At 44.5% G+C, this 288,358-nt stretch overlaps 1 protein-coding gene and 1 non-coding gene across 2 annotated transcripts; one reads left to right on the top strand and one right to left on the bottom strand.

Moving 5' to 3' along the window:
- Positions 1–23,787: 23,787 nt before the first annotated feature.
- LOC144668108 (U6 spliceosomal RNA) lies at positions 23,788–23,891 on the bottom strand. The gene has a single exon (XR_013573426.1). It is a non-coding gene; the product is annotated as a U6 spliceosomal RNA (small nuclear RNA).
- Positions 23,892–57,167: 33,276 nt separating this feature from the next.
- samd14 (sterile alpha motif domain containing 14) lies at positions 57,168–286,277 on the top strand. Its single transcript, XM_078529637.1, has 10 exons — positions 57,168–57,622; positions 57,804–57,856; positions 170,589–170,746; positions 171,319–171,655; positions 178,686–178,779; positions 191,259–191,336; positions 195,984–196,167; positions 257,140–257,250; positions 268,475–268,636; positions 284,866–286,277. The coding sequence occupies exons 2-10, from the start codon at positions 57,817–57,819 to the stop codon at positions 285,025–285,027; spliced, it is 1,326 nt and encodes a 441-aa protein (XP_078385763.1). The 5' UTR covers positions 57,168–57,622; positions 57,804–57,816; the 3' UTR covers positions 285,028–286,277.
- Positions 286,278–288,358: the final 2,081 nt, after the last annotated feature.

Genomic DNA, 288,358 nt, shown 5'->3' with positions numbered 1-288,358 from the left:
AAAGGGCACAGCGTGTCTAAAGAAGTTAGTTGAATTTTTTGAGGAGGTGACTGAGGTGGTACATAAGGGAGTGTCTATGAGTGTTATTGAGATGGATTTCCTGAAGGCATTTGACAAGATTCCACAAAAGAGACTGTTAACTAAAACTACAGCTTATAGAATTAGAGGAGACCTATTGGCTTGGATAGGGAAATGGGAGGGATAATGGCTATGTAGTCAAATTGGCAGGATGTGAGTTGTGGTGTCCCTGAGGGAGCTTTAGCATTTTACTATTTGTGTAACTCAGTGATCAAATAGCCGTATATCTGAGTCCACTGGCAGCACTTAGTTAGGTGGCATAGTAAGTAATGTTATCGGACATAGAAAGTTGCAAAGGGACACATAGAATAAGTGAGTGGGAAAAACTGTGGTGGATGGAGTTCAATATAAGAAGCAGTGAACTCATCTATTTTGGGCCTAAGTAGTGTCAGATCCGATCAGAATATTTTCTTAATGACAACTAACTAGAAACTAATAGGATGTTGGCCTTACATTGCAATGGATTAAATGATGTTTAATATACTGACGGGCTGTCAACTTTCCAATAAAATATGATTTATGTATTAAAAATTAATATTTTAGTGGGCCACAATTTTGCTGTTGCAGGTCTTCTAATGGCATCTGCCAATTGCCCTTGCATGTTTTGGTTTTTAATTTCCCCTTAATTTTCCCCTTGTCTGAAGATGCTGTATTTTTTGTATACGGTGAGCACCAAAAAATATTTTAAAATGTCTGTAGGCAGAATCTTCTGTTTGGGTGGGCCCTGCACGCCCACGCATAAAATGACGCGCGGTGATGTCGGGCGTGTGTCCCGACGTCACCGCGTATCATTCCGATCTTTAGTTTGGCAGGCGCGCACCCGCCGAACTGTCAAAGACCTGTTAAGGCCATTAATAAACTAATTAAAGTGATTGTCAGGGCTGCCCGTCCAACCTTAAGGTTGGCGGGGGGCGGGCGAAGAGTTCAGGCGGCCTTCAGATTTTTCACGAAACCTCATCCACGGGCGGGATGAGGTTTCATGAAGGATTTATTAATGAAAGAAAATTTTTTATCAATGTTCGTAAACATGTCCCAGCTCATGTGACACTGTCACATGAGGGGACACGTCTGTCTAATTTTCTTTTTTCTTTTTTTCATTGTTCCATTATGAAATTAATCTCCCTGAGACAGCTCCATGCCTCAGGGAGATTTCTGCGCTCTTTCACACAGACGCCGACTCTCCCTCTTCCCCACCCGCCCGCACAGCTAGCGCTGAGCGCTACCAGGTGCACATCACACTGGGCGGGTCTTAATTGGCCTGCCCACATAAAATTGCGGCGCGCAGCCAATCATGGGCGGCGATGGGCTCTGCGCCCGTCCGTGCCCACTCCCGACCAGCCTGCCTGACAGGGAGAAACTACTCCCCTGTGTTACATGAAGTGAGTTGAACAGTTGGTAGGGAAGTAATGAACATGGATAATGTCTGATGCTCATGAGATACGCTGACTGTTGTTACAATCCCTGTAGAGATTGATAACTTATAAAAAAAGAAATGAACTTCCCAGTGACTGATGGAAATAACTGAAGGACGAGATTTCTTGGCTTTTATGGCTTTTACTGTAACAAACTAAAATCAACTTAGATCAAACATTTCTTTACAAGCAACTAGTCCACTAAACTAAAGAAAAGATACTTTTGTATTAACTAATTAACGCAATCAATGTATATGGGACAGCGTTTTTTGCTGTGCACCACACTTCTGGCACATGTGTAGCATTGCAAAAACAAGTCCAAAGTTACTCGTAGTTCTCCAGCAGGCTCACTTCTCTCTGCCACACCAGGTTGAAACTTGGGTTGTCCTTCGGAGGTCACTCCACTCAGCCTAAGTATTCCAAATCCAACTTCCACCAGGAAGACCCACCTCAGTGAACCCTTGTTCCTTAAATCTCCAAAAGTCCCGTCAGTTCTGTCGCCTGCCTTTTGAAAAGAAAGGCAACTCTCACCAACATCCTGTTTGGTTGCTTACCTAAAACAATCCTCCTGCTTCCCCATAGCAGTCACTACATTGCCTCTTTCTCCCTGTGTCTCATACAGCAGCTATTGTTTTTCCGTGAGTTTATGTGTGAAAGTGTGAAAACTGTCTCTTGATTTCAGTAGGTTTCTGTTTGAGTTTCATCCCCATGGCAACCAGACCGAGCTGGGGTGCTCCTGGGGTTATATGTCTCATCTTAAGCTAAAGGAGATATATGAGAACATAACTTGTAACTTAAACCATAACATGACTTGCCTTGTAAAGTCCCGCATTTATAACATTTCTGAGGTAGAAAATTTGCTGGAATATTATCTTATTCAGAGGTAAAAATGTGCATACTCCAAGGATATTGATTCTAGGACACACAACGGGATTTAGTATGTTGAACATTTCAACATTTCATTAATAATACACTGTCATATAAGATTATCTTTCATCTTAAGAGGTGAATTGTGGGCATCTCTGACAACTCAGTAAATTTACCAGTGGTTGAATAATACAGGTCAGGAAGGTCCCAGGTTTGACTTTTGGTCTACCCTGTGTGAACTGATGTGAAAAAGGGTGGTGATGGGGAGATGCTACAACTGGCCTCAGTATCAGGCAGTGGCAAAGTAACCAAACTGTTCTCCATTATCCAGTGACCCTCTACCGGATGTGTGTTGCATGGACGCAAGCTGAGTACAGTATAGGCGTTAACTGTGATTTACCAGGCCAAACAGCTCGCTGACACCTACCATTGAGGCTCCTGTGCAAAATGGCCATTCAGGTAGGATACAGGGGGGCAATTAGCATCTTTAGCATCCTACTCCAGTAAAGGGTCAATGCCTTTAGAACAAGGGAGGAGAAGATTAACAGAAGAAGGGAAAAGAAGGGAGGTAGTTTGTATGGTCATCAAAACCCAGGAACGCCTCAGGAATTTGTGAGACACAATTTACCTTATCAGGTATCAAATGAGCATTCTGTGCAGCATCATGAAATGCTTACTTTTCCTGGTACTTGCCTAATCATAAACCCTGAACATCAATTATTAAAATAATGTACTTATTATGCCTCTACTATTGCTTTCTTGCTATGGACACTCATTAGAAATAATGAACAAATCAATTGTGAGACTTCATGATCATGTAGTGCAAAGCCTTCAAAAGCCCAGTTGGTTCCGAGAAGTCAAAGTACCTTGTGCTGCTTTGAGCAGCAGACATTATTAGGAAGCAGAAGATAATTGTCAGCCAAGGGCATGGGGAATGGAATAGGTCAAGGCAAAATCTTTCAATCTAAATTAACTGGATTATAAATTGCAACCATCACTACAGCTTAGTCGTTCAGTAAAAATGTTAACCGTTGATATGTGACAAAATATAATCCTATTACAAACAGCAGCAGGCAGATATATTCGTAGGTGTGCAGTATTTCACATTTCAATTATATATAAATGAAAGGTCGTTAGACCTCAGGATGTCTTTTGCAGCCAGTGTAGGAAAGGAAAGATTGAATCTGAAGGAAAGACACTGACTGATTTTTTTTCCTCTTGCGCCACCTTTCTAGCCCAGAGGCACTAAAGCCAATTGTTGGTCTCTGCCTTAGCTGCAGTTATGTTAAAGAAATTCCTATGTGGTGCTATAAATAAACCTGGTTCAAGCGCAATAAGAAAATCCATTTCCAACTAGTGCCGTTTGCTTTCCACTTCCTTAAATTTAAGACCTTGGGTGAAGCTGGCTTACTAATTGCACTGCTAATAAACAGCCTTTCCTCTCATTCCATACAATGTAGTTCCATTCTGAACAAGAGTTTGGAATTAAGTTAATGTTTAGAACTTGGCTTTTGTTGGATACTTGCTGCTCTGTGTCTTGACAGCATTTGTGGAATTTTTTTACGTTACAGCATATACATACCCGTACACACATGGGTTAAAGTTCCAAAATGGAATTATTCACCAGAGCAGCACTAAAGCTGCACTTGCTTAGCAGTAAACTGCTCATTGACGCTCAGTGCCGGGGTCACTCAGCTTCTGACCGCATTACAGCCTTGGTTCAAACATGGACAAAGTGAGGTGAGAGTAACTGCCCTTGACATTGAGGCAGTATTTGACTGAGTGTGGCATCAAGGAGCCCTAGCAAAACTGGAGTCAGGGCGAAAACTCTCCACTAGTTGGAGTCATACCTAGCACAAAGGAAGATGGTTGTGGTTGTTGGAGGTCAATCATCTCACTTCCAGGACATCACTGCATGAGTTCCCCAGGGTAGTGCCCTCGGCCCAACCAACTTCATCTGCTTCATCAATGACCTTCCTTCCATCATAAGGTGAGAAGTAGGGATGTTCACTGATGATTGCGCAATGTTCAGCACCATATGCAACTCCTCAGATACTGAAGCAATTTATGCCCAGATGCAGCAAGATCTGGACAATATCCAGGCTTGGGCTGACAAGTGGCAAGTAACATTCGCGCCAGACAAATGCCGGGCAATGACCATCTCCAACAAGACAGAATCTAACCATCACTCTGTGACATTCAATGGCATTACCATTGCTGAATCCCCCATTATCAACATCCTGGGGGCTACCATTGACCAGATACTAAACTGGACTAGCCATAAAAATACTGTGGCAAGAGCAGGTCAGAGGCTAGGAATCCTATGGAGAGTAACTCACCTCCTGACTCCCCAAATCCTGTCCACCATCTGCAAGGCACAGGTCAGGAGTGTGATAGAATACTCTCCACTTGCCTGGATGAGTGTAGCTCCAACAACATTCAAGAAGCTTGACATCATCCAGGATAAAGCAGCACGCTTGATTGACACCCCGTCCACAAACATTCACTTCCTCCACCAATGATGCATAGTGACAGCAGTGTGTACCATCTACAAGGTGCACTGCAGGAATTCACCAAGGTTCCTTAGATAGCACCTTCCAAACCCATGACAGCTACCACCCAGAAGGACAAGGGCAGCAGACAGATGGGAGCACCACCACCTGGAAGTTCCTCTCCAAGCCATACACCATCCTGAATTGGAAATGTATCTCTGTTCCTTCACTATCGCTGGGTCAAAATCCTGGAGCTTCCTCCCTAACAGCACTGTGGGTGTACCTACACCACATAGACTGCAGCAGTTCAAGAAGGCAGCTCACCACCACCTTCTCAAAGGTAATTAGAAATGAGCAATGAATGCTGGCCTAGCCAGCAATGCCCACATCCCACGAATGAATAAAAGATGGTTCAGTTAGTCTTTGTAGACAGTAGGTTTAAGGTGGTCTTTATAAATAGTTAATTGTTTAACACAGATTCAAGTCTTACTAATTTATTAATCATTATGTTAATTGATAATTGTAGAAAGTAATTTTGTTTATGAAGAGGAATTTTCTATGCAAGGCAAAGCACCAATAAGAATTTCCTATTTCAGTTGCCAGTTTCACGATTAACTACAGGTCAGGTACAGTATGGGCATCTGCACAGCAAAATAACTCTGCTGCTACTGATCTGTCTCATTAAGTCATCCACAGAAAATGACTTATGCTGCACTCATCTGTCAATTCCATTTTCCATCATTTAATTCTTGTGGTGTCTCTGGCTAGGATGCCAATTTAATACTGTATATTGGAAAATTCATGCTGTTCTTTACGCCTACTAGCATCTAAGTTCAGAATGTTCAAATATGTCAAATGTAGGGGCCTTATAAAAATGTAATTAGCTGGGCTTAACCTAAATCCAGGTCTCAGGATTGAAACAGCAGAGCACTGCTCCACGGTGCCCAAATAGTTTGAGCCAGAAGTTGCTGTCAATGTAACAGTAACAATGCTCACCGTTATTTATTTGCAAACCGTGCAACAATTTCAGGTGAGGCTCAGGTGCAGGCTTAAAATAAAATATCCCAAATTTGCTGTCTGGGATGCACCACTCCATCATTAACTTGGCAAAAACTGCATCTTGTTGTCTGCTTCACCGTTGAAATACTTTGAATGGTGTGATGTTGCTCTATTTGCATTGTAGATACGAACTAAATGCATCACAGTAAGTTAAGTCTTGTCCATTTCAGCCTAACGTACCATTCTACAATGCGATGTGTTAATTACTGCCAGTAAAACTTTCTTCCACTGAAAATTTTCTTTTACAAGTGTATTTATTCAGGTCTTCACGTTTAGAGATAATTTAAGTGTGAAAGTCTGGATTTAGCAACTTTTTTTGACTTCTCCTTTCTGTATCTTTTTTCTCTCTCTTAATCCAAACTTCCTTTCCTTCGTTTTATTTCTTTCTGTACCTGATATGGCACTGAATTCATCCGCTCTAAATTACTTTTCAGTCCTTGTACTGTTAATTTCTCAATCCTTCAATTTGATTGGTTTAGGCGATACACGGTTGTTTACCCTGTTCACTCAGGTCCTAGGTGTCCAATTTCCTTTGCTGCGATGTTGTCAGCAGATCGCCACTTGAACAATTTAAAAACCTAGAAGCGAAGGGGCAAGTCTAACTAATGACAGACGGTGTTAGATGCCCTGATACAGCAAATACCCCTGGGCTGTAATGTGTTACACCAATGTGTGTAACTGTTTATTTTCATGAAAGGTAGAACTTTTGCTTTCCACTCACTTCCATAGAATTTTGTCGTGTTAACAGTTTAAACCAGTAGTGATGAATCTCTTTTATTCATCTGAATGTGATGCAATGGGAATTGTATGTTAACCTTTATAAATGCTAATCTAGTAAAATGGTTCGTTCATATTTTTCTACATGTACAAGAAGTTTGCCAACTCTTCAACATTTACAATTTTCCCTTATGTCGCATTTTGATTTTTTTTTTGCATGCATTTGTTGTACTACTATCCACTTAGTGTGGAAGAGCACCCAATTGCATAGTACATTTTTTTAACCAACAAATTCTTATTAATGGCGCAATTGTCAGCGATTTTTTGTGGCCCGTTGATGGATGGGCCAATCGGCCAGGCGGCCTTTACATTTTTCATCAAGCCTCACCCAAGGGTGGGATGAAATCTCTGTTAGGAAATAAAATAAAAAGAAATATCTGGGGACAGCATTTTTATGAGTTATGCTTTCAGGCGCTTGGTTGTCCTGCATGGATGTTTTTTGCAGCTTGTTTGTGCTTTATTTTATTATTTGCAGGTCTGCAGCTCCCTGAGGCAGCCGTCTGCCTTCGGGAAGCTCTCTCACAGCGCTCACCCGCTTGCCGATGGTGAAGTCGGTACCCGCCCTTTTCCCACCCCCTGCCTTGGCAGCGCTGAGCTTTTCAATGCGCATTTCGCACTGGCTGGCCGTTAATTGACCAGCCAACATGAAATCATGGTTGGGAGCTGATTGCCGTCGGGGTCCTGTTTCCCGGACCTGCCGATCGTGTGCGCTCGATGAGGGAAATATTAACGCTATAGTCTCAGGAAATCAGCCATACAAAAACTAAAAACACTTTCAAAAAAATTAAGTACTATAAAAATGTAATTACTGTCCTACTCACTAAAAGACATTTCCTCAAAGTGGTCCATGAGCTAAGAAGTGTGTGTGTGTGTGTGTGTGTTTTAACTCTGAGCGGTTCAGTTTGAAATAACCCAGCAGCAAAACTTTAGCCTTAAACCAGAAAAAGGTTAGTTTAAAAATCTGATGTAAGTCACTTAATAAATTTACTAAAATAATAAAGTTACTAATTAAATACAGGCAAAGATTAAGTGCAGATCAGGAGAAAATGTACTTATAAAGATGAGATTCAGTTCAGTCCTTTAAGATATCATTGCAGGTCCATAGCTTGCAGTTGAAGTATTGGTCATCTGGAGTGAAGGGTTGAAGTTGAAGAGTTGATATCAGCAGCTGCGATGTCTTCTGTAGTTGATTAGTCAGTTCTTGCCCTTTCAAGTGTACTCAACAGGTCAAGCAGGTTTTGGGAGAGAGAAAAGGTTTCTTGTTCCTCACTAGTTCTGCAGTTATGACACTTCAAGATTGCCTATATTCTCTTCAGCAGAATAACAGTTGATTTTTGAACACCTTCCTCTTTGTTCTCCTTTGGCTGAGGACCCTTGATGGTGTCTCCCAGAATTGTTCATGGGGGTTTTGCCCACGTGGCTTTCACAGCCTTTCATTATCACAACCAAAGCAAAATAGTTGCTATAATAAAAACAGAAAATACTGAAAAACTCAGCGGGTCTGGCAGCATCTGTGCCGAGAGAAACAGAGTTGGCTTTTCAAGTCCCTATGAAACAAAAGATAAATACACCATTTTTTCTACACACAGACAGATAGCTGATGCAATGCACTTTCCAGTTTGGCTTTACCTGGGGATTCTCTTCCTTCTCTTTTTCCCAGCTTTTACAACACTTTGCGTTGATTTTAAAGTTGGAGTTTTGCTGGACACTCTATCTGTTGCTTTCTCATCAAGGGGGTCTACCAAGAATGTGCCAGATAAATCTGAAACTAATTCAATTGTGGCTTCTTCACCTGGAAGCATTTCTTGTTCACTTCCCAGTCTTAAACCTTTTAAATTCTCCCCTTGAGATAGCAAGTTAGCAATGGTCTTTTCCTGTGTCAGTAACTCATCCCTTCTTTGATCAAAGTCCCTTTTTGCTGTTACAAGAATGTCATTAAGATGCTGTTTATTTTCAAGCAAAAACGTTTGATATCCCTGTCTGCTTTGTGACTTGAACATTTTAAAATCTCGCAATTTTTCCTCATCCCACTCAGTTTAAGTTTATTTAATTCTTTCTGAGCTAGGTCAATAAATTCTGTACTTTGAGTTTTTGCTTTCTTCTCTAACACTTTAGGCAGAATTTCCTGTGCCTGCTGGCAGTCGGCCTGATAGGCGGCGTGGGCAGACAATATGGCGTGATCGGTTTCACGATGGTGGGAAGGCAGTCACGATTGTCCGCTCAGCCCGACAATGGCGGGCCGCGATTCCCGCCAACGGTCGTCGGGGAGCTCATTGTAATACATCAGCATATTATTAAAAGGCCATCCCGCCAGGCTCTTGGACTCCCACCGGATTGTCCGTCCACATCAGCGGGAAAACACGTCAATGTGTTTCACAGAAGCACACAGTGACGTGCACTTGGCGGCCTTCAGTTTGGGGGAACTGGAGGTGAGTGAGCAGCGGCGTTCGCCACAGCTCGCCAGGGTCGCCTGTTACTTTGCAGGCTTCAGGGGAGCTGGTGGGCCGAGGTGACGTGCTGCCCTGCCATGGGGGCGACTGTTGTCGGTGGGGGGGGTTGTCCGGGGGCAATTGCTGCCCAGCCTTGAGGCCACCGCCCAGAGGCTCATTATTTCAAATGTCCTGCCCTTCCTCCCCAGTGAGCTCCTCCTTCCCCACCTCCATCAATTGGGGGGGGTCAGGTTCAGGGTTGCCCCGATCCCACTCGGCCTCAAGGACGTGGTCCTCCTTCTGGCGCCAGGTTTTCATCCGCCTGGCCTGGGAGGAGTGCCTGGAGGGGGTATTCAATTTGGATTTCGAGGGGGTCGCCTACAGAATGTTTTGGACTGCGGATGGTGTGCGGTGCCAGGCCTGTAAGGAGGTGGGGCATGTGAGGAAGAACTGACCCCGCCTCCAAGGCCACCAACACCACCCAGGCGGCTGTGGCTGGCACCGCCGCTCCTCCCCCTGCCACAACTCCATCTCCCTCCCCGCAAGGGGAAGTGCCGCCGGCAGCCACCGCCATCTCAGCTGCCGGTGAGGCGGGGGGAGAGCCCCCGCGCAGTAAGAAGGTGCGGAGGAAGACCCGCAACCTGGGGGTGGCCCCCGAGACTACCCAGGCCCCCCCAGGCCACCCAAAACCACCCTGACAACCAGACCCCTGAAGGCACCAGCTCGGGGGTAACAAAAACACCCGGTCCCGGCGTTGTTTCTGCGTGTGCTCCCGGGCCCGTGTGCGCCTCGGCGCCATGTGCTGGGCCCGATGTCGTCCCTGCACGGGTTCCCGGGGCCAGCGGGGGTGAGGCACGAGACTCTGAGCCGGTGGTCCTTTTAAAAAGGGTGGACCTGCCCAAACCCCATCCAGGAGGGCTGGATGAGGCGGAGGGGGCCTTGCAAATGGAGGTCCCCCCAGCTCCCAGCCTGTCCCGGAAGAGACGTCACCCCTTGGAGGAGGAGGAGGGGGGCATTCCGGTTGAAGAGGTTGGATGTGTCCCCTCCCCTGGTGAAGAGGCGGTGACGTCTCCACCCTGTAAGTCCTCGCTCTGCCCTCTGGGGGGACTCCAAACCCCCATTACCCCTGTCACCCCTATTGCCCCCATTACTTTGCTGTGGTCCCCTGAGCAGGGCCCGTCGGGGGTTGCTGAGGGTACCGCCCTTGAAGATGTGCCCCACTCTGATCCACCTTATACCCCCGAGATATCATCTGGCCCTCCAGGGAACCATGGCACCCCCTTTTTAGCCCCATAACTGGGTCATTGGGTGGCGGTGGTGCAGGAGACCTCTCTGCTCCCTTCCAACCTTTAGCACCGGGCATCACTGTTTTGGGTCTGGAGCTTTTTCCAGAGTCGCCGGATGACCTGGAGCCTGGGGGGGAGCGGGGCTCTGAGATGCCGCTGCCCTCTGACCCAGAAACCAAAAAGGAGACCAGAGTGGACCACTCTGGCCTTGATCCTGGGGGTGGGATCGAGGTGGAAGTGGAGCCGACTGGCAACTCCGAACCAGCCCCCGTACTCAATATGGGGGAGGGGTTGGAAGCTGGAGGCGACGACCTGGAGGAGGACAGAGTTTCGGTGGTGAGCACCGGGGACGACTTGGAGTTATTATCGGGTGAGGTGGTGGATCCCCTGGTGCCCCCCCACCGACTCTCCCCTTATCTGAGGGGCCTTCATGGCTCCTTGTAGGCATTGCCCGTCTTTTACCATGACCTGATCAAAGTCTGGAACATGGTCGCCTCGTGACGCAGCTCTCCCCTGTCAGGAGTAGTGGCTATCGTCAGCGAGCCAATGCTCAGGAATCCACCCCTCCGTCCTTTTCAGTGGCTGGCAGAGGGGAGGGCTGTGGCTGCCAGGGTGACCAGGATCGGGGACGTGCTGGGTGGCGGAGGAGTGGTCTGGATGCTTCCACAGGAGTTGGCGCGTCGCGCGTCCAGCTCATGGCCAATGCCATTCAAGACCTCAGGACGGTCGTGCTCAGACCCGGTGTAATACTGGGCTTTGAGGTAGCCCAGGTGCACGGTGGTCTTCCGTCTGAGCGTACCCCTTTTCGGACGGAATTCCACATTGGCCTCAAGCCCTGAACCCTCCCTTGGGAGCCGGTGCACAGCGCGGAGGGGTTTCCTCTACGGACTGCTGCACACTCTTCACTTCCTCGCCCTCGCCCGCTGCCCGGGCATGGCCTGGTGTGCCTTGCTGCCGTCCGGCGGCGGAGGTCCCCATCGGGCGTCCCTCTATGGAGGTGTCCTCCCGCTTTCCATTGGGGACCTGGGGTGGAGGGTGTTGCACACAATAGTTCCCTATAATCGTAGGACGTGTCAGTTCACGGACTCCCAAGAGACCTGCGCTTTTTGCGGCCTTGTGGAGTCCGTGGACCACGCTTATATTGGGTGTTGTAGGCTGCACTCCCTTTTCAGTTATTTAAAGAACCTTTTATTAATGTTTTGTTAGCACTTCAGTCCCACGCTCCTGATTTATGGGCACCTGTTGTGGAGGGGGGCCGGGATGGAGCAGGACCTCCTCGTGAACCTGCTCCTGGGCCTAGCCAAATTGGCCATTAGCAGGTCCAGGCAGCGGGCGATCGAGGGGGTCATCCAACCCGACTATCTGCCCCTCTTCCGCGGCTACATTCACGACCGGGTGTCCCTGGAAAGGGAGCACGCGGTGTCTGCTGGCACCATCGAGGCCTTCCGTGCCCGGTGGGCACCGCAGGGACTGGGGCGCTTTATCGACCCTCTTAACCACATTTTGTTTTGATGTTTGTAAGTTTCCTTTAAACTTTGTCTTTGGTTTTACAGTTACCCTACTTTAGGGGCTGTTTCTTTTGTTCCTCATTTTGTTAATTTAGTTTATTTGGTTGACTCTAAAAAGAGTTAATTCTCCTTAACGTTCCTAACCCCGTCACCACATCTTGGTGCTCCCTGGTCATTCAAAGAGGAGGTGGAGGCAGCCTGCTGACTGTGACGCCCTGTCTGTGATGACTTTGGCGGGTGTCCTCTGGAGGGCCGAGACGTGGAGGGCCCCGGCCTGCTTTTGGGGTCCTGCCGTGTGGCAGTGGCACCCTCCTCAGCCTGTGGAGCTGGAGCTGCTGAGGTCACAGGAAGAGGGGATTTGAATGGGCTGGACACTCTCAGAGACACCTGGATGGATGGACCCGGAGTGTTCACCTGCTGATCCTCCTCCCTTTGGGTGCTCTGGAGCTCCAGACTGACTTCGCGAGGAGCAAGGGTATCTGGAGTGAGACTGAGCTGCCCAGCAGCTACCTTGTGCACACACTGTAGGAGGCCAACTATAGCAGCAGCGATGGAATTGAGCCCGCGCAGCAGTGCAGGAGCGAACTCCTGGACTAAGGTCTAGCGGAGGGTGTGGGTGAGCGCTGTGACAGGACTTCAGATAGGGTGCCTCCAGATTCCTCTCCAGAGGTTTCTTTGGGGCTTGATTGGAGGCCCTGGGTCATGGACTCTGTTGGCTGTTTGGCAGATGTGCCTGCAAAAGCAAGGAGAGATGATTAGTGCATGGCAGTGGCCTGTGAAACAGGACACATCACTCACAGCATGGTTGTCTGATGGATGTTTCACTGCTGGATCCTCACATGGCAGAACATCGCTGACCTCACCACAAACAGCTGGCCAGCTGGATGGCTCTGTTTTCAAAGTCTGTGAGGACCATGATTTTGGGCATCCTGCCACTAGTCTGTGACCTCTCTCTCTTGTTCTGTGCCAACTTGGCCTGCATGGATAAAGATGGAGAAAGAATAAGTAAGATGCCTTCCAGGCCAGATGATAAGTATGCCTGGCCTGTGTGGGTGGTGAGTGGTCCCATGGACTGGATGAGGACAATGAAGGTTTGTGTGAGAGGGAGAATGGTGATGCACCTTGAACCAGCAGTGAGTGCGATCCCTGTGGATGTGTGATGGATTTGTGAGTGTGTGAGTTGAGAATCATGAGATGAGTGACCCCACCCTGGCAGAACAGAGGAGACCGTTCATCCTCTTGTGGTACTGGGTGGCTGCCCCCTCCAGAGGGCGTTGGCACTGACCACCGCTGCTACTGCCTCCCACGCCGGGTTGGTCATGTTGCTGCCCATCCTGTGGCCAGAGAGGGGGTACAGGCCACCCTGGTGGGCTTCCATATGGCATCCAGTCACTCAAGGGACCCGCCATTGCAGCAGAGTTGCTGCAGTCCTCTTTCCTTTATTAGCCATGTCTCCCGGACAGCGGTGGTGAGCTGGAGGCGATGAGCGCTGTGCTAGCGGCTGGACTTTAAACATGGCGCCCGGCGTGACGCGGCAGCGGGGTTTTGGCCGGCGGGTGAAGGTGACCCCACCCACCACGGAAACCCCTGTATCCTGGGAGTGAATAAATAATAAGGGGTGGGGTTTGGGACAATATGGTGTGAAAACTCGCCATCGAGGCCGACAGGTAAAAAGTCGCTTTACCCGCCTGTGACTGCATTTAGTGCAAATCTGGGAAAATTCCACCCTTGGATACTGCCCCTTCACTCACAAACCAGTTTATCAAAGCCATGTTTTGAATTGAATTCGGAGATCTCTATTTCTGCTGCAGTAGTCTGAGACTCCACCCTGATGGACGTGGTTATCTTCTGTGCCGTCTCAACACCGTCAGGTCCATTTGATTCAGCGTTAGCTGCTGTTAACCCTTTAGAGTCACTCTGAGGTTTCAATCCTTTCTGAGGTGAATTTTGATTTGGAATTTCTGTCAACCATTTTAACACTCAAGGGATTTCCCTTCTGTGGGCTCTTGCTGAGCCATTTCAACCTTCATGAGTTGAGTTGCCCCTGTAGGGCTTCTGTACCTGCTTCAGCTATCTGCAGCCCGGCAGAATCCTGCTGAAACTGTTTGGTTTGTTCGGCCTCTCTGGACCTTTCTTGAGTTCTGGGGGGATCACCTTCCAGCCTTTGAGGCCGTTTCCTAGTAGAGGTCGACCCCCTGTGTGGGAAAGCTCGAGATTACCCTCACCAGACGGTAACGAGTTCACTCTCTTTAAGTGAATTTTCACTAATGGTACCTGGACGCCTTCTCCAGTTGGTTCTCTGGCTATCACTACGCAATTTCTCCAGCTTTTCCACGGGAAATCCTCAATTCTCTCTGCCAGCAGTGTCTGCAAGCAACCAGTTTCCCAAAGTATGTTAAACCCCTTTCCTGGTTCTTTGGATTCAATGCTAGGGGCCATTACCCCTTTACATGCAACATATTGGTAGGTTTCTGCACCTTCCTTTGTATTTGCACAAAGGGCTATTGTTTTATGAATATGGGCTGCATTGTGTGGCTTTGTCGCATGCCAGCAGTGTTTGTTTTTATGACTCAGTTTACCACAATTAAAGCAGGCAGGGCACGGTCCTGCAGCTCTGCCTTCCACATTCTTTCTTTTCAATGTTGGGGATTGGTTTTCCCATGTTTCCCCATTCTCATTTCCCTTAGGATCTATTCCCTTTCCCTCTGTGTCCCTCATCTTTTCCCTGCTGGTACAAACAATTTGACTCGTACCTGCTGTGATTCCGAGATCTGTGAGTCAGTTCATAATCCTCGGCCTTCGCCTTATCTTGCTGAGGTAACTTTTTGTGCCTCGAGGTGTATTTTAATATTGTAAGGGAGACAATTTTTGAACTCCTCTAACAGCACCAATTCTCGTATTCCACTGTATAAATGTCCTATCTTTAAAACATGCACCCACAGATCAAAAGCAATATGTCTGACACTTATAAATTCAAGATGCATTTCCATGGGTTTCTTATGTGAATTTATGAATTGCTGATTATATGCTTCTGGCATGAACTCATAGGGACTCAGGATTGCATCCTTGCTCTGTTTGTAATCAACAGTCACTTCAGGAGACAGGGTGGCAAAGATCTCTTGGGGCAGGGTTTACCATTCATTGGGCGGGTGCGGTGGGCGGGCCCGGGAGCGGCCGCGAAATGGTCTGTCACCCGTGATTGGGCCCCGACCGCGATTTCACACTGGCGGGCCAATTAACGGTCAGCCAGTTTGGAAGGCGCGCTGAGGAGCTCAAGGCTCCCGGGGTGGGGGTGGGGGTGGGAGTGGGAGTGGGAGTGGGAGTGGGAGGGGTGCGAGCGCAGAAGTCTGTACACCGGAAGTTTCCTGGAGGCAGGGAGCTGAAGAATTGCACAATCAAAAAGAAAGATTTTAAAAATGTTAAAACCATGTCCCGACATAGAACTCAGTAACAATAACAGAAACATAATTAAAATTGTGTCTAAATTTTTTTTTTAAATCACTGTTTTAAATGGATGAGGTTTGCTAAAAAATCCGAAGGCCTCCTGACCGATTCACCCACCCGCCAATCATAAGGTTGGACAGGCAGCGAAGAATTGCTTTCAATTACTCGATTAAGGGCCTTAACATGCCTCTTAATTGTCGGTGGGTGTGCTGCTGACCCTTGCCCACTGAAATGTCGCGCGAGTGCGCAATGATGTCGGGACGCTCGCCCGCTGTCGTCGCGCGCTATTTTATGCCCAATCGGGTCAGGCACGCACCCACTCACAGGACATTAAGTCCTGCCCTTGGGCTTTTCCTGCTTACTGACCCTGGATCATCACTGTCCATACTTTCTGAGGCACATTTAGCTGATCTGCTATTTTTTAAAAAGCAGTAAAGAAGGATTTTACATCTCCCTCTTTAAATTTGCGAACAAATTTGGAGAACTTTAGGGCATTGAGCCCTGTTTCGGCGTTACGAGGATTTGTCTGTGTAGTAACTGTAGCTTTAAGGAATGTAATAACTGTAGTATACTGTTTATGATCACGTGACAGTGTGAACGAATCAGCCCTAAGCGTGGGAGTTTGTGTCTAATTGTGGATCTTGGTGGAAGCATGTAACTGCTGCTGAAGCCCTGTAAATAAAGTTCACTGTTTCTTGTGAGAAACTTGCCTGGAAAATCCAGCCCATTACAGGCCGTCATTAGGCAGAGTAAGATTCCCCCAGCAGCTTCAAACTTTTCTTGGTCTCTCTTTCTCTGCGTTTGCAGCTCCAATTCCAACTTCTGTAGCTGGAAATTACATTCTTCCCTTTCTCTTTGGGCTCCTTTTTCCCAAAGGCCCAGCTCCAGTTTCAGCTTTTCCGGTTCCACTTTGGCTAAAATAACTCGATCTGGTTCTGATCCAGCTTCTGCTGCCTGTTCTGACTCAAAAAATATGAATTCACTGAATTTAAGATGCTCAGTCAGCATTTTCAGGAATTCATGTCTCTTTGTTTTAATGGAGTTCTTAAGTGCTACCAGCTGACCAACAGCTTTTAGTTGCTCCATGTCTCAGGATGCTGACTTTTACTAATTCAAACCTTCTTGATGGGTAAAGTCTTGCGCATCCAAAGCAGCCATCTTAATTTGCTGATTGTGCTTTTAACAAAATACAGCTTGCTGCTGTACCTTCTGGTTTGGTTTCAAACAATTTGGACTTTGTCACTTCCCTTCCACTTCCAATTTCTTTGCAGTTCAAAAATTTGGATCTTCTCACAATGGATTAAATCCCAGCTTTTAGTACAAGTTTTGCTTTGGCTCGTTTTGCAATGAGTGTGATCCCGGGCGTAAGACCCCAGTTGTCACGACTCCCATGTATAATTTCATAATTGCACGTCCATGACAATATGTTAATGCCTTTGGATCATTACTAGCGAACCTACTGTGAATTGGAACTCCCTCCCTAACAGCACTGTGGGCGTACCTATAGCACGTGGACCACAGCAGCTCAAGAGGCAGCTCACCACCACCTTCTCAAGGGCAGTTTGGGATGCGCAATAAATACTGGGCCTATCCAGCAACGCCCACATCCCAAATAAAAAATAATAATTCTCATTTATAAGGTGGGCAGGCCAGTTCTTGGTAGAGTAAACATACACTGGAGTGTCGAAGATCTGATTAAAATTTAGTTTAATTTGAGTTGAAATAACCTGTCAGTCAGGATACAAATAAGTTAGAAATGAAGCAGGGTGATTTATATTATTTTCTGATTTTAGGCAGATTAACAAATCATCCCACTGAATGTGAACCTGTACTTACCGTATGCCACCAGCCATTTGATAATTAACTGAACAGCGTTACCTTTAAGATCTCTGAGCAACCAGGCTGTAATTCCAATGACTTTATTAGACCTTCACTTGCCCGGGGAGTAGAGTTTGTATGCAGCGCCGTGAAATTTAATTCCACTCAGCGTGTAGTGGGGTTGTGCTGAGGAATGGAGGTAAAAACAAGTGAATTGGGGGGTGGGGGGGCAGGGAGCGGGAGAGAGGAAATAAACAGGCAAAATATGGAAGCAATAATTAGACTGTTTGAAAAAGGTGATTTTGTGCTCCAGATGTGGAACATAGAATGAACAGATGGTCTCCATGGTAACTGAAATTTATGACTGATTGCTAAAACCTAATTTCAGGGTTGATGACAAGGTCAGGTTGTGGTTACTTGGGACCACACTTCGTGATTAACTGTCACGTAGTATCTGTTAGCAAGGAAATACTTCGTTCCTCTTAATATCACTTTTTGGCAGACTAAAGTCACAGTAATTTTATTAGGATTTTGTTTTTATTGTTAAACACCATGCTGAGAATAGTCATTTGGTAGTACAGAATTTGAATATTGCTTCAAAAAACATTTTGTCAAAGCTTTTCATCTTGCACTCATCAGAACAACAACAAGAATACCAATGTCAGGGGAAGCAACGACTTTATACTGTATGAGGAGAGAGTGCTGATTGGTTGACAAGTGGACTCTGATTGTTAGAGGCGTTGCCATGGAGAATGCACCAGTTAGTGGTGACTGACAGTTAACTGCAAACATTGTTTAAAATTTAAACCAGGCAGCTTGAATCTGATTGGTCAAGGCATGGCTCTGAGGAGTGAACCAGCAAATGGCTATCACTTACTTGTTTAGCTGAAGCAGGCGTAATGTGTGTATATGTTCCTTCTGTCCGTACCCTTCAAGGTGCTCCTCAGGTAGGGTTGGCCAGGCTGCAAAGGTGCTACAGGTAGAGAATGGACTAATCAATGCTCCTCTGTCCATTCAGGAGAAGACGACCCATAACAACATTGAAAGGTTGCGGACCAGCAGAGGCCCCCAATACCTCCTAATCCTCACAAGGTACGAGCAGGATGTCTTGGAGATGGAGACCCAGTATGCACCTCAGTCAACTGGCCGTGGAGAGGCTGGGGTGTCAGGTGAAGGTAAGAGTGCAGTGCATTGAGGTGAGAGTTTCAGATCGTGCAAACATTCTGTGTACTCTCATCTTTGACGGGAGACTCAAAATTGGATTCCCCATTGATCATTGAAAGACAATGGCACCATGATGCAGATCTCCATTGTCTCACCAGGGTGCCAGGCATGCACAGTGACAGTGTGATGACTTAAACTAGTGACATGTCATTGTTCCCCCTTAGTTTTGCCACCACGCACCCAATCGCAGGACCCTGAAGAGCCACCCCTGACACCAGAGAACCACCAGGCTCCAGAGGCACCTGTGTCACGCCAATCTCTGAACCAGGCACCAGCGCAGATACCAGCACCTCGGTGGGTGTTAGATCAGTGGCTAGAATGTCGGTGCACAGCGGTGGGGGCACTTCACTCTGGCTTGAGGTGCAGGCGGTGGCAGAGAATGCCCAAGGCGCTGGAAGTCAGAGGGCTGCTGGAGACCAGGATGATGCTGAGTCGAAGGCTGGTGATGAGTCTCTGGAGTTGTCCATTAGGCGGAAGATGCTGGATGTCCAGCGAGATATGCGGGAGGATCTGGCGGAGATCCATGAGGGTGTGTGTGCCATGGTCTTCATTATGGAGGAGTCCATGCAGAGCATCAGCACTGCACTGACCCTCATGGCCGAGCGCACTGCCTCCTCCATTGAGAGACTGGTGACTCTCATGGAGATGCAGCTCCAGGGACAGAATCAGGGCTTCCTGGGTTTGCGCTTGGACCTGCAAACCCTCACACAGGCAATGACCTCAGGTGGTCAGTGTCAGTGTGGGAGATGGATGAGGCACCCAGTATCCCAGCTAGGTGCCCGTCCATCAATGGTGAGGAGGGAGGTCCAGAACGACCTCACCTTGGCGCACGAGCTGCCTGTCATCTCTGTGAGCTCCTCTCAGGTCGCTGTGGATGATGGCAGCAGCTCTTCCTCCCCTATGCCAGTGACCATGGCATTTGATGAGGCTGTGGCAACAGCGGAGATGCCAGCCATGGCATTGGCCACTCCCTCCCAGGCAGGGCCAGCACAGGCCCCACAGGCCAGAGGATGACTGCCAAGGTCATTAAGGCCAACAGGACGGCAGAGTCAGGCTGACTCCAATGCTGCTGCCAGTGAGGAGGGAGCACCAAGACGTAGCACTCACAAATGTATGTTTAAGGCACCATGAGCACAAGAAGAGTGCAGGAGGGCAGGCCAGGAGCAGCATCGGGCATACCTAAAAATGAGGTGCCAACCTGGTGAAGCTATAACACAGGACTACTTTTGTGCCAAACAGCATAAGCAGCAAGTTGTAAACAGAGCTAAGCGATCGCACAGCCAACGGATCAGATCTAAGGTCTGCAGTCCTGCCACATCCAGTTGAATGGTGGTGGACAATTAAACAACTCATTGGAGGAGGAGGCTCCAAAAATATCCTCATCCTCAATGATGGCGGAGTGCAGCACAGCAGTGTGAAAGACGAGGCTGAAGTATTCGCAACAATCTTCAGCCAGAAGTGCCAAGTGGATGATCCATCCCCGCCTCCTTGGAGGCCCCAGCATCACAGATGCCAGTCTTCAGCCAATTCGATTCACTCCCTGTGATATCAAGAAAGGGCTGAAGGCACTGGATACTGCAAAGGCTATGGGTCCTGACAATATTCTGGCAATAGCATTGAAGACTTGTGCTCCAGAATTTGCCGCGCCCCTAGCCAATCTGCTCTAATACAGCTACAACACTGGCATCTACCCGGCTATGTGGAAAATTGACCAGGTATGTCCTATACTCAAAAAAACAGGACAAATCCAAGTCGGCCAATTACCACCCCATTAATCTACTCTCCATCATCAGTAAAGTAATGGAAGGGGTCACCAACATTACTATCAAGCGACACTTGCTTAGCAATAACCTGCTCACTAACGCCCAGTTTGGGTTCCGCCAGGGCCACTCAACTCCTGACCTCATTACAGCCTTGGTTCAAACATGGACAAAAGAGCTGAACTCCCGAGGAGAGGTGAGAGTGACTGCCCTTGACATCAAGGCCGCATTTGACCGAGTCACTCAGTCACTCAGTCTCTGACCTCATTTCAACTTTGGTTCAAACATGGACAAAAGAACTGCACTCCAGAGGTGAGAGCGACTGCCCTTGACATTAAGGCAGTATTTGACTGAGTGTGGCATCAAGGAGCCCTAGCAAAACTGGAGTCAATGGGAATCAGGGGGAAGACTCTCCACTGTTTGGAGCCATATCTAGCACAAAGGAAGATGATTGTGGTTGTTGGAGGTCAGTCATCTCAGCTCCAAGACATTACTGCAGGAGTTCCTCAGGGTAGTGTCCTGGGCCCAACCATCTTCAGCTGCTTCATCAATGACCTTCCTTCCATCATAAGGTCAGAAGTGAGGATATTTGCTGCTGATTGCACAAGTTCAGCACCATTTGCAACTCCTCAGATACTGAAGCAATCCATGTCTAAATGCAGCAAGGCCTGGACAATATCCAGGCTTGGGCTGACAAATGGCCACACAAGTGTCAGGCAAGGACCATCTCCAACAGGAGAGAATCTAACCATCGCTCCTTGATGTTTAATGGCATTACCATCACTGAAGCCCCCACTATCAACATCTGGGTTTGCCATTGACCAGAAACTGAACTGGGCTAGCCATATAAATACTGTGGCTACAAGGGCAGGTCAGAGGCTAGGAATCCTGCGATAAGTAACTCACCTTCTGACTCCCCAAAGCCTGTCCACCAGCTACAAGGCACAAGTCAGGAGTGTGATGGAATACTCCTCACTTGCCTGGATGAGTGCAGCTGTTTGTGGTATATATAAATGATTTAGACTTGAATGGAGGAGGGTTGATCAGTAAGTTTGCGGATGACAGGGAGCAGAGTTGGAGGGCGGAGTTCCAGAGCGGTGAGTATAAAAACCTTACCTCGGGGATTCGCGGCCTAGTTCCAGGGAGCAGAGTCAGAGGGCGGACCTCGGGTCTTAAAAAAAAATTAAAAGTGGCGGCACGGTAAATCTGTGACCTGATTGGCTGGTAGGAAATCTACACTGAATTTGAAACTAAAACATTGTTAAACTAATTAAACCAAATAAATTAATCACTTAATTAATAAGTAGAGGGTATCCAGACCAGAAGCAGGGGATTACTGTTCTTAGAATTTAGCATTTATAGTAGAAATCTAGCCCTAGGCAACGTATAGTTAATAAGGAGTCAATAAGCCATTATTAGATTTAAATTAATTTGTTAAATAGTTCTAGAAATGGCAGTTGCTGGGGTGAAGTGCTTCACCTGTGGGATGTGGGAAATCTGTGACGCTTCAAGTGTCCCGGACAACTACATCTGCAGGAAGTGTACCCAATTGCAGCTCCTCACAGACCGCATGGATCGGTTGGAGTAGCAGTTGGATGCACTTAGGAGCCTTCAGGTGGCGGAAAGCGTCATTGAGAGGAGTTTTGCAGATGTGGCCACACCCAAGGTACAGACAGATAGATGGGCGACTGCTAGAAGGGGCAGGCAGTCAGTGCAGAAGTCCCCTGTGGCTGTCCCCCTCTCTAACAGGTATACTGTTTTGGATACTGTTGGGGGGGATGGCCTATCAGGGGAAATCAACAATCAACAGCAGTAGCCAGAGCAGTGGCACCACGGCTGTCTCTGTGGTTCAGCAGGGGGCGTCAAAGCACAGAAGAGCAATAGTCATAGGGGACTCTATAGTCAGGGGCTCAGATAGGCGCTTCTGTGGTCGTGAAAGAGACACCAGGATGGTATGTTGCCTCCCTGGTGCCAGGGTCCAGGGTGTCTCTGATCAGGTACAGGACATTCTGAAGGGGGAGGGAGAACAGTGGTTGTGGTACACATTGGTACTAACGACATAGGCAGGAAGAGTGACGAGGTCCTGTAGCGGGAGTTCAGGGAGTTAGGCAGAAAGTTAAAAAAATTGCTCACTTAAAGGCCTCGATTGGCAGCAGGGTGGAAAGGCTGTCCACAAACCTTCCCAGCCCGGACTTATTCAGGGCAGAAGTGGGAAGGCAGTAGGGTCCCCACACGCCGAGCTGAGCTCAGGCCTAATCACCTGACAAATGGGGGTCACGGTCTCCCTTGAGAGGTGGAGCCTCCTTCGGCATTGCTCCTCTGACATATTGAGGTAGCTGCATCCCCGCCTGTAAACCCTGGCAGCAGGATAGTGGTGCCTTCTGTGGCCCCTAACGCCTTGCACTACCTGCTGGCCTTGCGCCCCTTATGCCTGCACCTCCCCTCCCAAAGGCCAACCCCGGGAGCTGCATTGGGACACCTGGCCTCCTCTCCCTTCTGCCCCTTGCTTCCTCCTCAGAGGAGGTGCCTCCAGTTGAGACCACAATTCCTATTCCCAGGGTAACAGAAGGCTGTCTGATACCTGGAAGGGTCCAATGGCCTGAATCGTCCGGGGCCCTTGGAGACACTAAGGAGACCCGAAATGAAGACGGGAAATGCTAAGAATGAATCCCCGAACAGAGATGAAGCTGCCAAGTACCAATAAGTCACCGGCAGCAAACTATCTACCAAACTCCTCACTACTCACACTGGCGATGCTGTTGACCCTTTTTATCCTACCCGTGGATGAGGTTTTGCAAATTGTCGGCTGGCCATCTGCCAATTTTGCCCGTGCGACGAGTGCGAAATTGCAGGGGCACTGTAAAATCAATGTCAATTGCCTTTTTAATGGCCTTAACTGGCCAATTAGTTAATGGTGGCTGCGGCCCCAACTCCCGCCCGCTGATGTCGGGACACTCACCAGGTGTCATCACGCACTATTTTACCCTGAAGCAGGTCGGGCGCGTGCCCGCCCACTTGGCGAAAAATTCTGCCCCACGACTCCGTAACTTGCACCTGTACGTCATTTGGCTTCTTGAGCTCAGATGAAATTTGGAAGCACCTAGAGTGATTGAATGCAGTTGGGAAAGGTTATAAAGAATCAACAAAAGCATCAGGAACAACTTGAGAAGGGCACAAAGTGTGAAAACAAGCAGAGTCACAGAGACCAGGGTAGGGACGCGGGACTGACATTTCCTCCCCTTATTGAGGAAAGACAGCTCTATGTATGTGTACTGACCTATGAAAATTTGCACAATTGACATTTCAACCCCAGGGGAGTGTCATTGGCCAGAATTTTATGCACCCACCACCCCCCACCCCCCGCACGCCCCCACCCCCCCCTGCCCTCCCAGGAGCGGGTAGACAGGCAGAGAAGCGTAAAATTGGGCACTATGGTGGCAGTGTGTACCCATCACCCATCCACTGCCATTGGGATTTTGTCCATGGAGGGGGAGGTGTTGGGCAGCCTGCTTGCCCATGGACCAATTGAGGTCCTTATGTTGCTAATTAATGACCATTTAAGAGTCTCCTGCTGCTGCTGGGATTTCATCTGGAGCCTTATTGCTGGCTATAAGGTGAAATGTTTTGAAAATCTGAAATATGGAACGCTTCACGAATTTGCGTGTCATCCTTGCGCAGGGGCCATGCTAATCTTCTCTGTATCGTTCCAATTTTAGTATATGTGCTGCCAGGGGGAGAGAGTTGTGCCTCCTGTTAATGCTATGTTAATTGTATTGTTAAGGTTAAGGATAAACAGGTGGAGGCTATTGAATGATTAAGTATCTTGAGCATATGTTAAAAGGGACTGCATGGGAGACCTTCCCTTTACCATTGGGGATTTGGTGTGGAGGGTAATGCACACTGAAGTCCCGTGCAATAAAACGTTAAGGTGGTTCATGGATTCCCTGTCCGCCTGTGTTTTCTGAGGCCTTCAGGAGTCCGTGTTCCATGTATACATAGATTGTGCGAGGTTGCAGCCCCTTTTTGGTTACTTGAAGGGGTTGCTCCTCAAACTTTGGTTGCACTTCAGCCCCACGTTCCTAATCGCTGGCCACTCAGTGCAGGGTGGGGGGGGGGGCGCGTAGGACAGGCCATGGGACCAGCTTGTAAGCTTTCTGCAGGGCCTGGCCAAGGTGGCCATTGACAGGTGCTGGCAGCCGGAGATTGAGGGGGTCATTCAACCCGACTCTCTGCTCCTCTTCTGTGGCTACGGTCGTGCTCGGTTGTCCCTGGAGAGAGAGAGAGAGAGAGAGAGAGCACACGATGTCCATCAGCAGGCTTGAGGCCTTTCAGGGCCAGGGCTGGAGTGCATCATTAGGCCTGATAGCAACATTATAATTTGAGTTGTTAACTTTCCTTTAGAGTTTTGTTACAGTGCCCCTTTAAGGGGCTGTCAATTAGTAAATTAGTTAATTTTTTCATTTGTTTGGTTGTTGCACTCAAAAGCATAAAAAAAATGTCTGTGTGGGAGTCCTCCTCTTTTCCATCAGGGATTTGGCGTTGAGGCTGTTTAATGCAGCAGCCCCGTGTAATAGAAGATTAACATCGTTTTCAGATTCCCAGGCTGTTTGTATTTCTGTGGCCTTGAGCAACCCCACTCTCCTGATCTTTGGCCACCAGGTGGAGAGGAGAGGTGGGTGGGGGACAGATTGAAGTACCCCCTTGCAAGCCTGCTCCTGGGTCTGGCCAAGGTGACCATTAACAGGTCCAGGCAGCAGACGGTTGAGGGGGTCGTTCAGCCTGACTGTCTGCCCCCTCTTCTGTGGCTACGTTCATGCCCAGGGTATCCCTGGAGAGGGAGCATGCAGTGTCCACCATTACCCTTGAGGCCAATGGGCACTGCAGGGGCTGGAGTGCATCATCAGCCCCAGAATGACATTTTGATTTAATTCAAAAAGTTTCATTTAAAGATTTGATTTTTGTTACAGTGACCCTTTTAAGGGGGCTGTTAATTAGTTCATTTGACTATTCATTCATTTGTTTATTTTATTGGTATACTCAAAAGAGCATAAAAGGGGACTGCTGGGACACTGGGTTGGTTAGTAGGTAGTAGGCAAAGACATGTAATGCTGCATTCTGTAAATAAACCAACTATCAAGAAAAGGATTTGTGTCTAGATATACACTTCACCATCTCGCTTAGGATTCTTATAAAACCCCCTGTCCTGTACACTGTGCCCAACAGTGATCTCCCAACAAGGTCATTCTCCATCCCCATGTTTCCTCCCCCCGCCCCCACACTGATGAACCAGGGCCCTCCCCTGCCAGGGCCTGCCAGTCTGGCCCGGGTGAAACCCTGGACTTACCTTCAAACCCAGGTCTATGCTGTTCCCAGTGGCCCGACTGGGACTAGCGAACTGCTGGCCATTTGACTGGGGAGGAAGTCCTGCCTCAAGCCAATTAATGGCCTGACGGCAGTTAAATGGCTCTGGGGCAACCCGGCCAAGTGGAGGTGGGCTTGACTTCAGACTTTATGCCAGGCAGGGTCACCACTTCTGTGTAAAATTCTGGCAACAGAGTGAGAAAGCATGAGAAAATAACAAAGAGAAACTTCTACTGGCCCAAATAAAGCAGGATCGAGACAGTGCCTCATCGGGATCTTGATAAGATTGCTAAATGTGGCAAGTCAGTCCCACTTAAAGGCACAAAAGCAAAATGCTGCAGGTGCTGGAAATCTGAATTAAAAATGGAAAATGCTGGAAATTCTCAGCAGGTCAGGCAGCATCTGTGGAGAGAAAAAGAATTACCATTTCAGGTCGATGATTCTTCATCAGAATTCTGATGTGGGAATACACGGAACATTTATTAATCTTACTAAGCGCTAGATGGTGGCGAGCTCCTCCTCGACTCCTCACCATCACAGATGCCAGACTTCAGCTAATTTAATTCACTCCACATGAGATCAGTAAACAGCTGAGCACAACAGATACAGCCAAGCTAATGGGCCCTGACAACATCCGACTGTAGGGCTGAAGAGTTGTGCTTCAGAACTAGCTGTGCCTCCAGCCAAGCTGTTCCAGTACAGCTATAATACTGGGATAATGTAATCCTATTCAGAATAAGCAGGGCAAATCCAATCTGGCCAATTACTGCCCCATTAGCCTCCTTCAATCATCAGCAAAATGATAGAAGGCATTGTCAAACATGCTATCAAGTGGCATCAAGACCTTGGTCTCTAATGCTCGGTTTGGGTTCTGCCAGGAACACTCCAGAATGTGACACCAAGGAGCCTTAGAAAATTTGAAGCCCACAGGATAAATTGTTCACTGTTTTTATTTTCCTTTATCCTTTCATGGGATGTGGGTGTTGCTGGAAAAGCTGGCATTTGTTGCCCATTCCTAACTGCCCTTGAAATGAACATTTCAGAGGCCAGTTAGGAGTCAACCATTTAACTGTGGGCCTGGAGTCGCATGTAGGCCAGACCAGGTAAGGACAGCAGATTTCCTTCCTTAAAGGACATTAGTGAACCAGATGGGTTTTTACAATAATCGATGATGGTTTCATTGTCACCATTACTGAGACTAGCTTTATAGACCAGATTTATTTATTTAATTTAAGTTCCAACAGCTGCCATGGTAGAATTTGATCCCATGACCCCAGAACATTAGCCTGGGCCTCTGGATTACTAGCTCAGTGACATTATCACTATGCCGCCATCTCCCCGAGGAGTTGGGGTTGGAGTCATACCTAGCATAAAGAAAGATGTTGTGGTTGTTGGAGGCCAATCATCTCAGTACCAGGTCATCACTGCAGGAGTTCCTCAGGACAGTGATCCAGGCCCAACCCTTCAGCAGCTTCGTTGATGACCTTCCCTCCATTCTAAGGCACAAGCTTTGTGCATTTCGCCCGGGACCAGGAAAGGCAGGATGCAAAAGCGCTGGGATTTGCCCAGATATCAGGTTTCTCACAGGTGCAGGGTGCCATCAACTGCACTCATGTGGCACTCAGATCTCCACGGCAACAAGTGGTCAACTATGTCAATTACAGGGGCTTCCACTCGCTGAATGCGCAGCTGGTGTGCGACCACCACAAATGCATCCTGCAGGCCTGCGCACAGTTTCCAGGGAGTGTCCACGTCTCCTACATTCTCAATTGGTCACAGATCCCGGACATCTTCCAGAGTCCACAGAGGCTGCAGGGATGGCTCCTCAGGGACAAAAGCTAGGAGGATGTGGCTGATGACACCCATGCGGCGGCCCAAGACTGCAACAGAGCGAAGGTACGAATGCTGCAACTTACACCTTGGGAGAGCAAACCATTGGGATGCTGAAAATGAGGTTCTGGTGCCTGGACCGGTCTGGTGGAGCCCTGCAATATAGTCCACTGAGGGTGTCAAGCACTGCCGTCACCTCCTACACTCTTTACAACCTGGCACTGTAATAGCGAGAAGAACTGGCCGAGGAAGAGATGGAGGAGCTGGACGTCTCCTCCAATGAGGAGGACGTTGATGGGGATGAGGGTGAGGAGGTCCAAGAAGGCGATGATGATGTCGCTGAGGCCATTGCACTGGCCAGACAAGGCAGGTGCACTTGGGAGGCTCTCAGAGCTGCTATATTTGTGGATGATGACAATGTGCAATAAGGAGACACCATAGATCCTCACTTGTGTGGCAAGTAATGTTTGCGCCACACAAGTGTCAAGCAATGACCATCTCCAACAAGAGAGAATCTAACCATCACCCCTTGAAGTTCAATGGCATTACCATCACTGAATCCCCCACTAACACCATCCTAGGGGTTATGAGTGACTATAAACTGAACTGGACTAGCCATATATATACTGTGGCTACAAGAGCAGGTCAAAGGCTAGGAATCCTCTGATAAGTAGCTCATCTCCTGACTCCCCAAAGCCTGTTCACCATCTACAAGGCACAAGTCAGAGTGCGATGGAATAATCCCCACTTGCCTGAATGAGTGCAGCTCTCGCAACGATCAAGAGGCTTGACACCGTCCAGGACAAAGTAGCCCACCTGATTGGCACCCCATCCACAAACATTCACTCCCTCCACCACCGATGCACAGTAGCAGCAGTGTGTACCATCTACAAGATGCACTGCAGGTATTCACCGAGGCTCCTTAGACAGCACCTTCCAAACCCATGACCACTACCATCTAGAAGGACAAGGGCAGCAGGTAGATGGGAACACCACCACTTGGAAGTTCCCCTCCAAGTCACTCAGCATCATGACTTGGAAATATATCTCAGTTCCTTCACTGTCGTGGGTCAAAATCCTGGAACTCCTTTCCTAGCAGCACTGTGGGTGTACCTATGTCACATGGGCTGTAGCGGTTCTGGAAGGCAGCTCACCACCATCTTCTCAAGGGCAATTAGGGATAGGCGATAAATGCTGGCTTAGCCAGTGAAGCCCGCAACGCGTGAAAGAATACAAAAAAACATTGCATCAGTGAACGTTTGTCTCCAGTCTGGCTGATGGCAGCGCACATTCCCTCTGCAATAAAGCTCCTGTCATGGAGATGCAGCAGAGGCCTAATAGTCGCTCGATTCCAGGAGGATGATGACGACATGCAGTGAGGACACTCATAGGTCTTCACATAGCCTCTGTGAATTTCTGACTGGCCAAGGCAGCACTCTGTGGTTAGGGTCATATCATGGAGATGCAGCCATGAACTGTAAATGCACCTGATCCTTTGTCAGCCTTCAGCACCTGACCCCTTCAGGAGCACGGTGTCATCAGTCACAGATGCTGATGAGATGGGGGCCAGCCCCACCTTAAAGGCGCTGAGAGCACACACAAAATGACGGAACTCTGTGACACCTACCCATGATATTCTGGTAGCAATGACAAGCACCGTTGAGGTGCAGGCATCTGTTAAGTGTCCAGGAAGAGTGAGGCCTGACCATCACTTTGGTCTGAAGGCTGCACAAAGCACAGGGAAGAGGCCCTGGACTGAAGGGCCTGCCTTTATCTTTTGCAAGAACCAAGGTTTCACATCTGAGTGACATGAACATTGCTCATCCTAACAAGGAGCCATTGGCAGGGAGACATTCTTGGAGTTTATTTCCAATAGTAAACATTATGTACAAGTGATTAATACCCATGCCCATGATGTGCAGCTACATCTTCTTAACCTTCTTAACCCTGCTGCTTGGTCTTGGTTCTTCCCGACATCCACAGCAGAGGTGGAGGCTGACTGTTACACCCTGTCTGTGATGACCTTGGCGGGCGTCCTGTGGAGGTGCCGAGACCTGGAGGGCTCCGGCCTGCTTTTGGTGTTCTGAAGTGTGGCAACAGCACCCTCCTCGGTACGTGGAGCTAGAGCTGCAGGGGTCACAAGAAGAGGGGATTTGGATGGGCTGGATACTCTTGGAGTCACCTGGATGAATGGCCCTGGTGTGTGCACTTGCTCATTCTCCACCCTATGTGCACCCGAGGGCCGCTGGCTGACTCCTTGAGGAGAAGGGGTAGCTGGAGTGAGATCGAGCTGCCTCACACCCCTCTTGTGTACACACTGTTGGAGGCCAACTCCAGCGATGGAGTTCAGCCTGCACAGCAATGCAGGATCAATGTCCAGGACCAAGGTCTCCATGGCAGCCACCATCCTACCAGTGTTGACCTCCATGTGTTGGCATGCCAGTGCTATCACCTCAGCCTGAAGGCAGACAAACTCCTTCATCGTGCCCTAAAATCTGAGGAATGCAGCAGACGCTCCTTCCTGGTGTTCCTGAGCTTGCCTTTGCAGCTCCAGCAACTGTGACATGACCAAGTCCAGAGGCTCCTCATCTGACTTGGAATCAGCAGATTTCTGGCCTCCAGCAGTCCTCTGAGTGCAGGACACCTGGGAAGTCCCTGCCTCCACCTGCTGTGGATCAGACAGTGTGATGTGCTCACCAGGTTGTGATCCTGAGGCTACTCTAAAGCTCGGTCCCACCGAGGTGTGTGTCTCCGCACTGGTGGAGGGTGTGGTTGAGCGCTGTGACGGGTCTTCAATGAAGGTGCATTCAGGATCCTCTTCAGAGGTTCCTCGGAGCTTGATTGGCCATGGACTCCATCGACTGTTTCCCAGGTGTGCCTGCGAAAACTAGGATAGATAATTAGTGCATGGCGGGGGACTACAGAACAGGACACACCACTCACGGCATGGTTGTCTATTGTACTGCTGGATTCTCACTTGGTAGAGCAGCGCTAACCTCACCGTCAGCACAAGACCAGTCCAGATACTTGCCGGCCAGCTGGATGCTCCATTTTGTTGTCTGCCAGCTTGTGCTGCATGAAAGCAGATGGAGAAAGTGTAAGTTGGATACCTGCCAGGCTGGATGATAAATATACCTGACTTGTGAGGGTGGTGAGTGGTCCCATGGATAGGATGAGGACAATGAAGGTGTGTGTGAGAGAATGAATGGTGATATCCCTTGAACTGGCAGTGGGTGAGGGCCCTGTGGATATGTGATGGGTTTTGAGTGTGTGAGTTGAGGGTGATGAGAAGAGTGACTTACCCTAGCGAAACAGATGAGATCATTCATCCTTTTGCAGCACTGGGTGGCTGTCCTCTTTTGCAGGGTGTTGGCACTGGCCACTGCTACCATCGTCTCTCATGCTGGATTAGTGATGCTGCTGCCCCTCCTGCAGCCAGAGCAGGGGTTGAGGACAGCACAGCGGGCCTCCACGGCATCCAAAAGGCGCTCGAGGGATGCATCATTTAAACCTAGGGGCTGCAGTCTTGCCTTTCGGGGCCATGTCTTCTTTGCAGCAGTCCTGGCCTGGAAGTACTGTGAGGCGTTCGCGCGGCTGCACTGTAAATATGGTGCCTGGCACGATGAAGATGCAAAGTGATGGTGTGGCTGGCAAATGAGAGCCCGCCCGCCATCAAAATGTTGTGTTTCCCGGGAATGCATGATTAGTGAGGCGGGATTGGGACGATACGGTATGAAAAGCTGCCATTGCAGATGGCAGGTAAGAAGTCCTTTTTCCCGCCCACTACCACACTTAGTGCAAATCTGGGATGATTCCACCCAAAGAGCAGGAAAGGAAGATTAGATTAAGAGAGAGAAAAAAAGGCAGAAAGGAAAAGTTTAAAACAAATTAAAAAGTGACTTTTAAAAAATCTCCAACAACCATCAATACCTGATGGAATGAGACTCCACTGTTGTAATTTTTAGTGCCAGAGAGTTTTATTGGCAGTAAATAATAATCAGCCTGTCCTTAAAAGGGTACTTGGACTTGAAATAATAAGACTTAATGTTTTGTGGTGAATTTAGTTCGTATCTATTGTGCAAATACAGTAATTTCAGGCCATTCAACATATTTCAATGATGAGACAGACTGTATGATACCATCTTTGGAAAGTGAATGGTGAAGTGGTACATGTCTGACAACAAAGTCTCGATATTGACATTTAAATGCACACCAGCACCTCACCTGCACTTTTTGTGCATAAATAGAGGCAAACATCATTATCTTCACTGTTATTTTGAGAGCAAAACCTGGCTCATTAAATACATTAGGAAAATACACCGAACTCTAGCATTTTACAGGCACATCCGCAGGGAGTGCTTACCCCAGACTCTTCTGGGGTAGGGAGAGGCTGTGGAGGGATGGAAACCCATTCCTTTTGCTCTTGAGTACTGGAGTGTGCGTCTCATAGTGGTCCCCAAAGCTCTTGATCTGCCTCTACTGACTATTGGACACATTGAAGACGTGAAACTACAGTACTCATATTTTTGCACATCCAACACCTAGCTAACAGTGCTGTCTCAGGTATTTTCAGCATTGGTTACATGCAGAGCAAGATTCTCTTTATTGTGCTTACATAATGCGCCTTAATTGTCAAGCAGCATTCCCTAATACATCAGCATGAAACTTTCCATTTCTCACAGTATTCATCTTCATTACCAATCAGAGGCTCACATTTTCCTTTGTAACATTTATTAAAAAATTGGTAGATGGCAATAAACAGGAGGGTGTATGTGGGGAAGTGAAGTGTCCAATAACAATAAGAAACAATATCAGGCTTCTCTCTTGTTTTTAACACCCGAATTTCCTTCTCAAAGTAGTGAGCGAACACATCACCTGTTAAATGACAATCGTGAGAATTAATACAAGAATTGTGTGGGAGGAAGGAATAGAACTGAAAGCTAATTAACCTACAAATTAAAGTTGCTGACATCAGCAGGCAAGGATATATGCAAGGCAATCCTTTGCTGAGTATTTTAGTGGAGGCTAAATTTAAAACAGATATGTTATTAGAAATATTTAATATTTAAAACATTTTAAATAAGTAAGTTGAGGCCTGTACAAAATGGCAGACAAAGGCATCTCATTCATACGCGTTAAACATACATCTGCTAAACTTAGTATTTTCTAGACTATTACGTTATATTCAGGCTTGGAATGCTTAGATGTAGAAACAAGCAGCCGGATTTTCCACACCCAACCGCCGACATGATCTTCCGGTCCCGCCGCAAGTCAATGGGCTTCTGGCTGGGGCACCACCTCGCCTGCAGAGGGCCCTGCCCATGACCAGGCCGGAAAATCCCGGCCAAGGTTTCTTAGTTTTACAGTAGAGTATTAAAAAAAAATTGGAGTAAATAAATACATTTATAAATGAAGTAAATAGGCGGATAAACAGCCTAATAGAGGATTCTGTAAAACTGTGCCTTTGATCGTCTTAGGCTTCACGGGCCAACGGGGAAACGGTCAGGGGTCGCAGAGTCAGTGCCCTGTGTTCGATGGTCAGCGCTCGAGAGGATGCGGTGGAGGCTTAATGCAAAACGATGAAATGTCATACCGAAAAAGAAAACACAAGGATCTTCGCTCACAGCTTGGTCCCTTTTATAGATCTACTGAAACATCCCAGCACCATCTGTTCAATAGGACTGGTGGATTAGGCTCAAATTGTCCTCTGTGAATAGATAATTCTCAGTTGGAATAGTCAACATCCTGTCCCACCGGGAATGTGCCTGGGTGTGCAATGAGAATTTGAATAGCAACTAAATGAACAAATAATTCCACTGAAAATTGAATTCAATGATTACAAAGTACAGTTTTTCCTATTTTTTAAGTAAGTGTAAAATGATGCATTATTGATCATGAATGTTATATATTCCATCAATGTTTATAATTTTCTTAAAACTACTCTTATTCTCTCCAACTGATTTTCTAAAAATAAAATGTTTACATATTTCTTATATAAACGAGTCTCAAGTTCCTTCACAAAGCTGAGAGGTGGACACTGAGCAGGAAGAGGAATTTAGGAGGGAGGCTAAATGTATGATTGGAGAGATATAAGGCAGAATTTAATGCCCTCTGATTGGAGGCGGGGGACATTTAATTGGGTGGGAGGGTGGCGTGTGGGGACCCTACTGCTTTCCCACTTCTGCCCTGAATAAGTCTGGGCTGGGAAGGTTTGTGGACAGCCTTTCCACCCTGCTACCAATCGAGGCCTTTAAGTGAGCAATTAATGTCCCTCTTAAGGGCCTCATCCTGCCCAGCAGGGGCATGGGAAGGCTGAAAAGCAAAACCCTGCCGAGTTTGCTATTGTATTCCCAGTTGCTGGGGGGGTGGGGTGGTGGGTTTCCTCGTTCAAAGGCACTCGGTACCAGAGATTGCGAACTGGGAGGGTGCTTGCTGAAAACCACCTCCCCCCTCCTCTCCTTTTCTTCTAATCCCCTTGACTTCCCTCCCCTGTGACTCCCATCCCGCCTCCTGCCTTCAGTTACCTGCGGCCTGGGATCCTGGGCCTCTCCCTGAGTACATTGCTGGCAGCTACCACCCTCCCGCTAGCACTGCCTGCAAAGACGAGCTGCAAGCCTATGGTTAGCTGGCAGCTCTATGGGAGAGGGGTGGGATTTCTGTCCCGGGAATCCCTTGAAACGCTGATTTTACACTCCCCCAATATATTCGTATTTCGTTGGATAGTAAAGTGGAAGGGATGTGGGGGTGGGAGGGGGAGGTTGGGGGTGGGGGGGAGATAAACCAATTGCACTCAATTCCATCAATTTCCTGACTGGCGAGGTGGGTTAAAATTGCACCCAATGGGTGGGATGTAAAATCAGCGTCCCACCTAATCCTGTGCGTTTCTCACCTGGCAACTTAGTTTAAAATTGTCTCCAGATAGTTTCAGGAGACTTGTGGGGAGATTTTGAATCCTAGTGTTTTTGGGAAACAATTCCAGAAGACACGGGCATTCTGACTGAATGATTAGTTCCGATGGGGTGATGCAGTGAGTGAGAGTAATACAAAATCAGAGGGATAGAGGGTCCGTGTATTGCTGTATGAATAAACAGGATTGCTTGTGGAGAACCTATTGAGACCATTGAAATATTCTGTGATAAGGCTTAGAATCTTGAAGTCTACTTCATCGGGGCACAGGAGTGCAGTGGAGCTTGCAAAGAATGGATGTGGTGGGCCTCCAAGATTTTGTGTGATCCATAGGCTTCTGGATAAGCGGGAATGTTTGAGACATGGACACTGATGAGCATGGGTCAGTGTTTCAGCAGTGAAGGGGGACACTCTCAGATCAATGTTCTAGAGATGGATATCTCAGCAATGGATCTGATGGGATATGAGAGGCAGTGATCAGGAAGAGGAGAGGCAGGGAATGAATTGGGGCAGTGAAGCGGGACAGAAGAAGGGGGATAGAGAAAGAGAGGAATTTATTACTGCATTGGGCTGTCATCTTTGGCTCAGCTGGGCAACACTCACGCCTCTACATTAGAAGCTTGTGAGCTTCAGTCATTCCATTCCAGAGATATGATTCATCAATGGGGAAGTGCTGCATTGTTGGGCATGCTGTATTTCAAATGAAAGAAGTTGAACTGAGGTCCCTTGTTCACTCTCAGTTTGATGAAAAGGATTCCATAGCACAATTCAAAGAAGAGCAGGGTGTTCTCTTGTTTATCAATCGACCAGCAAAACCAAGAATAGATTGAATGGCCATATATGGCGTTTGTGTCTGTAAGACCTAGTGTATAAATTGGCTGTCATGTCTGCCAAAAACAACAATACCTGCACTTTAAAAATAATTCATTGGGTGTAAAGCACTTTACAGAATCACAGAATCACACAATGCGATGTACACTTCACATGCAAGGACATGAAAGACATTAAGATCTTTCTTAACACTGCCAGTTCATAGACATGGGAATGTCATATGAGATTTGCTTAATGCAGATTTTATTTCAGTTGTGCTTCTGGAGAATGGTTCAGGGCCTGGCCTTAGATTTCACGGGCACAACTCCAACCTCAGAGCAGTGCGAGGATCGCATTTGTCACAGTAACTATGGCTCTGAACTTCTATGCAACTCATGGAATCACAGACCCATAGGGCAGAATTTTGCCCTGGTCGGGCGGGCACGGCAGGCGGGCCATGGAGCGGCTGCGAAACTGACCACCGCCCGCGATCAGGCCCCGACATGGATTTCACCCCGGCTGGCCAATCAACGGCCAGCCAGTGTGAATCGCACGGTGCAGCACTGCCAGGGTGGAGGTGCAGCAAGAGCGGGAGCGCTGAAGTGTGCGCATGTGCAGCTGGTGCGCGCAGCAAAAACTCCCTAAGGCACAGAGCTGCCTCAGGAACCGAAGATTTTTATCAATATAAATAATTTAAAAATAATGAAAACATGAAATAATGAACCTGTCACATGAGCAGCGACATGTAAAATATGAGCACACAAAGTTTTTTTAAAATCACTGGACGAAACCTCATCCCGCCCGTGGATGAGATTTCGCCAAAATTGCTAAGGCCCCTTGGCCTTTTTGCCCGCCCGCCGACCAAACGGTTGGACGGGCAGAGAAAAGCTCAAATCAATTAGTTCCTTAAGGGCCTTAATAGGCCACTTAATTGTCGGCGGGCACACTCCCGACTCCCACGCGTGCCCGCCGACCGAAACATCGCGCGATGATGTCAGGACGCTCGCTCGACGCCATCGTGCGTCACTTTACACTCGTTTGAGTCGAGCGCAATACTCTACCCATAGAATGGTTATAGCAGAAGGAGGCCATTCAGCCTGTCGTCCCTGTGCTGATGCTCAGAAAGAGCAATTCACCTTGTCCCACTTTCCCGCCTTTTCCAAGTACTGCTGCAAACTTTTTCTCTTCAGACAATGATCAATTCTCTTTTGAAAGCTACAATTGATTCTGTCTTTCAGGCAGCGCTTTCCATGTACCAACCACTTGCTACTTTAAAAAGATTTTCCTCATGTTGCCGTTACTTCTTTTGTCTATCGCTTTAGGTCGGTGACCTCTGGTTCTCGATCCTTCCACCAGTGGGAATAGTTTCTCCCTATCTACTCTGTCCAGATCCCTCATGAATCTGAATACCTCTATCGAATCTTTTTGTGACCGTCTCTTCTCTTCTTCCTAAAGTGTGATGCCCAGCACTGGAACTAAAGGTCTTAATGTCTTTCATGTCCTTGCACGTGAAGTGCTTCACAGCCAATGAATTATTTTTTAGGCCGAACCTGCGTTTTATCAAAACTTCTTGCTTTTGCACTCTATCCCACTATTTTTACTGCCCAAGATTCCATGCTCTTTATTAACTGTGCTCTCAACATACCCTGCCACCTTCAAAGATTTGTGCATATATACCCCCAGGTCCTCCACTCCTCAAATGCCCCCTCTAGAATTGTATCCTTTATTTTGTATTGCTTCTCCTTGCCCTTCCTGCCAACATGAATCACTTCACATTGCTCTGCATTAAATTCTATCTGCTAATTGTCTTCCCATTCCACTAGCCTGCCTATATCCTTTTGAAGTTTAACACCACCCTCCTCGCAGTTCACGATCCTGGCCACTTCCATCACTCATAATTTTGGCAAGCGCTATTTGTGCAGTAATGGAACCTGAGACATGGCTGACACAAATTTACAGAGGATTACATAGGATAAATGGCACAGGAACAGGCCATTCGGCCCAAGCAGTCTATGCTGGTGTTAATGCTCCACTCGAGTCTCCTCCCATTTTTCCCTCATCGAAACCATGTTGCATCATCATTGGTTCTACCAGTGTTGATGGAGTTGGACACCAATTTCGTGCTCCGTACAAAGCCCTGAATCGTGTTGGTGATGAACTTCTCCATGCTCCTTGACAATGGCTGCAGATTTTCCAAATGTACCAACTGTTTTGTTCTTCTATAGCTTAACCCATCAAAGACTTCATCAGAGTCCTGTGTGGTAGAACTTATGTGAGACATCACCCTCCGGTGAACCATCCCTTGCACTAGTCTTTCCCTCTGCCTGACTGCAGTGTACTTGCGCCTGATGTCTCATCATGTGCAGGTCCCATTTCTAAGCCATCCTCAAAATTATGCACAGTGTCAGTGTCTGGGCTGGTAGCTGTGACAGTGAAATCGAGTGACATCCTCACTATTTTCATGCTGCTGCAGCCAGAGCAGGTTTCAGTTTCTGGGTATCTGAAAGGACAAAAGGACAAGGGTTGGGATGAAGATGCATTCACTCACCCTGATCACTCGTGTGAGATTATTAAAATTCTTCCTCCACTGCATCCATGTTCTTAGAGCTATACCCCTGGCATTAACCTCCCCCACAGCTCTCTTCTCGGAGCAAGTGCCATGAGGGCCTCCTCTCTCCTGTCAGGTTATAAGATGTCTCTCCTCCATTCCACCCCTTCAAACATGTCCTCCATTGCAGCAACTGCTCTCTCCCATGGCGAACCAGTGTTGATTGTTGCACAGTACATGATATCACCACCTCCAATAACCACAAAACACCTCCCCTTTAAAATAGTGCAGGCTAGATTCAAGTAGTGTTAGGTGGTAATATTGGGCCCTTGGCCGATGAATGCAACTAAGGAACAGTGCAACTGCATAGAGAAATCACAAATTTCAACCCTGCATTTCAATCAATGGACATGGGTTAAACGCACACAGTGATCCCCGCTACCAATTTTGTGGATTTTTCCAATTTAACCCCCACTATCTTTTCAACCTGGCCTTTCCTGTTTATGACACAGAGCCTTATGTGTAAGAGGGCAATTTCTATTTTAAAAAAAATTTATTCTTTCACGGGATGTGGGCACCACTGGCTGGGCCAGCATTTATTACCCATCCCTAATTACCCTTGAGAAAGTGGTGGTGAGCTGCCTTCTTGAATCGCTGGTGGGCAAGTGGTAAGGGTATACCCATAGTGCTATTAGGGAGGGATTTTGACCCAACAACAGTGAAGGAATGGCAATATAGTGCCAAGTCAGGATAGTGTATGATTTAGAAGGGAACTTGGAGGAGGTGGTGTTCCCATGCATCTGTTGCCCTTGTCTTTCTAGGTGATAGAGGTCATGGGTTTGGAAGGTGCTGTCGTAGGAGACTTGGTGAGTTGCTGCAGTGCATCTTGTAGATGGTACACACTGCTGCCAGTGTGCATTGGTGGTGGAGGGAGTTCTATGTTTCTATAGATTGAATATGCGCAGGCTTTAGGCAGTGCACAGCTGAATTAGAGAAATGTCCATTATATGGGCTAAATGCCAATTTAGCTGCTTCAGGAGGGTGAATGGAGCAGTCTTAGAGTCATGTTCCGATTATTCCTTTTTCTTCTATTTTCATGTGGGTTTGCATTACACAAGGCAGAACAGTTCACTGGATAGGCATCCTTGTCACCCGTGTACAGGGGCTGATGCATGCTACGTTCTGCAAGATGTACTCACATAAACCAGTTTGACAGCACCTTCCTCCCCTGTGACCTTTACCACTTGGAAGGACAAGAGCAGTAATGTCATGAGAACGCCATCACGTCCAAGTTCCTCTTCAAGTTGCACGTTGACCACTCTTGTCACTGGGTCAATATTCTGGAATTCCCTACTGAACATCCTTGTAGGAGTGAAATCAGAAGGACCAGCAGTTCAAAGAGAAGGCTCACCAACACTTCCTCAGAGCAACTAAAAAAAAAACCTGCAAAATTGTGCGCACAAGCCGTTTTGATTGAGCCAGCTTGGAATAGAAAACAACAATGGAGATTCAGCTCTGAAAAAAGAGGAAAGTATGGGCAAATTTGGAGCTGGCTAACCTAGTGCCAAGTTAGAAGCAATTTTTTCACTGTGAATCTGCACTTTGTAGGATTCACAACAGAGTCTTTGCAACCTAAGTCGAACTTTCATCACATCGCTTTGGCCTGGATTTCAAACCAGACCTGAGCAGTGGCACTCCTTCAACCTGTGTGATTTTCCATTTACTGCTTCTTCCCTCGGGATAAAATTATATTACTCTGTGTGAATAACTGCAAACTACTCTTGCTTCTGTTGTTGGGAACTCCTACATCATTCAGCATCCTCCAGCTGTGAAAGCGTGCACTTTGACTTTCTCCAGCGCTTTTGTTCCACTGTTTAAAAACACTTCAGAGCCTCAGAGGTTGATTTATCTCCTTTTCACCTTTTCTTTCTCTTTCCGAAAGGTCAGTTTTTGTGTCTCCCTCATGACCCCACAATATCAAGAGCTGGAACTGGGAAATCATAGTTTGAGCTAATAGCATCCCACTTTGCGTTGTAATATTTTGTAGCATCAACACACTAACCTAACGAGCGCTCTAATTGCATTCCTTTAGATGAGAATTGCACTTTCAATAAAGTAAACCCATTCTAATCACCTTAAATAAATGATAAACAAGAGGCTCTCATAGCTCGAGTGTTGCATTTAATATTATAGAACGCGTTGCAGGGCTGTTGTGACTTGGAGCATATGAATAATTAAAGTTTCACGTTGTGAACTTGGTGATTTGATTTTTGAAGCTATTCTGTACCCTCCTCAAGCAACTCATTATAAAGTTGATTAACGTTATATTGTTTTCCCAAGATATATACAACTGAGGAAAACCATTCAGCCCATTTTAATTTGTGAATATAAGTGTAAAGATAGAGAGCTAGAAATTGGTTTGTGACATTTTTTGGGTCACTAGGTTTGTATTGCCGAGCACGAACAGTTCTGCTGGCAGGCTGCATGCTCAACCAAGGGCCAAAGAGTATGCAAGGCTAGTACATGTACCACTTAGTTTCCAGTTCTTAAAGGCAGCCTATCCCTCTTAAAAGAAAGCTAGAAAGCTGTTCCTGACTGATATTGGTGCAAAGCTGAACAATGAACATGGAGCAACAGGCCAGTGAGAGGGCTCCCAGGTTCACAAATAAGACATTAGTGACTGAGGTGGATGGAAGAAGAGAGGCATGTTTTCACAGGAGGCCAAGAGGCACTCTGAAGGGAATGGGAGCAGGTGGCAAGGGAGGTCAGTGCCTGGAGTCCGGCCCCACGGATCTGGCAACAATATCGCCTCAGCATGGAGCGGTGTGCTGGCTGTGATGGAAGTCGCTGGGGGCGCAGTGCACCTTACTTGGAGGGTCACCTGTTTCCGATCGGAATCTTGCATCCAGAGTTTCTTAGGAAAGTTTATAGTTAAAGGATTTGTTTGAGCTGATTCACAGTCACCAATGAACTCTTTGTAATCAAGTTATCTGAAGGACAACTGATGTGTTATATGTTAACCCCAGCCTCATGCCAATCAGACACAAATTGTGATTCCTGTTAGTATCAGGACCCAGATCTTTATGAAGGCTCTGGCAAACCTGACCTGTACACTTTTCCACCTTCGGAAATGCACACCCAACCCATGTGTGATTTGGCCTGGGATTATTGACTCTTCACGCAGGGTTCAGTTTCACAGTGCATTTTGCAAGTCACTATGGAGTGCGGACGAGTGTGGGTGTGAAGGCAGGCTGATTAGAAGGCCTGCTCCTGCTCTCAGAGACAGCAGTCCAACTCCAAATATCGTTTGAATGCCCCCTCACTCACCCCAGCCCCCGCCCACCCCATGTCCCTCAGATTCACCATGCCGTCTTTTGCCCCGTTGCATGCTATCTCAGTTACCCTCATGCCATCCTTTTCTCCTTCCATGCCCCCTCAGATCCCCATGCCACCTCCATTCCACACTCTCCCAAGATACCTCCCATGCATGCTCCATAGCCACACACCCATGCCTGCATTTTCACAAAGACAGCCTCTCTGTTGTTATGCAAATGGCTATGGAGGCTTAGATCCAGAAGCCTCACCCCCGAACATGGCACCTACCATTATCACGGGGAGAGGGATAGGTTAATGGGAGCGGGTTCTAAGTTGCACATCCGTGGTTCATAGCGGCAGTTGCATATGTTAAAGCGCAGCTGCCTCAGGCTGATCTGATTTTCATTTGTGGAATGTCCATAACATGACTTATGATCTTTAGACCTGGTCGGAGAAGGTCTAAAACTGCCAGAGTTCTTCATAGAGGTAACACACCCTTTTGGAGAGGTAAGGTACCTTTTTGCCTATGGTCCTGGGACACCTTTGGGAGAGAACAGGTGCCGTTGGGAAGAGGTGAGATGCATTTTGGGAGAGGTAATATGTCCTATGGGATTGTTAGAAATAGACATGAATGTGTGTAAAAAGTGCTTAAACTCATTCGAACTTTCAAGCTTATTGGAACTGTAAAGTGAGCTGTCAAAAGGAACTGACAGGTAAGCTGTCTAAAGGAGCTGTCAAAAGGAACTGACAAGTAAGCTGTCTAAAGGAACTGTCAAAAGGAAATGTCAAGAGAGCTGTGAAAGGGAGCTTTCAAGCTGTCAAGGCATTTAAAACTCGTGTCCTTTAAATATTTGAAAAAAACTATCTGTAGTATTAAGAAAAAATCAGTACTTTCTATTTTACTCTGTTGACATAAAGCTAAGGGCAATCGTCACAGGATTAGTGTTGCATGACCGATTTTACAACCTTTCATTATCAGCCTGCCTATCAGATGCCTGTCAGTTCACAGTTTGATTGCCAGCTCCAAGTGCTTTTAAAGTCTTTGAAGTGGGACTATGAATTCCAATATTTGTTGCTATAAGGGATTAAAGGAAGTTAAATGTATTGAATGGGTGTTTATTGGATTGGATTCCTTTTTGAAATAGAGAATTCATCAATAGACACTTAAGAACTTTATTTAATCTCAGCATGGGTCCTGAGATCCGCCCATGGTGGATACTCGGTGAGTTGGAATGGTAGACGCAAAGGAAAAGGTTGATGGTCAGAAGGCATGAGTTGGTGTTAAATTGGCATTGGGGCTATAAATGGCCATGGAGGTGGGCAGAGGGGCATAAATTGGCATGGAGGGTACGAAGGCCATGAGGGGTGAGTGGGGGCATAAGGTTGCATGGATTGGCATGAGTGGGGAATGGGGAGTGTATGGTGGATGTTGGGGTGTGAGGGGTTTTTTGCTTTATTGTTTTTCTCATTGCTTTGACAAAGTGCCAGTGCCTGAAGCAGGCCTTCTGCCCAGCCTACCTTCACATCCAAACTTTCTTCCATTTTCACCACCACCACTCCCCGGCCTCCCACCACCTGGACCGAAAATCCAAACAAACAGCCATGTACTCTGCAACCACACCAAAGGCAGAACATGCTCTTACAATATTGTATAACTGTCAGTCATATCCATGATGATTTTTGGAACCCAGCCAAGTATTCAGAATGGCCACAGTTATCAAAACATTAGCTTTCCAACTCCAAAGACTGAAATTGAAAGAACAAGTGATGTCTCATGCATTTCAAAGTAGATTACCTGTCAATCAATGGAGGGGACCAGGTGCTTGATTTTTTTACCTTTCAAAAGTATGGGATTGTGTTTACAGTCAGAGATGTCTGAACATATAAATCCTAGTGTCAAACAGGACAAGGAGGGTTTTCCAACAGTTTTCCACATTTTTGAATGTATTATGACACTTTCTTAAATGAAAAAAGTACTGTAATGCATGTCAACACTTCTACAATTCTGGTCAATGTAATGGTCAATTTACCTTTGCAGAATAGAGTCCTACAATGAATTCCTGCATGAAAAACACATTTGCATTGCAGTAATGACATGTAATGGTGACATTTGCAGTTGTTGAAACAAATTACACTTTTACACTTACCTTTCAAAATGTCCCCAACTCCTCAGCAGGCTTCCTCCAGTGGTCATGGTGCTGCATTTTTTAGGGCTTCCAAATCTATCACCAGAACAAGAAAATAGTGTGCGAGTTTTTTTTACCTTTCAAAAGTATGGGATTGTGTTTACAGTCAGAGATGTCTGAACATATAAATCCTAGTGTCAAATACAATTTTCCTGTGGTCCTCACAATGGTGACCTTCGAAGAACTGCATGTGCGTTTTATGCCCAAGGCTGTCCCAATCCACGAAAAGGCCACAAGAAAATGGTGTGGGGTCAGGAAAGCACAGGAAAATTATTTTCCCAGCAAAAAATTCGTACCTCCATTGGAAGATGAAAATCCAGTCCCAGGCGTTCAAAAGCAAACCACCCAGAAGACGGGAAAGGGACTACAGTTTACATCTAACCTGTTTCAGTGTTAAACATGTGTTAACATCTTAATTCCTTTACCATTGAGAAGAAAACATTTTATTTATGAAATGGGCTTTGTTCAACATTTAAGTTGACAGCGATATAATTGAGGAACAGCTTTTCTTCCACTCGTACCCTGGTTTGTACCATCTCAGTCATACGAAGGGGCCAGCAGGGTCTCTGAGTGATGGTTAAATTGGAACTTAGCTAAAATAACTAAAAAGGTTTTCTGTTTCTCTTATTTCGAAACAAAAATAATATAGTGCAAGACCAATGTTGTACTTCTAGTATCTTACCTTATGTGGCTTCTATGCATTCTGCTTGAGACTGAACCCATGTTTTGAATATGTGTAGTAGGCTGAAGATATGACACCTTTTGAAGAAGGTCATACTACTCACGACTCCGTGCATCAAGATAGACTAATGATATCCCACACATAGCACATAAACAGGTACAGTTTTTAGTTCATAGGTAAGCTGGCCTGCTCATGGAAACCATCTTTTTGCTGTTGGTACAAGTCAAGTTTGTTGAGTGCATGCGCCCAGACTAAAATGCTCCTTATTGTGAACAAGTAATAATATTCATCATAGCTAGAGAGGCTGTTCAGTAATTCAGTCTCATAGTTTAACTGAAGTCCATTCGGGTTGTATTGGATTGTATGTTACTGATAAATTATAGATTTTATAAACAAATCAAAGATATTCAAAACAAAAACAGAAAATGCTGGAAAAACTCAGCAGGTCTAGCAGCATCTGTGGAGAGAGAAACAGAGTTAACATTTCGAGTCCGTATGACCCTTCTTCAGAGATTTTAAAGGTGGGTATTTTATCATATTCAAACAAACAACCTAAAAAGCTCCCCTGTTGTTGACTAAGCAACAACATTACATTGTCACTTCCAATTATTTTGTTACCTTTTAAAAATCAAAAGAAACTGTAGATTTGCTTTTGCAGCCCTAAATTCACATGGGACTGGAATAAAAGTTGTACAGTTAATTTGTTATCTGAATTAGACACTGAGGTCTTTTTAATTTCAATTTGAAATAAGAATTTAAAGAAATTGCCATTGCAATGAACATCAATTAATAATCCAAAGTGTCATGTGGAACAGACATCTCATTTATTTGGAGCAGTAGTAATTCAGATTTAAGGTTGATAACACTCACAGCATCTACAGACCAGAGCAATGTTTCCAACTGAAAGTATGGGTGGAATTTTCCGTTTGAAATGCGGCAGGGGAGGGAGGAGAGGGGGGCGGTATGATGCACAGTGATGTCAGGCGAGCGTCCTGACATCGCCGCGCGCCATCGCAATATTTCGCTAGGCGGGCGCGCGATGAAGTCCGAAGGCCACTTAAGGCCCTTTAGTGTTCAATCAACACCGATTTTTCGGCGTCCGTGCGATCTTCGGGTCGGCGCACGGGCTCAACGGGCAGGCGGGTAGGAGACATTTGTATTAACCTCATCCACGGGCATAGAAGTTGAGGGCAGCTGTGACCTTCAGAGCCACTGGCATGGGGTGTCCACCCACACAGTTAGGGGAGATCTCAGGACCAATCATCTGACAGATATAGTTGACTGTCTCCCTTGAGAGACGGAGCCTCCTTCGGCACTGCACCTCGGACATATTGAGGTAGCTGCTTCATCGCCTGTATATCCTGGCAGCAGGATAGTGGCGTCTTCTGCGGCTCCTTCCACCTTGGACTACCTCTTGGTCCTGTACCCCTCGTGCCTGCGCCTGTACTCCCAAGGGTGGCTTCCCTGGAGGCTGAATGTGCACTCCTGGCCTCCTCCTCCTTCTAGCTCTCCCTTCCTTTTAAGAAAAGCTGCCTCCAGTGGACAGATCACCTCCCATACCCAGGCTAAGGGAAATATGGGATGAGAGGGTTCTGTGGGGTCGTGAATCTGCTCTGTGAAGTATTTATTGTTGAAAGTTTTTCAAACTTGCCTGTGTGATCTGCAGTACTTCAAAACGCATCCCAGCTGCTCTTTCTGGACTCTTAACCTTCAGGTTAACACTCTGTAGTGAGGAATCTTTTCCGGGCCTGCAGGTTTCAGGAAGCCTTCCCTTAGCCTGGGTATGGGAGGTGATCTGTCCACTGGAGGCAGCTTCTCTTAAGAGTAAGGGAGGCCTAGAAGGAGGAGGTGGCCAAGATTGCACATTCAGCCTCCAGGGAAGTCATCTTTGGGAGGAAAGACAAAGGCACAAGCGGCGCAGGGCCAAAAAGTGGTCCAAAGCAGAAGGGGCTGCAGAAGACGTCACCATCCTCCTGCCAGGATATACAGGCGGTAAAGCAGTAATCTCAATATGTCTGAGGTGCAATGCCAAATGAGGCTCCATCTCTCGAAGGAGACAGTTAACTATATCTGTCAGGTGATTGGGCCTGAGATCTCCGCTAACTGTGTGGGCAGACACCACATGCCAGTGGCTCTGAAGGTCACAGCTGCCCTCAACTTCTATGCCTCTGGCTCCTTCCAGGGCTCGGTGGGTGATCTTTGTGGTGTCTCCCAATCAGCTTTCCACACTTGTGTCAAGCAGGTTACAGACATTCTGTTCAGGCGTGCATTGACCTTCATCCACTTCCGTTGGGACCAGACAAGCCAGACACAGCGCGCCAGAGGCTCTGTGGCCATTCCTGGCTTCCCCCGCGTCCAGGGTGCAATACACTGCACACATGTGGCCATCAAGGTGCCAGCAGTTGAGCCCAACACCTTCGTCAACAGGAAGGGCTTCCACTCCATGAACGTGCAGATAGTGTGTGATCACAGGATGCTGATTCTACAAGTCTGTGCAAGGTACCCAGGCAGCTCCCACGACGCCTACATCCTCAGACACTCCCAGGTGCCGGGGCTCTTCAGTGCTCTGGCTCGGCTGGATGGTTGGCTGCTGGGTGACAAGGGCTATCCCCTCAGAAGGTGGCTCATGACGCCTCTCCGCCATCCAAGAACAGAAGCTGAGCAGCGCTACAATATGAGCCATGCCTCCACAAGGGCTGTGGTGGAGAGAGCCATCGGTCTTCTCAAGGTGTACTTCCGGTGCCTGGACCGCTCAGGGGGCGCACTCCAGTACCTCCCAGGTCGTGTGTCGCTGATAGTGGTTACATGCTGCGCTCTGCACAATCTTGCGCTGGAAAGGGGGGATGCAGTGGATGATGAAGATGTCAACGCAATGGCTGCAGCGACACAGGATGAGTCCAGCAGTGATTCCAAGGATGAGCAGGCACAAAGAAATGCTGAGGGGGTAGATGCTGACCCGGGACTACACCAGGGAGGCAGGGACACCCGGGATGCTTTAATCCAATGATCCTTCAGCTAGCACAACACAGATGGATCACCAGGACAAGGCTGAGCTGCTGCCTCGATACTTGACACCTAAGTGCAAAATCTGCCAGGTCAGCAGCACAAACTAATGGTCTTGTAAATAAAGCTGAATGTCCAACAAATCACTCATTACACTTTTGTCAACCATACACATGTAGAAGAAATGAGGCACCCTCAGCCATGGTCACACATCTGCATTTAATGTGTGAAGAAAAAGAACTGATCACAGAGAAAAAATTAGTGTTAACAATCGAAAAGAAATCCTAAGGACCTCATCTCAGGTCAACACAAAAGCACCAGTGAAAAACCCGTGCTGTGCCTAAGGTGCCTTCTGCTTTCGTTTGCAGGTGCTATGTCTTGGTGCCGCCCCACCGCTCGGAGTGGCACCTGAGCCAGCCTGCTGACTGTGCTGTCCTGTTGGCCTTGATGACCTTGGTGGACGTCCTCTGGCCCGTGGAGCCTGTGTTGGCCCCGCATGGGAGGGAGCTGCCAGTTCCACAGCTGGCACCTCCCCTATTGTCACAGCCTCACCGGATGATATGGTCACTGGGAGAGGGGCGAAGGAGCTGCTGCTCTTACCTGGAGCGCCCTGAGAGGAGCCTGCAGAGATGACAGGCAACTGCTGCATCGACATAAGGTTGCTTCGGACCTCCCTGCTCACTTTGGATGGATGGGCAATGAGCTGGGAAGCTTGATACCCACATCGTCTCCCACACTGGCAGTGACCATCTGAGGTCAATGCCGATGTGAGGGTTTGCGGGTCAGAGCGCATCCCCAGGAAGCCCTGGCAGGTCTCCTGGAGGATCCTCCCCACAAGAGTCGCCACTCTCTCCATGGAGGATGCATGGTGCTCAGACATGTGGCTCATTGCTTCGGCAAGCGTCCATGTAGACTCCTCCACCGTGGAGACCATGTCAAGCCTAGCCTCATGTATCACCGCCAGATGCTCCCACAAACCCAGCCGCATTTTCCACAACTGCTGCATCACAGACGACTCCAGAGGCACATCATCAGGCACCGACTGAGCATGTGCCTGGCCCCCTGCAGTCCTCTGACTGCTGGCACCATGGGCACTCTCTCCCTGCCAGCGCCTCCAGTGAGTGTGAAGTGCCGTCACCACTGTGCCCTGGGACACTAGGCGTTGTTCTAATTCCCACCGAGGTGCTAGTATCTGTGCTGGTGCCTGCCTTGCAGAAATGGTGTGATGCTGGTGAGACTTCAGGCCCCTCAGGTGTGAGAGGGGGCATCTGCTCCTCCTCCCGGCTGTGCTCTGATGATGCTGAAAGGAAGAACAAGGACAGTGGATCAGTTAACTTGCAGACAGTGACAAAGTTCATCCCTGTTCCCCTGGCTCATTATGCGCTCAACCTTCCTTAACCAATGGCCCAGTAATGTTGCAACAATAACTAATTTAACAATCATCAGTGCTATGACTGTTGGGAGGACAATGCTGACATCACTGTTGGGCATAAATACCTGGTCGTGGCACCCCAGCCTCACCGACACCAGTAGACCTGGGTACATGGCGCCTCTCCAGATCCCGGGCCTCCTGCTAGAAGCAGCTTAGAATGGAGACTTGTGCCTGGCCGCCTCCAGTCCTCACGCTCGGCCGTGTTCTGCACATTCTTCTCCTGAAAAAGAGAGAAAAACATTGATTAAGGCAAATTGCACATGGACTCTGTTCGCGTACAGCACACCCCAAGCAGAGTGGGACAGATCAGGCCTTCAGTGCCTCCTCACCCCACTGCTGCCAATCTCTCAGACAAAGGAGCAAGGCTTGCTCCCCATTCCGCCCCCCGGCCTCTTGGACACAGGCTGCCTACATCACATTAGGAACCACACGGTATTTCCCCCCATAGCAAGGAGGCGCAAGCGGGTGCAGCGTAGAGGGCAGCAGATGGTTCGTTGCCACACCACCTTGAAGTTCCCCTTCCACCATCTCATCACCCTGACTAGGACATGTCCTGGAGTTCTGAGTCTGCGCTGAGGTGCAGCTCCTCCAGGTTGTCCCCAAACCAGTCACGTGGGACTCGGATCAACACATGCTGCGGGGGAAAACTCATCTCCTCATGACCCACTCCGGCTGACCTCAGCATGGGCACTATCTGTTTGACCACCCAGCAAAGGAAAAATGCCGTCAATGACTCAATGCAGTCACGACACTGAGACTTGTGGGGGGGCCTCCTCCCAGGCACGTTTCGTCATGTGGGGGGGCCTCCTCCTCCCATCCTGGGGGACCAACACCTCCCGCCATGCTGCCATCTCCTCGAGGAGGGCAGCAAGGCAATCATCAGAAAAACAAGAGGCGCACTGGCCCACCCTCCAGCCTGGCCTGCTCACCCGAACCCCTCTGGTGCGGCCTGGAACTGACCATTGTGAACAGCCTACAAAAGGCTGCCAGGCCTTCTTTTAAACAGGCTGCCGGGTTGCCATTGGGCCCGGCAGCCTGTGCACGCCCACCGCCGCCCGCACACTCGGGAATCGGGAGATACGCTGGGTGGGCCTTAATTGGCCCGCCCGCGTAAAATGGCGGCATGGACCTGATCACGGGCAGTGATTTGGTCCGTGCCCACCTGTGCTCACTCCCGCTCCGCACCCCCCTCCCCCACCAGATGGAAAATTCTGCCCTATAAATCTAATAAAAGTATACATCAGATAAACATAAATATTTCTTTGGATTGCCACACCTTCCCACCCCATTTCTTCTACTTCTAAAATTTGTACTTGCCTCTTCAGACCAGAAGAAGCACAGATTTTTCACTCACTGTTAGTGCTTGTAGAAGAGCTACATTAGGGTAATGCAGGCAATCTTTCTCTCCATAATGAAATAAAGATTACTGCTAGACAAGATGCCATTAGCTCAGTGTTAGCACTCTTGCCTCAGAGTTAGAAGCTTGTGGGTCCCACTTTCACCCCAGAGACTTGAGCACATAATCCAGCCTTACACTTCAGCGCAGTACTTCTACTATTTCCTTCATATGGTGGGAAAAACTTATAATGGGACATGGACTTTGGCTATCCATTTAATGGCTACTGAGACATCAAGTGGAGAACTAAAGTGCCTCCCACAACAGATCTTAGTGGGCAGGTTGATGTGATGTGTTCCGTGATCTGGGATTCATGGTCACAATCACACTCCGGGCCGTCCCTCATCTTCCATTCTTTCAGCAGGTGGGCACCGTCCATGCCTGTGTGGAGTCAATTGAGGTTGAAGTCAGGGACCTCTCCTATTGTGTCAGTGCTGACATGTTGGTTCATGTTGCTGCATGTGTCCCATGATTTCGCCCATCTGGATAGCGGGTAGATAGCTGCTGCCTCCCAAAATGGCCAGTGTCATTTTAAGTGCTTTTTTGGTGGGTTTTCGAGTCATTGTGTGTGTGGGAAGGTCAGCGTTGCTCATGACTTTCCCCATCTTATGAAGCACGTAAGTGTCCATAACACTGCCTTCATGGCAATGTTTAGCTACATGTCCACTATCTTTGTGTGGTGACTGAAGGACTTTAAGGCAGAGCAGTATTCTGCAGCAGAGTGGATTGGCAGGTGTTCTCTGTGAGATTGCCCACAACATTCAAGTGGGTTTCTGGACCAGGTTCACCCTGATTTTTAATTTTCGGCCAGTGTTGATGAGATCAGGCTGATAGATGTGTGCCCTGACCATGCTGATGCCCAAGTATTTTGATCACAAATAAGTCACCTTTCGCAGATGGAAATGTTGAGTTCTTTCCCAGTGACATTATTGTTACAACAGAATGCCAACACATCTGACTCCTTTGAATTGGGACATGGTGCCAGATCTAGAAGATGCATTCCAGTAGGCCCAGGTCACTTGTGAGTGTCCTACTTGCTTTCTCTAGTACTGATGTCTGTGTTAGCAGCATATTACTGACATAGATGAATTTCCGGGATTTGTTAGAGGGAGTGCCTGCCGCATATGTTGAGAAAGGCTAGTGTGAGCACCGACCCCTCTGACAGACCATTGTTGAGCGTCCATGTTCAGCTGGTTTTGCCACCAAGATAAACGCAAAACTTAAAATTGCTTGTTAGGGCGTTCGTAAGCCCAAGAATTTTGCGACATTGAATGATTGTTGAAACCTTCAGTAGCAGGCCTTCACGCCAGATGGCATTGCATGGTGATGATAAATCTACGAAGGCAGTTCCAGTCTTCAGCTGCCTCAGACTAGTTTTTATCAGGTTAAGGATGAGCCGTTTGACCAGCTTGTAGACCAGAGATGGGAGGGCGGTCAGCCAGCAGCTTTTGGCATTATGGGCTGGTTCCCGGACTTTAGGATGGCGATGACTTTGAAATGACACCAGAGTTCCAGGATTACCCCGTACTGAGGGAGTGCTGCACAGTTGGAGTTGCCATTTATCAGGTGTGACACTAAGCTGAAGCACCGTCTGCCCTCTCCAATGGTCACAAAAGATATCTGGCTAGTTTGAAGAAGAGCTGCGATGTACTGGCCAATATTTATCCCTTAAAACAGACAAACTCATCATTAACCGACTGCTATTTGTGGGACCTGACTGTTTGCAAATTGGCTGCTATGTTTCCTGCTTTGCAACAGTCACCACACTTAATTGACTGTAAAGCATTTGGTGCTAGAAAGACGCTAGATAAATGCAGCTTCTTTTCTTTGTTGCTGAGACCTGGGGGCTGGGGGGTGGGGTGGGGAAGTTGACTGGTGCTGGTCCAACATATTGTGACGTGCAGTGTTAAAGAATAATGCACTGGATGCCTGAAATTGCTTTCCATATTAATCTTGGAGTCTCAGCTGTGCAATCAGCCAGATGTGGTGAACAGAAGTCAGCCAAGTTACAGGAAAAGGAGACAGGTGGTGGATAAGAAGGTGGGGCAAGAGGGCAAGTTATTCCAGGCAATCCTCAGAGAACTGCAAATAGGAAACTGTGAGGAGATTAATATATTCCGTTAAATAGAGAATTCTGTGGAGATGTGCAAAGAGAAGGAAACCAAAATAAACACAAAGCACTTTACAATGTTGGGGAAGAACAAATACATGAATAATTTATTGGTTCCTTGCAAGTTTTTAATAATGAGGTTTGATAGTATAAGCAAATTGTGTTTTTTTTTGCTGCACCTAATAAACAATTGTAGCAGGGCCTTCACCAGCAGGTGGTGATGGTGGGGAAGAACACCAAGCATGGGAACTGGTCAGCCCATGTGCCTCTCTGTGCAGGGGGCAGTATCTTTGATAGGCTGAGGGGGCAGAGCCAGAGGCCATGAGGAGAGAGCGAGGGCTACAGCAAGGAGTAGGAGCAGAAGCCCAGGACTTGTGAGTTGCAGCATGGAGGAGTCAGAGACCATGCAGTTCAAAGCCTCTAATGGTGGCTGGAGAACCAGGGAGGGGAAGTGGGGAAGGCCTCCAGTTGTTGGAGGCAAAGGCAGCACCCCTGAGTCCAAGAAGCCCCAAGGAGAGGCAGACTCCCCTCGTGTCATGCCTGCGTGAGAAATTAGCAATGGGAGCTCCACCAACTGAACTCTGCTACCCAGCTGATTAAAGATCAAGAGCTGAATTCTTGAGGGTATCATGGTGGATCTGGAGCATTAGCTGTTACTGTTAATATCCATTGTAAATAGTTTGTTTCTCGGAGTTAAGCTTTTTTATTAATGTTTAAAGATTTGATGCCAGTGGAATAAAACATTCCTGTTTTATAATCTTTGTGCAGTCCATGTGCTTGAATCTCACATGACACAAGTAAGATTTAAACATAAAATCAAACCTTATGTCTTAAAATGCCATTTGCTGGGCATTGCTGTTTGAAGTATAATGTGCTGTATCTTAGTTCCAGGGTCCTGATCCCAATACTGGCCTGAATTCTGGATCAGAAACCCGGAAGTGCCAGTTGTGAAACCCCGCAGGAGATTTTCGAGGAAGCAACCAATTAAGATGCCACCTTCGGGAACCCTTTCCAATTAAGGATGGTGTGCGGGCAGTTGGCAGGGTCAATGGGAGCGTCCGAGGCTCTGGGAGGCCGGTAGCCCCACAGGGAGAGGTGGGTGCTGTTGATATAGGTGGGAGAATGAGAGGGCGCCTCAAGTTAGAGGTATCCTCTGAAGACTTTATGAAGTTTAAAAATAAAATGTAGCCACAGTTGTTAGGCCGTCATTGTGGAGGGAAGAGTCTGCAGCTATGCTGAGGAATTAAAGGAATGCATTGCAGGCACCCCACATACTGCCCACCCCCCACACGCCCACCCCAACCTCCCGCCAGAGAGTCCACTCCATCCATCTGCCACTGTGCAACGTTAGCAAGGGGCTCACTTTCCAGTCAGGAAAGTTCCACCTGGACGTGTGGAGTGCCCTTGGTATCAGCACTTTAACTGACTTTAATAGCTATGGTAGCCATCATGTTCCAGAAGCAGTCTCACTGATAATAGACAAGAGGAGCGAATATGCCAGCAGACCAGTACATCAGTCAGTACATCACCTCCAAACCCACCGCCTTCGCAAAATCATTTATTTTGTTTAGCTGAAGCAGGTGCAATGTGTGTACACATTGTGCAGAAAGAACATGTACACACATTGTGCCTGTTTCAACTAAACAAAATAGGTGACAGCCATTCGCTGACTCATTCATCAGGGCAAGGCCTTGACTAATCAGTGTCAAGCTGCCTGGTTTAAATTTCAAACAATGCTTGGCAGTTAACTGCCAGTCATCATCACTGGTGAATTCTCCATGGCAACACTTCTACCATTCAGTGTCCACTTGCAACCAATCAGTAGTCTCTTCTTATACAGTATAAATTGTTGTTTTCCCCTTATATTGATATTCTTGCGAAGTGTCCTGATGAGTGCAAGATGAAAAGTTTTGACATGTCTCTTTTTTCAGCAATACTCAATATCCAAGACTACAGTATAGATTGCTTTTTCTTTGAGTTTCTCATTGTCCCTCTTAGAAGCAGCTGTCCTTCCATGAGGCAACTCCTGGCAATGGCACAACCAAAATCAGACACTCGCTTTTTTGGGAATCAAAACCACAGGTCTTTATTCTATTGGTCTAATATGAAGTGTTACAGCATCCTGTACCACTGCAGTTTGGTCAACTTTCTATGCCCTTTCTGCTCAAAGGGGCATGATCTTCGAGCAAAAGGGTCTGTTCACCTTTTCTTAATTGTATACAAGCACACAGAGCAATAATTTTTTTGAATTTATTCATGGGATGTGTGCATCACTGGCTAGGCCAGCATTTATTGCCCATTCTTAATTGCCCTTGGGAAGGTGGTGATGAGCTGCTTTATTGAACCGCTGCAGTCCATGTGGTGTAGGTACACCCACAGTGCTGTTGGGGAGGGGGCGCCAAGATTTGACCCAGTGGCGACAGTGAAGGAACGGCGATATAGTTCCAAGTCAGGATGGTGAGTGGCTTGGAGGGGAACTTCTAGGTAGTGGTGTTCCCATGTGTCTGTTGCCCTTGTCCTTCTAGATGGTAGCAGTCCTGGGTTTGGAAGGCGTTGTCTAAGGAGATTTGATGAGTTTCTGCAGTGCATCTTGTAGATGGTACACACTGCTGCTACTGTGCTTCGGTGGCAGAGGGAGTCGCGAATGGTGCTGAACATTGTGCAATCATCAGGGAACATCCCCACTTCTGACCTTATGATGGAAGGAAGGTCATTGATGAAGTAGCTGAAGATGGTTGGGCTTAGGACACTACCCTGAGGAACTCCTGCAGTAATGTCCCAGAATTGAGATGATTGACCTCCAATAACCATAATCATCTTCCTTTGAGCTAGATTTGACTCCAACCAATGGAGAGCTTTCCCCCTGATTCCCATTGACTCCAGTTTTGCTAGGGCTCCTTGATGCCACACTCAGTCAAATGCTGCCTTGATGTCAAGGGCAGTTACTCTTACCTCACTTCTGGAGTTCAGCTGTTTTGTCCATGTTTGATGAAAGGCTGTAAGGAGGTCAGGGGCTGAGTGACCCTTGCAAAAACCCATATTGAGCGCCAATGACCAGGTTATTGCTAAGCAAATGTCGCTTGAAAGCACTGTTGGTGATCACTTCCATCACTTTACTGATGATCCAGAGTAGCCTGATGGCGTGGTAATTGGCCGCGTTGGATTTGTTCTGCTTTTGTGTACACGAGAGACCTGGGCAATTTTCCCACATTGCTGGGTAGATGCCAGTGTTGTAGCTGTACTGGAACACCTTGACTAGGGACATGGCAAGCTCTGGAGCATAAGACTTCAGTAATATTGCTGGAATATTGTCAGAGCCCATAGCATTTCCAGTGCCCTCAGACTTTTCTTGATATCACATGGAGTGAATCAAATTGGCTGACAACTAGCATCTGTCAAACTGGGGACTTCCAGAGGAGGCAAAGATGAATCATCTACTCGGCACTTCTGGCTGAAGATTGTTGCAAATGCTTTAGCCTTATCTTTGCGCTGATGTGCTGGGCTCCTCCATCATTGAGGATGGGGATATTTGTGGAGCCTTCTACTCCAGTGAGTTGTTTAATTGTCCACCAGGACTGCAGAGCTTAGATCTGATCCGTTGATTGTGGAATCGCTTAGCTCTGTCTATCACTTGCTGCTAATGTTGTTTGGCACACAAGTGGTTCTGTACTGTAGCTTCACCAGGTTGACACCTCATTTTTAGGTATGCCTGGTGCTGCTCCTGGCATGCCCTCTGCACTTTTCATTGAACCAATGTTGATCCCCTGGCTTAGTGATAATGGTATAGTGGGGGATATGCCAAGCTATGAGGTTACAGATTATGCTTGTGTACAATTCTGCTGCTCCTGATGGCCCACAGCGCCTCATGGCTGCCCCATCTTGAGTTGCTAGATCTGTTCAAAATCTATCCCATTTAGCACGGTGGTAGTGTCACACAAAACGATGGAATGTATCCTCAATGTGAAGGCGGGACTTCGTCTCCATAAGGACTGTGCGGTGGTCACTCCCACCAATACTGTCACAGACGGATGCACCTGCGACAGGCAGGTTGGTGAGGATGAGGTCAAGTATGTTGTTCCCTCTTGTTGGTTCCCTCACCACCTGCTGTAGACCCAGTCTGGCAGCTATGCCCTTTAGGACTTGGCCAGCTCGGTCTGTACTGGTGCCATCGAGCCACTCTTGGTGATGGACATTGAAGTCCCCCACTCAGAGTACATTCTGCGCCCTTGCCACCCTCAGTGCTTCCTCCAAGAGGTATTCAACATGGAGGATCACTGATTCATCAGCTAAGGGGGCGTGCAGTACATGGTAATCAGCAGGAGGTTTCCCTGCCCATGCTTGACCTGATGCCACAAGACTTCATGGGGTGCAGAGTTGATGTTGAGGATTCCCAGAGCAACTCCCTCCCAGCTGCGTAGCACTGTGCTGCCATCTCTGCTGGGTCTGCCCTGCTGGAGGGACAGGACATACCGAGGGATGGTGATGGTGATGACTGGGACATTATCTGTAAGGTATGATTCAGTGAGGATGACTACGTCAAGCTGTTGCTTGGCTAGTCTGTGAGACAGCTCTCCCAATTTTGGCACAAGCTCCCAGATGTTAGTAAGGAGGATTTTCCAGGATCGACAGGGCTGAGTTTGCTGTTGTAATTTCCGGTGCCGAGCTTGGTAAAAAGAGTTGAAGCATATCAATGTCTTACTTCTGCATGTCAATATTCTGGGAAAAGTGACTTGTGCTTCTAACATTTTTTCATGGAAACAAGTTCCCTGTTAAGCAGCAAGTGTGAATGGCATCATCAGCGGACTAGACTGGAAGGGGTTATTAAGGTTGATCGAGTGAGCAAGGAGAATTGACAGCTGACAGTAGCAACTAAGCCAGGAAGGATGTTGCTGCTTCAACGTGAACAGTGCGTGTTATTTATATGTCTGCATTCAGAGGCTTTATCACACCCTCAAACTGGACTTCTTGACGATGTTGTTATCAACACTCAAATTCTGTTTTATTTCTGAAAATCAGCTCAGAACATAAAATTAAAATGGGCACGAATCCTCATAATTACTTGTGACTGATTTATTTTAAAAATAAGCGCGTTCAATCAGTAATCACCGATATAACAACTCCATGGTTGTCACCCAATGTGACAAATTACAGTTGAAAAAAGCAGACGGTTGAGCCAGATAAGTTGATGATCTGATTAGGGCTTGAAGGGGTTAAACTGATTTTGTCTGGAATCTGGGAGCAGTGAAGCCATCCAATTACAATTATGATCTGTGTGAACAAGCTGCCATTCTGGGGAGTCAGGCATCAAACACATTGCAGAGGGTCTGTCAACCTCCCAGAAGTGCCTGCTCCCTTTCAAATGTGGCTCTGAGAACATTGTGTGCAGTACAGCACAGGCTGAAAGCTTCTTTTATAATCTCGATCCAATAATATTGTGAATTTCTTTTTAAAATAAGCTCCTGCGATACTGCCTGCCCTAGGTCAGCGTGCTGTATCATCTTTCCCGTTGAGTGACAAAATAATGTATCACCGAAAACTGAATGAGTCTTAGTGGCACTCGAGGGACCACTGCATCCATAATGTGACAGTCAGGGAGCAGCAGTGTTTGTTAATGACTTACCACAGCAAAAGAGCAGGCTCTTCCGGGTACTTACAGACCTCCTCCCATCTGGACCCTGGACCCATCCCATTCTGGATGTGTTGAAGCGGGGAACCTCACTCCAAATCAGCAGCTCCCTTGCTGAGGTGCCCCTGCCCGAATGAATCACAGACATCCCTTGAATATTGCTGATGGAAGGAATCTTGCTGGAAGGGAATCATTAAGAGCCCTGCTAACAGAGTACAGTTGTTGGGAGATGCTGTGATTAACATGCCGTGAATCTGCCACAGGTAAGTTCTGATTAATTATTATGGTTTTTTTTTTTCTCCCCCACCCCGTAAGAGCTCGCAGCTTGCATGCCAGCCTCTGTCGCTCCACTGGAGTAGAGTTGTTCTGATTATTTTAGTTGGCCCTGTGTGTTAGGCCAGAAATAAAGCCCCTTATCTGATGGCCTGCTTTTCTTATCCACAGTCCCAGCTGCAACATGTCTACCACAAAAGCAGGTGATACGGATGAGGTTTTTGGTGAGTAGATGCCGGAGTATTTTTCAACTGAGCCTTTTAACCATTTGTTCAGCAAGACAAATTCTTACTAAGAGGCTTGTTTCAGCTCTAGCATCCTGACTGTCTGATGACAATTTGCTCTTATCCACTCAATAATTAAATCCTTTTTAGTGTAAGACAAAGAAATCAATGGAGATCAAATGATTCATTTGGTCCAGTACCATACTAAAACAAAGATATATGGAAGTATGAATGGGCTATTGATTTGACATCTAAAAGCACAGAGAATAAACTGTAAACCTTTTTCCCTGAAGGAAGGCAAAACGGGATAATGAGCAGTAGTTTATGAGAAGTATATATGTTTGCATTATGTGCACAGAGGCAGTGGTTGATCTTGTAACTGCTTCATTTTAAGCAGACGGTGCTGATGAATTGTTGACTTATATGAAAAGGAACTTTATTGAGATTGGAGAGTACGATTCAGCCTCATTTGGCAGTGCTCTGGCTACACTAGTGAAACAATGTATTGTTTAACATGCAATAGCTTATGTCCGGATATGATTGTTAGCTTGACAGTTGCAAGGTTTCTTAAAACATTGATAAGATGGAAGTCACTCACTGATTGCCGCTACATGGTTAATTGGGGTAGCAGGGTTTATGGTTATGTTGCACAGACAATGAAAAAAGTAGGTGGAAGAAATCAGATAAAATCACACATCTTAAGATTAATCAATTACCAGAATTTAGCAATATTTATGGTAATTATTTTAGTTACAGCTCACTTCCCTGTTTGTGCATATGGGGACCTATTATACTAAACATTGTCCTTGTCAGTAATAGCCAGTGGCAATCATTTTAACTGCTGAAATTAATTAATAAAATAACCTGTAAAATTAATCAGCCACATTGTTTCTTGTGGATTAACCTATTGCCTCTCCACTAATCTGTAGCTCTTGTTTCTCAAACATTGCTTGTCATATTCATGTAAACAACTGGCCTGTCCCTTTAAATAAATCCTACATTAAAAAGATCACATTCATTGAAGTGTGCTATGGTGACTCAGACTGACAGGTTTTCTGTATGGTTAGTAACACAAGAAAACTCCCATCAAAGTGAGCCTAAATTGAATTTGGCTAATTCACAGAATATTAACCAAATGTATGGATACCTGAAGTCTTCCCAACAAAGATTATTTTATTTTCTGTTTAGAGAACGCTGCTTATTACCTATTCACGTACAGTAATTACTGTGCCACCACCTCCTCATGATTCCCATTTCTACTTGACGATCCTGAGCACCAATAGCAAATGTCACTATCATTTTGCGTGTTTACCAGCTGCCTTACGACTCACAATAATAGTTTGCAAATACTGTAACAGTGAAATCCATAGCAGTATATCCTGATGTAGAACAAGTGGGGCTCTTATTTCTTCAGCCACGGGAGTATCTTGCAGCTGGTATTTTAATAGAAGCAGGTGGTATTAGTGCACCAACCTTGCAATTAAGATCTGGTTTTATTTTAGATATTTAAAACAATGCAAATTTTCTACTGATCTACTATTTTTGGACCTCGTTTTATATCTGCTGTAGGCGCATTTTCTTTTCACCGTCTCTCTGTCACCAGCCACTCCTGTATCATAATGCCATCACAAGTCACAAAAATGTTAATTGCATTTCCACTAGTTCACTTGTTGTATTATGATGCAGTTAATAAAATGAGCCCTTTGAGTGCTGAAAGTTCACTGTGGCTTTCAAATTAAGCTCTCATTTTCAGCACAGGATAATAGAGCAGAATCAGAGATGTAGGGATTGAAACCAAAGCTCACCCAAGCATCTCTCAATTTCACCCAAATATTCGATGTGTGTGCTTCTGGCAGCTGAGATTTAGAATTCTACCGTGAGGCAGGTGGGAGGAGTTCAAAGGCAGGGGGTGGATTCAGAGGCAGTTCTGGCTGGGACAGAAATTCCATCATAAATCCTAGGATCAATGGGGATTTGTATATTGTGGGTGACTGTCCACACTCACAACAATACAATTGAGGCACCTGTCTCAACTGCGGAGAAGGGATTTGGAAGCAGATCTTGGTTGCTGTGTGTGTCTTTTTACAGTTACTAAATGCTCCCCCACCCCCCCACCCCCCCACCCCCCCACCCCACCCAGTGCCCCCCCCCACCACCCACCTGTCCCCCCAACCACCCCCCAACCCCGACACATCGACAATGCTGGACGCTTGGGTTGTACAGTTATCCCTTTTGATCCAGTGTTGCTAAGGCAGATATGAAGGAAAATACCCATCCCCAAATCCGCAGGAATTCCTGACAGGTGGAATCTTGTGTAATTGGGTCCTTGCCTTAAGTAGGGTGTTCCAGCCCGGTGGTTATGGTACTGGGCTAGCAACCCTGAGGTCATGAGCTTATATCCCATAATGGCACATTGTAAGATTGAAATCAATAAATTTGGTAACTTAGACCATAAGACCATAAGACCTAGAAGCAGAAATTAGGCCATTCGGCCCATCGGGTCCACTCCGCCATTCAATCATGACTGATAAGTTTCTCAACTTGTGGGTCAGCATCAGAAAAGTCACCATGGCCAGGATTTTCTGGGAGAGTCAGCATAGAATGCATCACTGATACAGGCTGCCCTGCAGCTATTTAATGCTCCAAGGAGTGATACTTGTCTGGAGATAGGCTTTCTGTCCCTCATGCAGGAGGAAGTCCTGCCTCAGAGAGCTGCCGGCTAATCAGATTGGCTGGCAGCTCTGTAGTCCCATCAGCGCCAGAAGCAGTAGTGGTCACTCCTGGGAGTAATGGCAGTCCCCAGATCCAAAGTCCCAGAGCCCAGGACCAGGTAAGTGCAGGGATGGTCTCAGGATGGGGAGGAGAAATGTAGCCCCAGGGTTGATGGAGAGGCTGGGGGGGTTGGAGAGAGCTCTCACAGGTGGTAGGCCTTGAGGGTGTGGGTGGGTCACCCGATGTTGAAAGAGGTGCCACCCCCTTCCCATCTGAAATCTGAGCAGGGTCACTTTCCAGGGATCCCCCCTGCCTTTGAACTCCTCCCACCTGCCTCAAAATTGAGGCCGGGTGGGAAACCATCCTTAAGTTGTTATTAATTGCCTACTTAAGGGCTTCAATTGGGGTAAGGGTGTGTGGACCAGCCTCAGTCTCACCCATTCCACCGTAAAATTGCGGAGAGGTCAGGATGGGTGGGAGGGCATTAGGAAGAGGAATTTTATGGGCCTCCCTGCCTGCAAACCCGCTGGTGGTGGACTGCAAAATTCTGCACTATGACAGCTTCCAGATAGTTATAAAAACTCAATTGATTCACTCATAACCTTCAGGGAAAGGACTTTACCATCCCTTCCCGAACTGCCTACATGTGACCCTTGATCTACAACCATGTGCTTACCTTATAATGTTCTCAGGGGAACTAGGAATGACATTCTCCAGGGAGCCCCCATTGATATCTCCTTCTGAGCAGCAACCCCAGTTTTTCCATCCCCCCCCCTTCACCTAACTTTATACACATTGCACCTGTAGGGGGCTAATCAAACCATCCTATTTATTCCACCTACCAATACCCCTTGGGCTCTACATGATCAACAATCATCTCACCTCTCTGCATTTTCCTCCAGAGTGCCAATTGGTTCACAAACAAAGTGTTACAAATTCAAAGACTACAGTCTCTCTAGTGTATTGAACTGCATGTAAGATGACTGCCTGCAGGGACTCCATCATGGCAGAGGTCACATGACTACAGCAAACCAGATTTTATATGTAGTAATGATTGCATTTCGTAATCGAAACATGAAGCTCTTACCATCTATTTCTTTATGGTGGACTATTGCACAGACATCCTGACTTTGACTGAACTTGGTTCATATATACTGATAACTTTCCCTTTGCTGAAGCTTCTTGCCCAATTATATTTCCACCAGCTGCTCTGCTTAAACTGCTTTGGTATCAAGTTGGCCCTTATCATCAAATCATACCCTGGCATCTCTTACATTCTACTCTTACAAAAACCATACCTTTATCCACCCTTTTCACCTCTCCTTCAAAATCTTCATTCTCAATTGCCCTGCACACCCCTTCCTGAATTCCTCCCTGCAATATCCTCCCTCATTTTCTCCCTCAGCTTTTACACTGTGACAGCTAAATGTTGGTGCTTTCAGTCTTTATTTAAACCCACCTTGCCCTCTCCTCTTTCATTTCCATGTTTTGCCCTGCTTAACCCATTTCCTATATATAGACTTAACTATCCGTATTCATGGTCACATCCTCAACCTTGCCATATTATATTGCTTCTCTATTCCCATGGTCTGTCTAATTACTTCCTGTATCCCTCACTACCCATGTCCATATACCTCCTGTCATTTCCTCTTTCATTTACCTCTGGAAAAGCTCTTTCCTCAAGTCAACTACAATTGTATTTTCAAGCTGCCAACTGCCTAGCATTTGATCTTCCATTCCCAGTGATATTTCTGCAGTTCCAATCTGTTGAAATATTCTCTCATTTCATCTTTGGTGCTTTTTTAATGACAGAACCTTTACTCTCTCCCATCTAGGCCTTTCTTCCTGGCATGGTGGAATCTATGCTCTCTCCTGTTCAACGGGTGCAAACTTGTGCATATCTGGTGCATAACTGATAGAGTCACCTATCATCAGGCCTGGCTAGATCACATCAAGCACTCAGGGGCTTCATTCTCCTCTGCCCACTACTCCAGGAGCGCCCACCAGAGGAATGTTAACCCCAACTTTATCAACCATTTCTTTAAACCTTTCTTCCCTACCCTCTCCACCTTGATGTTCAACAAGTGAAAGGAGATCATAACTTCTTTGTCACTAAGATTGTCACTATCTGTTCAGTTTTCTCTGCTGCTTCCTTCTGCTCCTCTAGTCGTAATCTTGTGTCTTTCTGCAGTTTCTCTCCTATTTTCCCTCATGCACTGTCTGAACTCTTCTCATTCCTGAGATGCACCTCCTGCTCTGAGGCAGAACCCGGCCCTTCTATTTGTTTTCCAGACATGGAATATGGGCCAATTTTGGGGACCACCTCCCAATATGCATGAAGATTGCCCAAACTGACATTGGGTTAGACCATTTATCAGGTGTCCCCAATGGATGCCTGAAACTGGTGTTAGACTCCTTACATAGTCGGGTGAATGGAATAACACCTGTTTTAGGACCCCTTGCTGACATTTAGCTGCTGTTGCAACTTAAAAAAAGTAGCACTTCTTTTAGAAGTTCAGAAATCAGCCTTGTCAGAGTGAGAGTGCTCTCCTGACTCCACAGTACTACTGACCGCTTCCCCATTGCAGCATCACCCATTTCCCAGGACTTACTTTCAGGCGGCTTCTGCCTGAGTCCTGATGCCTAATATCAGGCCTGCCTCAGAATTCCAAGCTGGTGTGCCTGATGCACAGCACACCCATTTCAGGCCCAGGAATGGGCCTAGGAGTTTCCACACAATGAGAAATTTCAGGGTGGTCGATTGGAAAACCTTTTTCTCTTTGCTCCGCTAGGGGAAAAAAGAAAGATTCACATTTTTATAACACTTTTCACAACCACTACATGTCTCAAAGTGCTTTACAGCCAATAAAGTAATTTTGAAGTGTAGTGACTGTTGTTGTATAGGCAAAGCGGCAGTCAATTTGCATACAGCAAACACCCACAAACTCTGATGTGACAATGGCTAGATAACTGTTTTTGTGGTGTTGACTGAGGCATAAATATTGTCCAGGACACTGGAGATAACCTCCCTGCTCTCCATCCAAGTTAGCAGGCAAATGGGGCTTCAGCTTAATGCCTGATCTGAAATATAGCACCTCCTGTGCTGCACTGGAGTGTCAGCCTTGATATTTATGCTCAGCCCCTGGAGTGGGGCATGAACCTGCAACCTTGTTATTCAGAGACAAGAGTGCTACCAATTGAGCCATAGCTGACACCATATTTGATGAAATAATGAAAATTAATAATGTTTAGAGTTTCAATCCCTCTTCGCTATATAGATTCACTGTAAATATCTGGCTGCAGGGTGGCAACTCCTGTACCAGGACTCCAGCTGAAGGAAGCTTTTCATATCTTGATAGTGAACAGATGAATGCAAGAACTTCTCTGTTTAATGTTGCATTCAGTGTCTATTCAAAGAAGCATGCTTCTTTATTACTCTTCTATTGATGGTGGAGGGAGGGGAGCCTCAATGAGCTTGTTGGAGTTTGTGCTATTTCTGAATGTTATAGTGAGGAGCTAAACATGAATGAGCCAGAGTCAGGCTGTACAAACTGTGGTAAATGCAAGTAAAATCCAGCTAAATGGTGAGAACTCACCACAAAGCTTCATGAATAAAAATAAAGGGTATGAGCAGAATGTCCCCTCTCACTAATGGGTATGAAGAGTCCAGCTGATTCAAATGGTTATGGCAAGTTTCAATCTAGATTTCATCTACTATGAGTCCACTGCACAAACTGTGCACAATTTAGCATCTGTTGGTGCTAACTGGTTATTATAACCAATGGGCCATAAAGAAGGGCTGGTAGGAGCAATGGAAAGTGTCACCTGGTTGCAGCACAGAATACAGAATAAAGAATTGTGTTGAGCTTGTACAGCTTTGAACTATAATGAGCCCATGGGGTAGGTGCCTGAGGGTTGTTCCAATAATGGAGGTGGAAGGAGGCAAACCTGGGCTGTAACTTTTGCGATCCCCAGCGTCGGATGGTGAGCGGGGGTGGTGTGGGGGGGGAACCCCAAAGATCCACTGGGCAATCTCTCTTGGAACTTCACAAGTAAGAGTTTGCAAAGCAATTGCCCAAACTTCCTCTGGGTAATTGGCCTGTGCTGGGACGTATCCGAAAATGCGATTTAAATTGCAAACTTCGGATGATTCTGGCTGTGTTACACAAATAGTTACCCAGAAAATGTTAGAAGAAATAAAACCTCTTCTAGCTTCTGCGTAACTATAGTAAAGACCCAGACCAACCTTGCCCATGGAACTCCCCCAACACCCCCAACCCCTCATGGTATTCCCTAACCCCCCTGAGCCCCCATGGGATTCCCACTCCCCCCCCACCCATCCCAAACACCGACTGAACCCGACCTGACACCAAGGCCTGAATTTTTCCTGCGTCAGGCGGGCTCGGTGGGAGTGGGTTGGGGTGGTGGCCACAATCGGCTCCTCACTGCCATTTTACGCGGGCGGGCCAATTAAAGAACTACCTCAGGGAGATCGAAGCGACTGTTAAAAAAAATAAATAAAACCAATGAAAATTTAATGGAACATGTCCCTGTGTCACATGAGATGGGACGTGCTTTTTACTTTTCAGAAAAACTTTTAATTCAAATTTTAAAAGCTTTAGGAAACCTCACCCCGCCCGTGGATGAGGTTTCCTAAAAGACGTAAAGGCCGCTTGGCCTTTTCGCCTGCCCGCCGACCGTAAGGTTGGACGGGCAGCGTAAAGTTGAACTTAATTACTTCCTTGATGGCCTTAATAGGCCTTGTAAATATCGATGGGCGCACAGGCGACCCTGGTGCACACCCGCCGAACGAAACATCGCGATGACATCGGGACGCACGCCCGACGTCACCGCGCGTCATTTTACGCACCGGCGTGTCGGGCCTGGCCCCCACCCACTGACTGAAAAATCCTGGCCCTAGTGTCCTTCTTCAACTCGACTCTGCTGGACTTCGACGCTAGGCCTGCATGTTAACAAAAAAGACACATCAAAGGGCAAACAAAGCATAAATTTATCTTCTGCAGATTCTCGGGAGGTTACGAGTAAGGGGCTACGCTATCTGCAGAAACTGAATCCAGTTTGTTGTGAAATGGCAATGCCCTTCTCCCTCTTTCAATTCAAAAATTATTTAATCTGTTTGAGGAATTTTATATGTTATAACACCTTCTTTCCAAGATGAATTTATAGTGACAGTAGTGATTCACAGTTATAGCTACACTCTTTTCCTTATTGCCATGGGTAGAAGCTAAAGAGCTAACAAAGGTAGTCAGGGCTTTTTTTTTCCATTTTTCTTCCAATTTCCACCCAATCATAGAACCAGAATTCAGGACCAAAGAGCAGAGATCAGCTGTGTTGCTGAAATTGAGTGCTTCTCTGAAAACGTGTGGATTTTCTGAATGAGGGTCAACTAGAAGAACATTTTTAGCAGGCTGTCTGCTACCCAAGGAATACGTTTTGCACAAAAAGTGTTAAAATTTTGACTTAACGGTTAAACAAGTACACATTTTCTGTCTGTCACATTTCTCCATCACACTTCAAGTGTCATGCTGCAAATAGTGGTGTCACATTTGATAAGTAACTGGACAGAAAGAAAAGCAGTCGTTTGGAATATTTGTGGCTGGAAATTTGTCTCGAGCCTTGGCGCAAAATGGGTGGCATCGGAATAACTGCCCATTCGGTGCGCCACATGCTATTTAATTCCATTGAGCACAATGCAGCTGAATATCCTTATTTACTTATATTGCCCATTTTTCACCGCTGCCTGTGACGGGCATTCTACCCCAGGAGGTTTTTCCTAACCCAGGAGTCACAGGATGAAATCTTTATGCTCTCGCTGGTGGCGAGCTTGCAGGTAGTAAAGGCATGTCCTTTGGTGGGATGGTAGCATTACCGAACCCCTCCGCCTTCCTGCCTTTTGCCTGAATTAAGTTCTGGGCAGGGAGGCCCATGGTCGACCTTCCTGCCCCTTTGCCAATTGAGACCCCTAAGTGGCCAGTTAAGGACCATTTAAGGCCCTCGTCTGCCATCGCTGGTATTAACCCAGGCCAGTCCCCATGCGACGTGCATGACAGCTGCTACCCTGCAGGCAGCTTGTCACCTCGGGTGGGCTTGGGGGTCCCTTGATCAAAGGTGCTCAGTGTCTGATCATGGGACTGGACATTGGGATGGGAGGAGGGTGGTCAGCCAGCCACCCCCCTACCCTTGCTTCTGAACACCTGCACCCCTCTCTCTGTGACCCCCCCCCCCACCCCTTGAACCCCCACCCACCCTGTCCCCAGATTAGAATGGCCGGCAGCTCTCGGTAAGCGAATCTTCAGCTGTGGGGACCTGTTTCCAGGGGAAGGCCTCACCAGTGCCTGATCAGTTTGTAGTTCAGTAGGCCTTCAAGAAGAGAGGCAGCCTGGGTTGCTCACTGGCTGTCCAGCCAGCAGGCAAGACGAATGATGCCTCAACAAAATTCCGCCCAGAAATTTCTGTAACCTGTGACTGAGTTTATCAATCACACATTAATCACAATGTAAAGTCTGGCCTGCATTGTGAAGAGAAATTAAACTTGAGTGCTCACAGACAATGTGGCTTTCCACCTTTACCTTAGCAGCAGAATTATATTGCTTGATACAATGCTCCTGTCCTTAGAAAACATCAAGTAGTAAAAGTTCTGTAGAGTTCTCACGATCTCCCACGGTGAATTTAGCAGAATATTGGTGGAAAATCTGCAGAAATAGATTGAACGGCTATTTCCAGGGTTCCTGCCAATTCTTGCCCAAAATTACGGTCAGAGGTTAGGAAAACCCACTACAGAAATTCATCGAAATGTGTCTGACAATGGGGAGTCTGCTCGCAAGATATTAAAAGTTATGTCTAGCACGTATTCCCTGTTGGTCAAACTTCAGGTGGCACATTTCCTGTGTCACACATCTCTTACAACTAAACACAAAGAAAATTATAGGTAAACTTCCTTGGAACGTTTGCGACTGCTTGACTTATTCTTTCAGCTACTTAACACTCTGTAATTTAAAAAAATTGCAAGCACCAAGCTCAACAGTAGCAAGCAACAAATAAATGGCCAAAACAAAAACAGAAATACCTGGAAAAACTCAGCAGGTCTGGCAGCATCGGCGGAGCAGAACAAAGTTGACGTTTTGTGTCCTCATGACCCTTCAACAGAACTGAGTAGAAATAGGAAAGGGGTGAAATATAAGCTGGTTTAAGGTGGTGGGGGGCTGGGGGGGGAGGGGGTGGGGGGTGGGGTGGTGGGGGAAGAAGGGCAGGGGGGTTGTTGGGACAAGCAAGCAGTGATAGGAGCAGATAACCAAAAGATGTCACAGACAAAAGAATAAAGAGGTGTTGAAAGTGGTGATATTATCTAAAAGAATGTGCTAATTGAGATTGGAGAGCAGGACGAGCAAGGTAGCTCAAGTGGGGGTGGGGTGAAATAAACCATGGGTGGAATACATTTAAAAATAATGGAAATAGGTGGGAAAATAAAAATCTATATAAATTATTGGAAAAAACAAAAGGGAGGGGGAAGAAATGGAAAGGGGGTGGGGATGGAAGAGGGAGTTCAAGATGTATTCCACCCATGGTTTATTTCACCCCACCCCCACTAGAGCTACCTTGCTCGTCCTGCTCTCCAATCTTAATTAGCACATTCTTTTAGATAATATCACCACTTTCAACACCTCTTTATTCTTTTGTCTGTGACATCTTTTGGTTATCTGCTCCTATCACTGCTTGCTTGTCCCAACAACCCCCCTGCCCTTCTTCCCCCACACCCCCCCCCTCCCCCCCCCACTCCCCCTTAAACCAGCTTATATTTCACCCCTTTCCTATTTCTACTTAGTTCTGTTGAAGGGTCATGAGGACTCGAAACGTCAACTTTGTTCTTCTCCGCCGATGCTGCCAGACCTGCTGAGTTTTTCCAGGTATTTCTGTTTTTGTTTTGGATTTCCAGCATCCACAGTTTTTTGTTTTTATATATAAATAAATGGCCAAACTTTTATAGGTAAGAATAACATTTAGCAAATTTACTTGCAAAAATTAATATTTATAATGTAACAGAACCCTAAAAAATCAATTTTAATATACAGGAAATCTTTAATCCTAATCTTAAAATACACCTTTTAGAGTTTGAAATTCCTAGGATTTTTTTTTTCCATTGAATTTATTCAACCCTTTTCACTTTAATTCATTCATGGGATGTGGGTGTCATTGGCAAGGCCAGCATTAATTGCCCATCCCTAATTGTCCTTGAGAAGATGGTGGGGATTCGCCTTCCTGAACTGCTGCAGTCCATGTGGTGTTGGTATGCTATCAGTGCTGTTAGGGAGGGAGTTTCAGGATTTTGACTTAGTGACAATGAAGGAACGGCGATATAGTTCCAAGTCAAGATGGTGAGTGACTTAGAGAGGGACTTGGAGGTGGTGGTGTTCACATGTGCCTGCTGCCCTGGTCCATCTATATGATAAAGGTCATGGGTTTGGAAACTGCTGTCAAAGGAGCTTTGGCAAGTTGCTGCAGTGCATCTTGGAGATGGTGCGCACTTTTCCAATAACTTAAACTCCAGCTCTTCCACTTCCCACCACGCAATGTTTTTTTTGTTCCATTCCTTCACCTGCTTAGATTCATCTCATTCCTGACCACCTGCTTCCAGTCCCCTGACTGTCCCCAGCTGCTCCTCCTAATCCCAACATGCATTATTTTTCAATATGCTCAATATCATAACTGTCCATGCAAATGCCTTTGCACCAAATGTTTAACCAACTCGCTCCAATGAACCTTCACCCTTCATTTTTCAATTCAGATAGCCACTCACTAAATTACTGGTCAAATTTATAATGAAGTTGTTTATCAATTTGATAGTAAAGTTGCTCATTCTATTTAGTAAGTTAGTCTCCACTTTATGGTGCTTTAAAACACATTCATTGTTCAGCTACTTCTTGTCCTACCTTAAATTTTAGCCTCAATTTATAACCAATCAAACATTTAAACTCAAAGTATGTTTTTCAATAAATGTTATAGTTTACTCACCATATGTAATTGAACTACTAAATCAAATAAACACATGTATTCGCTGAATTTTACCTTTTATAATTAGTTTACCTCGTACAATAATTATTTTATTTAATCTCTGTTTAATAATTTAATCTAGTTTACTAATTTAAGTTTTTTAAGATGGGGATTTAGTAATGGAAATAAGGCCTGTAGCACAATAATGACTTCAAACATTCTTAAATTTACCTACACAAGTATTTGAAATACCTCCAGTTATGGTCTCTGTCAGAGGCCTGTGCTTCTTTGAGAAACTTGAGACTTGAGTTCATGGTTCCCATAGCATCACTTGTAGCTGAAAAGATTCAAAATGGCAGCAGACTGCAAGTCCCGGCAAATGTTTGCGCCTACAAATCACAGGGCAAAATTTTCCCCCCGTTGCGGGGGGAAGTGTTGGGGCGAGTGAGTGTGTGACGTCCACAGGGAAGCGCTATGTGCTTCCTGTGTGGGGGAGGGGGGGGGATTCCTAGAATTGGAAGTGCGCTCCTTGGCGTATGCGCGTGAAGTGCTTCGATCTCCCTGATTTGGGAGATCTGCTCCCAAAGTAAAAAAGTTACTGCAGTGAAAATTTCATTCACCATCCATGTCCCCTCATGTCACAATGCCACATGAGTTGGGACATGGACATAACATTAATTAAAAGCGTCTGTTAATTTTTTGATTCAGCAATGAAACCTCACCCCGCCCGTGGATGAGGTTTCCTGCTTTTTCAGGTGCCCGCCAGCGCTCCCGACCTGCCCGCCAACCTTAAGGTTGGACAGGCAGGTCCACTAATGAGCTTAATTGATTTTTGAATGGCCTCAATAGGTCGTTGACAGGTCGGTGGGTGCACAGCTGACTCAGCTGCACCCCCGCTGACCTGAAAATGTAAATGATGCGGGATGACCTCGGGAGTTCCGCCCGATGTCATTACCCATCATTTTACGCATCGGCGAGCGGGCCCCGCACCCCACCCCCACTCGCCAATGGGAAATTTCTTACCATAAAGTTTAAAAGGACGATTGACATCACATCTAGTTACTGACAGAGCATGCCAAGTCTTGCTGTTTGTTGGCCTCAACCCTCCTCCACTCCTGAATATCACAGGAAAGCTGCTGCAGTTGTAATCCTCCAGGGAAACCATTTTTTACGAGCAATTGGACATTTTTTTGTTTAAAACATCAAAAGCAAAGTGGAGCATGAACTCTTCAACCTTTTCTGCGGTGACTCTGGAAATAAAGGCAATGCATGTTGAATTTTATTGATCATTGCAATTACAGACAGCAAGTACCAACCATTCGGCAAATCAATAACAAGAGCGTGTCACTGAATGAAGGGGAAGTTAGAAGACTTTGACACAGAGGCTCTTCAAAGACAAAACGTTTTATCAAAAGGGTCTTTCTAGGCAGAGACCATAAAATCATTTCAAATGGAACTGGATAAGTATTTGGAAAGGAAGATCATAAAACATCATGGGAATCTGATTTGAATTTTTGAATTAGAATAGACAGCTCCAATTAAAGATTCATTATCAGCAACTTCTGATTGGTCTGTCTGATTTCCTTCATCGCTGTAGTCTATACTTCAAAGCAATACAATAGGAAAGATAAGTACAGCTGAGGAGAATACTGATGAGTGGAGAAATTCCAAGTGCAGGATAAGTTGAAATGTATTCTAAATGGTCATGGCATTGGCACTTCTTTAACTTATTTTGATTTCTGAGCTCAGTTGTATCAGAGTTTAGGTTATTCTATTCAGGGTTTTATTTATAAAAGGCTACTTGTGTGTCAAATAATGTCATTTCAAATTGGACTCTTTATATTCTATAATTACTCTACATGCTTGCAACAGTATTTTATTTAAAATTAGCACTCAAAATAATTGCTCATATAAGCAGTGGAAAATTCTGGAAGGAGTGTACCATTATCCAGGTTTGCAGGGAGGTTCTGAATACAAGTCCTAAAGCTAAACCTATCTATTAATAAAGAGCCCTGTGATAATTGTAACCTATAGGTATTATTGCCTATAAAGAGAAAAGTGCAAATTACATAGAATTGCGTAGAATGTAGAGCACAGCAACATACCATTTGGCCCAACTTGTCCATATAGGCATTTATAGTCCACATAAGCCTTTTCCAACCCCACTTCTTCTAACCTCATTGACATATTCTTCTCCCTTCTCCCTCATTTATCTAGTTTCCCCTTAATTGCATTTGTGTAATTTGCCTCGACTACTTGTCGTAGTATGTTCCACAATCTAACTTCTCTCTGGGCATAGAAGTTTCTCCTGAATTCCCTATTGAATGTATCAGTGACTGTCCTACATTTATGGCCCTAATTTTGGTCTCCCCTACATATGAAAACGTTTTCTCTACATCAATCTTATCAAACCCTTTTATAATCTTACTGAACTCTATCTAGTCACCTTTAAATCTTCTATTTTCTGGAGAAAGGAGCCTGTTCAATATTTCCTGATAGCTATAACCTCTCAGCTCTGGTATTATCCTTGTAAATCATACTGCACCTTATCCAATGCCTCTACATCTTCCTTACACTACAGAACTATTCACAATACTCTCACTGTAAGCATTTTTAATATATTTCTTAACCATTGCTATAAAAACCCATTCCCTGAAGACAGACACTCTAAAAGGATGAATGCTCATGTTGAAGAATTGCTCCTGTAGTATAAGTGTCTGGCATTGAAAGGTACAGTTTGGCCCACAGAATGATGCAAAGGGACACATGACCCGATTGTAGAGGGCAGTCTTGCACTGGACAGAAATGTCTATAGAGGCAAGCACGGAGACAGCTCCCAGCTTAGACCTTATACTGTGTATATGTATATAGCTACTAGTAGTTAATAAGCACTTACTGTTGAACTATACAAGACTCAGAACCTCTTTGTGAAACCTAACGAACTACACACATCTCATGCCATGGTGGCACTTTGAGGTTGGACCCCGAAATGACGAAAGCATGAAAAATCAAAGAGCAGAATTCTGATCTGATTGAAAGCACCAGAAGCAAAGATGCAGAGGGAGGTCACCTGAGAGAAACTCTGAAGCAGGATTGGAAGCAGAAGGCAGAAATATAACTCCGTACTACAGCAGAAGGTGCAATTGAATCCCGTGGAAGTTCAGCTTCAATACCCAAAAGAGTGCAGAGTCAAGGGTGAGCTAAAAACTTAAGTTCTTGGCCAGCATGAGTTTTAAAAAGCTTTTAAGTTAGCAGCAGTCAGAATTTCCTTTTTAAAAAGCACTGTGAACAGTTGAGTTCGCGCCTGATCACATGGCAGCTGAGCTCACTCCAGATGAAAAGAAATTAAATTAAGTAACAAATAATCAGCAGTTTAAAAACCCCGCGAAAGCTAGAATGGATGGTTCATGACCCGCAAATACTTAGATACTGTGGGGAAGACTCAAAAAAATGTCCAATCCAGGGGTCGTTGCTAAAAATTTAAAACACAGAAATTGCAACGCCATTGGTGCAGGAGCCAAGCCAGCCAAAACCAACAAGCATGGGAAACCTCGTTGAGAAGAAGTGTAGCACAAAGCCATCTTGGATTTCCTAACAGCATTTAAAGCTATACACGTTTTTAATTTTAAATGGCCATGGATCAAAAGTCTATCCCACCAGAGCAGTTTGGACCCCTTCACAGCAGTGACCAGTCATAAAATTGGGAACTTTTGAGAAAGAGATTCATTAGATACTTCAGGGCTAGACAAAGAGACAGGAGTTGAACAGGTTAACACGTTGCTTTATTTGATAGGTTCAATAGCCAATGATATAATAGCCAGACAAGGAATCAATGGATTCACAGGAAAATTTGACAAAGTTTTAAGATAATTTGACACATATTTTAACCTGAGCAGTAACAAGATACTTGAAAGAGCAAAGTTTAACAAATGTGTCCAACGGCCATGAAAATGTGTTGACTCCTTCATTAATGAACTGTACAGAATGGCTGAAGGCTGTGACTACAGTGAAATCAGAGCTAATCAGGGATAGAATTGTTGTTGGAGTGGCAGATGAGGCACTCTGAGATATGCTTCAAGCAAAAGGAGATTTGACCCTTGAAAAGGCCATTCAGATTGTCAGGTAATCTGAAATCTGTTTACAGCACAGATCGGTCTTAAAGAGCAAAGGCAAGCCATGTCACAGAGCAAACCCCACTGTCCAGCTGGTAAAACAGCAGAGGAGCAGGGACACACCAGGCCAAAGGAAACAATACCCTAACCAACCACTAGAGGGTGGGTAACCACCATGCCAATGGAGTCAAGTGACCCTACAGGCATAACCAATGTCTCGCACTCTCAGCACAGTGTTTCAATTGCAACCACATAGGATACTTCTGAAAGCTATGCAAAACTAAAATAATTCAGTCACACAGATGATCCCAAGACAATTCGCAAAGTCGAAGTATCACACCAGGAGGAAACACAACCGTGCTTCTTGGGTGAGATCAAAGATCAGGGATTTTCATTCTGGAACACAGGCATCTTGGTTAATGGTCATCTCACAACATTTCAATTGGACATGGGTGCCAGTGTTAAAATCCTCTTGGACAAGGAACCATAGCTGAGAGACCTCAGGCTACGAACGACAGACCCCCCACTCTATGGGACTGGAGGAATCCGACTTCTGGTTATGGACATGATTCTGGAACCATTAAGGTATAGTGGCAAACAAATCTTTGAAGTCATGTACGTCATCTGCAACCAGCTCTTTTTCCCTTCTAAGCAGAGATGCCTGTATTGCCCTGAACCTTCTTAAAATAGCAGAAGACACCGAAACAACCTCTGTCAACAATTGCACAGATCTACAAATTCCCAAAAGCCCCAACAGGAAAGATACTCCCGACTGGGACTTCAGTTCTGAATTGTCTTCACTCTTTGCAGAGCTGGTTTGTCCATTTTCTTTGCAGGTGCCAGAAACTCCCAATTGGTCAGAGCAGCCAACCACTCAGAGGGTTGCCATGATGCCTCGAGTGGAAGGCAGCCAAGAGATGAACCAACAGCAAGAAGAACCTCAACCTCTAGCTCCAACACCTGCTGGTAAGATACCTCGACACCACAGCACAGATGGTGCAACCTCTGGCCAGTACAACTGTTAGCCAGCTGATGCTGGAATGATGCAGAGAAGCAGCCAACCGCAGTAAACCTCAGTGAGGCAAGGAAGCAAACTAATGAGAAACTTGTTGCACAGAAAGCTAAACTGCAAGGTGAGCCCATTGATAAGTTACACATACACAATAGGAAGAGACACCTTCCAGCCCAACTGGGGTGAACTGCACATGGGAAAAAAAACAGAATGAGCACTATAGGTGAGCTGCAAGTTCAGTCTCCCTGTAAGGAACAGGATAAATCAATGGCCACCAATATCACCAGAGGGGGAGATGAGAAGGAGTGGTTCAACTCCAAAGAACAAAAAAAGAGAATTAATATCAACCAACCAAAAGCCAGAATGATCACATCCAAAATAGCCTCCTATTCATTAAGGTTTACCTGGTACAATACAGTCTACCACTCTTCCAACTGTTGTATAGACAAGATCTGGAAGAACTATAAAGCCTCCAGTCTGCCTGAACCTGTAAACACAGAGACTGAGAGGGGGGAGGAGGAGTAGTAGAAGTAATGTAAATATGTTAGGTAAACACGATTGCATTGTAAATACGTTGGTTAAAGACTTGTGGGGAGGTATAATGTAAGAGTTTGGCATAGAAAGGGTTAACGTGTGACTGGGTACAGTACTGCCCACAGTGTGATATAAAGGGACATATGACCCCATTCTAGAGGGCAGTCTTGTACTGGACAGAGACGTATGTAAAGGTAAGCGCGGAGACAGCTCCTAGCTTAGGCCTAATACTGTGTATATGTATATAGTTACTAGTAGTTAATAAACACTTACTGTTAAACTGTACAGGACTCAGAACCTCTTCGTGAGAACTACCAAACTACATACATTTTACAACAGCTCCCTTCTATTAAATGCAGAGTTTTATTCATTTATACATAAGTGTGGTAGGTGAGGGGAATATATTTGCTATATAAGTGTCATCCATGGCTCAGTTGGTAGTATTCTCACCTCTGAGCCACAAGGTTCTGGTTCAAAGGCTTGAGCACAAAACTCAATGCTGAGCCTGCTGAGGGAGTGCTGCACCATTGGAGCTGCTCTCTTTCAGGTGCAAAGTTTAACTGAGGCCCTATGTGCACTCTCAGATGGATGTCAATAATCCATGGCACTATTTTGAAGAGGACTTATCCCTGATGTCCTAGCCAATATTTATCCCTAAATCAACATCACAAAAACAAGTTACCTGGCCATCATCACATTGTTGTTTGTGGGAGCTTGCTGTGCGCAGATTGGCTATGCCTTTCCTACATTACAACAGTGACTACACTTCAAAAGGCACCTCATTGTCTGTGAAGCACTTTGAGACATCTGGTGGTTGTGAAAGGTGCTATGTAAATGCAAGCCTTTTTTTCTTTTTATCTGGAACTAGGGAACACTGTGAAAACAGTGTTTATTTATTTCCCAATAAAATTAAATCTTAATTTAGTATCCGCTGGAAAAAATGTTTTATATTGCATTCTAAACCTTTCAGTTGTTACTTGTAACTAGCCCCAGCTTCCACATTCAGTATCTATCCCAAGCCAACAGTGTAACTCACTGTAAGCTATGCCATGGGAGATCAGCTAATGTTTAATATTGCAACGGCAATAAGGTGGCATAAGTCACAATTCCATTGCACCCCATTCCCTTGCAGTTGGGTGTGTCTGTGTTTGCATCTGTGCTCTATTTTCCCTTAACTGGGATATGTTGGATAACCAAAGCGTAGACCAAATGATCCAATGCATCAGATGTCCAGACTGTGTTGGCAAAACTGTCCACAGGTATTCCACTGGTGTCATTTAGCAGAGCTCTCAACCCACAGATAAATCCTAGGCGTTAACTTTTCAGCTGGAAACTGGAAACTGGAGGCAGGCACTCATGTCAAAAACAAGGCTAATAGAATCAATCTGCATTTGTCATGTTGACTGCAGGGATAGTCAACTGGAACCAATGTATGTTTCTTTTCTCCTTTCCTGTTTTCTCTTTTGTTTCTTTTTTTTCCCTCTCTGTCTCTAGTTTTTAGCAGAGGACTTTTATAATGCTGCGAATGCCCAGGCTAGCAAGTCTTCATAATGATCTCTGGCTTTTTCTTGCTCATAGTGAAAGTGGGGGGAGGTGTTAGAATTTACTGACACAGGTCATATACGTTGGAGATTGCCAGACAGGAGAATTCCTCCAGCATGAAGCTCCCACTTAATGAATAAACCTCCCTTTAGTTATTTCATTTTTGTCTTATTTGGTGAATGAAATTAAATGGAATTGACAGGTGCCATAAAGACTGACATACTGTATATAATTAAATATGCCTGATTCAGTATATGGCCAATGGAGCAAGTCTGACAGTACAAGAAACCATTAAACAGCATTTTTTTCACTTGAAACATTCTGGTGAATCAATCAAAATGTACTGTATATCTTTTTGCATCATGTTAAGTGTTCCACTTTTTTGTTATTTAGAACATATTTTCATAGTGATGAGAATTGGATCTATCATCAGGCACACTATCCAATTGAATTAGTCACGCCATTGATAATCAAGTAACAGACAGCCATAAATTGCATTTGTTCCTTACCAAAAGCTTTATAAATGTATAAAATTCCTCATTCAAAATGATAAAGCCTTGATGTATATCTCTCAATGTTCAACACTGTGATCCCATAGATTTTTTATAAACATAACCCTGTGGGTTACAACGCAAATCCTGTATCGTCTGATGTAACCTTTTCCTCAATTTCCTTTGCCCTCCTACACACTCCAATCTTCTTCACTTTAATTTTCATTCCATTTGCCATTTAGTGACGAAAGGTTTGTGTCGATGTATGATAACATTGCTGGTGAACTGTGAATCATACCGAGCTGGTAGCAACTCTTAGATAAATACCACATTGATATAATGAAGGACTGCAAATGCAATTTTGCAGAAGAATTGAGCATTGCCTTGTATTATTCATCGTTTCTTTTTAAAAAGTTGAAAATAGCACAGAAGCTAAGCGCACCATTTATTCCAGAATAATGCGCAACTGGAGAAGCAGCCAATGAGCTCTGCAAACCTCACTAGTGAACTGGAATAACAGGGGCAACATTTCTCAGAGATGCCCCACTTCCATAAGTGCAGCAGAATAGGAATCCCACCACGCCTGTGGCCTCTGTTCCTATCCTGACTGAATATCCTGCATCAGGGTGGGGCCCAATACTTTCACTATTTCTGGCTAGTATGGACTGAACTTAGCCATGCCCCAGAAAGATGATACTGCATTGTGAGCTGCTGTGGGAGGAAACAAGACATGCCTGTTGCCTTCAAAAGCCAAAGAAATCTTTTAAAGAGCCCCTTTTCTAAGAGGGTCAATTCAGAATAATCACCTTGAGGAACACATCCCCAGCCTGGAGACCCTGGTGGGCACTATCTGCATTCCTCCAAGGATCTGGATGCCTGTTTCTATCTCTTGTGGAGGAATTCTCTGTGTGAGAGACAAGTGCAACATGGAAATTGCGGTTTTCTGCATGATGAGCAGAAATACATAAATTGGCATTTTTCAAGCCACTAAATAAAATTCGTAGCTAATGGTGTGGCTGGGATAAGGTGGATGAAATTTTACATGAACAGAGACATAAAAAAGCATGATTTCATGTCTGCTAGTTATACAGCCACCCAATAATCAGTTTCATTGAAGCTAAGGTGTTTTGCTTAGAGAGTTTAGTGTTTGCACCAAGGTCAGAAGGGATGTCAGCCAGGTCTGATGACATCAGACAATGGTCCAGACTTTGATGGAATTGGGCACCTTGCGACTTGCCCTGTTAGTTAAACATGTTCATGTGTGTTAGGTTTTCAACTTTCATGCTCACAGAGTTGTTGGAGGTGCAAACTTATAACAGTGCAGTGAGAGCAAAGGGCATCTGAGACCTTAGAGAACAATGGGACAAACAATCTATTCCTTTAAATCAATGACAGAAATCAGGAAACTATAGGCCAGTTGCCTAACACCTGTCATTGGGAAAATGTTGGAATCCATTATTAAGTAAGTGTTAACAGAACATTTAGAAAATCTTAAAACAATCAAGCAGAGTCAACATTGTTTTATGATAGGGAAATCATGTTTAACAATTTTATCAGCGTTCTTTGGGGATGGAACAAGCAAGGTGGATAAAGGGGAACCAGTAGATGTAGTATATTTGGATTTCTGTAGCAATTATAGTTTGATAAACATTAGGACTGTAGTTCTAAGAATAATCCTATGTTGAAAGATCACATGGTCTGTGTAAACAAATGAGCTACAGCATGGGGAGCCTCTATGAGAGAGTTCTTCTTTAGTTATAGAGTTAGATGCACACATGTAGCTGCTCCTGCTCTCTTGTAAATAAAGTTCAATGTTTCCACCAAGAAAGGTTGCCTGGAAAATCAACTCTATAACAAACTGGTGACTAGGTTAAATCATCTCCAGTGCTGTCCCTACCCCAGCGATTGTGAGTATCTAAGATAATTAAAAAAAAAAGGAAGATGTACTCAACTGAGATGCCGCAGTTTGGCAGAATCAATCCCTTTGAACCAGTCACAGATGACTGTTCTCAATATATATAACGTCTTGAGTTCTACTTTCAAGTCAACAAAATCACAGGGGAGGAAAAGAGGAGAGTGTTTCTCCTGAGTATTTGTGGGAACAAAACCTACAGTTTAATTTGAAGCTTGACGACTCCCAGTGCCCCAGATTCGAAGACCTTCCGTGAATTATTAGACCTCGTTAAGCGACATTTTCAACCCAAGCCCTCAGTCACAATGTAGATGTTCAGGTTCAATTAATAGAATAGAGCCCCGGGGGAGACCATTGTTACCTACATGGTGAAATTAAAACAGCGAACGCAATATTGTGATTTTGGTGAAACCCTTTGGTCTGTGGTGTGCAAGAGGATGCTATTCAATGAAGATTGCTGAATGAATTGGATCTTGATTTGGAGAAAATGTTAGAAATAGCGCTTGCGATGGAAAGCGCTTTAAGGGATGCACAAGTGATTCAAGGTGCACAAAATGGGGCTGTTTTCCTAGTTGGGCAGGAATGGTCAGCCAAAAGTGGCGCAAAAAGCCGGGACTCCGCCGTGAAGCGGGAAACAGCCCCCGCTAACTGAAAATTTAGAGGAAACAGCTTAGCAGCAAATTTGAAAACTAATTTTTATCAACATTGAAACAATCATACTCCTAACAATTGACAATTTAAAAAAGTGGAGTGTTATTATTGTCACAAAAGTGGGCACATTTTGAAACTTTGAAAAGTGGGATTAAAACAGGCTTCCAGCAACAAACGAAGTCCAATGAAGTCTATCATGTGGAAGAGCCAGAAACAACCAATTCTGACAATTGCTTATTCAACATGAAAGTGGGAAGACAGAGTCAATTACTGTCACATTGCAAGTGAATGGGAAACCCTTAAAAATGGAAGTAGACACTGGTGCTTCTACCACTGTAGTAGGAGAACACACTTTCAGATATTTTAATAAAGGTGCTCAACAATTAAATTTGGAACAAACCCCTGCCAAGTTGAAAACACACACAGGCGAAGAAATCCAGGTAAAAGGTATCACCAGAGTACCTGTTTATTATAGACACCAAGCAGCACAACTACAAGTGATGGTATTAGAAGGTAGAGGACCAAGCCTTCTAGGTTGAAATTGGTTGAGGGAAATTAACCTTGATTGGCCAGTGAGATTTCAAAAGGAAGCAGGAAGAGTTCCTGAGTTGGAAAAGGAACACGGCAAGGTACTTCAGAAAGAGTCTGGAGAGTCCAAGAACCTCAACAGGATGAAAAAGGAGGGTGTAGCCTTTCAGCAATCTGAAGAAACGAAGACTGTCTTAAACAACGACATGGAAGGACAGCAGAAAAACTCAAGGAGACTCTGCTGAATTACAGAATTCAAGACGAAGCGAATGAGTTTTGCAAAGAAAAGGAAAACCTGTTGAAAGACCTGCACACACGACAAGGATCCCTCAGGCCAAAGTTTGTGCCTTTGGAAAATTACGAAGAGAAACAGGAGAAATTTCGCATCACTCTGAACAAACTGAAGAACCAATTGGAAGAGAAGATGCAGCAATGTTCAAGGTTCCAGGAGGAAGCCAACAAATACAAGAAGGAGACAGAAGAGCTGAAGAATCAACTGAATGAAGCTAAAGAGGCTTTGAATGCAAAAGCCAAAGAACTTTCCAAGATGTGAGTAGATAATGAAGTCATGGGTAGCTCAACTACTGAACTAAGACAACTTGAGATTTCACCTGAGAGAAGTCTGGCTGACAGTGAAGTCAAAAAGAAGGCCGAGACTAAATTCTGTGGTAGAAAGAAGAAGACAAAAAAGAAGAAAATTCCGAAAAGACAATAAAAGGTGGGAATGAAAAAGTTAACAGATGAATGGTTGGAAACTAAACTTGCTCATTTCTTATTATAACCTCCCACACTATGAAAGGTGCAACACCTACAGAATTACTGATGAGGCGCCTGATACTTCCCAATTTGGAGGGGAAGGTGGAGAAAAGTCAAGGGAACCAAAAAGCGACTCATGACTTGCATACTTGTGAGCAACAATTTACTGTTGGAGAAGCAGTATATGTAAGGAATTTTGGTGGAGGACCGAAGTGGTCACCTGGTAAAGTAAGCTCTGTGACCGGACCATTGTCGTACCCTGGGGAAGTGGAGGGACGGATCACCTGTAAGCATGTGGATCATTTAAGAAGAAGGGAGATACCCCAACAAAATAATGTTATGCCTGTAACCATTGCTGAACCTATGATTCCTGTTGAAGTTGCTCAACCAAAGATAGACATGCCCAATGTTTCTGTCGGAGTGGAAGACACTGAACTGCAAGTGCCTAATGAGGTACCTGATGTTAATGTGGTTCCAGAGAATGTGGTTCCTGTCAAAGAATCGAAGTTGTGGAGCTACGACATTCCACACTTATCAGGAAACCACCTGAAAGGCTGAACTTGTCATTTCATGACCTGTGTAAATATTGCAATGTCATGAGATTGATATCCTTGTATATACAAAATGTACAGAAAAGTTAAAGGGGAAGGAATGTAGTAATTATAGTTTTGATAAACGTTAGGATTGTAGCTTTAAGAATATTCTTGTGTTGTAAGACCACATGATTTGTGTAAACCAATGAGTTAACAGCACGAGGAAGCTCTACGAGAGAGTTCTTCTTTAGTTATAGAGTTTGATGCACACATGTAGTTGCTGCTGCCATCTTGTAAATAAAGTTCAATGTTTCCACCAAGAAAAGTTGCCTGGAAAATCAACTCTATAACAATTTCCAAAAGGCATCCGATAAGGTGCCACATAAAAGGTTACTACACAAGATAGAACTCATGGTGTTGGGGATAATATATTAGCATGAATATAGGTTTGGCTAACAGGAAATAGAGAGTTGGGATAAATGGATCATTTTCAGGTTGGCGGTGGGGTTCCACAGAATCAGTGCTGGGACCTCAACTATTTACAATCTTTATTAATGACTTGGATGAAGGTAGCCAAATTTGCTGATGATACAAAGATAGGTAGGAGAGCAAGTTGTGAGGATGAGACAAAGGGTGGAAACATGCACCCTCCCCTTTGTAGAGTTTGATGGCAGAGGGGTATTTAATCAGGTGGGATGGTGGCGGGTAAGGACCATGCTGCTTCCCCGCCTTCGCTCCAACTAAGTCAGTGACAGGGAGGCCTGTGGTGGGAAGCGGGTGGCTGCTGAAAGCCACACCCCTGCCCTTGCTGCTGCCCCTGTACCCCTTCCTCCAAGACCCCCTTCCCACCATCACTCAGCTGAGCCTGGGTCCCTCCTCGATCTGAGGCCTCAGGTGATTGTCACACCACTGTCTCCCCGGTGATGTTGCTGAGTGCAGAAGAGCTGCTGGCCTCTGTTTGACAGGCAGGGCCTCTGCCCCTAGGGTCCTTGATCCTGGGGAAAGGGACACCACTGGCCTGTTAAGTCCTGAGGAAAAGGAGGCAATGCTAGGGTCTCACTGGCTCTCCAGTCAGCAGCTAAGACCCCCGTCACCTCCAGGGGGTTCTGCCTGAAGAGTCTACAGATATATAGAACCATAGAAAAGTTACAGCACAGAAGGAGGCCATTCGGCCCATCTTGTCCATGCCAGCCCGAGGACACTCAGGTGCCCTTTCTAATCCCACCTTCCTGCACCTGGCCCATAGCCCTGCAGCTTACAGCACTTTAGTACAGATCCAGGTACTTTTTAAAAGAGTTTAAAGTTTCTGCCTCTACCACCAACTTGGGCAACGAATTCCAGACACCCACTACCCTCTGCATAAAAAAGTTCTTCCTCATGTCCCCCCTACACCTTCTGCCACTTATCTTGAATCTATGTCCCCTGGTTCTAGAATTCTCCATCAAGGGAAACAATTTTATCCTGTCCACTCTATCTATTCCCCTCATAATTTTGTACACCTCAATCAAGTCACCTCTCAGCCTTCTTTGTTCTAAGGAAAATAACCCCAACCTATCCAATCTCTCCTTGTAGCCACACTGTTCTAACCCTAAATTTAGATAGGTTAAGTGAGTGGGTAAAGATTTGGCAGATGCAGTGTATGTGGGAAAAGGTGAGATTCGTCAATTTTGGCGGGAAGGATAGAAAAGCAGAATATTATTTAAATGGAGAGAGATTGCAGAATGCTGTGGTACAGAGGGAGTGTGCATGTGGTGGCTTGTTGGTACTGCGTGTAGGAAAGGTTTGCATTATTCAGTTTTATTTTGGTTCAGTGAATTCAGTGTGAAGGACAGAAGGGTTCTATTTATTCAGATATTTATGGAGAGGGAACCCAGTGACATCGAGCGTTGCTATGGTTACAGCTGGCGCTTTCTGGTGCTGAGAGAGGGCACAGCTGTCTATGACTTTCGTTTTCAGCTGAAAGTGAAATCTAAATTTTTGAAAAAGCAATTAAAAAGCCAAACTTGAATTTGTTTACGATGTTACCTGGACTTACATTGAATATACAGCACAGAAACAGACCATTCATCGCATCCATTTCATCTCAGCATTAATGCTGCACCCCAGCCCCCTCCAATTCTTCCTCAGCCAACTTTATCAGCAAAATACCCTTCTCCCTCCCATGCTTACCTAGTTTCCCCTTAAATGCATCTCTATTATTCACCTCAACTACCCACCCCTGTGCTAAAACACTCCACATTCTCACAAGCATATCTTTATCAGGTGGAAAAACTCAGCAGGTCTGGCAGCATCGGCGGAGAAGAAAAGAGTTGACGTTTCGAGTCCTCATGACCCTTCAGCAGAACTGAGTGAAGTTAGGAGAGGGGTGAAATATAAGCTGGTTTAAGGTTGGGGGTGGTGGTGGGGGGAGAGAAGTTGTGGGGGGTGGTGGTTGTAGGGACAAGCAAGCAGTGATAGGAGCAGATAATCAAAAGATGTCACAGACAAAAGGAACAAAGAGGTGTTAAAGGTGGTGATATTATCAAAGAGAATGTGCTAATTAAGAATGGATGGCAGGACACTCAAGGTACAGCTCTAGTGGGGGTGGGGTAGAAACACTGACAGGGTATTACAGTTATAGATTTAAAAATAATGGAAATAGGTGGGAAAAGAAAAATCTATATAAATTATTGGAAAAAACAAAAGGGAGGGGGAAGAAACGGGAAGGGGGTGGGCTATAACTGTAATACCCTGTCAGTCTTTCCACCCCACCCCCACTAGAGCTCTACCTTGAGTGTCCTGCCATCCATTCTTAATTAGCATATTTTCTTAGATAATATCACCACCTTTAACACCTCTTTGTTCCTTTTGTCTGTGACATCTTTTGATTATCTGCTCCTATCACTGCTTGCTTGTCCCTACGACCACCCCCCCGACAACTTCTCTCCCCCCACCCCCCCTCCCCCAACCTTAAACCAGCTTATATTTCACCCCTCTCCTAACTTCATTCAGTTCTGCTGAAGGGTTATGAGGACTCGAAACGTCAACTCTTTTCTTCTCCGCCGATGCTGCCAGACCTGCTGAGTTTTTCCAGGTAATTCTGTTTTTGTTTTGGATTTCCAGCATCCGCAGTAGTTTTTTGTTTTTATCTCTTTATCAGGCGGGTTTGGAATGTATGTAAGTAAAGGCACAAGGCATAACGACAAAAGTTGGTGAGCTGCAGGAACAAATTGACACATGGGGTAATGAGATAGTGGTAATAGTGGAGACCTGGATCAAAGTTGGACAGAAATGGGGAACTTAACATTTTTGGCTTTAATGTATTCGGGGGGGATAGTGAATTCAAAAAAGAGCGGGGTCTGGGTGGCAGAATTGGTCAAAGATACTGTTATGGTCCTGGAAAGGGATGATCTGCAAGAGGGTTCAAAGACTGAATTGATTTGGTTATAATGAAGGAGCAGAAGGAGACCTGTTATAGATCATCAAACAGTGGGAAGGAAATAGAGGAGCAAATCTGAAGGCAAATTTCTGTAAGATATTAAAAAAACGAGTAGAGGCAGTAATAATGGGGGCTGAATTTTACAGGGGGACGGGGGAATGGATGCTCGCGGGCAGGCTAAATTGGTGAACAGCGGGACGTCCACCCCTCAATCAGGAGGAAGTCCTGCCCTTGCGGAGCTGCCGGCCAGTCTGATCCCTGCCCGTGGAGTGTGCCTTCTACCACAGCATTCCTGCCCGACAGGGAGCCAAACGTGTACATCGGGCTGGCTTCCAGGCAGGGACCTGCTTAAAAAAAAAACACACGCAGTGTTACAACTCCAAAGTGTACAATGAAACTCAGACTTCTTTGTTTTCTGATCAGAACCCCTCCCCTCCTTGCAAATCCTGCCACAATATAAAACAGGGCTTGCAATTCTAGGATGGAGGCATATATCAATTGACGATAATAAAATTTGACAAATCACCACTATCTCACAGGCATGGAATAACAATGATCTAGAATAGGCCACATACAATATAAAGGAAGAATTGCACAGCTTCTTAAGTATGTCTTCTTATTAATTAAAGAATTTTTTGCTTTCCTTTTCACGTAGTTTAGTTTTCTATTTTATCTACAGATGCCATCAAGCTCTGTTGCCAGCTGACAAGTATGAGGGAGGAAAACAATATTCTGAACCATTAGCGTTGAATAAAATCAGATGGGTTTTAATGCGGATAAATGTATGCTAATGCATATTGTAACAGGAAAAAGAAAATATGCGGACTTCTTGATCGAGTGACCATTAGCGAAGGTGGAAAAACAGAAAGTCTGAGATTATAATTATTCATTGTTCTCTGAAAGCATTTAGTCAATGTGAAACTCTTATCAAAGCTAGCCAAGGGAACAACTTCTGGACATGTGACTATCAACTGAAATGCAAAAGAAACCTCCTGATCGAACTCCACTTTCAAAAGTTACATTGGTGTGTTTGAGAAATGAGCAAAAATTATACTTTTGGGAATCAGGTTCTAAATTATGAGGGGAGGGTCACAGACATTCATTTGTCTTCATTGGAGACTAGAGGATTTTGTGACTTGGTCTCATCCATTGAAATGCTGAGGCGCACAAATGATGTAAATGTCAACAGAAGCAAAATTCAGTGGATGCTGAAGATCTGAATAAAAACAGGAAATGCTGAAAATACTCAGCAGGTCAAGCAGCATCAGTGGAGAGAGGAGCAGAGTTAACATTTCAGGTCGCTGACCCTGCTCCAGAATTGGCTAATGTAACTGATGCAACAGTTTTGAAGCAGGTACAGAGGCAGGAAAAGAGGGGAAGAAAGAACAAAAGGGAAAATCTGCGATAGGGTGGAAGGCAGGGGAGATTAAATGGGAAAAGGGTTATGGTACCAAGCAAACAGGGACAAGCAAAGGAACAAATTATGGATCTAGAGAAGGTGTAAATGGCAACAGCAGAATCATTACCAACAGCTGTTGTCCACAAAAATGAAAGCAGTGGTTATGATTTGAAATTGTTCAACTTAAAGCTGAGTCTGGAAAGCTGTAAAGTACATAATTGAAAGATGAAGTGCTGATCCTCAAGCTTTTGTTGAGCTTTATTGAATCGGTATAGTAGGGCAAGAGCAGAGAAGTTAGAGGGAGAGTGGGGTGCTGAAATAAAATTGCAAGCGAGCAGAACTTTGGGCTCATGCTTGAGAAATGAATGTAAGTGTTTGGCAAAGCGATCACACAATCTACTTTGGTCTCCCCAATTTAGAAATGGCCTCACTGTGAATTGCAAATTAGGTGTACTAAATTGAAAGAAGTACAAGCAAATGACTTCTTCAACTCAAAGGCGTGTTTGGGGCCTTGGGTAGTGTGAAGGAAAAAGCTGAAAGGACAAGTGCTGTGTCTTAAATGTAACTAACTTACTTGGCTCAGAGTATGAGCACAGAACTAGAAATGAATGAGACAGAAGTTGGACAACAAATAAAGGAAATATTTATTTTGCACAGTGTTAGATTAAACAGGATCCATGGGAAGCATTTGATTTTTTTTATTCATTGACGGGATGTGGGCATCGCTGGCTAGACCAGCATTTATTGCCCACCCCTATTTATCCTTGAGAAGGTGGTGGTGAGCTGCCTTCTTGAACTGCTGCAGTCCACATGGTGCAGGTACACCCACGGTGCTGTTAGGGAGAGAGTTCCATGATTTTGACTCTGCGACAGTGAAGGAACGGTGATATATTTCCAAGTCAGGTGGTGAGTGGCTTGGAGGGGAACTTCAGGTGGTGGTGTTCCCATCTACATGCTGCCCTGTCCTTCTAGATAGTAGCGGTTGTGGGTTTGGAAGGTATGCCTAAGGAGCCTTGGTGAATTTTTGCAGTGCATCTTGTAGATGGCACACACTGCTGTGTTTCGGTGGTGGAAGGAGCGAATGCTTCTGGAAGGGGTGCCAAAATTGTGGGCTGCTTTGTCCCAGACAGTGTCAAACTTCTTAAATGTTGTTGGAGCTGCACTCATCCAAGCAAAGTGGAGAGTATTCCATCACACTCCTTACTTGTGCTTTGTAGATGGTGGACAGGCTTTGGAGAGACGAGAGGTGAGTTATTTGCTGCAGGATTCCCAGCCTCTGACCTACTGCTGTAGCCACAGTATTTATATGGGTAGTCCAGTTCAGTTTCTTGGTCAGTGGCAACCCCCAGGATGTTGATGGTGGGGGATTCAGTGATGGCAATGCCATTGAATGTCAAAGGGCGATGTCTAGATTCTCTTTTGTTGGAGATGGTCATTACCTGGAACTTGTGTGGTGCAAACATTACTTGGCACGTGTCAGCCCAAGCCTGGATATTGTCCAGGTCTTGCTGCATTTGGACATGGACTGCTTCAGTATCTGAGGAGTCACGAATGGTACTGAACATTATGCAATCATCAGTGAACTGATGAACCCATTTCTGATCTTATGATGGAAGGAAGGTCATTGCTGAAGCAGCTGAAGATGGTCGGATCTAGGACACCACCCTGAGGAACTCCTGCAGTGATGTCCTGGAACTGAGGTGACTGACCTTCAGCAACCACAACCATCTTTCTTTGTGCTAGGTGTGATTCCATCCGGCAGAGAGTTTTCCCCCTGATTCCCATTGACTCCAGTTTTGCTATTGCTCCTTGAGGTCACACTCAGTCAAATGCTGCCTAGATGTCAAGGGCACTCGCTCTCACCTCTGGAGTGCAGTTCTTTTGTCCATGTTTGATCCAACGTTGAAATGAGGTCAGAGCTGAGTGACCATGGTGGAACCCAAACTGGACATCAGTGAGCAGGTTATTGCTAAGTAAGTGCCGCTTGATAGCACTATTGATGATCCTTTCCATCACGTTACTGATGATCGAGAGTAGACTGATGGGGTGGTAATTGGCTGGGTTGGATTTGACCTGCTTTTTGTGTACGAGACATATCCAGGCAATTTTTCACATTGCTGGGTAGATGCCAGTGTTGTAGCTGTACTGGAACAGCTTGGCTAGGGGTGCAGAAAATTCTGGAGCACGACTCTCCAGTGCTATTGCCAGAATATTGTCAGGGCCCATAGCCTTTCCACTATCCAGTGCCTTCAGCCATTTCTTAATATCACATGGAGTGAATCCAATTGGCTGAAGACTGGCATCTGTGATGCTGGGGGCCTCTGGAGGAGGCCGAGATGGATCATCCACTCGGCAATTCTGACCGAAGGTTATTGCAAGTGCTTCAGCCTTATCTTTTGCACTGATGGGCTGGGGTCCTCCATCATTGAGGATGGGAATATTTATGCAGCCTCCTCCTCCAGTAAGTTGTTTACTTGTCCACCACTATCTTATATTAATTAACTCAAAAATGGAGCCAGCTAAACTTTTGGTTATGAATGGAAGTGTGCTGATGGAGACAAACTAAGACTAAAAATGGATCACGTGATCCTTTGCTGGTGGACGTTTAGTGTAGGGGGGTGGGGTCTCTGTGAACACTAGGATTCATTTATGGGCATGGATGAACATTCTGGGATTTGTTTAAATATCTTGAAAGATCTGAGTATTTAAGCAAATCAGTAAATTAAATTGATAGGGTGAGGTAGCGTAAATTGTAAATCTCACAGGAAAAAGTGGAGGTGGAGCTGAATGATCCTTTTGCATCTCATGTTTCCTTATGTTCTTTACATTTCCCAGTTGAATCAACGGGCGAGTACATTCTTCCCAGGCATCTGCTCTTCTTGTTTGATAATGAGCAATTATAAGGTGTACAGGTCTGCCGTGGTATGATTCATCTCCCAAATCTACTGGCTCTATTCGAAACTGGTTAAAGTCACCTTTCTATCTTATTTATGATCAGACATGGGTAATTACCATCCGACGAAATTTTGAGCTTGTATACTTTCCCTTCCCTTGCCACACATTACTATCCCAGGTGCTGAGCCAATGTATCACTAAACAGTAGCTTATGTTCGTGTCTATCCTATTAGCATTACACAGAAAATAAAGCAGTACCCATGCTGTTGGACACTCTACCAGCATTACTATTTATTTAGCGAATGCAAATTCCTAAAGCCAAGTGATAGCCTCCCAATTTGCTGAGTTTAAGCTGATTAGTCTACCACTTAGGGCTGAATCTTCGGCTCAGCGAGCGGGCCCCGCCCCCGCTCGCCAAGGCGTAAAATGACGCGGGATGATGTCGGCCGCGCGTCCCGACGTCACCGCGCGTCATTTAGGTTTTCAGATCGGCATGTCCGCTGAACTGTCAAGGGCCCGTTAAGGCCATTAATGAAGTAATTAAGCCTATTGAGAAAGCTGCCCGTCCAGCCTTAAGGTTGTCGGGCAGCCGAAGAGCCCAGGCGGCCTTCACATTCTTCATGGAATCTCATTCACGGGCGGGATGAGGTTTCATGAAGGGTTTATAAATTGAATAAAAAAATTTTTTAAAATTAATTGACATGTCCCAGCTCATGTGACGCTGTCACATAAGGGGACATGCCTTAAAATTGTTTTATCTTTCATTAAAATTTTTGGAATTTATACTATTCTCCCTGAGGCAGCTCTGTGCCTCAGGGAGATTTTTGTGCTCTTTCGCGTGCATAGCACAGGCCCCGACTCAGACCCCCGCCCGCAGAGGGAGCGCTCAGCACTTCCGGGCGTGCATCTCGCTGGACGGGCCTTAATTGGCCTGTCCATGTAAAGTGGCGGTGTGGACCTGATCGGGGGCGCCGATTGGGTCAGCGCCCGCCCCCGCACAACTGCCCCAATGGGGTGAAGGTTGTACCCTTAGTCTGTAGAGGGACCACTGTTCGGTAATGTGCAGCATTATTTGTATCCCTTCTCAAGTGCATGATGGGTTTGAATGAGGCCCCGCTGCTGGAATTTGGCTGCACATGGACCTTGGCTTGTCCTGAGCCTGTTTACCAAGGACTACTCTAGTTGTGACAGTTCAAAGCCTGCCATTCGACAGATGGGGTTTGTCAAAAGGAACTTGTTACTGACCTTCTGTGTTTCCCATTCCTTGATCCAAAGGATGTCTGCTGGCAGGTTTTGCTCAGGAAGGTTTCTCCACATGAGGTGCTGAAATGGAAGGTGGGTAGTAGAGGGGGTTGAACAGGTAATAATGGAGTGCTGACTGAGGTGCGCCACAGATAGTTTCAACCTGCTTGTGGGTTTTTGTTAGTTGGCGGATGTGTGGGGGAGTGATGTTTGTGTGGATAGGAAACCAGAGGAAGGGTGTTGAGTAGAGGGATGATGGGGCATTGATGCTTGTGTGATGACCTTTGCCAGACAGGTACACAGTATCCTGCTGCGAAGTACGATAGGGTAAGCGCTGAGGTCCAGGCTGTTGTGGCAACAGTGGCCCATGTAAATCCAGCAAGTTCGGTTAGTAAATTGTTTCTGAAAAAGAAAACCTCGACCAGCATTAGAACATTGTGAAGCTACCAGAAAGTGTACGTGTGGGAGTTTATTTGACACAGGTATTACTGCTGTTGCATGTACAATGGAAATTTCAGACACAAATTCCAAGCCTTGTGTAACCGCTAATTAATCAATCAATCAATCATTACTGCACTGTTTCCATAAACAGTTATCATTGTTGCTTCCAAGTCAGTCACTGAGGTTTAAGGTGTTGTTCTTGGCCCAGCTTTGGTATTTTTGTAAGACCAATCAATAATTTAAAGTCCAGTACTGCACAGTGATGAGCTAATCATTCTTTGTACCTTAATTCAGTCTCAATTATTCTACTATGTACCAGTGCTTTAGAGATTGTAATAATCTTTGCTGTGCGGGGGTTTCTTACTAATGCTAAATTATTACTTTAATTAAAGGAGAAGGCTTTTTTTTAATGTGCTAATGGTATTCAGGGTTTGCAAATATTTTGTTAATTCAAAAGGGAGATGAGTTTGGAGTGGTTGGAATGGGGAATGATACTTCTCGTGGTCAAACTGCACTCTGGATCAGGTTTCAAGCATCTCATTTGCCTTTGTGCAAATGGCAAAGATGGTTAATCAATGAAGAGCTTAAAGTGAACAAAGCTTCTTCTGAAAGGAAGCATAAAATGCACCACAAATTGTGCACTTGAAGCATCAATGACTCAATTACCCGTTTACTGGGAATATCAGTTTTAAACCTTCCACATTCAAGGCTATGAAAGCATTTTCACTTTTAATTAAAATAAAAGTTCATGTCTTTGTTTCTGCTTTGTAGTTTTGCAGTTTAACTAACAGTGATATTTGGCAAATGGACCATTACAAGCATGCTGCTATATAATTTGATTTAATCTAACTGCTGTGTTGTCTAAAATACTCGAGTGCTGAGGGAGGCAATAAAATAATTGTTTTTAATTGAGCAGGTGAAAAACACTAATTAGGAAGTAACAAACAATGGTGTCTCTGAGATGGAGTGTAGACTTCCCCAGAGACGTTAAATGTGAACTGACCTGCAATGAATTGGCTCTGAAATAGTGATGCACATAATGGCTTAATTTTATTTGTAGAAAATATGATGACATTGTCCACTTAGGGTGGCAAAATATTTGATTCTTGTTGCCAATCATTCAAGAAAGCTACCTGTAAAAGAAAATGGAGATTTACGACTTAAAATAGAATGAATGGTAACTAAACCATATGGACCAGGAATTTATAAGACCATAAGACATAGGAGCAGAAATTAGGCCATTCGGCCCATCGAGTCTGCTCCGCCATTCAATCATGGCTGATAAGTTTCTCAACCCCATTCTCCCGCCTTCTCCCCGTAACCTTTGATCCCCTTACCAATCAAGAACCTATCTATCTCGGTCTTAAATACACTCAATGACTTGGCCTCCACAGCCTTCTGTGGCAATGAATTCCATAGATTCACCACTCTCTGGCTAAAGAAGTTTCTCCTCATCTCTGTTTACTCTGAGGCTGTGCCCTCAGGCCCTAGTCTCTCCTACTAATGGAAACATCTTCCCCACATCCACTCTATCCGGACCTTTCAGTATTCTGTAAGTTTCAATCAGATCCCAGGTTCACTCCAAGTTTGTGCCGAGTTAGCTGGTCTCTGACCAGGATGAAGGAAAGTATTGTGGTGACAGACACTATGGTTAAAAACATTGGGCCAGGAGGAGTAAAAGTAGCAGGCCTTCCATTTCTGGGACAAATTCTAACGTTGGGAAAAACGATTTTGCCGACGTGTCATAAGAATCCTCCATTAGTAGGGATATTTTGATTTAAGCGCCCACACGAACCAAAAGAATCTCTGATTAGTATTAGCGAGCTCTGCTTGAAAGTGTGCAGGGGTGGATATCGAGTGAGGACAAAATTGAGTTCCCCATCAAATAAGCTGAGAATGACAATATGAAATAATTTTAACAGCTTACTTATACAAGAGTGCTATTTAAAAAAAAAATGAAGGAAAGAAAGACTTAGGGTGGGCCCTGTCACAGCAGGGGTGGGGCCATAGAGTGCAGCAAGCCATTCAAAAGTCCATTGAGGCAGTACTGTAAAATCCTGCCGGCATAACATTCTGCCCTTACATTTATACAGTGATTTTTCAGAACCACCAGATGTCTCAAAGTACTTTATGGTGAAATGGAATGCTTTTGATGTGTTTAGTCAGCATTGTAATGCAAGAAACAAAGTCGCCAATTTGCACACGCTCATGAGCAGCAACGTGATAATGATCAGATAATCTGTTTCTGTCATGTTGATTAAGGAATAAATATTGGCCAGAAGACTGGGGATAACTTCCGTGCTTTTCTTTGCAATAGCGCCATGGGATTTTTTACATCCATGCAAACCAGGCATCAGTTTAACATTTCATCTGAAAGACAGCACCTCTGACAATGCAGCACATCCTCAATACTGCTGTGGCAACAGCCTTAATTTTTGTGCTCAAGCACTAGAGTGGGACTTGAACCCAGAACCTTATGACTAGAGGCAAGAGTGCCACCAACTGAGCCACAGCTGACACAAAGATTTGTCCCCTTCTAATTAGGAATTTCTGTTATTTCTCTCTTTTTAAGAACCGTGAGACTGAGTTTTCAGATCTACTTGCAGCAGGCCCACAGAGCACCGGGAACCAGCATCTTCAGAATCACATTTGTCAGACGCTTTTTAAGCCAGCCACTGCATTTGGTGATGCCACAGCTGCAGAGGGTACACTTCCCAACAATGCACAACTTATGTGCCTGTATTAATAGTATTGCCCACCTTAGTATACCATATACTATACTATGTAAAACAGTGAAATCTCTAAGTAAAACTCGGCTGACACGAAATTCTGCTTGTATTGAAGTTTAATCAAACATTTCCTCCAGCAGAATAGCAAAAGCCATAGAACAATGTCCATGATTAGCTGAAATTCTACAGTGGCCAATTCAGTTTAGCCAGCCAGAAAAATAGTGCCAAAATCTTTTGCAAAAGAGGCACTTCCCTAACGCAAGCAAGATTGCCTCTTGTGCCAGGGGTCATGTGACCATACTGACTGATCCGAGTGGAGTAAACCTGTAATGACTCGATGGAGGAGACTGGTTTCAACAAGAAGCAGATAAACTTTATTACAGAGAGCTTTTCAGGTGCTACGTGCTTGATCAGGACTCTCGTCAAGAAGCCCCACACCCCAGATTACTCATGCTTAGGGCTCATTGGTCGGAGCCTCCCAGAGCGTCACATGACCCCTGATAGACAGCAGGAGGGACTATACCCACAGTTACTACATTTGCTTCCCCTTTAGTTTTTTTGCAATTTCTATTTACACATAACTTCAGGTGATTAAAGATCAAATCTCTGAGGTGCTCTCCTTGTACAGCTAGAGCAGCATAGCTCTACCACTTGAGGTTCCTCAACAGGATCGACAGGATCTGGAACTGCAGCATGAGACACATTAGAAAGTGGCAGTTCAGGGTTTGGCAACTCTACAGAGACATCAGGCATGTCTATACTAGGTCGATCTGTCACCTCAGGAATTAATGGTTCAACGTTAATCACAGGCGGAATAGTTGGTTGTTGGAATGTCTCTGTAACATGAATATGATCAATGTGCTTATGAACGGTTCTATCTTCCACTTGTACTTGGAAAGATAATGGATCAGTTTCTGAGACAATGGTTTCAGGAACCCAACAAAGTCCACTTCCGAAATTTTGCACAAATGCTGTGTCACCTACACTGAATGTGCGAGGTTTGCTGTGCATATTGTGATTCAACTTTTGATTACTCTGATTCTGCTCTACCTCCCCCTCTAAATTTGGAAACACCAGGCTTCATCGTGTACATAGGTGGCATTTCATCAATAACTCAAATGGTGTTGAAACCGTAGCTGAATGTGGTGTAGTACAGTAACTGAGATGAAAGCAGGAAAGTCAAGATTCTAGAGTACCTTCTGATAACCTTTTCATACCAGACTTGAAAGTTTGTACAGCTCTCCCGGCTAAAGCATTCAATGAGGGACGGTAAGGGGCTGTTTTAATATGTCTGATTCCATTCAGACTCATGAACTTCTGAAACTCTGTGCTGGTAAAGGCTGTACCATTATTAGAAACAACGATTTCAGGTAAGCCATGTAAGCTAAAACAGTGACACAGCTTCTCAATAGTCGCACTCGATGTTGGCGATTTGACTTCCTATATATCCATCCATTTAGAAGGTGCATCTATGATCAACAAAGACATGGTACCTAAGGATGGTCCTACATAATCAATATGTAGTCTAACCCAGGGTCGACCGGGCCACTCCCTCAGATGTAGGGGAGCTGAAACAGGCACAACCTGTTGTTGCTGACAATGGAGAGAGTGCTTGACCATGTTTCAATGTCACTGTCAATGCCAGGCTACTAGACATAGCTTCGTGCAATTATTTTCATCTTTGATATGCCTGGATGTGCACTGTGAAGCGCTATCAAGAGTGGTTCTCTGCCTTGTGATGGGATGACAACTCTTAATCCCCACAACAAAATTCCAACTTGACAGCTTAACCCTATGTTTCTGGCATGGGATGGTCTCAAATCTTCAGATACAGGTGAATTTGACCATCCTTGCAAAACAAAGTCTCTAACTTTCGACAATATTGGACCTCTGTTCATCCAATTTCTAATTTGCTTTGCACACACAGGCAAAGAATCCAGGAAATTCAGTAATAACACAAATTATTGTGGAACAGGAGCACGTACAATGCTGTCTGGTAATGGGAGATGACAGTGCACCCGCATTTGTAATTGGCAAGCCAGGGTGGTACATAGCAGTATACTCATATGCAGATAATATCAGAGCCCTACGTTGTATTCTTGCTGAGGCTATTGGCGAAATGGCCTTATCCTCACTGAATAAACCCATTAATGGTTTATGGTCCGACACAATGGTGAGATGTTGTTCATGCAGATACTGATGGAATTTCTTCACTCTGAATTTCACCGATAAACCTCCCTTTTCCAGCTGGGAATAACCTTTCCCGGCTATGGAGAGGGTTCTCGAGATGTAGCCAATGGGCCTTCCTGAACCATTTTCTATTCCATATGATAACATGGCTCCAACACCATGAGGAGAGGCATCACATGTCTTTCGATGCGTCATAATATACCAGTAAACACGATGAATGCAACAGTTTCTTTACTCTCACAAAGGCTGCTTTATCTTATGAATTCCACGACCAATGACGATTCTTTTTTAACAAGTTTAATGGTGCTAACACAGTTGATAAGTTAGGGAAGAAGCGGCTATAGTAGTTGATTAGTTGTTCGGTTATATTGGAAGGTGAGGGTGCATCTTTTATTGCCTGAACTTTCTCTTCTACTAGATGCAAACCCATGGCATCCACACTATGACTCAGGTAAGTAACTTCTGGCACTTGAAATGTGCACTTTTCTTCTTTAACGTAACGTCGGCTTCAATGAACCTCCTCCAGGTTGGCTAAGTGTTTGGTCTCAGTTGACCCTGTGATCAGAACATCATCTAGGTACACTACCACTCAGGGAAGTCCTTGCAAAAGACTTTCTATTGTCATGCAGACGATACTCCAAAGGGTAGGCAAATATATTGATAAAGATCCTTGTGTATGTTTATAGCCACGGATTCTTTCTAAATGCTATCCAGTTCTAATTATTGGTAGGCGTGGCTCATATCCAATTTTGTATAGGGCTTGCTTCCATCCAGTTTTGCATATAAGTCATCTATCATTGGAATGGGGTACTTATCTAGTTTTGCTGTCCTATTTACAGTCAATTTATAGTCCCCACAAATGCGTATGATTTGGTCAGGCTTAACCAATGGAGATATGGGTGCTGCCCATTCTGAGAATTGGACAGGTTGGATGATGCCCAGTTTTTCTAACTGGCACAATTCTGCATCCACCGTCTCCTTTAAGGCATAAGGCACAGGTCCGGCCTTATGGGGCAGAATTTTCTGCCTGCCGGATGGGTGGGCCCGACCCAATCTCCGGCGGGCGGGGAGACAATCCCCGCTGGAGAAGAAGGCCCCGCCGCCATTTTATGTGGGCGGGCCAATTAAGGCCCACCCAGTGTGACTTCCAGTGGAAGCGCTATGTGCTCCCTATGCGGGCGGGGGGATTCCCCAAAAGCGAGAGTGCGCTCTTTCATGCATGCGCATGAAAGAGCGCACATTCCCGTGAGGCTAAGTGCTGCCTCAGGGAGATCGCTTACACTTTGAAAAATATGAAAAATAGAAAAAAACAAATTTCCTAACATGTCCCCCATATCTGACAATGTCACATGAGATGGGACATGTTCATAATTTACATAATAAATTTATTAAACTTTTTTAAACCCTACATGAAACCTCATCCCGCCTGTGGATGAGGTTTCATGTTTTTTCTATTGCCTGCCGGGGCTCCTGGCCGACCCGCCAACCTTAAGGTTGGACGGGCAGGTCCTTTAATTGTATAATTGATCCTGTCAATGGCCTCAATTGGCCATTGACAGGTTGGCGGGCGCACAGCTGATTTTGCTGTGCCCCCGCCTTCCTGAAAATTTAAATGGGGCGGGATGACGTCGGGGATTCCGCGGGCCCCGCCCCCTGCTCGCCGAAATACCCTGTTGTATTTCCTCAGCAGTTCAGGAACTCCTCCTGTTTTCAGGTGAAGTATCTCAGACCAGTCAAGCTTGATCTCCTGTAACCAGTCTCACCCTAAAAGACTGGATCCTTCTCCTTTCACTATTATCACAGGCAGCCGGTCTGTCTGTTGCCTGTAAGACACTGGTACTGTGGCGATGCCCTTTACCTGAATAGATTCTCCAGTGTATGTCTTTAATTTAGCAGTTGTTCGCTCCAGGTTTATTGGCTGTCTACCTTCATTAAGGTATTTGAAAGTGTGCTCTCCCACCACTGCAGTTGAGGCGCCGTATCCACCTCCATTATTAGTGACTTCTCATTAACTTGGATTGTGACAGTGATAGGTTCGGTTTTTACAGCGGTTATGTTATACAGGGAATAAATGCCAGTGTCGGCAGCTCCAGGTTCTGCTATATTTTTAAATTCAGTCATGTTGGTTTGCTGCTTTACAGGCTGTTTCAACTTTGTCCTGCACTGACTTACTACGTGACCTTTCTAATGGCAGTAATGGCATTCTGCCTCCTGGAATTTACAGGCGTCCGGTCCGTGGTCACCCCCACATCTATAACAAATTAACCTTGGAGTCACTGCTGAAGTGTTTCTACTAGATCTTCTTGTGTTTCTCACAGTGGACATTGCCTCTCACTTCGATGCTGTGCCCCTGGTTTTTGTACCATGCTCGGCGGTAGGTTCCCATCCCACACGAAGAGCGGCGCCATGTTGTACGTGTTGCAAAGCCTGTGAGTCTCTAGTAGCACTTTCCATGGCGAGGGAGATTCCTAAGGCGCGCTTAAATTCGATGTTGACCTCAGTAAGTAAACGGCGCTGAATGGCATTGTCCTGAACTCCACAAACTAATCGGTCCCGCAGTGTATCATTTAATGTGCCCCAAAGCTCTGTTCAACATCTTTAGATTCGCTACATAGGTTGCAATGGGCTCTCCCAGGGCCCTAACTCTGGAATTAAATTTAAAACGCTGCATTATTATGGGTGGCTTCAGCTGGAAGTGTGTTTTCACAAGGTCCACCAATTCATTATAGGACTTTGAATTGGGTGTGCTTGGGGCTAGCAGGCTGCGAATGAGATTGTTTGTCTTGCTGCCACATTCACTCATGCCCAATATCAAGGTGGTTCCCATGGGATTTGACTCATCGACATTTTACTGTAATGGTCTTTCTCCAACCGTTTACTATATTTAGTCATCAAGTACAATCTGTAAATTTGAAACCTCAATGCAAACAGACTGAAAAGCAATAGCTCACATCCTGACCGCAGGGAACCCAGGCCTGGGGAACGCCACCCTCCCCCACACTGAACCCAGAGCCACTGCATTCAGAGGAAATGGCAGCCAGACACTTACCCCCCATCCTCCTATCCACTTCTCCCCAGACCACCTCACTACAAGCTCCCAGGTCCTTCACTGAGTCGGCACTGATTCCCGATCCCCGTGGCCCCGAGAACCACAACCAGAGGCAGCAATCGGCCCCGTGGCAGCAGCCCAGCCATTGTGAGGTAGTGATAGGGCCCAGGTAATATCATATACCCAAGCACTGGGGAGAACTGTACACGTGCGGATGGATGCAATGCAAAGTGAGTGTGCATACAGACAGCTGGCTTCAAGTTCACATCAGGCAGTAGTGTTTTAATCCAGCTACTGTGTTTGCATCTGATTTTTGAGATTGTTGACCAATTAGAGTGGGTGGGCGTGATGGTGACCAGTAACAGCCTGTTTCAGTTCCACTATTTAAAGGGACCCTGCAAGTTTCGGAACTGAGGCATTGGAGAAATTGTTCATGACAGGACCAGGAGCTTCAACAGATGGAGATTTGACGTGAAAATGCCACATCACCTTTCTCCGAGGCATCTCTGGTCATTATGCTGTAGGCCGTAAAGGCCCTCAGGGGATTCTGTTCTCCACTAATGGGAGGAAGAAGGCAACCTCAAAGATCAAGCAGGCTTGGCTGGAAGTGGCCAAGGAGGTGAGCAGCAGGATTGTGGTGCCTCGCTCCTGGATACAGTGCCACAAGAGGCTTGATCAGGGAAGGAAAGGTGACTGGCATGGCACAGTCAAGTACAAACTCTGCCTTCCCCAGCCTTCTCTTGCACATTGCTTCTCGGACCAACACGCCTTGCAGGTGCACCCACCCCTCTCTATCGAGGAACATCCTTTATATTCATCTGAACAGCCACCACTGACACTCACTCTCAGTATTTCAGTGTTACACCCATCTTTCACAGTCACCCTGCACAAAGATTGTCCTTCCAGCCTCTCAAAACACTCCACAGTTCGCATTCCCAGGTCTTTTCTTTCTCTCATTCCAGGAGAAGGTAACTCGAAACACCAGCAAGAGACAGGAGACTAGGTGTGGCTGCCCAACCATCCCCATCTTGACAGTTGTGAGGAAGAGGTGATGGACATAAGCTGGGTTTCGGTATGTCTGATCATCAAAAATGGAGAGATGGGGGTTTTCAGGCTACCTGGTGACAGAATTAAATATACCTCAGCCTCATGGTCTACAACACTCGCTCATGTTGACTTGATGTCAGCAGCCACTGAAATATGGTAATCTTCACAATGGTGAATTAGAAAGAACCTCCCACCTCGTTAGTTCTCATTCATAAATCTCTCTCTTGCTTCAGGTACCATGCCCTAAGTGGGTATTGGCATCCATAGGCCTCCATCTTAATCTTGCTCTGAAGGCATCATAGACCATCTTTGTTGGTGATACATACATCCTGTTTGTGAGGCTCTGTAGAAAGATCATTCTTTGTCTGCCTCGATCTCTTTTATCATCGATCTTTCCCATCAGCATTAGACTTTCTAAATCATGATTCCTTATTACGTGCTCAAGAAATTTCAATTCTCTCTTCCTGGCCTTGGTCAGCAAGGTTCTTTTGGTCTCAAATTTTACTAGCACCTCTTTACTGGTAGTGTGAGTTGTCCAAGATGCCTTGATTATTCACCTCAAAAACCATAATCAAAATTCATAAACAAAAACAGAAAATGCTGAAAATGCTCAGCAGGTCTGACACCTTCTGTGCTGAGAGAAACAGTGTTAATTTTTCAGGTTGATTACTTTCCCGATTTCCAGCATCCATGGTATTTTACTTTTGCGTTGCTTATAATTCATGTCTTCCATCTCTCACAGGCTCCACAAGTGTCCCTCATGAGCCTGGTCTAGAGGAAGATAAAGACTCCTCAGAGGGGGCTATTCATTCGGAGGATGCACCATCACATGATTCATGCACATCCTCCACCAACTCAGATACGCTTCGGTATGGCCACCAAGACAGGCAGTTAAGTTGCCACATGGTGAGCTGCATATTACAAGTGTGCAGGAGCAGGTGCTGAAGACAGGGACAGCAGTGGAGAGTCCCTGTCAGATATTGTAGCACCCTCCAAGCTCTGCTCAGTTGGATGTAGATGCTGAGCCTTGGGGGTCATCAATGAAAAGGGCCCTTCTGGAGCAGCAACAAAAAAGTGCATGAGGTTCTGTCAGCCTTTCCAGGGACTCAGTGAACCATTGGAGAGAGACTGGAGGAGTTCATCTTTAACAGGTGGGCCATGATATCTCAGGCCTTCAGGCTGATGTCGACATCCATGGAAAGAGTGTCTACCTGCAGGGGACATCAGACTTGACAGGCGGGCTCTCACCATTGGTCTGCACACTCACACTGCCTCCTGACACAGAATTGAGGAAAGCCTCGCCATGGGCATTCAACACTTCACCGAAGTGCCAGAAAGTTCTCTCCAGCTCGTGGCTAGCAGGGTGGTGCAGGTGGACCATGATTGGGAAGATGGAAAAAGGCACATGGAAGTGTGGATTCTGCTCAAAGTGCTTCACGGGCTCCCAGACCCAGAGCACATCAGCCAAGCGCATCTGAGCAGTCAGAGCGTGGAAGCAAGCAGCTGCTACTGTCTCTGCTGAAACCAGGTAGGAAGGAGTACAGGAATAGGAAAAGGAAGAAAAGGGATTTGTCGTTGCATGAGCGTATTCAGTTGGGTGATTGACACTGCATTACATTGTTGTATTTCTTTTTAATGTTTAGGAGCCATTAACTTTATTTCAACATTTCATTGTTCTGTCCTGCCCATTTTCCTGATTGCCTGCCGTATGGCCTTCTGCCTTGTGAAGTATTGTGTGATGAGAGTAAAAGACAAGCAATGGGTGTCTGTGAAAAGGGTGATTGTTGCTGGTGGACTGCTTTGTGCTGGGGCCTAAGGGGACACAGTGAGTTTGAAATTGGTGGACCAAATGGCTGGGCTGCCTCAGATTAGCTGAAGAGTGCCTGAATCAGTCAATCGAAGGCATCTAAGTGAGCAAACACAGGTGTCTTTGTCACACTAGGCCCCTGCTCCTCCAACTGCTCCTTCTTGCAACTCCTCCTCCTATGAAGGTGTAAAGCACCCATCCCCTTCCTCCTCCAAGAGTTTCAGTCCCCACCGCTCTCATTCTGGAAGTCCTTACTGGTGCACACTGAGGCCCCCCACCCCCAATCCCTGCTCCCAACCCCCAGTGTCCAGGCATCTGGAACGCAGCTTCAGCATCCCAAAAGCTTGTTAAATTACAATTGTGTTGTGCTTGTGTGTCTTCTGCTGTACCTTTCCTGGGTATCAGTTGTGGGGCTCCTCACAGGTGTCATCGGCCACATCCTTAGGGGGTAGTCCTTGTCTCCAAGAATCAATCCGCTGACTCTGCTTGGAGGTGTGAATATCTTGGTGGTTTCAGATCAGCTGTTCATTGATGGAGTGAATCCCCTTTAGGGTTGATATATGCTGCTGGGTGATCCAAGAGTGCCTTGATTGTCACATGCATACAATCTATCACTCCCTGGACCTTTGGGAGTCCAGCTGGTGAATGCCCGCTATCCTGGCAGCAGTCAGGATGTGTTCATCCTGCAGAAGCCAGCTGTGCCAGTCATTATTCTGAACCCAAGGGCGGCTGGTCGGCTTCAAGGGCTATCTACTGTAGATCTGGCTGATGACTGGCTCCTGCAACCTCACAAGTCACTCCTCATATAATGAGAGCCATGCTGCCAGGAGGAATGTCTTTGAGCAGACCATCAGTGTGCTGAAGCAACAATTCCACTGCCTTGACCGGTTGGGAAGTGACCTCCAATACTCGGGTGTCCCAATTCATGGTGGCCTGTTGCACCCTATTCAACTCGGCTATCATGAGGGCACAACCTTTGCAACCATTGGTTCAGTGACAACCACAGTATGAAGAGGAAGGGTACTGGCCTAGTGGCAGTAGTGGCAGCACGAGTGCTATAATCCTGAGAGAGGACAGCAGGCTTGAACTTGATGGAACCCCTGCCACCCACCTGGAGTGCTGTCTCAGTCCTCAATCCTAGTAACCTGGTGGAGCACAGATTACTGCACTGCTGTGATGCCTCACAATTCCCTTTGAGCACTGGTATCTGCAGCCGTGATGGCAGCAGCCTGAGTTTGCATGGCACCCAACTGGGCTGGCATGGCAAGAAGCAGAGGTTCATGACCTCAGGCTGAGCCTCGACTGCAGTACGCAGACATTGTGTGGCTTGTGCTTGTGCTGCAATGGAAGCTGAGGCACCAGCCAGCAGAGGTTGCATTCTGATTGAGCCTGTAATGTTGTCATGGGAGTCAGTCCATTGTGGCAACAACAGACTCCAAGCTCTGTACAATGCCCTGTGACAAGTCGGAGTCACAGTTGACAGTGACAACAGGCGCTCTGGCAGCCCTGCCGAAACACCAAGCCTTTCTGAGCCTATGCGCCTTAGCCTTTTCCATAGATATCCACAAGGATCAAATCAAAAAGAACAGATGCTTTGCTGGAAATTTTCTTTTTGTTTTGTCTTCTTCTCTTTCTCAGGCCCAGTATAGCTAGGGCTGGTTTAAGCTCTTTTAAATAGGTTTTGACAAGTCTTTCTGAGCAGATCACGGCTCTGGCTACACATGCAGGAAGTACACTTAACTGTACTTCCTACCTGAAATTATGGCCTCATCGAAGGCCTCGTTTGAGTCGTCTCTGGCAGAAGTCAGGTGTGACCTCATTCTCTGGAGAGCTGGTACTTGCACTTCCCTGTTCTCTGGGACCGGCTGCAGCCAGCTTGTGCCTGAAGACTCACCACATGCAGATCCCATCTCTATAATTGCCTCTATATTTATGCACAGTGACAGTATCTGACTGGTGGCTGTGAGCATCTGATCAAGTGATGGTGTTTCTTCCCCTTAGTCTATTCCACCCCCCACCCTATGCTTGCAGCCTCAGGCACAACTGACTGGTCAGGCAGCTGTTCTCGGGTACTGTACCTGAAAGGATAAACGCAGAAGAGGATGGTTGGGGTGAGGAAAGGAGGCTGGGGGAAGCAAGAGGTGCATGGTTCCACCATCTGTAACTTGTACTTCATAACACATTGTGGAATGAGGGTGAAGTGGGATTTGAGTATATGCGCTAGGTATGAACATACCATCACCTTCCATGGCTTCAGCAAAATCACTAGCCAAACGCTCATTGACAGCCGCTCCGATTATTTCCACACCTTCTTCTCCATGGGGCCTAGCACATGCAGCTCTGATAGCATTAAATAGTGCTAACCTCACACGAACTTGGATACGCAGTGTCATGATAATGAAGGAAAAAACATTGAATCGCATCCAGATATATTGGGCTTTAAAAAAATAAGACCTGAGCTTTTAAAATGCACACAAGCCACTGGCTGGAATACTGCAGGGTGACTCCCTAAGAGATACTGGAACCCCACCCTGTTGCCAGACAAGGTACTTCTAAAGACATCCAGAAACTAATTGCCCCCTCTGGTAGACGCAATGGGACATAATAGGAGATGAGTATCATCTCATCAAGAAATCCTGTGAGCAATATCCAGACAGATTTATGATTAGCTTCCCACTTGGAATATACAAAGGAGGGGTTAAAAGTGAGCTGAAAAGTTGCCCCGATGTCTGTTGGTGGGTATTCTGAGAGAGAGAGAGAGCAAGTGCTGGAAGTTTGACTCAGAAGTAACAGCCATACACAATACCTCTGCAAATCGCCATTTTGCAGGTATCCCGATCTCTCTCCCTCTCTACCGAATTCAACTCTACTGGAACTTGGAAACCAACTATTCATCTACCAGAGATAAAAACAAAAAACTACTGCGGATGCTGGAAATCCAAAACAAAAACAGAATTACCAGGAAAAACTCAGCAGGTCTGGCAGCATCGACTCTTTTCTTCTCCACCGATGCTGCCAGACCTGCTGAGTTTTTCCAGGTAATTCTGTTTTTGTTTTTTATTCATCTACCAGAGTCAACACTGCTGGAACCACAAAAAAAACTATTCATCTACCAGAGTCAATTCTACTGGAATCTCGAATCGCAACAGCCCCAATGCTCAATCACCAACAGTCAAGAACTGTTCCGTATATCCGTTTATATATATATATATATAAAAATATATGCATGTGTTTTATCCTTTCTTGCCTTTAGTAGTTAATAAACTTACTCTTACTTTTAACTCAAGAAAGTCTGATCAAATTGGCTCCTTCAAAACCAGAATGATAATGCCTGGGAAAAAGGTGTCTGTGAAAGGGATCCTTTTTAGATTAAACCTTGTTGCGACTAACAGAGGGGGGGTGCTGAATAAAGACAGGAAGTCAGTTCATCCTCCTCACCCCGGGCATAACAATTTGGGGGTGTCCCAGCCAGACAGTGACAATTTGAGGGGTCTCGCCTGGAACAACAACTTTGGGGAACCTCACCTGGGGGTGGGTTGGAACTGCAGACACGCATCAGTATGTTCAGCGCTGGGCTTCACGTTACATTCGTGAAAATGAACGGGCAGCTCAAAGTTTGTATGTTGCCTGTGTCACTTTGATCATATGCAGGGTAATCGTGCATCACGATCCCTGTGGTCAATTTTGTGGGCTATCCAATTTAGCCCCAGGGTTTCCAAAGTGGAAAAACATTCTATTTCCTCACACTTACTTTCTCATCTTTTATGGCTAAAGCTTCACCTAAAAATTGTTTCTCAAAATAACTGAAGCCCAATCAATAGGCTGTGACTGAAACTCTGAAGTAGAGATAGTCTTAGCAACTGTTAAGTGTGAATGATAAGACTGCACTTCTCCTTAATAGCTATTGATGTCATCTGAACACAAAGTAGAGGACTTAGTACTTTACTGGTGAAATTCAATTAGAGTCCTATATACCTATATATTCCATCTGCAATACATACTAATCTCTCAAAAGGAAAACAAATCTAATGATGGGTAAAAGTAGGGATAAAACCACATTCTGGTATACCAGTGAGACTGCTCTCCTATTATGGAGCTTCCTGCTTTGGACATGTCAGTCAGAGAACTGGGAGTGGATGCAGCATTGCCTTTTCACAGTGCTCCATTTTCTTTTGCTGCTAGGTTTAAGCACTAAAAAGCCTTGAGCTGACCCCCACACCCAGTTCTCTGATCTGCACTTCTGTTAAGCAAAGCTGAATACTACAAGCCTCAGTCTTCCTGAGTTTCACTGTGCTCTGAGCAAAAATGATGGGAGGTTGTTGCGATCACAGTTGAACTTTATAAATCACTGGCTGAGCCTCAGCTGGAGTACTTTGGCAATTCTGGGCATGACACTTCAGCAGAGATGTCAAGGCCTTGGAGAGGGTGCAGAAAAGAGATGCAGTTACATGGAGAGACTAGGGAAGCTGGGGTTCTCCTCCTTAGAACAGAGAAGGGTAAGAGGAAATTTAACAGAGGTGATCAAAAAACAGACTTTTGATAGAGTAAATAAAGGTATAATGGTTTCGAGAGGCAATACATTCAGTAACCAAAGGGCATGGATTTAAGTTAAATGGCAAAAGAACCAGCGGTAAGATCAAGAATTTTACTTTTTCACCCTGAGTTCAGAGGGGGGATGAAGTCCAGGGGGAAGAAGGAGTTAGTGGGGAGGAAGGACAATAAGGCCATTAGACCTAGGAGCAGAGGCAGGCCATTCGGCACATCGAGTCTGCTCCGCCATTCAATGAGATCATGGCTAATCTGATAATCCTTAACTCCACTTTCCTGCCTTTCCCCCATAACCCTTGATTCCCTTACTGATTAAAAATCTGTCTATCTCAGCCTTGAATATACTTAACAACCCAGCCTCTACAGCCCTCTGTGATAAAGAATTCCACAGATTGACTACCCTCTGAGCGAAGAAATTCCTCCTCATCTCTGTTTTAAATGGGCACCCCCTTAATCTGAGATTATGCCCTCTAGTCATAGACTCTTCCACAAGTGGAAATAACCTCTCAGCATCTATCCTGTCAAGCCCCCTAAGAATCTTATATGTTTCAATAAGGTTGCCTCTCATTCTTCCAAATTCCAAAGAGTACAGGCACACCCTACTCAACCTCTCTTCACAAGAAAATCCCTCCATACCGGGAATCAACCTAATGAACCTTCTCTGGGCTGCCTCCAATGCCAGTATATCTTTCCTTACATAAGGGGACCAAAATTGTTCACAGTATTCTAGGTGTGGTCTAGTGCCTTGTATAGTTTTAGCAAGACTTCCCTATTTTTATACTCCATTCCTTTTGAAATAAAGGCCAACATTCCATTTGCCTTCCCTATTACCTGTTGAACTTGTATGTTAGCTTTTTGGGATTCATGCACAATGACTCCCATATCCCTATGTGCTGGAGCTTTCTGCAGTCTTTCTCTGTTTAAATAATATTCAGCTCCTCTATTCTTCCTGTCAACGTGCATAACTTCACATTTTCCCACATTATATTCCATCTGCCAAGTTTTTGCTCATTCATTTAACCTGCCTATATCCCTCTGTAGACTCCTTGTGTCATCCTCACCAATTGCTTTCCCACCTATTTTTGTGTCATCTGTAAATTTGGGGATAGTGCATACAATCCCCTCATCTAAGTCATTAATATATATTGTAAATAATTGAGGCCCCAGCACTGATCCCTGTGGTACTCCACTAGTTACAGGTTGCCATCCTGAAAATGCCCCCCTTATCCCAACTCTCAGTCTTCTATTAGTTGGCCAATCCTCTATCCATGCTAAAATACTACCCACAACACCATGGGCTCTTATCTTATTAAGTAGTCTTATGTGCGGTACCTTATTGAACGCCATTTGGAAATCCAAATATATTACATCTACTTGTTCCCCTTCATCTATCTTGCTTGTTACCTCCTCAAAGAATTCTAATAAATTTGTCAGGCTTGATTTCCCCTTCATGAAGCCATGCTGACTCTGCTTGATTAGATTATGTATTTCTAAAGGCTCTGCTATTGCATCCTTTATAATAGACTCCAAAATTTTCCCAATGACAGATGTTAATCTAACTGGCATATAGTTACCTGTTTTATTTTGTCTCCCTCCCTTTTTGAATAAGGATGTTACATTAGCCATTCTCCAATCCTCTGGGACTTTTCCAGAATCTAAGGATTCTTGGAAGATTACTACCAGTGCATCCACTATCTCTGTAGCTACTTCGTTTAATATCCTAGGATGCAATCTTTCAGGTCCAGGGAACTTATTGGCCTTTAGCCCCATTAGTTTCCCCAGTACTTTTTCTTTAGAGATAGTTATTGTATTTATTTCCTCTCCCACTTTTGCCCTTGATTTATTTAATATTTTTGGAGTGCTATGAGTATCTTTTACCATGAGGACTGAAGCAAAGAATTTATTCAACTCCCCTGCCATTTCCTGGTTCCACACTATTATTTCTCCAGCCTCATTCTCTAAAGGGCCTATGTTCACTTTGGCATCTCTCTTCCTTTTTATACATTTAAAGAAGCTCTTACTGCCCATTTTTATATTACTTGTTAGTTTACCCTCAACGTTTATTTTCTCCCTCTTTATTATTTTTATGGTCATATTTTGTTGGTTGTTAAAACTTTCCAATCCTCTGGCTTACCATTAACCTTTCCCACATTGTATGATTTTTCTTTCAATTTGATACTGTCCTTAACTTCCTTGGTTAACCATGGTTGGTTTACCCTCTTCCTTGAATCCTTCTTCCTCACTGGGATATATCGTTGTTCAGCATCATGAACTATTTTCTTAAACTTCTGCCATTGTTCATCAACTGTCTTTTCTGCTAAACTGCTTTTCCAGTCCGCTCCAGCCAACTCTGCCCTCATTCCATTTTAATTACCCTTATTTAAGTTTAGTACAGTTGTTTCTGACCCAAGTTTCTCACTCTCAAACTGAATGCTAAATTCTACCATATTACAGTCACTGTTTCCTAGGGGATCCTTTACTCTGAGATAATTTATTAAACCTGCCTCATTACACATTACCAGATCCAAAATAGCCTGATCCCTGGCTGGATCCACAACATATTGTTCTAAGATCCTGTCCTGAATACACTGTATGAATTCTTGCTTGTGTCTACCTCTGCCAATTTGATTTTCCCAATCTACATGAAGATTAAAGTCACCCATGATTAATGTACCATATTTTTTACATGCCCTCATTATCTCCTGATTTACTCTCTGTCCTGCAGTATAGCTACTGTTAGGGGGCCTATAGATTACTCCTACCAGTGTTTTCTTCCCCTTCTTATTTCTTACCTCCACCCATATGGATTCTACATCTTCCGATCCAAGATCATTTCTTGCTATCGTACTTATTCCATCTCATGATAACAAAGCTACCCCACCACCCTTTCCTTCCTACCTGTCCTTTCAAAAAGTCACATATCCCTGAATATTTATTTCCCAGCCTTGATCTTGTAACCATGTCCCCGTAATCGCTATAAGATCATACCCATTAACCTCTATTTGTGCCATTAATTCATTTATTTTGTTCCAAATACTATGTGCACTTAAGTAAAGAGCCATTCATTTTCCCTTTTACCATTTTTTCTCCTTTTGACCCTATTTGCTGCTGTTTTTTATGTTTGTACACTCTGCCCCTTCCTGTCATACTCTGGGAATTATTACCTAAATAGCTGCCCTGCAAGGCTGCCATGTCCTTTTGCTTTGTATGTCTATGTACCCCCTTTCCAGAACCCTCCTCCCCTCTATGTGGTGTAAAGCCCTCTCTACAGCCCTAGTTACTTGGTTTGCCAAGACACTGGTCCCAGCATGGTTCACGTGAAGCCCATCCCACCGGAACAGCTCCCTTCTACCACAGTTCTGGTGCCAGTGCCCCATGAACTGAAACCCATTCCTCCCACACCAATCTCTGAGCCATGTATTTAACCCCTTGACTTTATTTACCCTATACCAGTTTGCCCGTGGCTCAGGTAGCAATCCTGAGATTATTACCTTGGAGGTTCTACTTTTTAATTTAGCTCCTAACTGTTCAAATTCTTTCAGCAGAACCTCCTTTCTAGTCCTATCAATGTCTTTGGTACCAACACGGATGATGACAACTGGATCCCTCCCCTCCCACTCCAAGTTCCTCTCTAGCCCTGAGGCGATGTCCTAAACCCTGGCACCGGGCAGGCAACACAGCCTTCAGGATTCACGCTCATGGCTGCAGAAAACAGTATCTATCCCCCTAACTAAACTGTCCCCTACCACTACTACGTTCCCTTTTCCTTCCCCCACTTGAATGGCTCCCTGTACCACGGTACCGTGGTCAGTTCACTTATCCTCCCTGCAGTCCCCGCTCTCATCCACACAGCTTGCAAGAACCTTGTAACTGTTGGAGAGTTGCAGAGGCCGAGGCTCCTCCAACGCTACCCCCTGGGTCCCCAAACCCACTTCACCTGCCGTCACACCCTCCTGTTCCCTGATCACAGACCAAATTTAAATTACCTAATCTGAGGGGTGTGACCGCCTCCTGGAGCAAAGTGTCCAGGTAACTTTCCCCCTCCCTGATGTGGTGCAATGTCTGCAGCTCAGACTCCAGCTCCTCAACTCGGATCCAAAGTTCCTCGAGCTGCAAATACTTGATACAGATGTGTTTGCTCTGGATCACCTTGGTGTCCAGCAGGTCCCATATGCTGCAACAGCAACACCCTGCCATCACTATCGTATTTTATTCAACTTATTAATTAATTACTCTAGTATCCCCACTCTTTACACTTTATTATGATTATTTTTTATAAACACCAGTATTGATCTATACTTAACAAGCTATCTTTAAGCGTAAGAGAAAAAAAGACTAGAGATCTAAACACAAACTAAAGACCTTACCTTACTTTAAAGATTAGGAATACTCACCAATCTTACTCACCAATCAGCTGCTTTCCACGCTCTTTTCCCTCTCACAACCTTTAATGGTCTCACACTCTTCTTGCACTCTCTCGCTGTAAATGACCATGCTGCTTCTCTCACTCTTTCTCACTGTAAATGACCACGCTATTTCTCTCACACTCTCTCACTGTAAATGACTGCGCTATTTCTCTCACACTCTGTCACTCTAAATGACCACGCTGTTTCTTTCACACTCTCTCGCTAAGGAGCAAGGGTGGAGGAAGGAGTAAGGGCGGGGATGTCCAGGTGAACCTGCAAGAGAGGGGTCTGTGGAGTTGATGACTGCCTCCTGGCATGGCAGGAGGGAATGGTGAGAATGAGAGAGGGCAGAGGGAGACAGCAGTGTGGGAGGGTGAGGGTGCAATGGTAGAGGCAGAAAGGATGGGGAGAGCATTGGTGGGGACTTGGAGGCAGACACAGGCCCTGGGGGTGGGATGGAGGAGATCGGAGAGGTGTGGATGGGGGTAGAATTCTCGGGAAGATAGGAAATTTGCATGTTCACCTGGACAAGCAAGAAAGAACAGGGACCTGGCTGGTAGATGATGATGGGAAGGTGGAAGGTGATACCGGGGAGACCAATAGTTATGGGGGAAAGGACATGGGTGACTAGGGGAGAGGAAAGGATGAGGGAACTGAAGATATACTTAACAACCACCATGCTTCTAAAACGGAAAGTGAGCGGAGCCTTATGTTGGACAGGCATAGGTGCTGCATGGGAGTGTGACGCAGGTCAGCTCAGATGGACAACTGCAAGAGAACCCCAGCAGGCAGCATTGAAAATGCTCAGGACATTGAAATGAGTGTGATGGAGGAAGTGGGAGTGCTTGCACAAAGCTCCAAAAGGCCCTGCCACACACACACTTCTCCCTTCAGAATCACTCGTGGGGCCAACATTGTACAGCTGAACTGCTAGTGGTGGAGGGATGCAGGGGGAGGATTCACAAAGCTTGCAAATTAAGCTGAAAGCCACCATTACACATTATTCAGTGAAAGTGAATATATTTTTAGATTGTGACAAATGTATTCACCTCACTTGTGCAACTACTTATGATCAGAAATTCTTAACTTTTCTAACCCTACCACTTCTTCTAGGTGCTGCCCTGACATCCGCAGCAGGGGTGGACACAGCCTGTGCAATGGTTGGCCCTGTCTCTGATGACTTTGGCATATGTCCTCTGGAGAGCTGAGGCCTTGAGGGCCCTGGCTTGCTTTGGCTGTCCTCCTGTGGGCCAGCTGCTCCCTCTGTAGTGACAGAGGACGAGGTTGAGGGGGTCACAGGCAAAGGGGACTTGGAGGGAGAGGACAGTCTCTGAGATTCCTGAGCAGATAACCCAGGGGTGTCCAGCTGCTGCTCCTCCTCCATTCAGGTGCCCGAGGGCCCGAGCCTGACTCCTGGAAGAACGTCAAAGTGCCCCATTTCCCTCTCATGTTGCTGCTACAGGAACTCACCTATAGCTACCGCAGTGGTATACAAGTCTGCATGCATCTCCGTGTTCTGCTGGACCACGGCCTCCATGGTGTTCTCCATCCTTCCCTTGGAGACCTCCAAATGCGCACATGTGGGCACCACTTTATCAGAGAGTAAGTGGATACACTCCCCCGACTCGTGTGCCCCTCTGTTGAGGGCTCCCAACAGCTCTGCGTGATATATCCCCATCTTCTGCTGACTCTCCACGATGAATTGGAAGGCCTAATCCAGAGGCTGGTTACCAGACTTGGACCTCACAGATACCGCTTCCTCAGGAGTCCTCCGAGTGCCAGGGATTTCAGATGAACCCACCTCCTCCTGCTGCGGGCATGTGTCCGTGTGGTGACCACCAGATTGTGAACCCGAGCCTGCCCTAGACCTAGGTCCCACCAAGGTGTGTGTCTCCGCGCTGATGGAGGGTGTGGGTAAGTGCTGTGACAGGTCTTCCAGGCTGCTTATTTCAAGCTCTTCAATGGAGGAGGTGTCCTCTTTGCTGGAGGTGAGAACGTGGGTGGAGCTGAGGGACTGGCTGGCTGAGAGTGTCGGTTGCATGACAGGGCTCCCTGTGAACCAAAATATAGATAATTAGTGCATGGCAGCAGAGTCAAAAACAGAAGAGAGGTTGAGAAAGGGGTGATGTGGTGCAAGATCCTCACGTGGGTGTTCTCTGCAAACCTCACCTTCACTGTGGGCACGGTCCACGTCCTCACCAGTCAGTGCGATGGCACACTCCTCAAAGTGAGTGAGGGGTCTAATGTGGGCCACTCCACCCCCAGACTGGGACCTCTCCCTGCTGCTGTGAGCCAGCTTCTCCTGCATGAAAACAGACGGACAGAGTGTGAGCAGGATGCACGGCACTGTGTGGAATGTTTGTGTGGTGAGCGGAGCGACAGACAGGATGAGGACGTGAGCTCCAGAGGATATTGAGATGTGAGGTTGTTGTGAGTTAGTGGCGTTGTCCCTTGAGGTGTGAGATCCCTGTGGATGTGTGATGGGTTTGTGAGTGGGTGGGTTGAGAGTGATAAGAAGAATGATTTACCCTGGCGGAATGGATGACACCATTCATCCTCTTCCTGCACTGGATGTCTGTCCTCTTTTGCAGGGTGTTGGTGCTGTCCACCGCTGCCACAGCTTCCCATGCTGGATTGGTGAGCTTGCTTGCTGGCCTTCACCTAGAGCAGGGCCTCCACTGCGTCCAGTAGGTGCTTTGGGTAAGGTATTGCTAAATCTGGGGTCAGCATGTTTCCTCCCTTTGGCAGCCATCAGTTCACAGTAGCTTCCTATCCCTTGAAGAGTGTTAGCTCTGTGCAGGGGCAGTCTTTAAATATGGCACCTGGATTACTGAAGGCCTGAGGTGACGGTCTCACCTCAGAATCAGAGGATGCCCCACCAGCGGCCTGGCGTGTTTCCCAGGAATGCATAAGTAATGAGGCGGGAATGGGACAATACAGCGCGAAAACCAGCCATTGCGGCTAACGGGTTAAACGTCCTTTTACCTGTCCTCTGCCACACTTTGTGCATATCTGGGATGATTCCACCTATAATATCTTTCGAAAGGGAATTTGGATAAATACTTGAAGGGGAAAAATTTGCAGGACCATGAGAAAAGGCTAGGGGAATGGGAATAATTGCAAAACTTTTTCAGAGAGCCAGCACAGGCACAACGGGCAGAATGGCCTCCTTCTCAGCTGTATTATTCTATGATTCTAATTGAATGGAAAGTAAAATGGACGAGGTGTATAATTGACAACTAATCCAATATCACCTGTTTCATGCTATCAACAAAAGCTAAAATTTCCCGCAATGCACCTGAGTGTTGACTTTTAGGACGTACATATGGGGCAGCATTTTCCCCCCTTTGGGGGGGTTGTGCGGGAGCAGGTGTGAGCGGGTGGGTGCTGCCATTTTACGTGGGCGGGCCAATTAAGGCCCGCCCAGCATGACGTGCACCAGGAAGCGCTATGCACTCCCTGTGCAGGCGGGGAGGGGATTCCCTGAGCCGGGAATGCATGCGCGCGAAAGAGCGCACAGATCTCCCTGAGGCACAGTGCTGCCTCAGGGAGATCAGTGTTACTTTTAAAAAGATAATGAAGGTTAAGAAAAATTTTATTGACATGTCCCCTCATGTGACACAGTCACATGAGTTGGGACATGTCAATTACTTTTATTAAAAATGTAACACAAATTTTAAATCCCTCATGAAACCTCATCCCTCATCGCGGATGAGGTTTCATGGCCAGAATTTTTCCGTCGGCGAGTTGGGGGCGGGGTCTGCTCGCCGATGCGAAAGTGACGTGGGATGATGTCGGGAGGAACCCCTGATATCATCCCGCCCCATTTAAATCTTCAGGAAGGCGGGCGGACAGCGAAATCAGCTGCGCACCCACCGACCTGTCAATGGCCAATTGGCACCATTGACAGGATAATTAACCCAATTAAAGGCCCTGCCCGTCTAACCTTAAGGCTGGTGGGCAGGCCAGGAGCCCCAGCGGGCTTCTGAAAAAACATGAAACCTCATCCACTGGCGGGATGAGGTTTCATGTCTGTTTTTAAAAACTTTAATAAACTTTATGTCATATTTATTAACATGTCCCATCTCGTGTGACATTGTCACATGAGGGGGACATGTTAATAATTTTTTTATTTTGCTATGTTTTAGGTTTATTAAACTTTCAGCGCTCTCCCTGAGGCAGCACTTAGTCTCAGGGAGCAGTGCGCACTTTCGTGCGCATGCGTGAAAGAGCGCGCTCTGACAGTCGGGGAATTCCTCCCCCCTCCCCACCCTGTACAGGAAACTCATAGCGCTTCCCGTCGGGCAGCCCGCAGGGTGGTCTTAATTGGCCCGCCCACTCAAAATGGCGGCGGGGCCCGTTTCGGTGGCGGAGTTCGGCTGCCCGCCTGCCGCCGAGCCGGTGAGGCCCGCCCGCCCATCAAGGGCTAAATTCTGCCCCATGTTTTTTCTGAAGGATGCCCGGGCTCTTCGCCTGCCCGCCAACCTTAAGGTTGGACAGGCAGGTCCATTAATCATTTTAATTACTTTTTTAATGGCCTTAATAGGCCGTTGACAGGTCGGCGGGAGTGCAGCTAACTCGGCTGCGTGCCCGCTGAACTGAGAATCTAAGTGACGCAGGGTAACGTCGGGATGCACGCCCGACATCACCCCGCATCATTTTATGCATCGGCGAGCGGACACCACCCCCACTCACCGATCGGAAAATGCTGCCCATGTAGAAAATTTAGTATCAGTACAGAGCTAAGATTGTGGTGTAACTTCAAAGTGTCTTCAGCGAGGACCCTCTGAGGGTGGCAGTCTCAAGCTATTTGATTTTTACTATTAAAAAATGTTTGACATCACAATCGTTTCGGAATCATCGGAAAACTATGGGCAACGCTTCCTGCTTCCAGGGAGAATGATGTTGAAAAATGACCACTATGGAGTGCACGTCCAAGGAAATGATCCAAACAAGCCATAAATCGTACATGTGTTTACTTTGGGTAGGAACACTTATAAAATGACATTAAATACTTGAAAATAATTCAGAAAAAGATAACAAAGGTTTAGATCACAGATCACGGGGCAATTGTAATAAGCAAATGCTAATCAACATTTATTGGAAAAATAAGATCAAGGAAGAGGCTACGGCTCATGCTTCATAGATTGTGAAGGTAATTAATAGGATAGATACGGAGAAGCTCCATTTGAAGAAAAGAACAAGCGGATGTGATTATGAACTAAGCAACTGTGAGCTAAATATAACCTCAAGGACAAATTCCTCACATTTATGATACATGATTCAACAGGGAGTAAAACAATACGGCCATGATAGATGTCAAGCTATCTCATGCCTGTGTCTGAACCTAAAATATGGTGTGTTGCATCAGCTAAATGGCCTTTTCCTGAATCCTGACTCTTTATTTTCATTGACAACTTTATATATTTTCTTCCACAAGGAAACTCTGGAATTCTAATTTGTGACAGATTCAGTCGGCAGCCAATCAAACATGGCAACTTCTGAATTTGGCTCACCGTGAAATTTAGGACGGTAGGTTTGCACAGCAGGTAAAGTACAGCCATCCACACTTTAATTGAGAGATTTTCCAAGCAGATCATGAGTCATTTGTTCTTTGTTTCATGTTACTAAATACATTTCATTTAGTTGTGGGCAAATTTGAATTTTCCATAGATTTATGTATGATAACACTGGAGGAACTTTGGAAACCTTGGGACACAGGTTAAAACTTGGACGACTCCCAAGTGTAATGATATTTGTTTAATATACATGTCACAATTAGACAAGGTATCTAAGGTAATTAAATTGCTTGTTAAAACTCAAAAGGTCTCAGCATATATTAATCTGAGTAGATAATGAATGCAGCCTCACTTCCAGCTATAGAGAGAATCTGACAATGTTGTTATGAAACAGCAATAAAGAGGGCAGATAAGACATCACCACGGAATCTCATGGTTTGCTATTCTAGTTTTATAATTACAATTTTCATTCTGTTATTGTGTACCTGGACGTGGCATAAATATCCGATGATTCTCTCACAAGAATGGTTTGAATGAAGAAAGGTGCTCAAGCCAATTTGATTCTTCATTTCAGAACACTAACCCCATTTAGGGAAGGAGGTCTATTTGGGGAGTGCGCATTTGCTATCAGGTGTGTTGTGAATTTGTTGTTCAGAAGCCCGACTTTAGCTCCATTCAGTCCTTTCAGTGTCTGAGGTGGAATTTACTTTCGTCAAAGTGATTTAAGTGTTTATTCTCTGCTGTTGATACTTGAAATATATACACCAAAAATCTTTACTCCCGATGGCCCATTGAGAAATTTGACAGCAAACAGAAAAATAAAACATTTCATGGTATCAGCTACGGCTCAGTTGGCAACATTCTCACCTCTCAGCCGGAAGACTGTGGGTTCAACTTCCACTCCAGAATCTTGAGCACATAATCTAGGCTGATGCTCCAGTGCAGTACTGAAGATATGCTGCACTGTTGAAAATGTTGTCTTTCGGGTGATACATAAAGCTGATGCCCAGTCTGTTCTCTCAGGTGGACTTAAGAGATCCTATGGCGCTATTTCAAAGAAGAGTAAGGGAGTTATTTCTGGTGTCTTAGCCAACGTCCATCCCTTAATCAAAATCACATTAAAAAATCATCAATTCATTAACTCACTTCTGTTTGTGGCATCTTGCTACAATCAAACTGGCTGCTTATACTGTTTCCTATTTACACCCGTTGACTACACTTCAAATATACTTAATTGGTTATAAAGTGCTTTGGGAAGTCCTGAGGATGTGAAAGACACTATATAAATCCAAATTTGTTCCCTAATGATTTCATGAACAAAATAAATTAATTTGAAATGGGTTTGAAAAAAGTTGTCATGCTGTGCGCAGTAACATTATTGGCTATTTGTCACTGGAATGCAAAAAAGTTAAATTTATGTAGGAAATTAAAATATAAATTCCTGCCTTGTGTTGAGACCAAGGATGAAGTGGCGGAAATCGGAATTTTACGCCAGCGGGATTTAACGGTCCCGCCGAAGTCAATGGACTTTTGAATGGCTCACCGCACTTTGCGGCCCTGCTCCTGCTGTGACGGGACCGTAAAATGCCGCCCAAGCTTTTTTTTTGATTGCTAGCCAATTGGGTACACTGAGACTTGGATGATATGTGACCTAGAGGGGAACTTGCTGCTGCTGCCGGGCCCCCTCAGGCAAGTAAGAGCCAATCTGATTCTTCACTCAGAATACCAACCCCGTTTACAGAAGGAGGCATAGTTGGGGAGGTTAGGAAATATTTGCAATGCAGTTCGTCAGGTTACAACTCCTAAAACCCCCCCCCAACTCTGATAGCTTCTCTGGACAACTAAACAGTATAATTTTATCATGTAGAGATGAGAAAGCAATTTACTATAGCAACAAACCTGGTGGCCAAAAGCACATTTAACAAAGTAAATTAGGTAGCACAACCAATATTTTAGTATTTTGAGACTGGAAGCTACCATAATAGTGATTTTCAACCACTGAGTTGTGCGTGAGTGAAGATGATGTGATGGTCATGCCGATAAAGCAATGTTTATAGAAAATCTTCTCAAAACCTGATTGGCAGACAACCTGTGGTTTGTGTACTAAACACATGAGGGTTAAGGGGCAGAATTTCCTGTTCCATTGGATCTCATGCACACTGTACATAGTGGACAATTGGGCAGGCAGGGAATATTGGATAAAACATTATATTAGGACAGGGCTCACCAAACTGAGGGCTGCGACCAGATGAGATCCTGAGGCCACAAGCTCTTCATTGGAGCTCTAACTGAATGTTAACAGCTGCAAGGCCCCTTTAAATACTCACATTTTTAAAAATGGCGCTTAGACCTCAGCCTGAGGTACTGTGTACAGTTCTGGGCACCACATTATAGGAAGGATACATTGAACACATTGGAGAGAGTGCAGAAGAGGTTTACAAGATTTGTTCCAGGGATGAGAAACTTCAGCTATGAAGATAGATTGGAGAGGTTGGGACTGTTCTCCTTGGAGAGGCGAAGGCTCAGAGGAGATTTGATAGAGATGTTCTTAGAGATGTCTTACACCCATCCTCCACTACCCCCCAACTCTCACAGGTCTCTCTCCACAGCTCCAATTGAGGAGTCATGGCAATTCCGACGCTCGAATTGGGGTCCTCGTGGGAAAAAGTTTGGGAAGCATTGTACTAGGGAGTCTAGCAGAATCCCCATCCATTAATTTAAACGCTTGAAACCCACCAATAGCCATTTGCAGGTAAATTAGATACAAAGAGCAGAAAGTAAGGCTTCAGCTACACAAAACCCTGGGGTGGATCACATCTGGAATACTGTGTTCAGTTCTGGGCATTACACCTTCGGAAGGCTATACTGGCCTTTGGATGGAGTGCAGTGTAAACTTACCGGAATGATAGCTGGATTTCAAGGAAAGATTATGCAAACTAGGATTGTATTCACACGAATTTAGACAGCTACAAGGGGTGATTCAGTTGAAGTTTTCATGATATCAAGCAGAACTGAAAGGGTCAAAGAAACTGGTTGGAAAGTCTAGAAGTAGGGGACATGGCCTAAACATTAGAGCCAGACCTTTCACAGGTGAAGTTAGGAAGCACTTTTGCATGCAAAGGTTGGCAGAAGTTTGGAACTCTCTTCTGTAAGCAGCAGTGATGCTAGGTCAATCATTAATTTTAAATCTAAGGTTGATAGATTTTTGTTATCCAAAGATATTGAAGGATACAGGGCAAACGTGAGTATATGGAATTAGCTGGGCTAAATGGCATACTCCTGTTCCTATGTTCCTATATGTCAATGTTCCTTTTAAGAATGTAGGTTGAAATGTAAATGTGACTTGAGGGGTTACAGTAGGAGATTGGGCGGAACTTTCCGTTCCCGTTGGGGTTGAGCATCATGGTGGGTGTGAGCGGACATTCGGGCGGGAAGTCCATCGTAAAACCAGTTTGCAATCGTCTGCTCTGCCTGTCAATGTGGGCCATGTTTCCCATCGCCGCATGTTGGGAACTTCATTTTAATACATCTGCACATCGTTATAAGCCCAGCTCACAGGAATCACTCCCCCACGCGGGACCATCTGGGCTTGTCGGTGTGTGTTTCACGACTGGTCAGCTGCACTTCGAGGGGAACTCGGAGGAGAAAGCACAGTAACATTGCGCAAGGGGGCAAGAACTGAACTGCAGTTGATGGTATTGCACAAGCATGTGCGAGGTCAGAGGGGGCTGTGGGGGGGGCAGGGAGCGGGGGTTGGAGAGGGAAATGGCCAGGCATTAAAGGAACCCTTGTATAAAGTGACCATTCCTCCACAGCTGAGACCATTGACATTGACATGCTTGGAGTTGGACCTCCAACTTATCTGCCCACTCAAGCAAGGCAGAGGCCCGAACATGCCACCAAATTACCCAGAGCTTTTCACTCCTCGGGCACAGACTGAAAACTAATGAGAGTTTTAGTGGACTGCAGAACAATTGGACGACCATACACGTTGTACAATCTCTTTGTGAAAACTGGCCATGCAGCAGCAACTGGTAGAGGCGCTCACAGCCTCTTGCAATGTTATCATTCAGGTTTGGACCAGTCTCCCCTAGGGTTCAAGCAGCTTTGCAGTGCGGGTTAGGAGATACCTGCACCTGCGCTGAGAGCACAGCATGCAGTCCAGTGGGCAAAGCTGCCACCAATTGGTCAGGAGGTGGTTGGGGTTTTGGGCAGCCATGCAGTGCACTAATCTCTGGCCATTGATGTGGTGGCCAGCACTCTCTGGGATGCATTGAGAGACCTTCAGACTTACTGGGGAGGTGGTGGCATAGTGGTATTGTCACTGGACTAGTATTCCATGGAGCCAGGGTAATGGTCCGGGTACCTGGGTTCAAATCCCACTGTGGTGGCATTTCAATAAAAGTTTGATGATGACCAGGAAACTATTGTTATATAAACCCATCTGGTTCACTAATATCCTTTAAGGAAGGAAATCTGCCATCCTTACCTGGTCTGGCCTACATGTGACCCCAGACCCACAGCAATGTGGTTGACCCTTAAATGCCATTTCAACGATAGGCAATAAATTAGGGAAAGGCAATAAATGCTGGCCTAGCCAGTGACACTCGCATCCCATGAACGAATAAAAAAAAGAGGTTCTTTGTACACGCATGCTAACCCACTCGTCTCTCTCTTTCATCCTGCAGGAGGAGTACATCAGGAGCATGGAGCCTGGTGACCTAGCTGTATGCCTCATGGCTTACAGATGAGGAGGAAGTTCTTCGCTCTTCAATCTGTGGAATTCTTTGCCGCAGAGGGTTGTAGAGCTTGGGTCGTTAAGTATATTCAAGGCTGAGATAAACAGATTTTTAATTAGTAAGGGAATCAAGGGTTATGGGGACAAGGCGGGAAAGCAGAGTTGAAGATTATCAGATCAGCCATTACCTCATTGAATGGTGGCGCAGACTCGATGGGCCGAATGGCGTACTTCTGCTCCTACATCTCATGGTCATATGGAGAAGAGAGCAACGCATGCTCCTGGCTGGGCAGAGGGAGGAGCAGAACCCTCAGGAAGAAGGGATGGCTGGGGCTTCCGCACACACTGCTGAAGAGCCACAGTGGCTAGCTAGACCCAGGGTCTATAGACAGTGCCTATCATTCCAGCAGATGACCAAGAACCAGTGTCACCGAAGACTGCGCATGTATAGGGAACTGGTCTGTCATATCTGCCACCTGCTGCAGGATTTGGTGCCACAGGGAAATGGAGGGCATCCACTGCCAGTGGCCATGAAAGTGACCGTGGTGCTCAATTTTTACGCAGGATCCACAGGTAAGCTCTGTGGGATATTGCAAGCCCCCAAGCACAAATGCATCCATTAGCTCATGGATGTCATCTTCTCGAAGGTGCACAACTTTGTGCATTTTGCCTGGGATCAGGACAGCCAGGAAGCAAAAGCATTGGGATTTGCCCAGATCTCAGGTTTCCCACAGGTGCAGGATGCCATTGCCTGCACTCGCGTGGAGCTCAGATCTCCATGGCAATAAGCAGGCAACTACGTCAACCGCAAGGGCTTCCACTCGCTGAATGTGCAGCTGGTGTGCGACCACCACAAATATATCCTACAGGTCTGCGCATGTTTCCCAGGGAGTGCCCACGACTCCTACATCCTCAGTCAGCCACAGATCCCTGAAGTCTTCCAAGGTCCACAGAAGTTGCAGGGTTGGCTCCTCGGGGACAAGGGCTACCCGCAGAGGACGTGACTGATGACATCCGTGCGACGGCTTCAGACTGCAGCAGAGAGAAAGTACAATGAGGCTCATGCTGCATCTTGCATATTGGTGGAGCAAATCATCGGGATGCTGAAAATGATGTTCCAGTGCCGGGACCGGTCTGGTGGAGCCCTGCAATACAGTCCACAGAAGGTGTCACGCATTGTTGTTGTCTGCTGTGCCCTTTACAACCAGGCACTACGCCGGGGAGAGGAGCTGGCTGAGGAGGAGATGGAGGAGCTGCACGTCTCCTCCGATGAGGAGGACGTCAACAGGGATGAGTGTGTGGAGATCTTCGAAGGCAGGATGATGGCCAGTCTGGCCAGACGTGGCAGGTGCACTTGGGAGACCCTCATAGCTGCTAGATTCATGGAAGATGATGATGACATGCAGTGAGAAGATACCGTAGATCCTCACATTGCATCTGTGAATGTTTTGACTCTTGTCTGACTGATGGCAGCGCACATGTCCTCTGTGATAAGGCTCCTGTCATGCAGATGCCTATACTCCCTACATTCCAGGAGGATGATGACAAATGCAGTAAGGAGGCACCATAGATCCTCACATAGCTTATGTGAATGTCTGACTCCTGTCTGGCTGATGGCACTCTGTGAACAGGGTCATATCATGGAGATGCAGCAGGGAAACTTTAACTTTCCTGATCCTATGGCATCCTTTGTGAGCTGCACCCTTCAGGACCACACTGTCACCGGACACAGATGGGATGGGGGGCCAGCTGCACCTCAAAGCTGCTGGGAGCACACGGAGAGAATGATGGACCTCTGTGCCACCGGCCCAGGACATTTTGGCAGCAATGATAAGCCCCATCGATGTGCTTGATTGATGTGTCCAGTGACTGTGACAGCACACCATCAGTCTGCTGGGAAGGTTGCACAGAGCACAGGGAGGAGGCACTGGACTGGGACACCTGCCTTTATCTTGTGCAGGGACCAAGGTTTCACACCTGAGTGACATGGACACTGCTCATCAGAACAAGAAGCCATAGGGAAAGAGACATTCTTGGGAGTTTATTAACATAGTAAATGTTATGTGCAAGTGATTAACACCCGTGTCCAGGCTGTGCAATTACATCTTCTTAACCTTCCTAATCCGACTGCTACATCTTGCTGCTCCCCTGACATCCACAGCGGAGGTGGAGGCAGCCTGCTGACAGCTATGCTCTGTCTGTGATGACCTTGCCAGGCGTCCTCTGGACAGCTGATACCGGAGGACTCCGGCCTGCTTTCAGGGTCCTGCTGTGTGCCAGTGGCACCCCCCTCGGCCTGTGCAACTGGATTTGCTGGGGTCACAGGAAGAGGGATTCAGATGGGATGGACACACCCGGAGTCACCTGGGTGGATGGCCACAGGGTGCGCACCTGCTGATCCTCCTCCCTATGGGTGCCTGACAGCACCTGGCTGACTCTCTGAGGAGAAGGAGAAGCCGGAGTGAGATCGAGATGCCCCGCACCCCTCTCGCGTTGACACTGTTGGAGGCCAAATATGGCGTCAGCGATGGAGTTTAGCCCGCACAGCAGTGCAGGACCGATGTTCTGGACGAAGGTCTCCATGGCAGCCACCATCCTACCAGTGTTGACCTCGGTGCATTGGCAGTCCGGTGCTATTTCCTCAGACTGAAGGCAGACGGACTCCTCCATCATGCCTTGCAACCTGAGGAGTGCAACGGACATCCTTTCCTGATGTTGCTGAGTTTGCCTTTGCAGCTCCAGCAACTGAGGTATGACTGAGTCCAGAGGCTCGTCATCTGGCTCGGACTTAGCAGATTTCTAGTCTTCAGCAGTCCTCCGAGTGCTGGAAACCTGGGAAGTTCCTGCCTCTGCCTGCTGTGGATCAGACAGTGCGATGTGCTCACCAGGTTGTGACCCCAAGGCTACTCTAAAGCTTGGTCCCACAATGGTGTGTGTCTCTGCGCTGGTGGAGGGTGTGGGTGAGCGCTGTGACGGGTTTTCAATGACGGTTTAGCAGGTTCCTCATCCGAGGTGTCTTTGGGGCTTGAGTCGAAAACCTGGATCGTGGAATCCCTCGGCTGTTTCCCAGATGTGCCTGCGAAAGCAAGGAGAGATAATTATGCATGGCAGTGGCCTGTGAAACAGGACACATCACTCACAGCATGGTTGTCTGATGGATGTTGCACTGCTGGATCCTCTTTTGGTTGAGCAGCGCCGACCTCACCGTCAGCACAGGAATGGTCCAGATCGTCACCAGCTGGATGACTCTATTTTCAAAGTCCGTGAGGATCTTAATTTCAGGCATTCCTCCACTAGTATGCAAGCTCTCTTTTTGTTGTGTGCCAGCTTGTCTTGCATGAATTCAGATTGAGAGAGTGTAAGCAGGACGCCTACCAGACCAGATGATAAGTAAGGCTGGCATCTATCGATGATGAGTCATGTCATGGACTGGATGAGGATGATGAAGGTGTGTGTGAGAGAGTGAATGGTGAGGCTCCTTGAACTGGCAGTGAGTGAGATCCCTGTGGATGTGTGGTGGGTTTGTGAGTGTGTGCGTTGAGAGTGATGAGAAGAGTAAGTTACCCTGGTGGAACGGAGGAGAGCATTCATCTTCTTTCGGCACTGGGTGCTGTCCTATTTTGCAGGGCATTAGCCCTGACCACAGCTGACAGCGCCTCCCATGCTGGATTTGTCACCTTGCTTGCTGGCCTTTGACCAGAGTGGGTGTAGAGGACATCGCGACAGACCTCCACTGCATCCAGTAGGTGCTCAAGGGAGTCTTCGGAAAATCTGGGGGCAGCATGTTTCCTCCCTCTAGCAGCCATCAGTTCCCAGCAGTTTCCTGTCCCTTGAAGAGTGCCAGCTCTTTGCAGGGGCGGCCTTTAAATGTGGCGCCCAGTTTACTGAAGGCCTGATGTGACGGCGGGGCGGGCGAATAAGAGAACGCCTCACCAGCGACCTGGCGGGTTTCCTGGAATGCATGTCTAAGGAGGGATTGGGACGATACGGCAGATGGCCCAACGTCAATACCTTCCCTCTTCTGAGCTGCTGTGGGGTTGCAGCTAATGCAACAGCATCACCTCCAAGTCACCCATCATCCTGACTTGGACATATATTAGTGTTGTTCATCAGACCTGGAATCTTTACCTAACAGCATCGTGGAAGTAACTCCACCCCATGGATTCCAATGGTTCAAGGAGAAGACCCACACTTAGGGCTGGGCAATAAATCCCAACCTTGTCAGCAACAACCACATCCCAAGAATGGAAATAAATGCGAACCATTACTTCTAACTGACATTAAAATGAGCCACTTTCAATGTAAAATCAAAATCTGATCGATTTTAAGAAATTTTAAAGTTTACTGTTTATAAGCAGTACCGACATAAACACTTTTCATTCCTTAAACTCCGTTGTGAAAGCCAAAGAGCTTGAAACTATGCTAGGTGAAGACTATATGCCATGTGAAACACATTTTTCCACTGCTTAATAATAATCAAGTTGTAAGGATAAGCCCAGCAATTACAGACCAGTCAGTTTAACTACGGTGGTGGACGAGATTCTAGAAACAATTATTCAGGGTAGAATTAGTAGTCATATGGAAAAATATGGGTTGCTAAGGAAGAGCCAGCATGGATTTCTAAAGGGGAAACCGTGTTTAACTAACTTGCTGGAGTTTTTTGAAGAAGTAACAGAAAAGGTCGATGAGGGTGATGCTGTTGATGTGGTGTACATGGACTTTGAAAAGGCATTTGACACAGTGACACACAACAGACTTGTGAGAAAAAATATTGCTCATGGAATAAAAGGGACAGTAGCAACATGGATACAAAATTAAAAACAAAAAACTGCGGATGCTGGAAATCCAAGACAAAAACAGAAACAGAAATACCTGGAAAAACTCAGCAGGTCTGGCAGCATCAGCGGAGAAGAGTACAGTTGACGTTTCGAGTCCTCATGACCCTTCAACAGAACTAGTTCTGTTGAAGGGTCATGAGGACTCGAAACGTCAACTGTACTCTTCTCCGCCAATGCTGCCAGACCTGCTGAGTTTTTCCAGGTATTTCTGTTTCTGTTTTTGTTATGGATACAAAATTGGCTGAAAAAGAAGGAAGCAGACAGTAGTGGTCAATGGATATTTTTCAGGCTGGAGGAAGGTTTGTAGTCGAGTTCCCTAGGGATTGGTATTAGGACCCTTGCTTTTCCCGATATATATTAATGATCTAGATCTTGGTGTGCAGGGAACAATTTCAAAGTTGGCGGATGATATGAAGCTTGGGGGTGTTGTGAACTGCGAGGAGGGCAGTGTGGAACTTCAAGTGTTGGTGGAGTGGGCAGATAGGTGGCAGCTGAAGATCAATGCGGAGAAGTGTGAAGTGATGCATTTTGGTAGAAAGAACATGGACAGACAATATAAAATAAGGGGTGAAATTTTGAAGGGAGTGCATGAGCAGAAAGACTTGGTTGTATATGTGCATAGATCATTGAAGGTGGCAGGACAGGTGGAGAGAGCAGTTAACAAAGCATATAGCATCCTGGGCTTTATTAATAGGGACATAGAGTACAAGAGCATGGAGGTTATGCTGAATTTATATAAGACACTTGTTAGACCTCAGCTGGAATACTGTGTACAGTCCTGGGCACCATATTAAAGGAAGGATGTGAACACATTGGAGAGAGTGCAGAAGAGGTTTACAAGAATGGTTCCAGGGATGAGAAACTTCAGCTATGTGGATAGATTGGAGAGTTTGGGACTTTTCTCCTTGGAGAGAAGAAGGCTGAGAGGAGATTTGATAGAGATGTTCAAAATCATGAGGGGGGCTGGACAGAGTAGATAGGGAGAAGCTGTTCCCACTCATAAAGGATCAAGAACGAGAGGGCACAGATTTAAAGTGATTTGCAAAAGAAGCAAGTGTGACGTTTTCACACGAGTGGCTCGGGTCTGGAAGGCACTGCCTGGAAAGTGTGGTGGAGGCAGGTTCAATTGAGGCATTCAAGAGGACATTACAAGATTATTTGAATAGAAACAATATGCAGAGTACGGGGAAAAGGCAGCACTAGGTCATAATGCTCATTTGGAGAGCCGGTGCAGACATTTTGAGCCGAATGGCCTCCTTCTGTGCTATTAAGTCTGTGATTCTGTGAAGTTAATGCCTCAGTTAAAATCATGGAAGAAATAATTTGCACACTGATATTTCCAAAAAAATTCAAAGCTGGAGGGTATTATTTTGGCATCATGTTGATCAATACTAATTCAAAACCTTATGCAATCTCAAATTGTACTGATTAAGATGAGGTGAATCTCATTAAAACTTAAAATGAGATTTGTTTTTAGTTTCATTTCTTCTGAATGTAATTTGGAATGAAATCTCCAACAAGCTGCAAACCGCTTTTCGAACAGCTACAGCTTCAGTCCTAATCCATTTTGACAATTGACTTCCACAGAATTACAATTTCCAGGACTGGGATAGGGAGCAATAGGCTGGAATGAGGCTTCACTGAACCTGAAACAAGAACTTGGTTCACGTCATTTACCCCGATATGGGAAGTAGTTCGTAGATTACCATGGCACATTGTACAAGTGCAACAACTCACCGCTCCCTTGGTGTTGTACTGAATAATAGCTTGATATCATTATTTTGACTATTATGGAGATGATAACACTGCCTGCCTTTGACAAGATCAAGTTGTGCCAGCAGACAACATCCTTTGTGATAACCAGATGTCAGTGTACTGCTATCTTTGCTACTTGCTGGTTTGGAAAAGAGCAAGTGAGATCTGTAATGTTTCGATCAGTGAAGTCATTGAAGCTCCTTTGGATACACATGGAATTGTTGTTTTACTTGTAACCTGATACCATTGATGGGTGTTGGATCTAATATTCTAAAACTAGAAATCCATTAAAACTCTAATGTCCAGTTTTCAGAAGCTCAGTGGAGAAAAGTGCATTTTGATAATGATAATGCAATGCAATGCTTAAACCTGATTATATATATAGTTTTATTGAATTTATCAGAGAGAGCTAACAGCAAAATAGAAATAATGCAACAATTATTAAACCTCTTCCTTTTATGAGTTAATACCCCTAATGCAGAGCTTCACCAAGAATTCAGCATGTCCCATATGTGTTCTATCCACTCATTTGGTGGACAGAAAATCAGTTGAGTTGAGCATAAGGCCTCAGTGCCTGAGGGATACATTACTTTCAGAATATTGACCAAACTGGCACAATAGTTGGATGGGAGGGTGGAAGAGGTGGGCGAGATGGTGGGGGGTGGAGGGGGGGGTGGGGGGGTGCAATAGTTTGGGGGGCTTAAGGGCTCCCTTCTTGGAGTGGTCAGGAGATACTTTGAATTTTTGGTGGTACAGCAGGGCTATTGTGCTTCTGTTGCTCCTCTATAGATACAAGTCACCCTCTTAATTATTCAAATGACATTAGCCCTCGTATTTATGATGAGTTCCTGATTGGTCTAAATGGCTCCACTGTACTTCTGTCTCCCCTTAAGAGCTCATGAAATTTAGAATCCTTAGCATAAGTTGTGTACCATAATCTGTGAGTGAGTCGTCCATAAATCTAGGCTCAACTAGGAAGACAAGTGTGGTAATTATGGTTTTATTTAGCATGTAATATACCTCTAAGAATAGTGCTTGTTAAGAAAGATCACATGATCTTTAATACCCAATAGGAGAGTAGTGTGGGCTACCTCAGTAGTCAGCAGAATGTAGTTGGAATTGGTTATGTAGAGATAGCGTTTGAGCTGAAAGCATATATGTAATGCTGCTGAGTAACTTGTTAATAAACTTAAATTTTCCACCCAAGAAGTGTCTGCTGATCAACTCTACCTATAGCACCAACTTGGCCACCAAGTTACAACAACAAGGCTCAGTTCTTTGTTTTAATTAAGCTTAACTGATTTGTTCAGCTCATTTCCAATTCAGTGAGAATTGACCATCGTACCAGGAAAACAAAAGCCATAAAAAAGTATCAGCCTCGATTTTAACTCCTCTAGACCCACAGGGAATTCTTGAGCCTCACTAGAATTCTCCGCTGCCTCAGTTTCACATTAGGAATCCCCCTCCTTGGTTATCCGCTTTTCATAGCAACAGGGACCTGGCAGCTGCCTCCTGCTGGCTTCTGGGCAGCTACTTTCTGCAGATATGTTTGGGAAATAGACAAGGAGCGTGCAAACCAGGCCTGGCTGTTAGAATCGTTCGAGTCCGCCTGCTGTTAATCCTCGCTTCACCGCAGGAGTGACAATCAAAGCTACGATGGATTCTATGTGCCTGTGTCTTTGAAACCGGACCAGCTCAATCATCAGTTGCCCCAAATTTCAGAACAAGAGACAGGGTCCGCTCAATCTGCTTTTCCATCCCTTTGACAGTCTCTGAGATACTGATGTTCATCAATTTTCTCACCATCATAGAGACTGCTACCCAAATAAAGGGATTGTGAGGCAAGGCGCTATTTACCTCCATTGAATCAAAGTCTTCATGGCTGACTAAATAGCTAACCTCCTAATTCCCAATAGTGAACAAACAAATGAAGATAAATTGGCAAGACATGCCCTACCCCTGAGGCTGAGATCACTGAATAAAGAAAAACTGATTTCTTGCCTTTGATCTTTCATTATAAGTCAAAAGCTGCAAACTTGTCTCATGGTGCTGTCTGTAAATGCTGGCAGAATATCAATAATTCTCCTGCACTCCCATCATAAATCCAATGAGAAGGGCTGCAGCCCATCCATTACAAGACCGTTAGCATAGAATGGAGCAGAGGCAGAACAGGGACTCCCATCAGGTGGAGTTCCCACATCCTTGGCCTTATAGGCCTAAGGAGCATCAGTGGTGATGGTACCTTTGCTGTCAAACAGAGCATGTGAGGTTCCACCTCAGAGTCCAGGGTGGGAGCAGAATCTAAACCCCTGAAGCAAAATTGGCATTTAAAAGCAGGCACCCAAAGACTGGAAAGTTGTGAAATGTGGTTCTGGAGAAGGATGGAGCAGCTCAGTTGGAGAGAACACAAAATCCATGCAAAAATCCTCAGGACGGCGGAGAAGGAAACATTGTTGGTGAATATAATCAAGAAAAGGCAACGAGGTTGGATTGGTCATATTCTAAGGCATGAGAACTTACTGCAGGGGGTGATTGAAGGAAGATTAAAGGGATGTAGAACAAGAGGGGGAAAGAGACAACTTGAATTTGAGGCTCCCACAAACAATTGAAGAGAAAATTGCAAGATTGTGAGGCGTGGTGAAATGAGTAAAGGGCCCGCCACTAGACAGATCACCACTGCTATATATTTAGTGACCCCTACTGGGGATATTTCAAAATTCCTTTTGGGGAAGTTACCAGGTTTCCCTCCTCCAAAACCAACATGTTTCATTACAATTTGCAGCCTTAGAGGGAAGGAGGGCATGGATCCAAGGTGGTGTGGATGTCCTTCAATGACATTTATATTAAGGGATCTCCTGCCAGCATTGGGTGATCCTGAGTGAGCATAACCTGATGCTTACACTCCACCATTGCTGGCATTGCTTTCAGTTAGCTTGAAGAGGGAAGGATTGCAGGGCTTTAGGGAAAGATTAGGGAGGGGGAGCTAAATTGGGTCACTCTTTCTGAGATCAGGCACAGGCACGATGGACTGAATGGCCTCCTTCTGCGCTGTTTCATTCTGTGATTTTATACCTCGGCCCTGCTATCTGAAATCCCACCACCCCCTCCAACCCCCAATCCCTCTGCTTCTGCTGTTCTCCTTTTGAAAGCCTTCTCAAAACCCAGTTTTTTTCTAAAACCTAAGCCATCACACACTCCTCCTAAACTCTCATTGGCATGGTGTTCAGTTCCTGTTATTAGTTTATAAAGTGCTTTGGGAGATTTGTTTGCTAAAGGCACGATATAAATACAAATTGCTGTTGATGATTTTGATTAGACGTTGGCAATATCTGAGTTGGGAGAGTGAGGGGGATATTGATTTGAGCAAGCCTCATTGATCAAGCAGTGATAAATCTCAACTCTCACATTCAGGCCTGGCTGAAAACACCCAGCAGCTTGATCTGTATCTGTACGGAGAAAAGAGAAATCAATAATTAATGACCGGTCAACAAAATGTTTTTTTAAAGATTTCCAACATCTGTTTTTTTTTTGTACAGACCTGCCTCATATCATGTGAGACTGGAGGCACAGTTGACTTATTTATCCTCTCTTATAGGATGGCATGTCTTGACTATTATGTAGGTTTGCTGAAAGCAACCATACCTCTGGTCTCAAACCTATGGCTGGAAGCCAGAGTATGCTCCATGCTACTTTTTGATAATGAGAAACCTGATTCAAGAGGAGAAATTTTCCTAGGTCCTTGGGAGTGGGGAGTCGGGAAAATTGGAAGAAAAAGACAGGTATCCTAATTTCCACCTCCTTCAGTTTTTCTCAGGGGCGGGTTGGTGGAAAAATCCGGAATCACTGCGGTTGAGGCAGGGTGGCAATTGAAATCATTAAGGAAGCAATTAAAAGAGGTTTTCCCAGAGGAATTCTCTTACTCAACAGGGAGGCAGTATCACACTGTTTCTCCAAGCCAGAAGGTTGGAAGACAAGAGCACAATGGGAGACACTGTGCCGGCCAAACAGACAAGCTGTGAAGGCTGTGATCAGACAAACCAAAGAGCTACAGTAAAGGACAGGCTGAGAGGCTGCCCTAGAGTGCTATCACTGCTTGGCATGTGAGTGCCATCTGCCTGGGAGGCGCATTGCCTGACCAGTAGCTCGCCCACCCTCAGATGCACTTCCCTACTGCTAGCCTTCAGAGCGCACAGAAGCAGCGAATGCAGCTACACCGTCCCCTCTCCACTGAGGGTTAAGTGCAGGGGGATTTCCGCTGCAACATGCTCCAGCTGCGGGTGGTGCAACACCAACAGCTGCAGCAGCTACCCCCTCCACCACCACATGCCCCTCCATGGAGCAGAGGGGATGGCCACCAAGTTGCAGGTGGAAGCAGATGACACCCTCAACAGAGGGTCTAAAGCAGAGAGCTAGCTATCCTGACATTTGCAAACGCCAGTGCCTCGTAGTGCACAGGCTCTTGTGGCAGGTCGCTGCTGACATCTGCATCCTCATGGCGTCAGTGGAGCAGGCGGGCACGCATTGCCAACAAGGACTGTCACTGGAGGCCCATTCTCACCCACCTCCAACAACTCCCACAAACCTGCATCTCTGGCTCCCGCCAAGTGTGTGATCTCTCCTCCTGCAAGGAGAGAAGGCAGGGAGGTGTGAATGCAAGGTAAGCCTTGCGTTCAGGGTACCATCTGTCTGGTGACTTTGAGGCATTGGTGCAAGAATCCAATAGGCTGAGGGCGAGTGTGAGTGTTGGCTGCTCAGATTGGGATATGAGAGGAATGGGTGGAGCTGCCTGGTGTGTTGACTTGAGGCTTGCTGTGTAGGAGAATGCTGTGCAAGTCAGAGAGCATAGCTTGCCACGTGACAGTGTCACACCACTCACCTACCATGCCTTCCTGAGGTCCTGAATCCTTCTGGTCCATTGTCTCCAGTTTTTAGGCAACAAACTGCTGCTGCACTTATCCTCAGCCACTTCCATCCATGCTGGCTTGGTTGAATAAGCTGCCCTCTTCTTCCTGCCATAAGGAGAGCTCACCTCACTGTGGTCCCTCAGCTCTCTCAGCTGGGCCGCCAGGTAAGAATGGGAGACCCTGCAGCTAGCCCTGTCAGCCTCTGGCAAAATGGTTACGCCATCCAGCTTATCCTTCCTAATTGCTCAAGGAGCCTAGAGAAAGGCCCTTAACTGGTTTCATCTGATAAAGAACAACTGGGAGATTGTGGTGATTGGGTTCATGACCCGAAAATGGTCCCACCATCAGAGAAAAAAACTAAGATGGAAGATTCGACCCACAGTCAGATTTGGAACCCAAAGGCTACAGGGTGGTAATAAAATATTAAAAGGATAGAACTTGGCTATTTCCAAGTTCTCATATTTTAACACAAATCTTGGCATTTATGTTGTTGACAAGAAGAATTTATAGCCAAAATTATATTCTGTTTTATGAAACAAATTATACAAATTTGCACTTACATTCATTTTAAGTTGTTAATTTAAATAAATTTTCACTATATTTTATCCAGAAAACCAATTGATGAAGGAGTTACCTGGAGTAAATCTTCATACACTTAAGAATTTATTTACACCAGTTACAGATTACAAACAAACATTTCCTAACCCAACAACCAAAGTTGCAGCCAATGTTTATTGATAGGGGCACAAATTAATCCCCAATTAATGCCCACTACCTGCTCAGAATTAAACAATTAATGTATAATGAACACACCACACTGTTATGGCACGGCCGGTGGTAAATGCCGAGCTGCCCAAATCCCCAAAGGGAAACTTGAAACAGTTGCCAAAACGGGTTTTTGCAATTTGTATAGTATGGGGAGAGGTTTTCAAATCAGGAAATGATGTCCCCAACTACGTATGATGATTTAATAGTGGACTAAGCATTTATTAAAAGAATAAAGCAAAAAAAAATTAAAACACAATTACACTTAAACGCTTCACACAGTAAACAGTACTTTAGAGCAAAAATAAAAATACCTGGAAAAACTCAGCAGGTCTGACAGCATCTGTGGAGAGGAACACAGTTAACATTTCGAGTCCGTATGACTCTTCAACAGAACTAGAGTCATACGGACTCGAAACGTTAACTGTGTTCCTCTCCGCAGATGCTGTCAGACCTGCTGAGTTTTTCCAGGTATTTTTATTTTTGTTTTGGATTTCCAGCATCCGCAGTTTTTTGCTTTTATCTTAGTGCTTTAGAACAGTTCCACAAGATCTTAGCTTAACTACCTTCGATCTAACCTTCCCATTTTCTGTTCAGCAACCAATCTTATAAAATGCCAGTAATTTTTACCACACAGTGCCTTTTTACCTTGGGACTGTGAGGCTGACAGCAACTGGGCCTTCAGGTCTGGCCTTGTTCACACTGTCTGCTGGGAGATCTGACCAGCTAAACCAACCCCCCACCCCCCCAAACCCCACCTCCGCCTCCACCTAGGCATCAGTATTTCCTTAAATGCATTCCTTCCTTTTGATCTCTCCATTGTCTTAACCAGTCTCTTTAGAAATGCTTTCTTCCCAGACTTGATTAAACTATTCTTTACCTTAGCTCTTAGATTTGTCAAAACAAATTTACCCCTATCTTTACCTTCCTTACACCTTTTACAACCTGCATATCCCCCTTTTAACCAAAACAACTCAATTCAAAAACACCCCTGTTTTTGCTTTATGTAAAACTCTGATTGAAGTTCCTCTTGGTTCATTAACATATCAAAACCACTTCTTACTCTTGGTTTTAGACTCTTTGCGTCACTCCAGCTCTTAATCCAATTACCATATTTACACCCCCAACAGCCTGTCTTCCCATATATAATAAATATGAAGGGTTATTAACAGAAGAAAAATATTACAATTTCTTGTTTTCTTGACAATATCAATTATGTGGGTCCTACCAAACATTTGCTGGTACACCTTAGGCCAATCTGAACACAAAGGCAGCATTGGAAGTTTAAGAATGTATTGCCCTACTTGCAATCAAGTTCTAAACATCAATTTTTTTTCAAACTGATCAAAGTACAGAGGTTGCGAAGAGCTCCAAATGAGGATGGGTGTTGCAAATGGACAAGAAACTCATCTCCATTTTGATTATGGATGCCATTGTTGTACCATCACTGTCCCTTCTCCAATGTTCGTCTGTATAACACAGCAGTCCAAAGATACATGATGTGATTTGAGGCACATGGCCAGGCAGTATTTAGGTGTAAGTCTTTCTTCCTTTCAGTATAATATGTGGCATGTTACGTTCTCCAATATCCACAGGTCAGGGGGAACGAACTGAGTTCACCCATATATTTAGTTTTGGGTCACTTCCCTAGGCTCAACCTGGAACATAGGTCTGTTACCTTGAAGAGTGTTGCATCTAACTGCAGTTGCATTCAGGCTGTATGTAATCTCCATCAGGAGCTCGTGCTTTATTGCTCTGTGGCCCACTTTACTGGTACAGAGAATCCAATATCCTAGAAGGCTCTGAAATGTGTAATCATGAAGTTTTGATCCCTGTCCTTTTCTCTGCTTGAGAAAAATTGGCTCTGAAATTATTTTGGGGAATAAGTTCCATTGCATTGACCAGGGGTAAATAGTTTAAATTATAGTTCCTTATCATTATGACTTAGATCATTTAGTATTTTCCCAAAAGAGCAATGAGAAACCAGAATTGATGCTACAGTGCATCTCAAGCTTAAACTGTACTTAGAGCAACATCCAATACAATCTACTCTTCAAACCAGCATAACAATTTAATGTTCCTTAACATGGGCAGGATTTTCCAGTTGTTGGGCGGGCGCGGCAGGCGGGGCTGGGAGTGGCCGTGAAAAAGTCTGCTGCCCATGATCACGCCCCATGACCGCGATTTCATACTGGCTGGCCAAAGGTCAAAGGCCAGCCAGTGTGAAACGTGCGCTGAGGAGCTCAGTGCTGCCGGGGTGGGGGCGGGAAGAGTGCGAGCGCTGAATTCTGCGCATGCGCTGAAAGCTCCCTGAGGCCACAGACCTGCCTCAGGGAGCTGAAGAATTGTGGACACAAAAATAAACATTTTAAAAAATGAGAGAAACATGTCCCCACATGTGACTCAGTCACATGAAGAGGGGCATGTTTAAAATGATGTTTAAAAATTTTAATTTTTAAAAAAATTACTTTTGGAAACCTCATCCCGCCCGTGGATGAGATTTCTTAAAAATCCAAAGGCCGCCTGGCCGATTTGCCCACCTGCTAACTGAATGGTTGGACGGGCAGTGGAAAATACATATTAAGGGCCTTAATAGGCCTCTTAATTGTTGGCGGGTGCTCTGCCGACTTTCACGCACGCCCACCGACCGAAGGATCCTGAGAGTGTGCGCTAACGTCGGGACGCTCGACATTATGGCACGTGATTTGATGCCTGATCGGGTCGGGTGTGTGTCCGCCCGCAGGACATAAAGCCCTGCCCATAGTTTTCTTCTTGATATTTTTTCAGTTTCCACCAAAGTTCCACTCTTTAAGCCTAGCTCATGCTAATTTTATTCCAAATGAACTTCATGAAAATTTTTCTTTGCCTGCACATTGGCCTGCTCAGTGCTTCTTATTAAGTTAAGGCAAAAAACTACTCATATAATAAAGGCAAAATACTGCGGATGCTGGAAATCTGAAACGAAAACCAAAAATGCTGGAAAAACTCAGCAGGTCCGACAGCATCTGTGGAGAGAGAAACAGAGATAACGTTTCGAGTCTGTGTGACTCTTCTACAGATCCACAGGGAGGTAGAGATGTGGTGAAATAAGCAACCGAGAAAGCAAAATGTGATAATGGCAGGACCAGGGTAAGCACCCCGGAAAGTGACAGATTGGGGTGGGGTGGGGGGAAGAAAGGTCGAAAATACGCTAAAAGCTGGGGATAAAACAATGAACGAAAGCGGAAATAAATTTTAAAAATAATAATAATGATGAAATAAGTGGGGGAAAAATATTAATAAAAATTGAAAAAATAAAAATGATTACGGAAAAAAGGGGGATGAAAACCGGGGGGTGGGGATGGAGGAGAGAACTCAGAGAACCCAGTGCCAAGTCCGGAAGGCTGCAAAGTGTCCAATCGGAAGATGAGGTGCTGCTCCCCCAGTCCGTGCCGAGCCCCACCGGAACATCGCACAAGGCCAAGGACGGACACGCAGGCACGAGAGCAGGACGGGCGCCAAAACGCCAAGCGATAGGAAGGTCCGGGTCACACCCACGGACAGACCCCCGTTTTCAATCCCTTTTCTCCGTATTCATTTTTATTTTTTAAATTTTTATTAATTTTTTTCCCCACTTATTTTCATTATTATTTTTAAAATTTATTTCCGTTTTCGTTCATGGTTTTATCCCCAGCTTTTAGCCTACTTTCGATCTTTCTTCCCATCACCGTCCCCTCCCCCCCACCCCACCCCAATCTGTCACTTTCCACCTCGGTCCTGCCATTGTCACATTTTGCTTTCTTGGTGTCACCATGAGCACCTCATTTAGCCAGTACCACCACCATTAACAACTCTTTGACGTTTTGTTCACGACATCTTTTGCCATCTCTCCTTTGCCTCCACCTATCACTGGCCTTCTATTCAGCTTCACCGGTTCCACCCCTCTTAATCAGTATACAAAAACTACTCATGTTCTTCATAAATAAAGATTATTTATAAAGCACCTGTCATGAACACTGGATATCTCAAAGTGCCTTACAGCCGGTAAAGCATTTTTGAAGTGTAATCACTGTTGCAATGTAGAAAAGACATCAGCAATCTCCGATAAACAGCAGTGTGACAATAATCTGTTATTATGATGTTGGTTGAGGGATAAATATTGACCAGGTCACCAGGGATCAATCCCTTGTTCTTCTTCGAAATAACGCCATGGGATCTTTTATTTCCTCCTGAGAAGGCCTTGGTTCAATGTCTCATTCAAAAGACAGCACTTCATTCCCTCCAATGAGGGAGGCAGCAAACAGGAAACTACAGGCCAGTTAGCTTGACGTCTGTCGTGGGGAAGGTGCTGGAATCGATCATTAAGGAGGTTATGGCTGGCACTTAGAAAAACTCAAGGTAATCAGGAAGAGTCAGCATGGTTTTGCGAAAGGGGAATCATGTCTAACCAATTTATTGGAGTTCTTTGAAGAAGTAACATGTGCCATTGATAAAGGGGAGCCTGTAGGTGTACTTACTTGGATTTCCAGAAGGCATTTGATAAGGTGCCACATCAAAGGTTATTGATGAAAATATAAGTTCACGGTGGAGAATTTTCTCCCCGCCAGGTGGGCCGGTCAGGAGCAGGCGTGGAGCTGGTCGTCGCCCGCGATCGGCTGAGCGCTGCCATTTTACGTGGGCAGGCCAATTAAGTCCTGCCCAGCGTGACGCACACCCAGAAGCACGTGCGCAAAAAAGCGCAGAAATCTCCCTGAGGCACGGAGCTGCCTCAGGGGGATTAATTTCATCATGAAAAATGGAATAAAAGAATTTTAAAAATTATTGACAGTGTCACATGAGCTGGGACATGTTTATGAATCTCAATAAAAACTTTTAATTAAGTTATAAACCTCTCATGAAACCTCATCCTGCTCGTAGATGAGGTTCCATGAAAAATGCGAAGGCTGCCTGGGCTCTTCGCCCGTCTGCCAGCCTTAAGGTTGGACGGGCAGCCCTGATGACTACTTTAATTGGATTATTAATTGCATTAACAGGCCTTTGACAGTTCGGCAGGCTCGCAGCTGACGCTGGTGCGTGCCCGCCAAGCGGAAGATCAGAATGATGCACAGTGGTGTCGAGACGCATGCCCAAGGCCATCGCGCGTCATTTTACACATCGGCGTGTGGGGCCCACCCCCGCATGCCTAGCAGAAGATTCTGGCCATGGTGTAGTGGGTAACATATTAGCGTGGATAGAAGATGGGCTGGCTGGCAGAAAGTATGCATAAATGGGTCTCTGTCTGATTGGCACAATGTGACTAGTAGAGTCCCACAGGGGTCTGTGCTGGGCCTCATTTTTTACAATTTATATCAATGACTTAGATGAGGGGAGCGAAGGCCTGATAGCTAAATTTTCAAAAAACACAAAGATAGGTAGGAAAGAATGTTGTGAAGAGCACTCAAGGGGTTTGCAGATGGATATAGATAGACTGAGTGAGTGGGCAAAAATCTGGCAGATGGAGTATAATGTGGGAAAATGTGAAGTTGTTCACTTTGGCAGGAAGAATGAAAAAGCAGAGTATTACTTAAATGGGAAACAATTGCAGAATCCCGAGGTGCAGAGGGATCTAGGTGTTCTAGTGCATGAGTCACAAGAAGTTAGTATGCAGGTAAAGCAAGTAATTAAGAAGGCTAATGGAATGCTATCCTTTATTATGAGAGGAATTGAATATAAAGGTAAGGGTGTTATGCATCAATTTTACAGGGCAATGGAGAGACCACATCTCGAATACTGTGTGCACTTTTGGTCTCCGTATTTAAGGAAGGATGTAAATGTGTTGGAGGTAGTTCAGATGAGGTTTACTAGATTGATACACGGAATGAGCGGGTTGTCTAATGAGGATAGGTTGGACAGGCTGGGCTTGTTTCCACTGGAGTTTAGTAGAGTGAGGGGTGAGTTGATTGAAGCATATATGATCCTGAACGGTCTTGACAAGGTGGACGTGGAAAGGATGTTTCCTCTTGTGGGTGAGTCCAGAAGTAAGGGGCACTGTTTTAAAATTAGGGGTCCCCTCTATGGAACAGAGACGAGGAGAAATTTTTCTCTCAGAGAGTTGTACGACTTTGGAACTCTTTGCCTCAGAAGGCAGCAGAAGCGGCATCATTGAATATTTTTAAGGCAGAGGTAGATAGATTCTAGTTATACAAGGGAATCAAAGGTTATCGGGGCTAGATGGGAATGTGGAATTTGAAATAAGATTAGCCCATGATCTTATTGAATGGCAGAGCAGGCTCGAGGGGCCGAATGGCCTACTTCTGTTTCTATTTCATATGCTTGTATGTCCACATTGCAACATTCCCTCAGTACTGCATTGGATTATCTGTCTTCATTTTTAAGCTCAAATCCTGGAGTCAGACTTCAACCCTGGAACTTGTGACTCAAATGTGAGAGTGTTACCAACTGAGCCAGGTGGAAGTATTAAATGCCTGCGGGAGCACTGCTGTTAAGTAAATTACCAAAAGGTTAATTTTGCCCTTGGGGTTTTGTAATATACCTGAAACAATTGTACAAAATACCTTTTAAAAGATGTGCATTTGTTACAAATTCTTCAGCCCTTTAAACCCGAATTAATCATCATCCAACTGCCTGCGCAAACCATGATACAAGTATCTAAAAAATGTCTAGGTTGATAGAAATAGATATATCTTTATAGGCAAACATGCTTTATTACATTTGTGGTATTTGTGTTTGAGTGAGCATATGTTCAGTTTGGTTTGTGCAACAAATTCACATTTGTCCAAGGTTTCACCAACAAAACAGAATATTAGAACACAGACAGCCTCATTAATTCAACCTAAATCCTACTTATGAAATGTTCATTACTGTCAGCTATTTGTGTCGATAGGAAGATACACTTTACATGATTTTCAGTTGCTTAAGTACTCTTCACACTTACAATAGTCACTTGGTAATACAGAACTTGAATATTGTCAAAAAAAGAGACATGTTGCTGAAGCTTTTCATCTTGTACTCATCAGGACAAACACAAGAATGTCAAATTTCAAACGATCACAACAATTTATACTACAAGAGAAAAGGGTGTTGATTGCTTGGCAAGTCAACTCTGAATGGTTGAGGCGTTGCCATGGAAAAAGCAACAGGGTTTTATAGGCTCCCCATATTTCCGTGTAATTCAAAGGAGGTACAAGGCTTGAAAATATTCCTGCTGTTTGCAGCGAATGAATTCCGATGTATGAATGTATGTCGCTTCTTGCAAGTTTAAATGAGCCACGTCAAAGGAGACATAGGGTGGGATTTTCCAGCTCCGCCCGCCACTGGGATCAGCCAGTCCTGCCGAAAGTCCATGGACTTTTGGCTGGGCTGCCACAATCCCCAGAACGGATCCCGCCACAGCGGAGTTGGAAAATCCTGACCAAACAAGCATTAGCAGTCTTTCCAAACTAAAGGCATATGTTCAAGCCTTGTGCCTTTTTTGAATTACCTAGAAACATGGGGATCCTATAATTCCCTGTTGCTTTGTCCGTGGTAACACTTCAGCCATTCAGAGTTGACTTGGCAACCAATCAGCACCCTTTTCTCCTGTAGTGTAAATTGTTGTGATCGTTTGAAATTTGGCATTCTTGTGTTTGTCCTGATGAGTGCAAGATGAAAAGCTTCAGCAACATATCTCTCTTTTCAGCAATACTTACAAGAGTCTTGATTAAGGTAGAATATTACTTAATTTTGTTTTTCTTTTGTTTATTGATCTGCACAGGTAGCTCAGTGAGTATGGATAAAAGATGACATTGTGCTAGTGTGGTAGGTTTTGTGTTCAGGCTGGTGATTTCCAAACTCAGCTGCAGTGTCTGGGGGAAGCAGTGACTGTGAGGAAGGCAACAGGATGGGAAATTGATCTGCCCTATTCCAAATAGAATAATTTCATTAACTTACCTGTTTAATTTTGACCAATCAAGATCTGCTATGCTACCGATTTGTGAATCATTAATATACATTCTTAATTGGGGCATGGTGAGTGGAATACTTTTATCTAATAACACAGATTAGAGGAGGGAAATATAGACCATAAGACCATAAGACATAGGAGCAGAAATTAGGCCATTCGGCCCATCGAGTCTGCTCCACCATTCAATCATGGCTGATAAGTTTCTCAACCCCATTCTCCTGCCTTCTCCCCGTAACCTTTGATCCCCTTACCAATCAAGAACCTATCTATCTCCGTCTTAAATACACTCAATGACCTGGCCTCCACAGCCTTCTGTGGCAATGAATTCCATAGATTCAGCACTCTTTGGCTAAAGAAGTTTCTCCTCATCTCTGTTCTAAAAGGTCTTCCCTTTACTCTGAGGCTGTGCCCTCGGGTCCTAGTCTCTCCTACTAATGGAAACATCTTACCCACGTCCACTCTGTCCAGGCCTTTCAGTATTCTGTAAGTTTCAATCAGATCCCCCCTCATCCTTCTAAACTCCATCAAGTATAGACCCAGAGTCCTCAAACGTTCCTCATATGTTAAGCCTTTCATTCCTGGGATCGTTCTCGTGAACCTCCTCTGGACCCTCTCCAGGGCCAGCACATCCTTCCTGAGATACGGGGCCCAAAATTGCTCACAATATTCTAAATGTAGTCTGACCAGAGCCTTATAAAGCCTCAGCAGCACATCCCTGCTTTTATATTCTAGTCCTTTCGAAATAAATGCCAACATTGCATTTGCCTTCCTAACTACCGACTCAACCTACAAGTTAATATAATAAAATAATTTGAATATTGCTGAAAAGAGAGCGAAGATTCTCTCAAGCTCTGTCAAATAATTAGAAATACAAGCTTTACAAATGAAGAATTCCAGTTACATGAATCTAGTTTATAATAACTTGTCTTGCTTAAGAAGATTATTTTGTACTTTTAGTCATGGAGATCTCCTATTTGTCTCCCAGTTGCCTTATGAGGAAATGTTGAGCTGTTTGGGCCTATACTTATTGGAGTTTAGAAGAATGAGAAATGATCTTTTAGAAACATATATGCTGTGTAAAATGATGCGGGATGATGTCGGGCGGAACCCCTGATGTCATCCCGCCCCATTTAAATTTTCAGGAAGGCGGGCCCGCAGCAAAATCAGCTGCAGGCCCGCCGACCTGTCAATTGCCAATTGAGGCCATTGATAGGATAGTTTGAACAATAAAAGGACCAGCCTGTCCAACCTTAAGGTTGGTGGGCAGGCCAGGAGCCCCGGCGGCAAATAGAAAAAACATGAAACCTCATCCACCGGCGGGATGAGGTTTCATGCAGGGTTCAAAAAGTTTAATAAAATTTTATTGTAATTTATGAACATTTCATGTGACATTGTCACATGGGGGGGACATGTTAGGGACATTATTTTTTCTATTTTTAATATTTTTAAAAGTGTAAGCGATCTCCCTGAGGCAGCACTTAGCCTCAGGGGAATGTGCGCTCTTTCGTGCGCACGCGTGAAAGTGCGCACTCTTGCTTTTGGGGAATCCCCCCCCTGCCTGCACAGGGAGCGCATAGTGCTTCCCACCGGACGTCACGCTGGGCGGGCCTTAATTGGCCTGCCCACGTAAAATGACGGTGGGGCCTTCTTCTCTGGCAGGGATCAGCTCCCCGCCCACTGGAGATTGGGTCGGGCCCGCCCGCCTGACAGGCAGAAAATTCTGCCCTAGGTTTCTAAGGTGGCTTGAGAGGAGATGCTGAGAGGATGTTTCTTCTCATGGGGGAATCTATAACGAGGGGGCACAGCTTAAGATAAGGGGTCTCCCAATTAAGATGGAGATGAGGAGGAATTTCTTCTCTCAGGGGGTCATTAGTCTTTGGAATTCTCTTCCACAGCGAGTTATGGAGGCTGCATTGTTTAACTCACTACCACCTTCTCAAGATCAATTAGGGATGGACAATAAATGCTGGCCTAGTCAGCGATGCCCACATCCCATGAATGAATAAAAAATATATCTATTCAGGGCTGAGTTAGACAGATTTTTGATTTACAGGGGAGTCAAGGTTTATGGGGAGCAGACGGGAATGTGCATTTAAGGCCACAATCAGATCAGCCATGATAGCAAATGGGGGAGAAGGCTTTATGGGCCAAATGACCTTCTCCTGTTCCTATTTCTTATGACCTTATGATCTTATTTTCTATGGGTAGGATTTTCCCATTGGCGAGCGGGGGGGCAGGGCCTGCTTGCCGACGAATAAAATGATGCGCGGTGATGTTGGGCGGAACTCCCGAAGTCACCGCGCCCCATTTAAATTTTCAGGAAGGTGGGGGCGCAGCAAAATCAGCTGTGCGCCCACCGACCTGTCAATGGCCAATTGAGGTCATCGACAGAGTCTCTGAAGCAATTAATGGACCTGCCCGTCCAACCTTAAGGTTGGTGGCCAGGCCAGGAGACCTGGCGGGCTTCAGAAAAAGCATGAAACCTCATCCACGAGCGGGATGAGGTTTCATGTAGGCTTTAAAAAATTCAATTGAAGCTTTTTAAAAAGTTATGGACATGTCCCAACTCATGTGACAGTGTCAGGGAAATTTTATTTTCTATTTTTAATATTTTTTATAGTAGAGCCAATCTCCCTGAGGCAGCACTTAGCCTCAGAGAGATGAGTGTGCCTTTTCGTGTGCATTTCGTGCGGTTTAAGGAATCCCCGCCCGCCCACCCGCTCAGGGAACGCATAGCACTTCCGTGCGGATGTCATGCTGGGTGGGCCTTAATTGGCCCGCCCACGTAAAATAGCGGCATGCCCCTGATCGGGGGCGCCGATCGGAGGCGCGCCTCTTGCACGCCCACACTTCAACCTCCCCCCCGACGAGGGGATAATTCTGCCCCATAAGTCTGGTCATTGTTTAATAAGCCAAATATTTGAAAAGTGGGACTCTTAGTGGGATATATTCAGACTCATTTTGCCCTTCTCTTTTTGGATGAAAATATTAAGTTGGAGGAATGATTTTTCTTTGTGATCACTTGTGCTTCACTTGCACGGAAGCGCGATGGCTGTCGGTTTGGAAGCTGGCAATTTCCAGGTGTGAAAGGTGCCCACCTGAAATGGGCATTAGCCATGCTGAAAATACAAATTGGGGTCGCAACCCCAGTTTTAGGACCCCAATGCAGAATTAGTGAGCAAATGGAGCAAGAGCATTTAATTTAAAAACGGGATTGCGTACAGTTCATTCCAAGCCAGCTGTGATTGGAAACTATTATCAGAGATCAACAGTGATGTATGAAAGTATATTTGTAGTTTTCAGTAGAATTGCACAATGCCTCCAATATGTGCACCAATAGCAAGGTTGAAGCTTTTAGACCAGAAACTAATTTTTTTGCAACATATTAATCAGGAGGTTTTCCGACTTGACACTTTCTGTTAACTTGCCAGCAATACTTGTAAAGTTGTCAGTTTTGTTTCAGATCTTTTGCAGTAATTCTGAAAATTCAGTGTTCTTGTGATCTAATTAGGTAACACTCTATACATTGAAAGATAATGCAGCCCAACTTTGTTAAATTAGTCAAGGAGTAAATATGGAAAAGAAAGTGTCTGACAGGGAGTTGCAAGGTAATAAATCATACGATGTTTGTGTATGGTCTCATACTAATAAACACTTACCGCAGGGTTATTTTCGATGCTTGCTATTTACTGCCTTGGCTTTTGTTGGGCCTCGGTATCAATAGGATCTACTCCAAAAGGATTCCGATTAACACCCAGGTTAGCTTCTTGTAGGCATTTCGTATGCCAGTGCTATGTCTGTACTGTCATCAAATAGTTGACCAAGAAAAAGCAAACAAGTACGGGTGCACAAAATATGGCCATTAATGAGAAGTACACAGATGCAGCTGTTGTACATGCATGGATGAGCTAGAGGTTGCACTTTAGATTCACTGGACAGTCAGCAGCTGTGGCAAATCATACACAGAGTGCACCCGCTTATACTCAGCACTTTAAACATAGAACAGACTGACCTAAGGACATTTTCTCATGTTCGGAAGGAATGTTAAAGGAGGTTTCCTTACGAATATATCTTTTAGAAATGTAACCATGTTTATTTGCCTCATATATATGTCAGCCAGCATTCTGCAGGACATTTTCACAATCTTTTAAAATGCCACATCATATTTGCCTCGTTGTGACAGCAACAGGACTTTTACATTACAGTCGAGTTGAAGTATATGGACGCCCAATCCCCTTCTGCTCGTTCATTCATCATTTCAACCATAAATGTTACCTTGCTTTGGGTGGTTTCCTGAAAGTGGTTCAGTTTCTGATTGCGTGCTACAGAGAGGAGGAATGCAGCAGTTATTTTGACTGCGAGATTTCGTGAAGCATGGGGCTAATTGGCCCTTCTCAGATGTGAAATGATACCTTTCCAGCCCTGCATCGACTTACTATGAAAGATCATTCTCAGTACAATAGGATCTTTCTCTTTTGCAATAGTTACTGTCAAACCTCACAGTTAACTGTACTCCCATAGTTAACTCGTCCCTTTCCAGTGCAAAACCAGAATGATAACAGGTAACAGGATTTGTCAGCTTTAAATCATTCAGTTCTGCTGAAGGGTCATGAGGACTCGAAACGTCAACTCTTTTCTTCTCCACCGATGCTGCCAGACCTGCTGAGTTTTTCCAGGTAATTCTGTTTTTGTTTTAAATCATTTTAACTCCCATGTAGATTAATATTTCCCCCAGCAGAAAACTTAGAATGGCAACATTAACTAAGTCAAACAATTGGATAATCAACAGTGAAACAAAATGAAAGTGGAAAATATGACCAAATTGCCTCACAATGAACAGAAGTAACAGCTGTGTTGGAAGTTGTGAATTAACTTGTAAAAGAACTGTAATGTGAGACTGGATAAAAACCAGATGTAAGAAATAACAGAAGGAGACTAACTTACCAATTCACTTCTTTTCTCCTTAATGAATCTGGGTCGAAGCTTTATGGAAAGGTTAAATCCAATGTATTCAATAAGCGCTTAAGTCAATAAATGGGGGCAAAATGGATCAATGGCAGGAGCGCAAAAGGGGCTGACAGTGAATCTCGAAACCGTTGAATTCAGTGCAGAAGAAAATCAGGCAGAGTGTAAATCAGGCTGCTGATTACCCGCCTTGTGCTGCTGCCATTGATCAATTTCACTCCAATATGTCTGTCAATAAATCACCACCAAACCAATAAAGCACGCACCCAACTTTAAATTTTCCCTCAGGAACATGTGCTCATTGTTCTCGTGAATATTGCACCCATTTTCCATTGTCATGCATCAAAGCTGCAGGTTCCATTCCTAAAATGGAAAAGTGATGTATCACTATAACACAGGAATCAAAAGCACAATAAAGAAAAGTGTGAACGTTATGGGAGTGATCAAGCTTCAAAAAACAAAGATGCTAATGCAGTAACAGTGAATTTGTGTGCTATCCATGGCCGTTCCCCAAGTCAAGAGTTGCTGATCTCAGTTAGCTGGTTATATGGACAGGGTGGTCACTCCTTTGAGGTCACTTCATACCTTCCAGTACTGGATTATAAAATGCCATTGGAAGAGGCCTGAAAGGGTCACCTCCTTTTCAGTGTGGAAATGATGAGATGTGAGTGAAAAAATTCCAACTAGGCCATCACCCAACATATTCCCTCCCACTTATTCTCTTCTCCATGCTACAGTTAGCCCACCTGAGACTATTGCTGAGACCTCTTCTTGACTTCTCTGCCCAAAGGCAGGTCTTTCGCATGCGCGAGAAAGAGCGCACAGATCTCCCTGAGGCAAAGTGCTGCCTCAGGGAGATCGGCTCAGGTTTGAAAGATTGAATGAAGATGAGAAAAAAATTTACTGACATGTCCCCTCATGAAATATCTGGGGCAGAATTTTTATGAGGTGGGCTTTCAGGTGCTTGATTGTGCTGCATGGACATGTTTTTTGCAGCTTTTTAGTGCTTTGTTTCATTATTTGCAGGTCTGCAGCTCCGAGGCAGCTGTCTGGTTTCAGGGAGCTCTCTCGAAGCGCTCACCCGCGCCCGCAGTGACATCGTCGCCTGCCCTCTTCCCACCCCCACCTTGCAGCGCTGAGCTTTTCAGTGCACGTTTCACGCTGGCTGGCCGTTACTTGGCCAGCTAGCGTGAAAATGCGGTCGGAGGCCGATTGTGGTCGGGGGTCTGTTTCCCTGCTGCTCCCGGGCCCGTCGATAGTGCGCTCCTGACAACTTAAAAATTTAGGCCCTGGTGTGGGACTTGCACCCAGAGTTCTGGCTCAGCAGTAGGGACACTACTATACCACAGGACCTCCCAAGACCTCAAATACAACAAAGACCCTGTCAAGATTGCCATCATTACCTTCATGCGTGCTGTTACTATTACCCTTTGGAACATCAGAACAGGAGTAGCCTACTTAGCCCTCAAGCCTGTTTCACCATCCAATGAGATCATGTCTAACCTGTGAGCTAACTTTATATTTGTCCTATATCCTTTAATACCTTTGGTTAACAAAAATCTATTAATCTCAGGTTTAATGTTAACAATTGATCTAGCATTAATTGCCTTAAGAGTTCCAAACTTCTACCACCATTTTAGTGTAGAAGTGTTTCCTAACTTCACCACTGAAAGGCCTGGCTTTGATATTTAAGCTATGTGCTTTAGTCCTAGACTCCTGAACCAGTGAAAATTGTTTCTATCTACCCTAACACTTCCCCTTCAAGAAAACACAAATTAAATCACCACTTAACCTTCAAAATTCCAGGTATTACCATCCTACTTTGTGTAATCTCTCCTTGTGACCTAACCCTTAACTAGCATCCTCCATCTCAGACATTGGCCCAAAGATTGCTGTCTAAGTAAGGGTGAGGCTAATACCGCTCACTGTTATTTATGCACAGATGCAACAGCAACTTCAGATGAGAGCCAGTTGTTGATTAAAGGTGGAAATTGAGAAATTACTGTCAGAGATGTGTCATCCTGCTGTTAGCATCATGGGAATAGAATCCCACTGTCAGGGAGCAGCATGACGTTCCTGGGCTTGCACTGTAGGTATGAAGTGAACTCCCACAGAAGGTCAAGTCAAGCCGTTTCAATGATAAGATAAGCTTTGATTAATGACAGTCAACCTCTTTGGCACTGAAAATTCATACATCATCCTGACCTTGAGATATATTGTTGTTCCTCCACTGTTGCTCCAGCCCCAACAGTAGGTGTACCTATATCACACGGACTGAAGCGATTCAAGAAGGCAGCTCACCACCACCTTCTCAGGAGCCATTAGGGGTGGGAAATAGGGGCTGGCTTTGCCAGCAATGCCCACATCTCATAAATGAATGAGCCTCATTGCTTCAGGCTCAGGTCTCAGGTTTGAGATCTTTAAATAATCAAACTTTATTTTTTCCTTTTTCCTCTGTTAATCGAATCTTTCTTTCCCTCCTTTTATTTCTGTTTCTATACCTGATTTGGTATTGAACTCACCGTTTTAATTTACACTTCCCTATTCAGACCTTGTGCTATTAACTTAACAAGCCTTCAATCTGATTGGTCAAATATAAAACTGAATTTTGAGTCAGAAAAACAGGTAAGTTGGGGTCGGTTCACAGGTTAAAGTGCAAAACCACTGGAGCAGGAACTGAAGCTGACTCAAACCGCTTCACCCGCTTCTGATTTTAACAGAGGCAGGATGAAGGGCAAAGCACCAATCTGTCATCTGACACCTCATCCCGTTGTGCAGTCAGGGCCCCCAAACCACAATTGTACCCTACTCCCCACAATCCAAATTCTTCCTCCCACCCCAACCATTGACCTGGACCCCACCCCAGCAATTGGTGGCCCCCTGTACAATCTCTCTCAATCTCTCAGTGCACTGATCTGCTTTGGTAGGCTTTGCCCCTAAGGAATAGGCTTCCCACTCAAAACACCTCTAGTCACTTGCCCTGTTCATTCGGACCTGGGATTATCAATCCATCTTGCACTTCTAGCCAGTTGTTAAACAAAATATCAAAGAGATTAAATGGGCAAGCTGGGGCAAGTCTAACTAATGGCAGGCAATGTTCGTTGACTGGTTACAGGAATTTTGGGGCCATTACTATTTCAGTTTGCAATTCTAAAAAGGTTTGGATCTAACGATAATATCCAATTTTTGTAAATGTTCCTTTTGTTTTCAACTAACTTCGCACATCACTAAATTTTGATTTATTTCTTTAATTAGTGTTGATTGTACCAACTTTAGTTAAAATAAATTCAGACTAAGGCAATTAAGAGGAGCCCAGTAAACACTTAAAGAAAAATCTTAAATATACACGATGAAGCAGAAAAATGGGATTAGAGCAGATAGCTCAATGTACCGTGAGTGTACAGGCACTGAGTCGAATGCCTCATGAGATATGTATGATGCTGTGATTGTAATTTGGAACCATTGAGGCCTTACCAGCAAAGCATTTTGTCACTTAACCCAGATCCAATTACATACACAACTGGTTCTCTTAATAATCCTTTCAATTTCCTTCAGCCAAAATATCTGTTGTTTGCCTGCCGATGATTCATTGTTTTAGACAGAAATATTCTATATTCATTACAGAGACAAATATTTATATAAAATTAAAGCTTTGATTGAGTTAATTAAGTAAATTGCATCTACGGAGCAATTAAAATGTTCTGAAATGTGCTGTAAAATGTTAACAATCATTGGGATAGATGAATAGCATGACAAAGGAAATATTGTTGGTTTCTCATTATTCTGTGAGCAATGACAACTATACTGCATTTTGTAAATACTCCAAAAATGTTCGGAGGTTGAGTAGAAATTTATCACTTATATGCTCATTCAAGAGTATCACCTTTAATATTGGGACCTTAAGTGTACCTTATAACTCATGATTATGTTGTTGGGTGATTTTCTAATCCAACTCATGTCACCATGATTTATGTTTGCAACCTTATGAGTTTAAGCAACTGCTTATCTTTCAGTGGCACAAGAATCATAATATAAAAAGCACAACATGATTGGGTCTATCAATATCTTACACCCTAACAGCAAGTTACCTCTCATATTAAGAGCCAGGAGTTGGAGCAATTGTTTGAGTACTTTTCCCTTTACTGATTTCACCTCCCTACTTCTTTCTCTCCTAATGCTAATAACTCTTGCGAATTATTCTAAAATGTTACAAAGATGAAATAATATGGAACTATACAACTAAATTTGGAAATATTTTGATCTTTTTGATTACTGGTAGTATATTGCAAATTCAGTTCAATGTGGTTAAATTTAAATGAGTCATTAAGGGAGCAAGGAACCGAGAGGTAAAGAGAGAGGGACTAACATTTGGGATCCTGGGCTTTATAAATAGGGGCCTAGTGCACAAAAGCAAGGAAATTATGTTGAACATTTTTAAAATACTAGTTTGGCTTCAAATGGAGTATTGAGTCCAATTCTGGGCACTGCACTTTAGGAAGGAAGTGAAGGCATTGGAGAGGGTGCAGAACAGATGTGAGAAAATGGTAAAAACAAAAAGCTAAAAGCTACTGCGGATGCTGGAAATCCAAAACAAAAACAGAATTACCTGGAAAAACTCAGCAGGTCTGGCAGCATCGGTGGAGAAGAAATCAGTTAACGTTTCGAGTCTTCATGACCCTTCGGCAGAACTTCGGTTCTGCCGAAGGGTCAGGAAGACTCGAAACGTTAACTGATTTCTTCTCCACCGATGCTGCCAGACCTGCTGTGTTTTTCCAGGTAATTCTGTTTTTGTTGTGTGAGAAAATGGTTCCAGGATTGAGAAACTTCAGTTACGTGGATAGATTGGAGAAGTTGGGACTGTTCTCCTTGGAGAAGAGAGGACTAAGAGGAGAGTGAATAGAGGTATTCAAAATTATGCGGGGTTTTACCAGAGTAGACAGAAAGAAAACTATTTGTCTTGGTGGATAAGAGCCAGAGGGCACCAAGTTAAGACGAATGGCAAAAGAAGCAATGGCGACAAGAGGAAAAGCTTTTTTTACATGGCTAGCGGTTAGGATCTGAAATGGACTGACTGAGAGTGTGGTGGAGGCAAATTCAAGCAAGATCTCCGAAGAGAACTGGATAATTATCTGAAGTGAAAAAATTGCAGGGCTGTGGGGAAAAGACAGAGGCATGGGACTAAGTGAGTTTCTGTTGTAGAAAGCCAGCATGAACATGATTGGCCAAATGGCCTCCTTTTGTCCTGTAACCATTTTATGATTCTATAACAAGAAATCAACATTTGACTCCTAATCAGGAAAGAGATCTAGGGCTTCATGTGGATAAATCCATGAAATGATAAGCACAATTGCAGCAAAAAAGTTAAAATACTGAGTTAGCATAAGAATAGAATACAAATCAAAGCCTATTGCTCTCTTCCACCTATGCCTCACAGTCACCCTTCAGCTATTGTTCCCAGGTAAGGTGTTCATCAGGTATTTAAATTACTATTTGCAGTTTTGTTAATCTAATCATTATTGCTCTTGTATAAAGGTGAACACAAAAAAATGGGCTTGATCTTAACTCTGTGCAAGTGGATGGGTTTTGCATTAGAATCTCACCCAAATACTTCCAGGTATCAAGAATTTATTCTACTAAAACAGGTTAAGGAGCTTGGCTTTGTTTGCTTTGGTGATCCATTTGCAGTTTTCCAAAATTAAAAAAAACAAATTGACAGAGCTGATTCAGACAAATTGAGCAGAATTTTCTGAGTTTAGTTCCTGCCAAAACGACAGGACTATTAGTGGCAGCTGGAGCAGGCTGTGCATGGCCCTTTAACTGAACCACTGCATTAACATCCTGCCTCTGGGTTCCCCAACCCATCAGAGACAGTGTGGCAGGATGATGCACTGGATCTGTCGAAGGAAGGATTTCAAATTAAAGGAATCCATTAAATGGGTTACAATGGCTCACCTGTACATGGATTCCTGAGGCTGCAGCAAGTACAGGAATGGAAAGGAAACCGAGAGAAGACTGTTCCCTGGTCTCTCACTCTTGCTTGGTGTGGGATCTGAGGGGCTGCAGTGAGATAGATGGAAGGAAGAGGCCAGCCTCTCCAATCAAGCAGGTGTGGATGAAGGGCCATGAAGGCTCGAAACGTTGACTGATTTCTTCTCCGCCGATGCTGCCAGACTTGCTGAGTTTTTCCAGGTAATTCTGTTTTTGTTCTGTTGTGGATGAAAGTGGCTGAGGAAGTCAGAATAGGGGTGTGGTCACTCCAATTGGAGACGGTGCCCCAAGAGGATCCAGGACCTCAGGAGGGTGGGTAATATGAGTGACATAACACTTTCAGGTGCCAAGCTCCACTCTATGACTTTTGTAGTATTCTCCTGCACAGCACACCTCAGAACAACACACCTTGGCAGCTCCACTCATTCCTCTCTCCCCCATCTGAGCAACCAGCACTCACACTCACCATCAGCCTAATGCCCTCTCACACCTCTGCCTCACAGCGACTCTTCACAAATGTTGGCCTTCTCCGCTATTCACACAAGACATTTCCAACACTCATGACTCTTTGCTTTCTCTCCTGCAGGAGGAGAAAGCACAGCATGTTGGGGAAGAGGCAGAAGCTGGATAGGCAGGGGAAGGCGCAATGAAAATATGTTTGAAACTATAATTTAATAATGGGTAGGTTGGCTAAACTAAAGTAGTAAAACAGTAAAACCAAAAGGAAAAATTGTCAATAAATGCTCTCTGGAAGAGGGTAAATGAAATTAATAGTATAAGGAAATTCATTTGTAGACTATAATTTCAAAGTTATTCTTGCTTTCACAATACTTTTGTTCTATTGCCTCTAACTGTCATCAGCTGTATCAATATTCAGATAGCTGGATGGAAAATAGTTGTGCTTTTCAATGTATAGCTTTATTCTCTTGGTTCTGTGTAAATGTTTCCACTTATTAGCCAGCAGATAAAGTATCGCCTTGTCTGTAGATGGTTTTCCTTTGATCCGGGACAAGCTGACAACACATTACCAAGATCTCGGTTGACAGCTCGTAAATGGAACACCAAAGCGCAGAATTGTAGTTACCTCCCCAAACTGAATATTGATGTGCTGACCATGGTTCCAAGATATTAGATCAAAAACACCATGACAAATGTAATTGTTTACAAACAGTGATTAAAGATAATGACAAAATTTGAAATAAAGCAACGCGACTCATACAACTATGTTCCAGGAAACTAATGTAATAAATGTGACCATAAATGAAATTGAGATTGCCATTTTCTTTCAGAAATGGATAGAGTCAACCTATTTGCTGATGTTTATGTAGTTAAAATGATAGTTAGGGTAAAATACATAGGCTGTAGTGTGTTTAAAGGCCACAATTGAGGGATGCTGATGAATTATATACCACAATATCAAAGTTGCATTTATCATTGGCTTCTGAACCCTGTGATGTATCATTCACTGAAACGTACTCCAGCCTACATTACACCGTGCAACATATTGCGTTCATGAAGGGTGGGTGGTGTGATTGACAGTGATGGATGGCAAGCTCCCAAATTAAATTCATGATTAATCAAATCATCTATTGCACCATGTGATTTGAACTGCAAAGGTTATTATGTTTTATTCATAGGGAATAGCAGACTCTGTACACGTGATATATTGATATACGCCACATTAGTGTAGATATGCATAATGCCCAATCATTGTGGAGGGAATGGAACAGGCAGAACATATTTTCCAGAATCTTTTAGTATAGAGGTATTATATACAAGTTTGCTGACTAACTTCTGCTGAGCAGAGAAATAAAAAGTTAATTTTTGACTGTGTTTAGCGACACAACCACGATATTTATTGCACTTTGGGAGGACAATAATCGCCCAATACTTTACCTGGCTGCAGTCAACACTTACTGAGTGGTGCTGTACACAAGAGACCCAAGTCCTGGGGCTCTTCCATTGCACAGCATCATCAGTCAGGCCCGGCTTGAGTGAAGACGTGTCCATGTGCGTCGATGGCCTGGCCACAACGCCAGCGTTCACTTCATTTATTTATTGCTGTTACTTGTCGCAGTTCAATCAACAGGAGCTTGTGTGAAAGCAATTTACAGTGAACATGATAATGCTTCAATGTTTTCTAAAGGGCTAAAACTGCAACAAAGCCCTAAATTGCAGGAAAAGTTGATTACTTATACCATTTGAAAGATTAAACAGCACCTACCCAGGGCTTCATGGGTACTTATTCGATAGTCAGAGTATGAATTTTCTGCAACGTGCAGACAGATAGGAAATAATTACTATGGCTGGGATTTTGCAGCCCTGCTGTGGTGGAACGCACCGTGGGAGATTGGGCGACCCAGCCAAAAATCCATTGGGTGGGATTTTCTGGCCCTGCCCACCGCCAGGATCATCCCGTCCCACCGAAAGTCAATGGATTTTTGGCTGTTCTTCTTGGAAAGCTCTAATACATTCACACAAAAAAAAAATACATTGATCGATATCCACTCTGATAATATTTTTGCAAAAAGCAAAGAAGATCAGTTGACCTTTGGGAACAGGAATTTAGCTGGTGCTGTTAGCACTATGAGTGGCATACATACGCATTAGAAATACTGACTTAGTTAAGATGTCCCAAAAGGAACTAAGCGGATTCCTGATTCAGCAGGGAGCTGAGAAAAGTGAGTTTCAAGAAATAAAAATCAAAATGATCAGATTCTGAAAGAGGGTCTAAATGTTGAAGAAAGGTTATGTGAATCTGCTATAAAATTATATATTATTATAATTTCCTGAAAATAATATTTCTAATATGTAGCTATGGCATCACTAAGTGCTGCGTCTCTCCATTTCTTTGTAAAGTAAGGTTAAATTTCCCTCTACATTGACTTTCATGACCAGCTATCAATATGGAGTGTGTAACCCTTTCAAGCTAATTTTAGATGACAGTTTTGCTAGTGAATAGGGTCTATTTTTGACTGAATGCCTAGCCTGATCATACTACATTTCTGTACGTACCTCAAAACTGCTATGTTAAAAAAAATAAGCTCACAGAGGAATTTAACATGAGTGTATTAAGTGTTTGCATGGATATGGATCATAAGATCATCAGATATAGGAGGAGGAGTAGGCTATTGGACCCAAAAGAGCCTGCACCCTATTCAATAAGATCATGGCTGATCTGGATGTAGCCTCAACTCCACTTTCCTGTCTACCCCCAATAACACTTGACTCCCTTGCTGATCAAAAATCTACCTCACTCAGCCTTGAATATATTCAATGACCCAACCTCCACTGCTGCCTGGGGAAGAGGAATCCACAGGCCAATGACTCTCTGAGAGAAGAAATTCCTCCTCATCTCTGTCTTAAATGGGAGAACTCTTATTTTTAAACTCCAATTTTATTTTATACTCCATCCCCTTGCAATAAAGGCCACCCCACCTGCCTTCCTAATTACTTGCTGTACCTGCATGCTAACTTTTTTGTACACGGACACCAAGATCCCTTTGTACTCCAGCATTGTGCAGTCTCTCTCCATTTAAATAATATGCTGCTTTTCTATTCTTCCTGTCGAAATGGACAAACTCACATTTTCCCACATTATATTCCATCTGCCAGATTTTTGCCCACTCACTTAACCTCTTTATATTTCTTTGCAAACTCTATACCCTCCTCACAACTCGCTTTCCTATATCTTTGAATCATCAGCAAATTTAGCTGCCATACAGTCGGTCCCTTCATCCAAGTCATTAATATGGATTGTAAATAGTTGAGCCCCAGCACTGATCCCTGTGGCACTCCACTACTTACAGTTTGCCAACCTGAAAATGACCCATTTATCCCGATTCTCTATTTCCTGTTAGCCAATCCTCTACCCATGCCAATATATTACCCGCAACACCATGAGCTATCATCTTGTGCAGTAGCCTTTTCAGTGGTACCTTACTTTTGGAAACCCAAATGCACTAAATCTGCTGTTCTTCTTTATCCAACCTGCTTGTTACGTTTTTAAAACACGCTAATAAATTTGTCAATCATGTCTTCCCTTTTACAAAGCCACATTGATAAAATCATAAGACTATCAGGCAGGGTCAATGTCCTGCTACTACCTCCTTATTAATGGGGCAGGATTTTCCCCCTGTCGGGGGCGAAGTTGAGGTGTGGGCGCGCACAGGCGTGCCTCCGATCAATACCCCCAATCGGGGGCACGGCGCCATTTTATGTGGGTGGGCCAATTAAGGCCCGCCCAGCGTGACGTCCGCACGGAAGCGCTATGCGCTCCCTGTGTGGGTGGGGGGGGAATCCTTAAATCGAGAGGGCGCTCTTTCGCGCATGCACAGGAAAGAGCACACTCATCTCCCTGAGGCTAAGTGCTGCCTCAGGGAGATCGGCTGTTCTGTGACAAATATTAAAAATAGAGAAAAAATAATTCCTGATATGTCCCCTCATGTGACATGTCCATAATTTTTACAAAAACTTTAATAAAATATTTTAAAACCTACATGAAACCTCATCCCGCTGGTGGATGAGGTTTCATGCTTTTTCTAATTCCCGCCAGGGCTCCTGGCCTGCCCGCCAACCTTAAGGTTGGACGGACAGCGTGGCTAACAGCTTTAATTGGTTTTTTAATGACTTTAATAGGCCATTGACATTTCGGCGGGCACGTGCCCACCTCTGGTACGCACCCACTGAACAAAATATCTAAATGACGCGCGATGACGCCGGGATGCATGCCTGACATCATCGCGCGTCATTTTGCGGGTCGGTGTGTCGGGCCCACCTCCGCACACTGACAGCAATATTCTGGCCCATGGTCAGAAACTTTTGCTCGGCGGGCGGGTGCGTGCCCGACCCGCTCGAGCGTGAAATGACACACGTTGACATTGGCTGAACATGCCGACGTCAATGTGCTGTTGCGCAATAGATCGGTCGTCGGGCGCACACTGGAGTCAGCAGCGCCCCCACCGACAATTAAAAGGCCTGTTAAGGCCATCAAGTAATCAATTAAATTAAGTTTTTTGCTGCCCGTCCAACTTAACAGTTGTCAGGGAGGCGAAAAGGCCAGGCGGCCCCCTCAGAGTAACATGGCGGGGGACAAGTCATTTTTATTTTTAAAATGAATTTCATCTCATCTTCATTTCCCTGAGGCAGCTCCGTGCCTGAGGGAGATTATGCAGCGCTCACTCACGCGCATGTGTGGAGTTCGCACTTGGCCTGCTCGCACTCCAACCCCCTCCCGCACAGGCAGCGCTCAGCTCTGCCACTCGTGTTTCAGGCTGGGTGGGCCTTAATTGGCTGACCAGCGTGAAATCACACTGCGGTGCCGATCACGGACAGCAGTTGGCTTCCCAACCGCCCACGCCTGCCCCCAATCGAGCACCCTCCCAAGGGCAAAATTCTGGCCCATAAATTAAACAGATCTATTTTGCGTAAGGGCGTTAATTAAAAACAAAGCTTTTGAACTTTTTAAAAAATTTATTAAGAAACTGAATACAGTACCACAGTTTAACGAGTAAATCATTCTCTACGTTTTTTTAAAAGTTACTTTCAACAATTTAAAATCGGTGCACTCAGGGGAGGAGGATTGACACAGTGATAGATACTTATTCTTTACGATAAACTGATTTTCGGTTATATAAATCAAATGGCACCAAGGGGAGAATTTTCTCCTTGTCGGGGGTGGGGGGGGTAGTTGGGTGGGATCAGGTGCGTAGCCGATCGCCGCAGAGCTGCCTCAGGGAGATCAGTTCGATATGTAAAAATTTAAATAAGGGAAGAAAAAATTTTTTAAGACATGTCCCCTCATGTGTCGGTGTCACATGAGCTGGGACATGTTTATGAATTTTTTTGTAAAATTTTATTAAAGTTTAAAAACCCTCTTGAAACCCCATTCCGCCGGTGGATGAGGTTTCATGATAAATGCGAAGGCTGCCTGGGCTCTTCGCCTGCCCCCCCGCTAACCTTAAGGTTGGACAGGCAGCCCTGTCAATTATTTGAATTGGAATTTAAATGGCCTTAATAGGCCTTTGACAGCTTGGTGGGCGCGCAGCCGACTCTGGTGTGTGCCCACCGAACTCAAGACCTGAATGATGCGCGGTGACGTCGGGACACACAACCCGACATCACTGGGTGTCATTTTACGTGTCGGCGAGTAGGCCCCGCCCCCGCTCGCCGTACTGAAGATTCTGCCCCAAGTTACCACTCCTAAACATATCAAGGAATTTTTTAAACCAAATTTCTTTCAAACATTATCCTTAAAAAAACTGCCTGATTGTGCTGGTTCATAGGAGATTTTGCCCTCAGCAATTTGCAAATGTGTTTGAGTGGAAAACCAAGGAAAATAAAACTTTTCAAAATGGGCACAATTTTGACTACAATTTTCAGAAATGCACTCATTGCACTCAGAGCAGAAACTCCACCTCAAGATTTTGAAACAACATTGTTAAAAGATTCAGCCTCAGATTATGTGTGCAGTGACTATTAGAGTGCAACAGGGGAAGGGAGAAAGGATGGCCCAAGATAACAGAGGAATAGGGAGTGCATAACTTGCAAACAAACTATGGCCCAGATTTTCGCTCCCAGGTTGGGTGCACAGAGACGGGAGAATTCCCAGCTCTCCAAACCCGACCTTTAAAAATGGCTGCCCACAGCTGAGGGCTGGATTGGAAGTTCAGCCCGCCACCCCCGGAATGTGCGGAAGGCCTGCCTCTCTGCTCTGGCACTTTGTTGAATTAAAGGATAAAATGATTAAACAAGTAACAGGTAACAGCCCTCAGTCCTCAGCACCCTCACACCCCCTCACACACTCCTGATGCTCTATCCATGCCAGCCTATGCTACCTCATGCGCCCCCACCCACACCCATGACCCCTCATACTCCCTAAGGTAACCCATGCCCTTCTTCCCACCCCCCAAGGCCTCTCATACTCCCATACCAACCTATGCCCCTCTACCCATCCCCCATGGCCCCACCTACCACCCATTCCCCCCACTTCCCATGGCCATTTATAGCCCCAGGCCAATCTAGTGCCAATTCATGCCAGCCCATGTCCCCAACCCTAACTCCCTCCATGCCCACTCACCTAGTTTCATTTGACTGTTCTTTGAACAACATTGACAGTTCTTTGACAGTTTTGACAGTTCTTTGAAAGCTTGACAGTTCTTTGACAGCTTTGACAATTCTTTGGCAGTTATTTAACAGTTCCAATGAGTTTTATGCAGAATCTTATTTACTTGGTTTACTTAGTCTTACCTCTCCCAAATGATGCCTTACCTCTCCTAAAGTGTCTCGGAATCACATCCAAATGGGTACCTTACCTCTCCAAAGGGGTACCCTGGCTATCCAAACAAATACACCAAGTTCAGACTACTCTTACCTGGTGTAACCTGCACACTTCTGGTTTCACACTTTTGGCCTACCAACTCCTACTTCAGTGGAGGCAGCTGGTGATTTAAATTGCCAGCAGCCTTTGTAAACTGCACATGCACAAACTCAGGTCTGTCTCCAGTCCTGTGCCTATGAAAATATGAAGTGCTGAGTTCTGGGAGTGGGCAAGGATTTCCAGGCTTGTCCACTATTTTTGCCATGATGCAGAGGGTCTCCGATGTGGTGAAAATCTGGGCCTCTCTCTGGCAGTACATCCATTCCAACTGCAGCAGCTACCTGGACATAACGGAGGAGGAGTACAAGAGGAAGATCAGGAGGGAGGCTGTGACTCAGGACACACGAGGGCTCAAAATAATTTATTTTTTTGAGGGCTCTTTTTGAGATTTTCTCAGGCTACGTTTTGATTTTCGGGGGCTACTTTTTCATTCTCATTCATTCCTTTATTGGGTGATGCAGTCACATCGTAATGCTACCATTTCTATTTATGTGGTCTTTTTATGGTTTCTTTCTTTAGGAAGATAAGATAGCAAAAGTGCTGAAGATTATATATAAGTATACCTTTTATTCCTCATGCACTTGGAAGCAGATTCAATAGAAACCTTCAAAAGTGTATGGGATAAATATTTGATGGGAGACAAAATTGCAAGATTATGGAAAAGAGTAGGGGATTAGAACTAATTGGGTAACTCCTTCATAGACATGGTGGGCCAAATTGCCTCCTCCTGTGCTGTAGAATTCTGTCAAATGATTACATCTAGTCTAGTTTAAATTTTTTTTAAAGTTCATGACTTACGATGTACAACCAGTTTGGAGGATTATTTATCAGCCATGCAGCATCACCACATATCAGCTTATATCTTTGGCTGTGTCAGTAAGATTCAGACAGTGGTTTTAGGGGCATACATTTACAGATTAACCTTAATGGCAGGACATCAGTCTTCTATAAAATCATACTCTTTCACACAATATTTTTCATCATTAAGGGTGACTCAAACCACGTTCTAGTAGCAAGGCGGTTCTGGAAGTGCCTTGTGTGTGGCCAAAGGGCTGACTAACGATCATTGTTTATACTTTCAAGTGCAGTTTCCGCAGATAAGAGAGCCTGAGACTGATCGTGGTGGCAGATCTGGACAATGTTTCAGTGTCAAAGTTCATGACTCACTCCCTCGAATTCTCCTAGGAAACACAGAGGATCTATGAATCCTTTCTCATTGAATACAGGGCTGAGGGTTCTGAGGATGTGATGGTAACCAGTGGCCATCGATCCAATGACTTAACGGGCCTCTGAGACCTACTGTCACCTACAGGCTCTATCTACAATGGGGTTGGTATGCTTGCTTTAACTTGCACAGATCTAATGCAATCACTTTTGATATTTCACCCTTCTGTTGCCATAGATCTAGGGCCTCTCCTAGCATGACAGCCTAATGTTGGCAAGAAAATTAAATGGGAAAGACCTTTCCTTCTCATTTGTCATTGCTTTCCCACCCACCATTACTATCACAAGATTACAAGGAAATTAAAAACTAGCAGATTTTCTCTTCACTGACTACTACACCTGAAGACATTCTTGATATTGGCGTTCCCCGGGCTTATTCCTGGCCTTGTTACTGAATTTCCAGCTGCCTCCTCCATCTTCCTTATTCTTTTTCTGTTTGGCATCCGGGAGGATGTTAAAGTTCCACAGTCGAGTGGGTTGGATTCGTCATCCAGGATGACTGCTCCAGCCACTCCAATTACAGTTTCCCTACCTGGTACCCTTGCTGCTCCTCCAACTTTGTCTCTGGAGGAGCAGTAAGAATGGGAGGAAGGAAATCTGTGGTTGGAGGAGCTGGAGCAGCAGGCATGGGAGAGACAGAACCTGTGATTGGATGAGTTGGAGCAGCAGGCATGGGAGAGACAGAACCTGTGATTGGATGAGTTGGAGCAGCAGGCATGGGAGAGACAGAACCTGTGATTGGATGAGTTGGAGCAGCAGGCATGGGAGAGACAGAACCTGTGATTGGATGAGCTGGAGCAGCAGGCATGGGAGAGACAGAACCTGTGAATGGGTGAGTTGGAGCAACGAGCCTGGGAGAGACAGAACCTATAACTGGTGGAGTTGACGCAGACAGCATGAGATAGATAGATTCTTTGATTGGAGGAGCACCTCCTTACAGATTCTGTCTCTCCCATGGTTGATGCTTCTCCAATCAAACTCTGTATTGTTTTCCCACTTGTAGTGAGGCAGCTGTGTCTACAATTGTTTAGCCCCATTTGAACCATGGAGGAACCATAATGTAAGGTAATATTGTGTCAACTTCCTTGAATATTTTGCCTCTGTCTTTGCTTTCTCGCAAGCTACTTGTAACGTTTTGAGGGTAAATTTGCTCGCTGTCCCCTAGTATTTTGAACTCTGGTTTGTAGGTCCTGGGACAGGAAGCAGCTGACCAGAGGTTGAGGTCTCCTCCATCTACCACTGATGAGGTGAGTAATCCTGATTGCTAGGGCCTAGATTTTGAAAGAAAAATGGTTTTTGAATGCAAAGCACTATTAGAATAATTGACAAAGTGCCAATAAACTTTCGAGGTAGGGTTAATATGGAGCATTCCATAAATCTCATGTGAGGTTTGCATGCATAAAGAATGTCCTTCAGCGACATTTGCACTGTATCTCCTCTTGTCACCAACCCACATCTTCCCTTAAAATTCAGACTGCTACCATAAAGGTTTCAGCAGCATAGGGCAGGACAGTAGATCAACTTGTCCAATTGGCAAGTACAATTGACTATTTTGTTGATATCATTAACACAATAGGGTGTGCCCAGCTACAGATCCAGAGGCACAGAGGCCAGGAACAGGGCAGACCACTCCTCTCAATGGATGATGTTTTTACTCCTAACAACAACATGTCCACATCAGTTCATCATCCTACTCCACTGTGCTAGAGAACTCCAGTATTTGTGAGAATGCATCAAGTATGAAGCAGGCCCATCTCAGAGCCATCTGGATCTTAAGAAATTTTTAGCTGGCAGGTACCTCACAGGCTTTGATTCCACTGTGAACCCACGGCAGATTAGATCTCCAAGCAACACAAACCGACATACATATCAGAAGAGGATTGTTTTATATATACCAGGAAAGGATTGAAAGTCTGGGCTTTTCTTCCTTTGAAAAAATAAGGCTGAGGGGTGACCTAACAGAGGTCTTTAAAATTATAAAGGCTTTGATAGAGTGGCTACTTGGGAGGGAACATTTCCTCTTGTAGGGAAGAGCATAACCAGAGGCCATCAATATAAGATAGTCACCAAGAAATCCAATAGGGAGTTCCGAAGAAACTTCTTTACCCAAAGAGCAGTAGAACTCGCTAGCACAGGGAGTGGTTGAAGCGAATGGTATAGATGCATTTAAGGGGAAGCTAGACAAACCTATGAGGGAGAAGGGGATAGAAGGTTACGATGGTAGATTTAGATGGGAAGAACTTTGAGTGGAGCATAAACTCCAGCATGTTGGGCCAAGTGACCTGTTTCTGTGCCATATAGCCTATGTAATCCTATATAATAAGAATTACTATACTAACAGACATTCGATTCAGAAACATTTTGGGTTAGAAATTTGCTTGGATCCGTTATCGGCAACAAATGGGCACAGGGAACAATCCTTGTGGCAAAAAACAGAGGGCCAAAAATCATGCAAAATGAATGCACGGGCCTCATAGTGGCGAGCTGTGGGCACTAATTGGACACCCCTTGCACATTGCCAGTCTGAGCCTTCCGAATTTTCCCATAGTTAGGTTCAGGAAATCAAGTGGCATGGGGATGGTAAGGAGAGGGGGCAACAATGATGCAGCTGGCATCATTGTAGTTCAGCTAGACAGCCAGGAGGAGCAAGCTAAGTAAAAACCTAATAAAATGTTTCCTTGCTATGGCTTCCTGTGATCCTTTTAAGAAGTATGCTTGCAGCCAGCGCTAATTGCGCATTCCATCGACTGCATGAGATTACTGAAGATAGCAGGCAGCATGAGTATTGTGTGCAGCCTGTATCACTTTGAAATATCCTCGTCTATTTGTAGCAGTTTGATGTGAATCTCTTACTGTATAAACTGGGCTGCTCCAGAGGTCATTTGATTGTTTGTCAAGTAAATAAGCAAGCACTATTTCGATTGTTCATTTTCATTTAGCCAAATGAAAGGTTTAAAATGTGCCCGTCATGCATTCTGGATTCTGTTGGACATGCTGAAAGCAATCAATAATAGAATTTGTTCAACAAATATAATTGTCATTTGATTCTGAAATTTGCACTTTTGCAAGTGGTTTTCTCTTTGCCAAGTATGTAGTACTGCTCAATCAGAAATCTATGACTATTTCAGTTGGGTCATAAGGGGATTGACAGATGTACATGACTAGAAATTGCTCCATGTAACAATGATGGCAGTTATATTTCTTTCAGTTTAAAAATGTAACACTGGGATCCTTTGATGGTTCAATGAATTTATCCAGTGAATAGCCAAGAATATCAGAAATATTTCAAATTTAATTCTCCAGTTTGTACTGATCTTTGCTGGGCTACATTTCACATGAAGGGAAAAATAAATAACATAGTTCTCATTCCTGATGTCATGATCCCTGTAGAGACCGATAATTTTTAAAAAGCGATATGAATTTTCCAGTGAGCAACTCAAAGGAATCGCACAACGTGATTTAATGTTTTAAGACTTCTACTGGAACAAACAAACTAAAATCACCATTGACTAAACATTACTTTGTAGGTGACTAAATTACAGAAAAGGTATCTCTTAATAACTTCTTAGCACAACTGAAAACTCCACTTTGCATTTGTACATTATACCATATTCTCTGTAGACATAAAAGTTTAAAGTACAGCTCCTCCTGACATTCACAGGATCCCTATTCCTTGCTTTGCCAAGCCGAACTTTCCAATGCCCTTTTAAACAAAGTCCTCTTTGAATGAACTCCCTATAGCAAGGTTCCCTCTGGTGACTCCATAGTCTCTAACTTGTGTTCTGGAGTGACTTCAAGCTTAATCAGATTGAGCAGAAATGACTTTGTTTGGTGAGCTGAATAGTGTAGCCAGGGATGAACAGATACCAAATTTTAGACATGAGTTTCAGTGCGAATACTCAGCAGTTTAAAAACACCATTTATATGCTACTTTAAAGTGATTCTTAAAGCTAAGGGCTGAATTTTCACTTCCAAGTCAGGAGCGCAGTTGGGAAAATTTCTGACTTTGCAAACCCGACTTGGGGAAAGAGTGCCCCGGATCCTCAGATTTTTGTTCCGGCGGTGAGGGTGTTAATGGCCCAGCACAGGGCCCCGGAAACAGTGTGGAGGCAGCTGCAGTTACACTAGCAACAAAAAAACAAAAACCAGCCCTCTAGCCCTCACCCCTCACATCCCCTCACCTTGCCCTTAAATTTCTGATTTCTCTTTTGTTGTAATTCTATACATAGAATGTTTTAATTGTCCCGTTCATAATTCTAAACAATTGAATCATATCCCCATCAATTTTCCTTTTCATAATATAATTAAATTAATTTCTCACCTTGCTTTCAATTCTCAAGGCAATGGAACTATGGCAGTAACTGTTCATGCTGCCCAACACTCTATAGATATATAAAAACAAAAAGCTAAAAGCTACTGCGGATGCTGGAAATCCAAAACAAAACAAAAACAGAATTACCTGGAAAAACTCAGCAAGTCTATCTCCGTCGATGCTGCCAGACTTGCTGAGTTTTTCCAGGTAATTCTGTTTTTGTTTTGTTTTACTCTATAGATATACTTTATTTATTTTGACCAAAACTAAGCACAATACTTCAACTGTTGTCTCTCTTATTTTCTATATCATTTCAGTATATTAGTTCCTTTGTCTTAAGTTCCATGCATCTCTAGGTAAACTTTGACCTTCTATTTGGCACAAAATTCCTGAGCTGCATCTTCCGGTCGGAGAGCGGGGAGGCGGGGCCCGCTCGCCGATGTGTAAAATGACAGGGGGTGACGTTGGGCAGGCATCCCGACGTCACCCCGCGTCATTTACGTTTTCAGGTTGGCGGGCGCCCAGCCGACTTGGCTGTGTGCCCGCTGGCCTGTCAACAGCCTATTAAGGCCATTAAAAAAGTAATTGAAAACATTAATGGACCTGCCTGTCCAACCTTAAGGTTGGCAGGCAGGACGGGAGCCCTGGTGGACTTCTGAAAAAGCATGAAACCCCATCCACGGGTGGGATGAGGTTTCATGAGGGATTTAAAAATTTCAGAATATTTTAAAATAAAAGTTATGGACATGTCCCAACTCATGTGACAGTGTCACATGAGGGGACATGGCAGCGAAATTTTTTCTCATCTTTATTTAATGTTCCAAACCTGAGCTGATCTCCCTGAGGCAGCACTTAGCCTCAGGAAGACCTGTGCACTGTTTCGCGCACTCCCGGCTCAGGGAATCTCCACCCACCCCGCCCCCCACCCGCACAGGGAGCACATAGCACTTTCTGGCGGATATCACGCTGGGCGAGTCTTAATTGGCCCACCCACGTAAAATGGCGGCACGTCCCCCGGAACCTGCCCGCCTGCACCCGCTCCCGCAAATCTCCCCTGACAGGGGGAAAATGTCGCCCCCTGTTTCACATTGTGGAGACGTTACTTAATTAGTCAACTAATGAATACTCCTAATTGATGAAAGGTTGTTGACCTGAAACATTCCCACTGTTTTTCTCTTCACAGATCCTGCCAGAGCTGCTGAGTATTACCAGCGTTTTCTGTTTTTATTTCAGATTACCAGCATCTGCAGTATTCTGCTTTAGTAATGATTAACAAAGGATTAATAAAGAATAAACCTTCTCAAGGGCAATTAGGGATGGGCAATAAATGTTGGCCTTGCCAGTGCCGCCCACATCCCATGAACGAAAAAAAAATTATCAAATAGAGAATTTAGTTCTCATCAAGGGATTAGAGAAAATTTTGCTAAATGTAATCGCAGCATGAATTTGCATTAACACTACACACAGCACAAAAATCTTCCCTCCCTTCTCTCCTGCTGCTGTTATTGGGCCAAAAGCCTGCAGGGAATGTGAATCCCCGTCTAAGTTCATAGGGTTGATAGGAGGTCCTTTGATTTACATTCCAATGGTAGATGCACCTGTCTCTAGGGTGCTTCTGTCACTAAATGAGCCAGAGATTACCAGGGAAATATGCTGGATCCGGCGAGACGGGCGGGGCAGGTTGGAGTTGTCAGTCCAAAATCCAGTTAACGAGCCCTGTGGAACCCTTTGTAAGGAAGCTACATTTAATCAATTTTTAAAAAGGTACCTCCTTTTTGCAGGCCTGACATGGTGCTAGCCTGAAACCTCAGCTGGGGTCGCCTGCCATAGTTCAGCAGGTCGATGTTGGCCTGTTTTTAACTCACAAGTTAAAATTGGGACCATCGGGGATATGCTACTCGCTGTTTGTGAAAGCCAGAGACATGGGAATTCCCAGACTTGGAAGTGCCTGCTGCTCCATATGTGGGTGGCCTAGTCTGAGATTAGCCAAGGCCCCATCCTCAACATGGGAGCTTTGGAGCCAGTCTAACTTGTAGCTCTTCTAGGAATTGCAGCAGCAGTATGCTGGAAGGGCCAATGATCTTCAGTCTCCTTATTTTTGCTATTTATATCATTTTTCAGTATTATATATGATTTACCATAATTCTTCTTGGAACCTAATTCTATGCAAATCCCTTTAAATGATTTATTTCTTGGTGAAATCTATTTGCTGGGCTAAGTAACAATTATTAAGCAGCAGTCAAAGGACAGATTTCCACGGGTAAACAGTATCCAGCTCTACGCAATGCTAATCATGATGACTCTTCACTTTCTTTTTCTAAATATTCAAACCTATTTTCCATTTGCCTCTCTCTGGAAATCTTGGTTGGAATTTTGCCAGGTATATTTTTCAAGCTGAGGCATACAACATCAAGAAGCTTCTCTCTTCATCCACTAATTTAGTTGTATCCTTAAACCATTCCACTAAATTTATCGAGCGTGGCCCGATTTTTATGAGTTAACGTTGGCTCTCATTTACGTCCTTCACTGTCATGGTAGCCAGCCTGTCATTTCCAAGTTCGCACCTTTTGCCCTTTCTTGAAGATTGCAGTCATGTTAGCTATTTCTAGCCACGTTACTTCCAAAGAACCGCTGCAGTGAATTTTCCCCAACTGCTGTTCTCAGGAACGACATGCACAGATTATTCTTCTTGAGGCCAAAGAGTATCCATTATTTCTAATAGGAGCAAGCTGTTTCACTGAATTTTTTTTTGAAAACCCAGTGATTGAAGCCGGCTTTTAACCTATTAGCTCCATGGTCTGCTCATTAATCATCCAACTGTGACCTATAATCAAGTGACAACAGTCTCAGATTGTAATAGTAGCTAAATCATAAACTGATGCGCAGCTTTACTTCAAAACGCATAAGGCCATTGAGTTTGCCTAATGTATTAAATGTCAACTATTGAATACAATTTACCTTATCTAAATCCTTTTCCAATGGTAAAACATTGGATGGATTGTTTTATTGAAGAATATACTGTTATGGGCAATTGGTTGTTATATATGATATTTTGATCACAGATCATGCATGTTCCTCATCAAGTTCAAAAGAGAACTGGATAGTTTTCCACTGAAGTGATCAATTGAAGGATGGTCTAGTACCCTTAGAACTTGAGGACCAATCAGCCAGGCTGCAATTTTATGTTCTTGTCCTTTGTATTCATGTGTTCCTTATTAAGGCTAGATGTGTGTTTCACATAAGTATTACTTGACCTCCTTCCTGCGGTAAATGTTGCTTTGCATTCTCTCGTTCTCTTACCTATTTCTTCCCTCTTCTCCTGAATGCAATGATTCAGCTTGGGGTACCGTTCTGCAGTTGTCCAGTATTGCACCTCAGTTTCCATTCCATTCCAAGCCTAGGTAGCATTCAGAATTTTCCAGCACCCCACTGCGGCGGGGCTGGTGAGTCATTGAAATGTCCACTCACAGCGGCAGGGCCAGAAGATCCTGCTGGTGTGAGGCGCTGGAAAATTCCAGTGAGTAGTTCCTTTGTAGCGGTATCATCGCCATGCTTGGCTGTGCGTTTATTAGAAGTGCACAGGTGTACTCTTAGCCTTGAGTTATTGACTAGAAAGTCATTATTTTTTATTATGGAATTCTCGTTTTTCTTAAGTTTTAACATAAATTGCTGCTGTTGGTCCTTTTGAGCGTCTGTTATGCCAGCCCTTATGGATGATAGCTGTCCCTATTTAGCTTGACAGTTATATCTGTGTGAAACATTGTACACCCTCATAGCTCGATCTCTTGTCTACCTTTGTCTTGTGCGTTTGTTTCTTTGATAATAATCTCAATAATTTGAGAGCTGCAAAAATCTCTAATGCCATTAGTTTATTCCTAAAGTGTTTATCCTGATATGGCTTGCTTTGAAACAGATTGGGTTGAATTTTCTTGTCAGCAGCAAGTGAACGGCACTCATTATTTATTACATTCATCCATAGACGTTCCATGGGAACCTGAGGTGATTAGAAATACATTTCAGCTCAGCATCCCCTGCAGGGGTTCTAGAACGTGTGAACAGGAAAAAGAATAGTCTGTTCCTTAACTAATCAGATTGAAAAATTCACAATGAAACTGGGTAAGACTAGATTTTTTTTTAATTTGTTTTTTTTCTTGGGTTCTGGGCAAAACTAACAAGGCAGCATTTATTGTTCAACTCTACTTCCTTAAGGCTGGTACCACATAAAAAGAAATTAAAGACTTGTATTGGTATATAGACCTTTCACAACCTCAGCACTTCCCAAAGTGTTTTACAGCCACAATGAAGCACTCTTGAAGTGCAGTCACCATTGTAATATAGGTAATATTTTTGTACTGAAGTCATATGAAGGCCAGACTATGGATAGGTGTTTGGTTCCGTTCCTTGAATGACATTAGTGAAACAATTGATTTCCAGCAATAGTCCAACATGGTCATTTTTGACAATGCTGTTCAGTGAATTAATTGTGCCATGGTGAATTTCTGATCTTTAACCTATTAGTTTAGTGCCATAACTACTAAACTACAATATCTCCTAACATTTGAGTGGAAAGCAACTAATCTCTGGTTTACAGTAAAACTTCAGTTTAATTTTGGTTTTGTAATCTGTTACAATCCCTATAAGAATCCATATTCCAAATAACCAAATTTACAGAATGGCACCAGGTGAAGAAATTACAAATAGGATTTCACTTTTTGTAACTTTTAATTTAACTCAAATCAGAATCAATGTAAATTAAATGTAATGTTACAAGAACATCACATTCAGTACAAACCATAAATTACACATGGAATAGCAGATAAAACAGAGACTATCTCACTGATTTAGCAGACAGTCCACTCTGCCTGTAGGGTTCCAGTTTCACCCACATTGTTTGTCCAAGCGAAATTCTAGTCCCTTTCCTTCAAGGACTTAGCCAATTCTCTGCAGCTTCTGTGTAAACAGGGTTCCACCTGTCTAATCTTCCCAGTAGGGAGAATTTCCTTCCAGGATCTCTCAACTCTCCTCTTCAGCTCTTCCTTTTCTGCCTCTCTTTCTATCTGTGTACCACATGGCTCCCATATTTTAACTTCCTTCCTGTTGGTACTGCTTCAAGGTCAAGGGTCATCAGGTCACATGGACCAGTATTTCTTATTGAAGCAAAATTTAAAATTGATCCTGTTACAAGTGGTACAAACTCTTAAAAGTCCTTTCAAATATTAAAAACAATTGCAGATTCTCCAAACAATTTAAAGTAATTACAATGTTTCCTTACTGTTACTGCTTTCAGGTCAAAGCCCATCACAAGTCAAACAAATATATTTCATAATTGATGTGGCATTTGATTTTATACACCCTAGACTTCAAGAAATGTGTTTAGTGTCATTCCCTGTGGATAGCTTTAAATGTTCATCTTACGAATAATACTGTTCTTATCGGCATTTGTATTTTTAACATTGCTGCAGATTTTAATGAGGTGATACCAGAGACTGAAAGACTTGACAGCAGCTTGCAGAAGGCTCGAGCCCAGCTCTCTGTTAAGGCAAGACGACAGCGGCCATCTAGATCTCGACTACGTGATAGCATAAGTTCCACAGAAGGAGATGACAGCCTGGAAAGAAAGGTAAATGGTTTTTCTTTCTAACTGTCAGACCAAAAGGTCCCCCACACTCACTCAGCGTGGATCATTTGGCAACAACAGGGTGAGGTTGAGCTGTACATCTGGCAAATCCCAGGCTCAATTCTAACCTATGGTGAATTAGCTGATCTCTGTCAGTCAGTCGTTGGGACATTTTAACCTCTCTCTGATTGCTGCTGAGTGAGCTCTGCTGGAAAGTGGTGTGTACGGATATAATATGAGGATAGCACTAGACTTGGCCATGATGCCTACCATGATGGTCAATTAGCCCCCAACCAGTCACTACTTAGGCTCACAAATGAAGAATGGGCTTTTGGATGAGATGGTGAAATGTGCGCAGGGAACAATACTCCAGTGGGAATCTAAATCTTCAGTAGAAGAAAGGGTCAAGCAAGACAATAAAAAAGCAGAAATAATGAGATACATGTAGACGGAATAGCGTCTGAGCACCAGATAATGAACATCAAATAGTATGACATTTGTTTTTTTTTTACAAGTTTACCAGAATGATTACACTTTGCTCACAAACTATTTTGTTTTGCTTTGTACAATTTTAGGCGACAGATAGCTATGGAAGCCCACTGCACAGTATGAGATCTCCTTTACATTCTTCACTGCGGGGCTCCTCTCCTTCTTCAGAATCTGCTATATCTTCAGCTTCTCCCTCACATCGAACCTCCTCCTTCTCATTCGATGTTAACATAGTGAGAAGGACATTTGAAGAAGGAGAGCAGGCATCAATGGCAATGACACGTTACCAGACTCTGACTAATGCTTCCTCCCAGGAAGCACTGGGCTTGACTCCTACCAGTTCTCCTTCCAAATCCTGCCACAGCTCTGACACCTCTCCAGTTCACATGAGGAGAGAGAGAAGATCAGAAAAGCACAGTGAAGGTGCTGTTATTCTTTTGTTGCCATTTTTCTCATCGAGATATTTTTGTCTGTATATTGGGTCTGAACTTGGTGCAATATATGAAGTAATAAAAATAAAGTTATTGTTTAAATTACACACATGGTGCCAGCATGCAGGACTATGGAAAAGATTGGATGTACATCTATATCAAGGAGTTCTCTACCTTAGGAACATTGCTCTGAGTGCCTAGCAGGTCAAGGGAGTCATCCTGAGCTGTTCTTGCATGCATCCTAGCAATTACTTCCAGAGTGGCCTTGTCAAGAAGCCACAAAGTCCTAAAGAATAGCCCTTAGAATAACATACGTACATTTTTGGCAAGTCTGTCCAGAGATTAGGGGCAGAATTTTTAGCTTGGCAGGCGGGCGCGCGCCAGACTTGACCGGGCGTGAAATGACGCGTGTTGATGTCGGCCGAGTGTGCCGATGTCAACGCGTAGTCGCGCGATAGTTTGGTTGGCGGGCATACGCTGGAGCCAGTCGACAGTTAAAAGGCCTATTAAGGCAATTAAGTAATCAATTGTCCTGAATTTTTCACTGCCCATTCAACGTAACGGTTGACTGGCGAGTGAAAAGATTTTTGGAAACCTGATCCACGGGCGGGATGAGGTTTCCAAAAGCAAATAAAAATGAAATAAAAACTTTAATTTTTAATTAAAAGCATGTCCCTGCTCAGCGCTGCCGCTCGTGTATCATGGTGGGCAGGTCTTAATTGGCCTGCCAGTGTGAAATTGCGGTGCGCTGTCGATCGTGGGCAGCAGTCAGCTTCCAGACTGCCTCTGCCCACCCCCACTGATCCCACACGCCCAGGGCAAAATTCTGCCCCAGGAAAGATTTGGGGGGCAATTTTAAGCTAACCCACTTGTTGGAAAACTGACAGGATTGGATGTAATGATGGTTTTATATCAGGTCCAATTTTACTCTTCATTGAAGTCAATGGAAAGTGATATTGGGTGGAGTGTAAATCGGGCATTCCACTCAATCCTGGGGATTTCCCAACTGGAGAATTAGACTAAAATGAACCCCATTATTGCAATAAGATTAATCTCTTTTACTTTATGTAATAGATATTTGATAAACTTGATAGAGGCAATGCTTTTTGTTTATTTACTTAAATTATGCCTAGTCTCTACTGAAGATCATTCAAATTGGGCCCATACTTATGGAATCTATCATAAATTGTCGTCCCTGAACATGATGTTGTCTCCCAAATCTGTTCCCATCTTATCCGGAACCCCAGGTTTGAATTCCTGCAATCAGGTTTCTGCCTCTGCCGCAGTACCAGAGCAGCTCTTATCAAAGTCATAAATGACATCCAATATGACCTATGTTTACCCAGAAGGTAAGCTTTCCCTCCTTGTTCTTCCTGATTTATCTGCAGCCTTTGACATGGTTGACCACACCATCCTCCTCCAACGCCTCTCTACCATTGTCATACTTTAGCAATGCTCGTCAACCTTTGCCAATTTCCATATCCAGCATCGGGCCACTGGATGGCCAACTGCAAGTGGCCACTCAGTCTTGGCAATGCAGTGATCAACTCTGACTGGCCAGAGGTCTCTGGTATGAGACAACTATCACTGTGGACACTGCTCCCTGATCATGCCCGTGCATGAATTGGTCATCTCTCCTCACATCTCATGAACGCCGTTTATGAAATGCAGGGTTGTCAGTTGCTATTATCAGTGTCTTTGGCTTTACCAGACTGTACTAGATCATTGAAATAGTTGTGGCACCCATGCACATGTGACCACCCGGCTGACTTCCTTGGCCATCTCCAGCCATTCCTTCTGCATGAGGCTTTCTGGACTCCTACCCACTGGCAACAGTACCTATTTCCTCTGCCTCCAGGGGCAGCTCCAGGAAGGGGGTCACCCCTCTTCTGACTCCAGCCATTCCTACATAGTCTCCCTTGTTGAGCACCCTTCCCAATGCCCTCTTTGTGTGCAGCATGTATGAAGATTGTTGACTGCCCTTTACATATAGCGCTTTCCTTTGACATGCCAGAACTTCCTCCCGCCCACCACCTGTTATTGGCTGGCTCCCCCACCCTCCGGGCATTAATTGGCTGCAGACGGAAAAATCCCCAAGGATGTCCTGCCACCCACTTTACCCAATTTCAACCCCGGCACTGGAACTTCCTCTCAATTGGGAAAATCCTGCCCTGAGTGTCTGCTCATAGCGTTTGGAATTGGAACAACAGGTCTTTGTTCTATTATAATGACAATGGAAAAGTTTTTAAAGGAGAAAAAATAGCGGGGCGAGGGGAGAGAGTGCCTCATGTCAGGGGAGTAATTTGCATTGATTCCTCAGCTGTGGAATTATCGAGTTTATCTGCCTTGGATAGCATGGAAATGAACAAATGCAACGGGAGAAATATTAAATGGAAAGTAAATGTTGCCTTCACAAGCAAGTGTCAATTATGTGAGAAGTGAATTAAGCTAATAGAAATCAGAAATCCCCTACGGCACAGCTCAGTAAACCTAGTTCCCAAGTGTTGAGCCATGCAGACTAGGCATTCCCAGCTTCAATCTTCAGCCTGTGTGAGGCTACTGATCTGAGCTGTTGTGGCAGCAGGGTGTCACAATTGGCTTCAGTGCTCCCAGGCAGGGAGCAGAGCTACGCAGCCAGGGTTCCAGCTCCTTGACACTACCCAGTGAATCTTACTGGAAAGTATATGTGAGTAGATGCTGGGTCAGGGCGGAAGCTGTTGTGGCTGCGATCTCCCAAGGTTCAATCGCTAGCTGCATTCCCTGTCCATGTTTGAGTTGGATGAGCGGACCAAATGTAAGGTGGCTAAATTTTCCAATGACACCAAGATAGCTAGGAAAGAAAGTTGTAAAGAGTCTGCAAAGAGACATAGATAGAATAAGTGAGTGGACAAAAATGTGGCAGATGGAGAATAATGTGGGAAAGTGTGAACTTGTCCACTTTGGCTGGCAGAATACAAAATCAGTATATTATTTAAATGCAGAGAGATTGCATAACTCGGTGCTACAGAGGGATCTGGGTGTCCTGGTACATGAATCATAAAATGTTAGTGTGCAGATATAGGAAGTGATTAGGAGGAAAATGGAATGTTGCCATTTATTGTAAGGGGAATAGAATATAAAAGTAGGGAAGTTTCACTGCAGCTGCAAAGGGCATTGGTGAGACCACATCTGGAATACCTTGCACAATTTTGGTCTTCTTATTTGAAAAAGGGTATAAATGTATTAGAAGCAGTTCCAAGAAGGTTCACTCGACTCATTCCTGGGATGAGGAGCTTATTTTATGAAGAAAGGTGGAACAGGTTGGGGCTATACCCAGTGGATTTTAGAAGGAGAGGTAATCTCATTGAAACATATAAGATCCTGAGGGAACTTGATAGGGTGGATGCTGGGAGGGTGTTTCCTCTTGTGAGGCAGAATAGAACTAGGGGACACAGTTTAAAAGTAAGAGGAGTCCCTTTTAAGACAGAGATGAGGAGAATTTTTTTTCTCTGAGTGTTGTTAGTCTGTAGAATTATCTTCCCCAGAAAGCAGTGGAGGCTAGGGCATTGAATTTATTCAAGGCAGAGTGAGAGAGATTTTTGATTGACAAGGGAGTCAAGGGTTATGGGGGGCAGACAGGAAAGTGGAGTTGAGATCATGACCAGGTCAGCCATGTTCTTATCGAATGGCAGAGCGGGCTCAAAAGGCCAAATAGTCTATTCCTGATCCTAAGCCCTCACACATAAAGAAGTGTCACTTGAATGAGATATTGTAGGATGGCTGTGACCTGTAGACTTAAACTTCAGCATAAAGTAGTGTCATGAGGAGAAAACACAAAACTAATTAGTGGGGAGAGGATGTTAACAGAAATCATATTCCAAACTTTTTCATGTTTCCATTTACTGCAGGCTCCTGTTAAATGTATTTGTTCACCCAGATCACACTTTTATTTAACCAATCTCCAGAGCTTTATAGTTAGCTTTCAGATAATATACTACCTCCATATTATATTAAATTATATTACATTCTAAATTCCTGTGTCCACATTTATAATGGCACCTGCTGATGTAGACTTGCCATAAGACTTGCCACACCCTTCTGCCACTGGTGACACTATAGTGCCTCAGTTTTCTGCTTCCTGGCTTTTGGGTCTGAACTGCAGGAATACTCACTCCTTAACCCTGCTTAATCTGAAGATTAAAAGGGGGAGACCGAACAGACTAACTACAATTAACTTTGCAATTCGCCAAACTACAAGTTAAAAAGTCGCAATGATAAACATCAGTGTTTCGGACATAATACAAGATTTGATCCAACAGAAAATTGCAATGAGGCACTGTGGATTCTGGATAATTTAGTACAACATCATGACAAAGAGACTATTTGCACAATGGGACATGGCACTGGGGACAGTACTGTGTTTGAACTGCAAAAGAAATGGAAGGAAAATTAATCAGATAAATTTGTTTTAGATAACTGGTTTCACATAAGGGCAAGTTTTGCTATACATTTCACAATAATCTGTGTTGTATAATCTTACAATTTTCACTAATTATTTTGCATGAACTTGCTCATCACTAATACCTTTGTTCCCCTGAATACTATTAATTTTCAAGCGGCAAATGTAGGGTTTTACAGGCACTTTAATATTATAGGGGCACAGAGTGCGGGAGACATGTTTCCTCCCATCAACTGCATTTCATGCTATCAGTGCCTGGACAACCAACAGCATGAGAGACGGGTGAAAATGAGGTTCCATGAAAGTGCCATTAGATTGGGGAGACGGTGACGTAGTGGTAATGTTGTTGGACTATTAGTTCAGCAGCACAGGCTAATGTTCTGGGATTCAAATCTCACCACAGCAACTGGTGGAATTTAAATTCAATTAATGAATCAGTAATGGTGACCATAAAATTATTCACTGATTGTCATAAAAACCCATCTGGTTGGCTAATGTCCTTTAGGGAAGGGATCTACTGTCCTTACCTGGTCTGGCCTACATGTGACAGCAAAGGGGTTGCCCAGAATGAAAAAAACAGTAAAAACTGGGAAATAAGAGTACTGGTTCAAACTGTTTTTTTTTTCCTTCTGGGTGGTTTTCAGAGGGCAGTTAAGAGTCACTCAGTTCAAGGACAATTAGGGATGGTCAACAAATGCTGGCATTGCCAGCAATGCCCAGATCCCACGAACGAATAAAGAGGAAAAAAAATTGAAGAAGTTGGCTTCATTGAAGTAAATGTGGGGAGCCTTTTCACTTGACAGAACCCAGATTTTCCACCAGAACACAGCATGAATTCCCCTCGACTTTAAAATTAAAATGGGAAAAATAAGATACAGAGGCTGCTCCTTCTAATCAGCAGAAAAAGCTGCTGAACAACGCAAAGACGCTTATAATTATCTAAAGTGGGCTATTAATAACTAAGACAAAAACAAAAAATGCTGGAAAAGCTCAGCAGGTCTAACAGCATCTGTGGAGGGAAACAAAACAAACGTTTCGAGTCCGTATGACCCTTCTTCAGCGTCTTCTGAAGAAGAGTCACACGGACTCGAAATGTTAATTCTGTCTTTCTCGCCACAGATGCTGTTAGACTTGCTGAGCTTTTCCAGCATTTTCTGTTTTTGTTTATAATTTCCAGCATCCGCAGTATTTTGTTTTTTTTATTAATAACTAAGATTCAGTTTCGGATGTCGTGTAGGTAATGCTGCAGTGAATCAAAATTTGGGGCTTTTGACCATTTGTGCTTCAGCATTTGAGAGCCCAGCTGATTGATAACACTAGAAAATTTGGATGAGAACTTAGCTTTTGCTCACTTCAGTCACTTTTGAAGGCAAACTTCAAATGCCTAACTGGGGACAATCATTCACAAATGTATTATTTTGCAGCAATAATAAAAATGTGATGGGGGCATTAGAACTTTCATTCAGCTTACTGAATAAGCAAGTATTATATAATGCCCACTATATACATATATTCATGTAATGGGACATTAAAAAGTACTACAGCCTAGACTACTTCAGTAATAAAGTTCACAAAAGTACACACTATAAACTTTTATTGCTCTGGGACATTAGTTGTGGCACTAAGGAACAATCTCTCGTCACCATATTACTTTTGCACAATCTCACTAGCTTCTATTTTGAACAGCCATCAAAGTTGGCATCCACCTACCTACCTAAGTGATTTCAGAATGAACAAATATATGTCTCTTCCCTGGGCTGTTCAGATCTGTGGTCACGGTTGAATGTTCACACATGTGTGTAGCCTCAATCCTCACCATAAGACCATAAGACATAGGAGCAGAAATTAGGCCAATCGGCCCATCGAGTCTGCTCCGCCATTCAATCATGGCTGATAAGTTTCTCAACCCCATTCTCCCGCCTTCTCCCCGTAACCTTTGATCCCCTTACCAATCAAGAACCTATCTATCTATCACCAGTGTTGAGTCAAAATTTTGTTTACATTCCATAGCTTTCTGAGTTGATTGCTATGCCTGCTCAATGAACCTAATCAACAATTGAACAGTAGCCTAGCTTAAAAAATAAAATAAATCAAGTTTCTTCCCGTTGTTCTTGGAGTAAAAACTTCGAAATTTCAGTCAGTCGACTGAATAAAAATAAAATAAAAATAACAATAAAACAGTACCATTCAAATTCCTTCTGAACTGAAACTTCAGATGCAGTGACAGAAAAACAACCGATTAATTTAGCAATCACAGACCATCATTAATTAAACACATCACAGTATATCACCAATAATTGAGAATATTAAAACGGCAGGAACAGGGACCTGTGCAGTCCAACTCAGGCACAGCATCCTTTTATTTATTGTCTCATCTGATTAACTCTGGAATGTAATAGCAACTTAGATAAAGTGATGCACTCGCTAGGCTCTTTTCCTTGTTAGATATTCAAAGCTGCGGACGCAGGAAGGTTATAATAAAAGCAATGGCAATGGCGGGAAAGGGCATGATAACTGGCCAATGGTGGATGTGGTGGTAGTGTCCTAGAGTTTTATAATTTTGCATGTATTTTTGTACTTGTAGGTTCAGAGGAGAGTAAAGAAACAAGCCCAGCAGAACCAGCCAGCCCCACAGTCGGCCTTGACAGAAAGGCAAGGCGGAAACTTTTGGACCTTGGGTAGGTGTTATTCTTAGAATGAAATAAGTAATCAAACTTTGTCCTTCACATATAACACTCCAGGACTTAGCAGGTGGAGACATTGCATCAATTTCAGCATCTTTAGTTCTGTAGCTTGCAATTTCAAGCATGCATGTAAGACCTCAACAGACAACGAAGAGCAATATCCATCTTATTAAAGCATTTAATAATCATCCGTTCTTATTATAATACATGAGTATATTTTTGACGAACCTCAGGTGAGGTGAAGGTGGTTTCTCTAATTTGGAATAACTGGAATATTAGAATGGAGCTTTATAAGTACAATCAGGGCAAAATTCTTCCTATTTAGCAACATGCAACAGGCGGCAGTGAACCACCAGTCCAGGACACATCATGCCCGATAGTTTTTACAATTACAATGGAGAAGAGAATCGATTGGGTCGTAACATGAGCTGCCACTTTGTTGTCACCCATTCTACACTCTGGTCCAAGACAAATGTATATCCCAAGGGACAATTAATTTCAAATTTGAAGTGTCCATCACAGCTGTAGCCCACCATCATGATCGGTCCATAGCCAAACACTTTCGGATCTTCCACTCTTTAAGCCATCAGACCTGCAGTGGTGCCGCCCACCCATTCGTTTTGATTTAAAACATTGCTTTTCCATGACATACTCCACACTTGAAAAGTTAACTTTGTGGGGTAGTTTTGGCTGGGATTTCTGCTCCCGACTGTGGCGGGCATCATGGTGGGCGTGAGAGCTAAATCTTGTGAGAAGGCCCAAAACCAGTTTTATGATGATGTAGAACGAGGAAGTGGTTGTGCGCTCCAGCCATCAATGGCGGGTCGTGTTTCCCGCTGCCAAATGCCGTGAACATCGTTAGTATAAATCAGCATCTTATTCTGACCCCTGCTCACCAGAATCATCCCGCTACATTGGATTAGGGGCCCATGTCAGCCTGCAATTAGAACGATGCGTTTCACAGCAGAATTTAAACAACGTGCCGCTGGCAGCCTGCACTTCGAGCCTGACCCCGAGGTGAGTTTGCATCCCATGCATTGCACAGCACTTGCAGGAGTCAGCGCCAGGCTTCGCAGGCTGCACTGCATCGGGTTCAAGGGGGGTCTCAAAGCAAGTCCCTGCAGGTACCACAGCAGAGTTAAGGCAGGGGTGGCTATTACTCTGCTGCAGGGCAAGGGCTCCACTGGGGAAGGGGCCAGACAGGACTGAGGGAAGGGAAGGGGCTGCAGGGCCAGGGCTCCACTGGGGACAATAAGCAGGGAAGGTTGCACAGACACACATAACTGTGGGTGGCAGGGGGTTGCTGGGGGGAGAGGCGGGGGAGGTGCAGTTCACTTGACGTGCAGGGAGTCAGTAAAGTGAAGCAATAATGCCCAATCATGCAATGCTGATCCCTCAAAATGTCAATGATCGCTCCCCTAGTTTTAGCCCCTCATTTGCAGCCTTCAAATTCACCAGAGTGTAATGGAACTGCAGAACTATTGTGTGATTGGTCAAGCTTGAGAATCTCTTGGAATGTGACCATTAACCACTCACAGACGAGAAGCCTCCGACCCCCTAAATTAATCTCATTAACCCTCATGTTTAGTCCAGTGCAGTCGTGGTAATGATGTTTAGTCCAATGCAGGTAATGATGATCCCAACGCCTGGGCTGAAAGCAGGACATCCGGTCGCCTGGCCAAAACTATCACCAGTCAGTCATGTGTGCTGGGGAGTGGTTGGGGTGGTTTGTGGTGAATGTTCATGCGCACCACGCACTGGGCATCATTTCAGGGATCAGTACTCTCTGGCGTGCGTGAAAAGGCCTTGAGCTCACAGCCAGAGGCAGAAAGTGGACCTTTGGCAACAAATGCTGACTTGCGTGTTTCTCATTGATACAGCAGTGAGGAGGCCATCAGGACAATGGATCCTGGTGCTCTCACTGACTGCACTATTGCTTTATAGGCAGGAGAGAAGAATGAGAAGAAAGCGTTGGAGGCGCCTGGCTCACCAAAGGGAGGAGCAGAACCCTCAAGACCAAGGGCAGCAGGTCCTCCTCCGGACGCAGAGGATGATCCTCAATGGGCTGTAATTTGTAGGCACCTCGCTGGACCCAGGGTGCATAGACGTTGCATGTGTTATCTCCAGATGAGTGAGAGCCAGTGCCACAGATGCCTCCACATGTCAATGGACCTGGTGAGTCACATTTGCCACATTCTGCAGGGTTTTGCATCACAGGGACTTGGAGGGCACTCATTGCCAGTGGCAGTGAAAGTAACAGCCGCACTCAATTTCTACACCAGTGGCTCCTTCCAGAGTCCCACTGGGGACCTCTGCAGCATTTCCCAATCATCCACCCACAAATGCATCCAGGAGGTCATAGATGCCCTTTTTGCAAAGGCCCAAAATTTTGTCCACTTCGACAGAGATCAAGCAAGCCAGGGTTCCCAGCTAGTGTCCATGGCCCATACATGCTGAGTAGGTCTCAGATCCCTGACATCTTTGAGGGACCACACAGGATGCAGGGTTGGCTCCTCGGGGACAAGGGTTACCCACAAAGAACGTGGCTGATGACACCCATGTGGAGGCCTCAGAATGCAGCAGAGAGAAGGTCCAAAGAGGCTCCTGCTACAACCCAGGCATTGGTGGAACACACCATCAGGATCCTGGAAATGTGATTCCAATGCCTGGACAGGTCTGGCGGAGCACTCCAGTATAGTCTCATGCATCATTGTGGTGATGAGGTCTTGGAAGCCGAGGATGTAGGTGAAGAGGCCTTACTCAGGCCAGATGAGGCAGGCATGCTCGTGAGGCCCTCATTGCCAGCAGGTTTCAGGAGTAGGATGATGAGATGCACTCAGGATCCTCCTGGACAACTCTCCTCCACCTTGGGCCAGCATGACCACCAGCATAGCTAGTCCTCTAATTTCACTCGAGCTTCCAGATGACAGTGCTCGTTGCACAGAATGTTCACATTGCCCTGATGTTGTGAAGGATGAACAAGCCTCAAGGGCACGTGTCCATGCTGAGATGAGGTACTACCTGGAGGAGGACGTTCTGGTATCAGACATCAGAAAGTGCTACCTCTTCACACATCCATCCAGCAGCCCAGTCACAACAGCACCTTACAAGATGCAGGGGCCCTTGCACGATCCTCAATGGCCTAGTACCTGCATGCCTTCAATCTGGCCATGCTCCTCATGGAGATCCATCAGAACTCATGCACGATATGTTACATCAGTGGCAAAACACAGAAACATAACAGTTGGGACCAGGTAGCCCGTGAAATACCGTTACTGTGACTGCACTTAGAGATGACCCAGCTGTGATACACTCCCTGAAATGACACTGACATCTGGCAGTTAAAGTTAGGGATCCTCAGCTGCATTTCTCCTAACCCTACTATGGAGGTGAAGCACCTGAGCATGATGAGGTCAGACACTAGGCTGCCTGATACTGAGCTGCCTCCTCTTACAACCAGTGTGCCTTTGTGGCCAGCCCTGGCCCTAGCAAAGTCCAACATGATCAGAGAACATGAAGCCCTCAGGGGCACACACCTTTGCTAATGAGGAGCACCATTCTGCTTCATCACACACTCGCTCCTATCCCTTTGCACCCCTCCATTTTGTCTGAAGCAATGATGTGCAATTCCAGATTGTGCCTAAAGGCTGTTTTGGCCTCCAGAAATCACCATTTGGAAGTAGCATTAGTAATCTCTTGGAACGTCAAGGTGATGGGACACACACTGCTGTCTACCAACTTTGTGACCACACCCTTCTCCCCACAATAGTCACAACTATCGGGTGAGAAACGCTTAAGGTTGGACCTCTCAGTGCCTGTACACAAATATGCTATTGCTTCATCACTTTAAGGTGGCAAGGTTGTCCCAGTTTTTGCTGAGCTCGGCAGTTTGACACTGGGAACATCGGAAACCTATTTGGCTGACGGCAGCGGTCATAAGCTCTGAGTATAGGCTCATGTCATCTAAACCCTGCTGAGAGTCAGTGGGCAGATGGAGTTGGATGATCGATGAGCCTTCTCCATGTGTGAGCATATCTCTCCTTAAATACCACATGTACACCTGTCAAGAATGCAAATGAGATAGGGGCACATCCCTGCCTCAATCGTTCAGAGCCAAAAATGCACATGACGGGACCCTGGGAGGAATGGGATCGAGGTGTTTTCCACAAGCACACTTAACATGAAGGTTCAGGTGTTACTGATATGGAGCACTGTGGTGAGGTGGTAGCAGACTGCACAGAAGAAAGGCCCAGGTTAGAGACAGTTGCCATAGGTGGGTGCACGAACCAAGGTATCACATGTGATTGACATTAAAACAGCTCACCATAAGACGGAGGCATAGGTAAGAAGTGATATGAATGACATTATATACATGTGGTTAACACCCGTGCAAAATTGTGCAACTGCACTTTCACTTTCCTTACCCTGCTGCTATGTCTTGGTGGTCCCCTGACATGCACAGCTGAGGTAGAGGTAGCCTGCTGACTGCTACGCCCTGTTGTCTGTGGTGACGTTGGCAGGCGTTCTTTGGAGGGCTGAGGCCTGGTGGGCCCCAGCCTGCTTTGGGTCTCTTGCTGTGGAGCGGGTGCACCCTCCTCGGCCTGTGGAACTGGAGCTGATGGGGTCACAGGCAGAGGAGATTTGGATCAGCAAGGCACTCCTGGAGTCACCTGGGTGCATGGCCCCAGAGTATTGAGCTGCTGGTCCTCCTCCTTTGGGTGGCCTAGGGCTCCTGGCTGACTCCTTGAGGAGAAGGGGCAGCTGGAGTGAGATCGAGGTGCCACCAATGGCTGCAGCAATGGAGTGTAGCTCCTACAGCAGTGTAGGACCGATGTCCTGGACTAAGGTGTCCATGGCAGCTGTCAACCCATCAGTGTTGACCTCAGGGCATTGGCATGCCAGCGCTATCACCTCAGAATGAAGGCAGACAGACTCCTCTATCATGCATTGCAATCTGAAGAGTGCAGCTGACATCCCTTCCTGATGTTCCCGTGATTGCCTTTGCAGCTCTAACAAACGATTTAGGATGAGTCCGGAGGCTCATCATCCGACTGGGACTTGGCAAAATTGTGGCCTCCAGTAGTCGTCTGAGTTCTGATGACCTCTGATGTCCCTGCCTCCGCCTGTTATAGGGCAGATGGTGACCCTGAGGCTACTCTAGAACTAGGCCCCACTGAAGTGTGTATCTCTGAGCTGGTAGAGGGTATGGGTGAGCGCTGTGACGGGACTTCAAAGGTGCTGTACTCAGGTTCGTTATCCGAGGTATCATCAGGGCTGGATTTGAGGGCCTGGCTCGTGGATGCCCTCGGCAGCTTCCCGGAGGTGTCTATGAATGAAAGGAGAGACAATTAGTGCATGGCAGGAGACTCTGAAACAGGAGATATCACTCACAATATTGTTGTCTGATGGATGTTCTAGTGCAGGATCCTCACTTGGGTGGGCGCCGCTGACCTCACAGTCAGCACAGTCACAGGCCTATGTGTGGGTGGCAAATGGAGCCCTGGACAAGATTAGGGCCCAAACTCTAGAGGAGATGAGGCCAGATGGAGATCTGAGAGCGTGTGAGTGAGTGGTGATGTCCCTTGAGGAGGCAATGAGTGAGATCCTTGTGAATGTGATGGGCTTGAGAATATGTGAGTTGAGAGTGATGAGATGGTGGAATGGAGGAGATCATTCATCCTTTTTTGGCACTGGGCGGCTGCCCTCTTTTTTAGGGTGTTGGCGCTGGCAACTGCTGCTGCATGCTAGAGTGGTGGCCTTGCTTTCTGGCTTTCACACAGAGTGGGGCTAGCGGACTTCATGGCGGGCCTCCATGGTGTCCAGCAGGTGCCCAAAGAAGGTGTCACTAAATATGGGGGTAGCATGTTTCCTCCCTTTGGCAGCCATGCATTTCCAGCAGCTTCCAATGCCTTGGGGAGAACTAACTCTGTGCAGGGGTCCCCTTTAAATATGGTGCCCGGATTACTGAAGGCCTGAGGTGATGGCGGGGCGGGCGAATCAGAGGCTGCCCCACTAGTGATCCGGTGTGTTTCCTGGAATGCATTAATAATGAGGTGGAGCCTGCTGGGAATGGGACGAGATGGCGTGAAAAGCCGCCATTGCGGCCAGCGGGTGAAACATCCTTTTTCCTGCCCACTGCCGCACTTTGTGCAAACCTGGGATGATTTCGCCCAAAATGTTGCTGTTGCTGAGGTTTCTTTCCCTATCCCCATTTAGAGTATCTGAATTCCACGGGCAAGTTCTTGACAGGTTACAAAGGAAGAAATTCTGTAGCCCAGTCAATGACACAAGGGTAGGAATTAGTCCTTACTTCCGTTTTCTGGATAGAAAACGAGTACAAAAAGCACCAATTTGGAGATACGTCCTCTGCCAGATCTTGGGCACTGCCATGTTGGCAAAAGTGGCCTTGCAAGCATCCTGGGCAGTCACCAAATATGTAAATGAGTGGCCTAATGCCTGTTTTAGGCCACCTTGAAGAAGTTGGATTCGATTGGGGTGGTGGTGGGGAGGGGGGCAGGAGCCAAGCCTGCTCCTCTTTGGATTCTCGTCGCAAAAGGCCTAATAAGCAATTGTCACCAAAAGGTAAGTTTTTGTTAAATTTGAAAAAGACATTCTTGTGGAGTGTGGAAGAGCAGGAGTGCTCTCCCCTGATGTCACAGTATTCAGATTGCTCACTCCCTCCCCACATTGTCATTCCACCTCCCTCTAAAAATCTATCTGTGGGCTGCTGCTGGTGAGGTATGACAGACACCTGCAGCTCATGGAAGCAATGCTAATGAGCCCAAGGGCCAATTGTGGGCTGTCCCTAGGCCTCTTGGTTGAGACACCACTGGCTATGGACCCAGAAATGAGCCATAACTAATTTTCTCTCCACAATCTCTACCAGTTTTGGTGTGCTCCAAATGTGCAAAGAAAAATTTGAAAGAAATGTGATCAATATAGAAGATTGCATTTTGCAGTTTATTCGCTTGTGTGGTAAACTATGTCTTCATTTTTCTTGCATCAAATATTCATTGCCTGAAGGAAACACTTTAGATCATTGCATTGCTTTGTCTGTGGGAACCATAAAAAGGCATCTCACATTTAACATTTGTTTTCAGAAGTGAGAATGCCATAAATATTGTGTGTTATATTTATATATGTATGTTATTGTGATGAATATTGAACGGAGAGGATATTTATGAGCCTTCCAATTACTGACAAAGCCATAAAAACAGCCTATTTACATAAAGTCAATAATGTTGATTTACATGCCAGTTAATCATCAAAATAGTCAAAGAAAAATTGTGATGTAGCCTGTTTGCTTAGAGTATATTTTTTGTTCATTAGTTTTTCTATCATTTATCACAGTTTGAAGATCTCATAACATCTGGTGTGTACATGCATGAATGCAAGAATGTATGTTACTTACATCTGTCAGGTTTAAAACCTGGTGATCAGTTTCATGAATAACGTTCAGAATCACTCAAGATATATCAACAATTACTTACAGCAACTGAACTATGTTCTGCCATCTTGTTATTTTGTTCATAACATTAATCATATTCTCTGTGTGTTGGGATACATGGTTTCCCTCAACCAGAACCATCTAAACAAATTATTGCTGTTTGTGGGACCACGCTGTCCATAAATTGCAGTTACGATTTCCCAAATTACAACTGTGACGGCACTTAAAACAAAAGTGCATGATTGACTGTGAAAGACTTGTAAATGTGAAAAGCACTATATTTTCTTTCTTAATGGTCTATTCACATGTGTTAGCTCTGGTCTGATCATTCTTACTGATCATAAATAGAGCTCAACAAGCAGTAGCATAAGGCAAGAGACTATTTTTACATGGTTAACTAATTAGTAAAGAAGGGTGTAATCTTCTGCAGTTGCCCGCTCAGGTGAAAAAGTGCTGATTTTAGTACTGAAAAGAGAGGCACGTTGCCAAAGCTTTTCATCTTGTACTTATCTGGACAAATGCAAGAATGCCAAATTTTAAATGATCACAACTTATACTACTAAAGAAAAGGGTGCTGATTGGTTGACAAGTCGACTCTGATTGGCCAAGCTCTTGCCATGGAGAAACAATGGGGAGCTATAGGCACCCAACAGTCCCGGGCAATTCAGAAAAAGGTGCAAGGTTTGAACGTATTCCTATTGTTTGCAGAGAATAGGTCCCTGTGTATGAATGTATGTCACTTCTAGCAAGTGTAAAAGAGCCACATTACAAGCTCAACTGATCATCTTAAATTGATTATTAGTGTAGCTATTAGAGCACTCAGGATTGTTCAGCAAGTGCTGCCCAATTGTGGAATCACACCTAACAGTAAACTCTCTTTTTGGGGTGTATAAATGTGGGCTAGTTGAGTATGGTCTGTACTCTGCCTATCAAGAACAACCAAAGGGACATGCTGTTTGATTTGATCAGCCAATCATTGGAATCTATGGCCTATGTACCTGAATGGAAAAAATGTCTACTCTTAAATGTGATTCTCCAATTGGGCAGCACTGGTTGAACAATCCCAAGTGTGCTAACAGCTACACTAACAACCAGCTGGGTTCCTCTCACTTGTTTGCTCACCCCTGGCCTCCCAATTGCAGCCCCCCTCATCTTCCCTCACCAGAGGTCTGCCTGACTGGCCCTACGAAACCGCCCCACTTACCCTGCAGTCCGGTCTCCGTGCTGATCCTTGTGAGGGACTGGCTGCAGTCCCAGCAGTGGCCACCACTCCCAGTGGGGATGCTGGGGCGGGAAAGCTGCCAGCCATCTGATTGCCTGGTAACTCTCAGAGGCAGCACATCCTGCCAGATGGGGGTAGAAGGCACAATTTTAGCCACCTAGCAACCTGATAGCCAATAAATCAAACCATGCCTTTCCAGCACCGGAGAGGCAGTATCTCCCCTGACATTTCAGCTGGTAGGCAGTGCCACATCTTCCACAAGTAATTCCAGCCAATGTGATACTTTGCTTTCAAAGAATGGATTAAAATCTTGTGGAGGAGTAAGTCCAATAGCAAAAAAACATTTAGCAGAGAGTCTTTGCTCTTTTCTGTATGTTACCATTAGTTTACCTGGATATCAAAACAAGGATCGACTAATTAAAGGTATTGGAAATTGGGACTCACCCATGAGAGTGAATGAAGATTGTGTAAAAAGACCGGAGAAGACTGAAAAATGTAACTTGTTCATGTGAAAATCATTCGCTCGCTATTTTAACAGAAGTTAAGCAGATGAAACTGAAAAGGTTAATCTTTGGGCTAAGTGCTCATCTAATGTTGCCTACACCATGGAGGCCTCAAAGAAAGTATACCAAGAACTTAAAACAAGAGTCAAGAAGTGAACATGCATATTTGCAGATTGACAGTATGGTTATAAAATAGCTGCAGTTCAGTTCTCTCATACAAGATCAGACATATCAAAAAATATTAAAAATACATATAGAAAATGGAAAATTCATCAAATACAGTGTCAGAAATCTACATTTCTTGAAGGGGCCTTAACCCTCAGATAGTGCTTGAAAGTAAATCCCATATACGACTGACATCCTATATATTGTTGCTATAGCACTGGGATGTCAACACAGATAAATCTTTCTGATCTGCATTGTGGATTAAAGTTAATAGCAGCATCTGATCTGAGCATCGGATATTGGAGGCTTCCTTTCACGTACTTCTGAGCTGATTATAGTTAACAGGCACAAGTGCAAACCTGAAGTTCATTTTGGTTCAAAGCTAATGTAGTTTGTAAAATCAATACAATCCAACTTAACATTTCATCTACTGGGCAGTTTGTGAATGTGTATAAAATGAATGCAGGGCATTCAGCCACAGATGAAGACAAGCCTCAGCAAAATTCACTCATTAAATAGCGACTGAGAATTATTTTAAAGGTATTGTATCAGGTATTGTTATATAGTGCAGACACTTGGGCAAAATCAGAAGACAGGAACAATGACTGGATACAAATGAGATGTGGCTGCTGAGATGGATGCATGGAGTGACGAGAAAGGACAAAATCAGGAACCAGCACATCAGGGGGTCAGTGAAGATTGTGGGAGCATCAAAGAAAGCTGAGAGGAGATTGAAATGGTATGGTCATCTATTACGAGGAGAGGGGAAATGTGGTGAGGTGAGTGATGGAGATGGAACAGCAAGGAAGACAGAGAAAAGGAAGGCCTAAGACTAGATGGACAGATGTAGTGGCGAGAGTCTTAAGCACAGGGGGATTAGAAGAGGAATGGGTGATGGAGAAAGGTGATCAACCAGCATTGTGGCGAGCCCAAGTAAAATAGGAGAAGCTGAAAGAAGAAGTAGTACCGGCCTTTAGTATAAAAGCAAAATACTGCGGATGCTGGAAATCTGAAATAAAAACAGAAAATGCTAGAAAAACTCAGCAGGTCTGGCAGCATCTGCGGAGAGAGAAACAAACAGCGGGATTTCCTGCACCCGCCCGCCGCCGCGATCTTCCAGTCCCGCCGCAAGTCAATAGACTTCTGGTTGGGGCGCCGCCTCGACCCCAACAGCTCCCGCCCATGACTGGGCCGGAAAATCCCAGCCAGAGTTAACATTTCGAGTCCGGATGACCCTTCTTCAGCTCTGAAGAAGAGTCGTACGGACTCGAGACGTTAACTCTGTTTCTCTCTCCACACATGTTGCCAGACCTGCTGAGTTTTTTTGGCATTTTTTTTTTGTTTTTATATCAGGCTTTAGTAGTTTGTTTATTGGGGAAAAAAACCCAGAAACCATCACAGGTCACTTATAATTTTGCTTGAAAATAAATTAAGCAACTTAAATTAAAATTCAAAAAATGATATGATAGATCAAAATAGTTTGATCAGACTACCCTAGCCAAAAAATAACTGGGGTATGTTTTGGAAAAGAATTTCAGACGGATTGGAAAATGCACTGCAGATTCCCTTTTGCTTGCTTTAACTCTACCACCAAGATGAATTTTACCCCCTACATCTTCGTTCTTGAGTAGCAATGTTAGGAATGTCCCTACAAAGTCTGAGGATGTCTATTATCTTATGAGTAGGTTGGTTAGCCATTTTCTATTCCAACTTCTTATCTACGTTGAAGCACCATTAAAATTTATACTGATTAAGTGGCTCATTAGCTGCTTCAGGAGTGTTGAAGGATCATTACCCTGGCATTGAAAGATGTTGTAGAACAAGAATTTTTTGTTAAAAACTGACAAAAATTAGAAAGTCTCTCATCAAAAATTATTGACTTTTGACCAGGGTAAGTGAACGTTGAGAATAAATAAAGCATATGGTGTAGATGAGTGAACAGGACAGGGAGAAGCTTCACACCATTAATGGTCAAATGTAAAGCACAGTAATAAATCATAAGAGGGAGGTATAGGCAGTGTAAGGGGAGAATTTGGAATCAGGTTATTGTGGAAATCCAATAATTCAAAGCTGCCTCCAGTTAACATTATCATGTAATAAAAGGTCCCTGGCAGTGATTCTGAATACCTGAGATTAGAATCCCCCCAAAAAACACCAGATTTAGGTAGAGACGAGTTAGTTTTATAGATTCCAACATAGACTTACAAAGTCCCCCGGGAAATAGATACTGCAAATTGAGAAGGCTGTTAAAATAGCACAGAATCACAGAATCTTTACAGTGCAGAAGGAGACCATTTGGCCCATCGAGTCTGAACTGGCTCTCTGAAAGAGCATTTTGCCTAACCTCACTGCCCTGCCTAATCCCCGTAACCCTGCACATTCTCTCTTTTCAGGTAGCTATCCAATTCCCTTTTGAATACCTCGATCGAATCTGCTTCCACCACCCTCTCAGGAAGTTTGTTCCAGACTCCAAGTTTGTTCCAAGCACGTGGGATCCTTGGCTTTATTAATAGAGGTTTAGAGCATAATAGTAAGGAAATTATGCAAAATCATTATTTAACATTGGTTAGGCCTCAGCTGGGGTATTGTGTTCAATTCTGGGCACCAGACTTTAGGAAGGATGTCAAGGCTTTAAAAAGAATGCAGAAGAGATTTACTAGAATGGTGCTTTTTATGTGGAGAGATTGGAGATGCGGCAGTTGTCCTATTTAGAGCAGAGACAGCTGCGAGGTTGTTGGAGGTGCTCAAGATCACGAACTGTTTTAAAAGAGCAAATAGGGAAGAACTGTTTCCAGTGGCAGAAAGGTCAATAGCCAAAACATTTAAGGTGATTTGAAAAAGAACCAGAGGTGATAATGAAGAAACAATATTTTTTATGCAGTGATCTGGAATTCACAGCCTGAAAATGTGGTGGAAGCAAATTCAAGAGTAACTTCCAAGAGCATTGTATAATTGCTTGAGGGGAAGAATTATACAGGGCTATGAGGAAAGAGCAGGAGAATGGGACTAATTGGATATCGCTTCCCAAGAGCCAGATGGGAGTGATATGTTTCTAACAGTTTGTAGAAATATCACAAATAGACCTTGAGGAGTTCAAGTGCTTTGGTCTCAGAATAAATGCCTGCACCATTTACAGGGTACAGTTACGAAGATCTTCGTCCACGAAAGGAAGAAAAGCAGAGAAGGCAGCTAACAGACTGTCTACTGGTAGCAGGTAAAGTCAAACTGTTATTTCATGAACTGTGATATCTTCTGACACAGCTAAAGGAGTATTGAGTTCACAGAGTAGCTGAGGGTTGCCAACTCTTCTCCAGGAAGTTTCACCACATGAGCTTCCACCTCCAACTGTAGCTGCCCCTCACTCCCACCATTGGTCAACTTAATGTCAGCCCTTGGGTCACACTGCTGTGGGCAAACAAACACTGGATTGGACGATTCTTGATCAATCTGCCTTTCTCTCCACTCCCTTATGTTTAATAAACACAAATACTGAAAGAAAATGAAAAGAGAAATTTCTCTGTTGATATTTCTCCTGGGTTGCTCACAGAATTAGCATGGAGATTAATCCTCAATTCACTGAGACTTTAGGGCAATCTTATAGGGTTGGCAATCTTACCCTTGCTGGCGGCAGGGAGGGAATGGTGGAGAACGGAGGCATTATCCTTGTGGCTTTATTTCTTACCTGCCCTCCCCACAAATTGAGGAACAATCGAATCACCACTTGAATCTCAACTCCACAAAACTTATTCAACCTTTCAAGTTTTCCTGTTGTTGCACATTGCTGGTAAATTCAGTATATTTTAAGTGTGAATTAATTTAATTTAATTTAATTAATTAATTATATTGTGAATTAAAAACAAAAACGCTGGAAATACAGTGCAACTCTATCAGGACCTGAAATAAATACTTCAGGCAGTAATGTTTTGGATAGAGCTCCTTTACCACAATATTTCTGACAAAATTTCTGGGGATTTTCTGCTTCTACAGTTAGGAGCCCTGAAGGAAGTCAGGATGGAAACCCATTGCTTAAGATTTGTGCCCCCAAATATATTGCCACAGGTCATCTTAAGTTACCCAAAAATCACATAACTGGGCCAAGTGCATGGGTGAGGCCTATGCTGCCTCCCACTTCACATTCCTCTTCATCCAACAAAGTGCCACCAAAAGTAACCTCGTGCTCTGGCTGGTGCCAGAAGACTCTGCAGTGCAAATTATCCAGCCCCATTACCACCCTGTCAGACATTTTTGTTTCTTTCTCTGAACCCAGCTCAAGACATGACCCTGCCAGAGCAGGGCCTGCTCCTACAGAGGAGTATCCCAGGCTATGCAAGTGGCCAAGACCATGAAAATTGGGGTCATTTTTCCCCTTAGTCATCAAGCCAGGGATCCTAGAGGAAAATCACAAATCGAATTCTCTCTGCTAAGGGGTCTGAAACACCTATAACTAGGATTGAGGAGAAATCCTATTTGGAATGTTAACATTTTCTCCAAATGGGCATTAATCCTTTTCATTTTTTTCTGATTGTAGGCTGAATTCATTTGGATATGTTTTCTAGTCAAACTGATTCCCTCTGTGACACATCAGGCAATCTTCTCCGGTCATTCTCCTATTTCTCATCTGAGAAACAGGTGTTGGTAGCTGAAGGTCAGAGGCTGCCTCAGTCACTGATGCCCAAAGTCTGCCTGAAGCAATTTTCCGATGGGTCTTTAACTGGTTGGACAGTATGTCCAGCCATTTTCACTGAGAGACTGCTTAAAAATGCAGCCTTCTTCACTGGTTGTAGGACTCCTGATGCGAATTTCATATACAAATGGGCCAATTTTCACAGAGCGTGCGCTACCCTTTTGTACAAGTCAATGAGTGACCTCACAATAAGGCCTTAGAGGAGCTCCTGAAAGCTGGCTAGAAAAAGGAACAATGAGAATTTCAGTTTCATTTTTGTGAGAACAAGATCTCCTGGGCCCACAAAAAAATTCCAGCCACTGCCTGTCTGTTCAAGAATCTCACTCCCAACAACCAGCATGTCAACTCATTGCTTCTCCTTTTCCCCCAACATCCTCAGTGGAGAAGTCCTTCTAATGCTTCCCACGTACCATAGGGCACTGTTCATTAATGGGAATTATCTTGGACCTTCTCCTGTTCCGCTACCACATCTTTGGCAGAAGTCCAGTGGAAACCACATCTACAAGTACATTTGAAGTTTGTGCCAAAGTTATGGCGGTGGACTGGGAGAAGCCACAAAAAAACTCCTGACAAAGGTAATAGATAACCAGCAGTGTTGCAATTCCACATATCAACTCTAGAGCTTTATCAAAGTCAACACCTCAATGGCCAGAGTAAATTCACAGAATCACAGAATCACACAGTGCAGAAGAGGCCCTTCGGCACATTGAGTCTGCACCAACACATGAGAAACACCTGACCTACCTACCTAATCCCATTTACTAGCACTTGGCCCATAGCCTTGAATGTTATGATGTGCTAAGTGCTCATCCAGATAATTTTTAAAGGATATGGGGCAACCCGCCCCCACCACCCTCCCAGGCAGTGCATTCCAGACCGTCACCACCCTCTGGGTAAAAAAGTTTTTCCTCACATACCCCTTAAACCTCCTGCCCCTCACCTTGAACTTATGTCCCCTTGTGATTGACCCTTCAACTAAGGGGAACATCTGCTCCCTATCCACCTTGTCCATGCCCCTCATAATCTTGTACACCTCAATCAAGTCACCCCTTAGTCTTCTCTGCTCCAATGAAAACAACCCAAGTCTATCCATCCTCTCTTCATAACTTAAATGTTTCATCCCAGGCAAAATCCTGGTGAATCTCCTCTGCACCCACTCCAGTGCAATCACATCTTTCCTATAATGTGGCGACCAGAACTACACACAGTACTCCAGCTGTGGCCTCACCAAATACAATTCCAACATGACCTCCCTACTTTTGTAATCTATGCCTCGATTGATAAAGGCAAGTGTCCCTTATTATACCTTTAAAATTGCTGCTACCTTCTGTAAAATATATCATTTATAAAGATCAAGTTCTTATCTATTTTTTCCCATTGTACAATGTGGCAAAAGAAACGTGGAAGTCTGTTACTGTAGAGATCAAAGATATCCAACACCAAGTCTCATTCTGGCAGCAGATTAATATTAAACAGAATTAACAATGCATAATGTCTAATTCTTCAGAGAAAAATGTTTACCTGAAGAATTAAGGATCTTACTGGGGTAGAAGATGCATTGAAAATACTTCTGCCAAAGGAATGGAATATTATCAGATCTGCACCAACTGGCAGTTTAAAGTGTGCAAGTTTGTCAGTCATTCACCAAAAGTAATCAGCTTCTTTTTCTTGGTGATTTGAGGTTGCCAATCACCTTTCTCCTAACTATACTCAGTTCTGCCGAAGGGTCATGAGGACTCGAAACGTTAACTGATTTCTTCTCCACCGATGCTGCCAGACTTGCTGAGTTTTTCCAGGTAATTCTGTTTTTGTTTTGGATTTCCAGCATCCGCAGTAGCTTTTAGCTTTTTGTTTTTAATCAATTCAATTGGTGGGTATGATGTTCAACTTAATTGGATTGGTTATATTATTGGTTAACAGCTCCATTGAAGTAGCAGATAGAAGAATGTGAAACTAACCCATTAAGCATTAGCTCTCACCAGCAGCCATTTTTAGTCTCGTCCTTCAAGGTGTTGGAAACAGAAAATTGTTTGAAATACACAGCAGATTAATCAACAGCTAAAGAGGTTGGAAAGAGTTAATGTTTAGATGGGCATCTTTACTGGAACCCAGTTCTAAGGTTTTGTTTTGATTCACCCTTACAGCTTGTTAACAATACTATCTGATGGTTTAAAATATTTAAATTAGCCTGCTCTCAATCAGGTAATTCTCCACCTACCTTTGAATTGTCAGGGGTTCCCAGGATAGAGACAGATGTGATAATGAGTCAGTTTTGCCTTGTGAATGTTTAATGCAGAGCCTGTAGCGATTACTGCAGATGCATTGTAAAAGGTTTAATTTGCAAACTAATGTAATGTATCTGGGATAGGATCCCCAGTGAAAGGTATTGGACCCTAGGTTGCACTGAAGTTCCCACAACTCCTTTCATTTTCATATTTAAAGTATCTGTAAGCTTTCAGAATAAATTACTTTTGAAATCTTATGAGCTCAGCATTACAGCCACCTCAGTAAATTCATCTCTGCAGTAAACTGTGCTTCCCTGTAGTATTTCTTGCCTTGCATTAACACAGTAAGATTAGCAACAGGAGTGAGCCATTCAGCCCCTTAAGCCTGCTCTGCCATTCCATTCGATCAAGGCTGATCATGCAGCTCAACCCCATTACCCTCACCAGATCTCTTGATACATTTGCCCAACAAACAACTATTGACAGAAGCAAAATGCTGTGGATGCTGGAAATCTGAAATAAAAACAGGAAATGCTGGAATCACTGAGCAGGTCAGGCAACATTGGCGGAGAGAGAAACAGAGTTAGCATTTCAGGTCTTTGATAGTCTGTCCATCCATCCGTCTGCCCAGCCCTCTATCCCTCCCTTGAAAGCTCCAATGGTCCTGTACCAACAGTCTTTTGTGGGAGAGAATTCCAAGTTTCTGCACCTTCTGCCATAAAAAAGGATCAGAAAAAGATACACCTTAAATTATGTAAACCCTGTACTACTGCACTTTTAATCTATTTATACACGTTTTTTTCTGCTATTAGCTTTTCTTGGGGCTATGGTAATTACTTTTGAATCTGTTGTTCACCTTTTTCTAATTTTCTAGGTTGACATGTTGTTCACAACATTCTGTTGTGGTTATGCTTTGCTCTTTGTCCTGACTTTCATGTCTCCCTGTCTTTAGGGATTCCTTTGAAGGTCCAATCAGTATTCTAGCCTCTGCCAAGTCTGCAGTGCCACAGTTTGTGCCTTTCTCATGGTTCACAGACAGCAGCAAAGGATCAACATCCTCCAGTGGTACAATGTCACCCACCTGCTCTCCGAGGATGTCCTCCCAGGGACTCGTCCCAAAAAAGTCAGCTTCCCAGGTAGGGCCGTTGTTTTCCATTAAAATTGATTTGGCAAAGCAAGAACAGGTTTATGGGCAGTTCAAATTATTCAATTTTCTACAAAAAGAAGGGATTCTCTTAAAACTGCAAAAGATGACTCTAATGTCGTTGCTAAGTGACTTTAATCTGGTGCTTAAAATTTGTGGCTAGGTATTTTCAGGATGATGAGAAAACTGAACCAGTGAGACAGACGTTAGTGCGACCAAATAAGATACAATGCAAATATTATGACCACATTTCATTTTATAATGTCTGGTCAATGAAATTTAGAAACGAAGTCTAAATGTATGTATAACAGCACTTTCAGTGCTAATTGGTATTAATAACATTGGGAGTTTTGTTCTATTGTGAACGTTTAGCAAATAACATAGTGAATGAAGTATTACAGGTTTTCTTTACGATAGTTGGAGAATATTGACGCCTCTCTGATCACAAAGATGCATTGTCTTCATGAAAAATATCCTTTTGTTTAAATAAAAAGAAGAAGAAGAAGGGGTTTGTGCCATTTTGATGTTAATGGCATAATTCCCAAGTATTGTGATTTGCATATATCCGTGTGACATACCTTACATTGTGTGTTCATGAGCAAAAGCAAAGGTTTGCCAAACACTTCCTCGAGCAAATAATATCACATCCCGTTAATAACAGGATAGCAATTAATTTCCAGTGCAGAACGTTTTAATCTATCATAATCCAGACATCTGCTTTTTTTGATATTAACAGAAGGTATTCTCCCAAGTGCAATTGTCCATGTGGTATTTGTGTGCGGTACTCATCAGTCAATTGCTCCACCACTCGACTGGTTAAAACTTCGTGGGGTCATTTACTTAATTACACCTGCAATATCAGCGCAATCCAGGTAAAATCAGCACAACGGATTAGGGAATTTTGAGCAAATGTGAGTTATGCCCAAAATCACTTGCCTTCGTGTTTCCCATGATCTTTCACATTGTTTTAAGATTCAGTTCACTGGACCAGCCATGCCACCAGGCCAAAATTGAGAGATTCCATGGATTGCACTGGTTCAAGGGGATTCTTCAAATTGGGCTTTATTTTCTCAAGCACGCAGGCATTAACAGGCACGCTTTTAAAGCATTTTCATTTCAAAAAATATTTCATTTATTGAAACAAAAACATTCCAAAAGATGGAAGCCTGAAAAGAAAAGAAACATTGTCACCATTGTGGAAGTGGCATTTCAGAACTTCTGCAATTTTTTAGCAAGGCAGTTGTATTTTGGAAGCCTTTCTGAATCACACCTGGCGAGTGGAGGCATGTAGTGGGAGGAGTATTAAAGGTGAGTAAAAATGCTGTTGTCATCTTTGTAGTTAACCATGAAATGTTGTAACTTGAGTTATCTATATGTTCGCTAACATGAGTGATGGCTGTGCTGTGATTGGAAAAGTTAAGTGACCATTAAATAATGTGGTTGCTAGATTGTCACTTCCAAGAACTGGCATTCTTCGAAGTGAAAGAACAGCATTATGAACGTGGAAGAGAGTTGTAATGTGTTGTAATACATTATTCACTGGATGAAGTGCTATTCTGCATTTTACAACAAGAAAGTGTAGCTCAGTGTAAGATCAATAGATAATTGTTGAAACTCTCCCATGGCTTTCACTAAATCTTAAAATAACAGCTCAACCATATGTTTTAGCTGTTTCAAAATTTTGACAGATGATTGATCTTCAAAGGCTCCAATGGATTCTGCTCAGCAGGGTTTGTTTACAGTGTTGTCCAGGGAAATTGTGATCTTGAATGCTTGACTGTCTGCCAAATCATTAATAGATTCTGCTCAGCAAGATTTTTTTACCAAGCTGTCATGGGGAATATGAGCTTGTTTATTTTGACAGATTTATGACCTTCTGTAGAGGATAATGGTTTTTAAGTGCCTATTCAAGCAACATTTGTTTATTTTGACAGAATTTGTAGTGCTCATGAATTATGATTATATTGGATACTGAGTGAGGGGGTAAGGGGGTTTGAGGGACGTAAGGGGATTGAGGGGTAAGGAAGTTGAGGAGGGTGGGGGCTGAGAGAGTAAGGCAGTTGAGTGGGAGTTTGAGGGGGTAAGTTGAAGAGGTGGGTAAGGGAGTGAAGAAAGTTGAAGGGAGGGGTAAGGGTTAGCAGGGGTGTAATGATTTGATGTACCAGACAGGTTTCAACAAGAAACAGTTAACTTTATTACAGAAAGCTTTTCAAATGCTACATGCTTGCACCAGGTCCTCAACAAGAAGCCCCACCCCCTGGATTACTTGCCCTTAGGGCTCATTGGCTGAAACCTCCAAGAACAATCACATGACCCCTGATAGATAGTAGGAGAGGCTAAACCTCCAGTTACTACATTTCCTCCCCACTTTAGTTTTTTTTAGAACATTTGAATATCTCACAACATATACATGTGTGCAACTCAGGTGATTAAAGGTTAAGTCTCTGAGGTACTTTTCTTATTCAGTTAGAGCTGTATAGTTCTACATCTTGAGGTTCTTCCACAGGATCGACATGATCAGGAACTGCAGCATCTGATACATCATTAGAAAGTGGCAGTTCATGGTTTGGCAATGCTACAGAAACATCAGGCATGTCTATTCTGGGTTGATTTGTCACTTCAGAAATTAATGGTTCCACGTTAGTCACAGGTAGAATAGCTGGTTGTTGAAATGTCTCCCTATTCCTATGATGGTCCACATGTTTTCAAATGAGTCCGTCTTCCACTTCCACCTGGAAGGACAAGGGACCAGTTCCTGAGACAATTGTACCAGGAACCCAGCAAAGCCCACTTTCAAAATTCCGCACAAAAACTGTGTCTCCTACAGTGAATCTGTGAGCTTTGCTATGAATATCGTGATTCAAATTTTGATTACTCTAATTCTTCTCTACCATCCCCTCTAAGTTTGGAAACACCAGACTTAACCTTGTACCTAGGTAGCATTTCATAAATAATTCAGACAGCGTTGAACCTGTAGTCGGATGAGGCGTCGTATGATAATTGAGGAGAAAGCAGGAAAGTCAGATTTGAAAACTTTCACTGTTCTCTTAGCTAAACCATTTGATGAGGGATTATATGGTGCTATTTTAATATGACTGTCTCCATTTAAACTCATGAATCTCTGAAACTCTGTACTGGTAAAGATTGTACCATTATTAGAAACGACGACTTCCAGTAGGCCATGTGTATGCTTTTTGATAGTTGCGCTTGATGTCAGTGATCTAACTTCATACACATCTATCCATTTAGAATGCACATCTACGACCAATAAAAACATGGTACCTAAGAATGGTCCTACGTAATCAATATGTAGCCTAACCCAGGGTCGACCAGGCCATTCCCAAGGATGCAGTGGAGCTGAAACAGGCAACATCTGTTGTTGCTAACAATGGAGACAGTGCTTGACCATGCTTCCAATGTCACTGTCAATGCCTGGCCACTAGACACAGCTTTGTGCAAGCATTTTCACCTTCGATATGCCTTGATGCACACTGTTAAGCTCTGTCAAGAGTGGTTCTCTTCCTTGCAAAGGGATGAAAGCTCTTGATCCCCACAACAAGATTCCATCTTGACAACTTAACCCTGTTTTTTGGAATGCTCTCATCTCTTCAGATACAAGTGAATTTGACCACCCTTGTAATATAAGTTCTCTGACTTTCAACAAAATTGGATCTCTGTTCATCCAATTTCCAATCTGCTTCGCACACACGGACGAAGAATTCAAGAAATTCAGTACAATTCAGTACTTCTTGTGGCACTGGAGCATGTACAATGCTATCAGGTAACGGAAGACGAATGAGTGCATCCGCATTTGCAATATGTAAGCCATAAGTGCATAAAGGTAGACTCACACACAGATAATATCGAAGCCCAGCATTGTATTCTTGTTGATGCTATCGGTGGAATGGCCTTATCCTCGCTGGATAAATCCAATAATGGTTTATGGTCCGACGCAATGATGACATGTCGTCCATGCAGATACAGGTGGAACTTGTTCACTCCGAATATCACGGATAAACCTTCCTTTTCTAGCTGGAAATAACCCTTCTTGGCTGTGGAGAGGGTTCTGGAGACATAGACAATTGGTCTTTCTGATCTATTTTCCATTCTATGTGATAACACAGCTCCGACTCCATAAGGAGAGGCATCACATGTTAATACCAATTCTTTTGATGGGTCATAGTGTACCAATAAACATGATAAATGTAATAGCTTCTTAATTTTCACAAAGGCTTCTTCCCGTTCTGAATTCCATGACAAACAATGATTCTTTTTTAACAACAAGTGTAATCGTGCTATCAATGTTGACATGTTTGGCAAGAAGCGGCTAGAATAGTTGATCATACCCAGGAAAGGCTTGAGTTTGGTTACACTGGACAGAGTGTATCTTCGATTGCCCTCGCTTTCACTTCTACCAGATGCAAGCCCATGGCATCCACCCTGTGGCCCAGGTAAGTAACTTCTGGTGCTTGGAGTGTACATTTCTCTTTCTTTAATCATATGCCAGCTTCCAAGAATCTTCTTAGCACCTCTTCCAGGTTGGCCAAGTGTCCGGTTTCAGTTGACCCTGTGATCAGAACGTCATCCACTACTACTCTGGGAAGTCCTTGCAAAAGACTCTCCATTGCCCTTTGGAAGATTGCACATACAGACGATACTCCAAAGGGTAGGCGAGTGTTCTGATAAAGACCCTTGGCTATGTATCCTCTAGATGTGCTATCCAGCTCTAATTGTTGGTAAGCATGGCTCATATCCAGTTTTGTATAGGATTTCCCTCCAGTTAGCTTTGCATATAAGTCATCTATCCTCTGGATAGGATGTTTATCTAGTTTGGCTGCCTTGTCCACCGTCAATTTATAGTGCCCACAAATGCGTATAGTTTGATCAGGCTTCATCTCTGGGACATTGGGTGCTGCCTGTTCTGAAAATTGGACAGGTTGGATGATGCCCAGCTTTTCTAACTGGCATAATTCTGCATCCGCCTTCCCCTTCAATGCATAAGGGACAGGTTTGGCCTTAAAGTAACCTGAGAATCCACATCTATTTTTGCTTGCAAGCCTTTTAACTTTCCTAATTTGTCACGAAATACACTGATATGTCCTTAGCAGTTCAGGAACTCCACCTGTTCTCAAGTGAAATACTTCAGACCAGTTAAGCTTGATTTTTTTGTAACCAATCTCAGCCCAGAAGACTAGGTCCTTCACCTGTCACTGTGATCATTGGAAGCTGGGTTGCCTGTTGCCTATAAGACACAGGTAATGTGGCGATACCCTTTACCTGTAAAGATTCTCCAGTGTATGTTTTCAATTGAGCAGTTGTCTGCTCCAGATTTAGTGGCTGGGCACCTTCATTTAGGTATTTAAATGTGTGCTCTCCCACCACAGTGGTTGAGGCTCCCGCATCTACCTCCATTATTAGAGGCTTCCCATTCACTTGGATTGTGACAGTGATAGGTTTGGTTTTTACAGCTGTGGCATTGTACAGGGAATAGATGTAGGTATCGGGTTCAGGTTTTTGTTGTATTATTCAATTCAAGCACGTTGGTTTGCTGCCTAAAGGGTTGTCTCGATTTCACCCTGCATTGCTTTATTACGTGACCTTTCTTATGGCAGTAATGGCATTCTGCCTCCTTGAATCTGCAGGTGGTCCGGTATGTGGTCACCCCCACATCTATAACAGATTAACCCTGGAGTCGCTGCTGAAGTGTTTCCACTCGGCCTTTTTGATTTTCTAACAGTGGGCATTGCCTCTCATTTCGCTGCTGTGTCTCTGATTTTCATGCCACTCCCGGCGGTAGGTTCCCACCCCACATGAAGAACAGTGCCATGTTGTACGTGTTGTAAAACCTGCGAGTCTCTCGCATCACTTTCCATGGATAGTGTTATTTGCAATACTTGCTTCAAATTGATGTCGACTTCTGGGAGTAAATGGCGTTGCGTGGCATCACCGTGAACTCCACAAACTAATCGGTCCTGCAGCTTATCATTGAGTGTGTCTACAAAGTCACAGTGCTCTGTCAACTGCTCTAGCTTTGCCACATAGGTTGCGATGGACTCTTGCGGGGCCCTTACTCTGGAATTAAACTTAAACCTCTGCATTATTACAGATGGCTTCGGCTGGTAATGCATTTTCATGAGGTCCACTAATTCATTAAAAGACTTAGAATTGGATGTGTTCAGGGCCATCAGGCTGTGGGTGGGATTGTATGTTTTGCTACCACATACACTCAAAACGATTGCTTTCTGCATCTCCTCTGGGCTAATTTTGTTCGCTAATAAATAAAAACCAAGACGCTCTACATACCGGCCCCAGTGTTCCATCGTCACGTCCTAAGGATTGATCCTGCCTTAGAGTGGCATGACTGGTGAGTATTCTCCTCTTTTTTTCTTAAGATTTGATGTACTCATGTTAACAAGGCGAGGTGCAGGGTCGGAGCTATTTTACCCGCGTTGCCAAATGTAATGACTTGACGGGTTTCAACAAAATTGAGTTAACCTTATTACAGAGAGCTTTTCAGATGCTATATGCTTGAACCAGGTCCTCGACAAGAAGCTCCTCCCCCACCCTCCCAAGATTTCCCGCACTTAGGGCTCATTGGTTGGAGCCTCCAAGAACAATCACGTGATCCCTGATAGATAGTAGGAGAAGTTATACCTTCAGTTACTACAGGGTGGGTGGGGCTGAGGATTAGGGCAGCTTCACACTGACCTGCAGAACTCTGCAGATGTCTCTGTGAACAGAGGCCTTTCAACCTGGCTCCTCAGCATAGTCCCACCTCCATCTCCAACTCGAAGTCATTCCAACCCTTGCTGGACGAGAATCCTGCCAGCCGACACTGTTGGAGCAGAGGCAGGATTGTGACATCAGGAAAATTCCCGACTCCCAATTCTCACCTCCATGATGAAAATCAGGCCCAACGTTTCAGGGTAAGGCCCTTTCATCAGCGAGAAACTAAAATAAACGATTATGTTCTATTATTTTGCCTGATTGGGTTGGTTCATGGAAGATTTTGTGTTTGTGAATATTTCAATGATTTTTATCAGAAACTTGAACTATAGTGTACCTAGCACAATTTCAAGCACATTTTGGGTGCAATTTTCTCATTGCACCCAAAGCGGAAGCTCTACCCCAGTGAATATACAGAGTTGCAGATGTAACTTTTGGAAGGCTTGAGAATATAATTAATGAGAATCTCATCAGGCAATTATATTCTATCTAAAACTTTACAATGTAAACCTTGTTCTTAACTACATCAGATCCACAATGTTAAATTAGAGCAACACTGGAGCTAGTTTTATGGACTTAGAAAGACTATGGTGTCAACAGGCTACTAACATAGAATCATAGAATGATTGAAGTCATCAGCACCATTCTGTTGCTCTTTGTATGGAAGAAAATGTAACTGCTCTAAAATCTATTTTAAGTTAATAGAATTCTAAACAATCAATAAGGTATTAGATTCACCAGCTCAGAACCGCTGTTAATGACATCATGTCCCAAAGGTTCCTTTATCTGCTCACAATGTTGGTTAAATATATTAAACTGATTCCTTTTGAAAAATTAATGAAACCTATGAAAATGTTAGCACACTCATGATTGTTTATTGAATACAATTCACTGCAGTTAGCCAAATTTCCTTTATTTGAGCTCAGTCATAAAACATCATACTAAAGCACATAGAATGTGTGCAGAGTGTTATGAACCAGTAGGAGAGCATGTTGTTTTCTGACAAAATTGTCAATCAACCTCTTTATGACCCTGGTTATATAACTGGACAGATTCTATGATGGCAATCCACTCTGTTACCCACGCACCCCATGAAGGTGAAAATTATTGTCCATGTTCTTTATAAATAAAATGCTGGAACTGTTTTCAAGAATGTAACACACTTACAGACATCAGAAACTCTGTAGAACGAGGCTTGTGTAGTAGATGGGATATCAGAGGCCTCATGTTGGTGGAGGTGAGGCGGATAAGTGTCTTGTAGTGGTTTGGGAATCAGGAGCATTGTGCCTGTGTGAGGGGTTTGGAAGCCTTGCCGTGGGAGGATGGCAAAGCAAGGGCTTCATGACAGGATCAAGGACCTTGGGGGAAAGGCCTCGGGAGGGGGCATGGGGACAGGGTTGTGGGGGTACCGGAGTTCCCATTTACGCAGGTTCCTCAGACAGGCACCTGGATCCAAGAGGTAGGCACTTACCTCCTGAATTCACCAAGTTCTCATCTTGATGAAAACGCCAGGCACCCCAGATGCTTGGGAAACCTGACCAGCAGCCATTAAAGTTTACAACCTGAATGACAATGAGGCTTCGTGGGAAACAGATTTTTCAGGCTTTAATAGCCCCTCTCCCCTATCCACCCCCTAGCCGACCCAAACTCATCTGATTTTAGACAAAAATTCAGTCCATAGAGTACAAAAGGGAGACAAAAAGCAGTGAGACTTCGAGGACAGAGGAGCCATAAAAAGCTGTGAGGTTTTGGGGAGGGAGGACCCAGCCTCTCTGGTTTCAGAACCTAAGTTTGGAAACAATATTCAAGGCATGACATCACAGGGAAGCATGTATGTGATTGGCTGGTGAGTATTCCCTATTTATATAAGCTGTTTTTAAAAAAAATCATTTATGGAATGTGGGTATCACTGGTTAAGTCAGCACTTATTGACTATTCCTAATTGCCCTTGAGAAGGTGGTGGTGAGCTAATTTCTTGAACCACTGCAGCCCCTGTGTTGTAGGTACACCCACAGTGCTGTTAAGATTAGTTAGTTCCAGGATTTTGATCCAGCGACAGTGAAGGAACGGTGATATATTTCCAGGTCAGGATGGTGAGTGGCTTGGAGGGGAACTTCCAGGTGGTGGTGTTTCCATGTGTCTGCTGCCTTTGTCTTTCTAGATAGTAGTGGTCGTAGGTTTGGAAGGTGCTGCCTGAGGAGCCTTGGTGAGTTTCAGCAGTGCATCTGGTAGATGGTACACACTGCTGCCACTGTGCGTCGGTGGTTGTCACGAAAGTCCAATAATTGTCATAATATTATTGTGAATTATTGTAAAAGTAGTTTAATACTGGGATTTGGATAATTTCTATGTGTAAGATTTAATTACATCTTATAGCTAAGCAGACTACAGGTTGAAGTATCAAAAGAGGTAAGGTGTAGAAGTGTCTTTAATGTGTTATTGAGTAAACATAGTTGGGGTCTTACCATGTGAGGTGTAAAGGGAATTTGCATTTTTAGATAGAAAGAGGGATTTGGTTTTCAATGGGATCACGGTCTGTTTACAAATAGCCAGGCAAGCAAGCTGAGGAATGTATTTATTTTTCTCAAGAGTTATTGACAATATAATGGCAACATGAAAAGATTTATATTATGAGAAAGGTAAATTTCCAAAGATATATGGGCAATGGAATTTACACATTAAAAGGGAGAAATATGTATAAAGGGGAATGTGGCTATGTGTCGAAGGCATTGTAAGATCTACCAGAAGTGTGAGAAGCCTCCAGTGTTTGTGCATTAAGGCTGCTGTCTACAGAAACCGAAGCTGGGAACAGCCACTTTGAATTCTACTGTCCAGGGTATTGTGTTTAATTGCTGGATCTGTTTAAGTTCTATTTCTTTTTTACTGTTGCCTTAATGGGGGTATATCTGGAAGTCAGATTAATTAGGGGCTTTAGAAGTTATCATAGTAGTAATTTGTAGACCTATGTATGTGCTTGAAATATTTTCTTTTGTTAATAAATGTTGAATTCAGTTTTTTAAAAAAGCTGAAGTCTTAGTGGACTTATTACTTTTGAATTCAGGGCATGCATCTTAAAATAAATACAAATTGAAAAGCCATTGTGATAGCATAATCAAAATTTCCCTCATGGATTTGCTCCGCCTGGCACACATTATCCGCCGTGTCATAACAGTCGTGGAGGGAGTGAATGTTTGTGGAAGGCATACCAATCAAGCCGGCTGCTTTGTCCTGGGCGGTGTCTTGAGTGTTGTTGGAGCTGTACGCAACCAGGCAAGTGGGGAGTATTCCATCACACTCCTGACTTGTGCCTTGTAGATGGCGGACAGGCTTTGGGGCGTCAGGTGGTGAGGAGGTGGGATCAAAAGATAAAATATTAAGTAGTAATAATAAGTAACAAGTGAATAGCTGTTGAGTATTTTTAATCTTTTATTTTTAATTAAAATGTATTGCTACTAGCAAGGTGTGTTAAGTGTTTGCAGAATTTAACAGTATTAATAAGGTTTATTAAGTTTATTAATAGCAGTAAGGTTTATTAATATTGGTCAGGTTTATTAGTAGTTACAAGGTTAGCTAATAAATAAAGGTGAGAGCTTAAAGAGTTGCAAGAGGAGAGAGCAAGAATGGCGAGAAGTTAAAGCGGTGCAAGAGGGGAGAGAGAGCGTGGTGAGACTTTGAGCTTAGTCTGTGGACCAACCACAATTTAAAAAAATCAAAGTCTTGGGGCAGGGTTTTATGCGTTGACGAGTGGGGGCGGGGCCCAGTCACCGACACGTATACTGACGCACGGTGACGTCGGGGGGAACTCCCTGATGTCACCGTGCCTCATTTAAATTTTCAGGAAGGCGGGGGCACAGCGAAATCAGCTGCACGCCTGCCGACCTGTCAATGGCCAATTGAGGCCATTGACAGAGGCAATCAAGAAATTAAATGACCTGCCCGTCCAACCATAAGGTTTAGTGGGCAGGCCAGGATCCCCGGCGCGAATTAGAAAAAACATGAAACCTCATCCACGGGCGGGATGAGGTTTCATGTAGCTTTTTAAAAATTTTAATAAAGTTTTTCTGAAAATTACGGACATGTCCCAACTCATGTGACATTGTCACATGAGGGGACATGTTAGGGAAATTTTATTTTTCTATTTTTAGATTTTTGACATTTACAGCCGCTCTCCCTGAGGCAGCACTTAGTCTCAGGGAGATGAGTGCGCTCTTTCGTGCGCATGTGTGAAAGAGCGCACTCTCGATTTTGGGATTCCCCCCCCACCCACACAGGGAGTGCATAGCACTTCTATGCGGACGTCACGCTGGGCGGGCCTTAATTGGCCCACCTACATAAAATGACACCACGCCCCCAACTGGGGGCGCCAATCGGAAGAGCGCCTGTGCGTGCCCACCATTCAACTTCCCCCCCAACGGGGGGAAAATTCAGCCCTTGATGCCAGAAGGAAGCAGGTAAGTGATTGGTTGGTGATGATTTTGTTTGTTTCTCTTTGAAAATTCCTGTAATTTATTAGAAATGTAAAGTTCTATTCGCATTAGTAAACTTTACTAGCAGTAGTAAAGCTTATTGGGAGCAGTAGGGTATTTTAATTATTATTTAATTTAGAAAATAAATTTATTAACACATAATAAATATGGCAGGGTAGGTGATGTGTTACAACTGCAGAATGTTGTAATCCAGGGCAAACACATCTGTAGTAAATGTTTGCAGCTTGAGGAGCTTCAGCTCAGAGTCATTGAACTGGAGGCTGAACTTCAGACACTGTGATGCATCAGGGAGGGGGGAAAGTTATCTGGACACTTTGTTCCAGGTGGCAGTCACACCTCTTAGGATAGAGTCTTCTGATTTGGTCAGTGGTCAGGGACAAGGAGGGTGTGACTGCGAGTGAGGCAGGTATGGAGACCCAGAAGGTAGAAGTGAAGGACCCTCAGCCCTTGCAGTTGGCAAACAGGTGCAAGGCTCTTGAAGCCTGTATGGATGAAAATGAGAGCTGCAAGATGGATGAGCAAATTGACCATGGCACTGTGGTACAGGAAGCCATCAAGTGGGGGGAAGTTAATAGGAATGTAGTGGTAGTATGGGACAGTATGGTCAGGGGGATAGACGCAGTTCTCTGCAGCCAAAAGTGTGAGTCCAGATGCCTGTGTTGCCTGCCTGGTGCCAGGGTTTGGGACATTTGCTATGGGTGCAGAGGAACTTGCAGTAGGAGGTAGAGGATCCAATTATCCACATTGGTACCAACGACATAGATAGGACTATGAAAGAGGTTCTACTTAGGCCTTATGAGCAGATTATGATAAAGAGCATAACCTCAAAGGTAATAATCTCTAGATTATTGGGCATAGGATAAATAAGATCAGAGAGATAAATGTGTGGCTTAAAGACTAGTGTGTGAGAAATGGGTTTCAATTCAAGGGGCACTGGCACCAGTACTGGGGAAAGTGGGAGTTCTACTGTTGGAATGGTCTTCACCAGAACCATGCTGGGACCAGTGTTCTGGCAATTTGCATAACTGGGGTGGTAGAGAGGGCTTTAAACTAAATAGTAGGGGGAAGGAATCATACGAGAGGAATATTTATTATTTGTCCATGGGATGTGGGTGTTGCTAGCTAGGTCAGAATTTATTGCCCATCCCTCAACCACATTTCTGTGGATCTGGAGTCACATGTAGGCCAAACCAGGTAAGGATGGCAGGTTTCCTTCCACAGAGGACATTAGTGAACCAGATGGGTTTTCATGGCATTTGGTAATGGTTTTGTGGCCATCATCAGACTTTTAATTACAGATTTTTCCTTATTGAACTCAAATTTCACCCTCTGCCATGGTGGGATTTGAACCCATTACTCTGGGCCTCTGAAATACTAGTCCAGTGACAATACCACTATGCCACCACATTGGAAACAACAATGTAATAGATCAGAATAGTGATTTGGGTAATGATAACCAGAGTGTAATTTAAGAGTGCACCAGCAGATAAAGCTGGAGAGTGCCAAAATGGTAAAAAAAAACAGAGTTAAAGGCTCTGTATTTGAATGTGCACAGCATTCATAATAAAATGGATGAACTGTTAGCACAGAAGAAATAAATATGTATGACCTGATAGCCATTACAGAGACATGGTTGCAGAGACACCAAGGTAGCTCTGTTAATTAAGGACGTCATTAGTATTGAGAGATGACCTTGGCTCGATAAAGCAATATGTAGGCCGAAATTTTCCAGCCCCTCAAGCTGGCAAGCTCCCCAGCGCTGAGAATGGAGATTTCAATGGCTCGCCGGCCCCACTGTGAGGGAGCCCACCGCGGAGGGGCTGGAAAATCCCAGCCGTAGAATCAGTTTGGGTAGAGCTAAGAAATAGTAAAGGTAAGAAGTCACTTGTGGACGTAGTTTATAGCCCCCCCTATCAGAGGTTATCTGGTAGGGCAAGTTTTACAAGAAGAAATAAGTAGGGCATTTCAGTATAGGTACCACAATAATCATGGGTGATTTTAATCTAAAGGTAGATTTGGGGCAAATCAGATTGACAAATATAGCCTGGGTGATGAGCTCATAGAGTATATTGGGTACAATTTCTTCAAACAGCATATTCTGGAGCAACTAGGGAGCATGCTATTCTAGACCTGGTAATGAGCAATGTGACAGAATTAATCAAAAACCTCAGAGTAAAGCAGCCTTGAGGTGACAGTGCTCATAACATGATAGAGATTCATGTTCAGTTTGAATGGGAGAAGTGAGTCTAAGACTAGTGTATTATACCAAAGTAAAGGTAATTATAAGGGTATGAAAGCAGATCTAGCTAAAGTGAATTGGGAAACTAGGTTAAAAGGTAGGACAGTAAAGATGCAGTAACAGACTTTTAAGGAGATATTTAATAACTCAACAAAGATTTATCCCAGATGAGAGAGAGAGGCTTTGAGAAGGATGCATCGCCCATGGCTGAATAAGAAAGTTAAGGATAGTATCAGATTGAAAGAAACACTGTACAAATCTGCAAAGATTAGTGATAGGTTAGAAAGTTGGTCAAATTTTAAGAATCAGCAAAGAATGACTAAAAAAAAGGAGAAAGAGTATGAGAGAAAGCCAGATAGTAATGTAAAAGCAGATAGTGAGACTTTCTACAAGTATTTAAATAGGAAAGAGTAACTAAAGCTCATTCTGGTCCTCTAGAGAATGAGTCTGGGGAATTTATCATGGAAAACCAGTAAATGGCAGAGGCACTGAACAGGCAGTTATGTTTGTCTTCACTGTAGAAGACTTAGAAAACTTCCCAAAAATGTTTGAAAACCAAGGGATGAATGGGGGGCGGGGGGGAGAGAGGAACTTAAAACAACCACATCAGGGAAAAGGTGCTGGGAAAACTATTAGACCTAAAGTCTGACAAGTCCCCAGGACCAGATGGCCAGCATCCTAGGGTCTTAAGGAAAGTGGCTGCAGAGATGGTAGATGCATTGGTTATAATCTTCCAAAATTCCTTATATTCTGTAAGGGTCACAGTGGATTGGAAAATAGCTCATGTACAGCCTTTATTCAAGGAAGGAGGGAGACAGAAAGCAGGAAATTACAGGCCAGTTAGCTGAACACTTGTCTTCGGGAAATTGCTTGAATCCATTATTAAGGAGGTGATAGTAGGATACTTCGAAAATCATAATGTAATCAGATGGAGTCAATATGGCTTTGTGAAGGGGAAATCATCAGCAGGATTTTTCAGTTGACGTGCGTGCGCGAAAGAGCGCTCGCCACGATTTTCCCTCCTCCCCCTGCCAGCATAGGTAGCGATGAGCACTACAGCTTGTGTATTATGCTGGGCAGGCCTTACTTGGCCCACCTGCGTAAAATGGCAGCGCGGAGCCGATCGTGGGCGGCGATCGGCTCCGTGACCGTCCCCGCCGAACCCACCCACCCACCGACTGAAAAATTCAAAGGCCCATGCTCAACTAATTTATTAGAGTTTTTTTGAGGAAGTAACAAGTAAGGTGGATAAAGGGGAACATGTAGATGTGGTGTACTTGAATTACCAGAGGGCATTTGGTAAGGTGGGAGGAAGAATAGAAAAGCAGTGCACTATTTAAATGGAGAGACACTGCAGAACTCAGTGGCACACAAGGATCGGGTTATTCTAGTACATGAATAACAAAAAGTTAGTTTGCAGATACAGCATTAGGAAGGCAAACGGAGTGTTGGCATTTATTGTGAGGGGAAGGGAATATTAAAGTAGAGAAATTTTGTTGCATCTGTTCAGAGCTTTGGTGAGACCACATCTGGAAAATTACAGTTTTGGTCACCTTATTTGAAAAAAGATATAACTGCGTTAGAAGCAGTTCAGAGAATGTTCAGTCAACTCTTTACTGGAATGACAGGCTTATCTTATGAAGAAATGTTGAAAAGGCTGGGCCTTTACCCATTGGAGTTTAGAGGTGATTTTATTGAAACATATAAGATCACGAGGGGATTTGATAGGGTAGATACTGGGAGGATGTTTCCACTTGTGGGAGAGAGTAGAACTAGGGGACACAGTTTAAGAATAAGAGGTTTACCATTTAAGATGGAGATGAGGAGAATGTTTTTCTCTCAAAGGGTTGTTAGTATGTGGAATTCTCTTCCCCAGAAAACAATGGTGGATGGGTCATTGAATTTATTCAGGGAAGAGTTGGACAGATTTTTGATAGATGGGAGTCAAGGGCTATGGGCGGCAGACAGAAAAGTGAAGTTGAGGCTACAACCATATAAGCCATGATCTTATTGAATGGCACTGCAGGCTTGAAGGGCTGAATGACCTAATCCTGCTCCTATTTTCATATATTCAAGTGCAAAAGATCTGCATTTACTTTGTAGCTTTACAAAATCACTTTGAGAAACCAGTTTCCATGAGGGTAATTTTCGAATTTTGCACAGTTCTGCTATCACTACATTAAACCATAGTGAAAATGCTGTGTTGTTAACCTATTCATCCTGTTGTGATGCGGCAGATGATATGTGCCAGGTGGATCAAAGCTATGAGAGAAACTTGATCACACGATCACAGCAATTTTGCAATTTGTATTTTATTTCAAGATGTGTACCCTGAATTCAGTAGTAATAAGTCCACCAACACTCTAGAGATTTTAACTAAACTAAATTAAACATTTATTAACAAAAGAAAAGGTTTCAAACACATACACAGGTCTACAACTTACTACCATAACAACTGCTAAAACCCCTAATTAATCTGGCTTCCAGTTACACCCCTGTTAAGGCAACAGGAAGAAACAAATAGGTTTTAAACAGATCCAGGCAAATCATCACAATACCCTGGATAGTAGAATTCAAGGTAGCTTTTCCCAGCTTCAGTTTCTGCAGACAGCAGCTTAATGCACAATTACTGGAGGCTTTACACACTTCTGGTAGACCTTACAATGCCTTCCCCCCTGACACATAACCTCTTCTCCTTTATATATGTTTGTCCCTTTTAATGCAAATTCCATTGTTCCGAAGGAGGGTCATAAGGACTCAAAATGTTAGCTCTGTTTCTCTCTCTACAGATGCTGCCAGACCTGCTGAGTTTTTCCAGCATTTTCTGTATTTGTTCCATTGTTCCCATATGTCTTTGGAACTTTACCTTTCTCATAATATAAATCTTCTCATGGTGCTAATATTGTCAGTAACCTTTGGGAAAAATAAATGCACTGCTTGGCCTAGCTTCTCTGGCTAAGTGTAACATCCTACCATCTCTTTGAAATTCAAACTACCCTGATTTATCTAAAAGTGCAAATTCTCCTCATTTCAGCTTCTAAAACTTCAGCCATGTTTATTTAATTAGCATTTCAAATCTAGCTTCCTTTTTGAAAAGCCTCTAGACCAGCTTTCTCCAATTCCATTAAATCCCCCACACACACAGCCACACACAGAGAAACTATCCAAACCCCACTATTAACCTACTTTTACAATAAATCACAATAATATTATGAGAACTATTATTCTTTCATGACAATCCTCACATTACTAGTTGCCACTCTTATCCTACTACATGCCCATAAAGAAGCATAACTCTTCTGCTCTGGTAGTTGCATTGTCTTGGGCAGAATATTGAACATCAGGATCAAAACTGAAGGTAAATATGATGGTAGTTCATCGAGGATTCCTGTAATTCTAGGAACAAAACATATGCACCAATGTATTTATGTTCTAACATGTTCCTATTGTGACTAGATCATTAACTTCCAACCTTTGCTACAGTACCATGTGCATCTTTGGAGAAATTATTTTATGCAGAGGGTTGTTAGAACATGGAATGGCAGCAGAATTCATAAAAGCTTGTAGAAGAGAAGGGGATAAATATTTAGAAAGAAAATGTAATAGTCAGAAAGGATAGTAGAATAGGACCGAGTGAAAGATTCTTTCATAGAGCTAACACGGGTCTGATGAATTGAATGGCCTTCCTAATGTTTTGTAAATAGCGATGAGCTGAATAGCCTCTGTAATTCTATGGCCTGTGTGGACTGAAAATACATTAGCGCTAATATAAACAGCATTTAGCTTTCAGCACCAAGTAGAAACATTTATTCATCATATCTTTTAGATCACACAGCAAATTCATTTCCATTAGATGTTATCTAATGTAAAAGAATGACTGGAACAATGCATGTGACAGTATAATGTGGTGGAGAGAGAGAGGGAAAAAAGCATGTACATATAGTATATAAGACATTTGAACTGACAGGGTTAGGACTGTATATTTAGCTGTATGAATACCTGAATTTGGGGATGTCCAAAGTCAAATCGCAAAGCAGGCCCACTACTTATGTACCTTAAATTTGGTTCATTAATGAGACCATTGAGCTCAATGAGTTAAAATCCATATAACACCATATGGGTTTTTTTTAACCTTCGTGATGTTAAGTTACATTCCTTTAGTATAAGATCCCAGCTCATGATCCATAGAGCACCTAGGATTCCGGGAGCTAAAAATAATTTCAGCTCTTGTCCAGAGCCCTGTAGCAAAGTGTTTTTTCTGCTCCTGCTGCTTGACGGCACTTTGACAGCTGTGGCTCCTGACTGATGAGTGGCTTCTCCAAGATGATTACTCATTGATCTCTGATCTCTGGTTTCCACGTCCAGTGAGGAAACAAAGAGTAGGAATTTAATGCTGAAAAAGCATTATAAAAGACAGAAAGATATACAAGTTCCCAGTAGAGACAGTGGCAGGGTGGTGTGAAATTCCCTGAAATGGGCCCTGAACACCGGCAACCAATCGAGGGGACTGTGGTTTAATCGAAATCAGGCTTCGGGCCTCATTATTTGGATAAACTGTTAGCACTTGTCATGCCTTGCTGGAAGAGGCCCGAGAATTAATCTCGATGGGTAGAGGGGAAGGAAGGCTGATTGTGGGCCAGCAATGGCCCTTGGAGTGCTGTGGAGCCAGGAAGAGCATTCGTACTCCTCCTTCTGGCTCTACGTCAAACCTAGAAAATTTAGCTTCTCAGTGGCCACTGTTTGGTTGGTATCCGTGGGCAGGATTTTGCCCTTAGCGGGGGTGCTCAGCAGGGGTGGTCGGCGATTTCACGCAGGTGGGTCAACTAAGGCCCACCCTACGTGGATCGAGAGCGGCAATGCTGAGCACTGCCTGTGTGGGTGGGGGGGGAGAAGGGAGAGTGGGCCTGGTGCGCATTTCGCGCATGTGTGAGAAAGAGCGCTTCAGCCTCCCTGAGGCACGGAGCTGCCTCAAGGAGATTGAAGCTCTATGTAAAAAAAAAGAAGAGAATAAAAATTTTATAAAACATGTCCCCTCATGTGACTCTATTTTTGAATTAAAAATAAAGTTTTTATTTAATGATTATTTGCTTTAGGAAACCTCATCCCGCTCGTGGATGAGATTTCCTAAAAAATGTAAAGACTGCTTGGCCTTTTCGCTTGCCCGCCAACCATTAGGTTGGACGGGCAGCATAAATTTGAATTTAATTAGATTGTTAATGGCCTTAATAGGCCTTTTAATTATCAACAGGTATGCAGCTGACTCCAGTGCGCACCCGCCGAACAAAATATCGCGATGACGTCAGGACGCACGCCCAATGTTACCCCGCGTCATTTTACACTCGGGCATGTCGGGCGCGTGCCCACACACTGAACGTGATATTCGTGTCTTCAAAATCTGAATGGAGTAGACCTGGCACATGTTCCACTCAAGGCACCAATTTCCCAGAAGAGTCCAAAAACAGGCATTAAACAAGTGCAATGGGCTTAATGAACATGTCTCAGAGAGCTGCCTCAGATGCCTGCAAAATAGCTTACCCATTTTCAGGTCTCTGAAATTAGGCTCTCGTTGCATCCATTTTATACCTGTAAATTGAGCACAACGAGGTCTGATTTCAACATGAGAAAATAATAAAACAGGGAGATGTTCCATTAAAAAGGGAAAGTAATTGAAAGGTAGGAAAGAATGAAACCATAGAGAATGCGGTGAAATCTGAGTGCCCAGAGACTATACCAGGCAGTTCTAGCTGTACTCTAGTACCAGGAGCATTGAGAAAAAAATCATTTGAGCTCTCAGAATTAATGTTTGCACTCACAAGAATGTCATAAGAAGCTGTTAATCCTTTGTCTGCTAATTTCGCCAAGACTAGTTTCTCAGGTAAGGTGCGTTACCATGATGATTCTCCTTTTAACGTGTCTCAACAATAATAGGTATTTAAAATTTGCGGTTTAAAAGAAATCTTAACTCTGATGAGCGCAGGTTTGAATTGATCTAATACCTACAAATGAAAATTACATCCTCAAAATGGTGATCCAGGAAATGAGGAGGTAAAAGATAGTTGATGCAGTGCCAGAAAGGAGACACATGTGTTTTTGTTCAACAGAAGTCCTTTCATTGTTAAACGAGAACTGCTTTGTCACAAACTACATTGTGTCTACCTTGCTTTGGTACAATGATTTTATAATATATATGTATATAAAGGCAAGTCATATACATATTGCAAATTAAAATAAAAATTCCAACATATCCACCTATGATTTTGACCTTACATCCTGTACTATACAGCTCGGACGAATCTACTACTCATCCTTTAACTCTGTCATTCGCAATATGTTGCTCTGATGTGCTGCTTCCCAAGGTCTGACTGAAACCCGAGCATGTGTGGCCATGCATTGCTTTATATAGCCTTGGCAGCTTTCACGTTCCCCTGAGTACCTAGCCTCATTCAAACCCATAACATGTAGATACTTTCAGACAGTTTAATTAATGGACTTTCAAAATGTAGCTAATAAGCATTTCGTCTTTTCTAATATGAACGTTTATTCGTTTTAAAAAATTAAAACCTAGCTGTCCTACATATTACTTGTGAATAAATTATAATAAAATGTACCTAATTTATTTGTAACATAGAAACTTAATTACCATTTTTAATTATACTATAAATACTTGCAAAAATATAAAATATGAAATAATATCTAATGGTATAGCTGTACCAATCTAATATCATTCTACCAAATATTAACATTCTGCTTTTGATCTTCTCTGGCCTCAGTAAAATTCTCCAATTAGTGCTGAATTCATGATAAGTACGTGCTGTGCATATTTCAACCAGGGACTTAAATTGAGAATATTCACTTAAGATATTTTTAACAGCTATTGGAGTAAGGAGACTTTCATCCAGGATGCCTGAGCTAGATTTCAACCCAGGCAATTGAGGTTAACAGCACAATGTTCTACTTACTGCACTGCCCAATTTCCTGTGATTACGCCAGTGACAATACAATGAAAGGATAGTATGAAGATATGACCTCAACTCTCAGCGCAGTAGTGTCCCTGGATTTAGCGTGGTCATTTATTGCTTGCAAGTACAAATATAGAGGGCACAAGCAAGGAAAGGTGCTTTTTAAATCTCCCCTCTCTCTCCAACAGATATTTTGTAAACATAACTGGAGCTTTTCTCAGCTGAGAGTTATATCTGCAAGAAGGGGCCTTAGTTTTATTTTGAAATAGAAAGTGCGATGATTAACACCAATGACAACTTGCATTTATATAACACTCACTTAATGTAACAAAATATTTGATTACATAGAATATACACCACAGAATCAGGCCATTCAGCCCAACCAGTCCATGCTAGCTTTGATTGTCCACTTGAGCCTCCTCCCATCTTTTCTCATCTAAATTTATCATTGTAAATCGTTAGCCCCTTCTCCTTCATGCTTGTCTAGCTTCCCCTTAAGTATATCTATACTATTCGCTTCCCAAAACATCTCAAAGCGCTTCACGGGGGAATTAAGGAACAAAATTTGTCATCAAATCATCTAAGGAGATATTAGGATAGATGAGGGTAGGTTTTAAGGGACATTTTAAAAGAGGAGAGAGAGGTAGAGAGGCAAAAAGATTTAAGGAGAGAATTCCAAAGCTTAGGGCCTAGGTAACTGAAAGCATGGCTACTAACAGTGGAGCAAATAAAATCAGGGATGCGCAAGAGACCAGAATTAAAGGGGCATGGAGATCCCAGTGGGGGTGGGAAGGAGGGTGCTGTAGGGCTGGAGGAGATACAGAGATATGGAAGAATCAACTTATATTCCAGAACAAGACAAGAAAAAGGTTGTCCTCTTTGCCACAGTGTGGAAGTCAAAGGTTGTTAGTGTTTCCTGTGTAAAGGATGTAAAGAGTGGAGAATTATGTACATTGCTCTGCAATCTTCAAGCTTTTTGAACACGGACTTGAGGTCACCTAACCTCCTGATGTACCTCTTCACTTATTCTTTCTTTTATCTTGGTTTCTCAGGAATAATGTGAAAAATAAATGCCAACACCATCCCCTAATGTGAAGGGGAAATAGTGTTTAACAAATTTATTAGAGTTTTTTAAGGAAGTAACAAGCAAAGGTGGATAAAGAGGAACCTTTGGAAGTGGTGTACTTGGACATCCAGAAGGCATTTGACAAGGTGCCACACCCAAGGTTACTACACAAAATATGATTACATGGTGGAGGGGTAACAAATTAGCATGGATAAAGGATTGGTTAGCTAACAGGAAGCAGGGAGTCGGGATAAATGGGTCTTTTTTGGGTGGCAAGCTGTAACAAATGAAGTGCCACAGGGATCAGTGCTGGGACCTCAACTATTTATAACCTTCATCAATGACTTGGATGAAGGGACCAAATGTATGGTAGCTAAATTTGCCAATGACGCCAAGATAGGTAGGAAAGTAAGTTGTCAAGAGGAGGCAGAGAGCCTGCAAAGAGATATAGACAGGGTATGTAAGTGGGCAGAAAATTGCCAGATAGAGTATAATTCAGGAAAATGTGAACTTGTCCACTTTGGCAGGAAGAATAGAAAATCAGTGTACTAATTAAATGGAGAGAGAGTGTAGAACTTGGTGGTACAGAGGGATCTGAGTGTCTTGGGACACGAATCGCAACAAGTTAGTACGCAGGTACAGCAAGTGATTAGGGAGGCAAGTGGAATGTTGGCATTTATTGCGAGTGGAATGGAATATAAAAGTGGGAAAGTTTTACTATGGCTACAAAGAGCTTTGGTGAGGCCACATCTGGAATACTGCGTACAGTTTTGGTTTCCTTATTTGAATAAAGATATAATTGCATTGGAAGCAGTTCAGAAAATATTCACTTTTCGTATGAGGAAAGGCTGAACAGGTTGGGCCTGTACCCACTGGAGTTTAGAAGAAGGAGGGATGATCTTATTGAAACAAATAAGATCTTGAGGGGATTTGATAGGGTGGAGGATGTTTCCACTTGTGGGAGAGACTAGAACCAGGGGACACAGTTTAAGAAGAGGAGGCCTACTGTTTAAGATGGAGATGAGGAGAATTGTTTTTCTCTCAAAGGGTTGTTAGTATGTGGAATTATCTTACTCGGGAAACAGTGGTGGATGGGTTATTGAATTTATTCAGGGCTGAGTTAGATAGATTTTGATAGACGAGGGAGTCAAGCGTTATGGGGGGTGTGCACAGCAAAGTGGAGTTGAGACCACTACCGGATCAGCTATGATCTTATTGAATGGCAGAGCAGGCTCAAAGGCCTGAATGGCCTACTCCTCCTCGTAAGTTCTCAGACCGATGTTCCATTTTTGTTTCCCTCCTTCAGTCTTCTTCCTCCTCTCCTCAAGGTTATTATACCTTCCTTGCTGGTTCCACAGCGCTGCTCAGCCCCCAGCGCTTTGCCCAAATGATCGTTTTTCAAGTGTCAGCCTTGCCAGTGAGTATGGGAGGCTATTTTAACCCATCAAGGGGACTATTACCTCTGCTAGGTTGGATTAGAGCAGATCAATTGAATTGGAGAGACTTCATTTCCTGCCCCATTCTCTCTCTCTTCCAATTTTAATCCCGCTGATTTTAACGGTAAATGAGATGTTCACCAGATTCAGGCAGGATTCTTGTGGTTAAATGCTAATCAGAGTCCTATGATGTCAATAGGACCATGTTGCCCTTTAACCAGACCCTGAGCAGGGAAGCTGTCATTACTTTCCCGATGGGCACAAGCAGGTGAGCAACTGGTCTACAGACAGAAGAGACTCTTCAGGTAAATGTAAAACTCCTTTGTGGCACTAGGTACAGGCCCCACAAGAAAGTCACAACTTCCCATGCCCTTGACTTCGACACCCCACCCCCTGTCCCCCACCTCCACCCCCACCACCTCCTTCCTGGAAGACTTTACCATCTTCTATCCTGGGAGGATTTCCTGATCTTCACCTCCAGGCAGCCAAGGTGTGCCTTCGTCAGGCATGATCCAGCTGCAAATTACAGAATAACAGAATTGCTCCAGAGCAGGAGGATGCCATTTGGCCCATCAAGTCTGCACCGGCTCTCCAAATGAGCAATTTACTTAATGCCATTCTCCAGCCTTCTGCCCATAACCCTACACATTGTCTCATTTGAAATAACAATCACATTTCCTTTTTAAATGCCTCAATTGAACCTGCCTCCACCACTCTCTTAGGCAGTGCATTCCAGACCTTAACCACTAGCTGTGTGAAACAAGGTATTCCTCATGTTGCTTTTCCTTCTTTTGTAAATTACCTTAAACCTGTGCCCTCTCATTCTCAATCCTTTCACGAGTGAGACCAGTTTCTTCCTGTCTACTCTGTCCAGACCCCTCATAATTTTGTATCCGTCCGTCAAATCACTTCTCAGCTTCTTGTCTAAGAAATCAGTCCCAACTTCTCCTATCTGTCTTCATAACTGAAGTTCCTCGTCCTTGGAACCATTCTCATGAATCTTTTTTGCACTCTTTCCAATACCTTCACATCCTTCCTAAAGTGCAGCATCCAGAACTGGACGCAGTACTCCAGCTGGGGCCAAACTAGTGTCTTATATGAGTTCAACATAACCTCCTTGCCCTTGTACTCTCTGCCCCTATTAATAAAGCCTAGGATAATGTATGCTTTTTTAACCATGTTCTCAACCAGTCCTGCCACTTTCAATGATTTATACAAAAATACACCCCAGTCCCTCTGCTCTCACAACCCCCTTTAGAGTTGTATCCTTTATTCCATATTGTCTTTCTGTGTTCTTCCTACTAAAATGAATCGCTTCACATTTCTCTCATTGAACTCAATCTTCCACTTGTCCGCCCATTCCACCAAATTGTCTATGTCCTTTTGAAGTTCTATACTATCCTCACAGTTCACAATGCTTCTAAATTTCATATAATCTGCAAGTTTTGAAATTGTGCCCTGCCCACCAAGGTCTAGGTCATTAATATATATCAGGAAGAGCAAGAGTCCCAACATTGACCCCTGGGGAACTCCACTACAAGTGATGAAAATACCCTGGGCCCTAGGGCAGTGACTGCATTTCCATTTGCCCCATCCCTTGCCTGCCTGTTTGGGTTAAAATTGAGCTGTGCCTTAGTTTGATCCAGGCAGGCCACTACCACAACACAGGGGGTTGAAGCTGAGACCTTCCTGGTTGCTGAATAAACTCACAGAGCCAGTAGGGGAGGATAGCAACATTGATTCACTGTGTACTAGGGCATTCAATCCACAACTACTGTGGCCCGAATCAGGGAAATAATTTTCTCTGATATATATATATATATAGTAAGAAATGTGTATCAATAAAGTCCACAGGAGATTTGCTGCAGGGGCTTGGCTACAATAACAGAAAATAAAGAACAAGTTTCACAATATTACTAGCAACAATCTTTCTGCTTTTGAACTTTCTTCCTCCTTTAGTCCTTGTCTTGAGGTCAACGGTATGATTGCTGACTGAAACTTGGGGTAATTATTTTAAATTATGGTTTACAGCAGGAAAGAAAACATGAGAAAAAAAATTAGTGTTGTTTTCACTGTGAACCTGAAAGCACCTTCATAAAAAGATTCTCATTTGGCAGACCTGTGCCTTGAATTACAGCTTCTTCCACGTTGCTATGTTACATTTTTCATCACCACACTACTCGGGCCTAGGGCACTGCAACCAACGCTGGGTTTTTAATGTAGATGGAAATCAGAACTTGCTGCTTTTGTCGATGACAGTAGATAAAGCTATATCCATGATGGAGACTACAACACCATGAAAAATTTAGTTAGCCACTATTTGGTCAACTCACAGTGCACAAGGGGTAGTTTCTACATGGTTTAGCAAATTGCATAGACAAAAATTCTATAACAACACTGCACTCCACATGTAAGGCTGACATTTTGCTAGGACTGTTTTTTTTATATTTGAGGCTTCCTTCATTTAGTATTCTCCTATCGGTTCGAAAAGCAGCAAAAATCAGAGGGATCACTTGAACATTCTCTTGAGCACAGCAACGTGATCTTCCCCTTCCTGCACCCTGCAGAGATCTTGAGCTCTTTTTTGTGTCACACCGAGAAATCTACACCTTCTCTGTGTTTCCCAGTCTTGAGCTAACAACCAACAGCAATGTAACATGACAGATAGAACTAATTTTACCCTGGAGACTCTCAGCTGGGTCCCATTACCTCATAGAAAGTTTTTGTTTTTATTCATTCTTTCGTGAGATGTGGGCATTTGTTGCCCATGAATGGCTCACAAGGTCATTTCAGAGGGCAGTTAAGAGTCAACAACATTGCTGTGGGTCTGGAGTTACATGTAGGCCAGACCAGGTAAGGATGGCAGATTTCCATCCTTAAGGGGCATTATTGAACCAGATGACAATCAATGATACAAAAACAGAAAATGCTGGAAAAGGTTTCATGGTCACCATTACCAAGTCTAGCTTTCAACTTCAGATTTTTATTAATTAATTTTTAAGATTCCACCAGCTGCTATGGTGGGATTTGAATTGGGGTGCCCAGAGGATAAGCCTGGGCCTCTAGATTACTAGTCCAGTGATATTACCACTACGCCACTATTCCCCCCTAGAACAGATGACGTAAAACAGTAGATTACTCTTCCTTCAGGATAGCGGTCACTAATCTTTCAAATAAAACTTCTACGTTATGTTGAACTGCTGTTCCCCATTCCCCAGACTAGAAATCGCTGAAAGAAAATTTTTTTATTGAAGCTTTTCGTCTAGGTTTTGCTCTTGCTAACATCTTTGTTGGGTTCCATAAGAAACGTGTCTTTGATGGAAAGACACCTAAACTCCTACCCCTTGCATATTTTTGATATGTGAGTGATGAGTTTGCTATATTTAAAACCGCAGCTGCATGTAATAATTTCTTTGCATGTCTTAATGGTGCTCAACTTCACCTTTGAAATGGATCAGTCAAATGTACTCCCTTTTCTTGACGTACTCGTTGAGGAATCTGCCAGGGGTTCTCTACCACAGTCTACCGCAAGCCTGCCTTCACTGGTCAATACAATTCCACGTGCCGTAAGGTTAGCTTTATCGGCAGCCTCATAAATAGGGCCTGAACCATTTGCTCACCATGCAAGCTTGATGCTGAAATAGGGGGCATCAAAGCCATCCTGTGAGATAATTGCTGTCCTGATCAGATCGTTTCACGCTGTATATAACGCAAACTCACGAACGGGCCCAGGGCTATCACTTTCAACCCTGAAGAGTGCCCAGTCCACCTTGTATTACTCTGGAAGGGCAAGGTATCTCAAAAATTTGAGCAACAGGTGAAGCTAGTTGTTTCACGCTGCTACTACGCAGTAGCAACGCAAGTGGTATTCACCACAAGCAGGATGCTGCCATCAAGCCAAAAAGACATTTTGCCTATCACACAAGTGAGTAACGTGGTATATGAATTTCACTGCCAGTGCGATGCTAGGTATGTAGGCCATAAGTCCCAAAAACTGGTGGATCGTATCAAACAGCATGGTCTGAATTTTGCGTTCTGAGGTCGGGCCCGACCCAAACACATGTAAAATTACGTGAAATGACATCGAGCGTGCATCCCAATGCCCTCGCACACGCGTGTAATATTGAGGTCGGCGGGCGCACACAGGAGTCAGAGTCGTACCCGCCGACAATTATGGGGCCATTTAAGGCCATTAAACAGCCTATTGACCGAGATTTAATGCTGCCCAGGCAATTTTGTGTTCGTCGCTCAGGCAAAACAAGCAAGCAGGCAGTGCGGTTTTATCAAATTGTCATCCCAGGGCAGGATAAAATAGGTCGGAGCATTGCCATTGTGAGTAGTGAGGAGTTAAGGAAATAGTTTGCTGCTGATTGCTTAGTGAAACTTGACAGCTTTATCTCTGGTTTTAGCTTCAGTCTTTACATTGCTAGCCTTCATTTCAGGAGTCATTGGTGTCTCCACAGCCTCTGGAGGATTTATATCGTGTGGACCCTTCCGGTCACCCGACAGCTTTCTGTTTCTCTGGTAATGGGGGTTATCTACTTTACTGGTGGGACCTCCTTTGAGGTGGGAGAGAGGAGCAGAGGGGACAGGAGGCCAGGTGTCCGCAATCAGTGTCCAAGGGAGCGACATGTGGGAGGACAGGCGCAGGCACAGGGGGTGCAGGGCCAGCAGGGAGTCCAAGGTGGAAGGGGCTGCAGAAGACGCCACTATCCTGCTGCCAGAGTGTACAGGCAGCGAAGCAGCTACCTCAACACGGCAGAGATGCAATGCCAAAGGAGGCTCTGCCTCTCCAGGGAGACTGTGACCTCCAAATATCAGATGATTGGGCCGGAGATCACCTCCAACTGTGTGGGTGGCCACCCCATGCCAGTGGCGCTGAAGGTCACAGTGGCCCTCAACTTCTCTGCCTCTGGCTCTTTCCAGGGGTCAGTGTGGAGTGTCTCAATCAACTATCCACAGTTGCGTCAAGCTGGTGACTGATGCTCTGTTCAGGCGGGTAATGACATTTATTCATTACCGGTCGGACAAGGCCAGCCAGGCTGAGCAAGCCAGAGGCTTCGCTGTGATTGCTGGGTTCCCCCGCATCCAGGGTGCCATTGACTGCACACATGTGGCCATCAAGGTGCCAGCGGGTGAGCTGAGTGCCTTCGTGAACAGGAAGGGCATCCTCTCCATGAACGTCCAGATAGTTTGTGATCACAAGACGCAGATTGTGCCAAGGTACCCTAGCAACTCCCATGATGCTTACATCCTCCGACACTCATAGGTGCCAAGGCTGTTCACTGCTCCAGCTTGACTGGATAGATGGCTGCTGGGTGACGAGGGCTGTCCACTGAAAAGGTGGCTTATGACGCCTCCCTGCCACCCAAGAACAGAACCAGAGCAGAGCTATAATAGAAGTCATGCCTCCACAAGGCAGTGATAGTGAGGACTATTGGTCCGCTGAAAATGAGATTCAGATGCCTGGACCGTTCGGGGGAGCACAGCAATATCCTCCAGAGCATGTGTCTGTTATGAATGCTGCACTGTCCACAATCTGGCCCTGGCAAGGGGGGACCCACTGGAGGATGAGGAATTTGAGGCAGCTCCACAGGCCACAGGTGATGACTCTAATGGTGGATCAGAAGAGGAGCCCGGGGAAGAACACGGTGAGGATGTGGAGGCAGGCCTCTGGAATCTTCAGGGAGGCAGGAGCACAAGGCAGGCCTTGATTCAACGCTCCTTCACTAGGCTGCCAAGGCACTGCTTCTACCTCATACCAGGGTCACCACCTCCTTACCAATGACCCATTCCATTGAACCCAAAGTCCACTCAGCACCTGTGCAATAAAGTTTAGAGTCCCTCACATCCAGCATGAGATATTGGTGTGCTCTGCACCTATAAAACAAGTGAAGCTTACTCAGGCCATTAACACAAAAGCAAAGTGTATATGGTCTTGGCACTTACAGACAACGAACATAACATTATAAGGTATTAACAGTCACGACAGTAAACAACTTAACAAAAAATTGCAGAACGGAAGATCACCCATGAAAAGTCCGTCTTGTGCGCACAGTGATTTAAACAAACTTTTGCGAGTGCTGCGTCTTGCTGCCCACCAAACCCCCCCTTCGCCCAGCCTTGCTGGCGGCGGCACTGAAGACAGCATGCTGACTGGGGTGTCACGTTGGCCCTGTTGACGTTGGCATTCGTCCTCTGGTCTGCAGAGCCTGCGTGGCCACTGCCTGTGAGTATGCATCCAGTGCCATGGCTGGGCATTTCTCAGTCATCGCAGCCTCACCAGATGGCACAGTCACTGGCAGAGGGGTGGAGGAGCTGCTGCTGCCTTCCAGAGCACCCTGGGAGGAGCCCGCAGAGATAGCACGCAGCTTGTCCGCCAACGTGAGGTCGTCTGGACCTTCCTACTCGCCACTGATGAATGGGCACCAGAGATACTAGGTGCCTCATCCATCTCTCACACTGGCAGAGAGGTCCTGAGGTCATTGCCTGTGTGAGGGCTTGTAGGTCCAAATGCAACCCCAGAGGCCCCTGACTCTGTTCCTGGAGCTGCCTCTCCAGGAGAGTCACCATTCTGTCGATGGAGGAGGCAGTGGGCTTAGTGCTCAGGGTCAACGCAGTACTCATGCTCTGCATGAACTCCTCCATGAAAGAGACCATGGCACGCAGACCCCCAGGAGTCTCTGCCAGATCCTCCCGCTAGATATCCAGCATCTGCTGCCTTGGACTCAACATGGTCCCGGTCTCCAGCAGTCCTCCGATTGCTGGAGCCCTGGGCACTCTTTGCCTCCTCCCGCTCCTCATGCAAGTGTGCAGTGCCCTCCCCACTGTGCACTGACATTGTAAGCGACGATCTAATGACCACTGAGGTGGTCAAGGTGTCAAGGGTGGCTCCTCGGGGTCCTACAATTGTTTGCTGGATGGTGATTCTATGGGAGGAAAACGACATGTCAGTAGTTTCAGTCATCACACTGTCACTGGGCATGCTTAGCAGACTGGCGAGACAATGGAGATCTTCCTCATGGTGCCGTTGTCTTTCAATGAACAATGGGGACTGAAGGTTTGAGGTTTCCCTTTCAGATGAGACAAAACAATAATGTTTACACAGTCTGACAGTCTTGCATCTGTGCACTGCACTCTTACCTTCATCAGAGACCCCTGCCTCTCCACGACTGGTGGACTGAGCTGGGTGTTGGCACCTCATCTCCAGGGCATCCATCTCATACCTCATCAGAATCATTAGGTTTGGGGGGGCCTCCGCCTGTTCTTGACCTCTCCATGGTATTATGGCTTCTCTTCCTGTAACATGCTGTAGATGAAGGGGAACTGGTGGATGTACTATACTTAGATTTCCAGAGGCATTTGATAAAGTGCCACATCAAAGGTTATTGCGGAAAATAAAAGGCCATGGTATAGAGGGTAACATATTGACGTGGATAGAAGATTGGGTAGCTAACAGGAAGCAGAGAGCAGGCATAAATGGGTCCTTTTCAGGTTGGCAAGATGTAATAACTGGTGTGCCACAGAGATCAGTGCTGGGACCTCAACTGTTTACAATTTATACAAATGACTTGGATGAAGGGATGGATGGGATGGTTGTCACATTTCCTGATGACACAAAGATAGGTAAGAACGTAATTCGTGAGGAGGACATAAGGAGGCTACAAAAAGATATAAATAGGTTAAGTGAATGGGCAAAGACCTGACAAATGGAGTACAATGTGGGAAAATATGAAATTGTCCATTTTGGCATGAAGAATAAAAGAGAGGCATATTATCTAACTGGTGAGAGATTGCAGAGCTCTGAGATCTGAGTGTCTTAGTGTATGAATCGTAAAAGGCCAGTATGTAGGTACAGCAATTAATTTGGAAAGCAAATAGAATGTTATCATTTATTGCAAGGGTAATTGAATACAAAAGTAGGGAGGTTATGCTTCAGTTGTACAGAGCACTGGTGAGATCACATCTGGAGTACTGTATACAATATTGGTCACCTTTTTTAAAGAAGGATGTAAATGTGTTGAAAGCAGTTCATAGAAGGTTTACCAGACTAAAACCTGGAATGGGTGGGTTGTCCTATGAGTAAGAGGCAACTTGATTGAAACATATAAGATCCTGAGGGGATTTGACAGGGTGGATATGGAAAGGATGTTTCCTCTTGTGGGAGCATCTAGAACTAGGGGTTACTGTTTAAAAATAAGGTGTCACCCATTTAAAACAGAGATGAGGTGAAATTTTTTCTCTGAGGGTCGTGAGTCTTTGGAATTCTCTTCCTGAAAAGGCGGTGGAAGCAGAGTCTTTGAATATCTTTAAGGCAGAGGTGGATAGACTTTTGGTAAGCAAGGGTGTGATAGGTTATCGGGGGTAGGCGGAATGCAGATTTGAGGTTACTATCAGATCAGCCATGATCTTACTAAATGGCGGAGCAGGCTTGAGGGGCCGAATGGCCTACTCCTGCTCCTTGTTCGTTATGTTCATATGTTTGTATGTCCCCCTAAAAGGACAGAGGAGCATTGAATAGTCCACTCCCTACCTGCAGCACCATTGCAGCCTGGCCAACCCACCTGAGGAACACATCCCAGGGCACATCCCAGTCGCAGCCCTCAACCCGCAAAGCAACCAAGCCAAGCAGCCAGAGCACACCACCTTGGCTGGTGCCAATGTCGGTGACAGTTGGCACTCAGACTCTTACACCCCTGAGCACCACGAGGGGATGGCCAGCCATTAACACTTCTGCACTCAGATCCATGTCAACTCGGTACTCACCCTTGGCGAGTGCGGCAGATCATTGAACCTTTTACGGCGCTGCACCCATGTGCGCCGCACGACATCATGGCTGCTGACCTGGGCTGCGACCTCTGCCCGTGCCTTCTTGGTGAGGTGCGGTGGCCTCCTCTTGCCATCCCTGGGTATCAAGATGCCCAGCCTGGCACTGACCTCCTCCACAAGAATTCCCAGGTACTCATCCGTAGAACCAGGGGGATGAGTGCCCAATGGACTTTCCCTCCTGCCTGGCGTGCCCAGCAGGTGCAGATGCCATTGCTATTCCACACACATTTTTCTTCCTCGAACTCGGCAGCTCCCTCTGTGTCCCCTGGCACCCTTCAATGAGCTGTATGGCTGCTTTTGAATCCCACACCTGGTCACCATTGGACCCGACGCCCAACAGGATCCCGGTCCCACCCGGCTCTACCGACCAATGAAAAGACGTGTTTCACGCTGAGCAGGCCTTAATTGGCCACCCAGTGTGAAACTGTGCTGAAAACGCGATCTCACCCTGGAGCGCTCTCTACATCTGCTTCCGGGCCTGCCGACTTGGCACGCACGCAAAGCATGACATTCAGGCCCATGTCCCTTCCGTTGTTCGCAACGGGCAAGGTACAGACTACACCCAACCCAGCCCATGTTTGCAAAACTCAAAACACAGTGTCCAATATTAGATGTGATTCTGCGATTGGACAACATTTGCTAAATAATCCTCAGTGTGCTAAGAATTACACTGACAACCAAGTTACAGTGTGGCGCATTTGTGCGTACTGGAAGCTACATATACTAATACACAGGGCCCTGTTCTTTGCAGACAGAAAGAACATTGCACCTGTTTCAGCAAAACAAAATAAGTGACAGCCACTCGCTGGCTCATTTCCCAGGGCAATGTCTTGACCAGAGTCAAACTTGTCAAACATACTTGGCAGTTAACTGTCAGTCACCATCAACTGGTGCTTTATTTGTGGCACTGCCTCTACCAATCAGAGTCCACTTGCCAACCAATCAGCACCCTCTTCTCATATGGTCTAAATTTGTTGTTTATCCTGACATTGGCATTTTCTTGCGGATTGTCCCGAGTTCAAGACAAAAAGTCTCTCTTTTTTTCAGCAATGCTAAAGTTCTGTATTACCAAACAGCTAGACCAGTAATGATCAATTTTTTCTCATGCTGGATCTATAGCCAAACGTTATGATGCTTAAATTATTTGTTTTGTGTACATGGTTTCAATTTTTAAAAAATGATATAGAATATTTAGTTTACACTGTTAAGGATTTCTTTCCTCTGTGATGACTAATGGGGTTGAACTTTCTCCAGCCAAGCTCCACTGCCAGGATTGAGGAGGTCCAGGACTCCCTGTCACTATTCTGCTCAGTATTGGTCTGATCCTAAATCTCCGAAGCCCATCCTACTTATGGCATTTACCCTTTGGAGAAGCAGGAAAATTACAGGACCACTTTGCCACTCAATGGCTACATGGTAGAGCCCTGGTCTTGAGTCAGTGGGCAGTGGATTTGGGGCCCGACGCAGAGTAAAAAGTTCAGGGCCCTGCCCTAGTGCATCGCCGAGGAAGCGCTGTCTTTTAAATGAAAGGTTTAACAGAGGGTCTGTTTGTACCCCCAGGTAAATGTAAGGTTCCCATTGCACCATTTTGAGAAAACAACAGGGGAGCTCTGCCTGGTGTTTTGCATTATATTTATCCCTCAACCAACTTCATTCAAACAGACAATCTGACCATTATCTCATTGCTGTTTGTGAACTCTTTATGCAAACTGGGTGGCAGGTTTCCAGCATTAGTTAGTGTATATTTGGGATGCCTGACATTGTGAAAGGCGCTATGTAAATGCAAACCTTTCTTTCTCCATTGTGGGTGAACGTTCTTCTGAAGAGAATCTCCAGTTATCTGCAGCTCTGCGATTGATTGCCGATTGTAAGGGAGGGACAGGAGAACAGGGTTTTCTTGAAGAAAATATTATCTGATTTTCCTGCTGTCCTATCCACAGGCTTTGTGATCCATAGCCAGTGTGAAGCATTACCACAGGACTCAGCTCCACCTCTCTATAGTAAGTGAGCCTGCATCATGCAGACTTACTTCAGAGCCAGGATATTTCAGATGGCTTCCCGTGCCACCTGTTCCCCACCGATTCTGCCTGCCCAGAGATCATTTCACACTCGAATGAGCATCAATCGGCTGCAGGCAGGACTTCCGCCCCTCACTCCGGAGGAAGTCCCGCCTTAGAGAGCTGCTGGCCAATCCAATTGGCCAGCAGCTCTCTAGTCCCTGCAGGGACTAGAGGACCACCTGGGGACTAGGGACCAGGGGACTAGGGACCACCTGAGAGGGTGGATAGTGGGCGATTGGGGCATTGGGGGAGAAACTGATAGGGGAGGGAGGTCCAGCGGCCACTGGACCTTAAGAAGGGGACACACAAAGTTAGAAGGTGGTTTCTGATGGAGGTGCAACCCCCCCCTCCCCCCCTCAATTCCTGATGGAGCCCGAAACCCGATCATTTTTGGGATTCCCCTTCACCCGGGAAATCATCCCACCAACATAAAATTGACTCTGGGTGGGAAACGACCCTAAAGTGGCCAATTATTGGCCTCTTGAGGGCCTCAATTACTCGCCCACCCCAGCCTGAGAGTTAGGGGTGGGTGGGAACCTAGCGGGAAGCCTATTTGTCCTATTTCACACATTCCCCCCACCCCAGTCTAGAAACCTGCTGGTGGGGAAGCGAGGAATTCATGCCCAGTTTGGCTACGAGAAAAGAAGAATTTCACCTTTGTTGTACCTCTATCTCAGATATACAATAGTGGTTCAGAATTTGAGTATTGCTTAAAAAAAGAGACATGCTGTTAAAGCTTTTAACCTGCACTCATCAGGCCAGAATCACAAGAATATCAAATTTCAAGGAGAACAACAATTTATACTGCATGAAAAAAGGGTGCTGATTGGTTGGCAAGTGGACTCTGATTGGTAGAGGCGCTGCCATGGAGAATGCTTCAGGAAACTATTAACCCCCAAGCTTTTGTTTAAATGCAAACCAGGCAAGTTGACCCTGTTTGCTCCCCTGCTCCCCCTTCCCCCAGAGTGAAATTCTTGCAATTTGAGGCACTTTTTACTGAGGTAGGTCCATTGAGTCGAGAAATTTCCCAGCTCAAACTACCTGCCCTGTTAGCCAAAGTCTGGCCCTATATGACCAAAATATATACAAGAGAGATAGTGCTGCGAAAGAGAAAAGAAAATGGAACTAAAAGGATGAAGAGGCAACAGTTTTGAGTGAGAAAGGTATCATAAAAACAGTACAATGACAACTTGCATCTATATAGCACCTTTAATGTAGTAAAATATCCCAAGATATTTCACAGGAACAAAGACAATTTGATGCCAAGCCACAAAAGAGGGTGTTAGGACAGGTGGCCAAAAGCTTGGTCAAAGAGATAAATATTAAGGTGCATCTTGCAGAAGAAGAGAGAGGTGGACAGGTAGGGAGGGTCAATTCCAGAACTTAAGGCCTAGGCAGCTGAATTTACAGCTGCCAACGATGAAGGGAATGAAAGGTAAAACAACAAGCCAAACAAATGAGAGCAAGACATAAAGAGGGAAAGAAAGTGAAGTCCTCGAAGAAAAAGAAGATATTGAAAGAGAAAGGAAAGCAAAATAATAGATGAGAGTGGAAAATTTGCTTTCATGTCATAACTTATTGTTTTAATCTTGGTTACACAATTGGCGCTGTCGACTGCACAATCTTAATCACCTTGTGCAGTTTTGATCACTCCAATCCCCCTTCTCCCAGAATACCTCAACAACAAACCAGGTATCTGTGCTGCAAGTCTGGAGACTGTGCCGGAAGAGGGTGGTGAGAATAATGTGCACTTAGGAGGGCAAACAAGAACTTAGTAATATTTCCTGCATTAACTGAAGACATTCTTTTTCTCGTCTCCACTCCAAGAGCAGTGCTAGAAAAAACTCATTAGACATAGGAGATATATTCAAATATTAGGCTTTGGATAAATAAATATTTAGTGTGAAAGAAGAATTGGAGCTTCATGCTTTAGCGTTGCATCCCACTTGGTGTTAAAGGAGGTAGAAAGGCCAAGATGGAGCAGATCAAAGATAGGAGGTAGTTACGTTAGACCTGCAAGACTCTTAAAGAAATTTTAACTGAATTTCCATGAGGTTTGATGGAAACTTGTACTACAATTAGATGGCAAAGTGTGAGAAATGTTTGAGAGCTCACAACATTGGATCTCCACCCCAAGAATACATTACATGGGTAGTTGCATCACCCTCTTGCAGCCTCATGTATCATTCAAGAGTGGGGCCAGTATTAGGTACAATGGAGTGGTGGAAGTGAAGATTACAGGAGTGTCCCAGGCCAAGTTCTGCCAGTACCATGTATATTGCCAGATTCTGGAACTTTGTGGAGGCAGATTCACAGGTGATCAATGTTCACCAGATACTCATTTCAACATAATTACAGCAGCAGTGAGTCATTTTCTGGATCATTGGTTTTCAGCCTGGGTCTTTGAGAAATTGAAAGAACAAAGATTAAGAGCACCCATCTCAGTAATATGAGGGCAACACATAAGAACTAAAACACAAGCAGTTCATTCACTGTGATCAATTTTAATCAAAAATTTCTTTGAAAGTTCTCCCAGGATACATTTACGGGAAAGCTTTTTAAGTATATGAGAGAGAAAGGAATAGAAAGATACGCTGATAGGATTAAATGAACCAATGTTGAAGGAGGTTTGTTTGGAGCATAAACACAGATACAGTTGGTGGAATTGGAACTCAACAAAAATCTGGAATTAAAAGTCTAATGATAAACAGTTTTTTTGCATCAGTATTTACTCAGGAAACTGGCATAGTGTATAAGGAAGGAAGGGAAACAAGCAGTAGTGTCATGGAACATATAGAGATTAAAGAGGTGGAGGTGCTTGCTGCCTTACAGCGAATAAAGGTAGATAAATCCCCTGGGCCTGACATAATATTCCCGTGGACCTTGAGGGAGACTGGTGTAGAAATTGCAGGGGCCCTGGCAGAAATATTTAAAATGTCCTTAGCCACGGGTGAGGTGCCGGAGGATTGGAGGGTAGCTCATGTTGTTACGTTGTTTAAAAAAGGCTCCAAAAATAAACCAGGTAATTACAGGCCAGTGAGCCTGACGTCTGTAGTAGGTAAATTATTGGAAGGTGTTCTGAGAGATCGGATATACAATTATTTGGACAGCCAAGGGCTGATTAAGGATAGTCAGCATGGCTTTGTGCGTGGTAGGTCGTGTTTAACGAAACTTGTAGAGTTTTTCGAGGAGGTTACCAAGAAAGTAGATGAAGGAAAGGCTGTGGATGTTGTCTACATGGACTTTAGTAAGGCCTTTGACAAGGTCCCACATGGGAGGTTAGTTCAGAAGGTTCAGACACTTGGTATCCATGGAGAGGTTGTAAACTGGATTCGAAATTGGCTGTATGGGAGAAGACAGAGAGTGGTAGTGGATGATTGCTTCTCAGACTGGAGGTCTGTGACTAGTGGTGTGCCTCAGGGATCTGTGCTGGGACCATTTTTGTTTGTTGTCTATGTCTATGATTTGGATGATAATGTGGTGAATTGGATCAGCAAGTTTGCTGATGACACTAAGATTGGAGGCATTGTGGACAGCGAGGAAGGCTTTCAAAGCTTGCAGAGAGATCTGGACCAACTGGAAAAATGGGCCAGAAAATGGCAGATGGAATTTAATGCAGAAAAATGTGAGGTGTTGTATTTTGGAAGGACAAACCAAGGTAGGACCTACAAAGTAAATGGTAGGGTACTGAGGAGTGCGGAGGAACAAAGGGATCTGGGAGTTCAGATACATAATTCCCTGAAAATGGCGTCACAGGTAGACAGAGTTGTAAAGAAAGCTTTTGGCATACTGGCCTTCATAAATCAAAGTATTGAGGATAGGAGTTGGGATGTTATGGTGAGGTTGTATAAGACATTGGTGAGGCCAACTTTGGAGCATTGTGTGCAGTTCTGGTCGCCTAACTACAGGAAGGATATCAGTAAGATTGAAAGAGTGCAAAGAAGATTTACTAGGATGTTGCCGGGTCTTAAGGAGTTGAGTTACAGGGAAAGATTAAACAGGTTAGAACTTTATTCCTTGGAGCGTAGAAGGATGAGGGGAGATTTGATAGAAGTTTACAAAATTATGAGGGGTATAGACAGAGTAAATGCGAGTAGGCTCTTTCCGCTTAGATTAGGAGAGATAAACACGAGAGGACATGGCTTTAGGGTGAAAGAGGAAAGATTTAGGGGGAACATTAGGGGGAACTTCTTCACTCAGAGAGTGGTGAAAGTGTGGAACGAGCTGCCATTTGACGTGGTAAATGCGGGCTCACTCTTACGTTTTAAAAATAAATTGGATAGATACATGGATGGGAGAGGTCTGGAGGGTTATGGACTGGGTGCAGGTCAATGGGATTAGCCAAATAATATTTCGGCACAGACTAGAAGGGCCGAATGGCCTGTTTTCTGTGCTGTAGTGTTCTATGGTTCTATGACCATGATGCCATTGTCGATTTTTGTAAAAATTCATCTGGTTCACTAATGTCCTTGAGGGAAGGAAACCTGTTGTCCTTACCTGGTTTGGCCTACATGTGACTCCAGACCCATGGCAATGTGGTTGACTCTTAAATGCCCTCTGAAATGGCCTAGCAAGCCACTCAGTTGTATCAAACAAAGTATCCAAAAAGGAATGAAACCAGACAGACCACCCGGCATCGACCAAGGTACCGGAAACAACAACAGCAAACTCGGCCCTGTCGACACTGCAAGTCCTTCTTACTAACATCTGGGGGCTAACGCCGAAATTGGGAGACCTGTCTCACAGACTTGTCAAGCAACAGCCTGACATAGTCATAGTCACAGAACCATATCTTACAGACATTGTCCCAGACACCACCATCACCATCTCTGGGTATGTCCTGTCCCACCAGCAGGACAGGCCCAGCAGAGGTGGCGGGACAGTGGTATACAGTCAGGAGGGAGTTGCCCTGGGAGTCCTCAACATCAACCCTGGACCCCATGAAGTCTCATGGCATCAGGTCAAACATGGGCAAGGAAACCTCCTGCTGATTACCATGTACCGCCCTCCCTCAGCTGATGAATCAGTGCTCCTCCATGTTGAACACCACTTGGAGGAAGCACTGAGGGTGGCAAGGGTGCAAAATGTACTCTGGGTGGGGCACTTCAATGTCCATCACCTAGAGTGACTCGATAGCACCATTACAGACCGAGCTGGCCTAAAGGATATAGCTGCTAGACTGCGTCTGCGGCAGGCGATGAGGGAACCAACAAGAAAGAAAAACATACTTGACCTCATCCTCACCAACCTGCCTGCCACAGATGCATCAGTCCATGACTGTATCGGTAGGAGTGACAACCTCACAGTCATTGTGGAGACGAAGTCCCGCCTTCACATTGAGGATACCCTCCATTGTGTTGTATGGCATTGCCACTGGGCTAAATGGGATAGATTTCAAACAGGTCTAGCAACGCAAGACTGGGCCGCTATGAGGCGCTGTGGCCCATCAGCAGCAGCAGAATTGTACTCAACCACAATCTGTAACCTCATGGCCCAGCAAATTCCCCACCCTACCATTACCATCAAGCCAGGGGATCAACCCTGGTTCAATGAAGAGTGCAGGAGGGCATGCCAGGAGCAGCACCAGGCACACCTAAAAATGAGGTGTCAACCTGGTGAAGGTATAACACAGGACTACTTGTGTGCCAAACAGCATAAGCAGCATAAGCTGATTACCACATACCGCCCTCACTCAGCTGATGAATCAGTGCTCCTCCATGTTGAACACTACTTGGAGGATGCACTGAGGGTGGCAAGGGTGCAAAATGTACTCTGGGTGGGGGACTTCAATGTCCATCACAAGGAGTGGCTCGATAGCACCATTACAGACCGAGCTGGCTGGTGAATGGTGGTGGACAATTGAATTGAGGAGGAGGTTCCACAAATATTCCCATCCTCAACAATGGGGGAGCCCAGCACATCAGTGCAAAAGATAAGGCTATAGCATTTCCTACAATATTTAGACAGAAGTGCTGAGTGGATGCTCCAAAATCGGCCTCCTCCGAAGGTCCCCAGAATCACAGATGCCAGTCTTCAGCCAGTTCAATTCACTCCACGTGATATCAAGAAATGGCTGAAGGGACTGGATACTGAAAAGGCTATGGGCCCTGACAATATTCCAGCAATAGTACTGAAGATTTGTGCTCCAGAGCTTGCTGCGCCTCTAGCCAAACTGTTCAAGTACAGCTACAAAACTGGCATCTAACCGGCTATGTGGAAAACTGCCCCAGGTATGTCCTCTACACAAAAATCAGGACAAATCCAACCCAGTCAATTACCACCCCATCAGTCTACTCTCGATCATCAGTAAAGTAATGGAAGGGGTCATCAACAGTGCTACCAAGCGGCAGTTGATTAGCAATAACCTGCTCACTGACGCTCAGTTTGGGTTCCACCAGGGCCACCCAGCTCCTGACCTCATTACAGCCTTGGTTCAAACATGGACAGAAGAGCTGAACTCCTGAGGTGAGCTGAGACTGACTTCCTTTGACATCAAGGCCGCATTTGACCGAGTGTGGCATCAAGGAGCCCTAGCAAAACGAGTTAATGGGAATCACGGGGAAAACTCTCCACTGGTTGGAGTCAAACCTAACACAAAGGAAGATGGTTGTGGTTGTTGGAAGTCAACCATTTCAGCTCCAGGACATCAGTGCAGGAGATCCTCAGGGTAGTGTCCTGGACCCAACCATCTTCAGCTGCTTCAGCAATGACCTTCCTTCCATCATAAGGTTAGAAGTGGGGATGTTCGCTGATGATTACACAATGTTCAACACCATTCGTAACTCCTCAGATACTGAAGCAGTACATGTCCAAATGCAGCAAAACCTGGGCAATATCCAGACTTGGGCTGACAAGTGGCAAGTAACATTCATGTGACACATGTGCCAAGCAATGACCATCTCCAACAAGAGAGAATTCAACCATCGCCCTTTGACGTTCAATGGCATTATCATCACTGAATCCCCCACTATCAACATCCTGGGTTTACCATTGACCAGAAACTGAACTGGAATAGCCATATAAGTACTGTGGCTAGAAGAGCAGGTCAGAGGCTAGGAATCATGTGATAAGTAACTCACCTCCTGACTCCCCAAAGCCTGTCCACCATCTACAAGGCACAAGTTAGGAGTGTGATGGAATACTCCCCACTTGCCTGGATGAGTGCAGCTCCCACAACACTGAAGAAGCTGTATATCGTCTAGGCCAAAGCAGGCCACTTGATTGGCACCACATCCACAAACATTCTCTCCCTCCACCACCAAGGCACAGTCGCAGCAATGTGTACCATCTACAAGGCTGCAGGAATTCAGCAAGGCTCCTTAGGCAGCACCTTCCAAACCCACGACCACTACCATCTAGAAGGACAAAGGCAGATAGATGGGAACACCAGCACCTGGAAGTTCCCCTCCAAGTCACTCACCATCCTGACTTGGAAATATATTGCTGTTCCTTCACTGTCGCTGGGTCAAAATCCTGGAACTCCCTTCCTAAGGGAGTTGTACCTACACCACATGGACTGCAGCAGTTCAAGAAGGCAGCTCACTACCACCTTCTCAAGGGCAATTACGGATGGGCAATAAATGCTGGCCCAGCCAGCGATGCCCAAATTCCATGAATGAATAAAAATAAAGATCTGTTTGGCCGGTTGGCTTCTTTTTTGTGCTGTAAATTATTTTTTGTACTGAATTTATCCAGGCTTCTGTATCAATGTGCAAGGCAACACCTTAGGTATTTGGTTAACCTGCAATGAAAAATCTTGGGTTGAAGTTCCTTGGGGTTTCCTTGTTTATCCGCCATAACTTTGAAACATTGGAGAAAAGGCTTTAGTGGCCATTTGCACCTGCTCTCTGGGGTTTACCATCAATCTTCTGCCGAGTTACAATGGATGATCAGAAGAAACCCCATAGAAATCTTTGACTAAAATTGTAAAAACTGCATATTTCAATCTGAAGTCGCCTTCACAATTACATCAGCTTCCAAGGGCAGAACTTTTTGGTGAGTGGGCGGGCACAGGCCCAACCCGCTCGAGCCTTAAAATGACATCGGGCGAGTGTCCCTCCATCATCGTTCACTCGGGCGATATTTTGGTCGGCGGCCATGCTTCCAAGTTTAGCGTGCGCCTGCCAACAATTCAGAAGGCAATTAAGCCCATTAACGGTGGAATTAACAGAGATTTGTCGTTGACCATCCAACATTACGACTGGCAGGTGGGGCAAATCAGTCAGGCGGCCTTTGCATTTTTCAGGAAGCCTCATCCATGGCTGGATGAGGTTTCCATGATAAATAAAAGTAATTTTTTGCGGACAGCATTTTCATTACCTACATTTTCAGGTGACTGATTTATGAAGCTTGGACATTTTTATTTTAGGATGTTCATGTCTTCAGCTCCCAGAGGCAAGTCTCTTCAGGGAGCTTTCTGTAAGCGCTCGCCCGTGCCTGCGCTGACTTCAGTACTCGCCCTCCTCCCACCCCTACCCCAGTAGCGCTGAGCCTTTCAGTGCACACTCCACGTCGGCTGGCCGTTAATTGGCCAGCCAGCGTGAAATTGCAGTCGGGGGCCGGTCGCAAGCGGCAGTCCATTCCCCGGCTGCTCCTGGGCCTGCTGATCATGTCCGCCCCCTGAAAATTCTGCCCCAAGTTTGTCTCCCTGCACCCCAAGGATATCAATCAAAAGCCTTGTGTCCTGTTAGAAAAGCGATTGCAAATGAATACATTATGGCTTATTGAACTATTTTACATTCTCTTTTTTGATGCCATCAATGTTGCCATTCACATTGTATAAAAAGGAGTTAATGTTCACTTCACAGGGTTGAAACAATTTGTCCAGTGCACAGGAGCTGTTACATGGCGGCCTCTCTGTTGTGAGGATTGTGAGGAGTAATTATACGAGATGAAATTGTTAAGACTGTTCCTGCAATCCAATTATGGCTCATAGACTAAATGAGGTGAGGCAATTTGATTAGTGAGAGTCATAATCAATAATCCCATGCATTCCATCTCCCTTTAATTTTTCATCGTGCATGGTCTTTTCTCCAGGGATTTATTTGCGCTTCTGCGGAGTTTGATGTCATATTGTGTCGTGCTACTTACTGCAGTTTGACGGAGAACGAAACCAAGTGCTAAAGTCTGTCTTGTTCTGTCATTATTTTATTTGTATTTTTTGCTGTGATCAAAGAGCAGTGAGCTGACAGTTACATTATAGCTTTGATTCAGCACAGTTTTGTGCCACATCAATACAGAAATGGCAGAATCATTCTACTTTGAGGTTAATGACCTGAGAGCACTCAGAATTGAGAAAAGCAGTCAGGGGCCACCTCAAGCAAATCACCTCACGCCATACTGAAGGTTAGATGTTTGAAATCCACACCAAGACCATCATACAATTCCCACTGTTTTGCCTTTGTGTTCTTAATATTAGTGATCTCTTAACTAAAAATTAGTGGGCAAGATTTTACTTCCTCTTACCATCCATTTTTGGGGCGGAATAACTACCTGGGAATTACTCCACTGCCAGGCACCACCATGTCCAGCATTTCCCTCTGAATGCGATAGCGGATGCCCGTTGTGGCCAGTTGTATCTAAAGGGCATTCTAATGGAGGATGTGCATCACCTCAATGTACTTTTCTTCATCAATGCAGTGGCAATGCTGTGTATCTGGAATGTTGTCCCACTGCAACATGCAGCAAAGTGGTTCCATTTTAAATAACATTCAAGGTAAGTACAATCAATCAAGAGGTCAAATTTAAGATTTGTAAAACAAATGTCACTCACTGTCTCAGCTGTACTGGAAGCAGTTGCATGCCCTCCACTCCTAAGGATGCCTAAGGCATACAATGTTCATTCCTGACCCCCTAGATCTTTTATAGTGTCTGAGAGCGTAGCTCAGATAATACTGATTTAATTTTATCCATAGCAGTAACAGTCACTGCTGATGTCAAAACAAGGCCAATTGGAAAAATCTAGAACAAAGACTTCACCTTGGAGCCACTGACTGAGCTCTGCAAGCTATTACATAACAAGACAATTATAACAAGACAAGTGATGTTAATCAAATTAGAAAATGAAAGAGAACTGTTAGCTCAGGACTGAAAATAAATACAGGACCTTACAACAGCAATAGTTTAAATCCTATCAAACAAAACCTTTGGCATTAAGTCCAGATCCCAGAAATGAAAGAAAGAAATGAAAGTTAAACTTTGATGCATTTTGATGTCCTGGGAATAGATGTCATGAGCTCATTAGGTAGATACCATATTGTGCAGTATATATAAAACATGCTAAAAGCAATTTGAAATTTCTAAGGGAGCTATTTGTGTGTGTTTTTTCATAATGATCACAAACACAATTATGATCATTTTTAAATACAGTTCCATTGTCCCAAACCTTAGCTTTGCACTTGGATTACTTTTCAAACAGGTTTCAGTGCTTTATCCTAGGTCTAAGTTTATAAAGTTTCCCCATCAAGTTGTTCTGGTGAATTTCACAATACAGAGCAGCTGCAATGCAGTGCTCAAAGCAGTTCTCAATAAGTGATGTGATGCTGACAGTTTAGAGTTATCTGTGTGATTTTATGCTCACTCTGGGCGATTAATCTTTCTGAGGGGCAGTGTTAACTGTACTCCAAGCATCTACTTCGTATTCCACTGTTCCAACACAGAGGAAAGCAAGGCCTACAGCTACAATAAAGCTAAAGTTTTTAGTGACTTTTTTGTGACTTTAGTGCTCATCAAGGTGAGATATGTTAATGCTAAATAATGGAATACTTTTCATTTCAGGTGCTTGGCATTAGCATCAAGCATGACAGATCCAGCATTACACAGTTAGATGCACAGTATGGTTCCCTCTGCTGTGCCCCAACAACCTACCTCCATCCCAACCTTCAAAAAACACCTTCACATCAACCATCCTATGGTTTCTCCGGGGGGCGCGGGGGGATTTTTCTCACCGTGAACTAAGTGTGGTGGCGGGTGGGAAAGCGACGTTTTCCACACCGGCCGCAGTAGCAGGTTTTTGCGCCCGATTGTCTGCCTCATTAAATATTTATCAACAGGAAACGCACTGTAGCGCCAGCAGACGGGCTGTGACTCACCCGCCCCGCCGTGACATCGGCAGGTTATCGCGCCGAACACCATATTTGAACCGTACCCGCGCATACATTTTTCAATGCCTGAAGCCCAGGACTGCTGCGAGACAGAGACAACTCACAAGGGGAAGAAGCATACAGCCCCAAAGTTTACCAAAGCCTCACTGGAATACCTGCTTGGTGCAGGCGAGGCCTGCCAAGACCTTCTGTACCCCTGTAATGGCCCAAGGAGGCCCACAAAAGGTAACCAGCCCAGCTTGGAAGAGGGTGTCTGTGAAGGTGAGCGCCAACTCCACCCAGAGGAGATTGGCCATGCAGTGCAGAAAATGCATGAATGATCTCATCCGCACTGCCAGGATAAGTCAACCTTCTCATGTCTCTCAGTTCACACTCTCACAAACCCCTCACACCTTCGCAGGATCAAACTTCACAGGGATCTCACACACTGCCATCACAAGGGACATCACCATGCACTCCCCGCACACACACTGACATTACCATCTCGCCTCACACCCCATGCAGCTCACGTACTCATCCCAAACACGGCTCCGCTCAGCACACACACAGCCATCCTTACCTCATGCTCACACGTTCTCTCCATCTCTCTTTATGCAGGCCAGGCTCACCCATACTAAAAAGGAGAGGTCCCGGACCGGTGGGGGCATGCAGAGATCAGGGCCCTCACCCAATATGAGGAGCTTGCTCTTCACCTGGCCAGAGAGGACTGGGACCGTGCCTGTGGTGACGCTCAAGCGAGGATTCTGTACCAGCTCATCCTTCAAACTCCGAGACTGTGAGTGCAATTTGATGTTTTATATTTTGATGCCACACATTAATTATCTCTACTCTCCCTCACAGGCACCTCCACCAAGCGCCCTAGAGACAACAAGAGCTATCTCCTCATCTCCAGCCCCCTTGATACCTCGGCTGAGAATCCCAACGATGTGACAAATGAAGACCCATCACAGTGCTCACCCATGCCCTCCTCCAGCACAGACACACACCTTGCTGGGACCTAGATCTAGAGCAGGTTCAAGGTCACAATCTGGTGAGCACAGTACAGATTCTGGTCCATAACAGGTGGTGGCAGGCACATCCAAGGTCACAGGCACTCGGAGGACTGCTGGAGGCCAGGATTCTACTGAGTCCAAGTCAGATGATAAGCCTCCAGACTCGGTCTTAAGCTGCGGTGACAGGCAATGGAATATCAGGCAAGGTTGTCAGATACATTCCACAGATTGCAACATATGATGGAGGAGTCCCTTGTGTTCAGTATGAGGTCATAGTGCTGGCATATCAGGGCATGGAGGTCAACACTGGTAGGATGGTGGCTACCATGGAGACCTTCGTCCAGGTCTTGGATTCTGCACTGTGCCAGGAGCTGTACTCCATCGCTGTAGGCATTGGTGGAATCAATCAGTGGCTACGCGAGAGTGGCCAGGGCACCTTGATCTCACTCCAGGTGCTCCTTCTCCTTAGGGAGTCAGCCGGGAGCCCTCGGACACCCATAGGGATGAAGCCCAGCAGCTGGATATACTAGGGCCATCAGCTCATGTGACTCCGGGAGTGTCCAGCTGATCTCAATCCCCTCTGTCCGTGACTCCATTACTTCCAGCCCCACAGGCCGAGGAGGATGCACGTGCCCCAGAGCAGGAGACTGAAAACCAGCCTAGATCCTTCAGGCCTCAGCCCGCTAGAGGACGCCCGCTAAAGTCATCACAGACAACAGAGCCTAGTAGTTAATAGGCTGCCTCCACCTCTGTTGTGGATGTCAGGAAGCACCAAGAAGTAGCAGCAAGGTTAGGAAGATCAAGAAATAGTTGGAGCACAACGGTGGCATAGATATTCACCTCATGTGTATACTTTCCACCAATGTAAATACAATTGCATCCATTCCACATCTCCTCTTGTGTATGCTTCCTCTGTATGCTGCGATGTATTGTGGTCTATCAGGGGGTACACAATGTTCCCTCCTCCCACTTATCGCTGATCTTGCACCATGTGCTTCTGGTCCATGTTGTGTGAAGCCATCTCATCACAGTGTGTGCCCCTTCTCGGTTCTCCTCTGACATCAGTGATGCATCACCCTCTATGTAAAAAGTGCTTGTGTAAGACATCTTGTTGACAAGCTTTGCAGGTTCAAATGATGTTCATTCTTGGCTTTGTAAGATGGAGACTCATGTAGTCCCCCAACTTGACTGCATTGTGGAAAGGTGATGGTGTAGTGTACAATGAGAGATGGAGATGGGTAACTTTTTCTTTATCTCTATGTACGCTCTGTCATCTCTAAGGGTCTGCACTCAGAGGCCATACTCAGAGGTCATGCGCCTTCCTGTGTGCCTTGAGATGATGCAGGCAATATTAGATGCAGCCTCTATTTGAGGTGGATGTTCCTATGCCCCATGTAGATCTTCCACTAACTATCTTGAGGCCTCCTGTACTGCAACATACAGGGACCCCCCATCCACCCGCCCACGAAAGCATCAAGTCCGAGAAGGAAAAACCAGTAAAAACTGGTTATAAGAGTACGGGTCCGAACTGTTTTCCTTCTGGGGTGCCCATCCCTACACTACTTGTTCTCAACCTATCATGCCAGATACCCCACAGGCCACTATGTGTGAGGTGCTGACCATGCACAACATATTGGGCACCACTGACAGTGGAGTGACATGCCCTCCCCCTCCCTGGTCTGGGACAAGGACAGTCTTTGCAAGCTCAAATCACTATTTAAGCACTTCTCTGGTCTGCTGTCTTGCCATTCTGCCTTTGATTCTTTTGGCACTGCTGCCCTTGACTTTCTTTACGACCTGGCCATGAGATTTCTTTGTCCCCAGTCTCCCCTCCGCCCCCCAGTCATGTGTCAACATTCCCCAGTCCTCCCCCCCACCTCCCCAGCCAAGCCTTTGTCCTCCAACCCCTTTCCTTGCCTCTGTCTTGTCTCCACCCACTTAGTTAAATCTTTGTCCTCCAGCTCCATCCCTTGCCTCTGTCTTGTCTCCACCCCCACCTAGTCAAACCTTTAACCTGTCCCACATTAGAGCCCACCCCCCACCTTCCCACTGGTCTGGTATATGGAACCTTACCAGAAATAGCCACCTGAAGTTGACATGCTGAAGCCTGGCATGGAGCCTGCGGAGGGGCGAGTGCATCACGATACAAACTAGGCGAGCTTACCTCAAAGTCACAAGTGAAGTGCAGTTCACCAGATGCATGTCACTTATATCCGGTCATGATGCACATTGATCTAATTAGGTGCCGACGCGGCCTTTTGATCCTGATTTGGGTTGCGTGATTCCAGTGGAACTGCCTTGATAATGAACATTCGTGATATTCTAATGTATTCAAAAGGCCTTCCGGACATGGCTCGGTGGGAAATGCGACCCGCCATCGAAGGCTGGAGCGGACAATTGCAACCGCTGACGGGAAACTGACTTTTTTGGCTCCCGCGATATTTCCCCCCTCCCACCCGCCATTATGTCCGCTGCGGGCGGGAGTGGAAAATCCCGGCCTCTGAGTGAGATTGCCAGTTCAGTGTTAATTGATGCCAGATTTAAGGCAAAATTTGTGCTACCGGTTCTTCAAAATGGGTTGAGACTCCCCAAAATCATTCTCCATAACGCCTTTACAACCAGATGTCAGAGAAGCCTTTTATCCCAATGTGTAGATCCCAGAAACGAAACGCAAATCAGACAAAATTTGTTACCTGTGGCTTGATGTCATGAGCTCAGTAAATAAATGTCACATCAAATTATACAGTTTTTGTGAAGCTAAATACAATTTGGAACAAAGCACCATTACTCCTCTATCCCTGACTTAATTAGCACCCTCGCCTTTGAATCAGAGGGTTGTGGGTTCATGTCCCACTCCCGGAAACCAAGAACTGTGATTGTACTCGAAAGAGTTGCAATCTGTGACTGTTGATAACTCGAAAGAGTATCCCTGACTTAATGGGGACCATTTTAAAGCAGCCCTCCAGATGGGGAAACAGACTTGAACAGATTGACCACCCGTTTTAAATGCTGCCTAGTTTTACTTTGATCAAGAGAAAGTAAACTCAAGTCATGTGTAAACAGGCGACTAATCTGATCGTATTAGTACCCTTCCAGGTGAGTTGGGTTAACAATAACCAAACCCCCCCCACCTCCTCAATGATTCTTACCCACACTAACCACCTCACCCCCCTATTCAATGCTTGAAAACTATGCTTGGATATCATGATTTTAAAATTCGACTTCCAGTCATGCTGGGGGATGAAATTAAGCTTAGCGGATGCACACTGGCAGACTGTAGACATCAATGCCATGTCAATTTACATAAAATGAATAATTAGACTTGAGTCTATAGTGCACCATAAGCAGAACAAGTGATCTGTTATCACTCCAATTGCTTAAAAAGAACATTTTCACTGCCTATGGATTATTCCTGTAAAATTACGACACTTGAGTAGCAAATTGCACAAATAACAGCAATTGCAGGATTCATCATGCTCCAAATCACTTACCTTTTTACCGCAAGGAGTTATTCAATGGTTTAAAGGCACATCAGGCAGCAGCTCAGTTCTGTCAACCTTGTTTGAATTTAATGTTATTGATATTTGGATATTGTAGATACGTTAATTACCTACATGTAGTAATGATTTACTAACCGCATTGTTTTTATTTCAGATGACTTGCCCTTAAATGCAACAAGGTACTTAGGGATAAACCATAGAAAAATTACGGTGTAGAAAGAGGCCATTCAGCCCATCATGTCTGTGCTGGCCAAAAAGAGACAGAAGAAACTAGCCACTCATTTTAATCCCACTTTCCAATACCTGGTCTGTAGACTTGCAGGTTACAGCACTTCAGGTGCAGATTCAGGTACCTTTTTAAATGAGTTGAGCATTTCAGCCTCAATCATCAATTTAGGCAGTGAATTCCAGATACCCACCACCCTCTGGGTGAAAAACATTTTCTTCATGTCCCCTCTAATCCTTCTACCAATCACCTTAAACCTATGCCCCCTGGTAATTAACACCTCATTTAGTGGAAACAAGTCTTTCCTGTATACCCTATCTAAGCCCCTTATAATTTTGTAGACCTCAATTAGGTCACCCCTTAGCCTCCTCTGTTCTAAGGCAAATAACCCTAGCCTATCCAAACTCTCCTCATAGCTGCAATTTTTAAGCCCTGGCAACATTCTTGTAGATCTCCTCTGTACTCCCTCCAGAGCAGTTATGTCCTTCCTGTAATGTGGTGACCAGAACTGTACACAAAATTCCAGCTGTGGCCTAACCAATGTTTTATACAGTACCATTATTACATCCCTGCTTTTGTAGTTAATACCTTTCCCAACAAAGGAAAACATTCCATATGCTCTCTTGACCGCCTTGTCCACCTGTCCTGCCACCTTCAAGGACCTATGGACATGCACTCCAAGGTCTCTCACTTCCTCAACCCCTTTCAATAACTTCCTGTTTATTGTGTATTCCCTTGCATTGTTTGCCCCCCTCTTAATGCATTACCTTGCAATTTTCTGGATTGAATTCCATTTGGCACTTCCCCGCCCTGCCCACATCTTCTGTATCAACCTACAAGTTACTATGTGCAATATCTGATAACCAATAAGTAACGAATCTGGAAATAAAAGCTCATTTTATTTGGTTTCTAAAATGCTTCTAAGCGTGAATTAATTTTCCTAACACCCTTTAAAAAACAAAATTGCCACTTATATGGTATTTATTTACAGCATCATAGTAAAAGGCTTCACATACAATAAATTCCAAGAGGAGTCAGTGTTGTTATGTAAGTGACACCACAGCCTTTTATGTGCAGTGTGATTGCACATGAGGAGGGATGAAATAACTCCCCTGTTCTCCCACTCCAGGCCTGGCCATAACAGGGTTTTTAGAGAATTTAGAGAGGATGTGCTTCACCAGTTCTGTAGAAGTCCCACTATTTATGCTTTCAGATTCTAAGGAATCAGTCACACAGATTTTCTTAGGTTAAACAAAGAGCAAGATTAGTTCATTGAAACTATTTCCTAAGCTTAAAAAAAAAGCTAGGCAAATCACAACCACAATTCACACACCACACCACACACACAAGTAAGGGGATAGGCTTATAGGATTTTTACAGTTCATGAAAAATAAAATAAAACAGAGGCATATACAATTAGTTATTCTTTGGCGGATCTCGATACACTGATTCCATGTTGTGACCATTTTGTTCAGTTATCTTCCTGGGTGTAGCTGTGTGGAGCGTTTTCTGTTTTATTCCCAAAAAGCCCTGGTTTGCAGTGGATTTCTCTGCTCAGGATGGTTACTTTGCAAAAGCTGGCATAATACTTCTGAGAGAGGGAGGCAGAGAGGGCTCAAGCTTTGTCAGCCTGCGTTCAATACATTGTCTTTTGTTCTCTCTCCTGCTGGTGAGGAGTCCTTAAAAGTACCGCGCTAGCTGTATATCCCAAAGAAATTCTATTAGTTCATGTTTGCTGCAGTTATTGTTTCCGAACAGGTAATTGCATTTTGATGTCTCGTCTCAGAAACATTTGAAGAGTCTCAGGATGGTGTGAAGCCAACAGGGATGGGTCTTTCATGGTCCCCTTGGAGGAGGGGGGCAGTGGGAAATGAGCGCCTTTTGTTTTTCATCCCTCTTAGTGGAATACAAAATGGTGTGTATTGTAGCTGTCTGAGCAGTTTCGTCATTGTCTCTAGAGGGTTCCAGTTTCTTTTTAAATCTAGCCAGAAAAAGAAAAATTAGAAATTATATCTTTAAAAGCACATCCTCGTAACAAAATAAATGTCTAGTTGATCTAATCTAGTGATCTTAGCTGAAGGGAAATGTTGCCCACGGCTTTGGCAGAACTTCCTTGGTCTTTTTTAAGGTTCAAAAAAGTAAGAGCAGTGATTAGGTGACATAAGATGTGTCATTTATTCAAATTGTTCACTTAAACCTAACTCCAGAGTTTGTGAAACAAAAACAGAATTACCTGGAAAAACTCAGCAGGTCTGGCAGCATCGGCGGAGAAGAAAAGAGTTGACGTTTCGAGTCCTCATGACCCTTCGGCAGAACTGAGTAAAGTTAGGAGAGAGGTGAAATATAAGCTGGTTTAAGGTTTGGGGGGCGGGGGTGGGGTGGGGGGAGAGAAGTTGGGGTGGGGGGTGGTGGTTGTAGGGACAAGCAAGCAGTGATAGGAGCAGATAATCAAAAGATGTCCCAGACAAAAGGAACAAAGGGGTGTTAAAGGTGGTGATATTATCTAAGAAAATATGCTAATTAAGAATGGATGGCAGGACACTCAAGGTACAGCTCTAGTGGGGGTGGGGTGGAAAGACTGACAATAGGGTATTACAGTTATAGATTTAAAAATAATGGAAATAGGTGGGAAAAGAAAAATCAATATAAATTATTGGAAAAAACAAAAGGGAGGGGGAAGAAACTGGAAGGGGGTGGGGATGGGGGAGGGAATTTAAGATCTAAAGTTGTTGAATTCAATATTCAGCCCAGAAGGCTGTAAAGTGCCTAGTCGGAAGATGAGGTGCTGTTCCTCCAGTTTGCGTTGGGCTTCACTGGAACAATGCAGCAAGCCAAGGACAGACATGTGGGCAAGAGAGCAGGGTGGCGTGTTAAAATGGCAAGCGACAGGGAGGTTTGGGTCTTTCTTGTGGACAGACCGCAGGTGTTCTGCAAAGCGGTCGCCCAGTTTGCGTTTGGTCTCTCCAATGTAGAGGAGACCGCATTGGGAGCAACGAATGCAGTAGACTAAGTTAAGGGAAATGCAAGTGAAATGATGCTTCACTTGAAAGGAATGTTTGGGCCCTTGGACGGTGAGGAGAGAGGAAGTGAAGGGGCAGGTGTTGCATCTTCTGCGTGGGCATGGGGAGGTGCCATAGGTGGGGGTTGACGAGTAGGGGGTGATGGAGGAGTGGACCAGGGTGTCCCGGAGGGAATGATCCCTACGGAATGCCGCCAGGGAGGGTGAAGGGAAGATGTGTTTGGTGGTGGCATCATGCTGGAGTTGGCGGAAATGGCGGAGGATGATCCATTGAATGCGGAGGCTGGTGGGGTGATAAGTGAGGACAAGGGGGACCCTATCATGTTTCTGGGAGAGAGGAGAAGGCGTGAGGGCGGATGCACGGGAGATGGGCCGGACACAGTTGAGGGCTCTGTCAACGACCGTGGGTGGAAAACCTCGGTTAAGGAAGAAGGAGGACATGTCAGAGGAGCTGTTTTTGAAGGTAGCATCATCAGAACAGATGCGACGGAGGCGAAGGAACTGAGAGAATGGGATGGAGTCCTTACAGGAAGCGGGGTGTGAGGAGCTGTAGTCGAGGTAGCTGTGGGAGTCTGTAGGCTTGTAATGGATATTGGTGGACAGTCTATCATCAGAAATTGAGACAGAGAGGTCAAGGAAGGGAAGGGAAGTGTCAGAGATGGACCATGTGAAATGGACCATGTGCCACCATTGAACAACCTAGCCTGCTGACAGCATATATTAAAAAGTCACAGGTGCGCTAACCACAATGTTTTTAACCATTAAAATAATGATTAAAATGAGTGGACAGCCCGAGTCTACTGGATGATCTGATGGACTTCATCATCAGCCCAACACATAGGTCAGATGGGTAACTGCACAAGTTCATAAACCATTAGGGGACATTGGTATCATAAAATAAAAGCAAAATACTGCGGGTGCTGGAAATCTGAAATAAAAACAGAAAATGCTGAAAAATCTCAGCAGACCTGCTGAGTTTTCCAGAATTTTCTGTTTACATTTAATGTTAGGGAATGTTGGCACATTGGACGCATATCTCTTCAAACTATGAAATGAATGGACAAATAGAACAGTTATACCAACAATACATTCAGGCATGTGTACAATAAACTCTAAACTGTATGGTCTAATGACATGGTTGGATGTGTATAACAAGGTAGGACAGGAAGGATTTATGGTAGTGAGTCTTTGCATAGGAAAAAGCCAGACAATTCACCACATGGAAGAAGGAAATTCAGAAAGCGGATAAGCCTTGTAATTCCTTAATTGTCAGTCGTGGAGTCACTTGACCAGAGACCTGGAAGTTTGTTGTCTGCCCAATCTGTTGGCCAAGGAATGGCACATGGAGGGGTTTAAAACCTGAAGAACAGGAATAATAATCAGATACAATGCTGAGCTTTCCAGCTGCCAATTTGAGAAGTGAGATCTAAAGGGACCTTTTCAAAGGAAACACTCACTTTGTTTTGGCATTTCATCTAGCGATGTGGCATGTGCAAGAATTAGCAAAATTGTATCAAAGGACATTTCTTAAAATGTTCCAAATTTGGACAAGATCCTGACTTTTTAATGAGGTTTTTGTTTTTTTCACAAATGGGATGCTAATTGGCATCTTTCTAACCACATGCAGCTCTTCTGTGGTTAAAAAGTACCTTTAGGAACTATTGCATTTCTATTCAATGCACAAAATAGCCACCAGAACGGTATGTTTAACTGTCGCTGCACATTATTCTCTCCCCTCAGCAGTTCCCTCATCTCCATATGCAGCTTTATTTGAGATTTCCAAATCTCACAAGTGGCAGTAGCTGAATTTAAATTTGGAGAATATGTTCAAGTATATAACATTTACTATTCTTGAGATTTGCATTCTGCAGTCTACTGATAAGCATCCAAAGTTGGGTTTTGTCCTCAACAATGGATTCAGCATTTGGAATTGATCAATGGCATTAAAAGAGCAGGATTTCTTTTTCTAGCACAATTCTAATTAAGATTATTGAATTAACAGGGTAGGAATGTGTGCAGCGTGATGAATGAATAGAGACATGTATCTGCTTTGGAAAGCCTTTATTTGAGCTGTATTAAGTGTAAGAGTTTTAAGAATAATCTTTAGCTTTTTTATTTTAAAATGTATGTTTTTTATTTCCAAATTTGGAGGAGCCTACTACTCTTAGGATGTTTTTTCAATTCTGTGCTATCATGGTTAAAATCCCTGACTCTATGCTATCAATCAGCTGCTTTGAGGCCTATAACTAAGGGTCATGGTCTCAGGATAAGGGGTTGGCTATTTAGGACTGAGATGAGGAGAAATTTCTTCACTTGGGGGTTGTGAATCTTTGGAATTGTCTACCCCAGAGGCCTGTGGATGCTCAGTCATTGAGTAAATTCAAGATTGAGATTGATAGATTGTGCAAATCAAGGGATATAGGGTGGGGGTGGGGTGGGGTGGTGGTGGTGGAAGCAGGGGAGGAGTTAAGGTGGAAAATTTGCCATAATCTTATCGAATAGTAGAACAGGCTTGAAGAGGCCCTATGGTTTACTCCTACTCCTATTTCTTATGTTCTTATGTCATTTCACAGCTCATCTCTGCCCCTTAACTTTGTGTGCTACAAGAAGTCAAAACAAGATTGGCATCCGTGGCTACTGAGCATTCACTGTTTCCTCTAAATAACTTCTTTCTGATTGCTAAATGTTATTGCTTCACACTGACCATATTACATGGCATGCAACGTGTTAATGCTTAATTTCAGGTCGTAGTTTCAAGCCCCATTTCCAAACCTAGGTAGACATTAGGGTGCGGTGCTGAGGAAAAACTGCATTGTCAACTTTTGCTCTTTGTCCTATGAAGGGTACAGTTGAGAAAGTAACTAATTGGTTGCAAAAGATTTGCGAAATGAAACATTCTATATAAATGCAAGTCCTTTCTTTCTACATGGGCACGACAGCTAGGATGAGAATATTCTATCAACAAAGAATAAAAGCAGTTAGCAGTCAAACAGTTAGAGAGAGGCTGCTTAGTGGGAAGAAATCCAAAAGGGAACAGGTTAATATATAGCAGCAGTAAAAACTGGACCACTGGCTCCAGCATTTGCACACATACATCATGGTAAGAGATGCATAATATATTTCTGACATTGACAAAGGATTGATGTATTAAGCAGAAATTGTTTGTTTCTGGTTTAACAAACTCAATTATATTTGAGGAACATGTTCTTCTATCCACTAGTCAAGGATTTTGCTGCAACACTTAGAAACAAATGGGGGCGGCTGAGTAATAACAAATATTTCATGGGGAATTTACAAGGCCACAGAAAATTAAGATGGCCCAATGAAATTAAAGCAGCACACTGCAATACATGGAGCAGAATTTTAACCTCGGTGTGTGGGGGCGGGCGGGGGCTGTTGGGAAGCCGCAATCAGTCCCGGAAAGCAGTTTCACGCTGGTGGGCCAATTAAGGCTCGTCCAGCATGAAACGCGAGTGGCAGCGCTGAGCACTGCCTGTGCAGGCGGGGGGAGGAGTGTGAGCCGGGCGAGTGTGATCCTCGCGCATGCACGTGAGTGTGCGCCACAAAATCTCCGAGGCACAGAGCTGCCTCAGGGAGATGGAGATATATCTCTATATATATATATATAAAAATTTTAAAAATAAAAATGTAATGAAACATGTCCCCTCATGTGCCTCTGCCACATAAGCAAGGACATGTTAATAATGAAAAAATAAAGTTTTTATTTGATTTTTATTTGCTTTTGCAAACCTCATCCCGCCCGTGGATGAGGTTTCCAAAAAAGTACAAAGGGCGCTTGGCCTTTTCGCCTGCCCACCAACCGTGAGGTTGGACAGGCAGCAAAAAATTTGTTTTAATTGACTTGTTAATGGCCTTAATAGGCCTTTCAGTTGTCGGCAGCCATGCTGCCAAATCAGGCACATGCCCACCGACTGAAATATTGCGCGAGTGCGCAATGAGGTCGGGACACACACCCAACGTCAGCACGAGTCACTTTGCACTCAGTCGGGTCGGGCACGCGCCTGCCCACCGAGCTAAAAATTTTACCCGTGCAGGTGGAGCTGGAGCCATTTTTCTGGCAGCACGATGGCTTTCACAGGTATTCTGGAAAAGATTAACATAATTTCATTAAAAATGAAAGGAGCTTATATAAACACTACCCTATTTACCCCTCAGTATAATTGTCTAAGTGTTGCACATTCATTCAAAGAATTATAAACAGAAGAATTACTATCGACAAATTAGAATTTGAATGTTCTGCTATTTTAGAAGAAGTACTTAAAATAAATGGGTTATTGGCTGCTTTTGTCAGCAAAAGATGATGCAAACTCATTAACCAATTATCCACTTATATTGTCAACAATCATTTCTAGACTGCAGTACTCAAGAATTTCATATCACTTATCCATTATTTGAATTATTTTGTATTTTGTTCTGTTTATTCCTTGCTTGTTGCTCCTTGTTCAGATACTTTGTCTTGGAAGGTGGTGAAAAATAAACATCACACTCTGGCTTTTATACATATCGCTCCATATCCTTTCGTGATTATTCTTGCATTAGGCATCTGAACCATGAAATTTGATGACCCTATGCCCATTTTAAAGGTGTAAAACAGGTGTCTAAGAATGCATTATGGTGGGAGGCATGTTGCTCATTGTGTGATGGAACTGTGAACCACCATTAAAGATTAGGGTTATTCAGTAGGCATCCAGAGTACATGCCTGAGCATGCCTTTGGCCAATTAAATTGGACTACAAGTTAGTTTGTTCAGGTGCTCAGAAAAGACAATCCACAATCTTTAAAGGGATTGTTGCAGGCTACAAGCTGAAAGGTAAGTTTCCCTTTTGTGGAGTCAGGAGGACCACAAGTGCTTCTACTGACTCCCTATTAAAACGTGGGTCTCTTGCCCTCTACCGCTTGTCCCCTTTCAATTGCTTTCCCACCCCACACTCCTGCTGAACTCTCCCACCCAGCAAACTAATGAGCATCCTCTGGGACCAAGAATTATGCCCTATAGCTGGCCAGTACTATCCTATTGAAGCCATTGGACCAATTTACCAGAGTCCTGCTACCGTCCCCATTAGCACATGACATTGCTCTTGATGGTGCCCCAATTTAGAAGCAGTTCAATTTCCAGGTCATGAGTTTTATATATTACTCTTTGCATCAGAATCTTGAAGAGGCGCCTTGCATCTGGTGGGCTTAGTAATAACAAATATTCTATCAACTCCTGAATGCCATCCAGCTCCTTTAAAGCTGTTCATCCCTAAACCACTTGAGGTTTGAAAGCTCTTAGCATTCATAATTAAGAAACTTTAATAGATTCCAAAGGCATGTAAATAATCTCAAACAGTGGAGCAAAAGCACTATAATAGGAATTAGATGCTACAGTCTGCAGGGGTTTCGCTCACAGTAGTTTCATATTCAGGCTAATAACGTTTGGCTGGAAGAATCCATTTAAGTGGATGTAGCTAAAGTAAACAGTTTAACTTTGCTCCCTCAATGTAGTAATGTGTGGCTGCAGATTCAGAGCTCTGAGTGTGGAAGCAATTTGGATGGCTATGTGCGATAGAACATTGAGCTAACAGCACCCAATGATCTGGTTCTCTGCCTTTGTAAGTTAGGCAATGCAGTCAGATGCTAGTTGATATTATTCATGTTAAATGAACCATTTGATTAATACAAATAATCTGGTGACAAAAGGCAGCAGTAGTGACTAATAATTTCGCTGGACCCAATTGTTGATTTGTAATGAAGGAATACATTTAAAGAAATGTCTGATGATGGAATTGTCCCTTTAATTCAAAGGCGCATTTGTTGAAAATGAAGTAACAAAGTGGAAACAGCCATTGAAAGGTCTGGATAAGTATAGAAAAAACAACTAATTTCCAAGGGCTTTGAAAAGAGAGTATATAATAAAGAGATACAAATCCACAGTAAACAAGTGTTGGTCCATCTCAGAGACAAAGAAGAAGAGCACTTGGCAGCAGGCCATTAAAAATGTCACGGACAATGTGGTGGTTTGGTATCACTCAGGAGCTTAAAGTATTAGAAATGGCGTGACATGGTTCGCATTTCCAATAAATCTGTTCACCACACTGATCAAACTCAGCCAGCTTCACCTTGTAGCTCTGGGGCTTAGCCTGTTGGAGTTTCCTCTAAGCTACGTAGACCAGTTTGCAGGGATTGTGCAGCCAGTACACAATAGCACATGTGTCACTGTGTCCAGACTGTGACCTTCTGGTAAACGTTTGAATGCATAATGGTGACCTCCCGAAGCTCATAGCCATTTCCTTGTAAGTTGTGTGAACAGCAAAGAGGAATGTGCAGAAACAAAAGCTAAATATTTTATATTCTTCATGCACCATTTCTTTATTTCTTCATTAATTATGTACAGATCTTTACGGCAGGAAGTATAATTTTTTTTAAATCTGGGTCTTTTCCACATATTGTAAAGTAATATATATTTTGAAATGTAGTTAAGGTATATTTACTTTAAAAATGTTACACTTTTATTGATTTCTTTGTCCTGAATCATCCCCTCTCCTCCAAGTCAACAATTTGTTCCGACTCCCCATGTACAGTTTGAAATCAAAGAGCATATCAGCTAGTCAGTTTATTGTGTGTTGCTGTAACTTCTGAACTTATCTGTTAGTTGCAGCAGTTTTTCATCTTCTTTGCCCTGGTTTCATTAATTTATTAATGGCGATTCCTGATGGCCAGGCTTACTACAGCAACATAGACCAGAAAGACCAATTGCCTGACTACAGCCAGTGGTGGAGCCCTGCAGACGATTTCAGTTCTCCAAGACTGGAACAGAGTCCCCTGTTTTGACCTCTATCGAAAACATCAGCAGAGCGGAGAATAAGGCATAGGCATGACACCTCCTGCAGTTGAATTGCCTGCTGACATTCCCTTTCAGGTCTCCCAAATAAATAATACTTGGTGAGGTACCAAAGGACAAGTGGTATCTGTGAATTTTTTTCTTCAGCAAGGAGCCAATGCTTTCCTTGTGTGTGGCTTGGAGGGGAATTTGCAGGTGATCAAGAGAAAAGAGGAAGGAACAATATTGGAAGAGAAAGTAAACACAAAAGTGGAATAAACAGAAAATGAATGTTAATTTTAAAATGTGCAGTTATTCCTTAAATTGAACATTGACCTTAGGCACCACTGTAACATGAAAGAGTTTCATTCTTCTTCAAATGTGACTAATTGATCGATGGTATATAATATCTATTGTAGTGTGCTCTGTTGTGTTAGTCTAGTTTAGCGGAGGCGGTGCCATAGTGGTCACTGGATGAGTAATCCAGAGGCCTAGGAAAATGCTCTGAGGACAAGGTTTCAAATCCCACCATGGCAGCAAGTGGAATTTAAATACAATTAATAAAAATCTGGATTTAAAAATTAGTCTCACTAATGGTGACCATGGCACCATTGTCCGTTGTCGTAAAAACCCATCTGATTCACTAATGTCCTTTAGGGAAGGAAATCTGCCATCCTTACCTGATCTGGCCTACAAGTGACTCCAGATCCATAGCAACATGGTTGACTCTTAACTGTCCTCTGAAATGACCTAGCAAGCCATTCAGTTGTATCAACCCCAACAAAGTCTAAAAGGAATGAACTCCCTAACAGTACCTGTGGGTATACCTACACCACATGGACTGCAGCGCTTCAAGAAGGCAGTTCACCACCACCTTCACAAGGCAATTAGGGATGGGCAAAAAATGCTAGCCTAGCCAACATCCCATGATGAATAAATATTTTAAAAAGCTGTTTTGGTAATTGTAAAAGTCTTCAAGCAGAAATTTCTCTTGTGCAAAACGAGTGGTACTGGATTGTCCATCATTCTTACGCAATAATCAATGCCCTTGACTGCAATAGAAATGAATATTGGGCAGGATGTATTTTTTGAATTCTTTCACAGGATGTGAACATCGTTGGCTCGGGCAGCATCTATTGTCCATCCCTAATTTCCCTGAGAAAGGCGGTGGTGAACTGCCTTCTTGAACCACTGCAGTCCATGTGGTGTAGGTACACCCACAGGTGCTGTTAGGAAGGGGGAGTTCCAAGATTTTGACCCAGTGACAGTGAAGGAACGGTGATATATTTCCAAGTCAGGATGGTGTGTGGCTTGGAGAGGAACTTGCAAGTGGTGGTGTTCCCATGCATTATGTATAATAGGCGATCGATGTAATTGCACCCAAGACGAATTTCTAGCCCCTCATGTTTATTTGTTTTCAATCATGGATTAGGATTTGAAACTTTACTGCAATTTTACCCATAAATTAAATATCATTCAAATCCATCTCTATGCACTTAGGAATCCACACTGAGTGAAGACTCCAGCCCAAGAAGTGGAAGCCCCAGAATTTTAAGTAGTTCAGCTGCTGAATCACGAGCGACACCTACTTTGTCCCTGTCTTCTGATGAAGTAAGTGTTCTTCATTTTGTTGATCGTGAGTATTGTACTTGATTTTTTGCTGCTTTTTATCAATTGTTGGTTGTCTTCTCTCGTCTTCTTGCGGGTTATGGTTCTATGGTCATCCTTCACTTCTGCGTTTGCAAGAGCACTGAGCCCGAGCAATCGAGCACAGGTTTCCTGATTGGGGTTTTAAAAAAAAATCAATTGGGAAACCTAGGGCACAATTTTCTGTGCCCATTGGCAGCGGGAGTCATGAGTGGACAATAGGGTCTGTGAAACCAGTTTGCGATTGTCCGTTCCACCCATCAATGGCAGGCCGCTTTACCTGCCGCTGCACATCAGGAACTTCATTTTGCTATGTTTGCATAAGCCCTGCTCGCCAGATTCATCTCCCCCACGCTGAATCATCCAGGCACATCGGCATGATTGCACACTGATGTCTTTCACAACTGAATGTAAGTGACATGCATCTGACGAACTGCACTTTGCTCAAGACTTTGAGGCTTGTTTGCCTACCTTGCTTTGGGCAGCACTCATGATCATCAGCACCAGGCTTTGCAAGCAGCACCACATCACTTTTAGCGGGGCTCACGGGCAGGTCTCTACTTACAAGACCAGCCATAAGGCGGGGGTGGCCTTTCAACAGCTGCAGGGCTAAGGCTTGCTTGGGGATGGGGGAGAAGTGGCCTCAAGCATGGGAAGAGGCTGCAGAGCTAGGGCATTACTGGGAAGATGTTTGGGGGGGGTGTTGGGGTAATCCCAGGGTGTGTGAGGGGACACATGTTGATCTGTGCAAGTGGTCTCAAGAGGGTGAGGACTGAGGAGGCAGTCTCCAGAGGAGATGAGGCCAGATGGAGATGTGAGGGTGTGTGTGAGAGAGTGAAGTGGTGATGTCCCTTGAGCTGGCAGTGAGTGAGATACCAGTGAATGTGTGATGGGCTTGTGAGTGTCAGAGTTTTGAGTGATGAGATGGTAGCCTTACCCTGGCGGCAGGGATGAGATCATTCATCCTCTTTCTTCACTGGACGGCGAACCTCTTCTGTGCAGCGTTGGCACTGAACATCACTGCCACCACCTCCCAAGCCAGAGTGGTGACAATGATGGGCCTCCTACGGCCAGAGCAGGGATAGAGGACAGCGCAGCAAGCTCCAGTGGTGTCCGGAGATGTCCCAGGGACGCGCCACTGAATTGGGAGGCTGCAGTCTTCTTGCCTTTCGGGGCCATGTCTTCTGTGCAGCAGTCCTGGGCTGGAAGCACTGAGAGGCGTTCGCGTGGCTGCATTTTAAATATGGCTCCCAGTGTGAGGAAGTGACGAGGTGACAGTGTGGCGGGTGAATCGGAGGCTGTTCGCCAGCGAAATGGCGTGGTTCCTGGGAATGCATGATCAATGAGGCGGGATTGGGATGATACAGCACAAAAACCCACTATTGTGGCCAACAGGTAAAACGTCCTTTTTCCCACCTGCTACTGCACTTTATGCAAATCTGGGATGATTCCACCCTTAGTGTTGAGCTTTGGCAACCACTCAACAGTTGAGGGTCCTTGTGGTCAAGCTTAATTCTGACCTTAGCTCAGATGCAAAGACATGTGCATTTTCTAGGAGGTCACTAGATGGCAACCAGAGTCAGTGAACAGGATTTTCCCTCCCAGTTTGGGAAACAGAGGTCAAGATAATCTCTGGGTCCTAAACCTTTTCCTGAGGGAAAATTGATCGCTCATTGTGATTTTCATAAGGCTGGCCCCTTAACTGGCCTGGAGACGAGCTCACTGTCCAATTAAGGATGGTGAACGAGCTCTCGAAGCTGGAGGGTCAATCAGAGGCCTTCTAGAATGAAAGGAGCAGCATAGCGGTAAGTAAGGGAGATGGTTCTTCAAGATGGAGACACCTTCTTTATAGATTTTTTAAAATCTTAAACTAAAAATGGATCTTGCAGCCAGACCACCACTGTCGGAGGGGGGTAAGGAACGGGCGGGGCGGGTTTGGTATAGTGGAGCCCCTCTATAGGGCAGCCTGTGGCTACACCTGCACCCAGGCAACCAGAGTGGGCCTCTAGACCTGCCTAGATTACTAGTCCTCTGACCTGGTGCTGGGAGGCCATTGTAGTGTAATGGGTTAATAGAACAGTTATGGTAATGAGTGATGTAGACCATGATGTGTCAATGACATCAACAGTCATGTGCTAGGCACTAGGAACTATACTCATGAGAGACATACCTACTCTGTAACCGATTTTATGTATAATGTAAATAAACCAGTCTGCAGCAAGTACCAGAGTGAGACTATAGTCTCTTTAAATAAGATAGGCCAAGCATACCCGATGCCAGCAAACATGCCACAAGTATATGCAACATGGTAGCAGCGGTGCTGACACCAATCTAACCCAGGGTTGGTGCCATTGACGGGACCACAGCAAGAAAGTGCAAGAAAACCTGGTGCATGGAAGAATCTAAAAAACCTTCCAAAGAAGGAGACAAACTGGAATGCGGTAACAATGTCCATACCCGGTAAGCAGTCACTGCCCCTACCCGTCCTGTTCAAAAGTCTCAAGGGCCCATAGAGAGGCCAAAGTGGGAGTTATGGAAGAAACACTTGCTCCAATATCGAGCAGCAATGGGCCCTCATGCTAAATAGCAGAAGCACAGGTTAGTCCATTCCTTTATGCTGTAAGACTGGTCACTGACAATGTACTCTTGAGACAAGGAGTGAAGAGACCTCTGCAGACTTCGACACCATCCTCAAAGCCTTCAACACATATTTTGTGATAGAGTGAGTGCACTTTAACCAAAGGTCCCAAAGTCTAGGGGATTCAGCTGAATTATTTCTTACTGACCTATATTGCCTAGCTAGCCCTTGCAGATTTAGTGCATTGAAAGATGAACTCATCAACGACCGCATCGTCATGGGGTCCGTGATCAAAGGCTCTGAGATTTTTGCAGACTAAGGATGACCTCACTCTAGATCAAATGGTTCAATATGCGAGGTGTGCCGAACTCAGAGAGATCACCTGGGCTATAATTTGTCACGACTCCAAGGCTCTAGGTGACTCCCTTAACTGGGTAGGCCCTAAGGCAGTGGCCCCACCCACTCAAAAGCCCACTAAATGGGGCAAAAGGGCGGTTAAACCCACAGCAGCCATTTTGAGATGCTTATGTTGTGGAACAACACAGATGCCAAGATTTCCCAGCAGGCAGCATAAAGTGCTACCTGTACAGGAAGACTAGACATTTCAAGTGCTTCTGTAAAGTCCAACAACTTTAATAGAAGAAGAAGCCAAGAGAATACTCATGAGATACACTCCATCCAAAAAATTTGAAATAATGACAGAGACAAAATTAAGGATTTTCTAGGGGAAGTAAACGGTTTTAATCAGGGCCATTGGTCAGTTACTGTGCAAACTAAAGCCTTTGACACCAACTTTAAATATGGTACTGGAGCTGGCGTTAACATACTGCTAATCATCTAGACTGGCTTCACTTAATACCCCTCCATCCGTCAGATATTAAATTGCAAGGTCTAGGTGGCACAAACTTTCCGATAAAGGTTGGCTAATTGCCCCTCTTTGCTACAAGGAGTGATAAATTGCTGATTCCCTCTATGTTGTTCACAATCAACGCACATCCTTATGGAGTGGAGAAGTTGGTGTACACTGGGTATTCTGGAAAAACCAGAGGATGACCTGAGTTTGGACAACTGGATCCCTTTCATGGCAGAATTTCCAAAGTTTTATGTAGAACCTGCGTGGATTTTCAGTCTACAGCAGTTGGTGAGGTTTATTCATTGAGCAGTGATTTCCTCTCCAACACAGAGACACCATTCAGTAGAACCTGAGCACATATTGAGTTAGGCCAGAGGCACTGTGGCAGACACTGCCTATCCACAAGAAGACCTCTCGAACTTGGGTTGTCTCTTTCCTGAAGGCGGTAATGAAGAAGAGGCCATTGTAGCACCGAGTGATCCACTGGAAGTTTAAGTCCTAGAGGCTGATATGTTATCCCAATCTACAGCCAAACCTTAAGAAGCCTCTGTTGTTTTTGTTTTGAGGAGTCTGCTGTGTTTACTGCAGCAGAGCAGCATTCAGAGTGTCGTCCCGCTGAACCTCGCAATGCAATGCATTGTGTATCACTGGTTAACCAGGAAGTGTTGTCCAGGGACAGCAACATGCTTGACTCCATGTTTGAGTTTATAGAGGATCTCACTGTCAGAGAGCTGGTAGCATCTGTTACCTTGGGTGAATAGTTTCAGCTGAAAATCTTCTTCCCACTACAGCTGCCCTTCAGAACAGAAGCCAAGGCAGAATCTTCGGAGCTTCTACAGCTTCTGAATCCTATACAGGAAGTTCATCTTCATATCATCTTCGAGATTCATCCCAATGTTCAAAATGGTGTTGCCTTATCTTCATACCCTCAAAGATTCTTCCCATTGCCTACGGTGGAGCAACCTCTCACAGAGCAAAGTGTGGCAATGTTACCACTGCCTACAGAATGTGAACATCCTTTCCAAAATATCATCAGGAAATCATCTCTTCTTCATTTCCTACAATGCCTACAGGAATATTATCATTCTTCGGCATCCAAATTGGTTAGAATGTGAGATCTTCAAAACCTTTCTCACCTTTGATACAGCAGAGAATGATATGACTGTGAAAATCTTCTTTGGAGTTGGAGATCCTTCATCATCTTCTCAGATCTTTCCTCAGTGTATTTCGAGGAAGCAGAAGATTCCTGAACGAGTCCTAATTTCTTCTCTTCTAGTTCAAGAGAGTTCAAGTGTTGCAGTCTTTCAGTCTTCTCTGTTGGATCAGCCTTTCTCTGAAAAGGATCCACGGTCCTTACAATTCAGTGATCCTAAAGCCTACACTCAGATTACCAGCAATCCTGCATTTCGCTGGTGATGAAGTCCTCCGAGGAAAAGAGGAGCACTGCATGTCTCCAAGATGACTTCCCAAAGAGACAGGAGCACAGTGGGAGACTGAATCCCTCAATACAGTGACTTGGGGGTGGGAGCAGCAGGGGAAGGGTAGGAGTTGGGCAGAATCTATAGTGGTGAAAGAGAGTTACAGAAATGCAATGTGAATAGTTTGAGAGCAGGATTTTATTTTCATCGGGTGGGCTTGCGCCTGACCCGATCGGACGTAAAATGACACTCGATGATGTCGGGCGATCATCCCGACGTCATCGCGCAGCCTCGCGATCTTTCGGTCGTCAGGCACACATGAGAGTCGGCAACCCGCCCGGCGACAAATAAAAGGCCTATTAAGGTCCTTAAGCAAGTGATTAATTTGTATTTTTCGCTGCCTGCTCAGCCGTTCGGTTGGCAGGTGGGCGAATAGGCCAGGGGGCCTTTGCAGTTTTTACGAAATCTCACCCATGGGCAGGATGAGGCTTCCAATGGTAAATTTTTTTTAACAACGGAAAAAATTTTCAACTTCATTTTAAACGTGACTCTTTTCATGTGACTGATTCACATGTTGGGACATGTTTATATCATCTTTTAAACCTTTATTTTTGTTTCTCCAATTCCTCAGCTCCCTGAGGCAGCTCTGTGCCCTCAGGGAGCTTTTAGCCCGTGCGCATGCGCAGACTTCCGCGCTCGCCCTCCTCCTGCCCTCACCCAGGCAGCGCCGAGTGTTTTAGCGGTTGGGGGCCGATCGCGGGCAGCGGTCCTTTTCCCAGCCGCTCCTGGGCCTGCCCACTGCGCCCATCCAACAAACAGAAAATCCTGGCCTAAATGTAGTTTAACGTCATTGTTAAGAAGTTGATAGAATAATTGGGTGGGGGTGTAGTGTAATGGGTTAATAGAATAGTTATGGTAATGTATGAAGTGACATCAGCTCTCATGTGCTAGTGTGAGAATGGATGTTATTTCTTCTAATATTTTGGGGAACATTGTGTTATTCTGCAAATATGTGTGTGCGCATGCGCAGAGCTGAATAGGAGTCAAGTTGTCTGGGATTGGGAACATGAAAAAAGAGAGAGGTGTTAAGCTGGAGGTACAAGTAAATAGGTTAGAACTAACATTTGAATTTTTAGATAAGCTGAGAGTTTGTTTGAATATCAAAGGGGAGTCAGAGGTTACAAGGAACATTTTTGCATCTTGCAGGAGTTCCATAAATAAACAATAGTGGGAATATTATATTTTATTGACCAGACTCATGAGAGACATACCTAGTCTGCAGCCTATCTTATATTAATAAACCGTTTGAGGCAGAGTAAGACTACAGTCTCTATTGATAAGGTAGGCCACGCAAACTAGAAGCCAGCAACCATGCCACCAGTATATGAAATAGACATCCCCAAGTACCCAACTGGCCCCCACTGTATGTGGGTGGGCTCCACCCACTGCAGCAACCAACCCCCCCCCCATCCATCCAACTCCCGTAAAAATGGCCCGGAAGCAGGATGGAGTCAGAAAATTGGCATGCCAGCTGGTGGGGCTATTTTTAGCTCACGCCCATCTCCGACCAGCCCCAGCAGGAGCTCAAAATTCAGCCCAATATCCGTAACTGATACGTGCCTTACGTATCCAGTAAACAACATCAACAGCTGCTCTGGTTGAGAGCAGCAAATATCACTCAAAATGGATTAGGATCTTGGGCCTTTCTGTTTAATTGTTATATTGTCACAAAGCTATACACTTTATTTTTGAAAAAAATGGTTTTCAAACTTTCAACCGACTGGAAATTTTGCAATTTGAAATGAGACAGAACTAACTGCTTAAAAATGCAAGGCCACTTTCCAAGGTGAAGGTGACAAAAGCAAACAAAGACACCCTCAGGGGAGTGTGAAGAGAGGGACATTTCCGGTGATTTACAGATCCATCGAAATTCATCACTGCCTAAGGAAGAGATATTAATGTGAAGTGCTGGGTTTTAATAAACTGTAATCTTATCAAGACAATGGGTGACTGCTAGCCAACCAGAACAAACAACTTGCACTCCACCTACATGGGGATAGACACTTAAACCCCCCCGGAGGAGTGTACTCGTCTACTGTTGGCTTTCACATTACCTTGAAACTCGCCAAAACTTTCTGAGATGAGACATCAAAAATGTGATTACCTGTTCAATAACACAGTGATTACCTGTTCAATAACACAGTGATTACAGCAGCCATGCTAATCGAGTTTCTCTGGGATATACAGCCAGCAAAGCTTTAAGAACTGGCTAAGCCAGAGGCAGGTCATCAGAGCGGGGATTTTTTTGCAAGAGACTTCAGCAGAAGAGAAACGCTGAAGAGCTCTCTCTCTCTCTCTCTTTTGGAACAAGTGAAATAACCGGTTCGAGAAATCAACGTACCATAAATCTACTAACGAACCAAGATCTCGTAAGAATTGCAACATCCTCTACATCTGACTGTATCCATCTGGCTAACCTAAATCAGCCACAATATTTAACAATCTACACCTCAATAACAATTCTACGCCTTAAGGATAATCAAAGGACACTTAACCATGTACCTTTTTATGTTTTTCTATTGGGCTCTAACTTCCCTTATTTCTAATATATACATATATATATATACGTATGTGTGTGTGCGTATGACATCGCATTTTTATTATTTTTTCTCTCAGTGACTAATAAATTTGCTCTTTCTTTAACTCAATAAAACCTAGTTTGATTGGCTCCTTATTAAATAGTAAAAACATTTGGATTCAGAAAAGGCTTTTCCTCGTGGAAAAGAAATTTAAACTTTTGTTGTGACCAACTGAGGAGGCTGAATAGAGGCGATCCAGTTCACTGCTTCTCACCTGGTCACAACAATATCTCCTATCAGCCCATAGTTCACAGCATATCAATCCAGCGTTATTATTACAAATTCGATAGAACTGCGTATTTCCAGTTGTAAAGTAACTCCTTAATTATTATTTATTTATTTTTTAAGTGAATCTTCTTTTACTGTACCACAGCTATCTGCTACAGTTTTGTGTACTGTAAAGTGAAAGTCTGAAGGATGTACTGGCATTTGGGGCCGGAGAATATTTTTACTCTGCGTTGTTATGGTGATGATAGCACAGATAGCGGTAAGCTTTCAGCTGATGTTAAAGCAATAAAATCTGTTCCCCTCCAACTAATTTTCCCCTACCTTCCTAATGGTACTGTTTAAGCTTAACTATTGCTACACAGGCTGTTCTGAGATGGTCCTTCTATACGAATATATATATGTTCGCATGTTCGTATAGAAGTTCTATCTTGGACCCTAGGCATGGTACTTGGTTAGTAGACAGACTGCAATCATACTCTACAAGCTTAATACTTGTTTATTAGTACTACATCTAAACAGGTTCCAGAGTAGGCATGTTGCTCCTAGGCATGGTGTTCTAACCTAGAGAGAGAGAGATAGAGAGTCTAACACATAACTGATTGATGTCAGTGATACATCATCATCTGCATCATACATTAGCATATCCCATCTGTTAACCCTTTATACTACACAAGCAATGGCCAAATGGCCAGTCTTCATGTGGGATCCCAGCATTGACCATCAACAGAGTAATCAAACATTGGGCAGGAGGGCATTAATGCTTAGTTGAATCCTGTTCTCACCATTCACACATCTAAAATTGCTAGCAGGAGAGGGAATGCCACTGGAATATTGTTCAGGAATGGGTGTCCTGGCTGATTTCTCTGCTCCTTCATCTGGGGACAAAGCCAATTGTAGATTATCATGTGTTGTATTTCCTCACAGAAGATAAGGAGATTCAATTTTGTTTCAAAGTATTTGGCAAATCTTTTAGATTTCTTTGCCAAATACTCTAACAGTTTGTATAAAAGGGCATCATTGTACCACAAAAACAACCTGCATGATAAAGTGAAGCCTTTCTATTCAGCTGTTTGCCTCCCAGACAGAGAGTACTCTCTGTTCTTGTACATGTTCCTGCAAGGGGTATTGTTATTATACCTGGAAAGTTTATTGTTGCGTTTAAACTTTGAGCCCGCTAAATTGACACCGTAAACAAGAACTTCCAATTCAGAGAAACCTTCTAATAAGACTGCCACTCCGGTTGTTAGGTTAAGTATGTTTTGCATCAGATTAACTGCATGACTTTCTGCACTTTAATGCAATAGGTCAGCACAGGATGTCACTGCACCTCGTCACAGTCCCACCTTCAATTCCTAATACGTTTGGTCTCCAATCCAGATGGCAACTCACCATTTTGCCATAGAAGCAAGGCTCAAAATTCAGGAGGTGAATTGCTCCAGCCTGTTCTCCTGCTTCTCCTGCTGACTGATTCTACAGCAACGTTTTTAGTAGCCTCCAAGTAAACAGGCCACTTCCTTGTCACCTCAAAAGGAGGATGCTGCTTGGTACGAAGAAATATAAAGGAGCAGAGATTTTTTTTTCTAAATGAGGGAAGAGAGAGAAATTTTAAGAAATCAAGACAAGTTTTTTTCAGGTGCAGATGTGGTCACAGAATGTTCACATCATACATCACTAAGTAACGGCATTATGTTGCACATGGTTAATGACTCGATTTGCATGATATTTTCTCCAAATAACCATGCTTCCTTAATATCTCAATATTTTGAAAAGGGATTTAAAAATAACACATTGATGAACAAGACCAGAGAAAGCAAAATCAAAACTGGGCAGTTTAGAACAACTGTTGCTGGGCAACTACAACCGTTCAGCGCAGTTTGTGGTGATTTAAAACACAGGGCCAGAATTTGACAACTGATTTGTGGATACTTCAAACAGATTTTATTAATTTATGGCGGCACACTTCATACTAACCAATTTATTCTGCAAATAGATATATGCATCTAATAACTGTGCCATACAGATTATTTGGAGTATTAAGCTCAAATTTAGCAACATCTACATTAATAAACAGGATGGCTTTGCATCAGTATTGGATGCTATGAACTTGTGCTGCTTTGCATTTTGAATGGGATGAATGATATTTCAGACACTTGTGAGACAGACCGTTGGGCTCCACACATTGGAATGCGGCTCAGAGAGAAGGTGATTATCTTGTGTCCTTGACAAAGGTCATGATGGGCACTGCAGAGGATTGAATTTATTACTGATTCAAGTTTGACATTTTTTAATTAACAGTTTGTTTGTAATTTGGTGATGCTACGCATTGTTTTTGGTGGTTCTTTTCTAGAAAAGGTGGGCCCTGTGGTGTTTACCACTTATTAGTCAATACAAAACAGGTTAAATGCCATAAATGTAATGGGGATTCAAATGTCAGTGGTGAAGTCATCCTAGACTCAATCTTCTCTCCATCTAATTATTGCATATCTCACAGCAATTTCATGTTGTTGTGTTAAGAATATATTGTACTCGGTTCTTTAATTTGTTAGGCATGTATTATATCTTTTGACTAAATATTGATGAGGACTCGAAACATCAACTCTTTTCTTCTCTGCCGATGCTGCCAGACCTGCTGAGTTTTTCCAGGTAATTCTGTTTTTGTTATTGATGAGAATATTTTATTATGTACTAAATAGGGGGAAAAGGATTATAAACTGTAGTGCCATTCTTCAACTTTATCACCCAAAGATTTTAAATATAAGGATGATGAGCGCTTCTGTCATTATGTTTTGGATCACATTAAGAGAAATCAGTCTTAGTGAGGAGAGAATCCATGTATCCAGTGAAAGAAGAATCCAATGATTTCCAATCACACTCCGTGAACATACATACGAACATACAAGTTAGGAGGAGGAGGCCATTCGGCCCCTTGAGCCTCCTCCACCATTTGATAAGATCATGGCTGATCTGATTGTGTCCAAGGGAGGATCCAACAATTTGCACTTATTCTGTACTGCAGAACCTAATCACTAACCTGCTGAATATATCAATAAAGAAAGAATAGCAATCTGTTCAGAAATAATATTTGACTTCTTTTAAGTACCTTATGATCATTCAAAATAAAATCTTAAAACTGCAGGTCTCTTCAGCCCAATTACAAATAGTTATTTTGCAGACAATTTGCATATCTTATCATGTTTCATTATGTGACATCACATCTTTCCATGAAACTGTGTAAAAAAACATATTACATCAGCATTTCAGATTTGATTCCATTTTAAAATATACACTTGCCTTATAAACAGAACTGTAAAGACAAACAAATGAGATATTTGTTGGCATACACTTGTGTAGCGCACTTTTATGTGGTATTCAACACCTGAGTAATATAGTTTTAAAGTTCATTTATCCTCAACAAGTATCTTTACCAGATTGTAATGTCTAGTAATTGTGTGCCATTTGTTTTATACAACAGTTTCTTGATGAAGGACAGCCCTATTGCCTTGTTTCAACTTGGACAACTCAGCAAGTCTGCCAGTGGCTGACTGGGTTGAACATGGACCACTACGTATCAGAATTCACTGCTGGCAATGTTGATGGTGAACAATTATTGCACTTGGATGGAAGTAAACTGAAGGTAAACTAGCAGGAGTAAAGATGGAAGTGGGTTTTTTTGCAACAAGGATGATTTGCAATGTAGTAGTGATCTGCATAAGGGCAGCTGGGTCTTGTGTTCAGTTCTCCACATCTCGTGGTCTTGCGCTTTCCCTTTCAATTGTTCATAGGAGCCTTCCAATTTCAACTTCACTGAGAAATATGACTAGGAAAAAGAATACATGAGGTGGTTTCCCGTTGCCTTCCTCAGGTAAATTTAAAGGAAACACAAATCCTTTTCCCAAAGGATCCTCTGCCTATCAGCAACCAATTTCCCTCAAATTCTAGCTCTTCTGCCATCACCATGGAAGGCTCACTAGTTCTGCCTTTGGACATGACACATAATCCCAAGCATGGGACCCTAACTTGGGCCTGGGGCAACTCCTAAAAGGGCAGAGATGACCACCTGAGGTCTCAAATGACCCCACTACGCTATTTGCAATCATAATGCATAAAATTGAGTTAACTTTTGCTTTGAAGAGTCATTTGACACTACTGAACAGGTGATAATTCCATAGGCAGAAAGGCTACTATTGAAGAGGCTTGACATTTTTGTGATAGATTTTGGTTTCATACATTTGGGACATTAGACACAACACCTCATCTGTTCAACATAATGGAAAATATCTAAGACAGCCAATGTTAGAAGCTACAAAGAGAATAGTCACAATATTTTAGGTATATAGAATGAGAGCACCTATTTTTTTCTGATCATAGTTGAGTCAATGTTACATCAACCCCAGAGGATACCTTCGCAGTGGAGCACAATTAGAATCTCATGTCTTTCTTTACCTGAGAACCATATTATCATTGGGCTCAGTACAGTGTATGGGCAGTTTCTCAATCAACTCAAGTCAAATAGTTGGCATTGAGGAGGCTTCAAAGTGGGGAAAAAAATTGAAACTGTCATAAATGGTGAGAAAAAAGTTCACTCATTTTAAAGCCATTTCAACACTGAGATAACGCAATCTAATTGTACACATGATCCAAAGCAAATTACAGTTACTTTGTTTTCAATAAAAGTGGCGCCCAAAATTCCTGGGCCCAATGGACAATCAGTGATGGAGGAGGGCAGGGCAACGCTGTCAGAAATCCTGATAGCCTGTCTGTCCGTCTGTTTTATAAATCCTGAAGAAGTAGCGGAATCATCAGCATTCAAGCAAAATAAGTGGCAATGAGAAAATGACAAATAAAATCCAAATCACCTCAGCTCTGACCTAGAAATCTCTCTCCCCACTGAGCACTAAGTAATAGATTGCACAAATATTTAGCATTCAAGCTGATCCAACCTCAACATGACCCCAATCCATTTCCCTGGGTTGGCGTCAACATACTATGCAGGGTGATCTTCCTGCGATACCTCTGCTCTGCAGAGGGAACCCACGCCATTGCAACTGAGGAGAATCTTACTTCTTGAGGCTCATCAAGTAAGAGGGTCATAGCAGCTTGGATAAAAGATTGGTTTACGGACAGAGAACAGTGGGCGGAATTTTCCATTCTGGAGATTAAGTGCGGTGGCAAGCGGGTTTCGCAATGCGTTTCCCACTGGGTGGCGTGGCAGGAAATCGCACCTGATTTCATGCTCAGAAGCTCATTAATGATGCAGCGGCAAGTAGCTCTCCAAATCACACGGCAGGGTGGCACTTATTCATCCGCCTCTCCGTTACCTAATGTGGTTGAAGGTCCAAGCGCCATATTTAAATGCCACCCAAACACACACATTACTCTCAGTGGGCCAGCTCTGTGCAGGACAATTCTTAATATTGCTCCACTGAATAAAAAAGCTACTCCCAGGTTCAGCAATGACTCCCTTGAGGCCCACATCCATGGAGTCTACCAGCACCGTGAGCGATACTTTCTACCCGAGGGATGGCTCCAGGAGGCCCACCAGCCTCACCTCACCGGCCTGGGAGACAGTTGCAAGAGAGATCAGCTCATCAGGCAACCACCCGAGAAACACCATCCAGTGCAGGAGGAGGATGAATGATCTGATCTGTTCTGCCAGGGTAAGCCAACCTTCAGCTCACTCCAATCTCACACTCTCATAATGGCATCATGCACTCAAAGGGTTATACCGCTCAAGAATCTCACACAATATTAGCAGGGGAGACATCAGCGCTGATTGTCTCATCGATGCTTTAACATCACCAGCATCTCATCTATTGTGCTGCACAAACTCCATCCTCAGCACTTACTGGGAAGGGCTCAGCACACACAGCAGGCGCATAGACGCTTCCCACCCTCTCCTCCATCTCTTCTCATCACATTCCATTCCATTTATCTTCATGTAGGCCAAGCTCGCCCACAACCGGAGGGTGATATCCCAGATGGGAGGACGGTTGGCAGACGTCCAGGAGCTTTCACACTTTGAGGAGGATGCCACTAAGTTAGCAAGTGAAGACAAAGATCGCTCTTGTGGGGAAGGCAAAGTTGGCCTGTCCCAGCAAGCCAGTACAAATGAGCCCTCCATGAGTTGATCACATCTTGATAATGACAGTGAGTGACATGCAATGTTGTATTCTGGCTGCTTATGACCTAAATCCATTGTGTGTCTCTCTCTCTCACTTACAAGCACCAGCAGGCCCAGGCAGAGCTCCAGACCAACCAAAGCCCCAACATCCAGGCCATCTCAGAGAAGGATGCTGAGGACGCATCAGATGAAGAACTGTCACTGCATTCACCTGCATCCTACACCAGCGCAGAGACACACATCCCGGTAGTTCATGGGTCTAGATGAGGCTCAGGTCACATTCTGGGGAGCACCTCACTGACACGTCTCTGCAGCAGTCGGAGGCAGTGACTGCCCAGGTCTCTGGCACTTGAAGGACTGCAAGAGATCACGTACCCGCTGTCTCTAACACTCTGGAGATGCAAGGAGAGGCAGCGGAAAATCAGGTAGCATTGCAAGAGGCAGTCAACAGACTAGAGTGAAGGATGGAGGAGTCTGTCTGCATTGGGCTGACAAGTGGCAAATAACATTCACGCCACACAAGTGTCAGGCCATGACTATCTCCAACAAGAGAGAATCCAACTATCACCCCTTGATATTCAATAGCATTGCCATCACTGAATCCCCCCACTCTCAACATCCTGGAGGTTACCATTGACCAGAAACTGAACTGGATTAGCCATATATATACTGTGGCTACAAGAGCAGGTCAGAGGCTAGGAATCGTGTGATGACTAACTCACCTCCTGACTCCCCAAAACCTGTCCACCATCTGCGAGGCACAAGTCAGGAGTGTGATAGAATATTCCCCACTTGCCTGGATGAGTGCAGTTCCCACGACACTCAAGAAGCTTGACACCATCCAAGACAAAGCAGTCTGCTTGATTGGCACCACATCCACAAACATTCACTCCCTCCACCACCAATGCACAGTAGCAGAGTGTGTACCATCTACAAGATGCACTGCAGGAATTCACCAAGGCTCCTTAGACAGCACCTTCCAAACCTACGACCACTACCATCAGGAAGGACAAGGGCAGCAGATAGATGGGAACACCACCACCTGGAAGTTCCCCTCCAAGTCACTCACCATCTTGACTTGGAAATATATCGCCATTCCTTCACTGTCGCTGGGTCAAAATCCTGGAACTCCCTTCCTAACAGCACTGTGGGTGTACCTACACCACATGGACTGCAACGGTCCAAGAAGGTAGCTCACCACCACCTTCTCAAGAACAACAAAAGATGGGTAATAAATGCTGGCCCAGCCAGTGAAGCCCACATCCCATGAATGAATTAAAAAGAAATTCTGTCTGATGTCATAGCTCCGACCTGTGAGGACCTCAAGGTCTCCATGGGAAGGGTGGCAGCTACCATGGAGACCTTGGTCCAGCAGATCCTGCTGGATTTGCACTCAGACCTGCACTCCATCGCTACCGACATTGGTGGGATCCAGCAGTGACTAGGCAAGATTGGGACGGGGCACCTCGGCCTCCCTCCAGCAGCCTCTTATCCTCAAGAGTCAGGCAGCGGCCTTCGGGCACTCATAGGGAGGTGGACCAGCAGCTGGAGACCCCGGGGCCACCCAGGCCCCACAGCAGGAGACCCAAAGCAGGCCGGGGCCCTCCAGGCCTCAGCCCTCTACAGGACACCCACCAAAATCATCAAGGACAACAGGGCATAGCAGTCAGCAGGCTGCCTCCACCTCTGCAGCAGATATCAGGAATGCACCAAGATGTGGTGGCAGGGTTAGAAAAATATCGAAACTTTGACATCACTTCTGCGTCACGGGTGTTCAATCACTGTATATATCATGCACCTTTGTAAATACATTTGCTGTTCATGAGAATGGTCTTATCATTTGAAAGCATCGTGCATATGCATCTCTGTGCCCTCTTATTGCGAGGGTAAGCCATCCCCCCACTCAGTGCTCACATCCCTTTGTGGGCATCACATTCGTGTGATGTTTAGATGAGTCATGATAGTTACTCGACCCTTGTATTATGTCGAGGAGATGTGTCAAACTCTTTACCGGAAGTGTTTACAAAATGCATTAGGAACTTCTACTCCTTACAAGACAACATGGAATAAGGCATGCTCAATAGCCTTGGAGGGTTAGATGTAATTGTTTCTCATAATAACATTGATGTCTTCATTGGTAGCGCCAAAGCACAAGGCCTGAAGCCATGATGGTCTCTTCAACCATTTGTGCATCTTAGTGTCTGCTAAAAGTTTCTCACTCAGGTGGCGACAAATGCATCAAGTCCTTTGATGCAGCCTTTGCGCAATTGGTGCCGACTTTCACTCCCCAAAGTGCACAGAAACAGGGCTTGCTGCTGACTTTTCCAAAGAATAGGGCCCGGTGAATCACGAGGGTTGAAGGTGCAAGTCCGAATGCTGAACATGCTCTTGATGTTACTGGTTGTTAAGGCCATTCAGTGCACTGGCATGGCACTAAGGGATAGAAGAAATGTGGCTGTGACCTGTGCCTGCACCTTACTCCTCCTGGAACCTCTATCAGTGTGACACAGACACACCTTCCACATTGTGCTTCTTCAGTGGCATCATCAAGTGGAAGCTGACCCTCATCTCCCTCTTCAGGTTCCTGCCCTTCCTGTTCTTCATCATCCAAAGAGCTCACAGCCTCTTCCATGCCTCCCTCTGGCAAGAGATCCGCCCTTTGAAGCACCAGGTTGTGAAGGGTGCGACAGAGCATGATTATGCAGGACACCCTCTGTGGAGAGTACAACAGAGTCCCACCTGAGCAATCCAAACATCGGAAGCGCATCTTCAGGATGCCAATGGTCTGATTGATGGATTGTGACAAGCCATATGCCACATCGATCTCTCCTCTGAGTGACTCTGAGGAGAGTACACAGGTGTCACGAGTCATCATTTGAGTGGGTATCCTTTATCCCCAAGCAACCAGCCCTGTGTTCGCTGAGGCCCTTTGAATATGTGGGTGACTCAGGATGTATAAGTCAAGGGAGCTCCCAGCGTACCTGGCACACACGTACATGATGTGCTTCTGATGATCGCACTTCAGTTGAATGTTCAGGGGGTGGAACCCTTTCCTGTTAATGAACATTAGGGGTAGCTGCCATGGAACTCTCAAAGCCCCATGTGTGTAATCGATTGCACCCGTTGCTCTAGGGAAGCCTGAAATAGCTGCAAACCCCAGAAATCTAGCAGCCTGGCTAGCTTCATCGATTGTGAAGTTCACATAATGATGATTCTTACTGTAGAGGGCATCCATCACCTCCTTGTTACATTTATGTGTTGAGGACTGTGAGATGTCACATAGCTACCCTGTGGATCCCTGGGACAATCCGCAGGGAAAACAATTGAGCACAGCATTGACCTTCAGGGGCACTGGCAGGGGATGTCCTCATAGTCCACAGGACTTGAGATCCTCCTGCAGAATGTGGCAGATATGATCCAGCACATCTCTTGATATGCATAGACCTGCACGGCATTGTCTTTCACTCATCTCCAGATAGGAAAGTCTTCTTTGGTAGACCCTTGCTCGTGCGAGTCACCTCTGTGAGATGGGTCTAACCTCCTCAATCTTTGGGTGTTGCTGGGGCTCCCATGGACCATGGACCTCAGGCTAGACCTCTTCTTGAAGATGCGTTAGGTGGCGCTGGGCATTCTTCCTCCTCAATCGGATCACTGCCATCACAAAGGCAGCACTGAGGGCAGGTTCCATTATTCAATCCTTCTTCTGCCTGTGGGCTGATAGATGCAACAGATTAATGAATGCTGGGCAGATATTGTAGACCTCCCACTCGCAGAGAAAGCAACTGTCATGCCCTAGAGCTGCGTCTGCACTACTAGCTTTTTGCTGATACAACCTTGTAGCTGAAGCGCTGTTGGGACTTGTGAATCCCCATTGGACGCTTGTTGCGGAGTGACCGAGTTGGTACTTTAGAGTTGATCAGCAGACGCTTCTTAGGTGGAACAGATTCCGTTTATTTACATGATACACAGCAGCTACTAATGTGTGCTTCCACACCAAACTCTGCCTCCATTCTGCTGTTCACTACAAACTACTGACTACTGAGATAGCCCGCACTACGCCTCTATTGGTCACAGGAAATCGTGTGATCTTCCTTTATAGCATTCTCCTCGAAGGTATACTACACATTACATAAAAACAGAATAACAGGCGCAAACTCACAGATCTAGGTGACCAAAATGCCAATCCTGATATTTGACATCTCAATCCCACAGAGGTTGGAAGAGGTTTGGATGCATTCATGAAATGAGCCACTCCTGCAATCTATGATCTGGTATACTGGTTAAGCTTAACTTGCACTTCAGCAATGAGTGGATGCCTTTGGGTCCATTATCCATGCCAACTGGAGAAAGCACACTAGAGGCTTTCATTGATAATCTGGCATATATGTAGTAGCTGTGCTTCCTTAACAGATGCCTGCATTTTCCATTCTCACATATGTCTCTGTTAATGCTCAAATGGAGCAATTATATTGTGAAGCCAAAGACTCCTGCACTCTCTTGTTAAAGTGCACTAAAAGGTATTGGCTCCTATTGCACCTTCTCAAGGAAGTCTTCCTCTTTTCTCTCAGCTCTGACTCTATTTGAATGTTGTGATTCTAAGCAGTTTGAGGGTGCCCCCTGAAAGGGTCCATTAGTCCAGCTGTAGGCTCCTCCCACTCTGCCTCAGACCCCTCCCGTGCAGATTCTTTTCCAGTTTTGATTTTAAATTGCGTTTTCAAAATGGTGGTTCTGCATTTCTACTTCAAGTCCAGCTTCGACCACCACCCCCCCCCCACCCCACCCCACCCCCATCAGTTTGCGAGTCCCTCCAATTTTCCTGGAACCTCACGATGTGCAGGTAGACCACCCTCTGGTTATTCTCCAGCCTCCACCAGTAACCTTGGATCCCATTGTCATTGTGGTGGATTTTCCATCCCTCCCCTCTGAACCCAACACTGTTTTTGCCCCCATGCCCCATGTGGACCTCATCCATCTTGAGGCTGTGGGCATGGTCACATACAGAGGAGATTACCCCCCAGGAGAGCTTTGAATACACCCTCCCTTTATTACCTTTTCCCCATTTACAGGCTGCAGATGCCTTCAGTAACCATGACCATCCCATCTGCAGCCCAGTACTGAGCCAGAGAACCCCATCACCACCAACTGTAAAAAAATGAATACGTCCTGCACACCTGTGCCTTATCCCAATTGAGCACATAGGCCTTGCCCCTCCCTGGAATGGCACTACAACATGTGTGCCATGCATAGCCTTGCAGCATGGCCCACAAAGCCCTAGGATTGCCTTTAATCTCTCACTCCAAACTCTAGGTCCCAGATCAGGAACTATGACTGTCTTTCAATGAGCACTCCGATTCCCTCTTCCCTCATGACTGATCATAACACAGCCTCCCTTCCCCCATACCCCCTCCACGAGTCTCTGTTCAACCCATTCTTCTTGTGCCACACTAACACAACCGCCTGCAGTGTGCATGCATCCCCTCCCATTCATACAGTTCGATTAACACCCACACCCTTCTGTGTCTGCGTTCTAGTCTTCCATGTAAGGCTCTAGCTTCCCTACCTTCAGTTTCACCTCTGCCTGCCATAGTTCCCCCACCCCCTCCAGCCTCACCATACCCCATTATCCCACATGTGTCTGGCATCTTTCACCCCACACCACCCATTCTCCACCCCCCCCAAACCCCAGTCACTATGCTGGTCTCTGCTTTAGAGTGCAGCCCTGCCTGAGACCCTCAGCACATACTGAGTACAGAGGTACCCACTGTGAGCAGACCAAGCCCACACCCCCAGTAGTGTGGCATATCACTGCCATTGCTGAGAAACCATAGCAGCGCTGTTGCAGGTAGGTTTTGAATGTTGCTATAGTAATTATGGCTTTATTTAGTGTGTAATGTATCTTTAAGAATAATACTTGTTAAGCAAAATCACATGATCTGTAGTAACCAATAGGAGAGGGCTACCTCAGCAGTCAGTGTAAAGATAGAGTTGGAGTTGAAAGCACACGTGCAGTTGCTGCTGAGTATATTGTAGATAACCTTAAAGTTTCCACCCAAGAAGTGTCTGTTTATCAACTCAGTCGTTAATAGTACAACTCGGCCACCCTACAACAGGCTGGCAATGAGGATAATACAAGATTGAACAGAAGAAATCAAGTTAAAAGGCAATGTACTTCGCCCAGCGATTGTAAGTCACAAGCTCCGTTAGAATTAAAGAAGTGACCCCCACTCAAAATGGCACAATTTGGGAGAATTGATCCTTTTGAACCTGCCACAGATGATTGGTCTCAATACATTGAATGCCTCACATTCTTTTTTCAAGCGAATGAGATTATGGGGGAAGAGAAGAGGCGAGCAACCCTCTTGAGTACTTGTGGGAGCAAAACCTACAGCTTGATTCAAGTTTGAGGCACCCAGTGCCCCAGATTTGAAGAATTTACATGAATTGGTGGACCTCGTGAAGGATCACTTTCAACCCAAGCCTTTAGTAACGATGCAGATGTTTAGGCTTAATTCGCAAAACAGAGCCCCAGGTGAGACAATTGCATGCTGTGTGGCAAATTTGAAGCAGCTAATGGGACATTGTGAGTTCAGTGTGACTCTGAACGGCATGCTCAGAGACCGTTTAGTGTGTGGTGTGAAAGAGATCTCTAGTCAGAAAAGATTATTATCCAAAGTGAATCTGGATTTCAAGAAGGTGTCAGAGATAGTGTTGGCTATGGAAAGTGCAGTAAGAGATTCAAAAGCAATACAGAGTGTGCAAAAAGGTGCCATCCTCCACATTAGGCGGGAAAGCTCAGCCAAAAGTGGAGCGAAAAAGCAAAACCCAGCCCAGAAGTGGGAGACAGCCCCTGCTAGCCGAAGAATAAAGAAAAATAACTTAGCAGCGAAATTGAAGAATAATTTTAATAGAGGTGGAAACAATCAGTCTTTTAGCAATTGGCAGTTTTAAAAAATTTAATACTCTTTTGTCACAGAAATGGTCATATGATGAGGCAGTGCAAGGAAAGATCCAAGCAGGCTTGTAAACAAAAGAAGAAGCCCAATGAAATCTACAATGTAGAAGAGCCTAAAACAACAAATTCTGACATTTACTCATTGTTTAATCTGAAAGTTGGAAAGACAGAACCAAAACAAAAACAAAATTACCTGGAAAAACTCAGCAGGTCTGGCAGCATCGGCGGAGAAGAAAAGAGTTAACATTTCGAGTCTGAATGACCCTTCAACAGAACTAAGTAAAAATAGAAGAGAGGTGAAATATAAGCTGGTTTAAGGGGAGGGTGGGACAAGAAGAGCTGGATAGAGGGCCAGTGATAGGCAGAGATAACCAAAAGATGTCACAGACAAAAGGACAAAGAGGTGTTGAAGGTGGTGATATTATCTAAGGAATGTGCTAATTAAGGGTAGAAAGCAGGACAAGCAAGGTACAGATAGCCTTAAAATAAAAACAAAAATAATAACAAAAAACTGCAGATGCTGGAAATCCAAAACAAAAACAGAATTACCTGGAAAAACTCAGCAGGTCTGGCAGCATCGGTGGAGAAGAACAAAGTTGACGTTTCGACCAATATTTGTCACAGTAAAAGTAAATGGCAAACCTGTTAGAATGGAAGTGGACATGGGAGCTTCCACTACAGTAATTGGGGAACATACCTTCAGATACCTGAATAATGGTGAACATCAATTAAGTTTAGAAGAAACCGCCGCTAAGCTAAAAACATATATGGGTGAAGGCATTCAAATAAAAGGCATAAGCAGAGTAATTGTCCATTATGGAAGCCAATCGGCAAAGCTACCCTTGATGGTGGTAGCAGGTGAAGGGCCAAGCCTTCTGGGATGAAATTGGTTAAAGGAGATTAAGTTAAAATGGGCTGAAATTGTCCAGTTGAGAGCAAGTGGGCTACCAAAGCTACTTAGAAAGTATGTCACTGTCTTTAAGGACGAACTGGAGAAAATCCACGGCCTACAGGATAAATTAATGTGGATCTGGAAGCAACCACTCCCTTCATGAAGGTGAGACCGGTGCCATATACCCTGCGAGAAAAAGTCAACATTGAGCTGAACAGACTACAGAAACTGGGCATTATACAACCTGTTCAGTTCTCAAAATGGGCAGCACCCATAGTCCCTGTCCTTATACCCGACTGGAGACTACAAACTGACAGTTAATAAAGTAGCTAAGCTTAGACAGGCACCCATTCCAAAAATCAAAGACCTGTATGCCAAACTGGCAGGAGGGACAATGTACACAAAGCTTTTTATGAGTCATGCTTATCAACAACCAGAATTGGATAATGCCTCCCGGGCATTTGTCACGATTAATAACCACAAAGGGTTGTACCAATATACCCGATTGCCTTTCGGTGTCTGATCCACTTATGCCATCTTTCAGAGAACAATGGAAAGCTTATTGCAGGGACTGCCCCAGGTTGTAGTCTATTTAGATGATGTATTGGTGACAGGATTCACTGAAAAAGAGCATATGGCAAACTTAGAAGAAATCTTAAAACCCTTCTTGCAAGCTGGAGTGTGTTTAAAAAAAAGAGAAGTGCATGTTCCAAGCAAGGGAGGTAATCTATTTGGGCCACCAGGTAGATTCACAGGGCCTCCACTGGTTGAGGAGAAAGTGAGAGCCATAAGAGAGGCACCTGCACCAAAGAACGCCTCAGAACCCAAATCATTCCTAGGAATGATCAAATATTATGGGCTGTTCTTACCCAACTTGTCTGCAGTGCTGGAACCCCTGCATTCTCTACTCAAAAAGAACCAACGTTGGTCTTGGGAGGTGCCCCAGAAAGAAGCTTTCATAAAAGTGAAACAATTGCTGCACTCGTCCAATCTATTAGTGCATTATGACCAGATGCAAGAGTTGGTGCTGACATGTGACTCATCTCCCTACTGAGTGGGAGCAGTGCTCTCTCATTGGATGGAGGACAGCACGGAATGGCCAATAGGTTACGTATCAAGAACGCTCACCAGAGCGGAAAAGGGATTCTCGCAGATAGAAAAATAAGGCCTGTCCATCATCTTTGGTATCAAGAAATTTCACCAGTATGTACACAGCCGCCATTTTTCAATTGCTTCAGACTACAAATCATTGCTAGGATTGTTTATTGAGGACAAGGCTATACCACCCATAGCCTCAGCAAGAATACAACAAAGGGCCTTAATTCTAGCAGTATACGAATACACTTTCATACATAGGCCTGGCAATCAAATCGCAAACACTGATGCCCTTAGTCGTTTGCCTTTACAAGAAAATTATGAGCATGTCCCAGTTCCACAGGAACTTGTTTTACCGTTAAATTTCTTAGATTCCTTGCTGGTATGTGCTCAACAGATCAGAGACTGGACAAGTCGGGACCCAGTCCTATCTCAAGTATGAAAACAAGTCGGTCACAAGAGCCCATATTTGATGAAATGAAACCGTACTTCAACAGAACACATGAAATAACCAGCCAGGATGGCATCTTATCATGGGAAGCATGAGTGATAGTTCCTTCAAAGGGGAGGGAGCCACTTTTAATTGAACTACACAGGGCCCGTCCAGGTATTTCCAGAATGAAGACTATAGCATGCAGCTATCTATGGTGGCCTGGATGGATGGCGAAATAGAGAATTTAGTAAAGCGCTGTGTGCAATGTCAGCAACTGCAAAAGTTGCCAGTGACAGCTCCATTACACCCATGCGAGTGGCCAGGTAAACCCTGGGTGTGGTTACACATTGACTATGTTGGACCTTTCCTGGGAACAATGTTTCTGCTCATTGTCGATGCCCATTCAAAATGGTTGGACGTATATGAGGTGAAGTCACCAACGTCAGCTGCTACAGTTGAGAAACTACGTCAGAGTTTTGCCATTCCCAGACTACCAGAAGTAGCTATTTCCCATAACAGCACGGCATTTACGAGTGCTGAGTTTCAACGGTTTATCAGCCTCAACGGTATCACTCATGTAATAACTGCACCGTACCACCCTTCCTCAAACGGACTGGCCGAAAGGGCGGTTCAAACTTTCAAGGCAGGCATGAAAAAGCTAACTGGCAATTCCTTGGCAACCGAGCTAGCACACTTTTTTTTCATCACAGGATTACCCCTCACACAACAACAGGTGTCACACCTGCGGAGTTATTGTTGAAACGCCGTCTCAGGACGTGATTGAGCTTAATAATGCCGAATTTAGAAGGGAAGGTGGAAAGGAGTCAGGGAAGCCAGAAAACTAGGCACAACTGGCATTGTTGCAAGTGAAAATTTACCTTGGGAGAGCCAGTATACGTGAAAAACTTTGGGGAAGGACTAAAGTGGTTACCGAGTAAAATAAGTGCAATAACTGGACCTCTATCTTACCACATGGAGTTGGAAGGTTGGATCATCCATAAACATGTGGACCATTTAAGGAAGAGAGAGACAAATCACCCAAGATTTGGTTCCACCAGTGATCATGTCCGGATCTGTGTTTCCTGTTGAGGATACTCAACCCAGAACTGACGTATCTCAAGTTCATGTAAGAGTTGGGGATACAGAACAGCAAGTGCCCACTGAAGCACCTGATGTTCAGGCAACTCCGGAAAAGGAGGTTCCTGACAAAGAATCTGAAGTTGTGGAGCTGCAATGTTCCACACGTATCAGGAAACCAACTGAAAGAGTGAATTTGTAAATTCCTTACACAGTGTAAATATTCTGTTGTTTTGAAAAATATGTACTTGTAAATAAAATATGTATAGCGAGTTAAAGGGGGAGGAATGCACTAATTATGGTTTTATTTAGTGTGTAATGTACCTTTAAGAATAATACTTTTTAGGCAGGATCACATGATCTGTAGTAACCAATAGGAGAGTAGCTCAGGCTACCTCAGCAGTGAGTGTAGAGATAGAGTTGGAGTTGAAAGCACATATGTAGTTGCTGCTGAGTATATTGTAAATAAACTTTAAAGTTTCCACCCAAGAAGTATCTGCTGATCAACTCTATCATTAATAGTACAACTCGGCCACCCTACAACAGTTGCACTTACCTCAAAGTCACGAGCAGAATGAGGGCAGACAGCCACTTATATCCGATTTAGACCAATCTAATTTCCCACTGCCGTGGCACATAATTGGGAGGGGGAATGTGATTCTGGGCGAGTAGTGTTTTTAATGAGTATCCATGGAATGGTAATGCATGCAAATGGCGTTCCTGACATGGATCAGCCGGAAAGCTGACCCACCATCTGCCCTCCATGAACGTGATGAGGGGAAAATTCCGAATTGATTTCTCACGTGCAGGATTCTGACTTTTGGCCTCTCTCCAAATTTCACGCTCCCACCCACCCATGAAACCCACCAATGACAGGACTGGAAAATTCTGCCCAGTGTGTTGAGGTTAACGGTGGAGGATGGTAGACTGGTGTTCTCTAAGGGTCAGTGCTGGGAGGACTTTTTTTTTGTATATGCAAATATTGGAATACACAGTAAAATTTCAAAGTTTGCTGCTGATACCAAGCTTTGAGGTGTGGAAAACAGTGAGGGTCATACCACTTAACTGCAACAGGACTAGATAGACTAGAAGAATGGGTAGTCAAGTGGCAGATGGAATTAAATACGGAGAAGTGTGAGGTGATGCATTTTGGCAGCAGTGATAGGGAGAGGCAATATGTACTTCAAGACACAGTTCTAAAGAGTGTGCAAGGACAGGGGGACCTGAGAGTTTATGTGTATAGATATTTGAAGGCAGCAGGACATATTTAGAGAATAATTAACAAAGCAAGTGGGGCCTGGGGTTTCATAACTATATGTATTGAGTACGAAAGCAGGGAAGTTATGCTAAACCTTTATTAAGCTCTAATTAGGCCACAATTTGAGTATTGCATCCAGTTCTGGTCACCACACTTTAGGAAGGATGTGAGGGTCATTGAGAGAGTGTAGAGGAAATTTACCAGAATGGTTGCAGGGATGAGGTATTTTAGCTGCAAGGTCGGGTTGGAAAAACTGGGGTTGTTCTCCTCAGAGCACCTGAGAATGAGAAGAGATTTGATAGAGGTGAACGAGATTATGACAGGTTTAAATAAGGTGGACAAAGAAAAGCTGTTCCCAGTAGCTGATGGCACAAAGACTAGGAGGACACAGATTTAAAATTTTGGGCAAGAAATGCAAGGGGATGTGAGGAAGAACATTTTTCTGTAGTGAACAGTAATGACCTGGAACATGGTGCCCTCGAGGATGGTGCAAGCAGAGGCAATCAATGGTTTTAAAGGAAGTTGAATGTGAATTTGAGGGAAATAAACTTGCAAAGGTATGGGCATAGTACAGGGGAATTGGACTGACTGATTGTCCTACCGAGAGTTGGAATGGACTTGATCATTAATAGTACAACTTGGCCACCTTACAACAGTTGCACTCCAGAATGACCTCCTTCTCTGCCATAATGATTATGATTCAAAATGACTCTTAAAGCAGTGTAGCACTCAATGCAACACCAGAAGATGGCAGGTATTCTGTTAATGAAGATAGAAACCCTCTAAAGACAGTTCAATCTCAATATTGATGGCTCTGAATTATTCTCTCAACATGTCCTGCTGCCTTTGAGAAACCTACCAACGGTACCAAGTGCCCAAAATCTAGTCCTGTCCCTCCTTGTTGCTCATCCCTGCCTCTACAGCCTGTGTACCTACCATTGTAATTGGCAGTATGTTGAGGTGGAAAAGTGGGGAAATGGTCGGTTTTCTAAGTCCTGCCTCCTCTCTGGCATTTAAGTGCTGTTGGGTTGCCAAAGAGCGAGAATTGTGAATGCAAAAAGAGGGCTCAGGGGAGGGGGCTGGTGGGTGAAGGAGAATATTTAGAGGGTTGCATTCGTTGATAGACTTTCCCAACCCATTTTCCATGCCCCATCCCCTTGAAATCAAGCAGTTAAACAAAAGAAAATCCACTCCCAAGTATCCAAAGGTTATTTTGGACTATGAAATGTACTGGTTAGACCAATTGTGAAATGCAAGTGTCGTTTCTCTGCTGCCCTGCTCCCTAATGAGGAACAGGGAGTGCTGGTTGCAAATAACAGGCCTGTAAGCCATGATTTCCCACCCATTCATTTAAGCAGATGGTAAACACCTGGAGTTCTGCAACTTCCCAGCCAACGCTTCCTGCAAACATTGCCTCTCATCAGAGTTGTCCACTTGGGAAATCAGCCCTACTGTGTTCAATCCTGTTCACTACTCCACAAAAATACATACGAGCAATAGAGGAGGTGTACAGCAGAGCAAGGAGATTGATCACAAGTCTATAGGGGATGAGCTACGAAAGCAGATTGGAGAAGGTCAAACTCTTCGGTACAGAAAGAAAGAATTAAGGGGGCACCTTATTGAAGTAGAAAATATTACCTGAAGTAAACCTAGGCTGTTGCTTGAAATTAAGCCGAGAGAGGGAGGCCTATGACCACAAACATAAAGCACTGAAGAGTACATTCAAGCAGCTATTGATTATATAAAGAGTGATTAATGTTTGGAATATTACGTTAAGAAATACAGGAACACCAAATTAAAAACACTGTAGCCTACCTGGCTGGTCTACTTGAGGAGTTCTATCATTCAGCACACTACTGAAAAAGATTAGAGAATATTAAAATGCAATTGGATGCTATAATGGAAAAGTGACATTAATGGAGGGATTAGCTGAAATGCCTTCCTGTTATCCCTGACGAATTCAAGAGTTGCAGTATTTTAAAAGATCATCACATCCCAGAAACTGCTTTGAGGATTATTTTATTTTTCTGCACAGGCTTTGGGAGTCATCAACTCACAGGATCGAGCCACGATCAAAAAGAAAATTAAAGACATGAATGCAGCAGTCGAAAAAGAAAGGAAAGCCTTGGAGAAACTGGAAAAACAGAAGGAGAAACAAAAGAAAAAGGAACAGGAACAGTTGCAGAAAAAGAGCTAAGCCGGGAAGAATGACCACGTGTAAGCACATCTAAACATTTGTCTCCAGTTCTTCAGAGATTAAAACATGAGCAGCAAGAAGAAATGCAAGGAGTCAATAGATCAGACTGGACATTGTATGACAGATCTGTTTGTGGGATTTGTGAAGCACAGTTCAACTTCACACTTGGACAGTTCAGGTCTGTAATGGCAACCTCTAGTGTTAAAAAGAAGTAATATTTCACAACGCAGGCAGACTTTTCCTTAGTCAATGGATTACCATGGAAAATCATGCTGCATTTACTAATAACTGAATCCATACTGGGTCAGATAATGAGGAAGTCAGGATAATCCATTGTTAAAAAAAAAATTGACCTACCCTCTGAGAATAGAATGTTCCCAAGTTTTTAAGTCACTGACAGGAGTTATTCTGTGTGCATTGGTAGCACTGATTACTTTAAAACTAACAGAAATGGAGAAGAAGATGAAAAATGGCCTTTAAAATGTGGGAGAAACTAAATTTTGTCATACCTTTAAACTGTCAAAAAATGCTTTCTAATGATTAAAGCAGCTATCAGAAGGAAAAAGTAGAACTGAGGATTAATGTGCCTGTGTTTGAAATATTACAGCTGTTAATGCACAATTTTCTCAAAACCTGAATTCTTCCACAATCTAGGTTGGAAAGAGGGCCTCAGTTGATCGAGTGAGTTTGCCAGCAATTGTGCTGCGATGGCAGAAAAACATTGCATAAATGTGTGGATGGAATGTATGTAATGTGAATTGGGATTGAAGAAAAGGAGCTAGACAATGGGACGCACTTGGTACCTTGCCATTTATTGAGCAATGTCTTCCTGTAATAGACTGTCCTGGAGAGTATGATACAGTATAATGGAGATAAACTGTGCGTTTTCAGATGATCTCATTCTGTGCGTGTAGTTGTACAAAATGTTCAGGACTTGCAAATGAGCTCATTGATTAAAGGTTGAAATTAATCCAAAGATCTAGAAGGTAATGAACATTGTTCAGACCAGTGTAATAGGAGCACCAGTTACGTGACCTTAAAAAAAAACATTTCTGGCTTGTATTTAACAAGTATAAATATTACAAGTCGCCTAAAATGTTGGTGGTGTGGATATGTTTTGCGTGTTGCAAATGTAGCCAGTGTTTTAAATCCAAACTGTGACACTTGGTAGGACCTGCCAAATATAGTGGTTGTGATTTAAAGAGAATCATTGAACACCTTGCAATATTAAACCTGCAAGAGACAACTGCAGAATATTTTCGTAGTGGCTCTAATTTTGCTATGATCGTAGATTCAGGGAATTAGTAAGAAGAAACAAAAATCAAATGATTTCTTTTCAATGGAAGCTCTTATTTATTGTAAATTGTACACACCCATACCTCTTTATGACATCTAGCAACCTGTCCAATCCATTTGTTTTCTGACCATGGGGCTGTTGCTTCCTGACCCTGCTATGCATTTTGGGAAATATGGCATCAATATAGACAGATTTGATAGAAATACAACTAGTAAAATAGAGACCTTAATTACAGCTTCACACACGTGCAAATATATAGCATGGCTGCAAGAAAGCACAAATGGGTCAAAATGACAACACCCCTGGTATACTACAGGAAGAGATGCAGTGGCATTAATCACCTCCAATTCAGTGTTACAACCTAGAATTTGCCAGCAACACATAGATCAAAGCACTTCGGAAAGGACTTTGTTTGGATGAATTGGTTGAAATTTGCACTTCTTTAGACAGACAACCTTTAAGTAGGTTGTCAAATCTATGACAGCTTTTCATTTTAAATCATCTTAGGAGGGCAATATTTGTATTGTAAAATATATTTTAGGATACTTGGTTAAAAACTCACTTAAGGGTTTTATATGTATGGCTTTGCATTAACATAGAGGCAAGGTTATTGTAATATCACATAGACTGGGAATCTATACAAGTTATTGGACACCTGTATTTGGATCCTAGAGATGCCAGTGAAGCCTTTGAATTTTGACATCTGACATTGAGGGAAGATACTAAGCACCTGCAGACAACTGATAACTCCTGTGCCTGTATGGTGACAATATTAATCAGATTATTTCTGACATACTAGGAAAAGATATTGGAGTAATAGTAGGTAGCTGCTGTGTGGCATTGAAGGGTTGAATGGAGTCAATAATGTGACTTTGGCACCAGGACTGCTGCAACTTCAACCCAGCACCCAAGAGATCTGACCTGGGAGCATAATGTAACATCAGCTCATTTAAATGTTTTAGTGATGCTGGCATTGCTTAATATGCAAAATATTCAGACCCAAACATTGGATATCAGCGAGACTGGAAGAGCTTGCTGTCTACCCATTAAGCACTTTTAGTTTTTCCCATGATAAGCTGATCTGGATACAACAACGCCCTTTGGTGATTGCCCATTGAAAGCCAAAGAAAAGTATCTATGTATACAAGGATAGCCCTATTGGAAGGAGAGGGCCATACTGCAGGCATTATGGCATTGGAATTCCCTACTGTCTTTACTGTGCATCTGGAATGCTGCTTAAGTGTTTCAGCAGTATTATGGGGAAGGCTGCTTATTTATAACACAATTGGGTTCATAATGAGCCTAATGCGTGGTAGGTGCATTGGCTGCCTGAGTGCCGTAGACTCTTGGCTGGGGGTTGCATTTTGTGTGATAGGTGCACAAGTGCCAAGCAAAGCTAAGCACCTCATAATGTGAATATTTGGCACCCAATATGAATCAATTATATATTGGGATTATAAGCATCATATTATCTGTCCGATTCTACTGTTTCAACTGTTTTACATCCAGATCAACTATCACTAATTCAATTACTTGTAGGATATCCCAGAGAATTACATACTCTTGCATTCATTTTAAATGGAAATGGTTATAATCTTCATTGACCATGTTTGTACTGATTTTAAGATGAGGGCAGTTAAGTGGCAAAATTATCTCCTTAGAAGCTTTATTCTTGATGCACACAGAACCTCCAAGCTGCATGTGTAGCCATTATCTGTCAGCTCTCAGCTGCCTATGCTGAAAAAAAATCACTTGCTTCAGTCTAGTTCTACACCTTGTGTGCAATCATTAGTGCTGAGCTGACAAAGAAAGCAATGGAGGGGCCAGTGACCTCTTCTTAAGCAAAGTGGTGTCTACATGATTCGCTATGCGAGGCGATGAAACAATGAAACAAGTGCCTCATTAATGAAAATTCATTAAAATGTAAGTCCAGAAGTAGAATCAGAATACTGAACAGGTATGACTTTGATTTTAGGAAATGTAGATAAATCATTGCTGAATTTAACAACTTGGTTTTGTTTTAGCTAGAATCTA

Source organism: Cetorhinus maximus, chromosome 25, assembly GCF_964194155.1.
Source record: "Cetorhinus maximus chromosome 25, sCetMax3.hap1.1, whole genome shotgun sequence".
In the NCBI taxonomy this organism is placed as follows: Eukaryota; Metazoa; Chordata; class Chondrichthyes; order Lamniformes; family Cetorhinidae; genus Cetorhinus; species Cetorhinus maximus.
Note: the sequence above shows the minus strand (reverse complement) of the source record. Positions and strands in the feature narration are given on the sequence as shown.

What these genes read in the sequence shown, in the direction of transcription:
- samd14 (XM_078529637.1), top strand. Translation starts at nt 57,817, where the DNA reads ATGTCTACCACAAAAGCAGGTGATACGGATGAGGTTTTTG. An exon ending in ATCAGAAAAGCACAGTGAAG is followed by an intron (nt 171,656 to 178,685) that starts GTGCTGTTATTC and finishes TTGTACTTGTAG; the next exon opens with GTTCAGAGGAGAGTAAAGAA. An exon ending in CGGAAACTTTTGGACCTTGG is followed by an intron (nt 178,780 to 191,258) that starts GTAGGTGTTATT and finishes CACCATTTACAG; the next exon opens with GGTACAGTTACGAAGATCTT.